This window comes from Equus caballus, chromosome 1 (assembly GCF_041296265.1).
Source record: "Equus caballus isolate H_3958 breed thoroughbred chromosome 1, TB-T2T, whole genome shotgun sequence".
Classification (NCBI taxonomy): Eukaryota; Metazoa; Chordata; class Mammalia; order Perissodactyla; family Equidae; genus Equus; species Equus caballus.
The window spans coordinates 14,088,309-14,374,602 of NC_091684.1; the positions used below are offsets into that span (position 1 = coordinate 14,088,309).

The 286,294-nt window shown below is 45.8% G+C and overlaps 4 protein-coding genes, 2 long non-coding RNA genes and 2 other non-coding genes across 15 annotated transcripts; 5 read left to right on the plus strand and 3 right to left on the minus strand.

Moving 5' to 3' along the window:
- Nucleotides 1-225: 225 nt before the first annotated feature.
- Nucleotides 226-22,673, plus strand: SFXN4 (sideroflexin 4). 4 transcript variants are annotated; one of them, XM_014733285.3, is made up of 15 exons: nucleotides 226-394; nucleotides 1,320-1,393; nucleotides 1,772-1,837; nucleotides 4,558-4,632; nucleotides 5,789-5,815; nucleotides 5,902-5,956; nucleotides 8,357-8,382; nucleotides 9,130-9,183; nucleotides 9,265-9,321; nucleotides 9,441-9,506; nucleotides 10,421-10,499; nucleotides 11,381-11,496; nucleotides 15,887-15,972; nucleotides 17,997-18,114; nucleotides 22,276-22,673. In XM_014733285.3, the coding sequence occupies exons 3-15, from the start codon at nucleotides 1,799-1,801 to the stop codon at nucleotides 22,351-22,353; spliced, it is 876 nt and encodes a 291-aa protein (XP_014588771.1). In that variant the 5' UTR covers nucleotides 226-394; nucleotides 1,320-1,393; nucleotides 1,772-1,798; the 3' UTR covers nucleotides 22,354-22,673. The 4 variants fall into 4 exon arrangements, with proteins under 4 accessions (XP_014588771.1, XP_070116237.1, XP_001493791.1 ...); XM_070260136.1 differs by lacking the exon at nucleotides 4,558-4,632; XM_001493741.6 differs by lacking the exon at nucleotides 1,320-1,393 and having other exon boundaries at nucleotides 231-394.
- Nucleotides 22,674-24,437: 1,764 nt separating this feature from the next.
- Nucleotides 24,438-53,865, minus strand: DENND10 (DENN domain containing 10). Of its 5 annotated transcripts, none has more exons than XM_023638548.2 (9): nucleotides 53,719-53,863; nucleotides 51,124-51,340; nucleotides 49,491-49,570; nucleotides 46,369-46,517; nucleotides 45,245-45,356; nucleotides 43,507-43,607; nucleotides 34,577-34,684; nucleotides 28,541-28,635; nucleotides 24,438-25,989 (listed from the first exon to the last, which is right to left on the minus strand). In XM_023638548.2, exons 4-9 carry the CDS (start codon nucleotides 46,514-46,516, stop codon nucleotides 25,813-25,815), a joined length of 741 nt encoding a protein of 246 aa, XP_023494316.1. In that variant the 5' UTR covers nucleotide 46,517; nucleotides 49,491-49,570; nucleotides 51,124-51,340; nucleotides 53,719-53,863; the 3' UTR covers nucleotides 24,438-25,812. The 5 variants fall into 5 exon arrangements, with proteins under 5 accessions (XP_023494316.1, XP_023494294.1, XP_070116216.1 ...); XM_023638526.2 differs by having other exon boundaries at nucleotides 51,124-51,320; nucleotides 53,719-53,857; XM_070260115.1 differs by lacking the exon at nucleotides 49,491-49,570 and having other exon boundaries at nucleotides 51,124-51,320; nucleotides 53,719-53,865.
- A 16,405-nt stretch (nucleotides 53,866-70,270) lies between these two features.
- On the plus strand, nucleotides 70,271-103,729 carry EIF3A (eukaryotic translation initiation factor 3 subunit A). Its single transcript, XM_023638589.2, has 22 exons — nucleotides 70,271-70,552; nucleotides 76,045-76,235; nucleotides 76,401-76,537; nucleotides 76,926-77,089; nucleotides 78,564-78,763; nucleotides 80,050-80,258; nucleotides 82,016-82,187; nucleotides 84,959-85,063; nucleotides 85,446-85,544; nucleotides 86,711-86,827; nucleotides 87,083-87,268; nucleotides 87,893-88,240; nucleotides 88,689-88,793; nucleotides 88,877-88,990; nucleotides 90,207-90,329; nucleotides 91,127-91,280; nucleotides 91,871-92,055; nucleotides 96,169-96,257; nucleotides 96,897-97,585; nucleotides 100,396-100,621; nucleotides 101,432-101,613; nucleotides 102,489-103,729. Exons 1-22 carry the CDS (start codon nucleotides 70,504-70,506, stop codon nucleotides 102,722-102,724), a joined length of 4,080 nt encoding a protein of 1,359 aa, XP_023494357.1. The 5' UTR covers nucleotides 70,271-70,503; the 3' UTR covers nucleotides 102,725-103,729.
- On the plus strand, nucleotides 85,178-85,307 carry LOC111769748 (small nucleolar RNA SNORA19). Its single transcript, XR_002802557.1, has one exon. It is a non-coding gene; the product is annotated as a small nucleolar RNA SNORA19 (small nucleolar RNA).
- LOC111769745 (small nucleolar RNA SNORA19) lies at nucleotides 86,241-86,370 on the plus strand. The gene has a single exon (XR_002802556.1). It is a non-coding gene; the product is annotated as a small nucleolar RNA SNORA19 (small nucleolar RNA).
- Nucleotides 103,730-107,065: 3,336 nt separating the features above from the next.
- NANOS1 (nanos C2HC-type zinc finger 1) lies at nucleotides 107,066-108,946 on the minus strand. Its single transcript, XM_023638593.2, has one exon. The coding sequence runs from the start codon at nucleotides 108,806-108,808 to the stop codon at nucleotides 107,936-107,938; it is 873 nt and encodes a 290-aa protein (XP_023494361.2). The 5' UTR covers nucleotides 108,809-108,946; the 3' UTR covers nucleotides 107,066-107,935.
- Nucleotides 108,947-109,597: 651 nt separating this feature from the next.
- LOC138923167 (uncharacterized) lies at nucleotides 109,598-198,116 on the plus strand. The gene is made up of 4 exons (XR_011436402.1): nucleotides 109,598-109,724; nucleotides 110,462-110,806; nucleotides 196,519-196,693; nucleotides 197,284-198,116. It is a non-coding gene; the product is annotated as an uncharacterized lncRNA (long non-coding RNA).
- Nucleotides 198,117-276,833: 78,717 nt separating this feature from the next.
- Nucleotides 276,834-282,269, minus strand: LOC102149370 (uncharacterized). The gene is made up of 3 exons (XR_002807215.2): nucleotides 282,202-282,269; nucleotides 281,394-281,680; nucleotides 276,834-280,182 (listed from the first exon to the last, which is right to left on the minus strand). It is a non-coding gene; the product is annotated as an uncharacterized lncRNA (long non-coding RNA).
- Nucleotides 282,270-286,294: the final 4,025 nt, after the last annotated feature.

Consider the following 286,294-nt stretch of genomic DNA (forward strand, 5'->3'; position numbering starts at 1 on the left):
CCCCCCCCCCCCGCCCCGGGGCCTGGAAGCGGCCGGGCTACCCTTAGGGACGGAGCAGGGTTGGAAAGACTCGGTCTGTGGGAGGGGTGGGCTCACGGGAACAGGGGGAGCGCGGGGACCGGGGATGAAGGCGTGGGACCCGGTGGCGCTGGCCGGTGGTGACACCCACGAGCCGGAGTGCCGGAACCCGGGAGCGGGAACAGGGGGCGCGCGCGCGCCCGGGGCGGGGCCCGCCGCCAGGCTCCTCCTCCGTGGCTGGTCCGGCGGCGGCGTCTCCCGCCATCGCGTAGGTCCCAGGAGGAGGAGGAAACGCGGGGGCCGGGCGGCTCCCGGGTGCAGCAGCGCCGCTGCCCGCATGGAGCCCAACGTGCGCTTCTGGATCACGGAACGCCAAGTACGGCCCGGGCCGCGGGCTGGGGGCGGGGAGGGCGTGCCGCGCCGCGGGGAGTCGCCGGCTGGCCCAGGTGACCTTGGGCAGGCCACGTGGTCGCACCACTCGCCTTTCCTTAGACCCCAGTAAGGGACGGAGGGGAAACCCAAGCTTGCCGGATGCCGGCGGCCACAGTTGTTACTGTGTGTCACCCCTGCCCCAGGCCTGGCTAGGGAGGGTCGCCACAAGGTCACCCTCAGATCGCCCTGAGAAGCAGTGCCCCCTCGCAAGTCTGTGCACTCTGCTGCCTAGGCTGTTGCTGAGCATCAGGTTGGAGAGGAAGAGGTCCCAGGAGGCCCCAGCCTCCCCACCTCGGTACGCTCAGCCAGTCAGAGAGCGAGACTTCTGGGCTGTGGGAAGCCTGGGTGGACCGGAAGTAACACAGACCCCGCCTCCAGGCCGTGTCTATAGAAATATGATGGGAGTCACACAGGCAATTTACAATTTTCTAGTAGCCGCATTAAAAAAGGTAAAAAGAAACAGCTGAAATTAATTTATAATAATAAATTGTATTTAGCCTCATACAAAATATTAACATTTATATTAACATTTCAACATGTAATCAATATAAAAAATTATTAGTATTTTACATCCTTTTGTTGTACGAAGTCTCCAGAATCCGGTGTGTAGTTTACACATGGGGCCCGTCGATGTGGCCTGGCCACATTTCCCGGGCTCCATAGCCACATGTGGCTAACGGGACAGCACAATGCTAGGGTGTTCTCTTACGTGAAGTAGGGCCTAGCCTGGTTTTTTGAGGTGGTGAAGTTGAGAAGGGACAGGGAGCTCCAGCAGCCTCAGCAGAGCCGAGCCTCAAAGCTAGAACCGCTGCAAACTTTGGGGGTTTTTTGAAGCAAACCATGCCTTCTTTCTCCACATGGGAACCAAGCTGCCTTTATGGAGGCCTCGCTGGGGTGTCGGGTTGCTTATGACTGGAGTTAAGCCTTGCACCAACCCTAAGAGGTGAGAAACAGATTCTGAGACCTTTCTGGGTTGTTGCTTTAAGGTCATATGTGCGAAATGAACGTAGACCCATTTGAGCCCTAAGTGTAGGCTTTTAAACCTCAAAAGCAATTTGATGTTGGAGTGGTTAAGAGGACAGGCTACTGAGTCATTTCCTGGCTGAGTTTCCTTGAATACCTTCTTGAGCCCTTCTAAGCCTCAGTTTCCTTACCTGTAAAATGGGGATGTTGTAAGGATTCCAGGAGATGCTGTAGGTAGAAGGCAGATCACAGTACAGGGCCCTCTTAGGGTCTAAAAGAAATGTTACCCGTTATTATTACCATAAATCTTGGTTTTTCTGCTGCCGTTAACCTCTCTGGCGCTTTTCCCCCTCTTAAGTCTTTTGTTCAAAGATTTCTTCAGTGGATGGAATTATTGGATCCTACAAATCTGGTCCTTTCAATTGTAAGTATTTTCTTGTTTTCAGAGATAGTGAATTTCACATTTTATTCTGAAACATGATGACTGTGTGTCCCTTTGGAAAGCAGTTGAAATAACAGAATCCATAAATATTATCATGTTTGTATTCCTTCCGACTGAGCTTGTTAGATTGGAAGGGTGATACATAAAAGCAGACATCCATTTAACAGGTGACACCAAGCCCCAGGCCAGGTGCTGATGGTTCAAAGGGGATCAGAACCCCCCTGATAATGGAAGACACACTGGCAAAGCTAGTCACAGACTTTGACCTAGAGCTCTAGGGGTGGGAGTACCAGGAGTCAGCAACAGAGGAAACGCCTCCCTCTGTCCGGGGCGGGAGGAGTGTTGAGGGAAGGCGGAGAGGGAGCGGGGACTAGTACCTCCTTTTATTGCTCTTTGCTTTATTGCACTTCACAGATACTGCATTTTTTACAAGACCCTCCACCAGCAAAAAGATTACGGCTTGCTGAAGGCTTGGATGGTGGTTAGCAGTTTTTAGCAATAAAATGTTTTGTTTTGGTTTTTTTTGAGGAAGATTAGCCCTGAGCTAACATCTGCTGCCAATCCTCCTCTGTTTGCTGAGGAAGACTGGCCCTGAGCTAACATCCATGCTCATCTTCCTCTACTTTATACGAGGGACGCCTACCACAGTATGGTGTGCCAAGCAGTGCCATGTCCGCACCCAGGATCTGAACCGGCGAACCCCGGGCCACCGGAGCGGAATGTGCGCACTTAACCGCTGTGCCACCAGGCTGGCCCTAAAATGTTTTGTAATTAAGGTGCATGCATTCTTTTTTAGACATAATGCTATTGCATACTTAATAGACTACAGTATAGTGTAAACATAAATTTTTATATGCACTGAGAAACCAAAAAATTCGTGTGAGTCACTATATTGCAGTGGTCTGGAACCAAACCTGCAGTATCTCAGAGGTATACCTGTGTACGCAAAGTCCTGGATGGAGAGCAGGTTGCCCAGTCACTGGAGCTTTTCAAGGGGGGAACCAGGCAGTTCCTGGGGTTTGTTTTTGTTTTTTTTTTTCAGGAAGATTAGCCCTGAGCTAACTGCTGCCAATTCTCCTCTTTTTGCTGAGGAAGACTGGCCCTGAGCTAACATCCATGCCCATCTTCCTCTACTTTATATGTGGGACGCCTACCACAGCATGGCTTGCCAAGCGGCGCCATGTCCACACCCAGGATCTGAACCGGCGAACCCTGGGCCGCCAAAGCAGAACGTGGGCACCTAACTGCTGCGCCACTGGGCCGACCCCAGGCAGTTCCTGAAAGGCGTTCGGTGCCATGTGGACGAGAAGGGTTTGCGCTCAGCTGACAGGGCCAGTGGTGAGGTTATTGTTTCAGAGGGTGTCTTTGCTGGCCAAGTGGCGAGTAACCAGAGGGGACCAGACTGTAGGCAAGGTGATCAGTTCAGGGAATGCTTAACTGTCCAAGTGAAAGATGAGGGTTTGAACCAGGTGTGGCTGAGGGAGGAAGAGGAGGAGATGCCCTGTCACCTGCAATGATCCTCAGGGCCAGAGCCAAAGGGACACTCCCATCCTTGTGCTCAAGGCCTTCCACACAGCCTTGTTCACAGTAGAGAGAAACAAGAAACAATCTGAGTGCCCATCAGCAGGGAAATAGATAAATAGTGTGTGGTATGTTCATACAGCAGAATACTGATTAGCTGTTAAAAGTGATGATCCAGGGGCCAGCTGGGTGGTGCAGCGGTTAAGTTCGCACATTCAGCTTCTCGGCGGCCTGGGGTTTGCCAGTTCAGATCCAGGGTGCGGACATGGCACTGCTCGTCAAGCCATGCTGTGGTAGGTGTCCCACATATAAAGTAGAGGAAGATGGGCATGGATGTTAGCTCAGGGCCAGTCTTCCTCAGCAAAAAGAGGAGGATTCGCAGCAGTTAGCTCAGGGCTAATCTTCCTCAAAAAAAAAAAAAGTGATCTAGTTATCAACATATGATATTAAGTGGAAACATGCGATATTTATGATAAGTGGAAAAACATCTGTGACGTTTAGTGGAAAAGGAAGATGCATAAATACAGCATTTATGCAAATTACAACATAAAAAACCAATACTACATATTTGTTTATGGACATATGTATTCGTGTATGTATAAATATTAAAAAAGGGACTGGAAATTTATACCTTGAACTCATAACAGTGTTTCCCTCTGATAGGATGGGGAGGGAAATGAGACTGGGGTTGGTGGCTCTTTTTGGAAAAAAATTGAGAAGCACATATAACTGAATGTTTACTGTTGTTAACTCTGGGTGAGGGGATTATGAGCGTGTAATCATTCTTTGTATTTTCTATATTTCATTTTTTTTCTCAAATTAAATAGAAAAGAAGAGAGGAAATAAGGCTGAACTGACTAGATGTGGGGGTGAGTGGGAGAGCAGGGACTTGCAGGTTTCTGACTGGCACAGCCAGGCGGATGGTGTATGGTTCACTGAGACAGTGGACATCAGAGAGGAATGGGGACAGATGGCAGCACCAGTGGGCAAGCTGCTGGATCTAAGAAGCCGGGGGTCTAAATCTGAATGACACACGGGACTGTCCTAACGGAGACCCAGAGTAGAGAGTCTTGGCTACATGTTGCATTGAAATCAGGTGACAATGAGCATGTGATTCCTGTATCTGGACCAGTCTGAACGATGTTGAGATCATGGCTTGATTTCTTTATATCTGATTATAGGAAAAAATAGAAAAATCGAGGCAACTATTGTTAACAAATCAAGATGCATCCAGACATGACGTGGAGGACCAAAGGGTATGTGTGCCCGCGTGTGCCTGGGTCAAGGCTGGGCGCGGTGCCTTCAGGTGATTCTGCTTGCGTGATCTGAAATCAAGTGGAATTTTGTCATTGTAAACACTGCCCAGGGGATCTGCTTTTCAAAACTGGGTTAGTTTTTTTTAGGAAGATTAGCCCTGAGCTAACATTTGCTACCAATCCTCCTCTTTTTGCTGAGGAAGACTGGCCCTGAGCTAACATCCGTGCCCATCTTCCTCTACTTTCTGTGTGGGATGCCTCCCACAGCATGGCGTGCCAAGCGGTGCCGTGTCTGCACCCAGGATCTGAACCGGCGAACCCCAGGCCGCCGAAACGGAACGTGCACACTTAACTGCTGCACCACCGGCCAGCCCCTGGGTTAGTTTTTGAAATGTGTTAGAATTCCTTCTCATAAACCAGATTAGTATTAGATGCTAGTAGGAGAAACTACTATTAAGGAGAAAAAAGCATGGGGTTCCTCCTATGCAATGGGTATGAGGGAGGATCCTCCATAGCCGATTCCTTGAACCCCCTGGCAAAGTCTAGAATCCAGGCAGGCCTCCGAAGTCAGAATCTATCTCCCATTCGAGGCAGCATTCTGGGGTAGGGTTGCAACCTGCCCAAAGACCCAAACCAAGTACTTGTTATCTGTCTTGCATGTGTGGGGCTTTCTGGAGGCCAAACATCAGTCCCATGCAGCAGCCTGGGGAAAGCTCGTACAGTTAACTTGATTTTTCTGAAAACTTCTCCGGGGCCTTTGGGCTGACAGCCTGGCTTTGTTGCAAGTGACTTGGCTCACGCCGTGGTTTGTGGTCTGCACACAGCCTCTCTGCTCTGAGCCAGCGGCAGGCCAGATCCAGGACTCACCTGAGGGGCAGGGCGGGTGTCGGCCTCGAGTTCTCTCCAAAGTCAGAGACTGAGGACTTTTTCATGTTCTGGTTGTTTACTTTATGTGGATCATCTCTTTGCTGGTTAGTTCATTTGTTCGTTTGATTCATTTGATTCTATTTCGATTTGTTCTGTCCACGTGATAGAGAACAGTTCTGGCCATCACTGAAAGGCAGAGCAAGGCAGCTCCAGAAATGGCAACGGAGAGGAGATTTCGTTCGCTGCCACACCACCTTCAAAAGCTATGGCTTTCTTTTTCTCTTTTTAGATACAAGAAGCTTGGAAGAGAAGTCTGGTAAGTTTCAGCCCCTTCCTGATTCTTAGTCTCCTAAAAGAACAAAACCAAAGGTCAGACTAACCTTTGTGTCTACCCTTCTGAAGTCCACCGTGCATCCTGACAGCAGCAAACTGATCCCCGTTCCTTTTCGACCTGCAGGTGAGTCGATTCTAATTTTCAGAAGTCGGTTGGGAAGACATGGTTTGGAACAGTTGCAAAACTCTGCCTGCCTTATTTTAATTTTTTTTTTTTTCCCTAGAAGGATTTCTGATGATGAGTCTTAAAAAGATTTAAAAAGAATGTTGGCAGGATCTGGGGTGGAAAGTGGAGAAGAGCAGGTTTGAGGCCCAGAGCTGTGTCCAGTCCTGTGGAAAGATCCGGGCTTTGGGAGTGGTGGGACAGGCCTGGGGGTGAATCCCGCCCTGCTCCATCATGTCCCAGCGAACAGAGCCAATTATTTCACTGATGGTTCCTAGGTGCTAGAATTAGGCATTCCATTTGGTATTCTCTCTCTTGTATCTTAACTACAATGAGGGGAATAAAATCCATGATCGTATAGGGTCCTTCCAAATATCAAATTCTCTCTATATTATAAACAGGAAACTGGTAACAACATAAATATCCAACAATTCAGACTCTAGTTAAATAATTCATTAAAAAAAGTGAGGTAGGGGCTGGACCCGTGGCGTAGTGGTTCAGTTCAGTGTGCTCTGCTTTGGCGGCCCGGGTTCTCAGGTTCGGATCTCGGGGGCAGACCTATACCACTTGTCACCAAAAAAAAATCTTCCTGACCAAAAAAAAAAGCAGTGTAGTAAATCCTTCATGCTAATATGAGTGAATGATCTCCAGGAACTAGTATTAAGGAGAAAAAAAATGAAATACTAACAGTGTATAGTGATCCTATATGTATAGAGAAGTGCTGTGTGTTTACGAGAGCGAGAGAGAGAGTGAGAATTTTCATATGTCCTGATAGATGTTGTGAAAGAAAAATACTCTTATTTCTCTTCTTCACACTCTCCTCTTAATACTTCACTTCTGATGCCCGATGAATGGGTGTTTCCCACACCCATCAATTCTGTGACACCAGCTGGGAGTCCTACAATTTTTACTTGGTTCTGACGCGTCTACCTGGAGTTAGCATGAGATTTCACAGGTTAAGGGCTCAGGCCCACAAGACTGCCCCCACCTCACACGCCAGTCCCAAGTGCAGGTTGTCCCCAGTGCTTCTGACCAACCTGCTGTAAACTAGAGTTCCCGTGACCCTGTCCTTGGGTTCAATTAATTCACTAGAACAGCTCACAGAGCTCAGGAGAACAAGTTTACTTACCAGATAATACAGATTATATTATGAAAGGGTACCACTCCGGAACAGCCAGGTGGAAGAGATGAATAGGGCAAGGTATGGGGGACGGGGTGTGGAGCTTCCTGCCCTCTTCAGGTGCGCCGCCCTCCCAGCACCTACAGTGCCCTGCAAGCCAGAAGCTCTCCAGACCATGCCAGTTAGTATTTATAAGTGGAGGCTTTTTTTTTTTGAGGAAGATTAGCCCTGAGCTAACATCTGCCAATCCTCCTCTTTTTGCTGAGGAAGACTGGCCCTGAGCTAACAGCTTGCCCATCTTCCTCTACTTTCTGTGTGGGACGCCTACCACAGCATGGCTTGCCAAGTGGTACCATGTCTGCACCCGGGATCCAAACCGGCGAACCCCAGGCTACGGAAGCAGAATGTGCAAACTTAACCGCTGCGCCACCGGGCCGGCCCAAAGTGGAGGTTTTATTAATACACATGGCTGATTAAATCATTGACTATTGGTGATTAGCCCACCCTCCAGCCCATCTCACCTCGGTTGGTCGTTTGGAGGTGGGGTGGGGGAGCTGAAAGTTCCAACCGCGTAATCACCTGGTTGGTTCCCCTGGCAACCAGCCCTTATCCTCAGGGGCTTTCTAAAAGTCACCTTATTATCTCAGGTGTGGTTGAAAGGGGCTTATTGTGAATAACCAAAGATACTCCTTTCAACATTATCACTCTTCTCAGTAAATTCCAAAGGTTTGGGGATCTCTGTGCTGGGAACAGGGACAAGGAGCAAATATATACAGTCATGCGTCACTTAGTGACAGGGATAGGTTCTGAGAAATGCCTGATTAGGCAATCTTGTGAGAACATCATGGAGTGCGCTTACACGAACCTGGATGGTCCAGCCCACTACACACCTAGGCTATATGGTACTAATCTTATGGGACCACTGTTGCATATACGGTCCGCCATTGACTAAAACGTCATTATGAGGCTCGTGACTGTATTTCTTATTATAAATCACGGTATCCCAGATGTATTCAATTCATGTGGAAGGATGAACAAGTAACTTGGAGCAAATGACCGCTTGCCTTCTGTAAGAAGGACCAGGAAGGCTGGAGGGAGCCTTGTCTGGTCCCTGTACTGTGCTGTTTTAAATTTATGCCATATATAGTTATTATTTTTGTTAGAAAAAAAAATGGTGCCCCCTTCCAGCCTCTCTCTGCCTCAGCAGCTGCAGTCACTGACCCTCTTCTCTTCTTTGCCAGCTTTCCTGCCTTTCACGGCGCCCATGGTGAGTAAGCTGCTACTCACCATTACGAAACCAGGAGTTTAGGAAGATGTCCACCTATCCCGTAACCTTGGCGGCAGTGTCCTCCGGCTCCCACCCCTGTCCCGTGACTGCCTGATAGATGATTATGGACCCCCACCTCTGACCCATGTCTTCTATTCATGTAGTCCCACCTCCCACTTATCCATTTGGGCACCTGGGCCTCTTGAAGGTCCAGAGTGTCACAAGGTCATCCTCTCTTTGAACACCTACTGTGTGCAAAGCACTCCCGAGGAGATGGGTGAATTAAGACCTGCTCCCTGCCACAAGCCCACGTAACTGTCCGTCACCTTCTCTCCCCAAGCCCTCTCCCAGTACAAGCCCTCACCTGGGACCTGGAGTTGTCTCCCAGCCAGGCCTTCCCACCTTGGCTCTTACAAGGTGCTCTGACAAAGTGACATTACTTCTCTGTCACTTCTTCCACATCTGCCCTGTGTGTGCGTCTGCTGGCAGGTGCATGCTTCTCAGCTGCCCCACTCCACTGCAGGTCTTGGAGACAGGGACCGCTGTGCTCCTGGGCTTGCCCGGTGCCCACTGGGTGCTCATTCAGCATCGCTTGCCCACTGACCAGTGGCCCCCCCGGGTCCACACCCTCCTCCCCTTGTCCCAGCTCCTGGGGGGCTCGGCTCTGCTTCTCCCCTGGGAGGTTCTTTGCTCCTACGAGCTCTCCCTCCCCCAAAACACTTATAACTCTACTTTATTTTTTTAAAGGTATTTTTGTCGCTGCTGTCAGTAAAAAATCTGAAGTCCATGATTTTACCTCAGGTAGCAATTATTTCTGTTTCATGGTTACTGAATTTTGTTGACTGGAACCAAAGTGTGACTTATTTGCCTGTCTTGCTGCAGGTTTCTTTCTATACCTACACCACGGCGTTCAACATCATCAACGGAAATGCAAGTTACGTGAGTATTGCGAGGCCTGGAGGGTCCGCAGTTTCATATCTGAAGTTTTTCTTTGTTTAATTGTCCTTACTGGGTAAAACTGTGGCATTTGCTAAATATGTACTTTTGCTTTTCCTTAGAATCGGCAGCCGTATGAGAGTATATTACTAGGAACAGGAGTAATTGCTTCTTCAACCTTTTTTGGAGTAGGTATTTTAAAAATCTGTTGACTCTTTTTCGTTCCTCAGAATCAAAAAAACTTCATTCTGGGGCCGGCCTCATGGCCGACTGGTTAAGTTCACGCTCTCCACTTCGTCAGCCCAGGGTTTCACTGGTTCAGATCCCGGGTGCCGACATGGCACTGCTCATCAGGCCACGCTGAGGCGGCGTCCCACATGCCACAACCAGAGGTGCTCACAGCTGGAATATACGACTATGTACTAGGGGGGCTTTGCGGAGGAGACGGAGGCAAAAAAAAAGATTGGCAACAGATGTTAGCTCAGGGCCAATCTTTAAAAAAAAAAAAAAACTTTATTCTGATTACAAATTTATGTTCCAACTTAAACAATTTAGAAAGTATGAATAAGACATAAAGAAGAAAATACAAGTCACCTGTAATCCTTTCGCCCCTCCCATAATCATGTGAATATTCCAAGTTTCTAGGCATGTGCTCAATACTATCTTCTTATAAAATAAATTTATGCTATAGAAATATACATTGTCTATATATGTATATATATTTGTACATACAAATATACAACTTGTACATTGCTTTGGATGTCAGGACATCCAAAATGTTAAAATGTAGATTTTAATTACATTTGTACATTAATTACATGTTAAAAAGGTAGATTTTAGAGTCAGGGAGGCCTGGCTCATCTGGCTCACAGCCTTGACGGCTCAGTGACTCTGGACGAGTTAGGTGCCCTCTCTGAGCCTCCGTGGCTTCCTCTGATGATCAGAGAAGGCACCACAGTGTTGCAAGAATTAAAGCCCTCACGGCGAGCACCTGCCGTGTCCCGCCATCCTGGGAGTGAGCTCGGTGCCAGCTCTCTGCTGTGGCGTCTGTGCAGCTGATTTTTGGTCCCGTTGATAATGATTTTTCTCTTTTATTTTCTAGTTACTCCCTCGTTTCCTCCAGTTGAGGTTTTCGCTGAATAACATCTTGACGAGAAAGGCCCTGCCCGTCGTCTTTCTCAGTAAGCAGGAAGCATGCGTCTCTGTCATCTTTGAGCCTTCCTCCATCTTCAGGGACACCCAGGTCCCTTGGCCACATCGTGGCTGATGATAGCCTCCATTTGCAGCTTGTCGGGACCCCCAGGCCCAGATTAAGTCTTTGGTTGAGGGGTGACGTTTTCTCTGTAGATAGTGCTTTAGTTGCCAAAGGATGAACACAAACTCGGAAACACAAATTACGTGTTAAAGACTATCGTACAAGCCTTCTGCATGTATTAGTTTACTTAATCCTGCAACAACTTATGGATAGGAAGTGTTATTCCCATTTATAGATGAGGAGACTGAGGCAGGGGGAGGTTAAGTTACTTTCCTGGGGTCACACTGGAAGAAGTGGTGGTGTAAGCGATTCCAGCCGGCGGGCTGACTCCAGAGGGAGCGGCAGAGGCGCTAACTCACCGTTTGCAGTTTGCCAGCCTGCAGATTCACTAGTTCACACTCCAAATTTGGGTTTGGGAATCGTAGCCATTTGAAGGGTTGGCAGAATGCTGTCAGTGGTAAATCTGTAAAATTATGTTACAGAAACCTGGTCAAATCAGCTTAAACAAAGATGGGGGCATATTTCAAGGATCCCAGGGTTTTTCCTGGAATCCTGTCAGGGAGCCGGGCTGGACTTTCAGGGGTGCTGCAACCTCGTGCTGACTTGGACTCAGGATCCAAGACCGAGTCGCCAGCCGTTCTGACCCCAGCTCCACAGCCCCAGGAGAGAGCTTGGTTCTCACATGTTAGCCACCCAGGGGGCAGGCAAGCACAGCCAGCAGGAAAGAGGCTTGACACCAGAAAAGATGTCCCTTCGCTGGACCAAAACTCATCCCTCTATTGTGTGTTCTCTTCTTTACATCCACAGCCCAGGTCAGTGCAGTGAATGTTATTGCATCCCGAAGCTTTGAGCCCTCGCGAGGGATTGAGGTCATGGACAAGGAAGGCAATGTCATAGGCTATTCCAGAAAAGCCGGGACAAAGGTAGGGGGACTCTATGGAGCCGTAGCCACTTGCCTTTTGGGTAAAGAGTTGAATTTTCTGTTTGAGAGCTGGTAACAAATTCATGTCTCCTTTCCACCTTTCCTATCCTGTCTTCCCTCATTATGCTGAGAGAGAGATTTTACATTTTGTATCCTGATGTTTCAAAGATGGCACGTTGGTCTGGGTTCTCCAGAGGAACAGAACCAATCAGAGATGGATAGATAGATAGATAGAGTATTGGCTCATGCAGTCATAGGGCTGGTAATTTGGTAATGTGGAGGGCAGACTGGCAAGCTGGAAACTCAGGAGCAGATGCTAAGTTTGAGGCAGAATTTCTTCTTTGGGAAATCTTAGATTTTGCTCTGCAGGCTTTCCAACTGGTGGAGATGCAACCCATACACACTATGGAGGGTAGTCTCCTTTATTTAAAGTCATATGATTGTAGATTTTAACCACATCTACAAAACAGCCCCATAGCAACACCTGGATTAGTGTTTGACTAAGTAACTGTGGACGATAGCCTAGCCAAGTTGACGCGTGAGACTGACCATTACAGATGGGCCTCCGCCAAATGCTAGGCCCCTCTCTGAGTGTGAGATCTTGTTCTGCAAGCCCAGCCTCTACCCTCCCAGTCTGCTCTGTACTCCTGGAAGTCAGTGGACACCCTCTCTGGGTTTAAGAGAAGCCCTTCCTCTCCACCTCACAGCAGATTTTCATATAGTCCTCATCTTTAAGGACCAATTTGCTGTCAAGGATGGCCTAAGGAAATCCAGGGCTCTGACCAGAGCTCTTCTAAAAGACCTTAGTTTTTAATAAGTTTTATCATTAAATAGTTTATTCTTTTGCTTAATTCAACACAGTGGCTTCCGTGTGCATTCAGTTCTAAGAACCTGGAATAGCCTATGGTAGTTTCATTTTGGGTGTGGACTTTTTAAAAAAAATATATTTTCAGCAGGTGAGATCTTTTTTGGTCTCTGAGAAGTGCTTTAGCTAAAGAATTGTCATGTGAGGCAGTTGTTTGCAAATGGCCTGAGGAGCAGCGTGGAACAGCCCCTGATTCAAAGCACAGGCTGTGCCGGCTTCTTGCAGGATCAGCGTTCAAGGGGACTCCCTGAGCCGGCTAGACATCCTTCTGCCCACATGTCGGTGGAGAAGGAGGTCAGAAAAGATGGGTTCTCACTCAGCCGGTAAATTCATCATTATTTGGCTCATGAAACATGTTACTCTAAACCCTGCCAGTGATTCACAAAGCTGAACTATAAACCATCGGATTCCTGCTACCATATTTCTACTGGACCATTTAGTAGCAAGTCTGAAAATGGTGTCCGCCTTTCTAAATGAATTATAGTAGGGACATGCTAATTACAAGTAACCAGGGGAGAAATTGCTGCCAGAAATAAAATACCTCCTTTTTGAAATGAAGGCTCTCTGCCTAAGGAACCACCCTAAAGGGATATTTTTAACAGCGTTATTGAGGCATAACTGACATACTATAAACGTCGCCCATTGTGAGGATATAGTTTGAATTTTAGTAAGTTGTAACAGTTGCGCAACCATCACCACAGTCCAATGTTAAAACATTTTCAGGGGCCGGCCCCGTGGCCAAGTGGTTAAGTTCGCATGCTCCACTGCAGGCGGCCCAGTGTTTTGTTGGTTCGAATCCTGGGCATGGACATGGCACTGCTCGTCAAACTATGCTGAGGCAGCGTCCCGCATGCCACAACTAGAAGGACCCACAACGAAGAATATACAACTATGTACTGGGGGGCATTGGGGAGAAAAAGGAAAAAATAAAATCTTTAAAAAAAAAAAAGAAACATTTTCAGGGGGCTGGCCCAGTGGCGCAGCGGTTAAGTGCGCATGTTCTGCTTCTCGGTGGCTTGGGGTTCGCCGGTTTGGATCCCGGGTGCGGACATGGCACCGCTTGGCAAAAGCCATGCTGTGGTAGGCGTCCCACATATAAAGTAGAGGAAGATGGGCACGGATGGGAGCTCAGGGCCAGTCTTCCTCAGCAAAAAGAGGAGGATTGGCGGTAGTTAGCTCAGGCCTAATCTTCCTCAAAAAACAAAAAAAATTTTCATCACCCTAAACATTTCCCTCCTGCCCTTTTACAGTCGCTTCCACCCCACAGCCCCAGGGAAATGCCCATCTGCTTTGTGTCTTCATAGTTCTGCCTTCTCTAGAAGTGTCTTATAAATGAATCATCCAGTAGTTTTTTGTGTCTGGCTTCTTCCACTTCCGAGGTCCATCCTCTGTGCCATCTATCAGTAGTTGGTTGCTTTTTATTGCTGAGCTGTATTCCATCGTATGGATGTACCATAGTTTTGCTGATCCACTCCCCAGGCGATGGGTATTTCGATTGAGTCCAGTTTCTGGCCGTCATGAATAATGCTGCTCTGAACATTCATGGGCAGCTCTTTGTGTGGACATGTGTTTGCGTTTCTCTTCAACTCAGCGTTAACTGCAGGGCGTTAGCGTTGCTGTGAATTATTCATGCAGCTGGAGAGAAGAGTGAGAGCACAGGTTGCCTCCACACGGTGTTCCTCAGCACCTCCGGCCTGCCAGGCTCTGTGCCAGGCACTGAGGCCCAAACCCTCAGCAGTCAGAGTCCCTTCTCTCCAGGAACGCTCAGCCTCCCGTCGCGGAGGCAGCCTCAGGCCCTGCTGGCTATCGAGATACCTAGACCCTCTCACCAGGAGAAAGTTCGTTTTTTGCAGGAAGGCCCATTTAGGGTAAAAGAAAGGTTTGATGGTCTCCTTTAAAAAAAAAAAGTTTATCTTTCTCTTAAGAATGAAGTGTCTGCAACTGTGCGTAAGCATGAGCATTCTTTTATCGTTTCCCTGTCACCGAAAGGTTTATTTTCTTTGGCTAAAATTTCAGAAACTGCGTAACCAGCAATATCTGATTGTAATAGGGCACCTTTGATCAGATTTCAGGAGCCTGGTCCATGTTGTTTTCTCTTGACTGGGCTTGTAAGCCACCCAGTCGCAAATGGTAACGCTTCCTCGTGACAATGTCTGGTTTGGAATGTCTTCCCCTGGCACACAAGACAGACAGGGAGAGGCTGGCCTCACCCCACTGACGCTGAAACACAGCACACTCAGCAGCCACTTTTCTCTTCCTGAAGTCAAGCAATTTTATTTAACATTCCTGAAAGTTTATTTTATTATTTTATTTATTTATTTTTTTTGAGGAAGACTGGCCCTGAGCTAACATCCATGCCCATCTTCCTCTACTTTATATGTGGGATCCCTGCCATAGCATGGTTGCCAAGCGGTGCCATGTCCACACGCAGGATCTGAACCAGCGAACCCCGGGCCGCCAAAGCGGAATGTGTGCACTTAACCGCTGCACCACCGGGCTGGCCCCTGAAAGTTGATTTTAAGAGCTGCCCTCCGTGGTTCCCTCTGTCCTCGTAGGGGAGAGGCATTCCCTGCAGGCGATCTGATGGGCTGAGCGTTAGCGTGAGAAGGAGAGAGCAGGGCTGCCAGGCTCAGGAGAGGAGTCTGGAAGGTAGGCTGTAGCCATGTCAGGGGACGCTGGAAGTGGAAGGAATGGAGTTAGGGGGAGGGAATGGTGGAGCGTGTCTGTCCTTCCTGTGAGAGCAGTGCTGTTTGTGAAGCTGTGTCTTACCCAGGGGTTGGATTCTGAAGTTGACTTGCAAGTGTCATCTACAATCAAAATTTTCCTTGCAAGTCTCTTACATTGCCCTTGAGGACACATGATTTTGTGCGTATGTTTAAATGTTCAATATGGAGAGTAATGTATGTTATAGAAAAGATGACAAAATGTTACAAACTCTACATACGCGTTTGTACAAAATAAAATTTTATAGCACGCTTTTAATTATACAAGCAAAAGATGGATGCGTACGGGTGGACTGGGGCATGTTATGTGTGGGTGTGATGCCGCGCCAGTGCACGTGGAGCTGGGTTCTTGGAGGATTCCTCCATTGGAAGGGGTAGGAAGAACTGAGGAGCTGTTCAGGATAGGGAGGCCAGTGGCAGGGTCCTAGATTGAAAGGAAAACGTGGCATTGTCCTTAGTCGTAAATCCAGCATTTCCACCAAGGGGATTTCCATTTGATTCTAAGCAAAGATATGTCTATAAGCTGCCTTTGCTTGTACTTCGTGAGTATTTTGTTTGGGATGGTTGATGGACTGATGGAGACCATTGTGGAGTCAGGGGGAGGTAAATCGTGTTTCCAGTTGGTCCCAGCACCTACCCCAGCCATCTTCCATACTTGTGCATGTCCTCCACCTCTTTCCACATGCATTATTTTTCTCAGTGAGAAAGGAGAGTTGCTGTTTGCTTGTCTCTGTCGTGAGTTGCAGGATCCCTGGAAACCATCTTCCTCCATGTGCTAAGCGGCTTTCTTTTATTTCCACTAGGCTGTGAAGGATACAGCCACATCCAGAGCAGTGCTGTTTGGGACCTCAGCTTTTATCCCCGAAGTCTTCTCCTATTTTTTTAAAAGGTAAGAGGTACACTCATCTCCCTGGGGAGGAATAAATATTTTGATAGTCAACATCCTTATAAAACTTGTCAAATCCTGACCTTGGTGGGAGGGGCAGGAAGAAGTCGCTTCAGTAATCTTCCTGCTAAACTCTCTTCCTCACAGTTAAGACGGCAGGATTGACTCGGGGCTGGCATGGAAATCCGGGTGTGCTTATTCCAGCAAACCTGGAAGGCTCCAGGCCCTGTCCTCGTCAGCTCTGTGTTCTTGGGCACGTCCCAGCACCTGCTGAGGCAGGTTTCTGCCCTTCTAGAATGATGAGTTTGGGTGATCTGCAGGTTCTCCCAGCTCGGAGGTGCTGTGAATATCGCTCAAGCCTCTTTCCCCTTCACGCCAGGCACGTGTTAAATGAGCTTAAGAGGCCCAGGATCAGTAGACCGTCATCCCTTTTGAGAAGAAGAGATGGCCTGTGCGGAGGAGGGCCCGGGGATCAGCCAGTATGAGAAGCGCACTTGCAGTAGCTTAGATGGAAGGGAGATGTGCTGGTTTCATTACCGGGTCCAGGCAGGGAGCGTTGCCTGTGGCGGCTGAGCAGGAGCTCCAGGGCAGAGACAGCCCTCTCTTCTCCTTCATGGGTGTCAGCTTCCTTCTCTCCTGCCACACATTGGCTTCTCCTGACACCTCCCAGCTCGTCTCCTCACAGGGTCCTGATGAGAAATAGCCACGCAGCAAGCCCCTCCCCATCCCAGGGGAGGCAAAGACCGTCTTCCACTCAGTTCAGAAACTCCTAGGGAGGGATTCTACTGGCCCAGGTGGGGTCTCCTGCCTGCTGCTGACCAGTCCACTCTGTCCAGCGTGGGGAGCTGGGAAGCCTCTGCTAGGACCACATAAGGAGCACGTTTTCAGGAAGTAGCTGCATCCTGCGCCAAGCCAACTGTTACTTCCCATGTCGATCCAGCTGGATGGGTGTGGAGACTTCTCGGTCAGGGTCTTCCTGAACCACTCTGGCTGGCCTCAGAGCTGGGGCTGCTGGGAAAGCTGGGGCCCTCTGGTCTGCCTCTTGAGGCCTATGTAATGGCGCCAGCTGCATGGTGGGGAGATATGGTCCTCATTTCCCAGAGGGTCTTGGGGTGCCCAGAAGGACCGTGTGCCATCCCACAGCCATGACAGTATCCAAGCTGGAGTGACTTCAGTCTCTCCCCTGACTCACCTGCTCCCTTTTGCATCTGAAAAAATCCAAGGCTCAGAGGGGAAAGTGACTTGCCCGAGAGCACATGGTCAGTCAGTGGCAGAGCCCCAACCGAACCCCATAACCCTGGGTCTCTGACTCCAGGCTGAGAGTCTTTGCATCTTCCCACACTGTCTCTTGCACTCTTAAAGGTCAGGGTCAGAATGTCACATGTGTGTCAGCACTGCCCAGGTGGAGAGTACGGGCTCTAGTATCTGACCTCTCACTTTTGAGCTGGGGGATTTTGGACAAGGGACTGAGCTGGTCAGTGGCTGTATTCTCTTGTTTGTATAAAGGAGGTGATGGTAACACAAGCCTCATAGGGGTTTTGGAGGATCAAAAGAGCAAATGGGGGGCCGGCCCTGTGGTTGAGTGGTTAAATTCACACTCCCCACTTCAGCTGCCCAGGGTTTTGCCGGTTCAGATCCTGGGTGCAGACATGGCACCACTCGTTAGGCCACGCTGAGGTGGTGTCCCACATGCCACAGCTAGAAGCACCCACAACTAAAAAAAATATATATATACAACTATGTACTGGGGGGATTTGGGGAGAAAAAGCAGAACAACAACAAAGAAAGATTGGCAACAGTTGTTAGCTCAGGTGCCAATCTTTTAAAAAAAAAAAGAGCAAATGGGTGTGAAATGCTTAACCCTGGGCCTGCCACGTAGCAAGTGCTCTGTCATGAGCTGCTAGTGTTTCCACTTCTCTGGGTGAGTGGGAACCAGGCGTGGGCCTATAGCTGCATGCGAGACAATGGCCACCATTGGAGTGGAGGGCCAGCCTCTAAACAAAGCTCTGTCCCCTTGTCTCTTACAGGACCCAGTTTTTCCAGCAGTATCCATGGTCACTGTGGACCTTAAAGCTGTCTTGTACCATCTTGGTGATGGGGCTCATGGTGCCAGTCTCCTTTAGTATATTCCCGCAAACCGGACAGGTAAGCGCTCCCTTCTTTTCTCAAAAATATAACTTTATCCCCTCTCATGATAAGAGTAAAAGAGATTATTCTCCTTCTAAAAAAATCTGCAAAGTTTAGAAAAGTATAAAACAAAACAACATTATTTACATATAATCCCATCGCCCAGCTCGCTTGTGCAGTCTTGGATTCTATTTTTTTTTAACAGTGTCTGGAAAGTGTTTTTCTGGGGCATGAAAAAAAAACGCTTGCGATATTTTAAGTATTCCATAATATTCTATGGTGATGTCCCATCCGATGGACCTTTGTGCAGTAATGGAAATGTTCTGTATCTGTGCTGTCCACTGTGGAAGCCACTAGCCACGTGTGGCTGTTGAGTGCTTGAAATGTGGCCATCGTGACTGAGGAACTGAATTCTAAGTTAAATTCAATTTAGTTTTAACTTAAGTACTCACATGAGGCGAGTGGGTGCGGTACTGGACGGCGCCGTTCTGTAGGCTGGGATATTTTATAATTTATGATGAGGCAGACGCCCTGGGTTCAGATTCCCAGCTCCTCCCTGACCTTGGTCAATTCGCTGAAACCCTCTGAGGCTCAGGTTCTGTCTCTGTTAAAGAGAGATGAAGATAATCGTATCTGCAAAAGGGCGTTGCTGGTGTCAAGGACGTGATTGATGTAGTAGATATTAGCAATTTCTGGCAGTTCTTGGCTGAAAATTTCAAATGCTTGTTTCTGTCACTAAGGTTAAAAATCCTTCATGTCCTCAAAAGCATTGGTATTTGTGGAGTGATCTTGTTGAGAACCTAAATTCTCTGTTTAGGTTTATAAAATGATTAATTCAGGCAACGTTACCAGCACCTAACATAGAAGTTTTAAAGTTATTTAGATAATGGCTATACTCTCAATGGGGGCCATAAAGGGCGGGGAAGGAGGGGTGGACAGCATCTCATTCAAATAAATTTTAGAAGAAAAAAATATTTTTAATCCTCACAGGCCTACTTATTAGAACACAGTTTGTTACGTTAAGATTGCAGTAAATGTGAATCCTTTTGCCAGTAATTCCTTCCCATTGCATTGGTGCTCTGAGAGTGAAGCGAGTGGCTTATCTCTAGGTTGGATCATTGACGTCTTTAAATCTTGTGGGGATTTCCCACCACCGTGATCTGGGCTCTCGTATTCATTCCACAAACACTGACTGTGGGCGTGCCCTGGCGGATGGACACTAGGTGCTGGGGTCAGCGGTGAGTGAGTTAACAGGGTCCCAGCCTTGAGTTGTGGTCGAGGCTGAGCAGTTGTGAAAAAGCAGTGACACGTGGCCACCACAGGCTTTGAGAGGGGAAGTGGGGGGTGGGGGAGCCCCAGAGCCCAGCTGAGCATGGAGCAGGGGTCTTCGGGAGATCCAAGCAAAGGAAAGGCCTCCCTTTCCAGTTTGTCTCGTATGGATTTGTCATTCTGGGGATTGGGTTCGTTTTCTTGTGTCAGGAGTAACTTGGTTCCTTACTCTGTAGTATCATTTTGGTCCTCAGCTAGTGGCCTCTTTGTGTTGGGGTCGTTGCGGGTGTGAGGTTGCGTATCTTCTGGAGAGGCTGGATCCAGGATAGCCTGTCGGTGGTCAGGATGAGAGGCGGCCCTCTCCCCCTTCACCACTACTATTCTCTGTTCCCCACTACAGGCCAATGCCACTCACTGGCCTTCTTGAGTCAGACAGCCACTGGGGCTGAACGGACGTGCTTGGGTCCTCCGGCCAGCAAGGAGAGACTCCCACACTAGAGGCCACTGGAGATGCGGTGGGATTGCAGTGGGATTGCGGTGGAACAAAGACCCGCACAGGGGCGGTGTGGGCACAACAGGGGCAGCGTCAGCATGGCCGGGATGGGGGCAGTGGCGGGGATGTGCCGGGGAAGGGCAGTGTAGGCAAAGGGAACAGCCTGTACACAGGCATGCAGGTTTGCTCTGGCACGGCCCACCTGGGACACTCCGAGTGGTCCAGATGGCTGGAGTGTGAGAGAGGGGAAGCTACAGGGTATTCTCACTTCTAACCAGTACGGTTTCTGTTTATCCAGCACCTTCTGTGTCCTGGGCCCTGTGTCAGGCAGTCAGTTTCTTGTCTTCAAAACAACTCTGCAGGGTAGTCTTTCCCCTTTTACAGATGAAGCACCTGAGACTCGGGGGAAATTCCCCTGTAGGTTGCTCAGCTCTGGAGTGGCACGGCGAGGGGTGCCGGGCTCGAGCCGGTGAAGGACCTCACAAGCCCCTCAAGGTCGCAGAACTTGATTGTGGAGGCAGTGAGGCAAGTGTGTCTAGGGGGAGTGGCTGAGGTTGTAGTTTAGAGATACCACGCTCTGGATCCTTCACTGTGGGTGAGGCGGTCCTGGAGGCTGGGAGCATTGGGAGGTTATGGGAATATGCTGGCTGGAGGTGCTGGGGGCTCAGAGAAGGTCAGCGGTCGTTGGTTAGACAGAAATCCTTGAATTGGACAAGTTGAGAACTTGTGAGCATTCAGATTGGTGGTAAAAGTGATGAAGAAAAAGGGATCCAGGGGCCACCCAGATTTCTGGCTCAGGCCTGATGCCAGTGGCCGGGATGGAGAACCCCAGAAGGAAGGCTCAGTAGGATTCTGTTTGATTGTAACTGAGATCCAAAATAGCAGTGCCTTGAACAAAGTGGAAGTTTATTTCTCATTCACATAAGGTCCAGCTGACGCAGCTGTGTCTCTCGGACTCCTCCAGGACTGGATTCCTTCCAGCTTGGCATGCCAGCATCCGTAGGGTTTAGCCCTCATCCTCAGGGTCCGGGATGGCACCATTCTCATTCCACGTGGCCACGTGGCACTGTGGCCAGAGCTTAGTCATGTGGCCGGGCCTCACTGCGTGGGAGGCTGGGGAGTGAGGTCTTTATTCTGGACCTATTGAAATCCCGCTGCTGTGGAAGAAGAGCACAGATACTGGGGGCAGATGGCAGTCTCTGCCACAGGCTTTTGTGGGAAGGAAAATGTGTCACATATGGAAACAACTGTCACGTGATAGAAAGTAAACATGACTGAAAGGCTATGGGAAGATAGGGAAAGAAGAGAATTGCCAGCTGATCCAGGAAGCCTGCCTGGAAGAGGTAGCCTTTGGAAATGGATGAATCTGAACTGGCAGAGTTGGGGAAGGGAAGAGGGCATTCCCAGTGGAGGGTGCAGGAGGGCTGAGGAGTCCATCGTGCCCAAGTACATGTGGCTGACTGTGACTGGTATGATGCTTGGGGCCAGGAGGCGGGGCCTGCAGTGCCAGGCTGAGGATGCAGGCTCTACTCTGAAGGCAGCAGGTGGGTCATGCAAGGCTTGAAGGGGGCAGGAGTCTCAGAGGCCAGAGTGGAGGCAGGAAATGGAGTCCATCTTCCCTCTGAAGCCTCCTCTCCCCACTGCGCCCCCGCCAGCAAGTCTTGGCATTTGCCGACCTTGAAAATACCCTGTTGGTCCAAGGCGGGTACTGGGGTGGCTGAATGGTGGTCCTGGGCCGGTGGTGGCCCCACCTCCCTGTCCTGCCTGGGTGGCCACCTCCACTTGCAGAGAGGGCCTGAGGCTGTGGGGGATTCGGCTAGGCGCCTGCCCAGGACGTCTCCTCAGACATACCACGGGCTGCAGCGCTTTCCACGTCTGGACCCTCAGCGACCTGGACAGGGCAGCTCCGTTTCCATCAGTTGCCTCCGCCTGCCAGTGTCAGCTAGCACAGCGGCTGCTAGACTAGAGATGTGGCCGGGTATTGGGGGTTATTGTTAATTTTGTTAGGTGTGATAATGGCATAGTAGTTATATGTCAAAGTTTTTATCATTTGGAATTTCATACTGAAGTGTTTGTAGGTGAAGTGCCACGTCTGGGAATTGCCTTAAAATACTCCAGTAAAAACAGCCCACAGCTGGGTATGGGAGGTGCTTGGTGAAGTCAGAGTGGCCGATAGTGAACGGTTAAAGCTGAGTGACGAATATGTGAGGGTTCATCATATCCTTTATGCATTTGTTTCTATTGGAAGTTTTCCGTAAGAAAATTTTTAAGAAGTTAGGTTTTTTGCTATAGATTAGACATCTTTGAAAAAGTTGGACTATGATACAGATGCTTTCTGAAAATGTTTTTTTAAACTTGGCTTCTAAGGCAAGAAAAGTTCGTAATATAAATATTAAGAATTTAACTTTTCTTTTCAGATACAGTGCAGTATGCTGGAGAAGGAAATTCAGTCTGCAACGCAAGAACCAGAGCTCTTCTATAACAGAGGGGTGTAGGGGGCAGTGGAAGGTGGATTTCTTTGGTTCCTGCTTGAAAACCCGCTTCACAAGGTTTCCGTTTCGAGAGCTCTGCCAGAGGCCTTCTGGACCCCGGGGGTGTCTGCACCCGCGGGACGGCGTCTACCTACCAGGACCATCTCGAGGCCGGCGTGCCTGGGATTGGGAAGCTGGATGAAAGAAGGAAATGGGAGGCTGTCCTGTCTAACTCACCCCACGGGGTTGCTCAGGGGATGGGTGGTGTATGATTCCATTTTCTATTTGCTCGTCAGCCTGTGAGAGGATTCTGTGAAATTACTAATAAACTTGTCTAAAGTTGAGTATTTGAAAAAATAAAGGAGAAGGGTCCCCCATGCCCAGGGCACAGGCATTAAACCACTGGCCCATCTCCAGGTAAACATGAAACTCTGGTGAGCTGTTGAGGCCTCCGACCCCCAGAGCAGGCCTATTTCCCTACTAGCTTACTCCCGTTTTGGACAACTACTTAAAATCTTCACCACTCGCCACCCAGCTCCTTCTTTCTCTTCACTGGGAAACAACCCTGCCTCCTCCACCGTGAAATGGCCAAAGGCCATTGGCCAGCAGCGGAAGCCCCTGGCACCATATGTGTTAAGCTCCCGCCACCACAGCCAGCCTTCCCTCCTCCACGCCAGGGCAGCCGTGCCGGGGCCATCCCTTCCTGTCCTCAGGGCCTTGCTCTGAAGCCTCCATGTCCCCTCCGGCTCCAGCCTCCTCTGCTCCTTCCCAGTAGCATTTGAACTGCTTCAGTCACCTGCCTCATTCCTCCCCGCCTCTGCTAAGACTGCACTCACCCATGCTCCGCCCAGGCGCTGTACTGCCACTCTGCCGGTGCTCAGACCTGTCACTGGGCCCACATCCAGCTCCCCTGCACTTTATGCCATTTGACACCCGCTGGAGACCATCTTTCCTCCCACTCTCCAGAAATGGCGCCACCACTTACACAGTTGCATCAGGATCACCAGCGTCCCCCTGACTTACTCCTCCCTCCCCTGACCCCCATTCAAGTCTAGAACTTACTCCTCCGGGGCCACTGCTACTACCCCAGCGCAGTCCAACAGCATCCCCTGCTGGTATTGCTCATCTCGTCCCCGCCTGGCTCCCTCCAATACATGCTCCAGCTTGCTCTTCTAAACCACACCTGCTTAAAAGGCTTAAATGGCTTCCCAGTGTGTCAGGCTCAAGTCCAAATTCCCTGCTATAGCAGGCAAGAGCCTTTACCTTACTCATCTCTTTCCTCTGGAGCAACATCCAGTTCTCAAATGGGCTGTGGTCTCTTCTCTGGGCCTTCACACTAGCTGTTCCCTCTGCTTTGGGTGAACTGCTTATGCTTCAGGTCTGCCTTGAACATCAGTCACTCTCTCCAGGAAGCCTCACAGCAGTGAATTAGATCCTCCTACTGTGTGCTCCCAAAGCACTTACATGGTGTCTGGTACTTGTCACACTGCAGTGCAATGGCCTGCTTGCTGACCCCGTGCCCCCCTAAACTGTGTGCCATGAGAGCAGGAACTGCGTCTTGTGTATCAAGGAAGCCCCAGGATACAACACGGTGCACAGCACACACTAGGCATCCAAACATTTGTGTCCTGGAGAATGTTTCCAACACACTCTGCCCCAAATCATCAAAGACTATACCCGTGGCTTTCCGTTTTCCCTCGGGCAGAAGGATGGTTAGCTCCAGATTTGGTAAAAAGAGTTTCACAATGGCTTAAATGGACAAAAATCAATAAAAATGATCTATGAGATGGCTCCGTATAGCCACAGGCTTACACCAAACAAAATTAAAGAAGAAAATGTGTCAAGGCTCCAGGCGAAAGCTCAGCCACCGACAGATGACAAGGGAGATGTGAGGGCATCTTTTCAAAGGAGAAGACACTGACGCTAGCCGGCTCTCGGAAGTGGGGGTGGAGGGGGGCTGGGGCAGGGAGAGGAGGGGCCTGGACCCTAAACTTGCAAACAGGGACTAATAATCTCCTGCGCATCCGCAGGTGACAGAAGGGTTTTTTCTTTTGTTTGGAGTGTAGAGAATCAGAAAAAGAGAGCACAATTCTTCATCGGCCCAAAACTTTGTTGAGTATCAAAATATTTTCATTTTATTTCTGTATCATAAATTTGTAATTTTAACAACTTTGATCATTAGCTAATGTAGTAATACAAAAAACAAGGGAGAAAAAGATGTTAGTATTCATTTTCATAAAGTGCAGATTTAATCTTCAATTGTTTGCCTTAGTAAACATCTCATTTCAGATCTTCCCCTGCCACCACCCAAGGAGGGAGGGGGAGAGGCTATTTTTAATTTTCACTTAACAAACGTCTAACACCAAGAATCAATGAAAGATCCAATAAAGACGAGATTTTTTTGCAAATGTTTTTCTGGGTAAGATTTCTGAGGACAACAGTACTGAGGGTAAAATAACCTTTCATAATTAATATGAATACATACGATAAAATAGCAAGTACATAATTTAGACTGTCATGTTTGTTTTGCAATTTTTAGGTCTCCAATTATGAGAGAGAGACAAAACTGAACCAGAATGGTTACCTTCATGTGTGGCCACATGACTTTACTGAAGCTGTCTGAAGACATTCTCTGGTTTGGGCCCTTGCAAGAAGTCAATTCTCACACTCTCTTCCCAACTGCATAAAGTTGCTGTTTCGTCAGACGTTTATATTCAAATGGGCTTCTTATTTTACTCTACCATGTAAGGACTCGCATCTTTTTCAAAAGAATATTGCTAGCAACAGGGTTAACTGAAGAGTACTAATGGTTTAAGTTTGCCAAGTGCTTACCCCTGTGACAATATAAATATGCATTATTAAAGTTGTCTACTCAAGTATAAAATCTATGCAAAACCCTCATAATATAGGCAAAATGTTCAAAGGCCAAGAAAAAAATTTTTTTTTTTTTCTTTTACAAGAAAGTGCAACTGCAGGGTCTTTCGAATGATCTTCGAGACAGTTCTGCAGAAAACTTAGTAGTTTGGCTCAGAAAGTAGAGTTCCTCATGAGGAATCAAGGTTCTTCCTAGAAGAATACAAAGCAAAATCTCAGGCAGCATTCTGAAAATAAACCATTAGTTTGTGGCTACACAATGAGACAAACTGGGACTTAGACTAATGAAGGCTTTCGGATTAGCTGGGATGTGGCGAGAACTTGACAAGCTTTTTTCTCTTACTCCAGGATACCGGGCCGTGCTATAACGTTATATACGGTAGTTACAGCACTTGCTCCAACATGGATACAGGCATGAAGCTAATCAGAGGAGAAAATCAGAAGTGTTTTCATATGTTTCAGTGCTTTTTCAGGTCAGATCTTAATACTTTCAAATAAATCATTAAAAATATAACATTTTCTTTGCTACTTTCAGTATTTTACATAGTTAATAGATAACTGTGGTGAACGAGCTTGCTCCCCGCCGGCAGTGTCGCATCCTGCCCCCGGTCAGATGTTCAGCATTTGTTCGGCTGCTGCCAGATGGTAAAGGAAGTTTTCCGTTGCAGGTGGAAATCGTCTTTGCTTTAGCAACTCAAAATTGAGAACCAGCTTTTCTCCATCACCCGAAACTTCTGAAAATGGTGCCAGGTTGCTCAAGATTTCTCTTGTTTTTAGGGAAATATCCTTCAATAGAATGGGAAAATATGCAATATGTTAGCATTAAAAAATCTGAATAGTTGTTGCATTTGAATAGAATTCTTCCTGCTATTTAAAAAATTTTATCAGACTAACTTTATTATAAATTAGGAAAAATGAAATAAACTTAGAAAAATCAATATCATGGGTAATTTTTTTTAAAACCATTTGAGGCATTTTAAAGTGTCCAATTCCATGGCATTAAGTACATTCACAGTGTTGTGCAACAATCACTACTATCCATTTCCAGAACATTTTCATTATCCCAAACTGAAATTGTGTACTCACGAAATAACAAGGCCCTTCTCCCCGCCCCCCAGCCCCTGGTAACCACCATTCTACTTTTTGCCAGTGTTAATTTGCCTAGTCTGGGTACCTCATATAAGTGGAATCATACAATATTTGTCCCTTTGTGTCTGGCTTATTTCACTTAGCATAAGGTTTTCAAGGTCCATCCATGTTGTAGCACAGGTTAGAACTTCATTCCTTTTTAAGGCTGAATAATATTCCACTATCTGTATACACCACCATTTTGTTTATCCATTCATCCATGGATGGACATCTGGGTTGTTTTCACCTTTTGGCTATTGTTAATAGTGCTGCTATGAACAAGGGTGTACACATATCTATTTGAGCCCCTGCTTGCAATTGCTTTTGATGTATACCCAGAAGGAGAATTGCTGAATTTATGGTAATTCTATGTTTAACCTTTTGAGGAACCCTGCTACTGTTTTCAGAACGAACCTCTTCCTAAAGTCGTCTTCTGCCTGGGATAAGTAACCCGGCACCTGCCCCACAGGCTTCATCCTCTTCCCTGGCTGACATTCCTGTGGATGGCTGAGCACTCACCAGAGCTCTCACTAAAGTCACGTCTTGTTCTCGGTTTGCTGACATCCTCAAGTCAGTCAAATATCTCTGAACCCCTACAGCACGCCGGGCACTTTCATCACACTTTGTTGGTGTCCCTTCTTTTGCTGAGGAAGCCTGGCCCTGAGCTAACATCCGTGCCCATCTTCCTCTACTTTATACGTGGGACGCCTACCACAGCATGGCTTGCCAAGCGGTGCCAAGTCCACACCCGGGATCCGAACCAGTGAACCCCAGGCCACCGAGAAGCAGAATGTGCGCACTTAACCACTGTGCCACCGGGCCGGTCCCCTTCATCATACCTTATACAGAGTCACCTGTGTATCATTTTTACTCCATGAAAAACACAATTCAAAACTCAGAATTCACAACATTGTGAAGAGTCAGTGTTTTTACTCTAAGGTTGATGGAGTGATGGATGGCCAATGACGAGCCACGTAGTGGGAAAGGAGTCTCAGTGTTCAGGTCCTCAGGACAAGACCCGCCCACTCTTCCTGGCCACAGCTCGCCGGGCCACCAGCCCTGGACAGAAAGAGCAGTGCTGCTGGCGGGTCCCTGTCAAGCGCTGGGACCCCTCTCACCAGCACCCTTCAGCACACATCACCTCCTCAGAGAGCTCTGACCTGCTCTGTAATATTCTCGACCTCAGCCCCTCGTTCCTGTCACAGCATCCATTTATCACGGTTCACAACGATCCTGTTGTGTATATTACTCTCTGTCCATCTGCTCCACTAAAACACAGACCACGAGGGCGGGGGCTTTGCTCGCCCTGTAACCCCACTGCCCGTGCAATGCCTGACAAAGAGTCAGTGCCCAATAACTACTGCCTGAGTAAATGAATGGGCGAATGAAGAAAAGAGCCAGGTCTGACCAGGTGAGCAGGGCCTGCTTATCAGAGGTGCCCCCCAGGAGGCACAGGTGCAGACAGGGGGAGACAATCCTTCCTGGCCCCCAGCTCCCAGGCTATGAGACAAGCGTCTAGATGAGGCAGGGCCTGGGAGAGGCGAGGCTGGAAGGATCCCCACAGGAGAGGAGCAAGGAGCTGGGAATAGGCACCATGCACACAGGCAGCAGACAGGACAGGAGATGGGTGAGCTGTGGGGCAGAGGCGGGCTCCATCACCACATGGAGAGGCATAAAGAAAACCCATCTGCACCCCAGTCTGGCAAGGGGAGGGCAGAGGGGCCACATGACACTCTGGTCAGCTTGACACGTAGACCCCACAGAGGAACCCGCCCTGCAGCGTGTGGTACTAGAGTGTGAAGTCTGGCAGGGGTCTGACTATACGCTTACTGATGTCCTGGAGACAGCACATCAAAGCTAGATTAAGATGCTTGATCTAGTTCCCCACGCTCAGCAGCAACCTCCTCTCTACAATTTGTTCCTTCATGAAAATTCTGCTAGGAGGAGACAATGCACTGGCCAGCCCAGAAAAGCATTCAGATCACCTGGCAGTTATATTTCTCACTATGAAAGCTTGGCTTCAGCACCAGCCCCCTGTATATGTGTTCCCAGAGCCTGATAACTGACCAGCCATGGCAGCCCCACCCGCTGGCCTCTCCAGTCACTTCACTCCGTCTGTGGGTACCGCAGGTAGCGAGCAGCTGTCTGCCACATGCCACCCAGTGGCGCCGCTTCAGGACTCTGAGTAAGTCAGAACATCAAGAATTACCTGAATAACTTGGCTGTCTGATTTCTCTGGATCTTCTGCAGACTGAACAATTAGCTGACCAATCTCTTTGTGCAGTTTGCCCATTGTCATGGCCTCTGGTGAGATCAAGAAGAATATGTTGTATGAATATTTAGTAGTTTACATAATAAAAAATAATCATGCCATCTATCTGAAAACGTGAAAGAGCATACAGGTGGAATTTTCAAAAGGCAAGTGACAATGCCGCACATTTCTGTCTTATTTCTTTTTTTTTTATTAAGATTATGATAGATTACAGCCTTGTGAGATTTCAGTTGTACATTATTGTTAGTCTTGTTGTGGGTACACCACTTCCCCCTTTGTGCCCTCCCGTCACCCCCCCTTTTCCCTGGTAACCACCGATCAGTTCTCCTTGTCTATATGTTAACTTCCACCTATGAGTGGGGTCATATATACTTCGTCTTTCTCTGTCTAGCTTATTTCACTTAGCATAATACCCTCGAGGTCCATCCATGTTGCTGTGAATGGACCAATTTTGTCCTTTTTTATGGCTGAGTAGTATTCCATTGTGTATATATACCATATCTTCTTTATCCAATCATCAGTTTCTGGGCATTTAGGTTGGTTCCACATCTTGGCTATTGTAAATAATGCTGCGATGAACACAGGGGTGCAAAGGACTCTTGGGATTTCTGATTTCAGGTTCTTAGGACAGATACCCAGTAGTGGGATGGCTGGGTCATAAGGTATTTCTATTTTTAAGTTTTTGAGATATCTCCATACTGTTTTCCATAGTGGCTGTACTAGTTTGCATTCCCACCAACAGTGTATGAGGGTTCCTTTTTCTCCACAACCCAACATTTGTCGCTCTTGGTTTTGGATGTTTTTGCCAATCTAACGGGGGTAAGGTGATATCTTAGTGTAGTTTTGATTTGCATTTCCCTTATGATTAACGATGATGAACATTTTTTCATGTGTCTATTGGCCATACTTATATCTTCTTTGGAGAAATGTCTGTTCATGTCCTCTGCCCATTTTTTGATCGGGTTGTTTGTTTTTTTGTTGTTAAGCTGTGTGAGTTCTTTGTATATTATGGAGATTAAGCCTTTGTCGGATAAGTGGCTTGTAAATATTTTTTCCCAATTAGTGGGCTGTTTTTTTGTTTCAATCCTGTTTTCCCTTGCCTTGAAGAAGCTCTTTAGTCTGATGAAATCCCATTTGTTTATTTTGTCTATTGTTTCCCTCAACTGAGGAGTTACAGTGTCCGAAAAGATTCTTTTGAAACTGATGTCAAAGAGTGTATTGCCTATATTTTCTTCTAGAAGACTTATTGTTTCAGGCCTAATCTTAAGGTCTTTGATCCATTTTGAGTTTATTTTGGTGTGTGGTGAAAAAGAACGGTCAATTTTCAATCTTTTGCATGTGGCTGTCCAGTTTTCCCAGCACCATTTGTTGAAGAGACTTTCTTTTCTCCAATGTAGGCCCTCCGCTCCTTTGTCGAAAATTAGCTGTCCATAGATGTGTGGTTTTATCTCTGGGCTTTCACATCTGTTCCATTGATCTGTGGACCTGTTTTTGTACCAGTACCATGATGTTTTGATCACTGTAGCTTTGTAGTATGTTTTGAAATCGGGGATTGTGATTCCTCTGGCTTTGTTTTTCTTACTCAGGATTGCTTTAGGAATTCGCGGTCTTTTGTTGCCCCATATGAATTTTAGGATTCTTTGTTCAATTTCTGAAAAGAATGCCCTTGGGATTCTGATTGGGATAGCGTTGAATCTGCAGATTGCTTTAGGTAGTATGGACATTTTAACTATGTTTATTCTTCCAATCCATGTGCATGGAATGTCTTTCCATCTCTTTATGTCATTGTCAATGTCTTTCAAGAAAGTCTTGTAGTTTTCATTGTATAAATCCTTCACTTCCTTAGTTAAATTTATCCCAAGGTATTTTATTCTTTTCGTTGCGATTGTGAATGGGATTGAGTTCTTTTTCTGTTAGTTCATTGTTAATGTATAGAAATGCTACTAATTTATGTATGTTGATTTTATACCCTGCCACTTTGCTGTAGTTGTTGATTGTTTCTAATAGTTTTTCTGTGGATTCTTTGGGGTTTTCTATATATAAGATCATGTCGTCTGCAAACAGCAAGAGTTTTACTTCTTCATCATTACCTACTTGGATTCCTTTTATTTCTTTTTCCTGCCGAATTGCTCTGGCCAACACCTCCAGTACTATGTTGAATAGGAGTGGTGAAAGTTGGCACCCTTGTCTTGTTCCTGTCCTCAGAGAGATGGCTTTCAGTTTTTGTCCATTGAGTATGATGTTGGCAGTGGGTTTGTCATATATGGCCTTTATTATGTTGAGGTACTTTCCTTCTATACCCATTTTATTGAGGGTTTTTATCATAAATGGATGTTGGATCTTGTCGAATGCTTTCTCTGCATCTGTTGAGATGATCATGTGGTTTTTGTTTCTCAATTTGTTAATGTAGTGTATCACGTTGATTGACTTGCAGATGTTGAACCATCCCTGTGTCCCTGGTATAAATCCCACTTGATCATGGTGTATAATCTTTTTGATGTACTGCTGTATTTGGTTTGCCAGAATTTTGTTGAGGATTTTTGCATCTATGTTCATCAGTGATATCGGTCTGTAGTTCTCCTTCTTTGTGTTGTCCTTACCAGGTTTGGGGATCAGAGTGATGTTGGCTTCATAGAATGTGTTAGGGAGTACTCCATCTTCCGCAATTTTCTGGAATGGAATAGTTTGAGAAGGATAGGTATTAAATCTTCTTTGAATGTTTGGTAGAATTCTCCAGAGAAGCCATCTGGTCCTAGACTCTTGTTTTTGGGGAGGTTTTTGATTACTGTTTCTATTTCTTTGCTTGTGATTGGCCTATTCAGATTCTCCATTTCTTCCTGATTCAGTTTGGGGAGGTTGTAGGAGTCTAGGAATTTGTCCATTGCTTCTAGGTTGTTCAATTTGTTGGCATATAGTTTTTCATAGTATTCTCTTATGATCCCTTGTATTTCATTGGTATCTGTTGTGATTTCTCCTCTCTCATTCCTAATTTTATTTATTTGAGATTTCTGTCTTCTTTTCTTGGTGAGTCTGGCTAAGGGTTTGTCGATTTTGTTAATTTTTTCAAAGAACCAACTCTTTGTTTCATTGATCCTTTCTACTGTCTTTTTTGTTTCAATATCATTTATTTCTGCTCTTATTTTTATTATTTCCCTCCTTCTGCTGACTCTGGGCTTTGTTTGTTCTTCTTTTTCTAATTCTGTTAGGTGTCGTTTGAGGTTGCTTATGTGAGCTTTTTCTTGTCTAGTGAGGTGAGCCTGTATTGCAATGAATTTCCCTCTTAGGACTGCTTTTGCTGCATCCCAAATGATTTGGTATGTCGTGTTCTCATTTTCATTTGTCTCCAGATAATGCTTGATTTCTTCTTTAATTTCTTCAATAATCCATTGTTTGTTCAGAAGCGTGTTGTTTAGTCTCCACATTTTTGCACCTTTCTCTGCTTTATTCTTGTAGTTGATTTCTAGTTTCATAGCATTATGATCAGAAAAGATGCTTGATATTATTTCAACTCTCTTGTATTTATTGATGCATGCTTTGTTTCCCAAAATATGGTCTATCCTTGAGAATGTTCCATGCGCACTTGAGAAGAATGTGTAACCTGCTGTTTTTGGATGAAGTGTTCTATATATATCTATTAAGTCCATCTCATCTAATTTTTCATTTAATTCTATAATTTCCTTGTTGATTTTCTGTCTGGATGTTCTGTCTTATTTCTTAAACACAGATATGATGACATGCTAGAACATAAGACATAATCATGATTTGTACACTTCATGTCCAAAACAAAAACACACCAATACCAATCCCAATTTCTCCTTCAACCTACCTCATAAGGATTTTTATCTTTTCTTTCTAGACAAAACCTAATGAAAACTTCTGACCACAAATAAGTTGTGACTGGAAGCCAGGAGCCTGTCCAGGTCTTTACAGTTAAGAATTCAAGTTTATCTTTCTGGTGGGGATACAGTAAAAGCAGCACTTCCTGTCAGCTCTACAGAAGCCAGCAGAACATTCAGTCTGTAAAGGCTCTTAGAAATGAGCAAAGGAAACAACCACACATTCATTATATATATTGCTATTTTCTGCAGCAAAGAGAGTAACAGAAATTTCTGTTTGTCACTCCAAGGGACAAACTCCATTTGGATGGTGCTGACCAGGACGAGCCCATTTTATACACTCAGAGCAACAGAGGGCAGCAGGGACATGGCTGGTCCTAGCACTTCAGCAATTTAAGTGGCCCTGGCAGAAGCTAGTTTTCTGTCGCTTTGGCTTTACAAAAGGCAGTATCTCCTCAAGATCTGATTCCGTATTTTGAATTTTTCACCATGAGTATGCATTATATGTTTATAATTTCAACACAAATTAAAAGAAAACTAACTCTGGGGGCCGGCCCCATAGCATAGTGGTTGAGTTCATTGCACTCTGCTTCCATGGCCCGGGCTCACAGGTTTGGATGCCAGTCACAGACCTACATCACTCGCCAGCCATGCTGTGTCAGTGACCCACATATTAAGTGGAGGAAGATCAGCACAGATGTTAGCTCAGGGCTAATCTTCCTCAAGCAAAAAAATGAGGAAGACTGGCAATAGATGTTAGCTCAAAGCTAATCTTCCTCAGCAAAATAAAAAAAAAGAAAAGAAAAGAAAACTAGTTCTGGTTCTATTAATTTGAAATTACTAGATAAAATCTCACATAATCAGAATCTATCTGACAAAAATCCCTAACTAGCATTCAGCTGCTCTCACTTTAAGGAGAAAAAGAAAGGATAATATAAAAGCTGTTATATTCCCCTCTAAACCAATGCCTCAGTAATGCCTTGGACTCAACACACACTTAACCCAATCTTTACCACTTTATATAGCTGTAACTTAGAACAATTTAAAGTTTCACAGAGACGACACTATGACACTAGAACACATTTTCTTTCTTTCTTTCTTTTTTTTTGCTGAATAAGATTTTCCCTGAGCTAACATCTGTTCCAATCTTCCTCTATTTGTATATGGGTTGCCACCACAACATAGCCGCTGATGAATGGTGGAGGTCCATGCCTGGGAACCGAAGCTGGGACGCTGAAATGAAGTGTGCCAAACTTAAATCACTAGGCCATGGGGCCAGCCCCTAGAAAACCTTTTCTTGATTAGCTCCAAGAATACATTTATCCCTTGTGCTTATTGAGACAGCCTTCAAAAAGATTTTCCACACAGGAGTCATACTGGACCCTTGAGTAGTGGTAAATGTTCACATTTAGTCTTTGATACTCCTTCCTTCAGGAGGTGGAGCCTAATTCTTCTCCCTTAATGATTTGCTTCCAGCAAGTAGAATATGGAGGATGTGATGGTGTATGACTTCTGAGATGAGGTCATAGACGGCACTGTGGTCTCCCCTAGCTCTTGGATCACTGGCTCTTGGGGAAGCCAGCTGTCACATCATGAGAACACTCGAGAGGCCCATGTGGGGAGGCCGCCTGCCAAACGCCATGTGAGTTAGCTTGGAAGTGGATCCTCTGATCCCAGTCAAGCCTTCGGATGACTGTAGCCCTGGGAACATCTTGAGCGAACCTCACGAGACCCTGAGCCAGACCCTCCCAGCTCAGTCGCTCCTGGATTCCTGCCCATCAAAACTGTGAGATAATAAATATTTGTTGTCTTCAATCACTAAGTTTAGAAGTGATCTGTTATGCAGCTATAGATAATTAATACACCTTGTTTGAACAGAACAGTGGAGAAACAAGGTGAACAGACTGTCTTACTAACATATCCTGTGCAGCAGAAGCACCCGGGCAGTATCACTAACGTGGCTGGTCTATGAGAATAAGTGCTGTGTTCAGACACAGAAGAATCCCTCCAGCGTTGCCAGAGCAGGTTACGCAGGCCCTCAAATACTGATTGTAGATGATCAGCCTAAAGAATACAACTGCCTGACTTACATCTTGTGTCAACAACAGAACAGAACAGAACAGAACAGAGAACTAACCTTTCGCAAGTGGAGCAATGGTAATCTCACTATCTGCCAGATTCACAAACACGTCATAGAGGTCTGGTCTACTGCTCACCTCCAGGTCTACAAAGCCAGCGATGTAACCTGCGTCACAAAGAGGACCAACATTACTGCAGGAGGAAGACATCATATTGTGAACACATCAAAAGAAAACTAGCAGCCAGCCCAGTGGCATAGTGGTTAAGTCTGCGTGCTTTGCTTTGGCGGCAGGGTTTGCGGATGCAGATCCCAGGTGTGGACCTAGTGCTACTCGTCAAAACCACGCTGTGGCGGCATCCCACAGAAAATAGAGGAAGACTGGCACAGATGTTAGCTCAGCGACAATCTTCCTCAAGCAAAAAGAGGAAAACTGGCAACAGATGTTAGCTCAGGGCCAATTTTCCTTACACACATACACAAAAAGAGAGAATTGGGTCTGAAAGCTCATCAGCTGCTTTCTGTCACTGCTTTATTTATTCAGGGTGCATTAGCTGTGCCCTGTGGTATTTATTAAGACTACATTATGGTCAACTGCCTGAAGGAACTCACAACTCAAAATGTTCTAAAACTAGACTCCAGTGTCAGGAAGAAGGCTGAAGTAAAGCGTTTACTTTTGAGTTGCTGCTATTCAGGTCAAGAATGACAGACAAGGCGGACGGTGGCAAGGACTCCCTTGACCAGTGTTCTCCCTTTAGGTCCTCCTCTCCAAGAAATCAAAATCAAACACCCGGGTTTCTCAGGGTAACATGGTGGAAACAGTATCATCATCTTCCAATTTCAGATATGATACAATAAATGCCAAAGGAATCAGGGCAACTCAAGAATTAGCAGACCTTTGAAACTGGTGTTAAGATAATAGTTCTCAGACTTTTTGGATTTTACAGAAGAGTAGAATAAAAATAATTTTTTTAGCCTGAAAAGAAATGCTAAAGGTACTTACTTAAGTGGTAAAGAAAAGAACACAAATAAGAAAATTATCAAAAAAACCCCACAAAACAATAAAATCACTGGTAAAGGCAAACATACAGTAAGGGTAGCAGATCAACCACCTATGAAGCTAATATGAAGGTCAAAAGACGAAAATACTAAAATTATCTATAAGAAGGTAACACATACACACCAAAAAAAGAGGTTAAATATGACACCAAAAACATAAAATGTGGGAGGAGGGGAGTAAAAGAGTAGAGCTTTCAGCAAGAGGCCAAACTTAAGAGACCATCAACTTAATATAGATCGCTATTTACGTAGGTTATTCTTTATGAACCTCATGGCAATCAGAAACCAGAAACCTCTAATAAATACACAAAAAATTAAGAGAAAGGAACCCAAACATAATACTAAAGAAAGCCATCAAACCACAAGGGAAGAGAGCAAGAGAAGAAGAACACAGAAGAACTACTACAACAGCCAGAGAAAAAGTAACAAAATGATAATAAGTACATTCTTAACAATAGCTACTTTAAATGGCAATGGACTAAGTGCTCCTGCCAAAAGGCAGAGAGTGGCTGATTGGATTAAAAAACAAGATCCATACATATGCTGCATACCAGAGAGACACTTTGGACCTAAAGACACTCACAAACTCAAAGTGAAGGGGTGGAAAAAGATACTCCATGCAAATGGCAGTGAAAAGAAAGCTGGGGTAGCAATACTTATATCAGACAAAATAGACTTTAAAACAAAAACGGTAACAAGAGACAAAGAAGGACACTACATAATGATAAAGGGTACAATCCAACAAGAGGATATAACACTTGTAAATATCTATGCAACCAACATAGGAGCACCTAAATATATAAAGCAATTATTAACAGACATAAAAGGAGAAATAACAACACAGTAATAGCAGGGGACTGTAACACTGCACTGACACCAATGGATAGATCATCTGAACAGAAGATCAATAAGGAAACACTGGCCTTAAATGACGCAGTAGACCAGGTGGACTTAGTAAATATATAGAGAACACTCCATCCAAAACCCACAGAATACACATTCGTTTCAAAGGCACATGGCACATTCTCCAGGATAGATCACATATTAAGCCACAAAACAAGTCTCAATAAATTTAAGAAGACTGAAATAATACCAAGCATCTCTTCTGACTACAATGGTATGAAACTAGAAATCAACTACAGGAAGAAAACTGGAAAAGCCACAAACGTGGAGATTAAACAAAGTGCTACTGAACAACGATTGGGTAATGAAGAAATCAAATGAGAAATAAAAAAATACCTACAGACAAATGAAAATGAAAATATGACATGCCAAAATGTATGTGATACAGCAAAAGTGCTTCTAAGAGGGAAGTTTATAGCAATACAGGCCTACCTCAACAAACAAGAAAAATCCCAAACAACCTAACAGTGCACCTAAAGGAACTGGAAAAAAAGGAACAAACAAAGCCCACAAATCAGCAGAAGGAAGGAAATAATAAAACTCAGAGCAGAAAAAAATGAAATAGAGACTTAAAAAGTAGGAAAAAAATCAATGAAACTAAGAGCTGGTTCTTTGAAAAGATTAAAAAAATTGACAAAACTTTAGCCAGACTTAACAAGAAAAAAAGAGAGAAGGCTAAAATAAAATCAGAAATGAAAGAGGAGTAATTAAAACACAGACCTCAGAAATATCAAAGATTGTAAGAGAATACTATGAAAAACTATATGCCAACAAATTTGATAATCTAGAAGAAATGGATAAATTCTTAGAATCATATAACCTTCCAAAATGGAAGCAAGAGGAAACAGAGAATTTGAATAGGCCAATCACCAGTAAGGAGATCAAAACAGTAATGAAAACCTCCCAAAAAATAAAAGCCCAGTACCAGACAGCTTCCCTGGTGAATTCTACCAAAAATTCAAAGAAGACTTAATACCTAGCCTTCTCAAACTCTTCCAAAAAACTCAAGATGGGGGAACCTTCTTAACTCATTCTACGAGGTCAACATTACCCTGATACCAAAACCAGACCGGTACAACACAATAAAAGAAAATCACAGGCCAATATCACACATGAACATCGATGCAAAAATCCTCAACAAAATACTAGCAAATTGCATAGAATACATTAAAAAGATCATACACCATGATCAAGTGGGATTTATTCCAGGGATGGTTCAACATCTGGAAATCAGTCAACATGATACACCACATTAACAAAACAAAAAATAAAAAACACATGATCGAGGCCGGCCTGGTGACACATTGGTTAAGTTCCCATGTTCTACTTTAGCAGCCCAGGGTTTGCCAGTTCAGATCCTGGGTGCGGACATGGCGCCGCTTGGCAAGCTATGCTGTGATAGGCGTCCCACGTATAAAGTAGAGGAAGACGGGCATGGATGTTAGCTCAGGGCCAGTCTTCCTCAGCAAAAAGAGGATGATTGGCAGTAGATGTTAGCTTAGGGCTAATTTTCCTCAAAAAAAAAAAAACATTGTCATCTTAATAGAGGCAGAGAAAAGCATTTGACAAGATATAGCACCCATTTATGATAAAAACTCTGCATAAAATGGGTATAGAAGGAAAATATCTCAACATAATAAAGGCCATATATGACAAATCCACAGCTAATAAAATACTCAAAGGAGAAAAATTGAAAGCTATCCCTCTAAGAACAGGAACCAGACAAGGATGCCCACTTTCACTCTTATTTAACACAGTACTGGAAGTCCTAGCCAGAGGAATCAGGCAAGAAAAAGAAATAAAAGGGATCCAAATTGGAAACGAAGAAGGGAAAGTGTCACCATTGGCAGATGACATGATTTCATATATAGAAAACGCTAAAGAATCCACCAAAAAACTTTTAGAAATAATAAATGAATAGGTAAAGTGGGAGGATACAAAATCAACATACAAAAATCAGTTGCGTTTCTACACGCTAACAACAAAGTAGCAGAAAGAGAAATTAAGAATACAATTGCAACAAAAAGAATAAAATACCTAGGAATAAATTTAACCAAAGAGGTGAAACACCTGTACACTGAAAACTATAGAACATTGCTGAAAGAAACTGAAGAACACACAAAGAAATGGAAAGATATTCTGTGCTCTTGAATTGGAAGAATCAACATAGTTAAAATGTCCATATTTCCTAAAGCAATCTACAGGTTCAATGCAATCCCTATTAAAGTTCCAACAACATTTTTCACAGAAATAGAGCAAAGAATTCTAAAATTTATATGCAGCAACAAAAGACCCCAAATAGCCAAAGCAATCCTGAGAAAAAAGAACTAAGCTGGAGGGGCTGGCCCCGTGGCCAAGTGTTTGGGTTCACACTCTCTGCTTCGTCAGCCCAGGGTTTCGCCGGTTCAGATCTTGGGTGCGGACATGGTGCCGCACATCAGGCCATGCTGAGGCAGCATCCCACATGCCACAACTAGAAGGACCCGCAACTAAAACATACATCTATGTACTGGAGGGATTTGGTGAGAAAAAGCACGGGGGAATAAAAAAACAAAGCTGGAGGTATCACACTCCTTGATTTCAAAATATATTACAAAACTGTAGTAATCAAAACAGCATGATACTGGCACAAAACCAGAAACACAGATCAATGGAACAGAATCGAGAGCCCAGAAATAAACCCACACCTCTATGGACAGTTAATTTTTGACAAGGGAACCAAGAACATACAATGGAGAAATGAAAATCTCTTCAATAAATGGTGCTGGGAAAACTGGACAGCCACATGAAAAAGAATGAAAGCAGACCATTATCTTACACCATACACAAAAATTAACTCAAAATGGATTAAAGCCTTGAATGTAAGATCTGAAACCATGAAACTTCTAGAAGAAAACAGGCAGTACACTCTTCAACATCGGTCTTAGCAGCATACTTTCAAGTACCATGTCTGACAAGGCAAGGGAAAAAATAAACAGAGACCACATCAAACTACAAAGCTTCTGCACAGCAGAGAAAACCATCAACAAAATGAGAAGACAACCAAACAATAGGGAGAAGATATTTGCAAACCATGTATCTGATAAGGGGTTAATATCCAAAATACATAAAGAACTCATACAGCTCAACAACAAAAAAACTAACAACCCAACTAAAAAATGGGGAAAAGATTCAAACATTTTTCAAAAGAAGATATACAGATAGCCAATAGGCACATGAAAAGATGTCCAACATCATTAATTATCAAGGAAATGCAAATCAAAACTAAAATGACATATCACCTCATGCCCACCAGAATGGCTATAATTAACAGACAAGAAATAACAATGTTGGAGAGGATGTGGAGAAAAGGGAACCCTCATACACTGTTGGTGGGAGTGCAAACTGGTGCAGCCACTATGGAAAACAGTATGGAGATTCCTCAAAAAATTAAGAATAGAACTACCACATGATCCAACTATTCCACTGCTGGGTAATTATCCAAAGAACATGGAAACATGAATGTGTAAAGATACATGCATCCCTACCTTCATTGCAGCATTATTCACAATAGCCAAGACTCGGAAACAACCTAAGTGCCCATCAAGGGACGAATGGATAAAGAAGATGTGGTGTGTATATATATATACAGTAGAATTCTACTCAGCTATAAAAAAAAGTTGAAATCTTGCCATTTGTGACAACGTGGATGGACCTTGAGGGTATTATGCCAAGTGAAATCAGACGGAGAAAGTCAGATACCGTAGGATCTCAGTCATAAATAGAAGATAAAAACAAAAACAACAAACACATAGATACAGAGATTAGACTGGTGGTTATCAGAGGGGAAGGGGGAAAGAGACAGGCCAAAGGGGGTGACTGGACACATGTGTACGGTGATGGACGGTAATTAGTCTTTGGGTGGTGAACATGATGTAACCTACACAGCAATCAAAATATAATAATGTATACCTGAAATTTATGTTATAAACCAATGTTACCTCAATTAAAAAGAAAAAAATTTTTTGAGGACCAATTCATCATTGCTAAAGTTTTACTTTACCAAGTGAAGGCATGTAAAACACAACAGCAACAGAGACAAAAGCTTACCACAGAGCACCCAGACACAGACTCACTCATGTATGAGAAAACATAACACATGATAGAAATGATTTTGCTGATTACTGGAGAAAGGAGGACACTATTTAATAAGTGTTCCTGGGCCAAGTGGCTATCCAAATGGAAAAAAGTAACATCAGATCCCAAACTCACACTCTACCAAAAAAGTAATTCCAGGTGGATTAAGCACTTAAATGGGGAAGAAAAAAATTTTTACAAGAAAATATAGGAGAATATTTTTCTACTCTTGGAATAGAAATTTTCTTTTTTTTTCCTTTTCTTTTTTTTTGAGGAAGATTAGCCCTGAGCTAACTACTGCCAATCTTCCTCTTTTTGCTGAGGAAGACTGGCCCTGAGCTAACATCCATGCCCATCTTCCTCTACTTTATATGTGGGACGCCTGTCACAGCATGGCTTTTGCCAAGCGGTGCCATGTCTGCACCCAGGATCTGAACCGGCGAACCCCAGGCTGCCGAAGCGGAACGTGCGAACTTAACTGCTGCACCACCGGGCTGGCCTGGAATAGAAATTTTCTTAAAATATAAAAACTAAAATCATAAAAGAAAAATCTAACAAATTCTAACATATTAAAATTAAGATTTCTATTCATCAAAAGATGAGAAAGAAAAAAAGTCTTCAAACACAGATAATTTTGAAGCATATATAACCAACAATGGATTCATATCCTGAATATATAAAGAACTTCTATGAATCAATTAAAAAAAACAACAACCCAGGGACTGGCCCCATGGCCAAGTGGTTAAATTCATGTGTTCTGCTTCAGCGGCCCAGGTGTCACTGGTTTGGATCCTGGGCGTGGACACGGCACCACTGGTCAGGCCACACTGAGGCAGCATCCCACATGCCACAACTAGAAGGACCCACAACTAAAAATATACAACTATATACTGGGGGGCTTTGGGGAGAAAAAGGGAAAATAAAATCTTAAAAATAAAAAACCAACCCAATGGAAAAATGAGTAAAAGATAACAGTCATTTTGCAGAAGAAGAAGCACAAATGACAAAAACACAGAAATATGCTTTACCTCATTAGGAATCAGGAAAATGCAAATTAAAATGACAAGGAAATATCACTATATAGCCACCAAGTTGGCAAAGACTTTAAAGTCTGATAGTACCAAGTGTTACTGGGGTCAGGAAACAATGGGGTCCCTGCTACACTACTAGTGGGAGTGTAAACTGGTGCAATCCCTGAGGAAAACACCCGGCATTATCCAGCGGCTTGAGGATGTGCATCTCATAACCGAGAAACTCTACCCCCCAGCGTATAACCTAGAGAGAATCCTGCATATGTGCACCAAGAGACCCATAAAAAGAATGCTCACGGCAGCATTGTTTTAAAAGTGACTAACAAGAAAAGTCCAAAGGAACAGACTATGGTAACAGCATTTAACGGAATCCCATACAGCAACGAAAATGAATGAGACTACAGATATCCACATGAACACAGATGAATTCCAGAAAAATATTAAATACTAAGCAAAACAAAACAAAAAACCCCACAATAGGCCACAGAAGAATTCATCCATCGTGAGTCCATATATACAAAGTTAGTTTAGTAAAACTAAACAATCTGTTGTTTAAAGATTTTATTTTTTCCTTTTTCTCCCAAAGCCCCCCATACATAGTTGTATATTCTAGCTGTGGGTCCTTCTAGTTGTGGAATGCAGGACGCCGCCTCATCATGGCCTGATGAGCGGTGCCATGACTGCGCCCAGGATCCGAACCAGCAAAACCCTGGGCTGCCACAGTGGAATGCGTGAACTTAACCACTTGGCCACAGGGCCGGCCCCCCATCTGTTGTTTAGAGATATGTATTTACGTGCATGTGGCCAGAGGAGGGGAGTAAGGAAAAACGGTGGAATGAGATCAGAAGGCACAGTGGGTGCTCCCAAGTACTGACAATATTCTACTTTTTCATCTCTCTGGTGAGTCCACAAGTGTTTATTTTTTATAACTTGCAGAAATATTACATATTATTTTATATGTAAGAAGTACCTCACAGTGGAACAATAACAAAATCCCCTAGCATCTATTCGTCATCATCTTATCAAAGGAACTTTTAAGACCACAGAAGTATATAGGGCCTTATATTTAAAAAAACAAGGACAAAAAATGGTATCACTATCAAGTTACGATTCCTGTAGGCATAAGTAATACTGTATTATTAAATTATTCCCAGAATCTTATTATTGAAAATTATTATACAAGTATAACAACATCACTTAAAAATAACTTATTTTTTTCTTTGAGAAAAAATAAGGAAAGGCTCAAAATAAAATCTAAATCAAATCACTAATAGGGAAACTTTTAACTCCGTTTTTTCTTTTTTTTTTTTTTTTGCTGAGGAAGATTCACCCTGAGCTAATATCTTTGCCAATCTTCCTCTTCTTTTGCTTGAGGAAGATTAGCCCTGAGCTAACATCTGTGCCAATCTTCTTCTATTTTATATGTGGGCTGCCACCACAGCATGGCTGATGAGTGGCGTAGGTCTGCCCCTGGGATCCAAACCCAGGAACCTGGGCTGCCAAAACAGAGGGTGTTAAACTTAACCACTATGTCACAGGGCCGGCCTCATAACAGGGAACCTTTTAAGATAAGAACTTTACAAAATTAAAAGTAAACTGCATTTTGGTGATGGTTGCACAACAATGTGAACATACCTAATGCCACTGAACTATACACTTAAAAATGATTAATACGGCAAATTTTATGTTATGTGTACTTTACCACAATTTTTTTTAATTAAAAAACCTTTTTTTAAGAAGAAAAAATTGGTTGCATTCGCCAAAGAAATAATAAACGATCAGTATTCCCCTGAGAAATGTGAGTGTGTGCATGCACACACACGAAACCACGACAACCCTGGTTAAGCCGAGTCTGTCCTCCCCTGGGAGCCTGGGGTCTACCTGGGCACAACTGCAGGGCTTCCAGCTCGTCAGCATTGAGGTGTACGTAGGAGTGAAGTATGGTCCAGTCCTGGCGATGCCACACCAGGGCAGGCAGGGTCCTGGGGAACGAAGGTGAGAACTCAAATGGCTGCTGGCCCGCACCTCAGGGACTCAGCCTGCCCCCTTCCGTCGCCCTCCCGAGGACGATGTGACCGGGGTGGAGTCGTAAAGCTATCAGAGGCAGAAGGGAGACCAACCCCTAACTGTGCCAACGCCTCCAAGCTTCAAATTAAAGTCCTGCAACACTTTCAACTCTGCTTTTGGGTCAGATTAGCTACAAGAAGCTCGAGGTGAAGTTTCAAAAGCTCTCCATGGAGTCACAGAGCGACGCTTCTGGTCTCCTCCAGACACTCACTCTGCGGCCTGCATGGAGACCGGGTCTGAGGGAAAACGCCAAAGCGAGCCCTGCAAGCAAGACACTTTTTTTGCTGTCTCTCATTTTATATTTAAAATTCCAGTCAAACTTGCAAACCACTTTGTGTTTGTTTTTATACAAAATAGGTTTTCTTCAAAAAAAATTGCCAGCAAAACAGCTGTTGTGGTAAGATGCACCAAATTTATCTGTGGTTTCGTGAAGCGCTTGGTGTCCTGCTATGTATCTCAGAAGCTGTGGACACCCCAGTTTCAGAGGGAAGAATGCAGAGGAAAAGGGTAATGGGGTGGGAAAATACTGAGTTCTGGAGTCAGAGCAGGGTATGAATCCTGGCCCTCTCACCTGAGATCTGAGGCAATCACAATCGTCTAACAATAATCATTTCTCAAGTGCACACTATGAGGAAGGAACATACTAAGCACTTGGCACAGTTTATTTCCAATCCTAAAACAAGCTTAGGAGACGGGCATGATTATCTTCATTTTACAGATGAAAAAACTGGGGCTCAGAAACATTAAGTATCCTTTATGTGGTCACAGAGCTAATAAGTTGCCCTCCTAGGACATTAACCCAGATCTTTCTGACTACCAAGCCTTTCTTCTTTCCATTACCTAACCACATGGCCTCTCTAAGCCTCAATTTTCTCATCCATAAAACAGGCTAATAATGCTTCCTTGCAGGGTTCTTGTCAGGAGTAAATTTAATAATTTAAGGTGACTTATACAATGCCTGGAATTCAGTAAACACAGCATAAATGCTAGTTCCTCTTGCTTTTAAAATAGAACCTAAGAGCAAGTTAGATTTGGCAAAGAAAAAAACTAAAAAAAAATCTACGTTTATTATAAAAATAAGAGAGTATGTGGTAAAATTGAACACAAGAAACAACTGACCTAAAACAGGGATCAGGAAACTTGGCCCATGGGTCGGCTGCCTGTCTTTGCACATAGTTTTACTGGAACACAGCCAGGCCCATGCAGTTACATACGCATTGTCTGTGGCTGCTTTCAAGCTACCCATGGCAGCTGGGTACTTGGGACAGAGACCATATGGCAAGCCTAAAATATTTATTCTCTGGCAAGGAAGTTTGCAAACTCTCTGCTCTAAAATATTCATATTTCTAAATTTAAAGAAAAATCTGTCCAAATTCAGTGACCTTGAAATACTAAATCTAAACTGAAACATTAGACCAAAATGGTAATTCACCCCCCGACTAACACGTTCTCTTTATACCAAATGTGGGACAGAACAGAGCACATAGTGACACTGAATGCTCCAAACTGGCTGCCAACAAAGCTTACACTTTCAAATGATTAGAGATGATACCTGGTAAACTCCTGGACAGCTTCTATTTTGGGGTGATAGACGACAATTCTTTTCTTTAGCATCAGTGCTGTGTGTAAGATAACAGTTTCCATTCCAAACTGAGATACAATGTCTAAAAACAAAAGACAACGTACTGTTACTGCATTAAATATTATATAAGGACGTACAGTTTTTATTGGAAAGAATTTTTATCACATGAATGCAAAATTATGTTCAATACAGAGAATTCAGACAAATGTTGTAAGTTCCGAAGCACCTTATTTGGTGGAGGGGTTTAGCCACATGTCTGCTCACCAGGATGGGTGTGAGAGCTGCCTACACCTGCCTCCCAAGGGACCCTCTGCTGGATGAATACATGAGGCCAGACTCAAAGAAAGTGCAACCAATGATATGAAGGGGAACCAGCATCTTTCTGTGTCGTGAAAACTTCTTAAGTTTTAAAAAACGTTCACTGACACCACCCTCCCCCCGTCGTTACTTACCTCCTTTTCAGAAAACTTGACAAATACCTAACACCTCAACCAGGATGCTTAGAAAGCATACGGAACAGTGGGGTCAAGAGCAAAGACAGGCACGGTGGGGGGATGAGAACGAAGGCCAGCACTGCCCTCAGAGTTCCCCTCTCCTCCCTTTTAAGGTCCCCCAGGTCTGCGGCTTAGCCCTGGGCTGTCTGCCATTTTGGATTTTCCAGCTAGGAGAGAAAGGCGAGGAGTTAATTGGGAACTCTGGGTCAGGGGCTTGAGTTCTCCAGGTGCAAGAGGGACCTGCTAAGAACTAAGGAAAGAAAAACCATGGAAGTCAGTGGAGACCTCGAGCCATGAAATTAAGCTTACTGGTGAAAGAGCATTTCTATATTAACAGTCAGAATCATATGGAAAGGAGCACCACAAAAATCTGATTTCCTATGACAGAATTCTAACCAAATAAGGAAATGTACAAGTTGAACTACCCACCTGTATAGGAAACAAATATTATATAGATGAAAATATATGGAAATATGGAATAGCAGAGTCTAATGAGAGACTGTCCTTAGCTCGGGGATTTGTTGTTGTGGGGATGGAATCACCTAGGATGGGTTTTTGTTTCTTCTTTTGCTTTGCTTTTTTTTTTTGTTTTTTTTTTACCTTTGATGGAGCCTGCAAGGTATGCCTTTCGGGCATCAAAGTCCTTGCTAAGGAAAGAGCCATTTTCTTCACTCTGGCATATCCCCTTTGTGAGAACTGCGATATAACTCTCCATCATTTTAACTGGGCTCCCATGTTTCAGGTACATTCTGTAAGAAAGGACAAAAAGCAACTGTGCTTTTATTTAGCATGAACCACATGGAGAAACACACTAACGCCAGGCATGGGTACTTTCTAAGGAATCTAAGCCAATTTGCTAATATACTTCTGAACACCTGAATCTTTCCATGACATGATTACTTCCTTAATTTAATCATAAAATGTATTAAAAAAAAAAAACACTTGAGAGATCTTTAACAATTCTTTGAAGTCAGCTCTCTCTTTACATCTGGGGAAGCCTGCTATAGTCCACTCAGGCAAGAGAATGAACTATGGACTGTCTGAGGCCTCATTATTCTCAAGAATATTGTATACTTATCTCTTTTTATGTTTTACACTCACAACAGGTGTTCTTAGTCATAACAACTCTGTTTTATTGCTGGGATTTCCTTTGACAAGAAAGGAGTTTATGCATTGTTCACAGAAAAAGCAGTAATTAGTTGTAGAACCTATACTTATCAGAGTTCCCAGAGGTGGCTATATTTAGATAATTAAAAAATCAAGCTCCTTTAAGTTTCTGGTGATAAAAGCACACTAGATACATTCATCATTAAGCTAGAACTCCCAGAAAATGCTGACAGGAAGCTGGCTGCGTTCAGAGCTCACGTGTGAAACCAGCCCTTCCCCTGACCTCTTCCTGTGAGTAAGCAAATCTAAATTTTGCTTCAGAAGCAGGACTGGGTCTACTTGGGCCTTTTAGTAGCTGAAGGGATGGAAAACTGGGAAGAAAATAAAATCATTTTTTAAGACAGATCACTTGAAATTTATATTTATTGTAAATTAAGTGAAAAAAAGCAAGTGTTTTAACCACTTACTAAATTCTGTCAATCATCAGTTTTTTAATGCACAGATTAAGAAAAAATGGTAGAGAACAATGAGTATGGTAAGCTATCATATATATAAAATACAGGCAAACCCATGAACTCACACACATGCTTACATATGGAGAAAACGTCTTCCGTAGGGCGTAAAGAAAACAGGCCAGGTTGCTGCCTTGGGGTGGGGGCTCAGAAGGTAGAACTGGAGGCCGGGAACAGGGGAAGGGAAACACTTAGTCTTCCCTGTGCACCCTTCTGTGCTGTTTGTATTTTTTTGTTTTACTATGTGCTTACATTACCACCAACAACAAAAAAAATAAAAACACCATTAAAGTTACAAAATAAAGCAATATATGGTAATGGAGCAGAGAAACATGAGTAGTAGGTTAAGATGACAACCCTGGGCCATGAGAGATGGAGCAGAGGGAGGAATCCCTCAAAAATCACTCCTGAGGAAAACTACAAAGGGCAACCCAGGGGACCTTATTCAAATGGACATCCATAGACTGCCACCTGGCCTGGACGATTTGGACCCCACAGAGGGAATGAAGTCCCCCCATCCATGCGGGCTTCCACTGCCATGGTGAGCAGCATGCTGTGAAGGCACACCTGCCTGCCACTCTCACCAGAAATGGAAGGGAGCAGGGAGCACCTCCATGGTAACCTCACCATCATCAAAATGTGCTTGTCTACGGGTGTGTATGTGCACATACAAGTATTTGTCGGGAGAGGGAGCATGTGTGTGCCTGAGCACACGGGTGTGTACACAGGCAAGGGCAAGTACTTGAGTGCCGTAAGAGGTAGTGGGCAGAGGAGGTGGCCGGCAATAACTCTGAGTCCTCCCTTCTCTTGCACTGTGACAAGAGAAGAGAATCTAGAATGCTACAATGCCATGGCTCTGCAGAAGCTGAAAAACGCTCTGGGCTTCCTCCTGGGCAGGAAGTGGGATCTAAAGCAACCTTGCCTTCTGGGCCCAGAGTATTTCTCGGGGAATTCAGTTAAGTAACCTAACTCTGACTCAATCAAATGAAACGGGAGTCCAGTGTTTGATCAAAAACACCTTTGCAGTGTTTTTAGGTCACAGCTTCTGGATAGCATCTCTCCGAGCAATAATAATAATCTCTCCGTGTCAGTGCCATATTAGCAGACAACTGTTCTTGTTCCGCAGTGAGTCATATACTTGGAATTTATCCTGTGACAGCAAGAAGTCTTTCTTATTGTAGCTGGCTGCAAAAACAGTAAAACTGCATCTTGTCAGAATACAACTGAACTGAAACTCTCAGGTAATGAGAAGGTATTCTTACACTATGTTGTGTGTGCACATAAAAATGGCGAAAAGACAGCTATTTATCAGGCTTACGGTGAGAAAAACAAAACCCGCCTTATCCCTCCCCACAAAAAAACTACTATTGGGCATGAGCCCGAAGATAATACATAACACCTAGAATTATAATGCTATGTAGTAACAATATTAAAAAAAAAAACTAAACTAAAACCCTGCGAAAGCCTTCATTACAGAAAAAGCCAACGTCTCTAACATATGAGAAAGATTTCATTTAGTCCGTATATTCACCAAGGTAAGAAAGTAGACTGGTATATTTTAGATAAACTTTCAACAAATGGGATGGAATAAAGGAGTCTACTTGCATCACAATTAACCAATTAGTCAGAGTTTCTCAGCTCCTCAGATTCCAGCTAGGAAATGTTTCCCTGTGCTTTGGTATAATTCAAAATGCCCATTAACTTTCCCAAAAATGACTCCACACACAGACCTTGACACATATGAACCAGCTTACCACTTCATAAAGCACTTAACTTATCCATCCTGCTAAGGAAAGCTCTAGATTGGGAGTGAATTAAAGTAAAAGACGAAAGTGGCAAGTGACTCAAAATACCCAGGAACTACAATAGTTGTGCCAGCTGCTTTTTCTCCTCCCCTCCATCATTTTCCCAAATAAGAAAAGAAGTATCTTTGAAGCAGAAGAGAAAGTGCCTCTTTATAACATAGTCTCTGAAGGGCCACTAAAAATTAAGCTGGGGAGACAGGGCTGAAACTTGCTTCCTGAGTGTAGAAATCTGCTATATAACGATTGAGCAAGAACTTCATTTCTGTACATTAGCATGTAATACAGTTTTCATACAGACCTACACAATATCCTAGCGAAGGTGGAATATTTCTCTGGGTTAAAATCTTTGGCAGTCAGGACAATAGAAAAATGAGTCACCTGTCCAAAAGAAACAAAAAAAGTATTCATTTTAAAGATACTTTTAATAGAGTTAATTTTTATTACCATATTCTAACAAACCTCTTGTGTAAGATATACCAACATTAAAAGGAAAAGACCCAGATTCAACAAAGTCCTCACTTGCTTCTTTATACTTTTATGTACATATAAAAATGTGTATTTGTATATACATATATTTAATTTCCTACATAAGAATGTAATACTTTTAGTTAAAAATTTTTTTCAAAACCACAAAAATATTTCGAATATCAAAAATGTGAGTTTTTATTTAAAGTCCTGAAACCTCATCAAAGCAGAACTAGGAATGCTCTACAGACATAATTTACCAACTATTTTTCATTAACGAAATAGAAGGATAAAAAACAACAAAAATATGTCTCAGTAAGATTCACACAGTTCCCCAAATAGTCAATTCTCTGTAGAATGCCATATAATTTAAAGGGCACAATAAGCTTCATTTCTTAATAGGCCTCTATTATTATAAACATAAATTTCTAATAATCATATAACTATTATTCTCATGAGACAAAATTCAGAACTTTATATAAAAAGCAAAGCACCTGAGAAATACACTTTTAAAAATCATACTTCGAAGTATAAGAACTGTCTCTAAATCTTGCTGTTTTTCAAATCTGAAATCGAGGTTGCTATAATTTGGCAGTCTGTAGTGCAAAACATGGATCAATCTACTTGAGGATACATCAAGACTTTTCAGTAAGAACTAAATGAACATAAACCAAAGATTTTATAACACATTGAAAACTATCTTTTTGCAAATTTACATTTTCTAATTATGAAACTCTGTTTTGTCTTAAACTTCTAACAGTTCCTGTTATTTTAAATATAACTCCTTAAATTTAAACTGGTATCTTGGACATGCTTCATACAGTCCAATTATTGGCTATAAAATTAGCCCTGAAAAGGAAAGAGAAGTCTCCACCCAGATACACACCAGGAGCCCACTTCTTTCCAACATTCTTTTCTTCGAGAAAACCTGCTGGTTGTTTGGGACTGGGAAAGTCCACAACGACCACATACTGGTTTCCAACATGTCACACTGATTGATACTGTTCACGTCAAATGACACACAGAAAGCCTACTGAAACATGAGTTTCCTTAATTATTCTTTTTATTCTTAATATATTCTTACCATCCAGAAACACATGAAAAAAGTTGTCTTAACTATGCCAAAGATGATTATATCCTTTGAAATAGTTCTTAATTATGGAAAAATGCTTCTGCCCACCTTTAATCAGAGTCAAGACTTTGAAACTGCTTCTACATTTCTACTCCCTCAGAGCAAAACCCAAGAAAGGCTCCCCTACATCAACCACAGGGTCAGTCAGACAATGCCCACCAATATTTACAGAATGAACGAGAGCGACACGTGAGAAAGAACACTCCCAATGAAAATCAGAGTTAATATTTTTCAAAGGTGTATTGTGAATGATAAAGGCTAAAGCTGAGAGTGACTGGAATAATTTTATATCACTTTAAATGTTTTTGGGTTTTTGACCTTTATGCAGTCATACCTTTTTCAAAACTGAAGAATCTGGAACTTCAACTGTTGTGATATAAAACCATGTTCTTCTGTACTGACCAAAGACGAAGGGATGGAGAAGTTTGTTTTCATCTGTAAGGCAGCATTTTCTCAGCAGCAGATCCCTTAAAGGAGCTGTCGTGGAAGGATAACACCACACCCACAGAACTTCTCCATTTGTGTCCTTTTCTATGGTGGAAAGATGGTCACTGTGAGAATGTCAAACAGCAGCAAGGAAGTGAATTGATTGGTGACTCAGAAGCACCTAGCGGAATTAGTTCTAACATGCATTTTACAAGGCAACCCAGAGCACACGAGACCCCAAATTCCTACCTACCTCTATTGGTCACATTATCTAGCTTTCCTGACTGTAAGTTTTAGGCTACCAAAGTAAAAAGCTTTTATAACAAATCATAAATGAAAATTTAGCCTTACAGGTTTGGTAGAGGTCTTTCCTATCTCCTCCCACACAAATTCTCGTAAACTTATCATTACTTTACATTTTTACCTAATTAGAAGGATCTTTAACAAATACATTTTAAAAGTTTGTTAAGAACAAAACTGGAGATGGGGGCCGGCCCGGTCGCGCAGCAGTTAAGTTTGCACGTTCTGCTTCTCAGTGGCCCGGGGTTTGCCGGTTTGGATCCCGGGTGCAGACATGGCACCGCTTGTCAAGCCATGCTGTGGGAGGCGTCCCACATATAAAGTAGAGGAAGATGGGCATGGATGTTAGCTCAGGGCCAGTCTTCCTCCGCAAAAAAAGGAGGATTGGCAGTAGTTAGCTCAGGGCTAATCTTCCTCAAAACAAATAAATAAATAAATAACTGGAGATGAAGAAAATGGTGAAATCTCTTTTAAATCATGTTACATACTGATTGTACAAATTCTATATTTAAATTTTAATAATAATAGTAATAATAAAGATTATCCAGTCATATATGTAGTTCCATCATCAAACACCTCACTAACAAATAGGAGCGATATACTAATAATAAAAACTCCAGGAAAAAACCGCCTAAACTTTCAAGAAAGAGTTACTGCATATATAGCAGTAAGAATCCAGATTTTGATCTATAGCCTTAAAAAAAATTTTATTATGGAAAATATCGAGTATATAAAAAAGTAGAGAGAATAATAAAATGAATTACCCCTCTCCATCACTCAGCTTCACCAATTATCAACATCTGGTCCTCCTTGTCTCATAGGAGGGAGGAGCACCCCCTCCCCATTATTTGGAAGCAAATCCCTTTTAAATGCACGTCAACATGAAAAATCAAAAACCTGCTGAGTTGAAAACATGATAAGTCATCCTTTTCTTTGCTGTTACCAGATAAAAGTCAGTTTAACTCAGCCTCAATTCAGAAGCACCTTCAAGCAGGACTAAGACGCCTGAGGTACTTAGGTTTTGCTGTGAAGCACTTTCTAACATCACATTACAAACGAATACAGGAAGCCGTTCCCAGATAAATGCACTCCTTTGAGACACTGAAAATAATTAGCACTTTTCACTAGTTTTGCTAAATCCAAGCCATCTTCTTGTACACTAGGGGAACAGAGGGAGTGTTGAGGGGTTTGTAAAAATCTCAACAGAATAACGTTTTTTCAAAGGACAATGCCACGCAGGGAGCAGACAGACCCAAATTCGAACCGCCCCGTGCTCGCTACTGCCTATGGGACAAATGGTTCCTTGAAACACCGCACACGGCTCAGGCACACGTTCGGGCTGTCCTAAAGTCGTAACGTACTTCCTCATCCAGTAATTCCTGAAAACCAACAGGGATCCCCCGAATGTGATTATGTAGACACTCCTGCTACATGCATGAGGTCCTATGATGCAGGAGTCCTTCACTGGTATGAGTTGGGGCTCTGGGGCTAGACTGCAAGGATCCTGATCCTGGCTCCGCCAATGCCTGGCGTGCGTCCGTGCACAAATAACACCCTGGGCCTCCATCTGTTCCCCGGCAAGGTGGGCACCAAACGTTACCGACACCCCCTTGAGCCGTGGCAGGAGTTAAACGGGAGATAATCCCTGCATAATGCGCAGCACCCGGGACCAGCACAGTTGGCCACCGTGCCTCGAACAGCTCGATCACACCATCGGGGCCAGCCGGGCGCCGGGCAGGCAGTCACGCGTGGCTCCTCCACGCTCCGAGGGACCCCAGCCCTGCCGTCCCCTCGCTGCGCGGCCCGCGAGAGGCTCTCAGCCCAGCCGGGGCCCCGCCCGCGCAGGGGCCCCTGCAGCCTCCGGAGCTCGGTCACCCTCCACGTCCGGGCTCGTCTGCAGCCCGGGGCGTCCTGGAGGAGCTCCCTCCGCGGACCTGGGAGGCCCGGGGGTCCCTCCGCCCCGCCGCCCGCCCCAGGCGGGCCCACGCGAGGCCGCGGGCGGACGAGCCCAGGGCGGCTGGCCGGGCGCCCGCGCCAAGGAGGCCGGGCCCCGCCACCCCCCGCCCAGGCCCAACACGCAGGGGACGCGCCCTCCCCACCCGGGCGGCGCCGGGGGCCGCGGGAGCAGGGGCCGCCCCGGCCGGGCGGAGGGAGAGGCGGAACTGGGGTACGGGCCTGCGGGGCAGGGCGCCTGCGTCCTCACCGATCAGCCCGACTCCGAGCATCAGCTGAGTGTCCGCCGCCTCAGCCGCAGCCATCTTCCGCCACCGCCGCAGCAGCCGACTCAGCGCGCCGCTCCCATCCCCCCGCTCGCAGGCCCCGCCCCTCCCCCGGGCCCGCCCCAACCCGCAGGCTCCGGCCCCGCCCCCTCCTCCAGGCCCCGCCCCAGCCCTGGAGGCCCCGCCCCCTCCCGGTCGCAGAGGCTTCCTCCGCTCCTCCGCTCACCTTCCGCCCTTGGCTCGTCACCCTCAGAAGAAGTCCTCATTTCCTCTATTCCAGATCTTCATCCGCCTTCTCCTCAACCCTCTCCAATCCTCACTCTGCTCCTCAGGCTTTCCACTTTCTACCTGTGCCTTCCAGTCAGGCTAAAAAGAGGCCTCCTGGGGATGAAGGAAGGGTCTCCATTCATTCATTCGTCATCCATCCCGAGAACAAAAAAAATAATTGAGGACTTACGATGACTTTGGGAATATAGTGTTGACACAGACGGAACATTCCAGTGGGGGAAGACGGACAGTTACCGAGTAAGATAATACTAAAACTGCCCAGAGTGATAAGCCCATTGTAATAAAATAGTACAGTGTGTTAGAGGATGGGGGTGTGCTGCTTTCAAACGGCTGTCAAGGAAGGCTTCTCTGAGGAAGGCATGTTTGGACCGAGATCTGAAGGACGGGAAGGAGCCAGACAGTTTGGGCGGCTCCAGGATCCCTCCTGGATCCTCTGCGCCTCCAACCTCAAATCACACAAAGCTGATTAGGGAAGGTCTTTGGTGTCTACAGGAGTACAATCCCAACCCCATCTCGTTTGATATTTTTTTTAAAGCACTAATATGAAATATTTCATACATACATACCAATCTAAGGAAAACACGTTACCACTCAGCTTAATAAGTAAAGTACCACAGATATAGTTGAAGCTCTTTCCTTCTCCTCCCTAATCTCCTTCCCCTCCCTATCCCACAGAGGTAACCACTGTTCTAACTTTCGTGATTGTCATTTCCCTATGTTTTTTGTCTTTTTTTTGAGGAAGATTGGCCCTGAGCTAACATATGTTGCCAATCTTCCTCCCCTTTTTTTTTTCTCTCCAAAGCCCCAGTACCTAGTTGTATATCCTAGTTGTAAGTCCTTCTGGTTCCTCTATGTGGGATGCTGCCACAGCATGGCTTGATGAGCAGTGCAAAGGTCTGTGCCTAGGATCCGAACTGGCAAAATGGGCTGAGGAAGTGAACTTGACCACTCGCCCACCAGCCGGCCACTCCCTATATGTTTTTAAACTTTGGTATATGTATGTGTTTCACTCAACAAAATACTGTTCTCCTTTGAAAACTTTATACCACTGCAACACTAGCTAACATTTATTGAGCCACAGGCACTGTTCTAAGTGTTTGACTCATATTACTTCCTTAAATCCTCACAATGCCCCTATGTGTAAGTCCTATTATGATCCTCGATTTACAGTGAGAAGACTGAAAGGTGGCACCATTTGCCCAGGATCACGCAGCTTGCAAGTGGTGGTGTCAGGATGTGGACCCCCGCTCTGGCACTCCAGCCCACACCAGGTCGCTGTGCTACAAAGCCTGCCACTCTGTAGCATGCTGTTCGTTAGTTTGTAAACTGCTTTTTTTGCTAAAAAAAACAATCTTTTTATGTTTTTTTAAAAAGATTTAACCAAATTAATACTTACAGTTCTGGTTCAGTAATTTTAACTGTTGAGTGACATTTTCTACATGAAAATATGGTTAGTTCCATTGCCTGTTAATGGACGTTCACTTTGTTTCCTGTTTTTTACCTTATCATTACGGTGCTGCTGTATTTTGAACAAGTCTCCTTGTTCTCCCTGCTGTTTGCCTTGGGAAATTCTACATCATCAAGGCTCCAATACCGTCTCTTCCTTAAACCCAGGCAAAATGAATTTCTACCTCTTCCAATCTAGAAGCCTTTGGCCCTAGAGCTAGGACTGGAGTCTATTTAGGTGTGTGTAGCCCTTCTGTTTCTCCCATTAGACTGAACTCCGGGAGGGCAGTGCCTTTGCATTCCCTGTGCTTACTGTGGTGGTAAAGAGTTGTTAATGTTTCTAGTTGTCACAGAAAATACAAAGGTAGTCGGGGCTGAGGAGGGGAGGCAGATTCAGAATCAGTTTGGAAGCCAAGTAGACACTTGCTCTCATGTCTCATTGGCCTTTGCCATCTCCAGCGAGGTTCTACAGACAAAGCGTTGACAAGGGAAATCGATCCTCCCGTGCATTCCCTTTAACAATCTCGACGATACGTCAGCCTGCATCAATCTGCACCTCAAATACCTGCTTTTGGTGAAAGGCACTGCCATCCAATCTACTAGGATCATTACTGATACAGCTACTCTTAAGGCACTTTGTAATCCATGTATATGGAGCGCCCTGCTGGAGATTATATTTCTGTGGGGTTTTCCCTCTCTTCTCTTGCAAAAGAGAAGCTTGAAAAAAATGACCTTTGAATCATTAGAGATAACCCTCTCTTCTCTCTGCAGTAAAGGCCTGGGCCCCCTGAGTTCCCTTACAGTCTTCCATGGACGGGCAATTGTTCCCTTGTCTGGGATTAAGACATACAGTCACATCCTTCTGTGTCTGGGGAGTTTAAGAGAAAATGTGCCCAACACCCGAGGGGATCCCAATACCTCCAAGGAGAGAAAGGGATGAGGGGGTCTGTGTGTGTGGAGTGATGGATCCTGGAACCAACCCTAAAATACTATTCCTGCTGCAGATGGTTCCCCAGGGGGGCTGGGTATTAGAATCAGAGTAAGAGTTCGTCAGCCAGTCAGGGAGAGTGTTCCCCCTCCCCCAAGTACAAGCACAAGAAGCCGCACCCTGAGGAGCATCACAGGGAGCCAGAGGCTGCAGCTCAGCCCTCAGCAGTGATCTATGATGCCTCGAGAGTCACAGTTAGAAGGGCCCAGAACTAGTTCACAATCTCCTTGGGTTTGTATGCTGGCCCGAGAGCAAGCCCCTGGGGTCCGGGACAATTGGAAAGAAACCCTTAGGAAATACTGGATCCACTGGTAATAAGGCAGGTAGTTGCTCTAGATTTTAATATAAAAGATAAAAGCAACATGACTGTAAGTGCTTATTAAGTTTGTGGCAGTTCATATCAATTTTACTGGGAAATACCCTGCTTGGTTCAATATGGGTTTTTTATGTGTTTAAAGAAGATAGGTTAATGAATGAAGCCTTTCTGGAAGGCAGTTTGGCAGTATCTATCAAAACGGAAAAGTGCATACTCAGCAATTTACTTTTAGGAAATACACATGTACACAAATATTCACGCACAAGGATGTTCATGCAGTGCTGCTGGTAATAGCGAAAATGTGAAAATACCTAAATATCTAATAATGAAGAAACTAAAAAAATGATGGTATAGTCCATATTATGGAATGCTATGAAGCTATTAAGGAGAGTGAGGTTGACATTAACTCACTGTGATCCCATCTATGTGTAAAACCCCAAGCTGATATATAAATATATATAGGATTGGAGGGATGTGTACCCACTGCTGAAAGTGGCTCCCTCAGAGGCAGGGTGTGTGGGACGGTGTGGAGGAAGCTTTGGAGTGTGCACCCTGGCTGCTTTTCACTCTTTTACAATGAGAATATGTTCACATAGAAACTGTATAATAAAAATGCAAATATAAATATTTAGAAAGGTATAATATATAAGTATATACATTTACAAATATTTATAAATGTTTATTAAATACGTAAATGTATTAAATGTCCTAGACATGGTCCTTAACTATAAAAATATCATTGAAAAATATCCAGATGCTAGTAACAGTGGTTTTCTTTCAGTGGGTAAGGCTTCAGCAATTTTTCCTCCTCCTTTTACTTTTATCTCATAATTTTTAAAATATTGTATATCATTGCTTCCAATAGTTCAGATTAAAAAAATCTTTGAAACCGGGGGATTTCAAAGATTATAATTAGAAATTTTTTTTTCTTTTTTAATGATACATAAAATGACGTGTTTCACCACTGATGGCATTTCTAGATTTGATGAAACATGGAAAACAGAAAAAATTGAGAAAGTACGTTAAATCCGTAGACCCCAGATCTCCTGTTCTTCCCACTTCACCAAGGTCATTCGTTGAATCTTACAGAGATACATTTAGCCCAAGATACATAATATAATTTTCTGTGGTATTTGGGCTTAGGGAGTCATTTTCCATTAAGTTAGCAAGAATGTAGGATCAGTAAAACTCCATTTCCTTTGCTCAGTGTGCAAACATTTGCAAAACAGGCTGTGGCCTGGGCTAAAGGTTGGGGAGATGGATAGAGAGATAACCACAGCAGAGTTCAACCTGTGACCACCTTACAATCAGGTGGGAAGACAGAAATGAGGAGAGGGAAGGCCAGACCACATCTATTGCTTCTGGGATTTCAGACCTAGAGAGCCAAACTTCAGGAAAGAGAAAAAAAAAGGCAAAAAGTCTTAGAGCCTTGGGTTTATTGTCTCGGGTTTGTTGCCTCTCCTTGCTCCTGCTGGGGTTGCTCATGCTGAGTCTCCTACAGTCCCCGACCCAGGGTAGGCCTCTAAGTATTTCCTCAATCAATAAGTTAGAGAGCAGGGGCCAGCTGGTGGCGCAGCGGTTGAGTTCGCACATTCCGCTTCTCGGCGGCCCAGGGTTCACTGGTTCAGATCCTGGGTGTGGACATGGTGCCGCTTGGCAAGCCATGCTGTGGTAGGCGTCCCACATATAAAGTAGAGGAAGATGGGCATGGATGTTAGCTCAGGGCCAGTCTTCCTCAGCAAAAAAAAGGAGGATTGGCAGCAGATGTTAGCTTAGGGCTAATCTTCCTCAAAACAAAAAAGCAAAACAAATAAGTTAGAGAGCAGCCCCAAGTGGCCAAGGCCCGTAGATGCCTTTGTCCCTGGCACAGAGGTGGCATTCAGAAAATAAATGAGGATGAAGACGATGACGAATAAATACTAGAACAAAGGATCTGAGTTAGATGGTGGTGGGTGCAGGGAGGGAAGGATAATGAAGGCTGTGGCCAGGCTTGGATGGACTGGGACATAGGGTGACGGGTTATCTACGGGGAGGTGGGAGGATGACTGGAATTGACATCTCCTTCCCTCCTTCCTTCCATTTCATCACCTCTTGGTGCTGTCAGACCTGCCAGACAGGTTCCCAGAGTTAAGAGGAAAGAAGTAGAAGGTGGGGAGAGGGGAGGCGTTCCTAAGCTTAAGCAATAAGGCTGAGGGCTGCACGGTCACAGGCGGAAGGAGCTGGGGTGTGGAAACAGACCAACCGGAGTTCTAATCCCAGCTCTGCCTGTCTTAGCTGCGAAACCTTAAGCACGTTGCTTATCTGCTCTGTGCTTGTTTTCTCAGTGATCAAATGGAGCTAATCATGCCTTCCCTGTGCCTCTCCCAATGAAGGTGTGAATCAAGAAAAATCTTTATGCTAATGTTATACAGATAGCTTTGTGTAGGGGGTCCCCAGGACCACCCCCAGATTTGATGATTTGTTAGGGGGACTCACAGGATCTGTGACTATGATTTATTCATGACTATTATTTACAAAGTCAAATCAGCAAAGGGAAAAGGCACATGGGATGACATCCAGAGGAAAGAGGCCCAAGCTTCCAACAGTCTTCTCTGAGTGGCGTGACACAGGACGCACTTAATTCCTTCAGCGACAAGTTGTGACAGCATATGAAATGTTGTTGACCAGGGACGCTCATTAGAGACCCAGTACTTGTTAGAGACTCAGGTTTTTATTGAGAGCCAGTCACCTGGCATCTTCTGCCTAGCATGTACCAAAATTCCAGACTCTCAGAAGGAAACAGGTGTTCAGCATGAACCCCATTGTTTGTACAAATAGTTTAGGCACAGTCAGCCACTCTGTCAATTCTGGGAATGGTGGGAGCACTCTTAAAATCCAAGTTCCCCATCAGCAGCCTGGGGCCTACCTCACCAGCAGGCCTTTCCAAGGATAGCAGGCTCAGGCCTGCTGTGTCTTGTTTGCACAGCCGGCTTGCTCCTTGCTTCCCAGGAGAAGAGTAAGAAGTTGTTGGCACTGATGCAGATTTGGAAAACGCCCATACTGTCTGGGTGGGTGGATGAGGGACCCCAACATCTTCCACAGATGTTCCAGTTCCCAGGTCCCTGTGAGCCAAATGTGGCTCTTCTTTTTATCTGTTTCAATAGTTGGATTTAATCAGAGATTAGGTATGTGTCAGCCAAGAGAGCCATTGGGGTGGCAGCTCTTTTAAGGGGATGCCAGGCCTGCTTGGGGACTGGGGAAGTCACCACTGCAAGGAGCTTCAGTCAACTGCCTGGACACTCTGTCCTGATGGTTAACTGGCTTCCAGCCTATGTGAGGCTTCCAGAACATTCCCAAGAGGAAGTCATCCTTCTTGCGTTCTCCAAAGTTTCAGGGTGCTGATACTGGAACCTGAGTAGATCCTAGGCTCCAAGAAGCCCAGCTTTGAAGCTGTGTTGCATTAAAAGAAACAGTTCAGCAAGAAAAATGCAATTAAAATGAATTCTGATCTTTATTTGCATTTTTCAAAGAACATTAAAGATGGAATTCATTGCCTACAGTGATATGTCTTAAAATCCCTTTCTCCTCATATTTTTTATTTATTTTTTTTTTGGTGAGGAAGACTGGCCCTGAAGTAACATCTGTAGCTAATCTTCTTTCTGCTTGAGGAAGAGTGGGCCTGAGCTCACATCTGTGCTAATCCTCCTCTATTTTGTACGTGGGATGCCGCCATAGCATGGCTTGATGAGCAGTGTGTAGGTCTGTGCCAGGGATCTGGACCAGTGAACCCCGGGCTGCCGAAGTGGAATGTGTGAAATCAACCACTGTACCACCTAGCTGGCCCTCCCCTCATTGTTTTTAAATGTTTTCTTTTATTATGTTTTATTTAAAAAGTTTTTTTAGTACTGAAACCTTGGATAAACGTTTTATTTTAGAATAGTTTTAGATTTACAGAAAAGTTGCAAAGATAGTGCTGAGAGTTGCCATATCCTCTTCACCCAGGTTCTTCTATTATCATTTTACATCAGCATGGTATATTTGTCACAACTAATGAACCAATATTGTTACATTAGTAACTAAAGTCCATATTTTATCCAGATTTCCTCAGTTTTCACCTAATGTCTTTTTCCTGTTCCAGGATCCTATTTAGGATAACATACTATATTTAGTCAGTATGTTTCCTTTGGATCCTCTTGACTGTGACAGTTTCTCAGACTTCCCTTGTTTTTGATGACCTTGACAGTTTTGAGGAGGACTGGCCAGAAGTTTTGTAGACTGCCCTTCAGTTAGGATTTGTCTGATGTTTTCCTTGTGGTTGGTTTGGGTTATGTGCTTTGGGAGGAAGAACCAGGATGTAAAGAGCTGTTCTCATCACATCGTATCCAGGGCACCTCAAGGTGTTCACCTCGATCACCGAGCTGAGGTAGTGTTTGTCGAGTTTCTCTCCTGTAAAGTGGCTCTTTTTTCCCCCCTTTCTATACTGTCCTCTTTGGATAGAAGTCACTGTGCACGGCCCACGTTAAGGAGTGGAGGGCTATGTTCCACCTCCTTAAGCGCAAAGCATCCACATGAATTATTTGCAATTCTTCTCCACGGGAAATTTGTCCGCACTCTCCCATTAATTCAATCATTTGTTTCTACTGATGTGGACTCCCTCCATATTTTTGTAAACTTTCTCTCATTCATCCATCACAGGTTCTGAAATCGCCCTCCGCTCTCCTTACAAATAACTCTTCCTGTTGCCATCTTCGTCTCTCCTCTCTCCTTTTCTTCCCCAGTAGCCTTTTTTCCACCCCTCTATATGTCCTCTTTCTCACATCTCAGCCCTTTCTTAATTGAATATCCTACCCAACTTCTCCAGCTGTCCTCCCAACTGTGACCCCATGTTCCTAATAAAACATAAATAGAAAAAAGGCAGAGGGAAAGGGGAATGCCCATTAGTCAATATTAGAATATTTTAGCTGAGTTAATATTTTAATTAACTATTTAGTTGAGGAGGCAGAAAGAGGCTCTGAATATTTCATGCATTGATTATTTTGTCCCTCTTATATGCATATATGTGAAAATGACTTCTAGAGAGCTGTGTCAGGAACTGCCAAGAAGGCTACATGTAATATCTCATTTAAACCTCACAGTGACCTCATCATGCCTGTTTCCCAGATAATAAAACTGAGGCTCAGAGAGATTACTTGCCCAAGGTTATAGTGCTGGTAAATGGCAAAGCTAGGGTTTGAAGCCATGTCTGACTCCAAATCTGGCATGCTTATGGCATGAACTGAGATGTATTTATAATCCTAGTTCCCTAGGAAATGAAACAGACCCCCTAGTTCTAAAAACACGAGTGTGGAGTGCTACAACATGTTCATAGTCTTAGAGTCCTTCTACAGGGCTTTTGCTAGAACAGTCTGAATTTGCATAGTTAAATCTTACAGTCTTGCCCTTTTCTTCCATTGAGCTGTACCTTCGTTTTCATTTCATGCAAGGCAAAGTCACTTTAGAATTCTAGACTCCATTAGTGTTTCATTCTTCTTTCTCTATGAGTTAATATGGAGAAAACTGTTAAGGTCTCTGTATTAGTTTTCTATTACTGAATGACAAGTTACTGCAAACTCAGTGGTATAAAACACCCATTCATTATCTCACACTTCTGTAGATCAGAAGTCCAGGCATGGTAGAATGGAACGAGGTTCCCTACTCGGGGTCTTGCCAGGCTGAAGTCCAGGTGTTGGTTAGGCTGCATTCCTTTCTGGAGGCTCTGGGGAAGAATTTGCCTCTACAATCATCCAAGTTGTTGATGGCATTCAGTTCCTTGCATTTGTAGGATCAAGACCTCCATTCACTGGCTGACTGTTGGCTAGGGGCTGCTCTCAGATCCTAGAGGAGTTCCTTGCCATGTGGCTCCCTCCATATGCCCACTCAAGCTTTGAATCTCTTACTCTGCCTATGACCTCTAGACCCAGATTTAAAGGGCTCATGCGATTGGTTAGGCTCAGTGAGATGATCTCCCTTTCCTAAAGTCAGCTGTGACATACAACATAACCTAGTCACAGCAGTGGTACCCGCTCATATTTACAGCCCCAGGTATTATACAGGGCATGTACACCAGGGAGTGGGAGTCTGGGGGGATATCTTAGGTTTTTGCCTATCACAGTCTCCATTCCTTTATTTATTCACACATCACATATTTACGGAGTGCCTGCCCTGTGGCAGGCATAGCTCCAGGAGTTGGAGATACAGTGATGAACAAGACAAACTTGGCCCCTTAAAGCTTATCATCTAGTGTGGTGAGACAGACAGTAACCAAGGAAACAAAGAAAACTCATGATGAGTGCTCTGCCGAGAATTAAAATAGAGTGGTCGTTAGATTCAGATTGGGTGGTCAGGAAAGGGCTCTCTGAGGAGGTGCCGTTTAAGCTGCTCCATGAGAAGATGACACAATGAAAAGGTCCATGTGAAGATTGTCTAATATCTACAAACTTGAGATGAAAGCCCACACCCTGTGCTTCCAGGGTTCCTTCTAATCATATTTAACACATTTAACAGAGAAGCCTCTTTTCAAACCACACCCCAACCCACTCTGCACAGTGTCTTACATTCTGCTCCTGGGCCCTAGTTGGTCTGTGTAGCTTTGGGCATAACCCGCTAAACCCCCAAGTGGAAGCGGGGCTTTGTGGCATGCCAGCAACGGCATGTGTGTGTATGTGTGCCAATGCCCACAAACGTACTCCCTTTCTTCCCCTCAGCCTTTTCCTGGAGGCCGGCAGAATATTAATGGGCAGACTCCTGACTGTAAGATGCGCTTCTCCCAATAAATAACAAATACTCCAGAACATGTTTTTGCTAAAAATATACTCAATTGCATTTGCATTCCAATTTCCTGCTTTAAATCTGCAGAACCCAAAGGGTCATTGAGAACGGCCTGGCCGAGGCACAGTGCGCCCCACATCTGCCCTTGGTATGCCACTGTTGAAAAGATTTCCAGCCCCAGCTGGACACTCTCACAGTTAAGAATGCAAGCCTCTGAGGTTTCAGACCTTGTTTGTTACCACGTAGTTGGAATCATCAAGGTGCTCTGAAACATACACTGAACACACGCTTGCTGGGTGTTGACCACATGCCAGGCACTGTCTATACACAAGGATGACCTGTCCCAGTCACTACCTTTAAGGGACTTCCAGCGTCACAGAGGAGACCAACATGCAGTGAGCAATTATAATATAGGAGGCTTGCTGTAATCAATTAAGTCATTTTTCAACAAATATTTATTGAGTGTGTAGTCTGTCCCAGGCACTGTTACTGGGGCTGGGGATACAGCAATTGAACAAAAAGGACACAGATTCTTGCTCTCATGAAGCTTATATTCTATATGGGTAGACAATAAAGAAAGAAACTCACAAAATATATCAGGGACCAGATGGTGATACATAAATAAATGCTATGAAGGAAAATAAGAGAAAGGTGCTAGAAAGTATAGGAGGAAGGGGGATTATTATTACTTCAAAGAGGTGAGAGAAGACATCACCAAAAAGGTAACACTGGTATGGCATGGGAGGGTCGAGGGGCGGGGAAGGGGTTGTGTGGGGCCTTGAAGGCCATTATGAGGACTTAGACTTTTACAGAGTGACCTGGGGAGCCACAAGAGGGTCTTGATCAGGGGACTGACAGGATCGCCTCACTTTTGTTTATAAAGGATTCCCCTGGGGCCGGCTCAGTGGCCGAGTGATTAAGTTCGCGTGCTCCGCTGCGGCAGCCCAGTGTTCGGATCCTGGGCGCAGACATGGCACCGCTTGTCAGGCCACGTTGAGGCGGCGTCCCACATCCCACAACTAGAAGGACATGCAACTAAGATATACAACTGTGTTCAGCGGGGGTTTGGGGAGATAAAGCAGAAAATAAAAAAGATTGGCAACGGTTGTTAGCCCAGGTGCCAATCTTTGAAAAAAAAAAAAAAAAAGGATTCCCCTGCTTGCTACGTGGAGAGCAAAGAGAAGGGAGCCAGGGGGAGGTAGAAAGGCAAGTTTGCAGGTTATTATATACTCCAGATGAGAAATGACAGTGACTTGGACCAGAGTGATAGCTGTGTTGGTGGTAGATATGGGATTTGTTAATGGATTAATTGGATGTGGGGATGTGACAGAAAAAGTAGAGTCAAGGATGTCTCCAACACTGTTGGCTTGAGCAACTAGAAGAATGAGGTTGCCATTTTTTACATGGGGAGGATGACAGGATGAGCAGGTTGGAGGCAGAAGAGACCAGGAGTCTGATTTGAGGAAGGCTGGGTGTATGTTGTGTTTTAAACATTTAATGGATATGTCAGGTAGGCATCTGGGTGTGAGACTGGCTTTCAGGAGAGAGGCCAAGTGCTGGTGATACAATTTTGTAACATAAGCATAGAGATGATGTCTAAAGCCATGAGCTACCGAGAGATGAATGTAGTTGGAGGAGGGAAGAGGTCCAGGGGCTGAGCTGTAAGACTTTTCAACCTTAGAGGTCAGAGAGATGACGAGACATCAGCAAAGGAGCTGGAGGAGTAGTGAGAGAGGTAGGAAGAAAATCAGGAAAGGGTGATCCCGGAAGTGAGGCGAAGGAAGTGTCTCAGGGAGGTGGAATGGTCCACACCGAGTGTGAGACGAGATGGAATCCAATGCACTAGGATATAGTGGTTGACTTTAGATGGGAGCACGGACTGAAGAGCAACAGGAGGAAGGCAGAAGTACAAGCACAGATGCAGGTGGGTGGGTAGAGGGCAGAGTGCCCAAGTTCTCTTCTAATTGCTCCGCTGTTTGCAGTGCTATAGAAAATGAAGACATCGGCTGAGAGGAGAGGATTGGACAGAGAAAAAGTATGAAAGAGTCATCTGGGAGAATGAGGACATGGCGTAGGGAAGGCAGTAGAATAGCTGAACAGCATTGCGGTGCTTGTTGAGGCGTATGGTCATGAATTTAAAGTGAGGCTTGTCGACATGGTTGTGCATTTTTCTCCAGTCATATTAGGCTGCAGGCAAGGAGCAGGTGGAGGGTTGGATTGGCCAGGGTTGGGGTTTTGCCAGGGTTTTGGGTAGAATAAAGGAAAGCCAAGCAAGAAAATAACTAAATGATGGCATCTAAGTTGGGTACGGAGGAAACAGAGGACATGGGGGATGAGGAGCAGTGAAAAGGAAGTAGGATTGGTAAGTGGACTGCAGGTCCTGGCCAGGCAGCAGTGCTACTGGTTTGGGGCACAATAGAATTAACCATAGGAGGTGGGGGGCCAGAAAGTGAGATGCTTGCAATCAAGATGCGAAAACTGAGAAAGTTGGTATGACAAGGTCTAGGGTAGGAATCAGCAAACCATGGCCTGCGGGCCAAATTCAGCCTGCTGCCTGTGTTTATACGGCCTTGAGCTAAGAATGGTCCTGACATTTTTAAACGGAATGTGCAAAATAGGGAAAGACTACTACCCTTTAAGCAAGAACAGCTGCTCCAAGAATTGAAGCCATTGCCTCCTGGCCCACAAAGCCCAAAATATTACTATATGGCCCTTTTCAGAAAAAGTTTGCTGACTCTTGGTCTAGACTTCCAGGGTGTCACCATGTGTGAGTGACCGAGGTTAAGGTAGAGGACACAAGCGTGAAGGCCAGGTGGCCAGGATATTGGCAGGGTCATCTACACGGGTATGGAAACCACTGATATTTATGATGGTAGTGTTGGAGAGCGACAGGGAACCAGAACTAAGAGTCAAGGAATGAGGGGGGTGTGACCTGGGACCTGTAGATGCCTATAGGGGACTGTAACATGGAGGATTTGCCGGTGGTCTAGTCTGGTGGTGTGAGCTGCAAAGGTTGGAGTTTAGGGGTAGAGAGAGAGAAAGAGAATGCTCTGGAAGCAGCTACTAGTGGGAAGAGCTAGTTGGTCACTGATCCACCTCCAGGTGCTAGTGGTTTGAGGAAGGACTACAGCCACCCCTTGCAGGGCAGCAGAGTGCTCAGGGGTGGCCTGAGCAAAGAGCACAAGCAAACGAGCAGTTAAGTCAGCCTTAGCTGGCAGGAAAGGCTGTGCAGAGGAAGCCTTTGCGCTGAGGCTTGGAGTCTTAGCAGGAGTAAGTCAGGAAACAGTGGGTGGGATGGAGAGGAGAGGGGGGATCTATAGGTGTAGGAATGCATGATATCTTTGAACACTGACCTCAGAAAATCACAAATGAACTTTGGTACACCAGGAGGTTCAGAGCCAATGCAATTAGGAGCTTTGGGTGAAGAACGTTATTGTTTCTTCTTTAACATTTGCGTGCTGGGGCTTAAGTATATTGAGAACCACGTGTAGATGGGGAGATGCTCTATGAATCAAAGACGACATACACTGGACTTTCAAGCTTGTTACTTCCCCACAGGTACAGTAGGAAACTGTTGCATATAAATGTTATATGGGGATTCATTCATTTCTCTCTCCAGCACTTTTTGAGAGCATCCTTTCTCCCCAATGTTCTGCCAGGCATTGGGGAAACAACGGTGAATAACACAAATATGGTCCTTCCTTCCTCTGAACTTACAGTCTGCAAGTAATTACACTGAAGGATGATCAGTACTAAGACAGGACATTATTGGTGCTCACTGCCTCAGCATCTAAACTAATCTCGGGGCCAGGGAAGAATCCTGGAGGAAGTGACATTTAGCCTGAAGGAGAAATAGGTTGCTGTTGTCAGAGCAAAGAATGGATGGTAGCGAAGAATGTTCCAAGTGAAGCGATGGCACGTATGGGGTTGGAAGTGGGAGAGAGGGCTGTTTAAGGTATTGAAAGAAGCTGAGTATGGTGAGAGAAGGGGCTGTAGAGATGATAGGGGCCTGGACTGAAGTGGTGTCTCCGTCTTCACAGAGCTTCTGCTAAATGTTCAAAGTCTTTCCTCTTTCAAGACTGAGAAGTTGGAGAAGGCAGGAACCAAGTCTGTCCTGTTCACTGGCATTCACCCACCTATCTGGTGCTTACTTCCTGTGCCTGAAAATGGTTTGTTGAACGAATGTATGACTGTGAACCTTAGTTTACCTCTCTGAAATTTATGTTCCTCATCAGTACAAACACCTTCATTACAGGATTTTTGTAAACAAAATGATGAATGTGAAAGCATTTTGTAAACTGTATAATGTGATACTTGTTTTAAAGCTGTAAGATACTGTGTTGCGAATATGTATCATGTAGTACCTTGTTGTGCCCCTAATAACTGCTTTTTTGAGAATCTTATTTACTCCACTCAAGTTGGAAAAAAAACTCCAAAACATTGTATCAGAGAAATTATCCAGTCCTATGTAGTATAAAACTGGCTTGATTAGGGAAAAAGCCTTCATCAGCTTGATCACATCCTTTTACCACTTTCTATAGTGGCTTCCAGCATATTCAGGTTGCTTGCTTTCTACTAAGTGAGCATTAATCAACAGCAAGTAATTATGCTTTTCTCCGGGCCCACAATAGATCCTATCTTCTCCCTCATTTCATACTCACCTATCTTCATCAGTGAATCATCAGGTCCTTGGAAGCAGGCATCTTGCATCTTTTCATACCCAACATCTAACACTACGGCTCTTGGTTGAATTTATTTATTTGCTGGGAAAGATTTGCTCTGGGCTAACATCTGTTGCCAATCTTCCTCTTTTTTTTTTTTTTTTGTTCCCAAAGCCCCAGTACATAGTTGTGTATACTAGTTGTAAGTCCTTCTAGTTCTTCTATGTGAGCCACTGCCACAGCATGGCTACTGACAGACAAGTGGTGTGGTTCCATGCCTGGGAACCAAACCTGGACCACTGAAGTGGAGCACACTGAACTTTAATTGCCAGACCATCAGGGATGGTTCTGTTGGTTGAATTTAATAGGTGAATTTATCCTGGAAATTGACATTATACAATTTCTTCATTCCCAAATACTAGACTGTAAATATACTTAATGCACTTAAATGATCATTGGCTATTATATTAGCAAATGCTTCATATACTTTGAATAACTTGAAAGAGAAAAGGATGAAAATGTAGAGCTATTGGACTTCATTTTACCTCCCAATTTTCTAGCGTTTGTCTTGTTTTAGTTCTACCAAATAATGAGTAATAATCAATGAGGTCATTTTACTTTGTTTTTTGAGATATGATAATGGAAAGGTAAGAATGTTGGAAAGTTTTTCCTGATTTTTAGGCCAAGTTTCCTTTTATTTTGTTACATCTCTCTATGGCCTACTAAATAGTTTTCTATCTAAGCATTTAAAAGCCATAATTGCTCTCATGTTTAGCTGTTTAATTTTGACTTAATAATTATATACACAAATGAGTCTCTTGATCCTGCCCCATAAAACAGTTCTTACAGCTTCTTAGTACTCATTGCTCAACCCTGTCTGGCTCTCATTTTGCGGGGAGTAGGCTCAGACATTTAGATTGGGCTAAGCATTTTGGAGAATGAATTCTCTGGAATTAACTTTAAAATAACCTTTTTTTAGAACTTGTGATTTACTTTTTGCCTATGTCTGTATTTCCCCAATTTTTTTGCTTTACAGTGATAAATCTAGTTAAACAGAAAAACCTCTCTGCCGAGGCAGAAGGAACGAGGGAGAAATGTTTTTTGCATGTATGTCCTGTGGTTTCTTTGCTCATAAATGCAGTACTAGCATTAATTCACATATTGCATCCATTTTTACAAAATGTGTAATAAATTTGCAACAATTTATTCCACTGCTGCTTTCTGGTTTTTCCTTCTGAACTCATCTTAATTTCATACCAAGGGCTTGAGTAATTAGATTCGGTTTAAATGGCTTTTAAGTTCTAGGTACAGTAGTTAATGTTTGAACATTAACATTGTTAATAACAAAAGACGGTAGCAAAGGGCCTGTCATAAACCGATTTTGCTGTCACTAACACTCATTTTTGTTTGTTGGTGAAGCTGAAGGTAAAGACGACCACACTCCTAAGTATTCTCAAACCTTATGCAGGTCTGCTCTGCCGCAGGGCTTTTGCCCTCTGCCAAAATGCTCTGTCCCGTCTGCCCCCATCCTTCAGGTCTCAGCTCAAAACTCGTCTTTTCTGAGGGGCCCCATTCCTCAGGCAATCTCTGTGTCACCAACTTTTTTATTTTACCTAGATATGGAATAAGCTTATTTAGTTACTTAAGTCCCTCGTCTCCATGCTAGTCCGTCATGTGACAAGTCACCACTACTTCCCAGAGGGGAGCAGCGCCGGCTTAGTGACATCTGCTCACTGCATTTCCGTGAAACTGATAAATTCGGCATTTTCACTTAGCCAAGACAGCCCATTCCCCAGGCGGATGGGATCTGATGGTCACTTTGCATGACTCCGCGTAAATCCCGTGAAAACCCAATCTATACAGACTCCCGCCTTCTCCTCGGACAGACACTCTGACCCAAATCTCACCCCGATCCTCGCTCCAGGAGCAAGGGGTCCGAGAAGCACCTCCCAAAGGGTCCCTTCTGAATCCCGAAAGGGAAGCGGACCGCGCAGAGGACGCCGGCCGTCGCCACGTCAGCCGGCTCGCGTGCAGCCAGCGCGCCTGCGCGCGGGGGAGGGGCGGTGCGCGCGCCGAGGCCCGCCCCCTACATCCGGGGCCCGGGCGGCGGCGGCGCCGCGGCGCGGGGGTCACGTGGTCTCTTCCTTTCCGTCTCTGGCCGGCTGGGCGCGGGCGACTGCAGGCGAGGCGCGTGGGAGCTCGCGCTGGTTCCCCTTGGTCTCCTCTCCCGGCCCGGGCCACTGAGGAGTTCGCTGACGCCGGGTGAGCGGAGCCTGCCGCCAAGATGCCGGCGTATTTCCAGAGGCCGGAAAATGCCCTCAAACGCGCCAACGGTGAGTAGGAGATCGGGGCGGGCCGGCTGGGGCCGCCGAGGCCTCGGAGGTCGTGGGGCCCGGGCCTCCTTCCCGCTGCTCCGCCGCCCGGCTGTGGCCGGAGGGGAGGCGAGTGCGGCTCGCCCGCCCCCGGCCCTGCCGGTGGCGGCGCATGGTTCCCCTTCTCGCTCCAGCCGACCGGGGCGAGAGGCGCGGAGCCGGGAACCGTCGCCCTGGGGGCCCTTCCTTCCCCCCGCCGCTCCTGGTGCGTCTCGGGGGCCGCGCCGCGGAGACAGAGCTGCCGGGGCCTCGGCTCCTCCCCCTCTGTCCGCCTCCGCCGGGCCCTCCAGGCCACGGGGCTTTCGTGTGCTTAGGCCCCGCGCCCCCGGCCGCCATCTGGGAGTGCCGGGGAGGAGGAAACATGGCTCCCTCCCGGGGACAATGCACGCGAGAAGCTCGGCTCCACCTCCCGCCGGGGCCGGAGCGAGCAGTCCCACCTTCCGGCCCTCTTGCAGACTCCTCCGCCCCCCAAAATCCTGCGCCGGGCTTGCCTGGGTCAGGGTCCAGCTACCCTTCCCCCAGCCCCTGTGTCGCCGCTTCGGGGACTCTGACCCATTTAACCTCTTTCCTGTTTTTTCTGGCATTGATTATTGGCAGCCCAAAAGTCTATTCCGAATCAGAGGAAGTTGGAACGGAGTTAATAGTGTAAGAGAGAGACTTCAGGTTCTCTCTTAAAGATAGCGAAACTGAGGCCTAAAGAGAGAATGGTTTGCCCAAGGTCACTCCTGGAATTAGTTGTTGAGCCAGGACACTAAAACCAAGGTCTCTTGGCTTCTAGATCAGTCGTTTTTTCGCCACAGCGCTGCTGCCTGCGGTTTTTATTTCCATATGTGTACTTAAGTCACGGGCGCTTTCGGGAAAACTTCTGCGTGTCCCACTCTGTTCAAGAGGCGTTTTTTACGTTGGCATTATGAGGGTGCAAATGTATTGTGCTGTGTCTGGTCTTGCAAAACTTTCTTGTTTGGTTTTTTTTTTTCTTTTTTGTAGTCTAACAGTTTCTAAGTGTTAGGGCGTCCACAGCTCTTATTCTCACTCTTCCTCCACCCAAACAAGTTTTGGGTCTTATCCATGTTGTAGATGGATATTCCGTGTCTGTTAACAGTTTTCTGTTTGTGCAGCCTATTTTGTTAGCTTGTCTGAAAACTGCTGTTGTGAAAAGGTCAAGTTTAGTCATTACATAAAATTGATCCTGCTGGTAATCTGTCAGGGCCAAAGATGTGTTTGTCACATGGTTGTTACTTCAACTGAAAGTAACAGTTTTGGGCGGGGTAACAGTTTGAAGTAGGATAACTCCACATTCTGTGGAACAAATAAAAAACAGTTAAAACTACAATTCAGATCTGATCACTACTCATTCTAACCAGTGATCTAATGGTTAGAACAGGCCAGAAGTTTAAGGATGTTAATTAATTTATAGGAAAGAAAATAGAGTGAAATGGAAGTTTATTTCTGCAAAATAAACTGTAGCAAAGTTAGGGAAAATTTCTTTTTTTGATGTTTCAAATTTAGGGTTGTAGTGTATTTAATGGCTTGGGTGAAATTACTGCTCTAATCGCTATTGTAGATCTATTTTGCAGTCATTTGGATGCTTTACCAACAGGCATTTCCCCCCATGCTAACAGGCTGAAGCGCTGTAGTCTCCACACCCTGAGCAGTACACAGGGGACCCTTCAGGCCTTGTTTCATCACTCCTCCCTTCTGAATCTGCATGTGGACTTCGTATTCAATAACTTTAAACTTTAAACTTTTGTGTAGTTTTTAAAAAGGCTGTACTGATTCCTCATTGCATCCCTTTTGAGCTGTAGGATGGGTGTTTCTGTGGTAGAGATGAATGCCGTACCTTTCAAGTAGTAATTTCTGTACCTTTGATCTTGTGAATGAGAGATCCCTTCTCAAAGTGTCAGAGTGGAATGTGGATGGCACATGGCACTGCTTACAAAACTTTAAATAGGATGATAAAAACATTTCGTTCAATGGAAATAATATCATTTTATCTAAATGTTTTATCTATAACTTGTAACCTCAAATGCAGGCATTAAAGTTCTGAAATACATTTAGACCTAATCCATTACATTATCTTAGTAAAATGTGAATAAATTTAAGTGGAATAATCCTTCAAGTCGCCCTGAGTTTGTATCTGAGAACGGTATTTTTGGAAGCAGTAATTATTCAGGAAGGTGAGAATTTGGTCTAGCAGTTACAGGCGAGAAATTCATACCCCAGAAGCATTTGGAAGAAGCTCTTTTTCTAGATTATATTGTTAGCAGTGGCAAATTAGTTGTTCCTGACCCTATAACAGCCTAATATTTGCACTCTATTACCAATGATTTAAAAATAGTTATTAAATCCACAAATTGTGTAACATTATAGCTTATCTACTTGGTCTGTTGCACAAATAAACTAGTAAAAGTGAAGAGCTGACCTAAACTTTTTCTTTATAGATACATAGTTTCAGTCGTCGTGTCTGAAAGGTAAGCTCAGAATGCTCGCCGCCGTCTTAGTAATATAGTTTATAATTCCAGGTTTTAGTTTTTATTTCAAGAATGTCATTCTGGAACTGAACATTTCTTTAAACATTGCAATAGAACCTTTTGTGAAAGTTGTTTCTGTTTTTTCCTGGTTAGATAGTTCAGAGGAACTAAATCCTCCTTGTATGTAAGTGAGGGTAAAATCAGAAACTCACCATCATAGGTTATCGTGATAAATTTGTTCCCATTCCAGTTTTTTCTTTTACAAACGTTCTTGCCTGGTAGCCACGTTTTCTTTTCCTCTTGGTGATGGCAGGGGTGTCTGCTATGAAAAATTATTTTTTAATGTATTTATTATTTTTAATACCTTTTAATGCTTTGGCTTGTTTGAACCTGTTTCAGAGGTTGAGACTATGGGATTTGGAATCATAAATTTTGATTGATTGGTCTGTTTTGAAAGTGAAAAATAGTTTTAGTTCTATCCCTAAACAAGATCTTTTGTTTTTGTAAGAAATCACAATCTCACATTTAAAAATAAGAGATTGGGAGGGTGAATTATTTTTAGACATTTTAGGATTTTGTCATCACACTGTGCTGAGGCCAGCTCTCAACTTTAACTTTCTTTCTGCATATTTCACGTTGCAAAGCATATTAGCAATGCTTGTGTACAGTAGTGTAACATTTAAATCCGTGTAAGATTGGGAATTGGATATAATAGGTCATCTTAGTACTGCTGCCTCGAAATTCTTAATGTAAAGGATAAATTTAACTAAAAACATTGACTCCCAAATTTTTGGATGATAGAGATTTTGTTAAATAGTTGTGAAAAACACCTAAAGTACTGTTGGATTTTAGAAAATAAGCTTTGTGTGCATGCTCCAGGAAGAAGCTAAGGAGATCCTTCCCTTAAAACAGGAAAGGCTTACTATTCCAACAAAGTATCTAGTTGTGTTATATCTTTGTTTCATTTAGTAGGATTTTTTTTTTGGTAATAAAATTGACTCAACTGAAAATGGACTTTATCCCATAATGGCAGGATTAATATTGAGATTATTAACTTGAAGTAGTAAAGGGAAAGGGTTTGTATTCATTTGCATGTGAGGAAATATGATTTGATATAAATGGCATGATGTAGGATGTTGGGTACTTATTTCAGTATGTTTTGTGATTTGTCCAGTTGCAGACTTTTTAATGTACTAGAGAATTGGAATATCATTTATAGTTTTCCTGGAGGAAGGAATGTTCTTAAGCAACATTCCTTAACAGTGTGATAGTTGGAAGAAGAAATAATGGAGCATTACTGAATCTGTAGATCTAGTAAAACCCCCAGATAAGGGACGTTTGTGCCTATTTTTTGCCTCGCACAGAGTTACATGGTAGATAATGCTACACATTGTTACCTTAACTCTTAAGGAAAAAGAATTCCTTGTCAGAGATTTTTTCTTAGGAGGAAAATAAACAATGATTTTTAAAAACAGATGTAGTATTTTAAGACATTTTTAATAGTGTAAACTGATGTTTTAGTCTGCCCAAATTGTTTTTCATATGTTCATTGGGAAGATTTTTTGTGTGAAATTTGGCAATTACTGAATTTTAAGTTGAAAATAACCAGATGACTTAGGTTAAGTAAGTCCTTTTCCCCCCGTCTATTAAGTGTTTATGCCAAAGAAGAAGTAAAGGGTGAGAAAAAATAAGTTAAATTTTCATCTTTGTCAGAAGTAATGTGGTAGGGGTAGGTTTCTTTGCCCCACATTCTAAGATTTTTTTCCCAGCTTTTAAAAATAAAGTTTTAATTTCAGAAGTTTGAGATTTACAGAATGATTGCAAAGATAGTACAGAGCGCTCACATATATACTACACAGTTTCCCCTATTAATGGACATCTTATATCAGTATGGTACATTTGTCACAACTAATGAAGCAATATTGATATACATTATTGCGAACGAAAGTCCGTATGTTCAGATTTCTTCAGCTTTCTCTAATGTTCTAGGATCCCTTCTAGGATCTACACATTACCTTCTAGGAAACCACATTACCTTTCGTTGTTGTCTCCCCTTACGTTCCTCTTGGTTGTGACAGTTTCTTAAATTTTCTTGTTGATGACCTTGGCAGTTTTGAGGCATATTGGTGAGGTATTTTGCAGAATGTCCCTCAATTTGAGATTTGTCTTAATGTTTTTCTCATGTTTAGACTAGGATAAATAAATGGAGAGATATTCTGTGGTCATGCATTGGAAGACTAAATATTGTTGTCAGTTCTTCCAAGCCTGATACATAGATTGAGTAAAATCCCAATGAAAATCCCAGTGAGCTGTTTTGTAGATACCTACAAACTAATTCTAAAGTTTATATGGAAAAGTAAAAGACTCAGTGTAGCTAACACGATATTGAGGAACAAAGTTGGAGCACTCACAGTACCTGATTTCAAGACTACTCTAAGGGTACAGTAATCAAGACAGCAAGGTACTGGCAAAAGACTAGGCACATCGATCGATAGAGAATGATCAAAATAAAGAACCCAGAAATAGACCCATGTAAGTAGTCGATTGATCTTAAGGGAACAAAGGCAGTCAGTGTATTTATCTGCATCAAGTCTTAGCATGAACTAGCAAAAATTTCATCAGCCACATCACTGACTGAAATCATACTTGATCTTTCTGCGTTTGCAGAGGGAGATTTTTTTCCCTCATGACTTCAATTTCTGGAACTTTAAAATTGCTTTTAAAAGACACGATTGGTACAGTAGAATTGAGTGAAATCCAGTTTTACCTGTAGACTGTATTTTGAGATAGTACCGGTTTTCATTGTTTTATCTTGGATGATTTTGGCTTAGCTTTAGAAGTCAAAAATAAATGTGACCTAAATGTGACATAAAAAGAGATGGTAATGAGTTCTGAAATTAAAACAGCCAATTTAAAAAACAAGATTTAAAGTTTTGTATAATATATATAACTGGTTTTAATTCTCCTGAGTTACTTTTCCAGAATTTCTTGAGGTTGGCAAAAAGCAGCCCGCTTTGGACGTTCTTTATGATGTTATGAAAAGTAAGAAACATAGAACATGGCAAAAGATACACGAGCCAATTATGTTGAAATACTTGGAACTTTGCGTGGATCTTCGCAAGAGCCACTTGGCTAAAGAAGGATTATACCAGTATAAGAACATTTGTCAACAGGTATGAACAGAGCTGGGTTTTATATTTTTGATAAGTGCTTTTAGAAAGTTTCAGAGGAGTTTACTCTTACCTTTCAAAGTTAATGTATTTTATATGGTGTAAAAATTGCTTCTAGAATTTTCATGGTTGGGAAAAGTGTTTTTAACTTTTTTTTTTTTGGTTTAGGTGAACATCAAATCTCTAGAGGATGTTGTTAGGGCCTATCTGAAATTGGCGGAGGAAAAGACTGAAGCTGCTAAAGAAGAGTCCCAGCAGATGGTCTTAGACATAGAAGACCTGGATAATATTCAGACTCCTGAGAGGTATGTGGGTTAGAGTGTGAGCAAGTTTTTCTCAGTGTTTTTCTCTACATGTATCCCCGTCATCTCCATTTGAAGTAGGTATTAGAAAGAATGCTTATCTTTGAAATTTTCAATGTATAGTAACCAAAGAAGTCATGTACTTTTCAAAATTCATAAAAATGGAAAATTGCAACCTTCAGATAGGAGGGTGTGTGCTAATTTAAGTGGTTGTGGTACAGATTGGGAATTCAAATACTTGGACACTAAGTGACAGCTTTACAGTGTGTCCAAAGTTGTAGGAAGAATTTGCACTATTTTATAATGATCGTTAGTGGTTTTGTTTTTTTGATCATATGGCCAAGTAGGAAGCCGTGTCTAAAACTATTTTCAACTTTTAATGTTTTTGTAGTGTTCTCCTAAGTGCTGTAAGTGGTGAAGACACTCAGGATCGTACCGACAGATTACTTTTAACTCCTTGGGTTAAATTCCTGTGGGAATCATATAGACAGTGTTTGGACCTTCTTCGAAACAATTCTAGAGTAGAGCGTCTCTACCATGATATTGCCCAACAAGGTAAAACGAGAAGTGATTTGAAAAGTTGACTTAAGAATAGATTTTGCAGAAGATTAACTATTAAAGTTAACCTTCTTTTCTCCATAGTACTTATTTTACATAGTTTTTATCCTTGATGTAAGGTTGGTGTTCATTTGAATATTAAGTAAGTGATTATAAGAAATTTATTTTACTAGTTAATTCTATATCAAATGTATTTCATTGATGTCTGAAAGACCTTTTAAAGTCATTTTGGAATTTTCCAGATGACTGAAAAAATAAACTTTGTGATTGCTTTCTGGTAAATTTGAGTCCTACTTTTGACTCCACTACTGCATGTTCTTGGGTAAGCTACTTAATGGTGCACTGAGTTTCTAAGGTTTTTTTAATGTCTGGACTTAAATGATTCCATGAAAAATACGTATTTTTCCTTTCTTAAACAGTACTACTGAATATAGATCTAAGCCTTTTTGGTGATTCAGGATCATCATAAAAAGTATCCAATTGTTATACTGCATACACTTTTAATCCAAAGAACTGTATTCATTCTTTTCCTGATCTTGTCTCTTTCCCTTACTGTCACTTACCTTGCTGTCAGTGCAGTCTTTTAACTGTATATGCCTGGGATGTGTGTGACTACATGTGACTTGAGACTGGCTCTTGGCTTTATCTTACTTTGGCCTTAGCACGAGATTGTGTCACCATTCCTTTTGCTGTGGGGATGGTTGTCGTCGTTCACTCAAGTTTTAAGTGATTTGTGACTAAGGATATTTTACTAGGAGTGTTAGAACCTATGTTCCATTTTGTTTATATGGCTAGCATATGTGAATTTTCACTTAACGCAAGTAAACTTGGGCTTTTTAATAACTGTTGATACAAATATTAACTTGAGGTTAAACTGCATCCCTTTGTTTAAGCCTATTGAAATAGAAATACTCTTTTTTGTCTTAAAGAAGGGCGCAAAGGAATTCCAAAAAATTTATCGTAGTATTGCATATATGACAGTAGAAGATTACTATGTGTTTTAATGATGGTGTAAATGGCTCGTGTGCACATCTATACACACAGTTGAAATTAGGTTACTGTGAGCCCCCAATTTGTATTATGCAGTTTTAAGTAGTACAGAAGTTTGTTGATTTCTATGTAAGTTAGATAACAAAATTCATTGTATTTCAGACTAGAATCTTTTTGCTCTTTTAGAATTTGAAGTGATAGGTGTTTGAAAGGAGAGTCCCTCCTAGACCTAAATTTGAATAGTTTCCCATTTGTAAACTCTCCCAAAATCATGTTTTAGTCCTGGGCCAGGAGTGATGACTATGCCCAAAAGGTGATCAGGGCATACAGAATGTGTTATGACTGATCACTTGTGAAGACTGATGATGAGTTTGGTAAATCTTTTTAAAATAACTGATGTTAATATGTGAAATAAAACCTGTTCAAATACTTAAGTTGATGATAGAAAGTACCTAATAATATTTTATAATTATGCTTATAGCTTTCAAATTCTGCCTCCAATATACCCGTAAGGCTGAATTTCGTAAGCTGTGTGACAATTTGAGAATGCACTTGTCGCAGATTCAACGCCACCATAATCAAAGTACAGCAATCAATCTTAATAATCCTGAGAGCCAGTCCATGCATTTGGAAACCAGGCTTGTTCAGTTGGACAGTGCTATCAGCATGGAATTGTGGCAGGTATGTTGTGAACTGTTAGCTTCCCTTTGTAGTAATAATAGCCAGTATTACTTTTTTCCCCCCTTTAATGAGTACCTTCATCTTGATATCTACTGGTTAATTTTAATAGACAGGTGAGGAATTTAAGGTTGTCTGATGGAGTAGGAAGAGTTCTGGACGGGAAATCTCGGAATGTTTTGGTTCTCATCGCCTGCTATGAAATCTGGGCCAAATCTATAATCTCTTTTGGACCCAGTTTCTTTCCATGTAAGACAGTTCATCCTCAGTGCTGCTCAGTGTGGTTAAAATGCCTGGTGCAGTCTGTGAACTGTTTCCTGGTCTATGATGAAATAAGTATAGAGGAGAATATGTATTGACAAAGTTTTTTTAATAGAATTTTATGGTAACTTTCTATTTACTCTGATTTGAAAAAACTGAGCTTGTCTTTCCATTTTACTTTTATAGTAATTTTACTGTATTTTATAAAAGTATTGGTGGTGACAGATTAGAAATTAAAACAAAACTTGACCTTTACTGCAGCTAGTTGAGAAGTGCCACAGTAGATTGTCTCCTAGGTTTCTTAGTGTTGCTTTGGCTTAGTACTCATGCTTGGTGAATATCTTACACTGGAGATCTCAGTGGTGTTGAGAATCTTGTCCTCTGCTTGGCCTTTTTACTCTAAGAATTCCTTGAAGGCATTTTCACATGACTTTGTAGTCATAACTTGAAGCTTTTATATGTTTGATGAGAAAAAATCTAATTGAAATTACAGAGGAAGAAACTGAAAATTGATAGTTTTTCAGCCAAGTGAAAATAGGATTTGATTTCCCGCTTCTCCCCATATATTTTCCTTTTCTGTAGGGACACCCTTTAAGTACTACCTGATGAACTAAAGAGGAAAAAAAAAGTTCTATTGAAAAAAGTAAACATGCTCATTATAGAAAAAAATGGATAAGTCTAAAGAAGAAAGTGTTCATCGATTATCTTATCACTCAGAAAGAACCTCTATCTTGTATTGTATGTCCTTCCAGATTTTTTCTATATATTCCTTCAAGTGGTATGATAATATGCACATTTTTTTTTTTGGTCTGCTCTGTTTAAGAAGTTTAAGGATTTAGTGTTTTTATAATTATAGCAGTTTTCTGAAATATTTCAGATATTAGATGAATATAAAGAAATGTACATGAAAGCATTTTATTTGCCACTTTTATTCTTAAGTGTTTTCTGTTTTAGGTTTTGTAAACAGATTTCAATTGGGTTTTTTTTTGGTTTAGAATGCAGTGACTAATTTATACTATTAATTTTAGGAAGCATTCAAAGCTGTGGAAGATATCCATGGGCTATTCTCCTTGTCTAAAAAACCACCTAAACCTCAGTTGATGGCAAATTACTATAACAAAGTCTCAACTGTGTTTTGGAAATCTGGAAATGCTCTTTTTCATGCATCTACACTCCATCGTCTTTATCATCTGTCTAGAGAAATGAGAAAGAATCTTACACAAGAAGAGATGCAAAGGTAAGAATGTCATAGTCAGATAATACTGAAATTCTGAAACAGATATCTTCCACCTAAATGGTATGGGCATATGTTCTAGGTTAGAGTTTCAACCTCTGCACTGTTGACGTTTGGGGTAGATAATTCTTTGTTGTGGGGGACTGTGCATTTAGGATATTTAGCAGCATCCCTAGTGTCTACTCACTGGATGCCAGTAGCAGTCCCTCCAGTTGTGACAACCAAAAATAACCTCCAGATGTTGTTCTTCTCAGGCAGTATTCTTGGCCTTAAGTAACTATCTTTTGTCCCATAAGCAACTCTATCGAAAGCCCAATTGAAAAAATTAAATATTAGGAAAAGACAGTGTTGTGGTGTGAGCTTTCTGTCCACATGTAGATATTTAGAATCTATTCTTAGAACAAAGTAGAAAAAAAAATAAATACTTGCATCAAGTCACTTTTTTTTCCTGATTATAAAATATTAACTCTTTAGAATATTTGGGGTGTGTGTATAGATGAATATTTAAAAAAAGGGTCTATAACATAACAATCTAAGACTTTTTTCTTTTTTTAGCATTACACAAAGCCTATTTCTTTCAGTCGTGTTTGGTTTTTATACATTTCTTGGACTTAGGTGACTCGCATACCATTCTTTTTCTCTTACTAGTAGACCACATTATTTTGGCCCCTAGTAAAATTATATACATCTATTTTTTTGTGTGTTTTTAGCTTTGCAGCAATACATGGAACCAGCCAACCAACCAACTGAATTTTTCTGGTATATTTTCTTTGAAACTCTTGAGGACAGTGTTCATTATGTCATTCACTCTTTAGCTAATCCATGTCTTTGAGATAAGAAAAAAACTTGGTTTCTTTTTTTTTTAACTTGGTTTCTTTTAAAGTACTCCTGTACCCTCCCTTTAGATAGTTCACTAATAATAAGCATTAGACTATATTTAGCTCTATGTACATTATTTTGCTTAATTTTCACAACAGCCTTGTGACTCAGAAAATTATCTTGTTTAAGGTTCCAGTCTTGGGAATGGTGAAGCTGAGATTCCAGTCCTTGACTCTTGGGCAGCAGAGCCCATAATCCTTAGTGTCCAACAGTTCCCTGAATCAACCTGACTTTCCTCTTGTGTTTTAAGGAAGCTAAAATTTAGTTTTTACCGCCGCCTCCCATAATTGTGTTATGGTCCTTGTAATTTTTTTCCTCTTCTTGTCCTTTTTTCCCCTTAGTTTTTAAAGCTGCCTTAGTTGTTTTTGTAAGGAAGTATGGGGTGTGCAAACGTGTTTTTTTCTGCTTTTTAACCCATAATCTTTTTCTGTAGTGAGAAAACATTGACAGTAGTAAGTGGGTGGATGAAGTTCTGACTCTCCAAGGAGTCATTTTATTTATTTAATTTTTACTGAGGAAGATTTGCCCTGAGCTAACGTCTGTTGTCAGTCTTCCTCTTTTTTGTATGTGAGCTGTTGCCACCGCATGACCACTGAAGAGTGGTCTAGGTCCGTGCCCCAGAACTGAACCTGGGCTGCCGAAGTGGAACCCACAGAACTTAACCACTGGGTCACCGGGGCTGGCCCCCAAGTATTCATTTTAAATAGGTCCATTTCTATCTTAATTTCTCTCATACTTTGATGAATAATATTTATGAATACAGTTCACTGTGGTGGTGTACATGTTCTGTCACTGCCATATCTTACCAATCAAAGATAAATGTCTTTCTGCTTATCAAATAACATTTACAAATTTAACAAATTTGTAACTTTGTTCTCCAGAATGTCTACTAGAGTCCTTTTGGCCACTCTTTCCATCCCTATCACTCCTGAGCGTACTGATATTGCTCGACTTCTGGATATGGACGGCATTATAGTTGAAAAACAGCGTCGCCTTGCAACACTGCTAGGTCTTCAAGCCCCGCCAACACGCATTGGCCTTATTAATGATATGGTTGGTATAAGTTTGAGCATTCTTACAGCTTTGAACAGAAAACTTGTCAGATTTTATAATTCATGATTAAATGCTGGGAATTCTGATACATTGCCAGGGGATTCTGATGCTTTGGCAAGTTTGAGAACCCCTGGTGTCAGTCAGCACTTGTGTTCAGTTGAGGTGATTAATCTCTAGTGGGTGAGCTGGAGTTAAATTTGTTGTAGTAGATGAGACTTGGACTAGCTCTGAGGGGTAGTATGGGTCACTCAGTAAGAGGAAAAGTAATGATGGGCATTTCAGGGGACTACAGGAAAACTAATCAAGCTGACAGATGTTGGAAATGTGATGATGAGGCTAGGAAAGAATGAAGTGATTCTGGACAACTAAAGTGTTTCCAACTCTTTTGTCTTTTAAACTTTTATGTTACTAAAGCAGTGGTTCTTAGTCTGGGCTATGTAATGAAATTGTGGGTGAAGTACTTTTTAAAATGTACATTTCTAGGTTTCAACTACTACATGTACTAAGTCAGTTTCAGAACAAGAAGTCTAAGCTTTGTGTGTGTGGGTATGTTTACAATGTTTTACCTTGATGGAATCTTTTGATTAGTGGAACTTTATCATGTGAGTGTCTGTTACATGTCAGAAGAGTGATACTGAAATGGAATTTGTACTCCAGAGAGGTTTAGATTTTAGGGATTCTGAGTCACAGTGGTCTGACTTAGTGGTTATTGTGGTAGACCTCCAATAAATTACCTTGGGACAAGAGAGAAAGGGACAGGGACTAGAGAAAAGGCCTCAGTTTTCTGGCAGAATTGGGCAAGTTAGGTAAGAACTAGTAGTTGTCTTTATAGCAGCGGTTTTCTCTTATGACATATTTCTCTGTTGTGGTAGTAAGGCAGATTCCCTTTGTAGTCAACTTTTTAAAAAGAAACAGTATATTTCTGTCTTTGTACACCTCTGTGTTTTATTCTACTGCCACTGCCCACAAAAATCAGCTTTGTGTTTTGGCAAGTTTTTATGGGACTGCTTAGGATTAAGTGTAATAAAAACAGCATTGTCTTTAGGAAGAGGTCTTACTAGCAAATATGTTTAAAAAATTCTTTCTTTTTAAATACTGAAGGAGTGTGCCAAACTGGAAGTATAATCCTTACCTCTTGAGCCTGGGTCTGTATATACCACACCGTGGTGTTAGAGTTGGTCTGTATGATTATGATCCAGGGATCAGTGTTGTAGAGCCTTGGGCCTGCAGCCAGGACATCCAGATTTAGGTCCTCATTGTTCCCACAGATAAGTGTGTATAAGTTTATAAGAAGGGTACTGGTTGGTGTCAGGTGAATAGATTAGCTGACTGCCAAGAAGCATTTATAAATTTTGGTGAGTTCACCATATATCCAAGGTTGAGACTTGAGCTTTGGGTGACATAACTGAATTTGCAAGTACCAAGGGAATGATTTCATTATTTTAGGACAGATTCAAGTTAATTAAGTTCATAAGAGACAGACTGTTAGTTCACAAGGCTGATGATCAATTTTAGTGAGAAATATACTTTAGTGGATTATGATAGCCTGTCTTAGCACCTTACCTATTGGGAGGGGATGCTAAATGGAGAATCTAGAATAATTTCTTGATCGGAATGGAAATAGGTCTGGGGGAATTTTATTTGAATGCTTATACTGCATCTTATTCCAGTAAAGCACTTAAGGGAAGTATTCAGGTGTGGTAGGACATCAGTCATTTGCTCATTTTGCATCGGAGTTAGCTTTAGACTAGAGCGCTCAAGTCTGTGGACACCCTTCTTTCCTGGGGATGGGATCTGCCACCATTTGCCTCAGTCTTGTGATGCCGTCTGTATGGGTACATACTCCTGTACTTTCGAGTCTTGGCTGTGTCGGGGGAGTTACTCTGTCTTAGGGTTACCAGTTCCCAGCATGTGTGAAGGATAAACGTTACATAGAGTACTTATTCTAGGTTAAAGCATAGATAAGATAAGATTTGGTTATGGGCAGGTTTTGGGTTTATAAAATTATGCTACTCCTTGTAAGAAAAGTTATGCAAGCAGTGTCTTTATTGTGGAAGTAAGTTGAGTTCTATTCAAGTGTAAACTTAAAATGTTATTGAACTATAACATTTTAAAAAAAGAGTACAAATCATAAAAGTTGTTTCCATCACCACTCTCCCATGTCTGTCCCCAAGAATAGCCACTGTCCTGATTTATAACACCACAGATAAATTTTGCTTGATTATGTATTTTATAGGAAATTTAAATTTTATATAAATGGAATAATACGTGAAATGCTTTTTCTCACCATTATATTTGTGAGGTTTATTCATGTGTTGAATGTAGCTGTTCTTTCTTTGACCATTCCTATACATTATGTGAACCTATCCCCTATTGTCCTGAGTTTTTTCTAGTTTGGGGTTATTATGAATAGTGCTGCCATGATAATTTTTGTGTGATAGGTATTTGTAAACCCTGGTATTTTACTCGATAATAAATTAATGTTGGCCACATGAATTGTCTTCATAAATATTTTATTTTATTGATGTACAGTTATTTTCTAAGTTCTCATGGGGCTTTTCACTGTAGGTGGCTGCATAATTTGGGGCAAGAGACTCAACATAGTTGTCCTGGATTACTCTTTGGTAAATTTGAGAGAGATTGAGGCTAGACAGTTTTTCAATCATTTTCCAGATTACTAATCCTAATTTTTTCTTTAATTTATACTCATTTCAAAATCCCAGTTGGAAAATTTCCTTCAGCGATTAAACCTTTTATTTTGCTTACTGTAGGTCAGATTCAATGTGCTACAATATGTTGTCCCAGAAGTGAAAGACCTTTACAACTGGCTGGAAGTAGAATTTAACCCACTGAAACTCTGTGAGAGAGTCACAAAGGTAAGCATTTGTATGTAAGTTTCGGTTATATTACCATGTAGCTGGCCCTGTTGCAGTTTAAGGTTGTGTTTATATTTGTTAAGAGAGAAGTATTATCCTATGCATTTGAATTCAGTGCACATTTCATTGTCTTTTTTTCTTTATGTCAAGAGAAAAGATATTTCTGATGTGCTAAACAAACCTTTGGAGGTAAATTAGCAGCATGACTAATTTAGCCATTGCTGTCAGTCACCTTCAGACAAGTATCAATAACTTCATTTTACATTTTGTGTTTCTTTGCATTGTGTGATAATTTTGTATGTTATGGAAATTGAGAAAGATTCACAGATGTTTTAGTATCTGTTATGTAGAAAGTATAATTTCAGTTTAATGGATTTTATAGGTTCTAAATTGGGTTAGAGAACAACCTGAAAAGGAACCAGAGTTGCAGCAGTATGTCCCACAGCTGCAAAACAACACCATACTCCGTCTTCTGCAGCAGGTAAAAATTTAAAAATAAATGTTTTATGTAAGAACTGGAATTTCTCCCCTTGATTGTTTGGATTGCAAAACTGTGAAATATGTAGGAATGTCCTAGGAAGTGAAACCTTCCCCAAATTCTACCCCCTGCTGAAATGAGTCTTATTGTTTATCTATTTGATTTGAAGAACAGAATTATTTCACATAATTTGTAACTGCTTATTTCCCTCCTTTTTTGTTGAACACTATCTTCGTACATTTTCTGTTGTTAGCAGTGTAGATCTCCCTTACTGCTTTTAATACCTATATGGTTTTTCATTGTCTAAAGCTACCATGATTTATTTATTTAGATTCTATTGATGGAAATCTGTATTTCTAGGTTTTTTGCCATTAGAGAATGTAGCAGTGAGCGTCTTCCAACATGTGACTTTGCCTACCTCTGTGACTTTCTGTGCATAAGAAATGGAGTTAGTCATAGAGCTTACACATTTAAAGCTTGAATAGCTCCTCAGAAGATTTGATTAGTGGACCCTCGCACTGGTAGTGAATGAGAAAGCCTTTTTTCCTGCTAACACTGGATATTATCAGGATTTTAACATATTTTAGTCTGACTTCTTACTGGAGTTTGAATATAGGTTTATAATATGGCTTAAATGTTCCTGTTTTGTCTTCCATTTGTTTCATGGGGGGAGGTTACTGTATGTTCACTTTGGTATTTGTGCACATTTCATTGACCTGCTTTCTCTCGTATATGTGAGCAGTGTTATTTCTTATGTGCTATATAAACAGTTGAAGGTTAATTAGCAGTATAACTAAATAGTCATGCTGCCAGTCTCCTTCAGACAGTTTTATAAAAAAGTGTTCAGTTGAACTAGGTAAGTAGCAGGCGTTTATCTACAAATAGATGACCGTTTAGGGTTTTTTTGTTTTATGAAACTAGGATTTGAAAAGATGATGCTTTTGAGGAATGTTATAATGTGACGGTTCAAAGTGTAGGGTTTAGGGTTGATAGCCTTGGATTGGAGTTCCAGCTCCCCCAGGGTGCTGTTAACATACACTCAGAGCTTCCAGTTTCTTTTCTCTGAAAAATGGGTGTAATTTCTACTTTCCGTGATTGTTAAGAGACTCCACAAAAAAACTGTTGGATAAGTGATAGCTATTATTACTAACCTTGTGTTTTTTATGCAGGTGGCACAAATTTATCAGAGCATTGAGTTTTCTCGTTTGACTTCTCTGGTTCCTTTTGTTGATGCTTTCCAACTGGAACGGGCCATAGTAGATGCAGCCAGGCACTGTGACCTGCAGGTATGTGCTGTAAGGGGATGCCGAGGTGGAGTCCTTTGAGGACTAAAAACACACATATCCTGTGTTTCTCAGCTTTGGTACAGTGACACCATTTTAAAGCTTTACTGAGTGAATCTTCTAGCTTTTGTATATAGCACTCTTTAGTTAATTTTTTTCCTTCAAATTCAGTGGAAATTTTTTATCAAAGTTATTTGTAGAATGACTTCATATTTGTGTATAGATTTTACTATTGATAATATCATTTAATTTTCAAAGGTTCGTATTGACCACACTTCTCGGACCCTTAGTTTTGGATCCGATTTGAATTATGCTACTCGAGAAGATGCTCCAATTGGTCCTCATTTGCAAAGCATGCCTTCAGAACAGATAAGAAATCAGCTGACAGCCATGTCCTCAGTACTTGCAAAAGCACTTGAAGTCATTAAGCCAGCTCATATACTGGTATGCATCTTCGGGAGAAATGAAATATGGAGTTTTTCAGGGGTCCTGTGCTATGTCTTTCACAAAAAGGTTTGCGATGATGTCTAAGAGAAGGGATTTACTGCATATTTCCTGTTCAATTGTATTTGATAGTTTTGGTATTTTATCAAGTGTCTTTATCAGGTAGATAGGTCATTGAGCTGCCTCCCATAGGGTAAAATAATAACAGTACACAGGTAATATGATAATATGAGGACTGTTATATGAAACAATGACCACAGATGTGATGATTCCCCAAATAGAGAGTACTATGATGGGACTTTTCTTCTTGCACAAGTTATTTTTTGTTTGTGAGCTCTGGTAGTATTCCTCCTTGGCTTGAACACTTTAAAGTAGATTTGGTGCAGAGAAAAGTTGACCTAGCAAATAAAGGTTCTTCAGCTATGTCATTGCTATTAAAAGACTCTGAAAAGGAGTAGCGCCATAGTATTTGGTTTGGGGAACCAGTAGATTAAAGTCATTTTCTGTTACTAAATGCAAACACATATAAGGGTAATGTATCAGGATTCTTTAGAATTTTTTTTTGACGCCTACTACCGTGGTATATCATTTAAAAAGATTTTTTTAATCCATTTGGTTTTGAAGCAAGAGAAAGAAGAACAGCATCAGTTGGCTGTTACCGCGTACCTTAAAAATTCACGAAAAGAGCATCAGCGCATCCTGGCTCGCCGTCAGACCATTGAGGAAAGGAAAGAGCGGCTTGAGAGTCTGAATATCCAGCGGGAGAAAGAAGAATTGGAGCAGAGGGAAGCTGAACTCCAGAAAGTACGGAAGGCTGAAGAAGAGAGGCTGCGACAGGAGGCAAAGGAGAGAGAGAAGGAGCGTATCTTACAGGAACATGAACAAATCAAAAAGAAAACTGTTCGTGAGCGTTTGGAGCAGATCAAGAAAACGGAACTGGGTGCCAAAGCATTCAAAGATATCGATATTGAAGTAGGTGGCATGTTAGTCATTAAAAACTCAGTTTTATCCACATCTCTTAGAAGCATAGTCCTTAATTGTTTATTGGTTTATTTTGGGTTATTTGGTTATTTTCACTCATTTTGGTACAGCTGGTCCACTAACTATAATCTGTGAAGGAAGCATTTGTTTTTAACGGTTCTGTGCAGTTTTAACCTCTGTTAAAATGGAGTTTGGGTACATGTAGATTGGAGGAAGGAGAAACAGATGTTAAGCTTCCATAGTTTTTCCCCCACCATCAAATGGAATTAAGGCTATTGTGAAACATTTTTACATCGCTTAAATTTACCTGTTCAAACATTTACCCATTGTAAAAAACAAGTAATTTAGGATTTGATTCTAGAAAGCAGTGCTCCGTATTGACTGTTATGTATTTCTTTCTTAGTCTTATTAATGATGGTGCATTTTTATTACTTTTCAGGACCTTGAAGAATTGGATCCAGATTTCATCATGGCTAAACAGGTTGAACAACTGGAGAAAGAAAAGAAGGAACTTCAGGAACGCCTAAAGAATCAAGAAAAGAAGGTAAATGAAAAGACTGGTAAACTTTTAACACGCCAAGTTAAAAGAACTTTCTTTTAAATTACATTTGTTCTCATGTCATTCAGATTGACTATTTTGAAAGAGCTAAGCGTTTGGAAGAAATCCCTTTAATAAAGAGTGCTTATGAAGAGCAGAGAATTAAAGACATGGATCTGTGGGAACAACAAGAAGAAGAGAGAGTAAGTGTTTAGTTCAGTTGTAATATTTTTAGACTGTAAGCTGTAATTAAATCCTCTACCAGTAATGGGACCAGGTTTTCAAAATTGATTGATTTTGTATTCTTTTGCCAGAAATGGTGCTTTAATGGCAGCATATCAGCCATTGGTGGACAGATAGAAATTTTCACAATAGAGATTTAAAAATGAAACTTGTAAAATACAAAGAACAGCTGTGAAAAGTTCGTTTTTTTAAAACAGCCTTGTGGAAATAATAATTCACATGCCATATAATTTACCCATTTAAAGTGTATATTTGATGGTTGCAGTATATTTACAGAATTGTGCAGCCATCTAATTTTAGAACATACCCCAAAAGAATCTCTGTACTGCTTAGCAGTCACTCCCCATTTCCCCTCCACCAACTCAGCCGTAGGCAACCGCTCATCTTCCTATCTCTAGATTTGCCTGTTTTTGGTGTTTCATATAGATGGAGTCATACAGTATGTGGTCTTTTGTGACTTAACTGCTTATAGTGACCAAGTTTGTAGTAAAAATGAGTGACCGTATTCTGGTTTTAAAGAAAGTCACAGGCAAGGAGACAGCCTGCATTTGTGGGGACACAGTGTGGAGAATGCAGCCTCTTGGTTCCATCGGATTGTTGTCATTCTGGGCCTGGTGTTGCCAGTTCTTCCAGTGGTTTTAGAAGTTGGAATTTTTGTGTTGATTCTCTTAATGTATAAAATTAGGAAAAGAAACGTGCTGCAGACCAAATAAAATACTTAAGATGATTTGTTGCAGTCTCTGCCCTGAAGCCTTCAATTTTTTCACTTGTAGCACCAAAGGAAAAGCCGCCTTATATTAGTAGTTTATCTTGCTTTTACCTCCAGTTGTTTTTAAGGAAAATACCTTTAAAAAGTAAACCATAGTGCTTATTAAGATGAGGTATTTATTATTTTGTTTTACCATTATATTATAGTTTTGTCTTTATAAAAATTTGTGGTATCATGAGGCTAAACAAAAACTTTCTTATAGAAGCCCCAAGACTCTTTTGTCCATCTTCTGTCCTTGATTGCCAAGGACGTGTTGGCATGGATGAGTTAGCCTTCGATTTTTATAGGAAAATGGAAAGGGCAAAGGAGCTTCTTACAATTATTCAAGATGATCTCAGGAATTTGAGGTAAATTAGTAATCAGATAATGAGTGCTTTGAAATGTGACTTTGTATTACGTATTTGCAGATTACTACTATGCAGCTGGAACGCGAAAAGGCTCTTGAACATAAGAATCGAATGTCCCGAATGCTCGAAGACAGAGATTTATTTGTAATGCGACTCAAGGCGGCACGGCAGTCTGTTTATGAGGTGAGCTTGCTGGTTTCAAAACGGGAAACGTTTATTCATGAGCTTTTTTGTTTTGCCTTAAGAATTCTCCTTTAACATGGGTACATTTTGTCTTGAGCTAACATTTGTGATGGTCATTTAAATAACATTTTAATAGGAAATTTCTTGAAAATATTTTGTAGGCTAAGTAGTCAAGCATCACTATAAACAAATTTTTCTGAAGGTGAAAGTGGACTGCATAAAATTTGCTTTTGAGGGGTCAGCCTGGTGGTGCAGCGGTTAAGTGCGCACGTACCGCTTCAGTGGCCCGGGGTTCACCAGTTCAGATCCCGGGTGCGGACATGGCACTGTTTGTCAAGCCATGTTGTGGCAGGCGTCCCACATATAAAGTAGAGAAAAATGGGCACGGATGTTAGCTCAGGGCCAGTCTTCCTCAGAAAAAAGAGGAGGCTTGGCAGCAGTTAGCTCAGGGCTAATCATCATCATCTTCAGAAAAATTGCTTTTGGTATGAGCCTTTATTTACTGTTTGATTCGGAAAGGAAAATCCTTGATCAGCATCCTACTCTTAGGTTCTAATTTAATGATTCAGTTTATTTTGTATAAAAATAGACCCACTAGGAATAGATAATGTTGTCTGCAATTCATAATTTAAAAACTGTGGAAAAAACTTCAGTCATTTGAAAACTCTGGTTCTTATACTTGTGAGTTGTTTTCTGTGCTTCCAAGAAACTTGTGATGCTTTTGTAAACTTACTGCTAGTTTGTAGCTCTTCAAAAAAATTGATTTTTCCTCCCCTTTGGTAACCATTCAATTACAGGAAAAACTCAAACAGTTTGAAGAGCGATTAGCAGAAGAAAGGCATAATCGCTTGGAAGAACGTAAAAGGCAACGTAAAGAAGAACGCAGAATAACCTACTATAGAGAAAAGGAAGAGGAGGAGCAGAGAAGGGCAGAAGAACAAATGCTGAAAGGTAACCGACCCTACAGACCAAGATTGAGGTCTGATGACGCAAGGGTGCTATCAGGTCCAATTCAGAGCAACCGTATTTAGAGTATATAGGAAGGGGGAATCAGGATCATTGGCTTCTTAACTGCAACTAACCAGTTCTCAGGTTCTGAGAATGTAACTTTTAGTTGTCCGCAGTTTGTTATATGAGGATGTCACATCCTCTGCCAGCTGATTTCCACATTTTTGATGTTCTTTCAAAAATCAGTACTGCCTTTTAATTTTTATCACTGTAGTCTATGTAGTAGTAGCATTTATTGAGGAACACATTCTAGATGAAGCCTGTCAGTTTCCTTTGTCTGGAATCCCAGATGCTCAGGAGTTGGGAAGGGATTCTAGTATATTCTTAAGTCGTTACAAAACTGTTAATATGAGTGGCACAATGCTGTTTCCTTGAATGTCTTCTTCCCTTTAGCTGATTGTAAACTGGTTTAAAATTCTTAAAAAGAATTTCCTCCTACATTGTGTCACGTGTTTAATACCAGAAAAGTAGATGTAGCCCTAGGGGAAAGGTGCGTGTAGGAGGCATACTTTATAACCTAATGCATTGTGTAGAGCGCGAAGAGAGAGAGCGTGCTGAGCGGGCGAAGCGCGAGGAAGAGCTTCGAGAATATCAGGAGCGGGTCAAGAAATTAGAAGAGGTAGAAAGGAAAAAACGCCAGAGGGAGATGGAGATTGAAGAGAGGGAACGGCGTCGGGAGGAAGAGAGAAGACTTGGTGACGATCCGCTGTCTAGAAAGGTGAGTGTGGACGTTGTGTTTTATGTGGTGTGTTTACCCGTCACCTCTCTTGCATGGTACACCTGTGAGTGCATCTGTCAGTGTCTGGGGTTGGTGTTTCTAGAAAGGTGAGTGTGGACGTTGTTTTATGTGCTGTGTTTGTCCGTCACCTCTCTTGCATGGTACACCTGTGAGTGCATCTGTCAGTGTCTGGGGTTGGTGTTTTAAATCGGTTACGTTCACGTTTCTTTTAAAGTCTAGTACTGCTTTGTCTTCCCAAAGACAGAAGGGTCCCGAGGGGGCAAAATTAGGCATGTCTTAGCAAAGCTGGGATTTTTTCTAGGCTTCAGTTTAGAATCCTTATAAGAACAACCTTATGAGACTAAGTATTTCTCATAACACTCATTAGTGCTATAGAAGAGACTGTTCTGTTTCTTGAAAGGAGTTGCTGTGAATTAAGAGGTTGATGTGAGTTCTCCAACTCCTTGGTACTCAAAGATGAGTCTGGTGGATGAGCAGCATTCATCGTTCCCTGGGAGCTTGTTAGAAATGCAGAATCTCAGGTCCAATGCCAAACTTTTTGAATCAGAATCTGCGTTTTAACAGTATTCCTGGGTGGTTCAAATGCTGCTCTATAATACTATTTATTTATTTATTTTGTGTAAGATTAGCACTGAGCTAACATCCACCACCAGTCCTCTTTTTGCTGAGGAATTTAGTCTTGAGCTAACACCCGTGCCCATTTTCCTCTATTTTAAGTGTGGGACACCTGCCACAGCATAGCTTGACAAGTGGTGTGCATAGGTCCGTGCCCCGGATCTGAACCAGAGAATTCTGGGCTGCTGAAGTGGAGTGCACAAACTTAACTTCTTTGCCAACAGGCTCTCCCCTCTAAATATTTATTTATAATATGCACTCATGTAAAACTGACTGGTGTTTCCTCCTGTCTTATGTCTCTTTAATTCCTTCTCCTGATTGGTGGCAATGTTACCCACTTAATCAATCTACCGCTCCCCTCTCCTTTCTATCCCTACGTTCCTGCCTGAATTCAGATTTTTCCTTTGGCTGTATCACTTACTGCCCTCCTTACTATTCCCCCTGATCATAATCTCCCCTCTGCATCAGACTGTCCTCTATGTTGTGGCCTGCTTGGTTTTTCATAATGCATGTTTAATCATTACGCTGGTTCTTGGGTTTCCAACCTTCCTTTGATTGACATTCACTCATTACTTAGAGCCACAGGTAGAATGTGCCGTAGCAGTGAAGGCCTTTCATGGTTACTGCTTTTTTTATTAGCTTCATTTGTTACCGTTTTCTTCTTAGTCACATGTACTCTAGCTATTCTGAGCTAGTTTTATGCCTTATCTTGTGTCCGTGACATCTACCTGCATGCTCTTTGTCTTCCCTGGAATGTGCCCATGCTGCCCCTTAAACACAATATTGCTTAGTTTTTAAGGTAAGAGGTAAGTAACTGGAGGATTTCTTGCCTGCCTTTTCTATGCTCGTTTATCTGTGCCATACCTGCATCAGATGCTTATCTTTATTGGAGGACCTGCTGTTTATCTATGTAGTCTCCAGTTTGTTTTATGATGTATGTAGGTTTTTAGTTTGGTTACTCTTGTTAATTTCTGTTACTCCTTTTAGTTTTGTTACTCTGGTTAATTTCTCTTTACTTTCTTGTTAACTGTGAATATGGCCTGTATGATTTCTGATTTTTTGGAATTTAATACATTTTTCCCTTGTGTCCCAAAACATCGTCAGATTTCTTAATGAATATTCCTTTCTGTTGGGTACAAAGTTCTGTGTGTATGTATGAAATAAGAGCTGTTGTGATAATTTGCTACATCTTGTTAATTTACCTTATCTTCTGAAGGAAGTGAGGTAACTTACCTATGATTATGGGTTTCTGATTTTTTTCTTTTAGTTTCTGCAAATCTGCCTGTGTTTATTCTTTTGTTGTTTTTCAACCTTCTGTTTTTGTTCTGTGCTCCCTCCTTCCCCACCTTCCCTTTCGATTGGAGAGTCTTTAATTTTATATATTTACATTTAACATGGTAACTATTATATTTGGTTTTATTCCTCATGTTTGGTTTGGAGCTTTTTATTTGCTTACATGTCCCTGCCAGCGCTTCCTTTTTTAAGCCAAATTTATGAACTTTTCTTGGTTCTTTTTTGTTTTCTCTACTCTTTTAGTGATTACCATCAGTTTTTTTCCAAAAATCTATCTAAACTTCCACAGTCTCTAAATTTTGAGAACTCTTCTGTCTCTTTAGAACAAACCGAAACTCTGAGCATGCCTTTTCTACTTAGCTTTTGTTTCAAAAAGGTGAATGTTTTTGCTTCAGGGGATTAAAAGATGTTCTCTCTTTAGGGCTCATTTACCAGTTTTACAGCCATATCGGCAAACATGTTTTAGTTTCAGATATGTTTACACTGTATCCCTTTTTCCCCCTTGCAGATAAATTTTTTTGTTTTGTGTGTCTTCTAAGTTTTTTCCAGAATGTCTTTGTATATGTCTCAAGAGGGGTTTTGTTTTTGTGTTACAGTTGAACAATGGTTCAGTGTTTTGGCCAGTTCAGCATCCTCCTCCCTCAGAAGTATAGAGACCTGTGCTCACTTAGTACACGGTGAACAGTGTCAGGGGGACCATGAGAATCTTGGTCTTGTTACTTCTGTAGATACTCTTATTCCTTGGAAGCTTTTAGAATTTTCTATCTATGGGGTAAAGGGAGTTTACCACCAAGACTGTTTTTTGCACATGCGTCCTTTCAGTCAGAGGATTCAATTTACTTAGCTTAGAGAAGTTTGAGTTTTTTTTAGCTTAGGGAATTTTTTTTCTCCTTTTCTCTATTCTGACCTTTCAGAGTCTTGTTCTTTGTATCTTTTAGTGTTTCACTTGTTCTTTTCATCTGTTCCTCCTTTTGTAACTGGTTCTGAGATTCCTGTGCAATTTATATGTTCATCAGCAGGGCCTAGTCTGCTGTTGATATATCATCTGACTTAAAAATTGGGGGCGAACACGTTAATTTTTTAGAATTCTCTTTGTTTAAAGGCTATCATAGCTGTTCCTATAATTTCTTTTGAGGTTCTAATATTTGTAGTAAAATCTAATAGCTTGAGTTATTTGTTGAGTTTAATTTGCAGGGTGGGAGAAACTTGATCTTCTGGGCACTGACCTTCCCTGCATTGTAGTGACCATAGGTTACACTGACAGTTGAGTTCCTATTTTCTCCCACAGTGTTCACTTGGGAAAGTCTCTTAAACAACCCCCATTATAAGAGACAACACAGAGTTGTCAGGAGCTGTGATGGCAGATGATTTATCATCTCACCATTCTTGTCCTTCACTGCTTGTTAGTGTTAGTTGTTGTTAGAGGGTTTTGTTGCCAAGATACTCTTTAAAATTTAAATAATGATCCTCTTGTATACCTACTTGGGATTGTAGTTATTCTCAGCTTCATTAGGTTTTTATTTTAGTCCTCCCAACCCCACCCCTAGATCTAGTTTTAGATCTTTCTGAGCGATCTTCCTTATCTGATTTGTGCCCTTAGGTTGTTACCCTTTGTAGGAGCAGTCAAGCTGTGTCTGAGGTGTCAGTGATTAATGTTGTAGGCATTGCCTGTTACAAAGGTTGTACCAGATATACATTTTCACTTTCAGGGTATTGACTATCTTCACATTCTTTCCATAGTTTTTAATAACAGCATAATATTTTAAAGAGGGTAATACTGTTAATGTGACCATCCCCTATTAGACATTGCATTTGCTCTATGTCTGTTTGTTTAGTAGGTACTATGATGTACATTTTGGGGCACTGGGCTTTTTTCACATACTCTCAAAAGGGAATTTCTAGGTCAAAGGAAATATGTAGACACTTCCAGGGGCATGCTGCCAGATTGCTTTCAAGTGGTGTTTTATCAGTTTATAAAGCCACCCACAATACATGAGAATACCTGTTTCACTGTACTGTCAGTCTGATTTCAGGTTAAAAAAGAAACAGAATTTTAAAACTTATATTTAAGGACTTAAGATTATTTTAATATTAATATAAGTACAAAAACGTTTGAATGGTAATACCGGTAGTTGTAATAAGTGTTGCCAATGTAGCGCCTCTTATTAACTTTGGTCAATGTAGGACTCTCGTTGGGGAGATAGAGATTCAGAAGGCACATGGAGAAAAGGACCTGAAGTAGATTCTGAGTGGAGAAGAGGCCCACCAGAGAAGTAAGTAGAGTTAAGGAAAATAGTACTACCTAGTTATAGGGTCCTGTTAATCTCTTGTTAGTGTTTTCTAATTTGGTTCATTCTATAGGAGTGGGGAAAGGAAAGCCATGAAGAATTATGTGCATGTCTCTTACCCAAATGTTTTTCATTGTTTACTTCAACACTGTTGTAATTACTGACTTCTAAGCATTTTGAGAAATACATGCTTTAGATTTTTTTATTCGATAATTGAATAGTATTTAGGTTAGAGTATGAACAGTTCCATAACGTATTTTTCTTTTCCTTTAAATTTCTTAAGTAGATCAAACCATCCTTTAAAATGACTACTAATGATAGGTGAGAATGCTGGTCATATCCTACATAGAAAGTAAGTTTTGAAAGCTCATAGTAACAGATTTATAAACTGCCAAGGTAATTCTGGTAAAGTGCAGATACCTTTTTAAGGCAGTTGTCTGCTTATTGGTTTATTTGTTCATGTAACATTTGGATTTCATGTTATTTTTTATTAGGAGAACATATGCTTTTAGGATTAATTAATTTAGGCTAAAGTGATTTTTAAAAGCAAGTTAAGTAATTCCCAAAAGGATTTTTGTTTTTAGAAATTTTACTCTTAAAGATGTTTGGCTTGTTGCTCTATAGGGAGTGGAGACGTGGAGAAGGGCGGGATGAGGAGAGGCCTCATAGAAGAGATGAGGATCGACCAAGGCGTTTGGGGGACGATGAAGAGAGAGAGTCTTCCCTTAGACCAGATGACGATCGGGTTCCTCGCCGTGGCATGGATGATGACAGAGGCCCTAGACGTGCTCCTGATGAAGATCGGTTCTCTCGCCGGGGGGCAGACGATGACCGGCCTTCCTGGCGTAATGCAGATGACGACAGGCCTCCCAGACGAATTGGTGAGGAAGACAGGGGAAGCTGGCGTCATGTGGAGGATGACAGACCACCTAGACGAGGACTGGATGAGGACAGAGGAAGCTGGCGAACAGCCGATGAGGACAGAGGACCAAGACGTGGGATGGATGAGGACCGGGGGCCGAGGCGAGGAGGTGCTGATGATGAGCGGTCATCCTGGCGTAATGCTGACGAGGATAGGGGTCCTAGGCGTGGGTTGGATGATGACCGGGGTCCCAGGCGTGGGTTGGATGACGATCGAGGACCTTGGAGGAGTACTGATGATGATAGAATTTCCAGGCGTGGTGCAGATGATGACAGGGGCCCTTGGAGAAACATGGATGATGATCGGATCTCAAGACGGGTTGATGATGATCGGATGCCCAGAAGGGGTGACGACTCAAGACCTGGTCCCTGGAGACCATTTGTCAAACCAGGTAAAATTCTGGTATTCAGAAAACTGGATTGGATGCTTTGTAGACTCTGTTTGGTGTGTTTACAAATAGTGAAATTTTACACCAGCTAATCTCCACTATTCTATAGATGATAGGTAGTAGGTTATTTCAAACAAGGAACAGCTCAAACGACTACTTATATTTTGGTTGTTAAATTAAAAATTTTTTTTTGCTGGGAAGGATTCGCTCTGAGCTGACATCTGTTGCCAATCTTCCTCTCTTTCTTTTCCTCCCCGTAGCGCCAGTACATAGTTGTATATTTTAGTTGTAAGTTCTTCTTTGTGAGCTGCTGCCACAGCATGGCTACTGACAGACGAGTGGTGTGGTTCTGTGCCAAGGAACTGTATCGGGCCACCGAAGTGAGGCCTGCTGAACTTAAACGGCTAGACCATCAGGGCTGGCTCACAAAATACTATTTTTCAACTGAAAAAAAGTGAAATTTTAATGGCTATATGACAGAGACTGGGCTGTATTATTTGTTTCTACATAAACTGGTCTTTTTCTCTTGAATATCTGTAGTGACCAAAAGCTTACCTGAAATAATCCCACACACCAAAACAAATAACTGCACCCCTTTTTCTACTTCAGTGATGCCACGTGCTTTGTTTTCTTTCTGCTTTGTTGGCTGCTTCTCTTCTTCCTGTGCCCACTCTTAATTATAGGTGTTCTTTAGGTTCTGTTCTGGACCAGCCTCCTCCTCTAGATAAATAACGACAAACAAAATATACTTAGTAAACATTTGTGCTCTTGCCAGCCATGGGATTATGTTCATGGGAGGAGCTCATTTCCTTACTTTCTCAGTCTTGGGCCTGCTTATCTTTTCATGTTTTATTATTCTTGAGCAATTGCGTACAAGTTTGTGACTTCTGTTACTATCTTCTCCAGATGGCTTTTTTCCTTACCTTCAGACCTACATTTCCACCTGCATACTGCACAGAGCACGTCTCTACCTGGAAGTGTCACTGACACGTGAAACTCAACCTGTCTGAATTCACACACATACACACATCCCTGCTTCTCCAGAGGCACCACTGTCCATCCAGTTGTATAAGCTGGAAATTTGAGAGTTCTCCATTGCTCTCTTTTTCATTCTTTATGTTAAATCATTTAGTTCAATTCTACCTTTTCAATGTTCGTTAAATTCACCCACTTCTCTGTTCCCCTACATGTGTACTTGGGTCTGGACCACCATCATTCTTAATTTGAACTCTTGTTGCTACTGGTCTCTGCTGGCTCTCCCACCTCTAATTCTTGTCTTTGTACAATAACCAGAGCAATCTGTTCTAAATGCAAATTTCAGTGAGCAGCTTCCTTGCCTTTACCCTTAGTCATTCTGTGGTATGCTCTGTCTCTTCTAGTCTCACTTCATTCTACTGTCAAGCTGTTTGACTTTGGGCAAGCCACTTAACTTTTCTGTGCCACGTGTAAAATGGAGATGATAGTATAGTAGATTCTCATTAATTCATGATAGTTATGTTTTATAAAGTTGCTGTAAATACTGAACCATTGCTCCTAGGGGAAATGCAAGGTTAGGTTCCTCTGAGCTCTCTAGTCACAACATTTTTGTCAACCAATCAATATATAACCTTGTTTTACGTGTTTTTGTTTAAAGGTACCTTATTTATTATATAATATTGATTCATTAACATTGGACTCACGGCCAACAGCACTGTAACTTACTCCTGCATGAAGTTTATTTAACACGTGTTTTCTCCCTAAGGCACGTCCATTGCCGCCTTGTGCTTGGGAACACTAGACAACACTTCAGCACTATGCTTGCGGGCCATTTTAAGCAGTGAAATCACCAAAAAGAGGCACAAAAATGTGAAAATGTGGCACTAAAATAGACCACCCAAAGGACACTTGTTTAAAACGTGAGAGCTGCAGCAAGAAGTCACAGTGTTGCCTTATTGGACCTCAGCTGAGAACCTGCTTGTCAGGCGACTCAAGTAGTTTGCTACTCTGCATGTGTCTGCAAGTGACTGTAAAAGTCCTCAAATGTTAATTCTGGGTTACAAATTTTAGCAAGTGTGGAATAATCTACTTAGAGCTGTGGCTAGGACTGAATTTACAGGCAGAGGGTTTAGACTAGTGCTGTGACACATGGTAACATAAATATTGGTGACAGTACTAATTATAGCCTTGCAGATATAATATGTTTTAATTTGAAATCTCTGCTCCTTTAGCCCTTGTGTGTGTGTGTGTGTGTGTGTGTGTGTGTGTGTGTGTGTGTGTATGTATGTATGTGTGTGTGTTCGTTCATTTGTTTGTTTCTAGATTGGGACATCCTGTGGCTAAGTGAGATACTGGGAAAGGTCAGAGGATTTATCATTGACTGAATGGGTGGTAAATGGGGGAGGGCAGGAATATGAAAAGATGGTGTTTTTGGTTATAAAGGTTATGAAAATGTTGCAAGATACAAATGAACTCATAATGGGGCTCTATAATCTAGATTCTACCCCTCATCCTTTATTTTTTGCTTAAATGAGTTGTCTGTTTACCATCAGATCAGATTTTTATACTTGAAATCTCTGCATACAGAACACTTAATGCAGGTTGTGTAAGTTCCTTATATGTTATATGTTCCTGTAAGTTAGAAAAACAATGATAGGTGGTCATAAATAGGAGCTGGTGATTCTGTGAAATGCGATAAATGGTTTTAGTTTTTTGTTTTAAATGAGGTTGGTGTGTCTTAAATCCACATTTAGAATGGTGATGCATTGATGGTCAACATTAAGATCTTTCAGTCTGTTTCTTGAGCGGAAAAATTCTTTTGCTTCTTTAAAAAATAGGTGGATGGAGAGAGAAAGAAAAAGCCAGGGAAGAGAGTTGGGGTCCACCTCGAGAATCGAGACCATCAGAAGAACGTGAATGGGATAGAGAAAAAGAGAGAGAGAGAGAGAATCCAGATCGTGATGAGAATGACAAGGACCTGGAAAGAGATAGAGACAGAGACAGAGAGAGAGAAAGGGACAGAGAGAGAGATGGGGATCGAGAGGATCGCTTCAGACGACCCAGGTTTGATGCTCATTAAAACTATTTGTGGAGTTAGTTAAGATTCTCTTAAATACTGTTCTGTGTATTCCCAACTATTTTTGGGAAATGGTGCTTCTTAGCCACCCCTCTGAAATTTATCTATTAGAATCATAGTGTAGATTTTAAAAAAATTTTAGCGGTCATCTAATTGAGCCAGTTCCCTCTTAAAGTGAGAAAGTAGAGGCTTGAGCTGTGTGGCTGTCTACAGGTTGTATAACTCTTGGGTAATGGAACCAGTCAAGGTAGCTTTACCAGTCCATTGTTTTTTCCCTGTGGCTTAGGTCAGTTTTATTGCCCTTAAATTATTAAAAGCCCCTTTACTTTTAATAGTAGTAACAGTTCTAGCCTGCTTTCTCTGGTCAAAGTGGCTCTGTGCTAATAAGTCTAGACTAGCACCGTTCAATACGGTTTTCTGCAAGGATGAAAATGCCCCATATCTGTAGTGGCCAGTATGGTAGCCAGCAGTCAGGTTTGGCTGTTGAGCATTTGGAGTATAGTTATGGCTACTGAAGGCATGTCTTGGTTTTATTTTAGTTAATTTAAATTCACGTAGCCACATGTGGGTAATGGCTACTGTGTTGGACAGCACAGATCCAGATGTCCTCATTTGACCTCCACACCTGCAGCATCAGATTGAGATCAAGTTAAGAGTTTAAACTTCATCCTTGTTACATTTGTAAACTTTTTTGAGCACCAACTTGGATATGATATATTCATGTTATATATGTTCATATTATAATTACCCGTGTAGTCTAACAACAGAACTTAACATAGCATTTTGAATGCCTGCAGGGATGAAGGTGGCTGGAGAAGAGGACCAGCTGAAGAATCTTCTAGCTGGAGAGATTCGAGTCGCCGTGACGATAGGGATCGGGATGACCGTCGTCGTGAGCGAGATGATCGCCGTGATCTGAGAGAAAGACGAGATGACAGAGACCGAAGAGGACCTCCTTTGAGATCAGAACGTGAAGAAGGTAAGGATATTCTACACAACTGTGAACTGTTGGACAAGCATAATTTCTGGGGGAATTTTGGGTTTTGTTTAATAACCTCATAAATTTGTATGAACACCAAAAATAATAGATATTTATTCAATTTAGAATTCACAGTTCTCATAAACTTACTCCATGGTTGCTCTGTGAAGTTAGCTTATCTCTAAATTCAAAGTATAGTGGTAGACTTGATTAAATTGGATAGTAAGCAATATATATTGATTAAAATGTTTATGTAAACGAGGAAGCATTCTATCATTTAAAAGTAAGGTTCTGGTAGATGGGCACAAAGTGTAAAACATTCTTTCTCTTAAATTGTACCAATCGAAACTTTAGTAAAAAATACTTCTAATGTTTAAAATGACCATTGCACTTAAGTAAGGAGTTGTCTTACAAGCTTTTAATGTTTTCTTTGTACAACTGGATTAAAAGGGTATTTCTTCTGTTATATAGCCGTTATGAAAAATATTCTAATGGCTAATTTGATGTGAAAATTTTTTCAATAAGAGCCAAAAATCCTTTTAATTTTAAAATTTTCAGCCAGCCAGATTTCTGTCACCTTATCGTAAATTTTTTTTAACCAATCAAGACACTTCCCAGGCCAGTGATTTCTTCTCATTTGTAAATTTGAATTACCTCTCTTAAAGTCCATATGTTGTTTTGAAGTTGTATCAAAATGATTGAAATATATTTAGCTTTTATTGGTTTTTAATGGAGATTGTATATCATTATCTGCAGTACAGGATTTCTCAGTAATTGGAGGCATTCCATTTTGTTTAAGTTTTGTTAAGTCTTAGCCAGTAGAATACAGTACAGGCTTATTCTCTCTCTCTCTTTCTTTTCATTAAACTTTTTAGCAAGTTCTTGGAGACGTGCTGATGACAGGAAAGATGAGCGGGCGGAAGAGCGGGACGCCCCTCGTCGTGTTCCTCCCCCAGCTCTTTCAAGAGACCGAGAAAGAGACCGAGACCGAGACCGAGAAAGAGATGGCGAGAAAGAGAAGGCCTCATGGAGAGCTGAGAAAGATAGGGAATCTCTTCGTCGTACTAAAAATGAGACTGATGAAGATGGATGGACCACGGTACGACGTTAAGTCTCAAGATAATGGGTTCGAACTCATGTGTCACATAGGTTTGATCACATTCGCGGATTATTAGACTTGTGCTTCAACCAGTCTAAATTGGATTCTTTAATGTTGTCTCACCATAACACAAAAAGCATGAACTTGTATTAATCCTATATAATAGATTGATCATGCACCGTATCCACAGAAAGCTGGAAAACCATGCCATTTTCTGGAATTTAAGGTGTTGCATTATTTCATCAATCATTTGTTTACAAAAAAGAAAAATTAAAAAATAAATTTGAAATGTGAATCCTTCAGGTATCGAGTAACACCTGTATCTTGGGTATAGAACTGATATTTTTTCTTTTGATTTTGAAATATCTGATATTAATTTGGAATGAGGTAAGATTCTGTTACAGAAAATATGTTTCAAGACTTTTAAAGCAGGGAGCTGGAACAGTTGTCACACCATTAGCAGTTGAGACATTACCTCTAGGTACTTTGAGGTATTTACTATTAACTACATTTAGGAAGTTTTTATGTTCACTATACATGCAGTAAACATTACAAATGTTGGATACAGTGGGGTTTTCTTTAGATTTTACTTGAGAGAAGGTGAGTATAAAGCAATTTGCAGTCATTATTAATGACAAGAACTGTTCAAGTGTGAATCCAAAAACAGTTAGAGCTTTTAAATTTCAAAGCTTTTGGTAAACTATTGCTGAGTTTTTTTCTGTTGCCAATAGCAAACTGCTTTTCCATTAATGGAGAATTCATGCCTTTCAAGCATTTTAAATATGACAATATTTATAAATGTGTGGTTTGGAGGAATTGTTTAAATTCTTTTTCCTAATTTCCTTTCTCTTCAGGATAGATTCTTTCAACAAGTAATTTGTAGTAATGACTGTGTTGACTTCAATTTTGGAGTGTAGTAGCTATGTTAAAGATTAACTATATGGTCTTATTGAAGCCAACACAGAACTTGCTGCTGTGTTTTTTCTTCAATGATAAATAAAATACTTACCGAATTTCTCTCAGTGTTGATTTGTGGTTATAATCAGTGTTTTGTTTCTAATGGTGAGTTTGCATATTCAGTTGAGTTTACTTCTATTTTGCCAGTGTTATTAATTGTCTCAGTGTTTTGTATCAAAGATAATCTAAATATAACAGAAAGCAAATGTGGCTAGGATATTTCCCCTCAGATGTCCTCCTTTATTAATTGAGGAACTCCGTAGTCTTCTCTGTGAGCTCTTATGCGTGATGTGTGTGTGGGTGTACCATTTTAGATTTTCCCCTGAAATTAGAAAAATCATAACATCAGGGAATGTGAGTTGCAGATTTATAGTGGCTGTAGGCACTTAACATTATTCCTCATAGTGGTGAGAATTCCTGTTGGTACAGCTGTAAGGCCAGAAGAGGGAGTGCTGATGCTTTTTTATTTTCACTAATCAGATGCAGCTTTTTGTGTTTGACGTTACCAGTGATGGAAACCACTTTTTTAAAACATTTAACCTTCTTAATATCTGGTATTTCAACAAGTGGTCTTAACGGTCTTTTGTGAGGAGAGGGCCTTTTCTTTTGTAATGAGTAAAAGAACTTGGGGCAGTACTTGCTCTTAGTCTTTTTTTTTTTTTAATGAAGATTAGCCCTGAGCTAACATCTGCTGCCAATCCTCCTCTTTTTTTGCTGAGGAAGTTGGCCCTGAGCTAACATCCGTGCCCATCTTCCTCTACTTTCTATGTGGGACGCTTGCTGCAGCATGGCTTGACAAGCGGTGCGTAGGTCCGCACCCAGGATCTGAACCGGCGAATCCTGGGCTGCCCCAAGCAGAACATGCAAACTTAACCTGCTGCGCCACAGGCTGGCCCTGCTATGAGTCTTAAGTTAGTAGGGGACTGTACCTGTGACATCACAGGCCCCAACAGGACAGCTCATTTAAGCTGATTGCTTAGATGAGTTATGGATGCACGTCTGATGGTTAGGTTTCCAGGCTGTTGTGCACACCCACCCTTCCTGCCCAGATACTTTCCCAGACATACTGTCCTCCCAAATAAAGTCTTTGTCCTGCGAGTCAGAATCCAGAGCACAGGCTGAGAGCACAGGCAGCTCTGCTTCTGTGTGATCCTGCTCTTGGGTTTCTACTCTTCAGGCCTCACAACCCTGCCCTCATCCTCTAGTATTTATGCACAGGTGTCAGAGGAAAGCTAACAACCAGCCTACTCACTGCTGTGCTAAATGTCTTCCATGTTCCCCGTGGCTTCTGCATTTTTAAATGAGAATATCACTGCTGTTAATATGGAGAGATCTGAGGGTAGAGACAGCAGCCCAACAAAGACTCTGTCCCATTAGTTTTTCCGTAGTGGCTATCAGGAGGCGGGTGGCATGCATCTCCGTGGGATTTTTTGTTAGCGACTACTTGCGTTTTGCTTTTTTACCAAAGAATTTGTATATTGATTTGTAATTTTACAGGTCTAGTTGAAATATATGGGACATTATGGAAGGAATGTTCTTCAAGTTGTGGCTAAGAACAGACTAGAAAGTTAGGACTAACTCTGAAACTTTGCTTTCCTTTGAAGTACACATATATTTGTGATATAATTTTGGCTTACTTATAAATCTGTGCCAAAAGTTGTAATCAAAGTAAATAATTCTGCAGCTTCCAAAAAGGACTTCATAGGATGATTAAAATTCAAATTAAAAGCCACTGGAAATGTCTCTACAGGACAGGCAGGTTGATCTGTCGCTCTAGATTTGGTAAAGCTCTTTTGAGGATTCCATACATCGTTTTGTTTTTAGCCAAATATGCAGCATGTTCTTAGGAAAGCAAGGTAATTTTGTCGCTTTTAAACTTCGAAAAATTGGGTTTCTTTACCTTGAATTTAATTTTGCAAGTTTGTTTCAGATTGAGAATGCTAAGGTTCCTTTTAAATGTGTTAATGTGGTTGATAGACTTTTAATAAGAGGTCTGTAGAAAATTAACTGTAGTAGTATTCTGTTCATCTTTTAACTCCCAGAATTTTATGTTAGCTGGAAAACTGAGGCAAATTTGAGGGGGGCTGATCCCGAGCGCTTTTTAATATAATAGTTGTCTGACTAGTTGAGGGTCTTCTGGATACCTGCCCAGTAATCCCCTGGCTTCAAGATCTCAACTCCACGTTCACCATGTTCCCAGTTCAGCTGAAACAGTAATGGTGTCAGAATGTCCAGTTCATATTAAGCACATCCCCTCACCGAGGGATTCTCATGTTGAAGATGTTAAAACCTCATCCCTGAGACCTGGGAACTGTCTGTAATTTGGCTCTTTTTAAAAATGCCAAGTAGCTGCCTGCGTCTTCCTGTCCTGGAGAACGCACCGATGTGTTTATAGTGACTTGAAAAGTCAGAACACAGCAGTGCTCCCACTGGTCACAGGAATTCGTATTGTCCTGAAAACCACCCAAGAAGCAAAATAATTTAATCTGGCATATTTCCTAGCAAAATGAGAAGTAATTACATGGTTTTTTTGAGCTACTTAAGTTTAGGTCTAGTCATATCTGAAGTTCTTTGGTCTGGGGCTAGACTAGCGAGAGTTAGATTATTTTTTCCTGGCAGAGAAACAGTTTGCCTGCCCCACCCCCTTGTTCTGATGTTCCTTCCTTTGACCAGAAGACTCACAGCTGTCCAGTGCTATATGCCCCAGCCTCTCTTACACCTTCAAAGAAGTGTTCAAACCCAGCTAGCTTGCTGTGGAGGGAGTTTGCTGTTTAACATGGACGTTCAACCTCTAATAGCTCTAAACTCTCCTACTGAGATCTTTATATACTCAGAGCCAATCTCTTGCAGGAATTTTCAGTGATGCATTTTGTGTATTTCAGATGCTTTCATCTTAATTCACTTCTGTTTTGTGGCATTCGGCATGGTGGATTTAAAAGTAGGGTGGGAGGTAAAGTAGGAGTTAAGAACCTTTGCCCAAGGATCAGGTTTAATCTCACTTATGGATAACTCGTGGGATTCCAGAAACAGGTCTTCCAGTGAGAATGGGAATATGAGAGGGGCTGCGTTCCTTGTCTCCAAGCCCCACTCCACAATTAGTTCCTTTAATTAGTAGCTTATTCTGGTTTGAGGACTGCGTGTGCCTAAAGCCGATACAGCCCAGTGTGGAACCCTCTTGAATAGAGGTTATTACATTAACCTTCCAGAGCTCAAAGGATTCCATCTTCCAATCTTCCATTTAGTCTGAGAGGCAACAGCTGGAATGAGCTAAGAACCCTGAAACTGAGCAATTCAGGGTGAATTAATGCTGTTCCTATTTGATCTTAATATTACAAGTCTCTTTATAGGACTGCACATGGGGGGTGGGTGCATAGACAAAAGGCCAAGTAACAAAAGTTATAGGCAAGATTAATGAATTCATATACTGTTACTGTATAAATACACAAGTTTTTTTTTTTAAACAGCACCATTTCCAAGTGTATACACAATATGATTATAACTTGGCACAGTTTTTAAAGGTGGAAAATGCTAGTTCAGTAATAAAGATCTGGTACATAAAAGGATGAGGAGCTGTATTCTACCTGCTACAGATTGTGCATTTTTACACTTCCAGCCAGGACAGAAACAAGCCACAAGGAAGGATACCCATCCAAGTTAATACTGGAAAATACTGAACCTTCAAACTTCTCAAAACGGTGATGCCACTAGGGGCCTGCTTCACCTGAAATTAGAATAGATGATTAAGGACAACTAAGAAATATTACTTGTTTCAAACAATAAAAGTCATTTTGCCGACATTCCTTAAAATCCCGTTTTAAGTTCAGTCAAGAGGCTTTTAAAAAAATATTCTAGACCTAGTAAAGTGCCTCCATTCGTAAAATTAAACATCCAAGATTAGAATGAGACAATTTCATACTGATGCGCATCTAAAATAGGTCGACGTATAGTAAATAAACAGCGCCTCTAAATTGCCGTATTTCAGTACGTGGAATACCCAGCCTTCACCGTCTGGACGTGCACAAACCAGAAACGAGAGAGAAATCAAGATTTCAGCGTCTAGTCTCAACCGCTCTTGGACAGAAAAGTACTCCTTACGGCCGGCCGGCTTGCTTTGAAAAAAAACAGACGACTTTCCAAATTGAGCCAACTCCCAAGCTCCAAGCCTCCCCAACAGCGAGGGAGAGACGGTGCGCAGACCAAAACAGAGAGGGTGGGCAGGCGGCGACCCTGGCGGCGTCAGCGGGCAGCAGAGGGGAGCCCAGGCCCTCAGCGCAGCTTCTTGCCCGGCAGGCCGTCCCTGGCGCTGCGCGGCGGCGGGCGGGCGGCGGGCGGCGGCGGCGCTTTGGAGAGCGGACAGTACTTGATGGTGTGCGCGTTGTCTCCGCTGGCGCCGCACAGGGGACACGTGTAGCGGCGCAGGACCGGGCACAGCACTCGCCCGTCGGGTCCCTTCAGGATGTGGGTGGTGTAGAGCGCCACCGCCTCCTTGTTGTTCCGGCAGAACACGCACACCTGCAGCTCAGGCTTGAGCAGCCGGGCGGCGGCCGCCCCCGAGGCGGCGTGCAGCCGGGGCTCGGGCGCCCACGCCGGGGCCCGCTCGTCGCGCGGCGCCGTCTCGGCGGCGGCGGCGGCGGGTGCGCAGCCCAGCAGCACGGCGGCGGCGCGACCGGCGAACGGGCTCAGCTCCGCGAAGCGCTCCTCCAGCAGCCCGGCCTCGGCGGGGCCCGCGCACAGCTCCAGCGCGCGCAGTTCCAGCGCGCCCCCCAGATAGCGGCCCCGGGAACCCGGCTCGTCGCTGTCGTCGTCCTCGTCTTCGTCGTAGTCGGCCGGCCCCAGCGCCGGCCCCAGCGCCCCGGGCCCGGCCCCCGCGTGGGGAGAACAGCAGGACGAGGAGGAAGAGGAGGGCGGGGAGCCGCCGCCGCCGCCGTCGCCGCCGCCGCGGGCGCAGCCGAAGCGCGGCTCGCCGTCCACCGCCTTGGTGATGAGCGTGGCGAGCCCCAGGTAGTCGTTCCACGAGCTGAAGGGCTGCGGGTGCGCCGGGCCCGGGGCGCTCACGTAGCGGGCGCTGGGCACGAGCGCCATGGGCGGGGGGGCGCGGCCGCGGCGGGGCGAGCGGGGCGCCCAGGGGAAAGCCTCCATGGGCGGGCTGCGGGCCGCGCGCGCCGCCTCCCCGCCGCCGGCGCGGGCCGGACGGAAGGGACGCGCGGAGCCTGCCCGCCGGCCTGCCGCGGGGTGGGGCCGCTTCGCCGCCTTTTATCGGGCCCCGTTCCTCCCCGCCCCCCGGCCTCGCCGCCGCGGCCCTGCCCCCTGCGCTCCCCTGCCCCGGCCACCTCGCCTGCGCCCAGGACGGAGGCGGAGCGGAAGCGGGCGCGCCGGGGGCGGGCGGGCGGCCAGTGCGCGCGCTCCGCTCCGGCCCGCGCGGCTCCCGCGCCCCGCGCTGCGCCAGGCTCGGCAGCTGCGGGCGGCTTTCATTCTGGGAGGGGGCGGGCGAGGCGCCGCCTCGGGCCCCGGCGCTAATTGGCTGCCGACCAGGGCCCCCCTGTGCCACGGGCGCCGCTCCGGACGCTGATTGGTGAATCCGGGGAGGGGGCGTGCCCTGCCCGCGCAGCTGGGACGCGAGGGGAGGGGAAAGTAGAAGCTGAAGGACCCAGGGGGACGGCTGCTGGGCCCGGTCTTCGCCTGAGCGCTGTGCTCTGGGTTTGGAACAGGTGACCGGGCCTCGGTCTCCCTCAGCCTGGTGGTGAGACTCGCCAGGGCCGGAGTAGGCAGGGCTGTGGGGGAATGCCCCAAGGTTCACGCACCCACCTCCCAGCCTCAGTGCCCCAGGACCAGCTTTCAAGTGAGAAGCCCATTCTCCCCTCCCTCTTTCTCACCAGCATCAGCAAGAAAAGCTGTGGGGAGGCAGGACTTGGCGCGGTCGAAGGATGCAGTGTTCAAGTCACAGCGGCCCAACAACCCAGTAACTTCCGTTTGCACAGTGCTTTGGGGAGCTTTCAACTGGGTGAAATCCTTGCACAGACCTCTGAGGTGCGGAGAGGTTATGGTTCTTGCCCTCGTAAGTAGTGAGGGACGCAGCGCTTTCCCACGGCGGGCGCGCAGCCGCTTCCCAACAGGTGTTCGGAAACTGGGTGGCCACTAGCTGGTGACTTAGGTAGGGGTGGGGACTGGGCCAGAAAATCTTCCAGCCCTAGGACAGTGATTGGGGTGTGTGTGTGTGTGTGTGAAGCTCCTCATCCCCGGGGGGCTGTATTAACATGTGGGGTGTATGTGCAATTTGAAAAACAAAACATACTCAGTATCCCAATTTAACACTTTGAAATGAATAAGATGTTTTTGTAAAGATAGAAAAAAAATCAAAAGAGTTTTGATTAGGAGGATGCGAGGTGGTCATGCCCTTCCTAGCAGAAGGAACAACACTTTTTCTTAAAAAATGAAAATTAGGAAAGGTTTTAGGTACTGGGAAGTTCCTTGCAGGGTTCTGTGGGCCCGGGAAAGTGCCCCCTGTGGTGGCCAGGCTGGCAGGCAGAGGGATTCCATGGGGCAGGGCTTTCCTGCCCCTCTCTGGACGTGCTATGGCTATTGAAACAAGGAGACGGGTGGCTGGTGCCGGCAGCCCTCATTAGGCGTGAAGCCATGCTCCCGCATCTGCCTGTGCCCAGTGGATTTAGAATGGCCTGGCAGGGATGCCCAGAACCTAGTGCTGGCACCAGTTAACATTAGAATGAATGCGTGAATCAGAATTCAGCAGTGGGAGGGACCTTTGGGATCACTCAATCCAATCTTACTTTACAGATGAAGAAAACGAGACCCAGACAAGAGAAGGACTTCTTTAAGGTCACACGGTGAATATGTGACAGCCAGAATTAGGACTCAGGCCCCATCACGCCTGGCTTGGTGGCCTTCCTGCTACACCATGGTCCCCGAAGATATTTCAGACTATGAGTGTGCCTGCATCAGCAGAAATCAAGTGCAGAACCAGGGCAAACTGAAAGAAGAGAAGTGAGATGGGGCAATGTGCCTTTGGCTTGGGCCCCTGCCCTCCGGGAGCAATCTAGGGGCCAGGTGGCAGCACCAGGAAGGACTTGAGGCGGTAACGCGATGCCTGTGCTGGCCACCTGTCCGTGTGAGGGCTTGAAGGTATGTTTTTCTGTCTCTTCCTCACCTCCTACTCCCTAATGGTTGATTTAGGTCCTGAAACCAGACAGTAATATTCTGCATTTGCCAACCCAGTTCCTTTTTCAAGTTTGTGTTGGCACTCAAGTTAAAAAGCCATTCCTTTATTTCCTCCCCCTCTCCCACCAAAAATAAATAAAAGAGCCCGAATGGCGTGGGGCCCCTGCAGACGCGTGCAGGTTTGCTGACACTGAACTCTGAGCTCTTACCATGAAAACGCCGGCCCCTAGAGTGGTATGAAGATTATTATTCTATAAATGGAAAATTCCACTCTGTTCGCGCAGCCTTGCAGCCCGCATACTTTCAAGGTATGCAGGCTTTTCAAGCTCTGAGGAGTAAGTGCCACCGTTCTGAGAAAAACTTCTGCAAGGAAAGTTTAAAACCGCTGGCTCCCGTGTCTGATCCCCCTTGGTCAGGCCAAAGAGAGGAAGGAAATAAGTGAGGTCTTCTTCCCTCTCCCCACGTGATTTTTAGCCTTTGTGGGTTTACGAGGGGAATAAAACTTCTAAGTGAACCGGAATAAGAACAGATGCCTTGATGTGGAGCTGCAGCGTGGGTGGGTGGCGATCATGGCATGGAGATGCCCTGGAAAGAGGTGGAAGGGAGCTCCTGTGTCCTGGGGGTCTAGCTACATGCTGCCTCCCCAGGCCGCCCACCTGATCTGCCATCGGCCTTGCCTGCGGTCGGTGTTGGCCTGGTAAACAATGCTGGAAGTGGAGGCAGAGTGTGTGAAGGCTGGTGCGTCCCAGCCCATGCTGGCCAGTACGCTGAGAGTCTTTGCTGTTAGTGACCATTGAAAGTTCCGAGTGGGTGCCTGCTCCAGCTTTGGGTTAAATAAACAGTTCCTTTTGTCACTAAGCACGGGCCTCAGCCTGGCCATGAGCTCTCCAGCTCTCTTTGAGGTGGTGGAACTGACTTCAGAGATGTTCTTAGCACCTCGATGAAGGCTGCCTGCCTTTTTTCCCTTTCCAGAAGTCTGAAAGGAAACAGAAATAGCCAGAGCGTGAAAGTTTCTTCAAGGGACACCCTCAGATTGGTGGGGGCAGGAAGACAGGTCAGGACGGGCCTCAGCGCAGAGGTTAGAGGGTCTTGCTCAGTCTCTTCTGGAAGAGGGCCTGTGTGGCACAGGCAGAAGGCTCTGGCAGGGTGGGGGTGGCTGTTGGGAGGACTGCCTGGGCTCTGCATTTCCACCTCTCCGTTGCCCCCGGCCTCCAGGCGGGCCATTTCCTCTGCTGGCAGCAGAACTGAACCACGAGAGGCAGCACACAGGCCTCGGGCGTCTTGAGGCTCTTCAGAAACATGAGGTCAGCCCTGGGGAATGAGGCAGGTTGGCGGGTGTCCAGGCAGCTACAGAGATGCTGTTTGTCAGGCTCCGGGCTCCTGCTGCCTTGCTTGCTGGGCTCCGTGGAGGGACAGGAAGTGCTTTCGCTCCCCAGCCCTGGGGCTGGGAGGTGGTGAGGGGCATCTGGGCACCGTGGGGGCTCTCTTCTGTGATGGCATTGACTTTCTCCATATCATGCCTCTGGCCAAGCTCAGAGAGTCCTGGAGATGGGACTCCTGCCCCTTGGGGACTTAGAGTTGACCACAGTAAGTTGAGAAGCCACGTGCTCAAGGGATGGGCTGCTGGTTTTCATCCTGGCTCTTCTGCAAAGTCGCATGTGGCCTTGGACGAGGGACTTAAGCACTCTGCTCTCCAGCTCCTTCCTCTGATCTTAAGGGGGCTCATCCAGTAAAGTGGCAGCCACTTTCCCCTTCTTGCTGACTTACTCTAGTTGTGGGCGAGTCCCTCCCTGCCTTAGAGGATGAGCTGTGACGGGGGAAGCCCACAGAAACATCCCGTTTCCCTTGGGCATGATTGAGTTAGGGGAGGGCTGGTAGCCCTGTTCTGGTGCCTGAGATATAAGGGGAGGTCTGTCAGGACTCTGCGGGGAGTTTGTTCCATTGTTTAAAAAGAAAAAAAAGGACCAACAGGGGCCGGCCCAGTGGCGCAGCGGTTTAGTTCGCATGTTCTGCTTCGGTGGCCCGGGGTTCACCGGTTTGGATCCCCACTGCAGACATAACACTGCTTGGCAAGCCACGCTGTGGCAGGTGTCCCACATATAAAATAGAAGATGGGCACGGAAGTTAGCTCAGGGCCAGTCTTCCTCAGCAAAAAGAGGAGGATTGACAGCAGATGTTAGCTCAGGGCTAACCTTCCTCAAAAAAAAAAAAAAAAAAAGAAGGACCAGGAGCCTCACCATCTTCTGGTCACCAGCAGGTTGTGGAACTGAGGCAGCCCTGAGGTGACAAGTCTTAAGGACAAAAAGCTGGCAAACTGGTGGTGGCCGACCACAAAAGTTACATATTAAAAAAAAAACCTCGGGACATTTTTGTTGATGACTTGGTGATTTGTTACACAAGATAATTAAATGTCTTTATTGTTCCAGCCACTACAAGCCAAGTGTTTTTACTTGCAGCTGAATTCATTCTGATTGGAATGTGTAGTACTATGAAAAAAAATGCATTTGGCACTTCTGTCAAAAAAGTAGGATACAGTATTCTGGCCTGAGGGAGGTGACCCCCATGTCTGAATGGTGTGTGCGTGTGGACAAAGGCTGGAAGGACACACAGAACTGAGAACAGGGACTTTACGGTGTCTCGTCCCTCATCCACGCTGCCTCGTGCTGAGTACTGACTCCCAGCTGAGAGTCATCGTAATGATGCCACCATCAGACCAGGTGCTTGAGACAGCACTCCCATATCCTCCAGCCCCTCACAGCTGCCCCGGGAGGCGGCGGCTGCCTCAGCCTCATGTTAGAGGTAAAGGGAAGACTGAAGAGCTCGTGAGCCGCAGGCCTCAGGCTTAACCCTGTGTCCCCCTCGCTCCAAAGCTGGGCCTGCACCCTCTCAGATGCAGTGGTTATCCTCTGGCCACGGGGCTTCTGGGGCCCAGAGGGGGGAGCCTGGCCAGGAGCAGGGGTCAGAGGGGGCAGGAAGAGGCCATGCAAGGATCTGGTGGGGGCACAACTAGGCACATTCCCCACTGTGTCAGAGGTGGCCCCCCAACTCCGTTTAGAAGTCTGTTTATCCAGTGGTGGGTCCTTTGGTGCAGGAGTAATGCTTTCTCTTTGTGACACACCCTCTCTCCTCCCAGCCCTGTGATTTCTGTTAGAAATCTGGATTGTCCCAATTTTGTTTAAAGTAGGATGGGCCTGGAGGCTGACAGCCTGAAAGGCAGATGTCCTGGGGCTGGTGATGCTGATGATAATAGTAATGAATCATTGTAACTCGCAGGTGGGAGCCCTTGCAAGGCGCTGAACAGGAACTCCTGTCATTTCTTCAGTCCTCCCAGCAGCCCTATGATACCCATTTTACAAGAAGGAAAGTGAGGTTTGGGGAGGCTAAAAGTGTGCCCAGCTCGTTAGTGGGTGGCATTTCTCCAAGGCCTGTACTGGGAGCCACCGCGCTTCCTTGACCACAGACAGTCATTCTGTTAGAATTCACTACGTCCTGCCCCCTCACTTCCTCATGTGCTTCCCTAAATGGCCATCAGCCTTCTCTTGTCTTCAACCCCTGCTGTCTGCAAGGGAGTGAAAGGTGGGGCCCCTAGTGGAGGAGTTCTACATAAAATGGTGAACTCTAAGGTCAAGGTTTTTCTCCAGTGGGTCTGAGGGCTGAGGTGGGGGTGGGGGAAAGATGAGGTCAGTGAAGGGGATGAGACCAGACTGCCAATAGGGCCGCTGTGTATGGTTCTGCAGGTTGTGCCCTGCACAAGAGCTTCCCATCTAAGGGGGAGCCTTTCACTTCATAAACATGGTAAAATGTATATGAGTGAATCTACAATAGTTTTCTGGCAGATCTGGAGTGAAGTATCTTTTTATTTATTTATTTTTGGTGAAGAAGATTGGCCCTGGGCTAACATCTGTGGCCAACCTTCCTCTTTTTGGTTGAGGAAGATTGTCGCGAGCTAACATCTGAGGTAGTCTTCCTCTGTTTTGTATGTGGGATGCTGCCAGAGCATGCCTTGATGAGCGGTGCAGAGGTCTGCGCCTGGGTTCTGAATTGGCGAACCCTGGGCCCCGGAAACAGAGCATGCAAACTTAACAACTATGCTACTGGGCCAGCCCTAAAGTATCTTTTTCTAGTGGAATCAGTATATTATGACAATTTTCTGATGGATGGAAAAAGATGTCTGTGGAAGAAGTGCTTTTTCCTGATTCGCCCAAAAGTCCAAAGCTTTGGCTCTGGGTGGAGGTGTGAAACGCTAAGCTTCCTGAAAGCAGGCCTCACATTGGCTCTTAGCCAGGTGCCTGCGGGCCTTTCTGAGGCCTCAGGTGCAAGCGCCTCCTCATTGAGCTGACCAGGCGGGTGCCGGGCGCAGTTCCGCCCTGGTGGTTACAGGTGGATTGGTGGCTCCGTTGGGATTAACGTTTCTAAGACTGCTCATTTTAGACATCTCCCAGTCTTCCCTGACTTGCCCTTACATTATCCCAGCTGTCTCGAGTTCCCTAGGGGTTTCTGGTGCCCTGAGGTGCCTGTCCATGAGCTGGCAGATGCGTCTGTCCTGGAGCTTCTATGGCTTAGTGACCAGAAAGCAGGGTGGTGGCCTAGGTTGGTGTAAATTGAGTTGCCCCGAGCAAGTCATTTCTCTTTTCTGGACGTCAGTTTTCTCTCATTTCAGAGAATTGAGTGGCCTAAGAGATGTCTTCGTCCTTTCCAGTTCTAAAGGTCATTTATTCACCATTGACACCTGGGACTGAGTGGTGACTGAGACTGACATCCCTCTGAGCATGGGGCTTTCTCCATAATTGGGCCACAGGCAAGCAAGCAGGTGATGGGGCTTTGGTGGGAGCTGTGTTAGTTTCCCGCTGCTGCTGTAACAAATTACCACCAACATAGTGGCTTAAAACAACACACACTTATTTCCGTAGTGTCTCGCTAATTGAGCTGAAGCTCCCTAATTGACGGTTCTGGGGTCAGAAGTCTGAAACGGGTCTCACTGGGCTAAAATCAGGGCTGTGTTCCTTTCTGGGGGAGAAGCTGTTTCTTTACCTTTTCCAGTTGCTGGAGGCCACCTGCCTGCATTCCTTTGGCGCCCGGCCCCCTTGCTTCTTCAAAGCTGGCAACAGCACGTTAAGTCCTTCTCACGCTGCCGTCTCTGTTTTTCCTTCTGCCTCCCTCTTCCACTTTTAAGTATCCTCGTAATTACAGTGGACCCACCTGGATAATCCAGGCTAATCTCCCTATTTTAACGCCATCTAATTAGCAGCCTTAATTCCACCTGGAACCTTAATTCCCCTTTGGCATGTAAGGTGATGTGTTCTCAGGTACTGGGAATTAGGATCTGGACATCTTTTGGGGCCATTATTCGGCCTCCCACAGGAAGGGTACAGAGGATTGTGGGATCCCTTGGCAAGGGGCCTCCAACCAACATGCTCAGGTGTGTCTTGGGTCCCAAGACCTTAGCAAATCCCGAGGTCAGCTGGGCTGGTGAATTTAGATTTCCTCTGACACAGTGCAGGGAGGCTGCGGGGTGAGGGAGCCCTCCGAGAAGGGTGTGAGTGTGTGTGTGTGTGTGTGTGTGTGTGTGTCTCCGTCTCTCAGGCAGGTGGAAAGCGATTGCAGGGGAAGGGTCAGAGTTGCAAGAGGAAATGGTAAGCAAAGGAAGCAGTGTGTGGGGTACTTTAAACAAACTTAGAAGAATAATGATGATGTTATTTAGTTTGTGGTTAAAACAAACAGCCAAGTCCAGCAAAAATACCTGGCAACAGTGGCGTGCCTGTCAGGAGGGAGTGACTGGAGCGAGGTGCTCTCAAATCCTTGTATTATTCAAGAGGAGGGTGAAGATTCGAACTTTAATATCTTTTAACTTGTGCCAATTTCAAGCACGACAAAAGTAAAGGTCATAGTATAATGAAGCCTAACCCAATTTCCCCTGAATACATGACTCATCTTATTTTATCTGTCCCCACACCTGTTCTTCACTCCATCTCCCATGCTGTGGATCATTTTGAAGAAAATCCTGAACATCAATATTAGTTAAAATTAGATTTTGATAGGTTAAGTATGTATGTTAAACTATGTAGGGAACCACTTTTTTAAAAAAGGAAAACTTCCAAAACAGTAGATATAAAGAAATGGAACGAGGGAAAAATAATCATTACAAAAGAAAGTACCACAGAAGGAAAAATCATCATGGCAGTGCAGAATAAATTGGAAGTACACGATGAGATGGTTGAAATAAATCCAAACAGAAAATTACTTATAATAAAAGTAAATGGACTAAATGGTTCTATTAAAATACACAGTTTCAGACTGGACTTAAAAAACAGCTATATATCCGCTATAAGAAACACATATAAAACATAAGGATGCAGAAAGGTTAAAGATAAAAGGATGAAAGATGACGGGCCAGTGGACACTAACCAAGGAGAGCTGACACAGCTGTGCCAGCAACAGACAAGATAGGCGTTATGGCAGAAAGCTTTACTAGAGATAAAAGGGTGGCTACGTAATGTAAAAAGCTCAGTTTACCAGGAAGATAGACAATTCTAAACTAGTATATACCTAATAATTTAGCTTCAAAGTATATGAATGAAAACTCTGATAGAGCTACAAGGAGAAATAGGCAAATCTGCCATCTTAGTGGGACAGGTAATGACTCTCTCTTAGGTAATGCAGACAAAATATCAATAAGAATAGAGAAGACCTGAATAACAATGAACAAGCTTGACTTTAGCTAGATATACACATATAGACATACATATATGTATAATTATATAAAATTATGTATAAACACTGCTTTAAATAATTGCACAATTTACATTCCTTTCAAGCACTCATACAGCATTTATAAAAGTTACCTGGATTCTGGGCCATCAACCAAGTAATAACAAATTTGATAAGATTGGTGTCACACAGGACTCTTCAGCCACAATTCTATTTCGTTAGAAATCAACAACAGAAGATAACTAAAAAAGGATATTATAGAGATAAGTGAAAGAATTAATGAAATGGAGAGCAAAGATGTGATAGATCATTGACAAAGCCAAAAGATGATTTTTATAAAAGACTAATAAAATTAACTTATTTGGCAGGACTTATCAAGAATAAAAGACATGACACAAATGAACAATTTTGTGAGTCTAGATGCTTCATGCATTTGAAAATATGTATGAAACAGACAAATTGCTGGAAAATGAAAACTCAAGAATTTTAAAACCTCAATAGTCCTGTAATATTACATAAATTGAATCAGAGTTAAAAATTCCTCATGAAGAAAACACCAGATCCAGACAACTTTAAAGATAAGTTCTGTTATTCAAGGAACAAATAATTTCAATCCTACACAAACTATTCTAGAGTTTAGAAAAAGAACCATTTTCTAATTAATTTTACAAGGCTAGTAAAACCTGATACAAAACATAAGAAAGGAAAATTACAAGCTAAGTTGAGTTGTGAACATACGTGCAAAAATCTGAAAGAAGATTTCAGCAAATCAAACCCAGTAATGAAGAAAAGAAAAAAAGATATCAGGTCCAAGATGGACTTACCTGGGGAATGGAATGTTAGTTAACATTTGAAGTCAATTAATGTAATTTGCCACATTAACATAGTAAAAGAAAGAAAAAGATATGACCACTTCAATAGATGCAGAAAAAGCATGATAAATTCAACATACAGTTATAATCAAAACTCTTGTAAAACTAGAAAAAGTTTTGTCTGATGAAGTAAGTCTACAAAACCCTATAGCAAATATTATAATTAATGCTTCTTATTCAATATTGTGCTGGAGGTCTCGGAGGTCCTAGCCAGTGCAGTGTGGCAAGAAAGATAGAATTAACATTATAAGGATCAGGAAGGAAGGAACAAAACTGCCATTATTTACAGATCACGTGATTTTCCTATGTAGATAATATAAGAGAAACTACAATAAAACTGTTAGAACAAATAAGAGAATTTAGTAAGGTTGCTGGATACAAAATCGATATACAAAAATTAATTGCATTTTGGGGTCAGCCCAGTGGCGCAGCAGTCAGGTTTGCACGTTCCTCTTTGGTGGCCCAGGGTTCGCTGGTTCAGATCTCCGGTGCGGACATGGCACTGCTTGGCAAGCCATGCTGTGGTAGGCGTCCCATGTATAAAGTAGAGGGAGATGGGCATGGATGTTAGCTCAGGGCCAGTCTTCCTCAGCAAAAAGAGGAGGATTGGCAGCAGATGTTAGCTCAGGGCTAATCTTCCTTAAAAAAAAAATGTAATTGCATTACAATATACCAACAGAAACAAAAAATGTTTGTTGTTGGTATATTGCCAATAACATAAATGATACTATATCATTTATACTAGCACTAAGAAATCTCCCCACAAAGAAAAAACCGGATCCAGATGACTTTACAGATAAATTCTTTATTTGAGGAAAAAATAGTTCTAATAATCTAATAAAGTATGTACAGGACCTTTATGGAGAAAACTATAAATTTTATTGAAGAAAACCTAAATAGGAGAGAGATACTATGTTGTATATTAGAAAGCTCATTATTAGAAAGTTGTCAGTTCTTCCAAATTCATCTATAGATTTAATGCAGTTCCAATCAAAATCCTAACTTTGTGTGTGTGCATGTGTGTGTCAAACTTGCAAGTCAATTCTAAAACTTACGTGGAAAAACAAAGGCCAAGAAAGCCAACACCCTCTTGAAGAAAAAGCACTAAATGGGTAGGGGTAGGAGCTCGCCTTGCTGAAGATAAAACTTCCTATAAGGCTGCAGTAATTCAGACCACATGCTACTGAGAGCCGTAGATTGAGTGGCCTAGAACCAGAACCACACGTACAAAGAAACTTTATCTGTGTTGGAAACTTCATCTATGATCGACTTACAATAAACAGTGTTTGGATAATTGAGAATCCATATGGAAAAAGAAAAAAGAAATAGACTCCTACGTCACATTTTAGATAAAAATCAATTTCAGGTAGATTAACAACATGAATGTGAAAAGCAAAACTCGAGCTTTTAGAAGACAATATAGGGAAATATTCTATGACTTCAGTGCAAGAAAGGATTTCTTAAATAAGATACACACATATAAAAAACTGCACTAACTATAACATTAATAAATGTTGCTTAATAAAAATTGAGAACCTTTATTTCTCAAAAGACACCATATAGTAAGTAAAAAGACAAGTCACAAACTGAGAGGAGCTATTTGCAATACTACATGTGATTGACGAGAGTCTTGGCACCCAGAATATACATAAAAGAACTCCTAAAAATTTGATATGAGATATACAACCCAGCAGAAAAGTTGGTGGAAAGTGTGAAAAGTCACTGAGAGCAGAGGGAAATTTGAAGGGTCAATATACAAGATTACAGTCAGGGAAGTGCAAATAAAAACCAAATGAGATACCATTTTATACCACCAGACTGGCAAAGTCAAATATTCTGTCACTATCAAATGTTAACAAGAATGTGGTGGAACTGGAACTCTTATCCACTGCTAGAGGGAGTGAAATTGGTACAATCTATTTGGAAAATAGCTTGGCACTGTTTAGTAATTGAAGCCGCACGTAGCCTATGACTGAGCAGTCAACCAGATATACACGCTTGAGAAACTCTTGCACAGGTGCACCAGGAAACATGATTAAGAATGTTCACATGCTACCTATCAAACTAAAGTGGGTGTAACAGAGGAGATTGGCAAAACCAAGTGACTTTGCCACTTGGATGTGGAGAAACTGGAAATCTCATACACTCTGGTGGGAAGACACAATGGCATAGCCATTTTGGAAAACAGTTTCGTTGTTTTTTAAAAAGTTAAATGTAAATTTACCGTATGACCCAGTCATTCCACTCTTAGATATGTACCCGAGAAAAATGAAAAACAAAGGTCCACACAAAGACTTGATCACAAGTGCTCTTAGCAGCATTATTCATATTAGCCAAAACCTGGAAATAACCCAAATATCATCAACAGGTGAATCAGTAAACAAAGTATGGTTTATCCATAGAATGAAATACTACTCAGCAATGAAAAGGAGCTGATGCAAGCAAGATGGATGAAGCTCAGAAACATTATGCTGAATGAAAGAAGAGAGACACAAAAGACTACATGTTGTATGATTCCATTTGTATGAAACGTCTAGAAAAGGCAACACTATAGAGACTGAAAGCAGACCGGTGGTTGCCTAGGGTTGTGGATGGGTGGGTGGGATTGATTACAAAATAGGCCCCAGGGAACTTCTGGGTCATGGTAATGGTCTAAAACTGGATTGTGGTGATGGTTGCACTACTATGTACATTTATATTCTACTTACAAGGGGTAAATTTTATATAAATTATACCTCAATAAAGTTGTTAAAAAAATGTTCCCTGAAGCATTATTCCTAATTGCCCCAAACTGGAAATACACCCAATGTTCGTCAGCAGTAGAAAGAATTAATAAATGTGGCATGTTCATTTAATAGAAGCCAGTGAGCGGCATTGATGAGTTCATTATAGCTACATAAGAAAACATGGTATCAGGAACATAATGTTGAAAGAAAAAAAGGCAAGAGAATACATATTCTGTTTCAATTTAGATAAAGCTAAAAAGCACACAAAACTAAACAATATTGTATAGGGGTACAAACATATGTGGTCCAACCGTAGAGAAGAGCTAAGGAACTGACCTCAAGTTTGGGACCGTCTTTCTATGAGGGGTCTGGGGATGGCATAGGACTGGGGAGGGAAATTTAAAGGTGATGGCAAAGTATGCAGTTTACACATAGTTGCCGCTTATGGTTATTCTTTATACCTTACCCTTATTTTTGAGATAGTCTTTTGAATCTACTCAATGCTTAATGAAAACAAAAAAAGTTTTGACAAAAGGTAAATCATTGTCAGTCTTTAGTCTTTAACTATTATTGGTAGATATTGCTGATGACGCACTTCAGAGCTGAGCGGACTGCCGTTGGGACGTTCTGCTCCAGGCTCTAATCCATGGCCTCTTTGATGATCAAGCTTCTCCACCGAGACAGGCACCAAAGACCGCTGAAGGTGGGCCTGAGGAGTTTCCATCCTTCCTTCTGGTGGTCACAGGGCATGGATAGGGAAGCGGAGCACAGGGAACCCCGGGCTAGGACTCTTGCTTCTTCGTGAGGTTGGACGTGGTGTGGTGGGATGAGGAAGTCCAGGAAAACCATCAGCATCTACTCTGATGATAAACACTGGGGAGTCTCAGAGTGGGAGGGGAAAATTGAACATGGGTCTGCTTGTGGAGAGGGGATGCCGCACAGGGCCCTGCTGGATTACAGCAAGGTTGCGTATAATTTAGTGTCATATTTGGGCTCGCTCTTGTCTAAACTTGAATATCTCCTGAGGTCATTTGGCTTTTTTCATCTATTTACAACTTTAAAAAGTCACAGGGAACTTTGCCCTCTTGGTGAGCATCTCATGGTCATAACGAAGTTATCAATTAAAGAGTTAAGTTTAAGAAGGTAAACTACATGCACACACAATGTAGAAGCAAAGAAAATGCATGTAAACATTTATCCCATCTCTGAACTGGGAGGATCTTTTGAAGCATTTGGATGATGGATGAAATCCCAAAGGAAAAAGCGATAGATCTGACATGAAAAAAATATATGAACCATTAACAACAACAAATACTAAAAGGCAACAACAAACAACTATTTCTGGCAAATACTTCCCCAAAACAAATATGGATGTCAAATATTTTCCAATATAGATGTGTGATAAATATGAGAACACTGGGTCACTATTTTTAATGTTCCTATTGATATATATAAAACACAAACTGATTAGAAAATTAACACAAATGGAAATATGAGAAGAACATGAACAAATGATTCATAAATGACATTTCTAAATATATATGAGAAAAAGGTTCAACTCCGATAATAACCAAAGAAAGGCAAATTAAAACAGGAGACTATTTTCACTTATCAAGTGATTTAAAAATATCTTTCAGATTTTCAAGAATTTGAAATGGATTCTTTCCTGTACTTGTCTTTTTGGAGAGCCATTTGGCAACATCAGTTAAGAACCTCAGGGGCCGGCCCCATGGCCGAGTGGTTAAGTTCGCACACTCTGCTGTGGCACCCCAGGGTTTCGCTGGTTTGGTTCCTGGGCATGGACACGGCACCGCTTGTCAGGCCACGTTGAGGTGGTGTCCCACAGGCCAGAACTAGAAGGACCTGCAACTAAGATAGACAACTATGTGCCAGGGGGGATTTGGGGAGATAAAGCAGAAAAAAAACCCATCAAAATGTTCACACCTGTTGGATCAATGATTCGACTGCTAAGAATCTATTCTAAGGAAATGACCCAAGATGCAGTCAGAAATTCAAGCAAAATTGTTTATTGTAGGGCTGTTTGTAATAGTACAGAATGAAAAACAACTAAATGGCCAAATAAAAAGAAGCAGTTAAATAATGATGCATACATATGAGGAACTATTATATAGTCAATGAAAGTTATATTTCTATTAATTTTTAATGACATAGAATACTCATGATATAAATCTGTAACTATGGTTACAATAATTCCAAGGCATTAACAATGGTTCTCCCTGGGCTGTGGGATTATGAGAGATTCCCCCCCTTCTAGCACAGTGTCAAGAGCTAGGCTTTGCAGTTAAACAGACCTTCCATATTCGGAGCCAGCAATGACAGATTGGCTCTTTCTTACATCACGTCTCTCTGATGCTGACCCTCCTGCCTCCCCCTTCCACTTAGAAGGACCCTTGTGATTACAGTGGATAATCCAGGATAAGCTCCCTATTTTAAGATCAGCTGATCAGCCACCTTAATTCCATCTCCAGCTTTAATTCCCCTTTGCCATGTGAGGTAAGATATTCACAGGCTTGGGTGGCCACTATTCTGCCTGCCACGCTAGCTGTGTGACTTGGGCAAGTTATTCTCTTGAACTTCAGTTTCTTCATCTACAACACGGTTTCTTAACCTCAGCACTATTCACATTTTTTGGCATAAAGAAAGATAATTATTTGTTCTGGGGGTGGTCCTGTACATTGTAGGATGTTTAGCAGCATCCCTGGCCTCTATCCATTAGATGACAGTAGTGACCACCCACTTCCCCACAATGTGACAAGCTAAAGTGTCTCCAGATTTTGCCACATGTCCCTTGGGGGCAAAATTGCCCCTGGTTGAAAACTGATCTATAAAATGGGCATAGTTCTTACCTCATAGTGTAGTTGTGAGGGTCAGACGAGATGGTGTGTGTCAAAGGTTTAGCATAGTGGCTGGTGCATGGGAAAGTCCCCCAGTGGTATCTATCTGTATATATTTTTCCTGAATGCACATTACTGTTATAGTAATTAAAACAAAAGTTATTAGAAGTAAACTTTAGGAGTTGAGCAGTAGGCTTGAAGATTAAATATCCCCAAAGACAAAGGTAGTATTTCAATGAAAATATTACAAATAAATTTTAGTTACTCAACTAGTGGGTTAATTCCTATTATGAAAAATTCAATCAATATAGACAAGGCTAATATTTTCCCTCATCTCCCCAATCCCCACCCTCCATCGTTTCCTTCCTAGAAGCGACCCCTGTGTACGTGTGCCATGAGAATAGCATCTTCATCTGTATTTGCCATGATTTTATCTCCAGAGGTGGAAGTAGTGCCAGGCACACAACACACATTCAAGTCATGTTTGTTGAATGAATGAATGAATGCGTTGAGTATGTACTATACCAGTTCTTTTTAAAAATTTGCTTCTAAATCTTAGTCATGGTTGTTATAGCCCGGTTCCACAGTTTACTAGCCATGTGGTCAAGTTATGTAACCTCACAGAACCTTAATAACTTCATCTGCAGAATAGGGTTAATAATACTACTGTGTGGGATTGTAGTGAGGTATTCCTGTCCTTTGGCCATGCGTTTACAAGGACATGCACACACACATGTCCACATTCTTTTAAATTTAGTGTATCTGCAGTCATATGAGTTGTTCTGTGATTCGCTTTTTTCATTTAATATGTCTGAGGAGCTTTCCAGACCGGTGTACGTACAGCTGCCTCCTCTTTGCAGGACCTATACACATGACCCGTGGTGGATTTAAGGGCTGGTGTCAGGCTCTCTGCTCTCCTGCTGCTGGTGCTCAGTGGGCAAACCTTTCTCGCTGAATCCCTGACGGGGCAGAGCACTCTGAAAACTGGAGGAGCCTGTGGATGTTTTCGTTGTCATCACCTGTGCAAATCTCTGAATCTTTTCGGTCTGAATGCGTCAGAGTCTGGTCTGGAAATCTACCCGAGCTTATTTTTAGCATGTTCAGCCAGGGGATCCACTGCCCTCTGGAAGGGTGCACTCAGGGCAGGGGCCTGTCTGCACGTGCTGCCTCTAGCAGGCTGTCAGAGGCTCCTGAAGATGTGCCTGGGCCAAGAGCGGACCTGGTTGCGAAGCCCAGGCTGAACCTTGAGTTCCTGAATCTCCAAGCAGGCCCGGGGGTGCTTCTGGGGTCAGCTCCAGCCAATAGGTAGGGACCTGAGGGGATTCTCGGGTCCTTTTCTGGTCCTGCTCCGGCGGTCTCTGTGATGGTTGGATGCTAATGGTCTTGATTTATACTCTGGCCTCAGCCTCTGCCCCAGCCCTCCCACAGCTTCGCACTAGCTGTGAATGGTCACACGTCTGTGCCTTTGCACAAGCTGCTTCCTCTGCCGGGAACACCCTGCCTTCCTCTTTGGCTTTCAAGGCTCTGCTCAGCTCTCCCCTTTGGTAGGGCTTCTCCCTCTCCCACCGGGGAAGAGTTGGTCAGTTTCTTCTCCGAGTGCCTGGGGACTTTGTACCTGCTACATCCTGGTCACAAGGTAGGATTGACCTCTGCTCTCTGTTTGCTCCCCTCACCAGATGGGGGCTTCTGGAGTCAAGGACCCTTGGTGCCCATCCTAGTGCCTGGCACGTCACGGGACCTTGCACACGTCTGCTGGGTGAGGGAAGCTCAGCGCCTGCAGATCAAAGGTGCTTAGGAACAAGCAGGCAAACTGAATGGGGGCTGCACGGAGGAGGAGGATCTGAGAAATCACGTGATCAGGAAACGTGGGCTGTCTTAAAGGCCACTCATTGGCTCTCTGGAGGACTTCCTCATCGTCTTCAGAGGGGTCGCTACACGGTGGAATGAGAAATCCAGAATGTCAGACTTTAATTCAACTCAGATGAAATCTCTGATTTCTAGAAAAATTCTAAAGGAAGACGGCAATTGTTTCAGTGATGATAATTTTACAGGTATCTAAGAAATGAAGCGTCTTGAAGCGCTGTCCATGTTGGAAGTCATGTCAGGGGAGCACAGTCATGGTCTCTGTTCTGCGGGGGTCTAGGGATTATGAGGAACCCCATTTTATAGATGTGCAGAGTGAGGCTCAGAGAGGGAATGCAACACATCAAGGTCACACAGCCGGCAAGAGCTGAAAGGGACTTTGAGCCCAGGTTAATAGACTCCAAAGCCAGTGCTCTTCACCCGCCAGCCCTGACTCTGCTGAGGTTTTCCTCTCCACCTCAGCTGACTGCAGCCCTGCTGGGTGTGTCTCCTACTGTGCTTTAATCTCTCCACCTCCCCCGCTCCCTGGGGAGGTTCAGGGTGATGGAATTCCCTCCCCGGAGGCTGGATGCATCCTCAGGGCCCCCAATGTCCACTGCTGTGACATTTACGGATGCATAGCTCCCTTCCTGGAGCCAAAGAGCACTCATTGTCTGGTCACAGGAAAAACACACCACGTGTCCCCCGACACTCAAAGATGAGTCCTTGACTGCCTGGACGTGCTCCAGGTGTACCCATGGACTTTGGTTGAACTGACCACACCTTGTCTCTTGGCCAGAGGTAAATTCTAGGGCCATCTCTCTGCATAGTGACCGGGTCCAGCTGCAGGGCGGGAGTGGCAGCTCCTGGGAAGTGGGGTCCAGGGTCCTGACCGGGAATCCGTGGTCGCTGCCCTGGAGGCTGCCGTAGGTTGAGGGCGTGTGAGCCCTGGGATGGCTGGGGGAGTCTGAGGCGTGGTCGCACCACCTCCGCTAGCTGCTGCCTGCAGCCGGAGCCGCAGGCCCCCATGTGGAACATGAGTGTCTCCTTCAGAAGGAAGCTCACAACGCAGCAGTGTCACCAGCTGGAAAGGGCCCCAGGTGAGCCCGAGCTGGGGAGGCTTTCTGACCCACCAGCAACTTGCTGTGTGATGACAGCGGGCAACTTATTAGCCTCCTCTGGACCTCAGATTCCTCACTGTTAGATAACCATGCCCGCAATGGGTAGGAAAAATGTTAATGTACGTCACTGTTAAACAAGGTCACGAAACAGTTTGACCTTCCCCCTTTTATTTTATTAAATGAAACATTTGCTAAGTATGTTTGCCTCTATATATTTTGTGTAAAAAATAGAGAAATGTTTAAGAGAATATATGTAAAAGTATAGAAGGATATGTATAAAATTGCTAACAGTGGTCATCTTCGGGGGTAGAATTATGGGTGGCTTTTTGGCATAGTTATATACTTACTTATTTTTTAAGAATACAAAAAATTCAAACCCAAGATATTGGACTCCAAATCCTATGCTCCGGGCTCATCGGTGCTGCCGCCTCTGCAATTGAAACCCAGCCATGACTGTTCTCTCTTGTCCCTGGAGACTGCAGCCAGCTCGCTGCAGGGACCAGGTCCACCTGCCAGAAGGGTCTCAGTGGCCACACCTGCCCTCTCTGCCTCTTTCGTCCTGCTGGGTTCCTCGTCTAGCACACCTGACTCTCAGCTGGGATTTTGTGGTGCCCAACTCCACTTTCTTTTCTTTCTTTTTTTTTTTTTAAGAACCAAACTCCATTTTCAAAACAGCCCAAGTAGAAGTCTGTTTTTCCACCTCACACCACTGCCCCCCCATTGCCCCCACCCCGGATTCAAACATCATGATGGCCCTGGAGAGGTGAGAGTTGGAATGGAGTGAGGCGGGTGAGTGGGGCTCTGGGCGGGGGGGGGGGGGGGGGGTCTCCTCTGTTTCCCTCTCTGTCTCAGCTTGGCTGCTGTAACAGGACACCAGAGATGGGGTGGCTTACAAACAACTGACCTTTATTTCACAGTTCTGGAGGCTGGAAGTCCAAGAGCACGACGCCAGCAGACTTGGTGTCTGGGGGGGCCTGTTTCCTGTTTCAAAGGCAGTCGTCTTCTCCCTGTGTCCCTACATGGCCTCTTTTATGAGGGCACTAACTCTATTCCTGAGGGCTCCACCCTCATGACCTAGTCACCTCCCAAAGGCCCACCTCCTATTACCATCACATTAGGTTTTGGGGATTAGGTTTCAACATATTAATTTGGGGGCGACAAGCATTCAGTCTACAGCTCTCTCCTTCTCAGCCACTCTGGGGTCACTCTTGTCCCACACCTGTTCCCTTTGTCTTCCTCACTCCTCCCTAGTGAATCCTGTCCAGCCCTCAAGGCCAGCTCATGTGCTGCCTCCTCAGTGAAGCTTTCGGCCGTTGATGGGGAAGTGAGTTCATCTGGCCAGTGTGCTTTCCCACACTCCTTTGGGCTCCTCTGGAGAAATCTCTCGTCGCTTGTGGTCCTAGTAGTGCTGTCAGTCACAGCTCTGCCCCTGCCACATGGTGGGCGTATGACTCAGGCTGACCAATCACAGGGTCCAACGCCCCCAGCCACAGAGATTGCTTCAGGGATGGGCATGTGACTCAAATAGGACAAATCAGACTCTTCCCTGGGATTGGTGTGAGAATATTGCAAGAGAGAAGCACTCTTTTCACTGTCACTGCTCACCTATTGTGAGTCTGCAGCTGCCAGTGGCCATCTTGCCTGCATACGAAGAGCACCTCTATGCCAAAGAAAACCATATACAGACAGAGCCCGAATGACATCATTTCTTCAGTGGCTGGATCCAGCTATACCTGAAGCAGATACTGCTGGACTTCCCAGCTAGGTGATCCAGTAAATCTCCTTTTTGTTTGAGCTGGTTTGATGTGGGATTCTGTTCCTTGCATCTGAAGGAGACCTCATCAGTACAATTTCGCTGACCCAGCCAGTGCACCTCCTTGGAGTTACTAACTCATATTTATACTTCTGTGCTACATTGTTGCCACTTGCCACGGTCCTCCTCCTCCTCAGGACTGCCCTGCGTCTTTTGGCTCACAGCTCTGAGACCACAGGTCCCAATTAGTGAAGGGTAACTGAGTGAACCAGGGGAGGGATGAGTGGGGAGGGCCATCTCGAGACCCTTTCTGCAGCTGCTAACACTTCTACTCAAGGACGAGCTGGGTCTGAATTTACCTTGCAGGGAGACTTTTTAAGAAAACAAACAGATCTAACCCCACCGGCCAACATTCCTACTTCAGGAATGAGGCTGGGCTTCGGCATTGCCTCGATGATCTGGTTCTGACCTGCCACCGCCCGAGAGATCAGACCGAGCTGTTCCCAGAGGAATGAGAGGGCCCACAGCCATTGCACTGGCACCTGCTGGAGACAGAGCTGACATCAGAGTGCGTCTTGGCCCCTTGGAGGGCAGCCAGGAACTGGCCAGGAGGCCAGAGGCGGGTCCCCTTGTGGTAATGGGGCGACCGCCCAGACAGGGGTCCATTTGGAAGGGGTGGAAAGCTGACTTCCTGCCAGGACTCTTGACTGTGCACAGCTTCAGCTCGGAGGAAAAGTCCAGATTTATTTAGTGTGATGCAACCCTGGGCCATAGGCACTGTTTTCAGTGTGGCTGCAAGAATAAAAGTTATGATGGGTTTTTAAAAAATGAAATCAAATGGTCAACATGTTTCCAGGTCTGCAACTTGTAGAAAGCTTGGCAGACAGTTGAAGAAATGTTTTCCTATAATAAATAAGAGAGTGTTTTATTTTTCCTTCAGCTAATCTTTCATAATAAATTGGATTGTGGTGTGATGGGGCAGGATTCTTTTGAATAATTCTTCCCTGAAACATAACATCTGCTGGTTTCAAATTGCCAAAAAGGACCCTTGATCAGTCTAAGATCATTGAAGATAAAATATTAATTCTACGACCTGCCCGTATTTTAATTTGGTTTGTGTGACTACCCTTGATCTTCCTTACGCTGGCTCCCATGTAGAGACCGTGACGGTGACTGATGTATTTGGTAAGTCCATGGTATTTGGTAACCCATGGGAGTTTTAGCAGAAGCATGGACAGAGGGAAGGCAAATCCATATTTAGAGATTCTATTCCAATGGGGAAAAAGTGCTGCCCCTCCCATGATGGAAGTGATCCAGTGTGATCAACTTGCCACCGGATCACTGGCTGGTCCCCTTGGGGAACGGTGACATGTCTGTAGCCAGATGAGCCTCGAGGACGGGAAGTAGGTGTGGCTGAGCCTGTGCATATCTTCCGTTCATCAAAGGGCCATGGCCACTTGGTTTGTGTAGGTTCAGAGCCAGTGTCCAGTAATCTGGTAGAAGTCTGGTTATTTCTCCTTCTCTGGTGCACAGGCCGCTGGTAACCTGGTGGAAGGCTATGTTAGGGTAGCAGAGTTCTTTCTCCAGGGGACATGGCAGATTGTATTTTCCAATCACAGCTGTATTGAATGTAGTCCATCTCACACGTTCTTACGATGTGTCCCTGAGACTCCTCCACCCAGTGGCAGAGTCTATGATCTCTTCTGTTGAGTATGGGCTGGAGTTAGTTCTAAAATACAGAACTTGGCTGTGATGGTTAATTTTATGTATCACTTTGGCTGGGCTAAGTGATGCCCATATAGCTAGTAAAGCATTATTTCTAGGTGTCTCCAGAGGAGATTAGTATTTGAATTGGTGAACTGAGTACAGCAGACGGCCCTCCCCAGTACAACGGGGCATCATCCAATCCTTTGAGGCCCTGAATAGAACAAAAAGGCAGAGGAAGGGTGAATTCACTATCCTTGAGCTGAGACGTCCATCCTCTCCTGCCCTGGGACATTGGAACTCCTGGTTCTTGGGCTTGTAGACTCCTGTCAGGACTTACACCATCAGCTCCCGGATTCTCAGGTCTTTAGACTTGGATTGAATTACACCACTAGCTTTCCTGAGTCTCCAGCTTGCAGATGGTAAATAGCGGGACTTCTTGTCTTCCGTAAGTGTATGAGACAATTCCTTTAATGAATCTCCTCTTCTATTTATCTAGCTATCTGGCTATCATCTCTCTATCTCCCGTTGGTTCTGTTTCCCTGGAGAACACTGACTAATACAGTGGGAGTAGGGGTGATGCCTGTGTCTGAGGCTAGGCTGTAAAAAGTGATCCAGTTTCCATCTGGTGTCCCTCCTCCCCACCTCCCCATGTGCCTTGGGAATCCTGAGCCAACGTATACTGTCTGGCTACCATGAAGCTTCTGTCCTGCAGAGATCACACGTAGAGGCTATATAAAAATAGGGAGAGGTGGTTGAGGGGCCCTAGCTGCTCCAGTCCCTGGCTGCTTGAGTCCTCCAAGCCCCTGTGCCCTGTGATGTATCCTTTTTAATGTTCTCAATAAGTCAGAGGGAAGTTAGGAATCTGGGAGTTTTATCCAGGAGTCTTGGTTGCAAGTGAGAGAACCCCATCTCAGACTGGCTCAAACCAAAAGGGAATTGATCAGCCGATGAAACTGGGAAGCTCAGGAGTGACACAGGCTTCAGACATCCTGGATCTAAAACTTCAAACAAGATCTAGGACTTTGCCTTTTCTCCATCGCTTAGCACTGCTGTCCTCTCATCTGGCTTCAGTCTCAGGCACATGCCCCCACCCACAGCAGAGATGGCCGTCTGCAGATCCAGCTTCTGTCCACTCAGCTTCAGAGTCCCCGTGGGAAGAAAATGCCTCTTTTTTGACAGTTTCAGCACAAATCCCAGGAGTGAATCTCATTGGTGTGACTTAGGTCACATGCCCACCCGTGAACCCATCACTGTGTCCAGATGACTGGGTGCTCTGATTGACCAGCGCTTGGTCATGGGCTCCCCCTGGAGCCGAGGGGAGCGATTTCCCAAGACGTCCAGGCTCTCGGGGAAGCCGTGGCAGCCTGGAGGCGGCTCTGATAGTCTTCTCCCCTCCACGCTGTGCTTCCTGGGCCTCTGGCCTGGGATGCAGAGGTGAATTTGAATCTTAAATTGCTCACACTCTGGGGAAGGCAAATCAGTCCACAACGAGCCAGGTACCGGCCAGACCCTCTCAGAGGCCGTGATAGCAGCCGACACAAAGTGCTGCCTGAGCCCAGAGGAGGCAGGAATTAGCTGTGCCTGGGGGCCTGCGGGAGGAGGTGACATCCACTCTGTCCCGCATCTCTCTCCTTCTTTACTTTCTGCTTGCACTCACAGGCAGCCGAGACCTGTGGTGACTCAGGGCTGAGCCGGGAGCAGGACCCGAACCTCCACTCACCTGAGGAAAAATGTTGAGAATCAGCTGCAGCAGCAAAAATCTGATTCCTGGGAACTGAATGGCTTCTAAGGGCTGTTCGCGGGTCCTGGCTTTGCATGTCTGAATATGGAAGTTTAATAACCGTCTTGATATAACCCTCCATCTCTCTGTGTACCGCTCCAGAGAGACAGTTAGTCTTGGCATTTGCAATTTTGCAGACATTAGGGGACTGGTGCAAAAAATACTGGTTCCTGAGTTCACGGGTCTGAGGTGACAGAAGGGGCTTTGTTGCTTGGTTGGGTTGTTGATAGAATCGTAGAGCATGAGAGATGGAAGGCCTTAGAGGTGATTTGGTCCAGGGATTCCTCATGTGGGGTCTGGGAAGGCTCCTAAATTGGAGACAAAATTGTGCCTCTGTGTGTGTGTGTAGGTATGTCTGTGTGTGTGTAGGTGTGTGTGTGTGGGTGTGTTCCCTAGGGGGAGGGTTTGTTGCTCTTGTCAGATTCACAGAGGGATCTGTGACCACCACAAGACTAAGAATCCCACACTGGAGCCAAACTCCTCATTTGGTGATGGAGGGAAATGGAGCCCTGAGGAGACAATATTTCTAAGAGATCCCCTCAGGTCAGTGTCTGGTGGGTCCTGAACCTCAGATGTCCACAACCTGGGCTAGGGGGTGTCCTCCTCTGAACCCCTGCTTCCCAAGCTGACTGGGCATCTGAACCCTCTGGGGGCCTTGTCAACTGCCCCGTTTCCTGGGCTGGCTCCAGACCCACTGAGTAGAGTAGGGGTGAGCCCCAGGGCCCTGGATGGTTAGCAGGCTCCCCAGGCCACCTAGCCCTGGAGCTGGGACAAAGGTCTGGGTCCACAGCATGAGAAGAACATGCCTTAAATGAATGGAGGATGGAGGGGCCATCTTTGATGGGGGATGTGTAGGTGGGGGTGTGGGGGGTTTCCAGGACCACCCTCAGGTTCAGTGATTCACTGGGAGGACTCACAGGACTCAGCTCTATAGTCGTACTCATGGTGAAGATTTATTACAGCAAAAGGATACAAAGGAAATGGAAAGGGTGCATGTGGTGAGGTCCAGAGGAAACCAGGCGTGAGTTCCCAAGAGCCTCTCTCAGTGGAGTCACGCCGGACACGTGAATGCCTCCAGATTAGAGAGCAGGTGTGAGTGTACATACGAGGGAACTTACACTCCTATGCTGAGCCTAGGAGTCCAGGGTTTTTACTGGGGGTCAGTTATGTGGGCACACTCTGCCTAGCACGTACCAAAATCCCAGACCCCCAGGAGGAAAGCAAGAGGAAACTGTGTGGTTAATGCTGAACCACACAGTTTGTACAAACATTTGAGGCATTTCCTAACTGATAAGCTGATAAGCCCCTCTCCTTAGGGAGCGGTGGGAACACTACTGAAATCCGGGTTCCCCAGTGCCAGCCAGGGCCTTTCTAAGGGTACCAGTCTTCTGCACAGTAGGTGTGCAGCTGACTTGACCTTGGCAAGACACTGTGTCCTCAGTGCTCTGTGGGAAGCACCGCAGGGTGGCCTGGTGCGCCAGCACACCTGTGCCCACTGCAGACAGGTGGTCACAGCAGCTGGATGTTGTGCAGCCCCGGGGAACAGGTATTCCTGTGACCTCACCAAACTGGATCCTCTGCTTCTCTGTGTCACTAACCCCCATCTGAAGTCCCAGGAGATGCATCCGTTTGACCAATCCTGGGCCAGTGTCTGGCATTTTTTGCTTCTGCAGTGGGGGTTGGTCTCTGGCTTGTCAGGGCCCACAGGCAAGCGTATTTGTTTGCTTGGGCTGTCATAACCAAGTACAGCCTGCGTGACTTAGACAACAGAAGTGAGTTTCCTCACAGTCCTGGAGGCTAAAGGGCTGAGATCAAGGTGTCAGCAAGGCGTTGGTTTCCTCTGAGGCCTCTCTCCTTGGCTTGCAGACAGCCATCTTCTCCCAGTGTCTTCATAGCGTCTTCCGTCTGTGTGGGTTTGTGTCCTAATTTCCTCTTTTAAGGACACTAGTCATACTGGATCAGGGCCCACTCACATGACCTCTTTAACATTAATCACCTCTTTAAAGACCCCACCTCCAAACACAATCACATTCCGAGGTTCTGAGGGTTAGGACTGCAACATATGAATTTTGACGGGGACACAGTTCAGCCAACAACAGTTCCCCAGATATAGGCAGAGGGCTTGGGAGCTGGGTATCGCCTCCCGAAGGACAGTGCTGGCATTTTAATGTCTGGGGGCTTCTGGGGTCGTGGTCATTGTGTCCTAAGCTTTCCCCTCGGGAATGTGAATATCCTTCCCCCTGGAACTTTTCTATAACCAGCCGTGATTTACAGGAGGAGGAAATGCAAACCAGTTTCTGTGCAATACAAATAAACCCATCATCCAACCACAGCCAGTTGGGAGATTCCAGCCTGCGAGGCTGTCCTCTGGAGCTGGGTCAGGGTCTCAGCCACGCTGCAGACTGCCGGAGAAGTCAGTGCAGCTCTGACCACTGTGCTCGCTGGCTGGCTGGCTCCACCTGCTCCAGGTGTTCTTAGCTCTGACATGCGGGTAACAGAAACAGGGGACCGGTAACTTCCCCAGCCCACATCATTTCTTTCTTGGTTTCTTGGAGAAAGCACTCTGGTCCTGTAAATAAAAGTCCTTGGGATGGGTTGACAGCTGCAGAGGCATTTTGGGAGCAGTGGCTGGGCTGCCACATTGCCCGAGCCCAGGCCAGGGACCTCTGAGATCCTGTGGCTAAAGAGAGAGGACACCATCACGGTGGACACAGGAGAGGCTTTGAGTCTGCTGTGCAAGCGGGCCCCCAAGGCCTGCTGTGACAGAGAGACCATCCCCTCCTGGGTGAAGGCAGCGTGGGGCAGGCAGGGAGCTCTGGCCAGGGCACCTTGGGGGGCATCTAGGGAGAGTCATGTGATCTTCCTGGGCCTTCATCTCCTTGTCTGCAAAATGGGAGCATGGTTCCTGCTCTGCCTCCCTCACAGGACTGTGTGAGGATGGGATAAAGAGGGTATAGTGGCATCGCCAGGGCCTCACAGATGTAAGGAGGCCACATTGCCTCTTGCGATCTATGGCAAGGAGGTCCAGATTTTGGTCTGTGACTGCCCCAGGCTGGCTAATCATGTCCAGTTTCCATCTGTCACCATACACAAGTGCCCCTTTACCCCTTTCACCCTCTCCCCTCCTCCTTCCCCTCTGGTAACCACCAATATGTTCTCTGTATCTATGTGTTTGTTTATCTTCCACATATGAGTGAAGTGATACGGTAATTGTCTTTCTCCATCTGACTTAGTTCACTTAGCATAATACCCTCAAGGTCCATCCATGTTGTTGCAAATGGCAACAATTTTTGTATATGGCTGAATATTATTTCATTATATAAATATATATATATACCACATCTTCTTTATCCATCATCCATCAATGGGCACTTGGGTTGCTTCCAAGTCTTGGCTATTGTGAATAATGCTGCAGTGAACATAGGGGTGCAAATATCTTTTCAAATTAGTGTTTTTGTGTTCTTTGGATAAATACTCAGAGGCAGAATAGCTGGATCATATGGTATTTCCACTTTTAATAAAAATAAACAAATGATCAATCAATCAATCAATCACATACATCCTATAAGTGTGATTAATTAATCATCCTATAAGGATGATTAATTTTTGAGCAATCTCCATACTGTTTTCCATAGTGGCTGCACCAATTTGCATTCCCACCAGCAGAGTATGGGAGTTCTTTTCTCCACATCTTCTCCAACACTTATTTCTTGTCTTTTTAATAATAGTCATTCTGACGGGTGTGAGGTGATTCTCATTGTGGTTTTGATTTGCATTTCTCTAATAATTAGTGATGTCGAACAACTTTTCATGTGCCTATTGGCCATCCATATATCTTCTTTGGAAAAATGTCTGTGCATATCCTCTGCCCATTTCTTGATTGGGTTGTTTGTTTTTTTTGTTGTTGACTTGCATGAGTTCTTTATATATTTTGTAAATTAACCCCTTGCAGATACATGGTTTGCAAATATTTTCTCCTAATTGTTAGGTTGTCTTTTCATTTTGTTGATGGTTTCCTTTGCTGTGCAGGATTTAGTCTGGTGTAGTCCCATTTGCTTACTTCGGTTTTGTTTCCCTTGCCTGAGGAGACTTGATATTCAAAAAGATCCTGCTAAGACTGATGTCATAGAGTGTACTGCCTACACTTCTAGGAGTTTTATGGCTTCAGGTCTTACATTCAAGTCTCTAACCCAATTCGAGTTAATTTTTGTGTATGGTGTAAGATAATGGTCTACTTTCATTCTTTTGCAAGTGGCTGTCCAGTTTTCCCACCACCATTTATTGAAGAGACTTTCCTTTCTTCATTGTATGTTCTTGGCTCCTTTGTTGAAAATCAGCTGTCCTTAGATGTGTGGGTTGATTTCTGGGCTCTCGATTCTGTTCCATTGATCTGTTTGTGTGTTTTTGTACCAGTACCATGCTACTTTTATTACTATAGCTTTGTGGTATATTTTTAAATCAGGGATTGTGATACCTCCAGGTTTGTTCTTTTTTCTCAGGTTGCTTTGGCTATCCAGGATCTTTTACTGTTCACAGTAATTTTTAGAATTCTTTATGCTATTTCTGTGAAAAATGTCATTGGGATTCTGATTGGTATTGCAATGAATATGTAGATTTCTTCAGGTAATATGGACATTTTAACTATGTTAATTCGTCCAATCCATGAGCACGGAACCTCTTTCCTTTCCTCTATGTCTTCTTCAATTTCTTTCAACAATGTCTTAAAAGTTTTCAGTGCACAAGTCTTTCACCTCCATGGTTAAATTTATTCCTCAGTATTTTATTCTTTTTTGTTGTGAAGGTAAATGGGATTGTATCCTAAATTTCTTTCTGCTAGTTTGTTGTTAGTGTATAGAAATATAACTAATTTTTGTATGTTGATTTTGTACACTGCAATTTGACTGAATCCATTATGTCTGATAGTTTTTTTGGTGGATTCTTTAGGGTTTTCTATATATAGAATCACATCATCCGCAAATAGTTTTACTCTTCCTTTGCAATTTGGATCCCTTTTATTTCTTTTTCCTGCCTAATTGCTCTGGCTAGGACTTTCAATACTACATTGAATAAGAGTGGTGAGAGTGGGCACCCTTTTCTTGTTCCTGATCTTAGAGGAAAAGCTTTCAGTTTTTCACTGTTGAGTATGGTGTTGGCTGTGGGTTTGTTGTCTATGGCCTTTATTATGTTGAGGTACTTTCCTTCTATACCCATTTTGTTAAGAGTTTTTTATCAAGGCCTTGGTTATCTTAAAGGCTCCCATCTCAGACATAGGGTGCCTGGCCATCGCTGGGCTTGGGTGGGAGAGCAGACCTGCCCTGTGGTGTGGGAGATTAGGAGCCACACCTACAGCACTTAAGAGACAATCCTTTTGGAGGAGGAAGAGGAAGAGGAAGGAGGAGACAAAACCCATATTTTAATTCAAATGGATTTTATTGTCACTTGCTGCTTTGTTCCTTGTTTGGCTTCTGATACTTATAGGATGTATGTGATTGATTGATTGATTGATCATTTGTTTATTTTTATTAAGACTTTTGTTTTTAAAGAGCAGTTTTAGGCTCACAACAAAATTGAGAGGAAGCTACAGAGCATTCCCGTGTACCCCCTGCCCCCACATGTGCCCGGCCTCTCCCATTAACATCCCCCATCAGAGTGGTACATTTGTTACATCTGATAAACCCACAGTGACACCTCATTATCACCCCAAGTCCATAGTTTACAGTACAGTTCCTCTTGGTGTTATACATCCTGTGGATTTGGACAAATGTATGATGACTTGTGGCCAACAACAGTATCATACAGAGTATCTTTCCTGGTAAGTGGTGGTGCCAGGATTTGAACCCAGCTCTGCCTGAGTGCAGGAGCTGTGCCCCCTTGCAGGTGTTTCTGGCCACGGATAGATCTGTGACAGGCCCCAGCCTCTGAGCCTGTGCTTGCCCAGGCTGATCCCTGGGCCTGTGGTCGGGTCTACAATAGCAGCTCACTGATCCCAGCTTGCAAACTCATTGGGGTGGGGACTCCAGAATCACTCCTGTCTCCTCAGTGGATCCTTTGCCAAGGCCTTGTCTCTGAGCCTGGCCCTTATTTGCTCCAAGGAGACCTTAGCGAGCTGCAGCATCACCACCAGGCGTTTGTGTATTCCCCTGTCCTAGATGCGGGCATGCCCAGGGTTGAGGCTGTAGATGGGCCACAGCTCCAGGTCCACTCTCTGGCCTGGGCTTTTTCCCCCCAAGGCCCTGGAGCTTCCCCCCTGCCCCTCCCAGGAACCAACTGGGCACCTTGGTGTGGCCCTGCAAAGACGCAGCAGCTTCAGGTCCCTGGGAAGGCCTGCCTGGCCACGTGTCCTCAAAGTTGTATCGTGGCTGAGCTTCTACCTTCCCCACCCTGGCTAGCTAGGTGTTTCCCCTTCACCCGTTAGCCAGGGCCCCCAGTCAGCTGAACTGTGCCCTGTTGATGTCTCCCTTCTAGACTGCATCACTTCTGTAGGGGATGAAAACACTTTTCCTCTACTCTTTTATGTTCCTTCTCTGAGACCTGCAAATTAAACTGACAAATGACAGATTAACGGGAGAAAAGGCATACAAATGCTATTTGAGGTTAATATTTTAATTTTTCTGGGCATGGAGGCCTTCATAGAAAAGAAATGAAGACCCAAAGAAATGGGTAGACCTGGGGACTCATATGCCATTTTAACAAAGGGTGATCAATTGTGGAACGGAGACAAGACAAAGGAGAAGGGGTTTGGGTTTCTGGGGCAGTAAATTGTGGAAACATAAATATATGGGGGAAACAAATGGAAGATAAGGGTTATTTTGGTAGAGTTTGTTTGTGCAGACCCATCTCAGTGCTGACTTTCTGTCTCCAGGGACAAGGGTTGCTCCCCTGGTATGGGAGCCAGCAGGGGGACCCCTGCACGGAGGGAAGTGTTACGTACTGCTCTTAGGCTGGTAGAGGGAGGGCAGAGTGCTCTTTCTATGTTTGCTGCTTAATTGCCTTCAGCTCAAAGTAATCCTTATGCCAAAGTGGCAGATTTTGGGGTGGCAGATTTTGGTCCCCTTCACTGCCCACCCCCCACCCTCACCCCAGGTCCACATATTTGCCCACACTTAAGTCTGTAGATGATATACTGATGCTCCCAAAGAGCCTCTTGGCAGCTGGGATCCAAAGAGTTGCCCGCGAGCAGGTGACAGTGCAGTAGTAGCTGGGCAGGCAGGAGGTGGATGGAGGCGGCAGGAGGGGCCTCCGGGCACCAGGCCTGGGCTGGGTTTCTCTCTTCACTTGCTGAGAGGCCTCAGGCAGGTCGTTTTATTTTCCCCGAACCTCAGTTGTACTGTCAGTCACATGGGGCAGGGGCTCCCCACAGGCCGGCGTGAGCACAAAGGGAGAGGCCCTCAGCCTCTCCTCCTCAGAGCTGCTGACCTCTCCAGGAAATTCTGATCTTTGTCACCCCGCAGCCAGAGACAAGCTGGAATGGGGACAGCGGGAAACAAGCTGCCTGATTTAGTCCAGCCAGAGAGAGCTGCTGGCCAGGGCTGGGCGCGTTGACTGAAGGGCGCCCCCTGGTGTCCATCACCCCAGATGATCAGGCCTGGTTTGGGAATGGCACTGGGAGGGGAGAGTTCCCCCTTCCTTGAGTTTACAACTTTCTCTTTTCCAAAAGCAGTTTCAAACTGAAACATAAAGTGGGGCTTCATACGCCGAGCGGCTTCTGTGCACTGCCCTCCTCCCTTCTCGTGCACCAGGACAGAAGACGCACAGAGTAGGTGGGTAACAACACCCACTGCTGGTTCTCAAGCCTGCACACTTCCACTTTCTGTGTTTGTGAAATCTGTGCCTACCCCAAGCTCATGAAGGTGTTCTCATAATTACTTTCTAGAAGCTTTTGTTTTACTGGCCATGGTCTATACTTAAAAAAAAAAACCCTAAAATTTGCTTAAAGATTAGAGATTGGTTGCTGTGGAGTGAAATTCAGTTTGGGGCAAAAATAGGTTAATGATACCCATGCTTTGGTTTCCTTAGCTGAGAAACGGGGATAACAATTGTCACAGGGTTGTTGTGACGTTAAATTAGGTCGTATGTGTAAAGTGCTCAGTGTGGGGGTGGGCGCACAGTAAGTCAAGTTCAATATAAGCGCTTATTATTGTTTTGGACCCACTTAATTGCTTGGTGGCCCACTGGGTTCTATTTGACGGGGATGGTCGTGGAGGTAATTTCCGTTTCCCCACTTTACGGTCTACGCTGCTTAATATGCTAGTAAACATGGAGCTTCTGAGAGTTTCTGCAGGACACATTGTGTCTGTTCCTAATGACTCTCTGTGCCCCCTGTAACCTGCCCTCAGGCGTGGAAGGAGGGAAGGACTCTGAAGATTGCCCCAGGTCCCCAGCCGTCCCGGGGACAGGATGGTGAGGAACTGTCAGCTGAGCGGCCACTGGAGAGAAGCCAGGAGGAGGCAGACAAATCTGTAAGATTTGCCCTCAGAAGCGGGGTGGAGGGGGTGGTCAGGATGCAGGTGTGGAAGGAGAGCGTTTGCTACAAATGGAGAGAGAAATGGCTTGCGGGAGCCTTTGTTCCTCCAGAGGAGTAATTGCCTTTGATGGGCTGTTAATAGGAGTCATTATGCGGTTATTAAGAAGGGAATGTGATGAGCCCAGCCCTGAATAGCTAAGTTCGGGGGTCTCCTGGTTTAATGTTGCTTCTGCAAATAGGGAGCCTGGCACCTTCTCTGGAATCCCCCTAGAATCAGAGGTTATGACCTTTTAGCCCAGCAGGTTGGGACAATGCCTGAGGGTGCCAGTTAACTCCTGGTGTAGCTAATGGAAGGGCAGGAGTGGGAAAGGAAAGGAAGAGATGAGAATGGCGTAGGAGGGGACACCAGCGAGAGAAGGGAAGAGAGAGGGCAGGGGAGAGACAGAGGGAGAGAGACGGGGACAGAGAGCGAGTGAGTAAAGGGTCAGGGTGGACAGGCGGAGACGGGGAGAGGAAAGGAGAATGGAAAGAACATTAATTAGCCCTTAGGCTAAATTCTGCATCAGCATCACCTGGGAAAGCATTCCAAATCCCCATCCAGCCCTGCCGGTTTCATTTCTGTATTTAACAAGACCCCCCTGGCGATCACTCTGCATGTTTAAGTTTGAGAAGCACTGGTTTGGAGCCCACCAGGGTAAGGGACACAAAATGGCCCAACAGGTCTGGGGCTTGGAGTGGCTGCATCAGAGTTGTGAGGACTCTCCGAGCTTGCGGAGAAGCAAGCTGGGGTTGATCTTGCTGCGAAGATAAGCTGAAAATGTGTCCGACGGAGACGAGCACTCCGGAGAGAGAGAAAGCAAAAGCGGTTGGAGAGTACTGGGGGGCGACTTTGGGACAGGTGGGCAGAGGTGGGCATTTGCAGAAAGACCCAAAGGAGGGAGCCTGTGGATAGCTGGAGGATTCTGTAGTGAGCTGTTTTTCACCATATCATCCACTTAGTCTTCACGCCCCCTGCCGCCGTGGGTGTTCGGCCCCAGACCACGCTGAATCCAAAGCCGGGAGGGACTCAGGCAGTTCTGGCCCCCTTGTCTGCCTGGCCCGAGCACCGCGTCCCTGGGCAGCTGCGAGGAAGCCTGGCTGTCTCCTGCCAGTTCCCTCTTCGCATGTATCTCATGCAACTGCCTGACCCCAGCTCTGGAAAGTCTGGTTTTCTTCCCAAGACCAGAGACCCTATACTTCCCCTAAGAGGGTGGCTACAAATGCAGTTGATTGCGGTGGGCGGAGGGGCTGGTGCGGGGTCGGGGGCAGCGAAAACTCCCTGCATAACCCCTCCTTTCCCGAGCTGGGGCCAGGAGGGTGACGGGCTTATCCCTTGGAGCCAGGTCGGGGTGGGGTGAGGAGTGCTGACCCCTGGTTCTGCAGCCAGAGCTTGAACTGCCCACGGATGCTTGCTGACTGAAGCCTAGAGAGAGCACTGGCATTCTCTGGGGCTTTGTGACGCCAGGTCTCGGGACTGGCTGAATCAGAGCAAAGGTAGACGCAGCTGTGGACTTAGGCTCAGGAAACCAGGGTCCTGGTTCCAGTCAATGCCACTGATGAGCTGTGTGACCCTGGGCAAGTCACTTTACCTCTCTGGGGCTCAGTTTCTTTATCTGTAAAATGGAGGTAATAAAAATATTACGTACCTGTGGGGTTGTTTTGATCCAAGTGGTATGGGCTGTCGATAATAAAACGCATTTTATCTGTATCATTTTGCTCTCATTACCTGAATTCCTCCATCTTGGGCTCAGCGATTCAGTTTGGGGAGTGTTTCCTGCCTGCTGAGAAGAGGCAAGGTTGCCTGAGGAGAACCGACAGTGAGAGGACACATGGATTGTCACCCACAGCCAGGCGAGCGGGGGCCGGGCCGCGCAGGGTTCCACCTCAGCCTGTGAATGGAGCTCCTTGGGGCTCAGGATGAGCCACCTCTGAGCACTGTGCAGCCACCAGCATGGCCTCACCTGAGTCTGAGGAGTTTGCAGTCACCTGTGGGGCCAGGAGGAGGCCACTGGGCTCCTTGGCAAGTTATAAATCTTACCAGCACCCCGCCTGGCCAGGCTTTTCTGTCGGCCGCCCCGGAGTTTCCAAACAGATGGCAGGTGTCGGGGGTGTTTCGAGAAGCACCTGGTCAAGTCCAAAAAGGAAACTTTAGTTCCTTCACACCTTCTGGTCCGGGGCCACCTCAGCGTGTGCACACGATGGTCAGCAGGGGCTGACCAGGGACTCAGTCTCAGACAGTTTTAAACACATTCAAGATGTCCCCTTGGACCTGAGCTGGGCCTGGGGTGCCTCAGCGCCTGGGCCCCAGCAGGGCTTTCTCAGGCCTCCAGGTCCAACTGGCGCAGGCGAGGCCTGGACTCCTCCGTGTGCTGCCCTTGGCCTTCCAGGACCCAGGCTGGGCCTCGACCTCCCTGCTCCAAGCTATGGCAGCAACCCCGGAGGCCATTCTCCTCCTGGCCGACTCCTGTGAGTCCACCGTGGGGCAGTGGCTCTCTGGCAAATCTCCCTGCCCGGTTCCTGCCTTCCGATCTCCTCCCAGAGCCTGTGGGCTCCGGGCTGGCTCAGCATTTCTTGTTTCCAGAACATCCGCTGACTCGGTGAGTGAAGGAATGCTGCTTCTCCCCAAGGTGAAAGGGTCCCCCGCATTTGCTTTCTAGAATTGTCTTTCTCGTTATAGCCTCTGCTCCTGCCTTCCACCAAAATGTCAGGAGTTCCCATTTCCTGAGGCGAACGGGGAGGAGAGAGGAAAGAAAACTTATCTGGTGTTTGTTCTGCATGACTAACACCGAGCTAAACTTTATCAGGCCAAGCTTATCACAATGAGAAGATCTGGCTGGAATGCTGTTTTTCTCTTCCCGCCCTTTCCCTTCTCTTCTCCCCATCCTCCGAAGGCTCCTCCCCAGACCAGGGGATCGGAAGCTCTGGGGGATGGGACCAGGCCTGAGTTCTTTTCGTTTTTTTAAAAGGTGTCTCAGGTGCTTCTAATGGGCAGCCAGGGCTGAGAACCACTGCTTCAGGGTAATTGTTGTCATTAGGACTAGAAATCCCAGAGGCTATAGACGGGGAAGGGGAACAGCAGTAGCTACAGTGCTATCGCTGGGACGTGGTGTGCCTCTTTCCTTTGCCCTGTTGTTCTTCACGTTGGCTCCTATTTCAAGCCCTAAACTCAGAGTCACAAGATGGCTGCAGCAGCTCCAGGCTTCACATCCCCTCAGCTTCAAGTCCTCTGGAAAGAATGTCCAGCCCATGACCTGCTGCCTCTCATTGGTCCTTGTGCTCTCTATCTCTGGTTGGCTTTTCTCTGCTTGTTTGCATTCTACAAATAAGCTTTCTCCAGCAGATGGGCTGATGCAATTTCAGTTTGGTGGTGGGGGTGGAGGGGCACTGTGGGTAGTTATCTTGGGGGATGTGTGAGGTGCTGTGGGAGCACAGAGTGGGGTTACTGTCTGGGAGAGGGGTCAGTAACAGCTACCGGGAGGCCTAGAGGAGAGTGTTTCCAGCACAGGCACTAGAACGTACAAAGACTGGAGGTGAAACTGGGGAGGACTTGGGAGCAACATAGGTCCGGGGTCGTCAAGGGGGCTGGGAAGTGTGATATTGTGATGTATAATAAAAAACATACATTTGGTCTTTGTTGTGTTCCGGCACCTCCTAAAACCCTTGGAATTTCCTAAGTGGTAAGAGGATAAAGGTGTCTTTTGTTATTTTTAACAAGCCCCTTTCAACCACAGCTGAGTTTATGTTAATGAGGGCCTTTTGGAAAGCCCCTAAGTATGGGGGCTGGTTCCAGGGGAACCGACCAGCCGACTAGAGTGTTGGACCTCTCAGCCCCCACCCCCGACCTCCCCTCCACGCCAGGTCAGGAGACGGGAGAGGGGCTGGGGGTCGAATCAGTCACCAATGGCTGATGATTTAATCAATCACGCCTACGTAATGAAGCCTCCGTGAAACTCCCAAAGGACAGGGTTCTGAGCCTCGGGGGCGGTGAACAAGGACACAGCCGTGGGCTGGAAGGCTGGCACCCCCGGACTCCACGGGACAGCAGCTCCTGTGCTCAGGCCCCTTCCAGACCTTGCCGTGTGTATCTCTTTCTCTGGCTGTTCATTTGTCTCCTTCCGCCTCCTTCATAAGAGAGCAGTAATCTAGTAGGGAGACTATTTTCCTGAGTTCTGTGAGCTGCTCTAGCGTGTGAGCCTCCTATTGGTAGCCGGTCCGTTAGAAGCACAGGTGACAAACTGGACTTGGGGTTGGCGCTTGAAGTGGGGGCAGTCTGACAGGACTGAACCCTTTACCAGTGGGATCGGACGCTACGATAGTGTCAGAACTGAGTTAAATTGTAAGACACCCAGCTGGTGTCACAGAAGTGATGGGTGTGGGAAAACCCTGCCCACGTTTGATGACTGAAAGTGTCAGAGGTGAAGTTGTTCTTTGAGGATTGAAAGTAGAACACAGGAGTGTTTTCTGTGCAGGAGGTAACCCATGCACGTAGTTTAAATAGTTTTAAAAGTTAAAAATCAAATAGTGCCCTATGAAGCTTATAATGTAAAAACTGCAAAACTCTGTCCCCTACTCCTCATCCTGCTGCTCAGTGGTAATGATTTTTCTGCTTTTCCAGAAATGTCTTCTGGTTTCTACTTCCATATTCCAATGTTTATGCTGCTCTTTCTTGATTTTTCGTCCGAGACACTGATGACTTCCTACTCTGGAAGGTGGAATTTAACGTTCTTATGCCTCCCTGCCCTGGCGGGCTGAACTATGGCCCCCTCCCCCATGTCGAGACCCGGATCCCCCAAACCTGTGACTGTGTTACCTTATGTGGCAAAGAGAGACTTTGCGTATGTGATTCAAGTTAAGAGCCTCGCCACGGGGAGATCCTCCTGGACTGACTGCCTGGGCTCAGTCTAACCGCATGAGCCCTTGAAGGTGGAAGGCAGTAGAGTGGGTCAGAGGTGTGACAAAGGAAGAAGAGGCAGGAGAGAGTGTGAGTCCCTGTTGCTGGCTTTGAGGATGGAGGAAGGGGCCATGAGTCAGGGAATGTGGGTGGCCTCCGGAAGCGGGAACGGCCCTCAGCTGACAGCCAGCAAGGAAATGGGGACTTCTCCCATCCCCTCCCCTGATGTATTTACAACTGTAAGTCAGATTTCAATGTTTATATTAATGAGGTGAAGCAAATAATGTTCCCAGCTGATTCATGTAGTATCCTGAAATTACATTTCTTTCTTTTACAATTTGTTTTTCTTAGACTTAATAATTGCCTTTTTTGTTTGCTAATTTTCTGCATATTATTAATTCAGTCCTAAATATTTGGTCACCTTCTATCCATCAAGTGCTTAGCTGCAAAAAGCAGACGGCACTCTAGCTCGGAGAGGATTTGTTATGGGATGCTGACTAGCCCCAGAAGCTCCAGGCAGGGGGAGGGCCAGGCCTGGAGACGTCACAGCCGGGGACAGAGCTCAGACCACGGGGCTGGATGTCAGGGAGGCCGTCTTCCACCTCTGCTGACCCTGAAGGTTAGATGCCTCCCCCTCTACCTTCTCCTGAAGAGCAAGGGTCTCTCATTGACACCTGTTTCTTTACATCATTTTCTCCAGAAGTGAAATCTCACATGGATCCATTGACTAGTGGACCTGGGGTCACAGGTCTGTGCCCTAGCTGCAAGGGAGGCTGGGAAAGCTCCAGTTTTATCTGGATTAGTTTCTCTCCAGATCTGCTGCACGGTGGTCATCCTGGAATCTCCCCTCAACATTATTCTGGATATTTCCTTGACTTTCTCCTGGGTTGGACCCTCTGCTTCCTGGATTCCATGTCTTCCTCATTTTGGTGGAACGTGTCCAGTAAGGGTTATCTCTTGTGTACCCTTTCCAAATGGGGTAAAGGGTAGATGAGAGATGAGATCTTTGATTCTTGCAAGTCTGAAATTGTCTATTCTATTCTGACAGTTAATTGACAGTTTAGGTGCAGGGTTCTAGATTGGAAATACTTTTCCTTCAGAATTTTGAGTTGTTCTATTGCTTTCTAGCTTCTAAGGGGGAGAAACCCAATGCCATTATAATTTTTGATCCTTGGTATGTAGACTTTTTCTCCTTTTTCCCCTGTGGAAGCTTGTAGAGTCTTTCCTGTCTGAAATTGAATCATCATGTGCTTTCCTGTAGGTTTATTTTCATCCATTATGCTGGTGTTTGGTGAGTCTTTCAATCTGGAACTGGAGGAGATCGGAATTAGCCACCCCAATATGTGTCTCTTTGGCTTGATTATTTTTAAGGACAAAAGACTCTGACTCTCTGAAAGAAACTTTGACCTTTCCCCTAACTGTGTAAGTTAAGATAGAAGGGGCTGTCTCAGGAAGGAACTATCACCACAGATAATTCCAGGTGTGGTAGACAGAAAGACATCTAACAAGGGCCACTTTATCAAAAGAGCTCTTTCGAGTCCCATTGTCTATAGATGGCCCAGCAAACACTTATTTAACAAACATTTTCATTTCCATCTCCATGTGAATTGCCTTCCTCCCCTTTGAGGTCCCAAACCACTACCCTCAACATCCTCCTTTGTCTTTAGCTGAAGATGGTATTTAAGGTGGTGTCTTTGGCTGTTGTGATTTTACTCAGTTTTCCTGGGTTTCTCCCTTGTATACAAGTTATTAAACTTTGATTTTTTCTTGTTATTCTGTCTCATGTCAATTTAATTCTTAGACCAGCCAGAAGGACCTAGAGGGTAGAGGAATTGTTCTTCCTCTCCTACAAAACTCAGGGCCTTCAGCTTGAGTTATTTCTTTGATGCTTTCTCTGTTGTTTTTTTCTGGGATGCCTATTATTTTGATATTGGACCTCTTGAAGTTATCCACTAATTTTCTATTTTTCTTTCTTTGCAATTGCTCTGTTTTTGGAGAGATTTCCTTAACTTCCAAGCCTTTACGAGGTTTTCATTTCTGCTATCATAGGATTATGTTTGGTTCTGAGTGTTTTCTTTAAATAGCATCTTGTTCTGATTTCATGCGTTTACTATTTTTGCTGATTTCTTTGAGAATCTAAGATCTGAGAAATTGATGATACTCCCTTTCCCCCAAAGATTTTTCTCTTCCTGAGTCATTTCTGTTTCCTCCAAGTAGCTTTCATGTACTTGATTATTTTGTTCTGTCTTTCACAGTATAAGTTCTTCTCAGATATCTAGTGACCCCTGCCTGTCCAGTCACATTTAAAAGTAGATACTAAAATGCTCTTTGGGTGCTCTGATTGCATGAGTGGCCTTGTCAACTGCAGGCTTCACTTTTTTAGTGTTTTCCGTTTCAGTGGTTTTTAATTTTTGCTGCAGATTAGAATCACCTGGGGAGTTTTACAACTAGGATGCCTGACCCCTCCCTGCCTGACTGCATCAGAGTCTCTGGAGGGTGGGGCTCTGCCGTCCATATGGTTTGAAAGCTCCCCAGTTGATACTAATTGCAGGTAAAGTGGAGACCCTGCTGCAGGGTGATTTTGTTCAGCTGCCTTGAGAAACAGTATCAGCAGAAACATAAGTAGACTGTAAACTTGTAATCAGACATGTCAAACGCAGTGTACTGTTTCCCCCTCTGAAATAGCAACAGTGGGAAATAATATAGAGTAGGTGCAGGCAATTGTTTTCTCTGACAGAAGTTAATTCTAAATTAAGTGTTCCCGGAAAGAAAAGCAGGGAAAACATTGTTACCTGTCTATCATTTGTCCTCAGAGGACACAAAACAAATGTTAGCTCCCGCAGCTCTTTTGACTTGATCAGATTCCTCAGTGAAATTTTCCAATCTCCTTTTTTGTTGGCACTCTGAGATCTGAGTCGGGGAAGAAGACTGTGGCTCTCGATGTCCAGTGTGTCAGCTGTGATTTGATTTCCTATTTTTGGCTCAGGTCCTTCCTTCCCATAGGTCCTTGATGTCCCTAGTGTGGACATCCTGTTTCACTTTCTCCAAAGACTCAGCTTCCAGCCTTCTGGAGGCAGAAGGGGCTTTTGGCCAACTATGGGGGATGGGAGAGGTCTCACTTCTCCTTAGGTCGACTCTCAGCTAATCCTTCTGTTTCCAACCCCTCTTTCACCCTCCGGCCAGGAGGCCCTGTAGCTGCTCCCTCCTGCTGGGGGGTCTTTTGTGTGAATCAGGTGGAGTCTTAGCTTTCTCCCCTCGGCTTTCTGGCTTCTAGTCTATTGGTTACCATTTATCCATCTGCTTTCCAGCTTCCAAATTTAGTGCCTGCTGTTTCTCACTCTTTATATTCTTGTGCATTTATTCCTTTAAAGAATCTCTTTACTAGGGTTTTAATAGGATTCGGGGAGGAATCACAGGTGAGCGTGTTCCATCCATCACCTTTCACGAGACGTTTCCCCATCACCATAGTAAGAATTTATTGTATCCCTTTGTGTGCACATGCGAGTTATTTTAATGTTAGGGAATGGCTAGTGTAACAATTTCAAAGTTAACTGTTCGAGTGAAATTTACTCGAGATTTCACTGTGAACAAAATGGTCTTCTGGAACCTTCCAGGGTGAGGGCTGTGTAAGAGGAGAGGCTCTGTGTTGAACATTGATGGGACAGATATTTTTTAAGAGACAGCTGAGTTCCCGTTTGGCACAGAAATGTGGCGGAATGTGTCACAGATGCTGCTGAGTGGTGAGCTCAGGGCTTTGTGCCATACTTCTTGCTTCCCGTGGGTTTCCATTCACAGTTTCTGCTGGAATGTGTCCTATGGACTTTCCTTCCAGGGGAGCTAGAGGTGACTATTTGATTTTCTTTGGACATAAACATCTCTTCCTTTGTTTCCAAATGCCAGGGTTTGTAAAGTTGAACTCTGAGCCTTGGACTGAGAAATGTATTTGACTGAAATAAAAGAAGTCAGTGTTTCTGGGTATTGGATTTCCAGGGAGGTGCCTTGAAATAGGGATCCACCCGGTTCTATTTTTGACCAAGTAGTTCAGACGGGAGTCGGAGGTGAGCGGAGGGGTTGGGGGTCCGTGGGAGAAGCTTGGGGGTCCGTGGGAGAAGCTGTTGCCTGTGTGGCTCCTGGGCCTGCCGGTTGGGGAGAGGGGCAGGCACAGCTGTGGCCAGATTGAGGACCAGGTTACTTAAGACCCCAGACAGCAGGTGGGGAAGGAGGCGTCCGGAAATCCGGACTCTTGGCTGCGGGCAGGTTGCCAACTCCGGTGAACTTTTGACGAACCATTTCAATGTTTTATTCTCCCTGAGGTGGAGGCAGCTCTGGGGGAGTAGAAAGAGGCCGCGTTACGAGGTAGGAGCGCAGACCTTACTAGTTCAGAGCTGCCCCTGCTCTCGCCAGGAGTTGGCAGACTTTTTCCATACAGAGAGCAAACCTCCAGGCTTTGTGGGCTGTACGGTCTCTGTGGCATATTCTTTTTCTTTTTTACAAGCTTTAGACACGTAAAACCGTTCTTAGCTTGCTGGCGGACAAAGAGCCCTGGAGCGGGATCTGGCCCGCGGGCCGTAGTTTGCCAACCCCTGCTTCGCATCACTCAGTTTATTTCCCTCATAAAACCTCCCACAATCGGAATTCTTTTATTTTCCGTTTCCTCTCCTTGTGTGTGAACCGCACAAGGCTGAGGCCTTGGCTGCTTCGTTCTCTGCTCTGTCCTTAAGGCCCAGGGCAGTGTCTGGCACAGAGGAGCATCCAGCGTTGGCTGAGGGATGCAACGCGTTCTTAGTTCTGGTCCCTTCTCCGGTGACTCATCTGTGAAACAAGGGATGTGAACTTCGTGGTCTCTGAGGGAACTTTCGGAGCTCAAGTTCTGAGAGTGTAATTCAACAGCAGTGGGAGACTTGGGTTCATGTTACTGCTGTGTGTGGATTCCCCAGACACCCCGGCCTGCCGGTGCGCCGTGTAGGTAAAGCCAACAGGCCCTAGGAGCTGGGGGCTGGCTCTGCTTCTCACCTGCGTCCTCCACGGCCTCGGGCCGGTCCTGCTTATCCTCAAAGAAGCATTTGTTCTGTGAAAAGGAATTTGATCCTATCGGTCCTCCCTTGATAGTTTGCTGCCCCAGCCCCTGTCCAGACAGGCATGATAGTTAATCATTTAACAACTGTTACAAACACAGGGGCTGACCAATCAGAATAGACTCCGCCCGCAAACCTCTGGAGCTACCATGGTGACGCCCACAGCTATTGTCTCCGCCCACTGCCCCAGCCTTGCTGGGGCTATTCTCCACGTGGGCATGAGCATTCATGCTGTTTCTTCCACCTGGAGTGTCCTTCCCCAAGCTTCTTGCCTTTTGCCTGGCAAACTCCTACGCACCTGTTAAGACCCAACTCAGCTATCAGCTCCTCTGTCCCTCAGGCACACTTAACTGCTCCCTTATTTGCATTCCCATCGCACTCTAACTCTTCTCGTCATCACACTTCTATCCGATTATTGTCATTGACTGGGGTTTGTCTTCCCTCTGGAGTGATCCTCAGTGCCTGGTTCCTAACAGCTTCAATAAATATTTACAGAATGAAAAGGATTTAAATCAGAAGAATGAGACCCATGTGGCAGATTTCAGGGACCATGAGCCTGGAGCAATATGATGTTCCTCTCCTGGGTTTTGACACTTGGCTTCATCACAGTTGCAAGTGGCCATTTTTGTGAGGCTCTTGCGTGTTGAGAGAATTGGATGGCAGCACCCGGCAGCTGGTCCTTTAAGAACTGGCACCTGTCCTAATGGCGCCCAGGCTGCTGTGGCCATCTGCCGGACGTGGGCCATCTGCAGGAGAAGGAGCTGCGAGGCTGAGGGCGTGAGCACCGCCTGGCACCAGGAGTCACCTCACCTCTCCTGGCCCTGGTTCCCTCGATTTTCCTCTGAAGGGATCACTAGGTTCCCTCTGGGGTCTCTCCCAGAGGTAAAGCATCACTGATCCCGCAAAAGAAGTGTTGGGTTATCAAATCAGATCCTTTATTTGCTCATCAAATACTACCCATTCTTTAAATGACTCCTCCTCTGGGAAGTCTTCCAGGCTCCAAGTCAGAATGTCTCTGTTGGACCTCTGTGCTCCGAGGCACATTGTACACATGGCTCCACTGTAATTCTAGAACGAGGCTGCCTGTACAGAGCCCCTGCTGAGTGCCAGACACCGTGCCAAAAGCACACGTGACCCTTCCTGCTGCTCAGCCTTCCCAGCACTTGGGTCGTGCCCATTTCAGGGTGAGGCTCAGAGAGGCAAAGTGAGTGACTGAGGATGTGCTCCTTGGCTCACCCCTGAGGTCATCCATGGACAGTTCTTGCACGGTGGTGGCTTCCTTCCTCTCTTCCTGGGCATGTTCTCTGGCCAGGGGAGTGTGCTGGCCCCGGTGCGTGGCTAGTGTGAAGTGCCAGGGGGTTGACACCCCGGAGCATTCCCCAAATTCCCAACCAATGGGGGGAAGCGGGATTGGTAGATAAACGCCGAGCTTCCACGCCCTCAGTGGGACGACTCCAGGCTGCTCTGCCCAGTCCCCCCCGGGGGCTCCCTGTGGATTGGGCCCCAGCTGTCCACGGTGGTCATTGCTCATTAATGCACCTTTTGTTGACTTTCCTCCATTCCCCGCCACACCTCCCCACTTCCAGGGATCTGCGCTTCCTGGAATCATGTCCCAGATAAATTACCTGCACCCAGATCCTTGCATCATGTTCTGCTTTTCGGGAACCCACAACTGCTAAGCAGTAAAGCCAAGATCTGACCAGTCAGGCTGACTCTGAATGCCCTCCCCGTGTTTGTGGTGTTGCATCTGTGGAAGCTTGTAGGGTCGAGGCCAGAAGCCCAACCAGGGTCTAGGTCCTGTATGTTTATGGCCCTGTCACCTGATGTCAGTGTGGATAACTTTTCAATAGATGTTTGCTGACCACATGTGATTTCTTCCAGGAGAAAAGCAACCAGAGCTTGAGGAGAGCCCTGCCTCCTGCCTCAGGGCAGGCTGTTGGCCCAAGGGGGTGAGCAAGGGCTGGTAGTTGGCAGGAGGATTTGAGGGTGCCACCCCTCCTGGTTGTCTCTGGTCAGTCATGCTTGTGTTTCTCTTTCCCAGGGTTGTGCCAGCCCCACCTGGCATCCTGGCCACTGCCCTCAGGTATCATGAACTTGGCAGGGAACAAGGGTTCTTCCACTGAAGCTGTGACCAGATCAACTAGACAGCCACTTGGCAGCACCATATGGATGTGCATGGTTATGTGTATGCTTTAGTCCCTGCCTGGGAGGTCAGAAACTGGCGTGGCAAACCCGACTAGCATTCCAAGAAAGAACAATTGTGTTCATGGTAGCTCAGGATGGAGGCTGGAGTGATCCAGGGAGAATTTCTGGAGAAGCTAGGAAGATCATTTAGGTCCTGGAAGGGAACAGACGGGGCACCAAGTGGGTTCCTGAGGAGAGAGAGCTCAGGGAAGTTTCACAAAGGGGAGGGTGGGGATGGAAGAAATCCCCCTGGGTTGGGGTGCTTACCACCCTAGCTGGAAGGGGCAGGGCCAGGGAGTGTGTCAGAGCCTGGAGCTGGAGCAGAGGACCTGGTCTAGAGCTGTTGGCCAGGGTCCGAGGAGCAGGCCCTGCTAATCCGTAGCTGAGGACCTCCACCCCAACCTCATGCTGGGCCCTTCCATCGGATGAACCCAAGCGGAAGCTGAGATGCAGGGCAGGGTGGGGAGGCCGAGGAAGACATCCAACCAGCAGGGGTTCCATGGATCCTAGCCTGCATTTCATCTCAGCAATGTCTGGTGCAAAGCACAGCAGCCTCTTTTCACGATCATACTGCTCCTGTTTAATCAGAAAATGTGCCCGGCCCGGAACTCGGTGTGTGGCTTTATTTCCAGCTGGATGCCTCCCTTTCTCTAAGTGTTAGCATCTGAACAGCCCCACATTTGGAGTAATTGCTCCTTCTGCTCCTTTCCTTGTACCTCCTTGACCTTGAAAGAGCCATTTTCCAGAACCGTGCTAATGGACCTTCACATGATGACAATAAAATATCCTGGAGCTCAGAGAAAAGAAAGGAGAGGCTGCCTGGAGTGATGCTTCGCATCTTCCAATGTTTCCTTACGAAACGGCCGCAGTGGTGTGTCCCCCGAGCCGTGCTGCCACAGTGCCTTGGCCCCCATTGGTTTGGCCCCTCTGATGCTGGAAATGACGCTGCATATGAAAATCCTTTACCATTTGTGCCAAATCCATCTTGCCCCATTGAGTAATGTCATGGCCAATGGCTGACCCTCGTTTCTATGTCCTTCCCACTGGGAAGGCCAACTGAACATGAAAGCTGAGAACCGAGGGTGGGGCGGCCTCGTCAGCCTCAGCGGGGAGGATCCCGCCAGTGGACACATTTGGATGTTCCCGGAGGCCTCAAAGATGCCTTTAACTAGGAAGCTGCATCTTTGGACTCTCAATATTTGTTCTTTCCCTCCACCCCAGCACAGAGCCCACCTCGGAGCTTGTGGTCTGTCCAGAAGGCCTGCTATTCCCTTCTGGCTGGAGGCCGGAAACAAACCCTTGTGCAGGACAAGCCTCTTGAACCCTATGTGGGAATAAGTGACAGCTTGGCTGGCGGCCTTGGCAGCTGTCTAACCACTGTCTGGCAGCTGCATGTGGCTTCCTTGGGATGGAAGTGGCCCATTGGGGGGTGCATGGTGGGGTCGTGAGCTGCCTCTCAGCCAGGTCTCCAGAGGATGTGAGTGTAGGATGCAGAGTTCTTGTGGGGTCTGAGGTCTACGCCTAAGCAGAAAGCTCGTTCAGAAAGCTGAGCCGTGAGTTGAGCCTCCAGCGAGGGCTGCAGCATTCCCAGGCAGATCCCTAACTTCTGGGCTAGATGTACGGAGACCTTGGGTCTCATCCAGCCCTGGCTTTTAACTTCCTCGGGGACCCTGGACAATGTCCTTTCTCCTTCAGTTTTCTCATCAGCAAAGCCAGCAGTTTGGTAGTGATGGGAGGTCCCTTCAACTCTGACAGCCCAGCTTTGCTGTCATCCGAGGTCCCTTGGCTCATGTCCCAGCCCCACACCAGTAACCACAGCTCAGAGCACATGAGGCCTCAGCCATCATGAGCTCAGTACTCCTGCAGTTCTGCAATGTGGCTGTGATGGGCTCCTCAATCGCTGGAGGGGACATGATGAGGACCTTTGACCTTGTTTAAGGTCCCCTGATGGGACGGTGGGACCAAGGTCAGAGCCCCTGATAGGAAACCTCACGCTGATTTCACTTCCTCTGACCCCTGCCCGTCCCCTTGTGGGAACCGAAGGATACAACCCCACCTGAACTAGTTTTCTGAGGCTGCCATACAAATCAACACAAAACACACAGATTTATTTCCTTACTGTTCCGCGGGTGAGAAGTTTGACCCTGGTCTCGCAGGGTAGCCATCGAGGTGTGAGCAGTCCTCTTTCCTTCCGGAGGCTCTAGGTCAGAATCCGTTTCCTTGCCTCCTCCAGCTTCTAGAGACCGCCTGCACGCCTTGGCTCACGGCCCTTCCGCATCTTTGAAGCCAGTGGGTTGAGTCTCTCTCACATACCTCTCTGGCCTCTTCTTCCTTCATCCCATCTCTGACTCACTCTGCCTCCTTTTCCACTTTTAAGGACTCGTGTGATTACATTGGGCCCATCCGGGTCATCCAGGGTAATCTCTCCATTTCAAGATCCTTAACCTTATTCTATCTGTAAATCTCATGGCCACGTAAGGTCTCATATCCACAGGTTCCCGGAATTAGGGTGTGACATCTATGGGGGCCATTATCCTGACCTCCCCCCCCACTCTGAGGCTTGGAGCTGGAGTCATGACAGTTTTCTTTTGGGGTCTCTGTTCAGGTGCCGGAGAGGTGACTCCTCTTTGGAGCCCTCCCTGAAGGCACCAGGCGGAGGTGGCTGATCTGCCTCTGTGCTCCCATGGCCCCTGGCACACTTTTTCACACTTGTGTGGCAGTGCTCATGGGTAGGTCTCCCTCCCTAACTGGGAACGTGTGGGCAGGGACCTTACTTCTTCTCTGGGTCCCCAGTGTCTGGGCGTGGCAAGTGAGCACATAGGGCTGGCCTTGGGAGCAACTTCATAAGCGGTCGGGCAGAATGAGAGCTCCCCGGGGGCCCAGCAGGAGCAGACGGCGCCTGCCCTTGGCATGCTTACGCTGATCCGTTTCCTCAGTCCAATCTTGGCATCAGGGCAAAGCACGGTCCATCGTCCCAGTTTTACAGGAGAGGAAATAGAGGCTCTGAGAGGTGAAGGGACTGCCGGGCTCCCAGGGGAAGTGATGGAACAGAATCCTAACGCAGGCCTTCTCATCGGCTCTCATCTTCTCTCCCCCAGCCCCTTAGTTATTCTTTGTTCACCAAACTGCGTGTTGTGAGTTGAATTGTGGCCTCCACAAATTTGGACGTTCAAGTGCTAATCACTGGTACCTCAGAATATGACCTTATTTGGAAACAGTGTTTTGCAGATGGAACGGGTTAAGATGATGTCGTTCTGGACTATGTTGGGCCTCTAATCCAGTATGCGTGGTACCCTTGTAAAAGTGGGAAATTTGAACACACACCGGGGAGAAGGCTGTGAAGATGAAGGCAGAGATGGGGCGATGCTTCTATAAGCCAGGGATAGCCAACTCACCAGAAGCCAGGAGAAGGCCTCCGACGGAACCAGCCCTGCTCACACCTTGACCTCAAACGTCTAATCTCCAGGACTGGGAAACAATACATTTCTGTTGTTTGAGCACCCAGTCTGTGGTACTTGGTTAGGGCAGCCCCAGGAATCTGGGACCCTGCCCGCAGACAAAGGCCCAGTCCCCAGAGGTCTCTGAAGTCTGGCTGAGCTGGCCCTCCAGCCTCACCTCCCATTCTTCTCCCTCCCCTCCGTGCTCTCCAGCCACACTGGCCTTCTACGTCTTCATTTCTTAGCAGCTCTAGTCAGGTATAGGGGACAGAAAATAAGTTGCATGCCAAGTGTGCAATTTGATGAGTTTTGACACGTGTATACCTGCGCAGCCATCAGCACTATCAGGATAATGAACAGATCAGTCACTCTTGGTTGTCTCTCCCCCCGCCTCCCCTCCCAGCCCAGGCAACCACTGCCACTGTAGATTAGTTTGCATTTTCTAGAATTTTGTATAAATGGAATCTTCCAGTAAATACTCTTTTTGTTTTGTACCCTGGGCTTTTTCCAGTTTCTTGGAACACCCACTGCCTTCCTGCCACGGGGTCTGATCTTCCCCTATCTATACTCGTCACCCCTCAACTCTCATCATTCCTCCGAGAAGCCTTTCCTGACCCCCAGACCAAAAGGGACCATCTGACGCTCTGCCAGCCCCGCTGCCCGCCTCGGACACTTACCGCAGGTGCGCTTTATATCGTCTCTGTGACTGGCTGATGCCCATCTCGCCCACCAGCCTCCCCACACGGCAGGCCTGTGACAGATTCTGCTCGCCGATATCCCTGGCACCTAGCAAGTGGGTGGCACAGAGGAGGCCCCGAGGGACAGGTGCACACCTGTGATGGGAGCGCAAAAACGCGGAGCTCGAGAGCTGGGTCTCTGCAGTCAGCCTGCCCGGTGATCGCCAGCGCATCAGCAGGCTTTCCTTCACCTCCGATTCCCATCTTCACAATGGGTGCAATGACGAGGCCACCTCACTGCGTTGTTGTGAGGTCTGAGGGAGGTGACGCATGGAAGGAATTTCAAAACGCACCTGACGCATGGTTAGCACTCATTCAATGCTGGTCAGACATCTTGGGAGCTACAAGGAATATGACAGTTCTGTGGCTCAAAGCTGAACTTCTCACTTCTTCCAAACTACGGGTCTGCAGGGCTAGCTTTTTCTGCTTCTTGCTAACAAGCCCCGTAGTTACAAGGCTCTTGTTGGATCAGTGATGCTGGAGGATTAACTGAGCAGGGATAAATCACCCGTGCGAGTCTGGTTCCAGTCCAGTGTCGGGGTTTCATTAGCTGCCGACAGCACTGTGCTCTCCTTCAGTCCTCTTCCTGGGGATTCGGGCTGGGTTTATTTGGTGCAGATGTTTATGCAGCGGATACTGTGAATAATGGCCCTGCGGGGCCCGTTGGAAGGGAGAGCCGACGGGCAGGCAGGCGAGATGCAGCTGTGGCTGTGGAGGGTGGATTTCCCGCCAACCTGACATTGATAAAGCCCCACAGGCCCTGTAGCCCCTCGCTTTTCTCAAGCCACTTCCCCTGGCATGTGCCCTGGCTTTTGGCAGGACTTGGTTTACAGTAAGAACAGATTGGGACAGGCTCTTGTGTGAGATGGTCTGTCCAGGCTGAGTGGCATGTCCAACTGATGGAGCCCTGAAGACAAGGACAGGGGACATTGGTCTCTGTGGAAACTTCACAGGAGAGATACTGGGCCAGGCCTATGTGGGGTCTGGGTTCAAGGCACAACTCCACACGTTGTAGTCCATGTGAATGGTGCCCCCTGGGGTTGTGCAGTGTGCGACTTGCATGGCTGGACATGGCTGCCCTTTCCAGTGTACTGGTTTGTGGATTAGTGTATCAGGGCCAGCGCTCAGACCCTTGGGAACATTGAGGAAAGCAGTAAGGAGTGGAGGAAAAAACGAACGATCTGAGGGGCAGAGCAGATGCGCAGAGCCAGCTCTTCCACTAAAACTTAGGACCTCGGGCACAGCCCACTCAGAGCTTCTGTGCTTTCATGGGTAACACAGACCATCTGACAGTCCTCACTGCCTGCACCAGGTTCTGGAGGACTAGGTGCGCCGGGGCGAGTAGAGTCTTTGTAAGCTGCCCAGTGGGACGGGCAGGGTATCGTTAGCTTTTTGTGCCCCGGAGTGTGGTCCGGGTGTGAGTTACCCGTCCTCCTAATCACAGCTGCCCTGGGAGAGGCACCAGGGCCATCGCTGCCTATACAGGCGATCCTGGTTTTCTGGGGCTTCTCGGGCTCTGGAGCCAGCTTGAGAGAGCCGCAGCCCTACATGGGTGGATGTGGGGGCTGAGCCCACCGGCCTCCTGTTCCTGGGACTGAGCGGGCTCTGAGCAGCCTGGGCTTGGGGTCCCATCTGGCAGGCGTTGCTCGGGACCCAGGCAGCACTCTGCTCAGGGTCCCCACGCGGCGTCAGTGCACCCTGTCAGCAGGCCACAGCCCTGAGGTGCCTGGAGCAGGTTTGTTCCCATCTCCTGTGGGACCGGGTGGAGGTAAAGAGTGCGGGTTCTGGAAGCAGACGGAGTGTGGTTTGAATCCCTACTCCATCTCTTATTGCTCCGTGGCCTTGGGCAGACGGCTTTCCCTCCCTGGGCCTCAGTGTCTCCACCGGTGAAGTGGAGCCCGCCTGAGAATTCAGTGAGCTCAGGGCTGAGCTGCTCCATACAGACTGAGCACTCAGGAGGCAGGAAGAAAAGCGCCAATGGAGGTGACCTGCTTGGGGACAGGCACCAGTGGTTTTGTTGAGTCCGGACCTAAGCTGAGGCCCCATTACATGGGGGGTCACTTGCTCCTGAAAGTGGAGAACTGGGTATGGCTCCCTGTATGTCTGGGTCTCTGGGCCAGTGGCTGCCTCTGCGTGTGGCATGTCCTTGTCCTTCATGACTGGGCTGGGGAGTGGGGGTGACCTTGTCTGTTCATGGCCCCAGGAAATGCCAGGAGATTTTTTTGAAGGGGAAAATAACAGCAGTAAAAGTAGCTAGAACAAAACCCAATAAGTCTCAAAGACTCACATAAATGAGGTGGTCCCAAAATACTGACCTGCCTTCACAGACCCCGGGACAGACACGTGCAGAGAAAGTCCCAGATACGTGGGTCATCCCCACAGTGTCTCCGGCTGCATCCCTCGGTGGTTCCACTTCTTTCTTCTGAATTCTCGCAGCAGCCCCGTGGGGGAAAAAGGCAGCGTTTCTCTGAACTGTCCCCAGCCGCTCCTGGGTCTCTGGGTTATTTGGAGAAATGGCAGGATGGTGAGCATTCTAAGTCTCTTGGGATGAATCATGTGGCTTGAGGCTGCGCCTGGACTCCTGGCAGTTGAGAGTTGGGGTCCATCCATCAGCATTCTGGAACCTTCCCTCACTGCTCAGGGCTACATGCTCCAGGGGTCTAATGGGCCGGTTCATCCGTGGGTGCTGTGGCCTGGCCAGGAGGCACTTTTCTCAATGGGTGGCTGAACCCTGGGTATGTGGTAACTCATAGAAACGTGTCAGATGCAGTGAGTTGGGTTTCTCTGTGGGGAAGAAGACCAGGGCTTTGAGGCTTATCCTGGAGCATCTTCTCCACAGATCAGTCAGTCTGAGTAGATTATTATTATTTTTCTTCTTCTCCACAAAGCCCCCCAGTACATAGTTGTGTATTTTAGTTGTACGTCCTTCTAGCTGTGGCATGGGGGACGCCGCCTCAGCATGGCCTGACGAGCCGTGCCATGTCAGTGCCCGGGATCCAAACTGGTGAAACCCTGGGCTGCCGAATCGGAGTGCGTGAACTTAACCACTTGGCCATGGGGCTGGCCCCTGAGTAGATTATTAATATTAATAATAATGGCCAAAAGAAAGATCACTTATTTGGCATTTACCCTGTCAGACTCCAGGCTCGAGGTGCCTCATCCATGGAACCTGGCTGTTCCTGGGTCCCGTGCGCCCCAGTCTCTGGGGGGAGCCCCTTTCAAAGAATGCAGCCCGGGGCCTCAGAAGCACTGAAGGGCGTTCCAAGGCTGACTCCGTCTCTCGAGGAATCTCAGAGCAGGGAGAACACTCTCAGTGCTTGTGCGGATCTGCTCAGAGACACGTTTCTCCATGTTTCTCTGTTCGGGTACCTTTCGCGAGGCTGCTCCTCCCAAACCCACACACCATCCCCAGCCCCCTCGGGGCTCTCACTAAGTGTATCGTCCCGCCATCAGGCAGGAGGCCAGGCCGTGGGAAGAGGAGGAATCCAGAGATGCTCAGTCAGCTCCCGGGAGGCACCGGAGAGAAGAGCGGGTTCAGGGGCCACAGGGAACCCTGTGCCTTGGGGCTTTGGCCCTTTCTGGGTGTATAACCTTGGACTTGTGATTTAGCCCCTTTGAGCCTCTGTTTCCTCCTCTGGAAAATGAGAATAAGAATAGTATCTGCTTCATTAGATGGCTTTGGGGATAAAATTAGGTAATTTGTCTAAAGGGCTTGGTATCTGGTAAATGGTCAAAATGCTGGGAGATGGGCGTGCCAGTGAGGGGGTTGGGCACCTACAGCAGATGCCCTTGGATGCCAGCGCAAGGCATGATTGGGGTGGTGAGTGCCCCTTACTCCAGAGGAATTCGACTCAAAGATGGGTTAGGGAAGAGGTGGCTGCCCTGGGCCAGGTGAGGGGTGCCGGGGGCCTGAATCGGGGGCCTGGGGCAGACAGGAGGGGACAGATGTGAGACTCATCTTAGGGTCCCTCAAGGTCAAGGAGAGGCAGGGTCTGGCAGGCAAAGGAGGTGAGCGTGCAGAAGCTGTCTCGGTTACAGAATGGGACAAACGCCGCGAGACAGGGACAAGCCCACGTGGGACATCAGAGGCCAGAGCGAGGGGGCCGGGGGCCCAGGCCGCACGTCCTGCCCTGGACATCCTGGCTTTTCACCTCAGGGCCCCCCTTCTCTTCTGACAGGTGAGGCACGTCTCCAAAATGTGGGGCTGCTAAATGTGGTGGGTGGCATTCTTGAGTCAGGGAGTTGTTTTCTTTTTCTAAATAAATGAGATTAACAACTTTTTTGGCAAAGCGCAAAGTTTCTTCTGTATGATTTACTGTAATCAGGGTCATTTTAAAGCACGGGTGCTCGGAAGCCGGAGCACCAGAGTGTTCTGTAAATCAGAATAATACACGCTTTCTCCCCGTGGTGGCCGGCGTGTCCCTGAAAACTGTGAGTGGCTGAGTCTGAAAGGCCTGTGGGACACGGAGGTCAAGGGTCAAGGAGCTGTCGCTCCCGCATCAGACCGAGGGTGGCAGATGGTCAGCTCTGGGATCCTGTTTTAAAGGATCCAGGCACTAGCCTGGGATGGTCACAAGTCCGGCTGAACATCCCCTGGGAAGGTTTCCTGAATCTTCATGGGAGGTGATCCAGGTGCCGTAGCCCCAGCTCGCGGATCTGTCCAGATACATGTTTTTTGGGCTGAATGAACTGCTTCCCTTCCATGTCCCCCAGGCTTGGGAGAGGACGCCCCTGGTCACAGCTCCGTCTGCCCTCTGCCTCCTCCAGTGCAGATGATGTCCCCCAGCCCAGGAGTTCCACACGCACCTCCCACCCTCTTGCCCACGGCCACCCCAGGCCCGATGACGAGGCAGGTGTTGTGGTGTCTCCCCATGCCAGCCCGGTTTCCCCACGGGCAGGAAGTAAACAGGCTCCAGGTTTCCCTTGTGCCGTGTGTGTTTCTGTTTGGGACCGGGAGAAACTCAAAGTGAACTTTCCTGGCATTTCAGTGGAATTTCTTGGCAGGGCCTTATCTGGGGAAGGAGGAGGCAACCTGGAGGTTGGATCAGTGGTGGGAGGGTGGCTTTCCCTGGGGTCTCACTAGCTTGAAGACTCATTCTTCTCCTTTGTGGGAGCCCCAGGCCTGCCTCTGGGCTTCATTGGACCCTGTCTGCGGGGCCGAGTGTAGCTTGATGCTTTCCTCAGCTGCTGGGGTGACTCCTGCCAGATGACGCTGATGGTCCCTCTTAGCAAGTGCTCCCTCTGTACAGGTCAAGTGCTGGGTAAGTAGTAGCCCATTTCACTCTCACAACAGCCCTCTGCGGAAGGTACTGTTCCTTTCTGCGTGTTCCAAATGGGGAAGCTGAGGCCCAGAGAGGTTGTTGAACTTGCCAAGGTCACACAGCTATAAGTAAGTGGAGTCAAGATTTGAATCCAGACTTTCTAACTTGAAGTGTGGCTGTGGGTCAGAGAGCTTCCTTGGATGTAGCCGGCTTTAGTTTCTTGCTGCCCCTCCTCCTCCCCAAGTTCCCCCAAAGGCCCTCGCTGTCTCCTGGCCTCGTCTGCCACACATGTGCTTCCTTGGGCTAAAAAATGGGCTACGTGGCTAACTCTACTCATTCTCAGGACCTGGCTCAGTGACTGCCTCCTCTAGGAAGCTCTCCCTGACCACCTCCACCCCTAAAGTCTGGGCTGGGTGCCTCTTCTGGTGCTCCCATGGCATCCTGGGCTTCCTCCCAGCAGACTGTTGACTCCCCACTCTCATAATGGGGCTCGACTTGTCCGTCTCCTCCACCAGTGCAGAGTAGGGCCTGCTCACTGAATGTTTGATGAATGAATGAATGAGTGGTTCACTCCCTGGGGTCCCTTGCTGCAGTGTCTGGGATTATCAACCTGTTGTTTCCGGTCAGCAGCGTGGCCTGGTTGCTGGGTTTCCATCCGTCCTCTCCTCCCCATGCCTCAGTTTCTCGTCTGGAAGATGGAGAGTATCATAGCTCATCCTTGTAGGGTGCTGTGGGGCTTAAATGAGCAAACCCGCACAAAGCACTCAGACAGCCCTGGGCACCTGCGGGCTGTCCTCATTCTGCTGGGTGTTCTCGTCCCGCTGAGGGGCAGGGCGGGCAGGCTCTGCCCCTGGCTGACCTACTTCTCCCGCAGGCCCTGCTCCCTGGGGTGGATGACTCAGCGTTTGGAAATCTGACTTCTTGTTTAAGGAGCCAGATCATTCTCCTATCAAACCAAAGATATCAGGCGAGGTTAGATGCCGTGGAGGACAGCAAATAAAATGTGTGCGTATGTCTAGGGGGCTGAGGATGGCAACGAGCAGCACAGGTGCCTGGAATTTGGATACAGAATGAGATGGAAGCAATACTCATGCCACAGGTCTGCAGATGAGACAGCCTGCAGGCCCCGAGCCTCCAAGCGACCCTGAGATGATCCCACAGCTAGCAAACGTGTCTTCCACGGGGTCCGTATGCTCCGGAAGGCAGGGGCCTCGTCTCCTTCACCCCTGCATTCTCTCTTGCAGAGTTTTCCAAACTCTACTCTGCAGAAATGAGTCCCACCAGAGACCCTGAGAAGAGGGTTCTATAGCACATGTATGTGGGACAGCCCACTTCTGTATCCCCTCCGGGGCATTCATGACGTTCATTACCATGTTAAAGGCCCTGAGAATAAAGACGTCCTTGGAACTTTGTTTAGGACAGTGTTGGCCCAATTACTTGACCAGGGCACCTCTTTTTACATAATTTTTTTACACGTTACACCCATCAACATCCTGTAGTTCCAGAACATACTTTGGGAACCCCCCCCCTCCCCGAGTGATTGGGACATGGTTCACATCATTGTGATTGAACTGATTTTTTGAAACTTAAAAATGAAAACTCGGTTAAACTCTGTCTTAGTTTTCTGGGGCTGCTGCCACCAAGTACTATAAATTACTATAAACTACTATAAACAACAGAAATTTACTGTCTCACAGCCTGGAGGCCAGAAGCCTGAAATCAAGAGGTCCCCAGGGCCGTGCTCCCTCTGACACCTGTGAGGTGTCCCTCCCGGCCTCTTGTAGCTTCTGGGGCTTGCTGGCCATCCGTGGTGTTTCTTGGCTTGTGGCTGCATCACTTCAACCTCTGCCTCTGTCTTCACCTGACCGTCTTCCCTCTGTGTGCCTGTCTCTGTGTCTCTTCTCTTCTTATAAGGACACCAGGTGCACTGGGTTAGGATCCCACCTTCCTCTGGTAGGACCTCATCTTAGCCAATTATATCAGCAATGACCCTATTCCCACATAAGGTCACATTTTGAGGGAGTGGGGGTTAAGACTTCAGCATATCTTTATGGGGGACACAATTCAAGCGTAACAAAAGGCCTCCTGTGACAGGTGGCCCTGAGCTGGGAGTTAACTATGACCTTCAAGAAAGTTGCTTCCTCCACCTTCCAAGGCCTGGCAATGACGTTGTCACGCACAGCAGTGGGTGTGTGAGGAAGGTCACGGCCCGCCAGCCAGTGTGCTGAGTGTGTGACACAGCGTCTCACTGAGCCTTGCCACAGTCCCGAGGGCTGGTTCTGTTATCACCCTGTTTGATAGACTAGTAGTTTATTGAGTCAGCCAGCCAGTCAGCGGTGAGCTGGAGGTCAAACGCCGGTCTGCGTGTCTGCCCCGCCGGCTTTCGTGCTGTGTGCTGTGCAGCTTCAGGTGGACGTGAGTAGTTGGCTTGAGATCAAGTCCCTGTGCTTTGTCAGATGCATTTTCCACTCAGTCACTTTCTTTGGGTCTTATTTTGAAATAATTTTAGGTTTACCCGAGAGTCGCAAAGATAATACAACTTCCCTGTGTGCCCTTGTCCAGTTGCATGTTAGCACCTGCATACCTGTGGTGCGTTTATTAAAACTAAAATTGACGTTGGTGCCTTACTGTTAACTAAACTACAGACTTTACTCAGATTTCCCCAGTTCTTCCCGGTGACACCCATTTTCTGTTCCAGGATCGAATCCAGGATTCTACATGGCTTTTAGTCGTCAGGTGTCCGTATCCTGTTCTTGGCTGTCGTGCATCTCTTCCCATCTGGGACGGTTTTCTCCATCTTTCCCCACTTTTTATTACTTTCGAAGAGAAGTGGACAGATATTCATAGGATGTCCCTCAGTTTGGGTTGACTTGAGGTTTTCTCACGTGTAGAATGAGGTTATGGATTTGGAGAGAAGGTCACAGAGGCGAGGTCTTCTCAGTGCATCGTGTCACAGGGGAAAGGATGCCAATGTGACCTCTCACTGCTGCTCCTAACCTGGTGGTCACCAGGTGAAGGTGCTGCCCTCCTGGCTTCTCTCTTGTGAGGTGAGTATTTTCCCCTTGCTGGACTCTGGGATGCGGGGGTTTGTACAGGTTTACCCTAGGAAGGGAGAGCAGACGCCCTTCTGCCCTCCCAGGCTCTTGCTCCCCTCAGGCCAGGCCTCCAGTCACGTCTGCTGCCAAACGCTGGGACAGACCCTTGCCCTGTGCTCTCTGGGAGGCCAGGGGTGGCTTCTTTCGAGGGCTCTGAATCTCAGGGCTGGCCCGTCTGCCATTTCACGGGACCATTGTGTTTCAGAGGCAGCCGGTTGGGGCTCTAGTCGCACACATCTGGATTCTAATCGGGAAACCTGGGCCTAAGCCAGATGTGGTTCCGCCCATCTTCCTGGAGAAACCTGGGTTTTCTCAGGGATGGAGAGGGTTTACTCCAGGGAAGGAGGACAATTTCCTCGCAGAAGCCGGGAATGGCTGAGTTGCTCAGGAGGGCAGTGGCGGCCTCTCCTCCTGGGAGGAGATGGGTGTCTCTCTCGAAATGAGGGAGGTGGAGGTGGGGGATCACAGAGCAGGGAGGGGCAGCCCTGGACCAACCAAAGAAGCCGTCTGTGACCAGGGTCTCTGCCGACCTGTGGCTGCTCTGGAGGTGAAAGATTTTGCAGAGATGCTCATTCGGCCCCGTTTGCAGTTACGTTCTGAAAGATAATCAGTTGTTGGAGCAAGTAAGACCTGGGCTTGGAAAGGAAACTGAGCCCATACAAATCACTGCAGTTGGTGACCCAGAAAAATCAGAGTTTGGCCCGTTCCTGGACTCTTATGGGATTCGGGCACTTCGGCTCTTACCGGCATCGAGGGAAGACATTGAGTTTGGGTTTGGCGTCAGCCCTGTGAGGTTCAGGCCTTGGCTGTGCCCCTTGTTAGCTTGGGGTGACCCGGGGCAAGCCGCCTGGCCTCCTGAGCCTGGTGTCTCCTCTGAGAAATGGGGATAATAATAATGCGGCCATCTAGTCTTGCACTAGGGGCTGTTTGGATTCGAGGTCATTAGGCAGGCAGGAAATTAAACAAATATATATGCATGAAGGATGTTTTCTGTTTGGCCCAAGGAGGAGGAACAAGCTTTGGGCACAGTGTGCCTGGGGCTGGGAGGGGCGCTGGGGAGGGAGGATGCTGTCTGTCTCTCCCATCCTCGGCTCCAAGGACTGGCTTTGAGCCCTGCTGGAAGCAGGAAACAGAAGTAGCTGCTTTGGGGAAACCTTGCAAGATTTGGGGCTCAAACAGTGTTCCTTGGGGCCCCGGGGACAACGTGGGACCCTGACCAGGAGGGCCCCTGTGCCATTTGAGCCTGGAACACAGCGAGGGCTGTCTGGCACCTGGAGGGTTTTGTGCTCAGGGAGATGGTGTCTGAACAGCAGCATGAGGGGCAGGCTGAGCCGTGTCCCCCGAGTAGCCTGTGGGCAGCAGCGGGGAGGCCGAGGTGGGGCAGGGTGATTGTGCCCGAGCCCATGGGAGCCCCGGGAGCAAGGTTCAAGGTTCAAAGAGGCTGAGGGTGGTGGGTGTGAGCTGGCAGTGTACACTCAATGGTCACAGGGCCCACCAATGTGCCCACCTGCAAGGGGGGCTGAAGACACTTGGGTCACTATTATACCTGCCTCCTAAGGCTGGGGGTCAAGTGAGAGCACCTGGGAGGAGGCATTCGGACAACTCCAAGTGTTATGACAGACTCCGCTGCGCCCACACGGCCACCATTCCATCGCTCTGTGCCTCAGTGTTCACATTTGTGAAATGAGATGATGAGAATGATCTCCTTCACCCAGGGTTGTTATGAGGATCAAATGACATAAAGATTATTTCTTCTTAGAGATTGAAAGACATGTGCAAAGCCACACAGCTGAGAGCGCTGGTGCCAGCTTCTGTGTGACCTTGTCGTATTCAGTGTTGGTCCCTACCTAGACAAGGTTGGATAAATGTGGTTGGAGGAACAAGTGAATTCCATTTACTTTATTCCCTAGTATCTCGTTAGAGCTCAAAGTACTATTTGGAGAAGTGCTGTTGTGAACGCACTCCCATGGAAATAGAAGCCGGAACCTGAACCCTAAGCAGTGAAGGCAGCTAGCAGTCACTGAGAGCTGGCCCTGCTGGCTATTGCCTATTGCTTTCTTTCTTTCTTTTTTTTTTTTGCTTAGGAAGACTCACTCTGAGCTAACATCTGTGCCAATCTTCCTCTAATTTGTAAGTGGGACACTGCCAGAACATGGCTGCCCACGAGTGGCATTGGTCCGCACCTGGGAACCGAACCCTGGCTGCCAAAGCTGAGCGTGCTGAACTTAACCACTAGGCAATGGGGCTGGCCCCCTATTGCTTTCTTTAGCCCTCACAATGATCCTGTAATGTGAGTCCAATGACTAGAACCCAATTCCCATTGTATGTAGTTCGCATTGTGTAGGAAAGGAAACCAGGCTTTGGAGAGGGGGGTAATTTGCCCAAGGTCATGAGGAGGAAAGAGGCAAAGCCAGGATTTGAACCAAGTGGTTTACTCCGGAGCCCAAAGTCTCCAGCCCTTCACTTTGCAGTGGATAGGAGCATGGAACTTGGTCCCAGTTACCCAGTGGGTGGGCCACTCCTAGACCCCATCTCTGGTTAACCACCCAGGACCCTGACTGCAGCACACGGCTAACGAGCACTTTCCAGGTGGCTGCTACCGGCACAGGCAGGACCCCAGGCTTCCTCCAGGAATTACGTTAGGGGAGTAAAACGCAGTGATTGTTTCAGAATAGCTATTGGAGCCAACAATTATTATTTTTTTTGGTACAATGGGTAAAATTTTCCTCTCCGTTCTTACTCCCCTGCTAAAAGACTCAATTGAATAAGTAAGAGAAACAGCGACATGCGTTATTTGAAAACTGTTTAGTGCAATTACTGCTGCAGACTTTACTGAATTTGAAAATGATAGATGGCAAATCTTAATTTCCCAAGCTCTCCATCCTGGCGAGCAGTTTGTTAAAGACTAGTGGTGCGGCTAATCGCCGGTGCATAATGCCCACGAATACACGTTTTTCCCTTTTATATAACACATTATGCTAATCACCCTGTACTCCATTTTTCAATAAAAGGTCAGCAGAGCACTGTTTGTTCAGAATGTGCAATTTAAACTTCATGTCTGTCATTAGAGATAATCTAGGTTTGCTGTATCAAGTGGGGTTGTCATAGAAACCAGACCGGCAAGCTCTGTTTACGGCCTTTGGAGAATAAACACTTTGCATTTATTTCTCGGGAAAGGAAAAAAAACCCCTCAGAAATCATCGAACAATTAAGGAAGGTTTGAAAACAAAGCTGGAATAGCCCAGAGAGAGAGCAATGTCATTCATCAAAAATCAATAACTGTCACACAGTTGGTACACCAGGGCGTTCGAGCAGGTGACTGACGGAAGTCGTCAAATATTTCCCCTGGGAAGAACAAGTAAGGGAGAGTGGATGTATTATTATGCCGAGTAGAGAATTAATTTAAGTGTGCTAATGGGTTTTATCCAAGCTATTATACCCTTGAAAAAGATTTTGTGTAAATTGCATTGTGTGTCTGATCAGGCTTTTTATGCCATATATTTGGACATTCTTTTTGCAAACCCCAAATAGCCGAGATGATTCCATGTATGGTTTCTCTGATCTTCCTTCTGTCATTTATAAGGACCTTCCCTGGAAGTAGTTTAGGGATCCTGGGCTTCAGCATTTTAACATCCTGCCTGAGCAGCATCACTATGTTTATCAAACAAAAATATAGGATGCCTAGTTAAATTTGAATGATTTTTTTGGCATAAGTATGTCTCCAAAATTTCCTGGGATATACTTATGCTGAAATTATTCTTTGCTTATCTGAAATTCAAATTTCACTGGCATCCTGTGTTAAATCTGTTGCCCTCTGCCTGAGGGGCCCCGAGAGGAGGGAGGGTGGTGCTCTGACCTCTGCCGCCAGCCTAAGGCCCGCTTCCTTTAACTGCGGAATGAGAAGTGTGTGCACAGGATATGTGTGCATGACTAATCCTGTTAAGTCACAGTGTAATTGTGGCTCTAATTTGCCAGAGGTACCAGCAAAGTCAAATTAAAAAATGTCATCCACTTGGAAATGACCAAACACCCGCTCAGCGCGGCCACTCCATAGGGGGAAAGCTTTTGGTGGGTTTTCCATTGAAAGAGAGTTTCAAACCTCCTTTCCTGGGGGAGAACATAACCATCCCCAGGTGTTTTGGGGGCTGGTCCCTAGTCATTTTTTTGGAGTTGGGCCAGAGCAAGGACCTGAGCTTATCTGTGGGATGCGAGGTTCAGTTCAAAGCTGAAACGGTGGGATCTATGAGTGGTGGCCCTGGCCAAGGACAAGCTCATTGTTGAAACCTCCACCCACGTGACACAATTCACAGGAATCTGGTAACTGGCAGAGATGCATTCACTAGGCTGCTGTATTGGATTCAGGTGATGGAGTCAAGGCTTCCCCCCCCTTCAATTCAACAAGTGGGAATTCAGCATCCGCTGCCCTGGGTCAGGCACCCCAGGGGACCCAAAGCCAGATGACGGTCAGTCCTCCAGGGATGCCTTGGCCAGTGGGAGAGAGTGGAGCACAGATGTCACTCTAGAACCGGCAGACGGGGCCAAGTGCCTGAGCAGAAGCGGAAAGAATGTGCCCTGAGAACGTGGAGGAGGAAGAGATGATTTTCACAGGGGTCCAGGGGCCTTCTTGGAGGAGGGGGCGCCTCAGCTCATCTTTGAGGTGGCCATGTATTAAATCAGATTAGTTAGCACGAGAAAAGTATGTTTCTTACAAGGACACTGTCATTGGACTTGGTGGGCACCCAATTCAGTATGATCTCACCTTGGTCCTTACCTTAATTACATCTGCAAAGACCCTATTTCCAGATGCGGTCACATTCTGAGTTTCCAGGTGGACATGAAATTTTGGAGGAAACTATTCAACCCACTACAGTTGCCAATGATTAAAACTTGGTAGATTTCACAAAATGTAGAGATTTCTGCCTTCTCTTGAACAACCAGCTCTTGCCCTGGCGGGCCTGCAATAGTCTGGGGGGAGGGGCAGCTGGCCTTTCTCTAGGTGCATCCTCTCCAGGCCCTGGGTGCTCTGCTCAGTTCTGCACCTGCCCAGGCCCTGCTTTAGTTCAGTGCAGCAGTCCCGGGGCCTCTGTGGGGCTGGAGTTTGCTTCCTGCTCTCCTGTCTCCTTCCTAGTGCCTCCGTCACGACAGGCACTCATTTATTCTATGCACGAGCCACTGGTTAATGCTATTTATTTCCAGAGTCAGAAATATTTGATTCCAATTAGGGACACCAAATTGAAACCCAGGCAGTGTCAAAAATGCAGGTCAGGTGATAATTGAGAGCCTTGTGACAAAGGACAAGGAGGGAGAGTGCGGGCTCCCCGATCAGGCAAGCCGTGCAGCTCCTGCTCTGATCTGGGAGGTCCTGGGTAAATAACTTGGTCTTAGCCAGCCTCCGTTTCACATCTGTGAAATGGGTATAATAACAGTGCTTTTCAGCATTGTGAGAACTTGAAATACTGTGTGTAAAGTGCCCAGCACATCCTGGTCTGTAGCAGAGGCTTAATAAGTGTTTGGTGAATAAAGGATGAGTGAACTAGTTGTTTGAAGTTTGTATCCCTTCCAGCTGAAATAGGAGAAACAGTTCAGATGCAAATGATAGTCTCCAGACCACACTGATGAAATCAGAAAAGAAGGTGATAGAATGTTCCAAGAAAGATTCTCCTTGGCTCTGTAATGCAATAAACTGTGCATTTTTCAGTTAAAAGGGAATTCACTCCAAGATCAAGAAGTAGTGGGGCTGGCTCCGTGGCCAAGTGGTTAAGTTCCCGTGCTCCGCTGTGGCGGCCCAGGGTTCGGATCCTGGGCGGGGACATGGCACCGCTCGTCAGGCTACGTTGAGGCGGTGTCCCACATCCCACGACTAGAAGGACCTGCAACTAAGATATACAACTGTGTACAGGGGGGTTTGGGGAGATAAAGCAGAAAAAAAAAAAGGTTGGCATCAGTTGTTAGCCCAGGTGCCAATCTTTAAAAAAAAAAAAAAAAGAAGTAGTAATTCCAGAAGTAGTAATAATGACAAACATCCATGTTATCCCAATAGATGGGAAGCTTACTTAATTAGGGAGCAAAATCAGATATTTTTCAGGAATCTAGGATAGCATTTCCAGTTGTGTGTTTTAAAAGAAGTTAATAGGTGCTGTATGAAAAAAGGGTTCCTGGTTAAATAATTTGGAAAAATACTCAAGTATAAACGTTTTCCTTACTGCAGGAGTTTTCAGAGCCTTTTATATGTTAATATGCAATATGAATTTCCTATACAAGGATAGAGTGTGGAGTATTTCCCAAATATATTTAGCCGTAGGAAAACTGCGCCTCTCACCCCTTTTTTGGAACATAGCATTGCATGGAATACAGCACTGGGGAAACACACCATGATTTTTGATGAATACCGGCCCCCACCGAATGCTAGATCTTCTTATAAGTTTCAGGAGGGCTGTAATCCTGGAGAGAACTGTCTGGCTGTTCAGTCCTGTGATTTTGGTTATCAAATGACAGGCTGAGCAAAGGGCTTTGGGTATGGAAGGAAAGACACCAGGCACTCAGCCTGTCTGAGAGATGTTACCTTTAAGGCCACTGACGGGAGAGTCTGCAGGCTGCCTATAGGTTGCCTACAGACTGCCTGAGTAGGAGGGGTTGGGGAGAGCCAGGACGGGGTCCAGCTGCCCAGAGCAAGCTCTAGTCTCTCTGCTTCCAGGTCCTCCAGGGCCAAATCAATCTTCAGAGGAGCTTCCAGCACTGCCCCTTGAAGTGCGTGAGCACAGATGGGGCTTCTCCGGGGCCTGGGGCCAGGGGTTGCCTGTTCCTAGAGCTGTCATTTTTAGTCTCCTTATCTCTCTGCCACCAAACCCCACCAGCTGACTCTGTCCAGTAACCCCCCTCCTACTCAGGCTGGAGGACCCAGGCAACACTCATCAGCCTGAGGGTTTAAGCCTTCGACTTTACCTATAAGGCATCCTTTACAATTCCTCCACTCGCGTCTCTTGGGCGTTCAGTCATGTGACTCTCCTAGCTGCCAGGGAGGCAGGGCAATGAGTCTTTTACCTGGCTGTCCTTGTGCCCATCTGAAAAATCTGGGCTGTCTTAAGCAGGAAGAAGCGGATACAGGGAGGGAACTAGCCCTCTGCTACAACATCCCTCACTTTACTTTGGACAAGAAGCTTTAAAAATTTTGTTTTATTTTTCTTTTAAAGTAAAAATGCCATACATGCTCATTGATAAAAATCTGAAAAATATTGACAATTTTCAAAAAGAGAAGAGCTCTCAATGACCACTACGCCAGCTTCCTAGGGATAACCATAATAGCACTGTATATAAATGTTTTTCCCCATCAATTTCGAGGTCATATCTTTTTTCTTTAAAGATTGGCCCTGAGATAACATCTGTTGCCAATCTTTCTTTTTTTTTCCTTCTTCTTCTCCCCAAAGCCCCCCAGTACATAGTTGTATATTCTGGTTGTAGGTCCTTCTGTTTCTGCTGTGTGGGACCCCACCTCAGCATGGCTTGATAAGTGGGGCTAGGTCCACGTCCAGGATCTGAACCAGTGAACCCCGGGCCAATGAAGCGGAGAACATGAACTCAACCACTCAGCCATGGGCCGGCCCTGAGGTCATATCTTAAATTTGATTTTATATCCTGCTTTTTCACCATATTTTCCATTGAAAGCTCTTTACAAATATTTTTAATAATGACATGAGATTCTATCATACGGCTGTAATTATATGTCTCATAATTTACTTAGTCATTCCTCTAATGGATATTGAAATTATTAGCAATTTTTCATTATTAGAAATAAAGAACGTTTCCTGGGCTTTGACCTCATTTTGGATTTTTTCCTCAGGCTGAATTCCTAGAAGTGAAATTACTGGTTCTCATGGGCTGACATCTGGAACTTTCTTGATAGGCAATGCCAAATTGCTTTCCTGAGAGCTGATTGACCTCACTTTCTGCAGGATTGAGAGGAAAGACAGGTTTTAAAAAATCGTCTTGGCCTTTACTTTTGAGATGGGGTGGTCAATTGATTGTTGAGTCATTCTCCTCTGCACCTCTAGCTACCAGGTCTCCTACCACACGGCTGATGTCACTGTGCTATTGAGAGGATGGGGACCGGGGGCAGTGTAGCCCACAGGTTGGACAGCCCCCAGGACCTCACTGATGTTCCAGAGAGATCTTCGGCTGCGGTTCTGTGCCTCATGTGTTGGATGATGCTGACCGTCTCATCAACAGTGACGTTTCCACCTTTCTCAGTGTTTTCTGTTTCTCTCTATTCCTGGCTGGTTCTGGGGCTCTGATGGTCAGAGAAGGGGTAAAAATGACCACTACAGTCTAGCCTATCTGTTCTGAAGGGTCAGTGTCACTGCTGTCCTTAGCTCCTTCCATCACCAGTTGCCTTGGTGATGTTGTCACTAACTCTTTAGGAGATGGACTAGGGACCAATCTTTGGGGCCAGGGCAGACGTAGGATCAGTTCCCTGTCCACGGCAGCAGCAGCTGATGGCAAGTAAACTTAGATATAGGACAACGAAAGAAAGTTGAAGCTTTGCCTTCTGCAAGCCCAAAGAGGAGAGCTCTCTGCCATTGCTTTTCAGAAAACATTTAAAAAGAACTTTTTATTTTAGAACAGTTTAAGATTTATAGCGAAATTGCAAAGATAGTACAGAGAGCTCCCATATATACCACACAGAGTTTCCCCTGTTATTAACATCTTACGTTAGTATGGTATGTTTATCACAGTGAATGAACCAATATTGATACCTTATTATTATTGTTATTTTGAGGACGATTATCCTGAGCTAACATCTGCTGCCAATCCTCCTCTTTTTGCTGAGGAAGACTGGCCCTGAGCTAACACCTGTGCCCATCTTCCTCTACTTTATATGTGGGACGCCTGCCACAGCGTGGCTTGACAAGCAGTGTGAAGGTCCTCACCTGGGATCTGAACTGGCAAACCCTGGGGCGCTGAAGCAGAGCTTGCAAACTTAACCGCTGTGCCACCAGGCCGGCCCCAGACTTCCCTTAGTTTTGATGACTTTGACAGTTTTGAGGAGTACTGATCAGATATTTTGTAGACTGTCCCTCACTTGGGATTTGTCTGTTTTTTTTTTTTACCCCTTTGTTTTTGGGAGGAAGACCACAGAAGTAAATTGCCATTCTCATCATATCAAGGACATGGGCTAGCACCATGATTTATCACTGTTGGTGTTGACCTTGATCACCTGGGCTAGGTTTCTCCTGTAAAGTGGCTGTGGCTTTTTCCTCCTTTCCATGCTGTGCTCTTTGCATGGAAGTCACTGTATGCAGCCTCTGCTTAAGGAGTGGGGGGTTACGCTCCACCTCTCTGAGGGCAAAGTGTTTACATAAATTATTATTGAAATTCTTTTGCACTAAAGATTTCTTTATTCTTCCCTATTTATATATTTGTTTATTTGTTCAATACTTTATTTATATCAGTATGGACTCACGGATTCCTTTTGCACAAATTATACCTATATATTTTTATAACAGCTTTATTGACACATACCATGTAATTCACCCATTTAAAGTATACAATTCAATGGCTTTTAGTAAATCCAGAGTTGTGCAGTCATAGCCACAATCAATTTTAGAACCTTATTGTTTCCTCAAAAGGAGACCCTGTACCCATTAGCAATCACTCTCTATTTCTCATAATCCCCCTAGCCTTGGGCAACCACTGATCTTTCTGTCTCCGTAGCTTTGCTTATTCTGGACATTTCATGTTAATGGAATCATGCAGTATGTGGTCTTTTGTGACAAGCTTCTTTCACTTAGCATAATGTTTTCAAGTTTATCCATATTGTAGCATGTATCAATACCTCGTTTCTATATTGCCAGTTGTATTCCACTGTGTGGAGATACCACATTTTATTTATCCATTTTTCAGTTGATGGATGTTTGTGTTGTTGTTACTTTTTGGCTAATATGAATAATGTGGCTATAAACACTCATGTACAAGCTCTCGTGTGGACATGTTTCTAATTTCTCTTGAGTATATAACTAGGAGTAGAATAGCTGAATAGTGGGTGTGAAATGGTATCTCATTGTGGTTTTGGTTTGCGTTTTCCAGATGGCTAATGATGTCGAGCATTTTTTAATGTGCTTATTGGCCATTTGTGGATCTTTGGAGAAATGTCTATTCTGATCCTTTGCCCAATTTATAATTGGGTCAATTGTCGTTTTGTTACTGAGTTGTAAAGTTCTTTCTATAGTCTAGATACAAGTCATTTATCAGATATATGATTTGCAAATGTTTCCTCTCATTCTGTGGATTGTTTTTTCATTTTATTGATGTTATGCTTTGAAGCACAACATTTTTTTTTCCTTCCCCAAAACTCCAGTGCATGGTTGTACATCCTAGTTGTAAGTACTTATAGTTTTTCTGTGTGAGCCGCCACCACAGCATGGCTACTGACAGGCGGGTGGTGTGGTTCGGTGATGGGGAAATGAACCAGGGCCACTGAAGTGGAGTGCGCCAAACTTTAACCACTAGGCCATCAGGGCTGGCTCCCACCATCATTTTTTGAGGACACTCACTATTCTTTCTCCAGTGAATGGTCTTGCACCCTTGTCAAAAATCAATTGACCATAAACAAAAGGGTTTGTTTCTCAACTCTCAATCCTATTCCATTGATCCAAATGTCTATCCTTATGCCAATATCACCCTGTCTTGAATACTATAGATTTTTAGTCAATCCTCCAATGTTGTTCTTATCTTTCAAGATTATTCTGGCTCTTCTGTGTCCCTTGAATTTCTGTATGAGTTTTAGGATAAATTGAGTTTTGTCAGTTTCTGCAAAGAAGCCAGTTGGGAATTTGATAGAGACTGTGTTGAATCTGTAGATAATTTTGGGGAGTTGCCATCTTAACAGTTACAAGTCTGGTCCATGAACATGGGCTGTCTTTCCATAAAAATTAAATTTTTATTAAAATATTTCATACTAAAGTAGTAAAACATAGCATGTAAATCAATGTATATTTGGTATTTTATAATCATCATAATTTACGCATTATAATATCCAAAATAGTTTTCTTTGGTATGAATTAAGAATGTGGGGTGTCACTATGATTATGAACCTCTGTATATTTATACCTTGATACCAGCTTATGCTGAGAAATAGCACAGAAAGAGTGTGTAACGTTTATATAGCCTTATATTTTACTTGAATCATTCAACATGATGTAACACAAAAGTCAAAATGCATCTCCTGTGGCAAGATTCTTACCTATGGAAGTATGGAGCAAACCAAGCTGTTGTGGTCCCTTAGGTCCTGAAAATACATTACACGGTCTGTCTCTTTCATCTGAGTAAAAGACTCAATTGGAAAAAGTTGGAACTTCACCAAAATTGGATTTTCCCTAACACAAGAGTATCGTCTTGAGTCATCCTGCTTGCTGCATTGTTGGATAAAAGACATTGGTGAAGTGATATGCCCTGGGAATTGTTAAGCTGCTTTGTGCCTTGGGGGAAAATTTAAAAACTAAAACAATGCCTCTGTCAAATGTTCTCATCCATTCCAGAATCATTAAAATCTACTCCAATATTTTGAAGCAGATACTGCAGAAATTGCCATTTGCCTTCAATGAAAGTATTGACGTGTCTTAGCAGAGACAACTACTGGTTTCCATCTGTTATTTGCACAAGAACAGCATCAAATGAAGATTCTTATTTTCTGAGCCTGTTCCAAAAGTTCAAAGACCTCTCGTGATTTTGTTTTTTCAACTAAATTTTAAAATTTGAGATAAATATAGATTCACATGCAATTTTAAGAACTAATACAGAGCAATCTCCTGTAACCTTTAAGCAATTTCCCCCAACTGTAACATCTTGAGAAACTATGGTACAATGTCACAACCGAGATATTAACATTGATACCGGCAAGATACAATATACATCTGTCCGCACAAAGATCTCTCAGGTTGCCCTTTTATAGTCAGATCCACCTCCCTCCTACCCCCACTCACTCCTGGGCGCCTAGCAACCACGAATCTGTTCTACATTTCTATGTTTTGGTTATCTTAAGATTGTCGTATAAATGGAAATATTACAGTGTGTAACCTTTGGGGATTGGCTTTCTTTTTTTTCACTCAGAATAATTCTCTGAAGGTTCATCCATGTTGTTTATAATAATAGTTTATTCCTTTTTATTACTAAGTAGTTTACCATAGTATGTACCAGAGTTTGTTTAACCATATGCCCTTCAAAGGACGTCTGGGTTGTTTCTACTTTTTAGCTATTATGAATAAAGCTGCTATAAACATTCATGTACAGGTTTAGGTGTGGACATAAGTCTTCATTTCTCTGGGATAAATGTGCAGGAGTGCAATTGTTGGGTCATATGGTGGTTGCATGTTTGGTTTTTAAAGAAACTGAAAAAGTGTTTTCCAGAGTGACTCTACCATTTTACATTCCCCCCAGCGATGTATGAGTGATCCAGTTTCTCTGATCTTTGTCAGCATTGGTGTTGTCACTATTTTTGATTTTAGCCATTTGATAGGTTTGTATTGATATCTCGTTGTGGGTTTTTTTTTTTCATTTTTGAAATCCAACATTCACTTATTTTTTTTCCTTTATTTTATTGAGGGCATATTGGCTTACAACATCGTGCAAATTTTAGGTGTACATTATTATATTTCAGTTTCTGTGTAGATTGCATTCTCATTGTGGTTTTAATTTGCATTTCCGTAATGACTAATGATGTTGAACATATTTTCATGTGTTTCTTTGCCATTGTTTATTCTCTTTGGGGAAATGTCTGTTCATGCCTTGCTCATTTTAAAATTAGATTGTCTTTTTAACCCTTGGTTCTGTATATATTCTAGATGCTAATTCTTTGCTGGATATGTGTTTTGCAAATATTTTCTCCTACTGAATAGCTTATGCTTTTATCTTCTTAAGAGGGTATTTTACAGAGCACAAGTTTTTAATTTTGATGAACTTCAATCTGTCAATTTTTTTTTATGAACCGTGCTTTTGGTATCAAATCTAAGAACTGTTTGCCTAGATCCTGAAGATTTTCCCCTATGTTTTTTCCTAAAAGTTATACAGGTCTATGTTTTACACTTAAGTCCGTGGTCCATTTTGAGTTAGTTTTTACATAATGTATGAGACTTAATTAGAAATCCTTTCTTTTCTTTGGCCTACAGATGTACAATTGCCCTAGCATGATTTGTTTAAAAACCTCTCTTCCCTTCATCAAATTGCTTTTGCACCTTTGTTAAAAGTCAGCTGGACATGTTTGTGAGGGTGCATTTCTGGGTTTTCTATTTTATTTACTGATTTACATGTCTATGTGTTTGTGTGTCACCAATACAACAGTCTTTTTTTTTTTTTTTTTTTTTTTGAGGAAGATTAGCCCTGAGCTAACTATTGCCAGCCCTCCTCTTTTTGCTGAGGAAGCCTGGCCCTGAGCTAACATCCGTGCCCATCTTCCTCTGCTTTATATGTGGGATGCCTACCACAGCATGGCTTTTGCCAAGTGGTGCCATGTCCACACCCAGAGTCCGAACCGGCAAACCCTGGACCGCCGAGAAGAGGAATGTGCGAACTTCACTGCTGCTTCACCGGGCTGGCCCTGAAGTCACAACAGTCTTGATTACAGTAGATTTATTCTTCTTTTTCAGAATTGTCTTAGTTCTAGGAGTTCCTTTGCTTTTCCATATAAATTTCATTTATTTATTTTCTTAGAGGGTAGATTCCCCCCCCCCCCCAAATTTTTTTGCAGGAGAGGATTTTCCCTAAGCTAACATCTATTGCCAATCTTCCTCCCCCCTCCCCCTAAGCCCCAGTATATAGTTGTGTATAGTTGTAAATTCTTCTAGTTCTTGTGTGTTAGCCACCTGTGGCTGCTGACAGAGGAGTGATGTGGTTCTGTGCCTGGGAACGGAACCCTGGCCACCGAAGCAGAGCACACTGAACTTAACTGCTAGGCCATCAGGGCCGGCTCTCATATAAATTTTAGAATAACCTTGTCTATATCTACAAAAATTCTTACTGGGATTTTGGAAGTAATTACATTAAACCTATATATCAATTTGGAGAAAATTGACATCTTTATTGTGTTGAATCCTCTAGTTTATGAACATGGTACATCTCTCTTTTTATTTAGAAATTCTTTAATTCCTTTCATCAGCATCTTGTAATTTTCATCATGCAAGTCCTGTTCATATTTTGTTGGATTTATACCTAATTCTATCAAATTTTTGGAGCAATTTTAAAATGATACATTTTTAAATTTCCATGTCTACCTGATCATTGATAGTGTATAGAAATACAATTAATTTTTGCATGTTTATCTTATCTCCTATAACCTTGCTGAAATCATTTATTAGTTCTAGGAGTTTTTGTAGATTCCTTTACATTTTCTATGTAAATAATCATGTCATCTACAAATAGAGGGTGTTTTGTTTCTTCCTTTCCTATCTGTATGACTTTTGTTTCCTTTTCTTGCTTTATTGCTCTGGCTAGAACATGTAGCGTTATGCTGAAGAAGAGTCGTAAGAGTGAGCATGCTCGCCTTATGCTGTTTTAGAGAGAAAGCGTCAGTCTTTCTCTGTGAAGTGTGATGTTGGCTGTAGGTTCTGTAGGTGCTCTCTATCAAATTGAGGAAGTTTCCTTGATTCCTATTTTGCTGAGAGTTTTTAACATGAATGTGTTGTGAATTTTGTAAAATGATTTTTTTTGCATCAATTGAGATGATCATGTGATTGTTCTTTTTTAGCTTGTTCATATGGTGGATTATATGGATCAATTTTTCAATATTGAATCAGCCTTGCGTTCATGGAATAAACTTTACTTGGTCTTAGAGTATAATACTCATTATTCATTGCTGAATTCTATTTGCTAGCATTTTGTTAAGGATCTTTGTGTCTATATTCATGAGGGATATTGGTGTGTAATTTTCTCTTTTTGCATTGTCTTTATCTGGCTTTGGTATCAGGGTAATATTAGCTTCATAAAATGATTTGGGAGATGTTCTCTCCTCTTTTTTCTTGGAGAGATTGTGTAAAATCAGTGTTAATTCCTCTTTAAACATTTTGTAGAATTAACCAGTGAAACCATTAGATCTAGAGATTTCTGTGTTTTTCTTTTTTTGGAGGGGGTTTAAATTATAAATTAAGTTTCCTTAATAGTTAGAGGGCTATTCAAATAATCTCTTTCAAGTTGGATGAGTTGTGGTAGTTTGTCTTTTTCAAGGAAGTAGGCAACTTTGTTTAAGTGGTTAAATTTGTGTAGAGTTGTTCACAGTATTCCCTTTTTATCATTTTGATGTGTGCAGGGTCTGTAGTAACATCCTCTCTTTCATTCCTGATGTTGAGAATTTGCATCTTTTCTCTTTTTTCTTTGTTACTATTGCTAGTGGTTTGTCAATTCTATTGATCTTTTCAAAGAAGTAGCTCTTGGTTTTGTTGATTTTCTCTATTGCTTTTCTTTTTTCAATTTTATTTCTACTCCTAGCTTTGTCATTACTTCCATTCTGCTTCTTTTGGGTTTATTTTGCTCTTCTTTTTTTTTTTGTAGAGACTTTTAAACATGTAGTTTGTCACTCTTCTTTTTTCTTTTTGAGGAAGATTAGTCCTGAGCTAACATCTGCCGCCAATCCTCCTCTTTTTGCTGAGGAAGACTGGCCCTGAGCTGACATCTGTGCCCATCTTCCTCTATTTTATATGTGGGACGCCTGCCACAGCATGGCTTGATAAGTGGTGCATAGGTCTGTGCCCAGGATCTGAACTGGCGAACCCCAGGCCACCGAAGTGAAGTGTGTGAACTTAACTGCTATGCCACTGGGCCAGCCCCTTATTTTGCTCTTTTTTGTCTAGATCTTTGAGGTGGGAGTTTAGATTATTGATTTGAGACTTTTCCTCTTTTCTAATATATGCATTTAGTACTATAAACTTCCCTGTTAAAACTGCCTTAGCTGTGTCCCAAAATATTTGACATGTTGTATTTTCATGGTCATTCAGTTCAATCTACTTTTTGATTTCTCTTGAGACTTCCTCTTTTACCTAGGAGTTATTTAGAATTGTGTTGTTTAGTTATCAAGCATTTGGAGGTTTTCTCCTTATCTTTCTTGTTATTAATTTCCAGTTTGACTCCATTGTGGCTGAAGAACACACCCTGTATGATTTCAATTCTTTTAAATTCGTTGAAGTTTGCTTTATGGCCCAAAGTATGGTCTATCTTGGTGTATGTTCTATGGACTCTTGAAAAAAAAAGTGTATTCTGCTGTTGTTAGGTGGAGAGTTCCATAAATGTCAGTTAGATCCTGTTGGTTGATATTGCCGAGTTCTTCTATATCCTTGCTGACTTTCCGTCCAGTTGTTCTATCAATTGTTCAGAGAGGGGTCCTGAAATCTGTAACTGTAATCGTGGTTTTGTCTACTTCTCCTTCCAGTTTATCAACTTTTGCTTCATTTATTTCATACCTCTATTGTGCGGTACATACACTTTTAGGATTGCTATGTCCTCTTGGTCATTATATAATGTTCCTCTTTGTCTCTGGTAATTTTCTTTGCTCTGATGTCTACTTTAGCTGATAGTAATATAGTGCATTTCCTCCTATTTCCTTTTGATTAATGTTTGCGTGATACACTTTTTCTATCCTTTTACTTTCAACCTTCCTATATTATTAAATTTGAAGTGAATTTCATGTAGATAGCATATACTTGGATAATATTTTTAATCTACTCTACCAATCTCTGTCTTTTAATTGGCATATTAGATCATTTATATTTAATGTAATTATTGATATGCTAGGGCTAAGTTTGTCATCTTTTGTTTTCTGTTCTCTTTTTTTGTTTCTCTATTTTCTTTTTTTCTGCATTCCTGTGAGTTACTTGAACATTCTTTAGAATTCCGTTTTTATTTATCTATAGTGTTGAGTATATCTCTCTGTTTAGTTTTTTAAGTGGTTTTGCTATCTATAGGTATTATATTTTATAAATATAACTTATCACAGTATATTGATATTGTCATTTTACTAGTTCAAGTAAGATATAGAAACTTTGCTTACCTTTATGTCCCTTTATCCTCTTTCATTTATAGTATGACTGTCTTAAATATTTCTTCTACATACATTTAAAAACTACATCAGACAGCATTAAAACTTTTGCTTCAACTTTCAAAAGGAATTTAGATAACTTGAGAGAAGGAAAGCTTATTGTATTTACCCATATTTTTGCTTATCATGTTCTTTCTTCCTTCCTTTCTTTTTTTTTTTTAAAGATTGGCACCTGAGCTAGCAACTGTTGCCAATCTTTTCTTTTTTCTGCTTTTTCTCCCCAAATCCCCCCCAGTACATAGTTGTATATTTTTAGTTGTGGGTCCTTCTAGTGGTGGCATGTGGGATGCTGCCTCAGCATGGCCTAATGAGTGGTGCCATGTCCATGCCCAGGATCCGAACCAGTGAAACCCTGGGCTGCTGAAGTGGAGCACACGAACTTGGTCACAGGGCCGGCCCCTCTTCCTTCCTTTCTGATGTTCCAAAGTTTTTTCTTTTGTTGATTCCTTTCTGTTTAGAAAACTTCCTTTACCCCTTCATTGAGTGTAGGTCTGGGGAGAAATTCTCCTAGTTTTCCTTTGCCTAAGAATGCCTTTATTTCCACTTCATTCCTGAAGGGTACTTTTGCTGAGTTTGGGATTCTAGGTTAACAGTTCTTTCTTTTATCACCTGAAAAATATTGTGCCATTTCCTGCCGGCCTCCATGGTTTCTGATGAGAGATCCACTGTGATTCTAATTATTTTCCCTTAAAGGTAAGGTGTCATTTTTTTCTGACTGCTTTTAAGATTTTTTTAATTTATCTTTAGTTTTTAGAATTTTAACTATGATGTGTCTTCATGTGGATTTCTTTGGGTTTATCCTGTTTGGGATTCACTAATCTTCTCAAATTGGTAGGTTCATACCTCTAGCTAAATTTGGGAAACTTTCAGCCATTATTTCTTTGAGTACCTTTTCAGCCCCACCCTCTTTCTCCTCTCCTCTGGGACTGTGACAACATCAAGTTAGGTCTTTTTTTGTATTACTGTCTGTCTCTGAGGCTCTGTTCCTCTGTTTTTTTTTTTTTTTTTTTTTAAAGTCTATTTTCTTTCTGTTGTTTGGATTAGGTAATTTCTATTGTTCTGTCATCCAATTCACTGATTCTTTCCTCCTGTCTCCCACTTGGTCATTGAGCCCATCCATTGAGCTTTTATTTCAGTTATTGTATTTTTCAGTTCCAAAATTTCTAATTCTTCTTTATATATTCTACTTCCTTGCTGAGGTCTTCTATCTTTTCATTTGCTTCAGGTGAATTTGTAATTGCTCATTGAAACATTTTTATCATGGCTGCTTTTAAATCTTTGTCACATAATTCTAACATTCCTGTCCGCTTGGTATTGGCATCTATCGATTTTCTTTTTTCATTTACTTTGAGCTCTTCCTGGTTGTTGGTTTGATGAGTGATTTTTGGCAGAAACCTGGACATTTTTGTATTATGTTACAAGACTCTATCTTATTTAAACCTTTTGCTTTAGCTGGATTTCTCTGACATCACTTCAGTAGGGGAAGCTGTAGCGCTGCCTTGTTACTGCCAGGTGGAGGTAGAAGTCCGGGTTTCCTACTTGGCATTTGCTCATATCTGAGGTGAGGGCTCCTTGTTGCTGCTGGTTGAAAGTTCTGACTCCCTCTGTGGTCTTCACTGACACTGCAGGGGTGGGGGCGGGGGCTCATTACCACTGTGCAGTGATGGGATAAAAGCCCGGGCTCCTTATTTGGTCTTCTTTGGTATCATCTGGGTTGGGGAGTTGGGGCACCTTGTTACAGCAGTGAGAGGATGGAAATCGAAATTCCCCTCTTGGCCTTTGCTGGCATGGGTAGAGGTGGTACCAAAAATTTTACTGTGGTGTTTGCCTGGAGTAGAGTGGTTATTGGCTAAAAGTATTCTGTCTTGTTGGGCTGGTTCTTTCCTGGCACTTTGGCTACAGAGAGCAGACTTTTGTTGGGGCTTTTTTTCTGTTTTTGTTTGTGTGTGTTGACATTTCTGGGCTATTGGCTTCTTCTACTCCATATGCGGGATATATGAAGCCAAAAGAAAACCCAAGGAACTCACAATGTCATTTCTTGGATACCAAGGTCCTTAGCTGGTCTACCTTCTTCCCTTTACCTTTCAGTCTACTTGTGTGTGTGATATGTCTGTATCTATATCTATCTCTATCTATATAAAAGGTTTTTAGTCGTACATAGTGGAAGAAATAGGGAAAAGTATGTCTATTCCATCTTCCTAGAAGTGGGAGTAACTTCTGGACTCATGGATATTTCTTTTATGCTTTAAGGTCTAATCCAATACTACTTTCCTTATTTGGTCAGAATTTTCTAGCAATAGTCATTGGGATTTTTACATCAGAATCTATCTGAGCTGCTTCAAAGGCCAGGGGAGGAAGGAACCTCACAGAAGGGTCAGGCTCTGTTTCAGTGTAGGAGAGGCTTGGCTTCCTTCAAGACCTTCTTCCATCTGACAGCTTGAGCAGAGGCCTGACTTGAAGTCATTTCTGTGGCTAACCCAATAGCCGTCCAACATAAATTGGAGGTGGGCTAACTAACTGATTGCAGGGCAAAGGCCCCAGGCCCCTGCCAGGGGAATCTTGATCCTGCCCATTTGATTGTGACAATTCTTCCTCCTGCCTTAGCTTGTGAGGAAGTGGGATGCACCCATGGTGATCACTTATCTGGGGTGACAGCAAGTAAACATGAAAAATGTGCTGAGGACCACAAAAGGACAGTGATCAGAAAGGCTTTTTCTTTCAACCTAAATCATGACGTTTTGGGCGTCAGCTAGAGTTTCCCAAGTTATTTATAACTGTCCATCCCTGTTAGGGGATATATGTTTTATCTAAAAATAGGTAATCTTTTCTAATCAAATGATAAATGTGTGTGTCCCAGATGGAAGCCCCATAGTTAGCCACCTCGTTACAAAAGTTCAGGTGAATAATGGAATTATTACCAGCGTGACACTAGATCAGATACTTCAAGATACTCAGTGTTTGGATGTTAGGGCTCTTTGAGTTTTTTTGGTGGACGACCCTTCATGTCAGCAGAGGCAGCCCTCACAAGCCAGGTCCCTTTAAAATGATATTCAAGGTACTTCTTCTCCCTAACAGCTAATTGATTGTGTGTGTAGGAGATTGTGTTGTGTCTCTTTGGAGTTTACTTTGCGTACACCCAGCATCTGGCTGTTTATCTCCAGTCCTTCTTGAAGGATCCCAACGGGGCACCTCAGTCCCAGACTTAGTGGGTGTCTAGTATTCATTTGCTCTTCACATAAAGGGGAATTAACAGAATGTTAGAGCTGGCAAAAGCCTAATTATTGCTTCTCAACCCTGGTTGCTATTTAGAAACATCTGGAAAATAAAAATCACTAATGCCTGGGACCCACCTCTAGAGATTCTGACTTTTTTTACACCAACTTGATAAACTAGGTAGTGTTATTATCTCCATTTAATGGATGGAGACCCTGAGGCCCAGGTTAAATTTCTCCCAGACCCCGTAGTTACTCCTGGTAAAGGAGGATTTGAACCAAGTACTCCCAGTCTGGAGTCCTGGATCTTAATCAACATAGGACCTGGAGGTGGGTCTTCTCCTACACCAGTGGTTCTCCAGCCTGGCTGATTGTTAGAATCACCTGGGAGATTTTTACAAACATGGACACCTGGACCCCACCCCCTGAGATTCTGGTTTATTTGGTCTGGGGTGGGGCCAGTGCATCGATGTGCTTTTAAATGTCTCCAGGCAATTTGAATGGGCATCCAGGGCCAAGAACCATTGAACAAGCTCAATCATATGGACCACCTTCCACTTTCCAGAAACAGATTCCAATGCCCAGAGGTAGAAGAGAGCCAGAGGCAGTGCCAGGACACCTCAGGGGTTGCCCAATTTTCTAACACAGAAGGGGCACCTGGATGAATAAGACCCTCGATCTTTTTATTTATTTACTTTTTGAGTTTACATTGTATTTAATATATTTCTGAACTGGTTGAAAGCATTAACAAATTGAGAAATTTCACATAGATTTCAGATTTCAGAATTCGACTAGAAATGTCAGCGTATCTGGTAACACTTGGTTGGAGCTGATCAGTAGCTGCTGCCTTGTGGTGGGATTGTGCTCCCTGATTAGACATGTCCCCACTGCTCTCCTGGCCTTCCTATCCTGGCCCCCAAGGGCACTGCAGTTTACAATCACCATATTCCTCCCGTTACCATCCTGTGATGTCCTTCATCATGAAGATTTGTGTACTTGTCTTAGTTGCTCTTCTAGATTGCAAACACCTTGAGGTTTCCAACCTGGGGGAAACTCTATCCCCTCGAGACATTTGGTAATGTCTGAAGATCTGTTTGGTTGTCACAATAGGGGCGGGGGGTGCAGTGCTACTGACTTCTAGCGGGTAAGGGTCAGAGATGCTCCTAAACATCTTACAATGCACAGGACAGCCCGCACAACTAAGAATTATCCAGCCTGAAAGGGCAATAGGGCTGAGGTTGGAAAACTCTGCCTTGAGGATAGTGTCCATGCCTCTTCCTTATCTCTGAATCCCCAGCCCCTGGGCCTGGCTGGTGGCACATAGTAGATAGTCAATTACATGTCAGCTGGCGGCCTGACCGATGTCAGACTGTGTTGGCTTTTCCCATGCTCCTGCTGGGTTTCAGCCTAACGCATCGTTGCTTTGCTCTGTGTGCACCATATGGCACCGCAATAAATGAGTGAGTCAATAAAAAGCCTGCCATATGCAAAGTAAATGATCTTGTGAATGAAATCCAGAGCAGGGACACGATTATTTTATCTGAAGAAAGAGACTAATTAAACACAAGATTGCAGCAAGTGCATTTGTTGGGACAACTGAAGGCATTTTGCTGTGGGGAGACTCATTGCTCATTCCCTGAGAAGGGTAATAGGGAGGAAGTCTTAATCATGCTTTTAATGATCAAAGGTGTCCTTAAAATCAATCCTTTCATTAACTGGGTGAAGAACGATACTGACCTAGTGGGATGTTTCAGGCAGCATAAATTAATTATAAATGGCTGCAAACGATCTGCCTGGTATCTAGCTCCCATGCCTTTGCAGGAAAGGGTCAGAGGAAGTTCAGTTAAGGCTCTGAGGGAGCTGAGACTAAGTAACCTGAGCTGGGGTGTGCTGAACTAAGGCTCCATGTCAGCCTTTTGGTGACCACTTGGGAACGGGGACCATGCTGCACTTAGCCTGGCCACCACAGTGTCTGGCCTTGCAGCTATGTCCAGGATGAGGTGGCTAATTTAGAGTGAACAGCTAACCTTTTGTGTTTTCATGGGACTGTCCCAGTTTTAGTACTGAAAGTCCTGTGTCTTGGGAAATCCCTGCCCAAGATGTGAAAAGTCCTGATTTTCAGTGATGAGTATAGAAGCTGGTAGGAAAAGTACAAAACTCATTGTACAGCCCAACAAATAGGGCTGAAAGCAACACTGTTTTAGTGTTACATGGGTATGGAATAGGTCATTTGCCTTCTGCAGTTGCTGTGGTTGTTTTGGCTGCTGCCTGATGATGTCAGCAACCATGGGTAGCCTGTTGAAGGTGCCCTTTGCTCATCCTTGCTCTGGATGTGGCTTGAAATGAATGACCACAGTGTGGCCTCTGGTTAGGTGTTTGGGTGTGTTTTCCCACATGTGCTCATATTGGCTATGTGGCCTTGGGGCAGCTGTCTAACCTCTCCAAGATTCATTTTCCCCACCTACTCAATAGCGATAATGAGAACACCCCCCAGAGATTTGTAATGAGTATCCAATGAGACAATGCTGTAAGATGCCTACCGAAGGGCTTCGTTCATGTGAGTGTGGTGTAGTGATCAGTAAATGTTAACTGCCATTAATAAAATAATAATTGTCGCTACTCTTATTATTACTATTATTGTTGGTGCAAACAGTTGAGTGGGTGTGATCAAGCAGGATGGAGCAGCCCAGGGCTGTGCTCTGAGCATCTTTCCCACAAGCACTAGCACTTCCGTGAATGCACAGGGGCCACGGGGACTTTTCTATGTGGCAGGGAGATGTAGGGTGATTGCCTTGGAGTCTGCTCTCTGGCGGGCCTGAACTCTGGTCACCTGGGCAGGGACTTGGGGGTGGAGGTGGGAAGTGGGGAGAAGACAGCTGGGGCCCTCAAACACCTGAGTTTAGAAACACAATTGACTCATTCGTCCTCTCCCTAGAGGGTTGCCTTCCACGCAGGATGGCATCAGATGGACAGGTGGGCAATATGGATGCCCAAATGTTTAGGTTACTATCTTCTTGACCATGTCACACCAATGAGACTGTCAACAGGTCTGCAGGACCCAAGGGGCTCAAGCCTGTCCCCGTCTGTCATCCACAGCCCCCTCACAAATCTCCCCCGACCCTCCTTCTGGGTGGAGCTAGCTAACACCCCTATACCCCTGTGAACATTTCTTTAAACCTGCATGAGTTTTTTTCTCAGTAAGATGTTATTAACATAAGGAGAGATACTTAGGGAAGTTTAGTCTCAGTCAAATCTTTTTAAAATAAATAGTCTCCTTGAGATATAACTGACATGTAATTAACTGCACATATTTGAAGTGTACAATTTGAGAAGTTTTGTTATATGTATACACCCACGAAACCACCTCTACAATCAAGAAAATGAACATATCCATTGCTTCCCAAAGTTTGTACTCTCTCATCCCATCCCTTCCTGTTCCCTCCCAGCCCAGCAGTCTCAGGCAACCGATGGTCTGCTGTCTGTTACTGTAGAATTGTTTGCATTTTAAAAGAATTTTACACAAATGGAACCATATAGTCTTTACTCTTTTGCCTGGCTTCTTTCACGCAGTTTAATTATTTGAGATGTATCCATGTCTGTGTGTATCAATAGTTTGTTCCTTTTTATTGCTGAGTAGTATTTCGTTGTATGAATATGAATATATCCCAATTTATTATCCAGTCACATGTTGATGGACATTTGGGTTAATTCTAGTTTGGGGGATGTTACCTACAAAGCTGCTATGAACATTTATGTGTAAGTATTTATATGGATAAATGTGATCAGTCCTCTTGGGTAAATACGTGGGAGTGGAATGGCTGCATCATATGGTCGGTGTGTGTTTAACATTTTAAGAAACTGTCAAACTGTTTTCCAAAATCCCATTGCTATTTACATTCCCACCAGTAGTGTATAAGAGTTCTAGTTTCTCCACATCCTTGCCAACACTTGGTAAGTTCAGTCTTTTTAATTTTAACCATTCTAATATGTGTGTAGTGGTATTTCATTGTGGTTTTAATTTGCATTTCCTTAATAACAGTGATGTTGAGCATCTTTTTATATTCTTATTTGCCACCTTTATGTCTTTCTTAGTGAAGTGTCTGCTCAAATCTTTTGCTCAGTTTTGAAAAATAGGTTATGTGTTTTTCTTATTATTGAGTTTGAAAGTTCTTTACGTGTACTGGATCCTTTACTGGATATATACTTTGCAAATATTTTCTTCCAGTCTGCGGTTTGTCTTTTCATTCTCTTGAGAGACTGTTTTGAAAAGTAAGTTTTTAGTGTTGATGAAGTCCAATTTATTAACTTTTTTTTCATGAGTAGTGATTTTGGTGTCATATACATCATGAAACCATCACCATTAATGTATCCATCATGCCCAAAAGTTTGTAATCTCTCACTCTCTAACCTAAGGCCACAAACATTTTCTTCTCTGTTTTCACCTAGAAGTTTATTTCTTTTCCTTTTACATTTAGGTCTATGATCCATTTTGAAGTGAATTGCAAGGTGTGGATCAAGGTTCATGTTTTTGCAATGGATATCCAATTGTTCCAGCACCATTTGTTGAAAGCACTGTCCTTTCTCTACTGCATTGTCTTTGCACCTGTCCCAAAACTTAGTTGTCCCTATACATGTGGTCTTTTCCCTAACTCTTTATTCTTGTCCATTGATCTTTTTGTTTATGTTGATGCTGGTGCAACACTGTCTTGATTACTGTAGCTTTATAATAAGTCTCTACTTTGTTTCTCTTTTTCAAAGTAATTTCCAATACAATTTTAAATAGAAATGGTGAGGGCAGACATCCTTGACTTGTTCTTGATTTTAGGGCAAAAGTCAACATTTTTTTTTCTTGAATCAAGTATGACGTTAGCTGTATGTTTTTTGTAGATGCCCTTTGTAAGATTGAGGAAATTCCTTCTACTGCTAGTTCACTGAGAATTTTTTTTTATCAGGAATGGATGTTGGATTTTGTGACATGCATTTTCTGAGTCTTTTGAGATAATCATATGGTTTTTCTATTTTTAGTTTGTTAATATGGTGAATTATATTGATTGATTTTTGACTGTTAAACCAATCTTATGTTTCTAGGATAATTCCACTTGGTCATGAAGTATCTCATTTTTATATCTTGTTGGATTTGATTTGATAAAATTCTGTTTAGATTTTTTACATCTATGTTCATAGGGATATTGGTCTGTAGTTTATTTTCTTGTGATATCTGTCAGACTTTGGGATGCTGGCCTCAGAGAGTTGGGAAGTGCTCTCTCCTCTTCAAGTTTCTCAGAGAGTTTGTGTGGAATCGGTATTATATTATTTCTCCCTTAAATGTTTGGTAGAATTCACCAGTGAAACCATCTGGGCCAGTTTTCTTTGAGGGAAGGTTTTAAACTACAAATTCAATTTTCTTTAATAAATGTAGGGCTATTCCAGGTAGTTACTACTTCTTGATTAAGCTTTGGTAGTTTGTGTCTTTCAAGGAATTTTCAATTTTACTTAAGATGCCAAATCTGTTGGCATAAAGTTAATCATAATATCCCCTTTATAATCATTTTATTATCTGTAGAATCTATAATGATATTCTCATTCCTGATATCGGTAATTTGCGTCTTCTCTCTTTTGTTTTCTTGATTAGTCTGGCTCAGATTTAACAATTTCATTAATGTTCTTTAAGAATCAGTTTTGGGTTTGATTTTCTCTTTCATTGATTTCTGATCTTATTTCCTTTCTTCTACTTACTTTAGGTTCAATTTGCTCTTTGTTATCTAGTTTCTTAGGGTGGAAGCTGAGGCCATTGATTTGAGGCCTTTCTTCTTTTCTAACATAGCTGTCCTGTGCCATAAATTCTCCCTCATGTATTGCTCTAGTGGCATCTAACAAATTTTTACATGTTGTATTTCATTTTAATTCACTTTCAAACACTTTCTAGTTCCCTTGTGATATTTTCTTTGACCTATGGGTTCTTTAGAAATGCGTCGTTTAGTCCTTAAACATTTGAAGACTTTCCAGAGATCTTTCTGTTATTGATTTATAATTAAGTTCTGTTGGGGAAGGAGAATATACTTTGTATTACTTGAATTTTCAATTTATAGAGATTTGTTTTATGGACCAGAATCTTGGTAAATATTCTGTGCACACACACAAAGAGTGTTCAGCTGTTATGAAGTCCTCTGTAAATATCAACAAGTCACGTTGATGGACTGTGTTCAGTTTTCTATATCCTTACTGATTTTCTGCCCACTCGTTCTATCAATTATTGAGAGAGGGGTATTGAAATATCTGACTATATTTGTGGATTTCTCTACTTCTCCTTTCAGTTCTATCATTATTATTTATTTTGCTTTATGCATTTTGAAACTCCATTATTAGGGGCATAAACATTTAGGATTGTCATATTTTCCTGATGAATTCCTCCCTTTATCATTATGAAATGACGTTCTTCATTCTTTGGTCTTAAACGTGTTTTGTCTGATGTGAATATAGCCAACATGATCCATGGACACTGTGAGGTAATAAATTTGTTTTGTTATAAGCCTCCAAGTTTGTGATAGAGAAGAGAAATAGAAAACCAGTGCACAGAGTGTAGAGTTCTACACGGGAGATTTTTTTCTGTGCTTGGATGGTGTAGTCCCACTTTCTTCTTGCTTGCATTGTTTCTGAGAAGAAATCTGCTGTCATCCTTCTCTTTGTTCCTGTGTGTGTAATGTGTCTTTTTCTTCTTCTGTTTTAACTTTGGCTGCTTTGAAGATTATTTTCTTTATAGTGATTTTGAATAATTTGACTACAGTCTACCTTGGGCTCATCTTCTTCACATGTCTTTTGTTTGGGTGCATTGAGCTTCTTGGATCTGTGGGTTTACAGTTTCCAATAAATTTGGAAAATTTTCAGCCATGATTTGTTCACATGTTTTTTTCTGTGGTCTTTGCCCTCTTTTCTCATCTCCTTTGGGGACTCAGTCACACATATGCTAAGTTGTTTGAAGGTGTCCCACAGCTCACTCTTAGTTTGTTCATTTTAAAAATTCTTTTTTTCCATTTCTCATTTTGGAGAATTTTTATTGCTGGTCTTCAAGTTTAAAAATCTTTTCTTCTGTGATGTTTAGTTTGCCGTTAATCCCACTGAGTGTATTTTTAATCTCAGACATTATAGTTTTAGTCTCTGGGTTTGGGTCTTTTTCATATCTTTCATGTCTCTACTTAACTTTTCACACATATGACATACAGTTTAATACTGTTTTAGTGTTCTGTCTGGTAGTTCTAATATCTGTGTCAGTCTGGGTAAGTTTCAAATTATTGACTCTTTTCCTCATCACGGCTGTTAATTTTCTGCTTCTTTGCACGCCTGGTAATTTTTCATTGGATTCCAGACATTTGACTTTTGCCTTTTGTATGCTGGATGTTTTTGTTTTATTGAGCATTGTTTTCAATTATTATAAATATTGAGGAGCATTCTTCTGGGATGTACTTACATTTCTTGGAAACATTTGATCCTTTTGAGTCTTTCTTTTAAGATTTTTTAGGCAGGGCCAACGCTGTGTTTAGTTTGGGGTTAATTATTCTCCGCTATGGAAGCAAGGGTGAATTATGAGTTTTTCCAGTCTGAGGGGACAGGCACCACTCCCCATCCTGTTGAGTGCTGGATACTGTTCCCTCTTCTCCTTTTGGGTTATTCATTCTCCAGCCTTGAGTAGTTTCCTCCCACACTGTGCTGATCAGACTCTGCTGAATGATCCTGGGGGACCCTCGGCTGGTCTCTGGAGTTTTCTCTCTGTGAAGCTGTCTCCTCTCTGGTACTTTGTCTTGTGAAGCCAAGCTGCTCTGTCTTCCTGGACTCTCAGGTCTGTGTCCTCAACTCAAAGCTTCTCCTGAATTGCCCACATTCTCCCTCTTGGTTCTGCACTCTGGAAACCCCTGCAAGGCAGCAAGCTGGGCCACTGTGGGTTCATCTGGTCTATTTCTTGACTCTCCAAGACCACTATCTTCCTCTGCATAATCTTTAGTCTCTTGAAAACTGCTGTTTCAAACATTTTTTGTCCAGTTTTTTAGTTTTTTTCAGGCAAGAGGGTAAATTTTGTCCCTCTTTTTCCACCGTGGCTGGGAGCAGAAATATAAACCTTCTGTTTTACACGGTCAGATTTAGCCTACATTCCTGTTCAAACTCACTTTTGTGATTGCAAGAATTAGAACATTTGCTATCTTCCTCTTCTCATCTAATCTGCTTTCCCACAATGTTTTGATGACCTCTGTGCTTTCCCCTGAATTCTGTGACTTAATACATTCTATTTTTACTCACTAATCTTGATTGACTTTCATCCTTTAATGCAAGAAATTTCTCTTCTGACCAATACTATCTGACATGCACACAGTGCATTTCTTCTTCATCCTCCCATCCATCAACCAAGGAACGGCAGTCCTGCCCTGCTGCCATGGACCGAATTGTGTTCCCCTCAAATCATATGTTTAAGCCCTAACCCATCATGTGATGGCATTTGGCGGTGGGACCTTTGAGAGGTAATTAGGTATAGATGAGGTCATGAGAGTGGGACCCCGTGGTGGGATTAGTGTCCTTCTAAGAAGAACTCTTTCTCGCTTTCTCCTCATGCACATACTGAGGAAAGGCTGTATGAGGACATATTGAAAAGGTGGCTGTCTGCAAGCCAGGAAGAGCTCTCACCAGAAACCAAAACCTGCTGGACCTTGGTCTTGGACTTTCCAGCCTCCAGAACTGTGAGAAAATAAATTTTTATTGTTTAAACCACCAGTCTGTGGTATTTTGTTACGGCAGCCTGAGTAGACTAACAGACCTGCCATCTTTACGCAGACATTTGCCCTCTCTCTCTGTCTTCTTACTCAGGCTGCCATCTTGGGGTTTTTCTTACCTTAAAGCTATTCTATAACCTGCACTCTAGTGTCTTTCTTCGTCTCCTTCTCTTTTTAGCCCTTGCACTCTCCTAGGCCAAGCCCTCCTCATCCTGGTCTATAATAGCCTTTTTCTTTCTAGGTCATCTATTCTACACATGATGCCATGGTATTTCTGTAAAGCACAGTTCTGGTCATGGCACACCTCTTCTCATATGCCTTCAGTGACTCCCATTGTCCTCAGAAATGATGCTCGAAGGTTTTGAGTTTCTCCCTTCTTAATGTCTTTTTCAATCTGCCACTTGGATATATTTTCTCCTCTGTGCCCCCATGGAGGGTTTATTTTCTCCTCTAGTCATTGTACATATCACTTTCTTCCTGGTAATTAGCTATGAAATAATTTACTAGCCTGCAAACTCCTTGAAAGTGCACCAAGATTGGAGCACTTCACAGAGCCTTGTACATATTAGCTTCTTGCCAAATGCCTGCATCAGAATTTCCCAATTTCTTTTAATGGTCTGGATTTTAAAACAACACTAAGAAATTTTTAGAAAAGAATAGAAAATTGCCATAATAACCCTACCCTAATACAACTTATTTTTGCACTTCATCCTTCAGTCTTTATGCCTCTATTTTCAGAGCTGTATTCATAATCAACATACAAATCAAAGTTTTTTTTTAAAAAAAACTTACTGCTTTGTACATTTCCCCCTGTACCTAGTTTTATCATTTTAAGTAACTGTTACATCCCATGAAGTCAAAGTACCGTAACTGACTAGGTTGTATTAAGATTTATTGGATTCAAACCTGTAGAAATGTTAGCACCATGTCAGGTTTCCCCTTGTCCAGGGGAGCTGACTCTGTTTTGGCCCCAGCCTGGGTCCCCCAATTAATGTAGCTTAGCCCCTTCACTGGTTTCCACGAGAAATACCAGCAGATCAATAAATCTGTGGCCTTTTTTACTGAAGATCTGTGGGCCTAGGCCGGGATCACATTGCACTGCGTAGAGCCTTTTACTTGCGAAACCCTCAATAACCATAATCTCTTCTCTATGGAGAACCCCCAAATCTGACTCCCATTCTGCCCCTCCCACACCCAGTGTCCAGCCTTCGTTCTCGGTTTCCCTGGAAGTTCAAATTTCTCATCCTTGTGTCATTCAGAGCAATTCGTTTTCCCCAGCAACCTCTTGCAGTGTGTGCAACCAAGCTCAGTAGGACAGAGTCCTCCAGGTATGGGCCATGCCCTCCTGGGTGGAGACAAAGCATAGGGCGTGATAAATATCCCTCAAACCACCCCCCACCCTGGGCTGTGTAAGGCATGGAAAGAGGAGGAAAGTGGTGAGTACAGCACGGGGCTTGCTACGGGTTCCCCACCTTTCCTGGAGTGGGGCTCAGTTGGAATCTCCCTGGGATGCCCTGTTGGTGAGCACCAAATGGCCACCCAACCCAAGGTCTTCCAAGGTGGGGTGCTAACTCATCTTCCAAGGTGTTGACAGGGCCTGGCTTTTGGCCCATGGGAAGCAGGACTGTGGATGAGTGGGTGCTTTCATGGCAATGCATTAACTTAGAACAGGGTCCGTGGTGCTGGGACACTGCAGAGGTAAGTGTGGGTCTTGGGGAAGCTGAGACGCCTGTTCGTCTCGGAGGGGCAGCTGCTGCAGGGTGAAGGTACCCATCTTCCTTCTCTCCACTTTCTGGGGAAGCCAGTGTCTTGATGGTGCTGGATTCCTACTTTCATGGCCAGTTATTGGGATTCTCTGGGTTGAAGAAACCCAGCTTGAACTGGCCTAAGCAGGAAAGCGTTTATGGCTCCTGTTGCCAGGAAGGGCCCTGTAACAGCTCATGGGGTTGGTAAGAGCTACCAACCGGGTCCCGAGCTGAAATTATACTCAAAACCACTGTGACTTGCTCTCTCTCCTGTATGTCTCCATCTCATCTCATGCTTAATGTATTCTCTCCAACTGAAAATGGGCCCTTTTCTCCATGTTTCAGGGTAGGTGGCCACTGGCAGTCTCACCTCCGTGCTCTTCTGGCACCAGAACCTTCAGCTCCAAATTGTTAAGTCTGAGGGGAGACATATTGGTCCAGCTTGGGAATCATGATGTCCTTCGACCAATCCCACCCAGGAGAATTGGATACTGTGATGGCTCAAGTCCCGGATGTGGAGGTGAATAGCAGAAGAGGGGAGACTGGAAAGCTTGTGCATCAGAGAAACAGTCCTGTTCTGTAACCCTGGGCCCACTCCTTCCTGCATCCAGGGCCTGGCTGCTCATACTGTTGACTCAGTTCTGAACTGATGTCTCCATGGACTCTGCACCTGATTCCAGATCATTAAAGCCCACGTACTTGCTTGAGCTCAGGTGCGATTCTAACTGTTTTGAAACTCTCTTCTGGAAATCATATTGAAATAATTGTGATCACGTGATCCATCACACATTAACCCAAGTTAGCACCTTTCTACCTCCTTGTATAAAAGTGTCAAATCTCTGGGTGAATGTTTCACAAAATGCCCATGTATAAGATCAAGCATGTCTAATTCGAACTACCTGTGGGAAGGACAATCTGGATTAGAAAAACATCGGAATCCTGATTTATATTTTAAGTAATTCAAGTTTCTGTGTTACTGATTAGGGTTCTAGCGACAGACAGACAAAAGCCACTCTGGGTGGTCTCGGTAGAAATGACTTATTAGGAAGTCTAGCTAGCCCACAGGATGGTGAGGATAGCTGAAGAGACTGTCTTGTGGCTCTACTCCAGGAATGACTCCCAAGACCACATTGTAGGACTCGGCTGCCAACGGAGCTGCTGCGTCCCCATGGTCAGAAAGCAGCTGGATGAGGACGCCACCTGCCCCGGCTCCTGGCTCCACAACTGAACCAGCTCTGCCAGGATCTGTCAGCAAAACGGACGCATGGCGCCTCTCTCTCTCCGTGTAATGCCTTCCCAAGTTAAAGTCTCACGCAAGCACCTTTTCCTCTGTGCAATTTCACTCTCAGTCAAGGTCGTGTGCAAGTACACGTGACTGTTGGACTAAGTCACACCTGGAACTCGAGCTGCAAGGGAGTTTAGGCGAGTCCGCGTGGAGCTTTCCAGCCTCTGTGCAGTAGACGGGGTTGGGCTTGGAACAGATGTTGAATGAGCATCTTCTCCGGCTTCCCCTAATCCTCACAGAGAGAAGATGCTTGATAAATGTGTGTGAATGTTTGCGTGTGTGTGCGCGCGCTATAGACTGAATGTTTGTTCCCCCCCTCAATTCATATATTAAATCCCAGTGCCCAAGGTGATAGTATTTAGAGGTGGGGCCTTTGGGAGGTGATTAGGTCATGGGTGTGGACCTTCATGAAGGGCATTAGTGCCTTCATAAAAGAGACCCCAGGGGCTGGCTCTGTGGCCGAGTGGTTAAGTTCACACACTGTGTTTCAGCGGCCCAGGATTTCGCGGGTTCAGATCCTGGGTGCAGACATAGCACTGCTCATCTAAGCCATGCTGAGGCGGCGTCCCACATAGCACAACCAGAGGTGCTCACAACTAGAATATACAACTATGTACTGGGGGGCTTTTGTGGAGAAGAAGAAGAAGAAGAAGAAAAAGAAGATTGGCAACAGATGTTAGCTCAGGTGCCAATCTTAAAAAAAAAAGAGAGACTCCAGGTCCTTCCACCATGTAAGGACGCAGTGAGAAGATGGTCATTAGTGAACCAGAAAGCTGGCTCTCACTACGTACTGAATCTGCCAGCCTTGGACTTCCCAGCCTCCAGAACTGTGAGAAATAAATTTCTGTTGTTTAGAAGCCACCCTGTCTGTGGTGTTTTTGTTGTGGCAGCCCGAATGGACTAAGACAGTGTGTGAGAACAGAAAGCACTGGACCGGGAGTCAGCTGACCCTAATTCTGAGTAAGCCCCCTCCCTTATCTGGGCATCACTTTCTTTATCTGTCAGGTTATGGGGTTTGACTAAAGGGTCTTGAAGGTCCCTTCCAGTTTGAATAGTCCATGTTCCTCTGAATTTTTTGACAATAACTGAGATGCAGAGAAGGAAATCAATCAAGTTGATAGAAGAAGCTTTTGTTTTGACTTATTGATGCCTGCCTATTTCCCTGAAAGGATCTGAGTAATCTTAGTAATAATTTTCACATTATCTATACACACCCATATACATCTTTACCTACGGGAAAGTGACTGTGCTTTTAAAAGTATAAACTCCTTAGGACGGTAGAAAAGCCTGTGAAAGTCCCTCTCACTGCTATTACCTACTGCGGAACACTCCTGGTTTGGGGGATCAGAATATCTTGTGCCTTTAAGCTGGATAAAATATGTAAAGAAAATAAGACTTAGGGGCATGGTGCAACACGTGTCCTGAATGATTTCTCGGTAGAAATGCAATTTTGTTTCTAGTTATTTGGGGTTATAGACAGGATTATATCTCTCAGGCAGAGAAAGTCATTAATCAAGAAAGGAGCCTCTTAATCCTTCTCCCAGCTTTAATGAGACCCTGTGAAATGCCTTTCGCTGGCAAACGGCAAGCATCAGCTGGGTGTGATTGACGGGCTGCTGTGGCAGGTCCGTGGGGGTGCTGTGTACCCAGTCACTCACCAGCCTAATCCCGCCTGACCGCCACGGGGGCAGAAATGGGCCAAGACAAAGTTATTGGCTCCCTGAAATGGCAGGCTGACAAGTGAGGACCTGGACAATTGCATGTGGGATAGGTCCTTAGACACCAGCCCCAAAATATTAGAGTAGTCCCTGAGCAGAATTTCCAAAGTTTATCTTATGTACCAGAAATGGAGCTCCATTGTTAGCATATGGGTGTGTCTCTCCTTTCCTGAGGTCAGAGCTTCAAACCTGGTGTTTGAGAACTGAGTCTCCCCCTACCCTCCTCCCTCCCTCCTTCCAGTAGCTGTGCTGGTCCCTGGCGAGAGCACAAGGTGTAAGACGCAGTTCCCATCCACAGGAAGCCCGAAGAATAGGAGTGACAGATGCATTGCATTGGTCAATTATGTGGCACAACAACCACCTCAAGACCTCAGTTTGAGAATAAGTGCTTATGTAGCTCATGCATCTGGGAGTTGGTTGGAGGTTGGTTGATCTAGGCTGGGCACAGCTGGGGCAGTGTCTTTTGTTTTCCTTCCAGAACCAGCAGCCCAGCCAGGGCATGTCCTCCTCATGGTGTGGGGAGCAGTTCACCAGGACGAGCGAAGCCTGCCAGGCTTCTTAAGGCCGAGGCTTGGACTGGGCATGCTGTCACTTCCACCTCACTCTATTGGTCAAAGGAAGTTACACGACTCAGCTTTGAAAAATCGAAGGCTGGGGAAATACGTTCTGTCTTGGTGGGGAGAATTCCAAAATCATATGACAAAGGGTGTCCACAGAGGGAGGGGTGAGAATTGGGGACAATAATGCAATCAATCACAATCACAGTTGTTAAACAATTAGAGTGACAAAGCATTGGTATGAGCACACTTTCTGTTGTCAGAATCAGAAACACTCCTCAAACAAGCCCCAGTTCACGTAGCTGGCAAGCCCAGGAACTGTCTGCCTGCCTGGCTGGGTCTGGAGGCTCAGACGGTGGCTTCCGGTGCGTTGGCTTCATCCTGCAGATGGCTTTTTTAACGCAGTTAGATAAGATGGGTCTAGCAATTCCAGGCTTTCTCAGTCTTTATTGCTGCCATTGGAGGAAAAGGGACCCTTCTTACACCAGTGAGCATATAGCAAAGTCTCAGAGAAGGCTTTGAGTGGCCCACGGTAGGCCATGTGCTCATCTCTGAGCCAATCATGCTACAGAGAGAGATGGAACATTCTGATTGGCTAGTCTGTGTCACATGTCCAGCCCTGTGTTAAAGGGGCTGAAAGACCACTATAGGCAAGCCAGGCACAAAAAAAGTGGGGAAAGGTACTTCTCCCAAAAGAGCAGCAGGATATTTTCACCAGATGGGGGTGCTGGGCACACACAAGCCAGATGTCACTTCAGTACCAGGTCCAGTGGGTGCAAAAAGGAAGGAATGGAATGACCCTACTATTTACCTGTCTGTGGCAGACACATCCCATTGCCTTTAGTGGTGTTTAGTAACAACACAAGGGTCAGAGAGGTGTTTGGGGCAATAGGTCATCTCCAGGAAAGAGCAAAAAACAGGGGTTTATGACCCAGCTCCACCACCCAATTAGGGTGAATGATAGACTGTGCCAGCCAGGTCAAGACAGATGCCAAGTGGGGTCACTAGATGATCTGTAAGGTCCCTTCCTGCTCCTGTGCTTTGTGACTCTGTCATTGCCCTTGATCGTAGGATGAGCTGGAACGTCTCAAGGGTGACTTTCCTACCTCCATCACATGGATAGAGGTCAGGCAGGAGGCTGCCAAGGTTGATGACGGTACTAGGATTGGTGCCCGTGCTGACGCAGCTTTTTTGCTTTTAGAGGAGGCAGTGGGTGGGGAACCATGGGCTGCGAATGCTTTAACTCCAAGTCTTATTGGGCACCACCATCAGTGTGCCTGGCACTGGTCAGGGGAGTGACATCACAAGCCAAACATGGTCCCCTGCTTTCAGAAAGAAGTCCGGAGTTTCAGTTTTGGGCAAGTCACTTAGCCTTTTGGAGTCTCAGTTTCCTCATCTGTAATATGGGGATGGTATCTACTCTGCTTACATCAGAGGGTTGTTATTAGGGTCAGTTTATAGAAAAGCAAATATGTGGCAGTATTTTGGAAAGGCGTCGTATGCCTGCTAGAGATTATATTATGACAGGATCATTACCTAACCGAGCGCAATGATTCCATCTGCTCTTTACTGACACTCAGGATTCCCAGAAAGGACCCGCCAAGTGACTGACCTGGGGAAACTGGGGTTCAGAGATGCAGTGTGATAAAGGGAGGCCACGCGGCATGTCCGAGGGAGGATCAGGATCTCAGATCGCTGACCCTTACCTGGAAACCCTTTAGTGGGAAAACTTTGGTCAGAGGGTAACACGAGGCCCCTGATGTTATTATCCGGCATCCTTGGAGTCTCTTGGGCAACGGCCACCACAGTTTCTCTGTGGGGAATGTGTGATGTAGGGAGGAGAGGCCATGATCTCCTGGGGTCTGCCTGCCCTCCTCCTCCTCGACACCGCTTGTCTCTTGTGTGACCTTTCCTTCCCCTCTCAACCTGCCTTTTGTTAAAGCACGAAGGTCTGGCCCTTTAAATAGCACCTCTGCCACACGGGACGGGGAGACACACCATGGCTGCCCGGGAGCATCTTGGCCAGACTGTTTATCAGAGCAGCTCATGACCTTGAACTCTATCCTGGCTCAGGGTGGGGCAGGGGGAGGCTTTAGCCTGCAGTGTGAGGCCCTGTGGTGGAAGGACCGGGGGCAGGACAGGGTGCGGACCCTTCTGGGGTGGGGAGAGAAGGCACCACGTGGTGCAGAGCCTGCGTTCCACCTGCTTCCATGAGGGACTTGGAGGCGTTACGGTAAAAACCTATGTGGACACACAGGGACACAGAAAGATGAAAGAAAAACTACGGATAAAGAGAGGTTATAGTAGAACAAGAAATTATGTAATTACTTGTGATTGAGGTCTAAATTTGGCCCTGAACTTCCTGGCAGACAAGACGAAAGAGAAATTTGATCGGTTTCTTAGTATCTTCATTGAAAGAGTCGAAGTGTTCAGAAAAGGCGATTTTTTTCCCCTGTGGCACAAATTCCTAGGAGGAATTTATCACGTGGGTCCTCATATAGAGGATGCTGGGTAACAAAATTCAACACACCGGGAAAGTGCCCGCGATCTGGAGCTCACGCAGGCACCTCAGGAGCGGACCCTCGAGGACTTTGCTGTTCCAGTGTCTGTGCTCCCTGCTGGGCTGCAGGCTCCGTGTAGACAGGAATCTGGTTTGTCTTGTGGGTTGCGGGGTCTCTGCACCTCACAGAGGTCTCCAAATGTGTAGGGAATTTAATACGTAGTATTTTACAGGAAAAACAAGTATTTTGTGGGCAATTAGAAGGACGTCTAAGCTGGACCTGTGTTGCCAGTTGAGAGGGGAGATGGTTTCCCGGGGAAAGTGATGTCTTAGCAGAGGTGTGAAGGGCTGAAAGGAACTAGATACAAGGGCGAGGGGGCAAGCTCGTTCAGGAAGAGAGGAAAGCACCTGCGGAGAGAAGCGAACCCTGGCATCTGCGCAGAGGGCGCGGTGGAAGGTGGCGGAGGAGGCCGAGGGATAGCAGGGCAGGGGCCTTTAGTCAGCTGACGGAGGGGCGCTTTACCCCAAAGGCAGTGGGACCCCCGAAAGGTCGGACATGATCAACTGGCAACGTGTCCCTCCCGGGTTCTGGCTCTGGCGTCTCTAGGCTCAGATTGAGAGCATCAGGACGCAGGCACCCGGGATTGAGGCCTCTGGGGAGAGCCACATTCCCAGACTGTTGGCTCCAGGGGCAGGCTGACCTGGACCACCTGAACTCCCGCACCTGGTGGTGCAGTGTGAGAGTGAGCCCGGGGACACCCCTTCCCCTGCCCAAGGTCTGATCCTGCTGAGAAAGAACTCAGAAGAGTCAGCAGACAGAAGCCAAAACACTCTTTATTCCTGTATAAGGTGGTCTTTGCACATGTGGCTTGGGCTAACTTACCAGTGACAGGTGGTGCAGGCCTCCAGGAATGGGGATGGGTCCCTTACAAACTTTCACATGGAGGGAGCAGAGCAGACAACTAAGGACAGGGCTGGCCTTGTGTGACCTGTTTCTCCAATCTCACCAGTCAGATCGTTCTCACCTCCTCTCTGGGGAGGAGTGGGGGGGCACGGGAGAGTTTGCTCATGGAGCACCTTCCACAGGGAAGGGGATATCAGAAGCCAGGAGAAAGTGTCCCCCTAGGACCTCACATGCTCCCTAGCATGTCATAGATGCTCAGTAATTCTTAACGGGTGGCTGGCCCCATGGCCGAGTGGTTAAGTTCTCGTGCTCTGCTTCACCCACCCAGGATTTCTCCAGTTCGGATCCTGGGTGTGGACCTAGCACCATTCATCAAGCCATGCTGAGGCGGTGTCCCACACAGCACAACCAGCAGGACCACAACTACAGTATACAACTATGTACTGGGGAGCTTTAGGGAGAGGAAGAAGAAGAAAAAAAGAAGATTGGAAACAGATATTAGCTCAGGTGCCAATCTTAAAAAAAAAAAAACAACACAAAAAACCCCCACAAAGTTACAATATGTTCTCTCTAAAAAATTCTTACCAAATGACTGGCTGGGTATATTGCATGTGTTGCAGATTGAAAAAGCCTTGTTCTCTGCCTACCTGATGATCATCAGAAGGTGGTGGTCTTGCCCGCCACCGCCGGACCACTGCTTGCTCTCCATTGTTCCCTGAGCAGGGCCATCACCCTCCACCCTGGCTCTGAGCTCTGCGGCCTCTGCTCGTTAGGCCCTCTGCTCGTTGGGCCCTCTGGTGCCTCTGTCCAGCCTGACTCCTAGGAGTCAGTGGTGCCGGTGCCTGTGCTGCTGTCCCTTTGTACAGCAGTTGACCTGGTGTGATGCAGGAGTCACCTGCCATGTCATCCCATAGGTGAGTGTGTGCTGAGGGCTGACAGCTGTCAAAACCGGCCACTGGGACCCATGTGGGCCTGACAGGAGAGGAACAAAGGGCCGCTCAGGTTTGAGTGGCTGGAAAACATGCCATGGCCAGTGGAGCTGCAGAAGGTGGGAGTGGACTCATCGATATTCATGTCCTTGAACAAATCCAAAGTCTTGCTTTCTAATCTGCCCACAGAGGAAGTTGAGAAAAGAGGAGGGAGAAAACCATAAGTCAGTAAATGAGGACTAAACCCCGGGAGGAGGGGGTAAGCTCTTGTGTCTCAGGGACATCCGTTTTGGGGGCTGGAGGCTCAGGAGGACCAGTGAGGGGGAAGTTTCCTTGCTGAGTCAACGACCTGCCTCCAGGAGCCAAGCAGCCCTAGGCTGTCCCCAGGGCCCTGCTTGTAGCAGGACTGGCCACTCTTGGGGAGGGATGGGGCAGCTCTGATGACATGGGTTCTGAGGCCGCATTTCCTACTGACTGGCCAGAGGCCTCCAGTTCATTTCTCTCCCCACAGGACTATAGAACATGAGGATGTTAGTTTGCTGTCGCTGCTGTAACAACTTACCACAAATATAAGAGACTTAAAACGACACAGATTTCTTCCCTTACTATCCTGGAGGTCAGAAGTCCTAAAGCCAAGGGGTCAGTAGGGCTGCATTCCTTCTGGAGGCTGTAGGGGAGAATTCGTTTCCTTGCTGTTTCCAGCTTCTGGAGGCTGCCCACATTCCTTGCCTCACGGCCCCTTCCTCCATCTTCAAAGTCAGCAGTACAGCATTTTCAGCTCTCTCGCAGCTTCCAGCATCCCATCACCTCTTCTCCCACCTCCTGCCTCCTTCTTGTGAGGATCCTTGTGATCACTTCGGGCCCATCTGGATAGATCTCCCCATCTCAAGATCCTTAACTTAATCATATCTGCAAGGCCCCTTTTGCCGTGTAAGGTAATATATTCACAGATGTGGGACACGGACATCTTTGCAGGGCCATTGTTCGGGCTCCCTAAGTGGGTATCTGGCTCGGTGTTTTCCAAATGATCTACAGCATCCCGGCGCTCTGTGGCGGTTTCTGGGGTGGGAGAGGAGAGCCCAGCTCTGAAGCCCCCCCACCTTCAATCGTGAGAAGCTGTATTTTTGTCTCTGGTATTTACTGGGATTCCACGGAAGGTTTTGTTTGAGTAAAAAGTTTGAAAACCACTGATTTACTCCAATCCCTTCAGAATGAGGCCCAGAGAAGGAGGAAGATTTACCCAATAACGAACAGCTATAAATGGCAGAGGCAGCGCTAATGTCTGGTCTCCTGTTCCCTAGTCAAGTGCTCTTTCTTCCAGCAACCCTCAGGGATGAAACAACCACCAAATGAAGAAGATGTGTGTGTGTGCACGCGGCGTGAGCATGTCCTCACTTATCGGCACAATGGTCCTGAGTGAAAAGCAGAGGGGTGTTGTCTTGTGGCCCCATTTATGATGAGAGAGGCCCTGTCTGGTGGCGTTCTGGGTGTGTCACCGGGAAGGGACCGGAACCCACACTCGGTCTTCTCTCTCCAGTTGCCTCCTGTCTGCTTCTCCGGCTCTAATTGAAATTGGTAGCGAGTCAGACACTCAGCCACATTCCTGCTCCGGGGCTTCTGGGCTGCAGATAGTCATGAAATTGTGAAGAAATGTCATGAAAACTGTGAAGATTTTCTGTGCGGGCTGGGAGGCAGTGACACAGGGGACGTGGTGACACTCGGGAGCTGTCATTTGCTCCTCTGGCCCTGGGTCAGAATCGTTGCCCTGAGCACCTGGAGATGGGATAATTCAATCCGGGGAGCACAGCCTCCCCCCGGCCTGGGCTGGGCCCAGACACACGGTCCACCCGCCCGGCAGCCAGATGGATTTGCGAAATGGAACAATTAGATCTAAAGCGAGCTGTCTGAACTGATTTTTCCCCTTCATCCTCAGCCAGTTCTGCAAATCCTTTTCCCGGCATTGTCTTCATTAGCGGCCGAGACAGCCTGGACAGGACTCAAACGGCTGCCTCCAGACTGTGTGCTCTGCGCCCTGAAACACCAGCTTCTGTTACACCCACCAGCTGCCTACAGCGTTGGGATGTCCCTCTTCTGTCTTCCCCAAAGTCTGGGTCATGTCCTGTGATTTCAGGGGCCGAGCAGTCATGTCCAGCCACACAGCTGTGCAGGGCCCGACTCCAGGGGCCGCGTTCGCTTTGAGCCCAATGAGAATAGCGCCTTGGGGGCTGTGTGGGCAGCGCCCCTGTTCAGGGCCCCCTCTGGCCAGAAAGAAGGGATCCTTCATGTGGTTGGTGCTTACATTTCTGACTCTGGGCCTGGTGCTCAGCCGTGGTGGGGTGGAAGGAGAAAGGGCTTTTCTCTCCAGCAGATGGAAAAACTCCGTTTCATCAGTCACTTCTGCCTGACCTGATCACAGATGCCAGGTTGGCACCCCTCACATCAAGGCCCAGGGCACTTGTCTGTGTTGAAAGCCTAGGGGTAGAAAGAACAGGCAAAAGAGAAGAGTCTGGAGGAGGCTCTGGGCAACATTCTGATGTAGCTTCTAAGAAAGATCAAATGTGAGTACTCAAGATGGGGAAACTGAGGCCTGGAGGGGGAAGGGAAGGGCTCATAAGCACACAGTGGAGGGAAGTGGATCAGGCCCAGCTTCTTTGTTGTTCCATGAGGCCCTGGGCACGTAGCTTTTGAGCCCAGGCATAGTACCTGGGACACAGTAGGTGCTTAATAACTGTTGGTTGGTTGACTGAATTAATGAGAGCAACAGTGATGTATCTAAGAAGAAATGCTAACCAGATCCTCAACTCTTTGAAGTCAGGGCCATGTTGTCTTCACCTCTATATTCCCAGAGCCCAGAACAGGCCTGGTATGCAGTAGATGCTCAATAAAGGTGTATTAAATAAGTCAATATAATTGGGGGCAAGATGGCTGGGTCTTGACACAAAGAGTCCACTCCTCCCCCGTTTAGTAGTCATTTTGGGAAATTAAAGGGAGCCATCCTCACCAGCACTTTTGGCATAGCTGAGAGAAGTTCCGGGAGTGAGGAATATGCTTCAGCTCTGGGTTGGGGGTCAGGAGACACAGGTTCCAGTTCCCCTTGTGTATTGATGATCAAGCCCCTTCTCTTCCCTTCAGTCTCCCCTTCAGTGAAAGGGAAGTGTTGGGCCAGGTGGTTCCTCATGGCCCCATCTAGCTTCAACATCTCGAGAACTTAGGGGGCTCTAAAGAAGCCCAGGGTCCAGGGAGCATGGGCTGTGGTGTTGGCTTCTCATCCTGATGTTCTGGGGAAGGTGGAGAGTGTCCATGTTCTTCCCAAAGAATTTCTGGCAATAGGGTCTGGAGCAGCCTGGGTCTCAGGTCCAGGAGGCTGGAAGGAAAGTCAGGCCCTGGTCTTTGGAGTAGCTCGGGACCAACTCCCCAGCTGCCCAATGAAGGAGGGCCTCTGTGTGCGTGCAGGACCAAGTCATCAGCTGATGACGTCCTAGCTCCACCTGGGGCATGTTGCTGACCTTGGGACACCACATGGCAAAGTTGCCATTTCAAATGCCACTACTGCTGGTCCTATGGCAGGGGGCACTTCTGGGGGCAGAGTCTAGGCCCTAGAAGACATTAGTAGGGCTGATTAGTGTCCACCATGGCCCTTAGAAGGGCTTTGGTTACTTGGAATTTCTGGGTAACCACTCTGCAAGAGTGGAGGGAGGGCAGGTAGTCCCCATGGTGACCTAAAGCTTTGTCCCTGGAATTGCTGAGTGACTCAAATGATCTGCCATTTATACACTGAACCAGGTCACACACAATGACCCTTATATCTTCCCCAGTAAGCTTAGGGTCTGTTTTCTCCTTTAACTCATGCTTGGCCACATTTCAACCTCTGTTATGGTACATCTCACCTAGGCTCTGTCAACAGTATTATCTCAAGAGCTGCCAACGCCAGAGTTGAATTATAGTAGAATATCTACACATACAAATATATGTACATGTACGTATATACAGAAAAGGAAAGTACACAAGCTCTCAATGCACATAGGAATATCTGTAGTCAGACAAGCCAGTTCTTCAAAGAAGATCAGGTTATCTTCAACGAGGCTGCCCCTCTCTTCCTCCTATATTCACTCACTCTGTGAATAGCACAACAATTTTTGGAGAAACCCAGAGTCCTACGTCGCTTACTTGCACACGTAATTTTCCACCGAGCCCCGTTGATTCTACTGCCTGAGTGGCTCTGAGATCCCGCCTCCCACCATCTCTTGCTCAGACACAGCTGCGTCCTTGCAGATTTGTGGACCATTGGCCTCCGCTCTCTGCTTCAGCTGCATCTCTGACTGCTCCCCTCTGGTCTTCACGGCTCAGCCATTCCAAGGCCTCCTGGGTCCCTGAAGACACCAGGCTCCTTCCTCTGCCTGGGTTCCTCTGCTTGGAGCTGAGTATTTCTCCAACCAAACTGGCTTGTTTTTACTAATTCCTCTGGATTCAGCGCAGGCATTCCTTCCTCCCTTCTGCCTTCCACATTCCCCCAGTTGCTACGTAGTCTTCATTATAATCAGTTCCACACCTGCGTAGCATCTGGCATTCCCCACAGTTCACCATCACAAATTATTGGGCATCAAACACGTTTCCTCTGGTGCGCCATTATAGGTAACGTGCATAGTTCTCTTGATCTTTGGGAGGCAGTGTGGAGTGGGAATTAAGAAGACTGGCTCCAGATTTGGATCCTGGCTCTATTGCCATGAAAAATTGTCAAACTCTTAATGCCTCAATTTTATCATCTGTAAAGTGGGTGTAAAAATAGTCTCCATCTCATAGAGTTGTGAGAAATAAGTGAGAAAACACGTAAATATGCTGCTTCGAATAGCGTCTGACATAGAGTAGGTGCTCACTTACTACAATCTATTATTTTCCTTCTTATTGTGTTTTTGAATTTGCTCCTTACACATATATTCCCAGAAGTAAGATTACTGGATCAAAAGTTAGAAGGTTTTTATGGCTCTTGAAATGTTTTGACAAATTGCTTTTGAAAAGATGGTGCCTCTTTCACTCCCATCAGCAATGCCCGAGCAACAGCTGGTTGCTTTCTCCTGTCTTCTGCGTAGTATTTGCCATAATTCAAGGCACAGATCTCAGAGGATGAAACCTTGGGGCTTTCGGCTCCTCCACCTGCCTGTTCCCACTCCGCTCAGTCCTCAGCTCCCAGCCCAGAGGGCTCTCTCTTGCCTCGAGTGTGCCCCATGCTGCGTGCCTTTTTCAGTAACTGTTTTATGCTACAATAACTTATTGAGATATTGACTTAGGTTTTGTTCTCACTGTAATCAAGATCCTTCCCTCCCCTTCAATATGGCGGCCAAGCTTGTTCCCTTCCATCACTGGGTTTTGTGTTGCAAGGCATTGTGGGACCTGTGGGTAGCATCAGGGGGCAGGGCAAGGGCAAGCAGAAGATGTGGGGTGCTAACTTGACTGTTGGGGCTGCCTGTCAGGATTCAAGCTCTAGCTGTTGAGGCACTCGGAGATGGGGCCCGGGTGGCAGGTGGTAATGTGGAGTCAGGAAGAGCTGTCTCGAGGACCTGGGAGGGCAGGGGCTTTGTCTCATTCACTGTTGAACCCTGAGCACCCAGCACAGTGGTAAGTATTTACAAATACTCATTGAATGAATGAATGAATGAAGGAGTTAATGGATCTGTGTTGAGGGCAGGATCTCTGTCTGTGGCTCTGAGCATGAAGCCAGGGTCCTGGTCAAAGGCCCTGGGTTTGGGGTGGAGCCTGATTTGGAGGGAACAGGGTAACTGGTGATCTCAGTAGACACCCAGGCCTAGGAGTTACCTACCGTCATGGGAAGAGGGGAGGAAGGGACAGTGGGACTTGGGACCCAGGAATGGTCCTGCCCCAGCTCATGGCTCTGGCAAGCTTGCAGGTTGTCATTCCAGGCCATGCTGGCTGGTGGCCTGGAGTCACATGCAGTCATGGTCATCGTAGTTCCAGCCTTGACCCTTGGTTTGGGTGGTAGCAGCGTGACTGGAGAAGGCAAAGGCCGCTAGGCCGTCGCTCAGGATCAATAACCGTGGTGGGCGTGACTGTTGCCCTCACAAACTAGGATGTGTAAGAAATCCCCAATATCTCTTTAAATCATATTATCTTTGACTCTAAGCCCCTAATCCTGCCACTGGAGAGGACTTCTGTCCTGATTGGGGTGCTGTCCCCATGTCCTAGGGGTCTCGTGCTGAGCAAAGCCTCCTGCAGTCTTTACCGCTGCCCATGCTTGGCCCTGGGAGTCCCAGTGCCTCAGCCAGCCCCTGAGCCACTCCCTGGGGGAGCTTCACAATCACTTCCTCCAGAGGTCCACTGGGCTGCTTCGAATCTACATCCACAAAGTACCAACTTCTATCTTCCTGCCCAACTTGGACAAGCAACCTCTGCTGTCCTCCTCCTGCTGTTGACCGTTGGGGCTGCCTGTTGTTTCCTGCTGTTCCTCCTCCTCCCTCTTCAAAGAGACTCAGCTCTCTCTTCTCACCTCCTGGATCATCTAGGATCAGCTCCTCAATGAGCTGAGGCTCTCACAGAAGCCGGGAGAGAGACTTCTGCCAGCAACCCATATTCTGGCCCTGTGGACAAAAGCTCTCTTCGAGCCAAGGGGTCCTCAGGCCCTGGCTGCCTTCTTGGAGGGTGGAGTGCGTGTATGTGAAAAGTGCAGCAAGAACAAAATGCAGGTTAAGATTTCAGTCAATTACCTTGTCACCCCAGCATCAGCCATCCTGGACACATGGTAGGAGTTTCACAAATTCATGGCAGTCGATTGATAATTCAAGTTCCCTCTCCCCCACTTCCCACCCGCCCCCCCACAGAAAGAAAATCCCCTGACATTACAGAAAAAGGGAGACTTTTCTGTTTTTATTTGCTTATTTTGGTTTTCTTAGGTGAGCAGTAGACCTAGGAGAGTCTGAAGCCCTATTTACAGAGATCGAATTCAACGTGTGCTGCCCAGAACTGTCTTGGAGACGGTGGGTTGGTTAAAAGGTTTATAATCAAGTTAATGTTGCATTGTCATTTCAGGTTCCCAAACTGGGAGATCTTTAACCCCTCTCCTCTCAAAAAAGCCCCCTTAAATCCACCAGTAAATTACAGTCACCACAGCATTGATTTAAAAGAACAGCGTGAAACCATTCATCAGGCATTGGGCCCAACAAATCTGAGTCGTTTATTCCTAAGTCGTTTAATAGCTAATTACATGCCGCATAATGTAAAAATGCTCCATTAAGAATAAATCCAATTGTTTGCAAGGCGCATTAGAGAAATTCAGATTTGGCATTCTCCCACTTTTGGGGACTGCGTGCGGAGGCTTTTGGCAAGCGAAAGACCCGGAAATAGAACCACTACTTTTATAACAACCCTGTTACCTTTAATGACCATTTTCTCCCCTTAAGTGCAGCTGAGTATGGAAGTATCGCTGTGCTCTTTGGTGCAATTTTCCTACTGTGATTCTTTTTTTTTTCCATTAAAAGCCCCAATAGAGTGCATTTCTCTACCTACTTATTTGCTACTGTCAAAAGATAGCAAAATTCATGAAAAAACTCACTGTCAATTCCCAACAAATATGCAATTATTTCAGGCTGGTGTTTTAAGCAAAAATGGTTTTCATGGCAGAAACTTGCTTCTATTTTCTGAGCAGGGATGGGGGAATGTTTTTGCTTCCAGCTGTTCCATTTTCTCTGGGTATCTCCCAGGAACAGCTGTTCTAACATGCAGAGGGGAATTTCCACTAGCAGGACCCTGACATTCGGCTGAATTAAATGCCAGTTTTGGTGCCCTTTTGTGCATCCCTTGGTGAGGGGGGAGCACAAAGTGATTTCTCTTCCAGTCTCATAAAACCCATGATTCTGGGACATTACACCGGGATGCTGGGCAGTAAATGATGGAAGGGCTTGGAAGGGAGGAGAAAATAGATGATCCTCTCCCCACAATAATATACGGAGGCTATATAAAGGGAAGTAAGTGGTAATGTTCTTGAAAGATAAACAATTGGCTGCCTGTCACAAATAATTGATGACTGAGATCCTGAAGAATGTGGCCATGATAAAAATACATATAGGAGTGGATACACACCATATTCTCCTGACATATCGTTGCTTTCCTCTTTGCAGGAATCTTTGCAGAATCAAATTAGAAGTACTGTTTGCTGACAGGCAATATTCTCCACTCTAGGCTTGTGAAAGCGGAGCTCCTTGTCTCCCGGGGAGCCTTCGTTTGACTTTCATCTTGATATTGAATTTAAGCCTCGTGTTTTATGATAAATGCACGCAGCCCTTAGCCCACCTGGTACTAACCACCACTCCTACGGTAGAAGTGTCACTCACCAGCAGGGCTGGGAGCAGACTGGCCTGATTACTTGAACTTCGGTATTAATTAACTAAAATCTTCCTCTGGCGTGAACAGTCCTTTGTGGGGTTCTTCCTGAAGCGCGTTTGCTTGCTTTGCGTCCTGCGGAGTTGGGAATACCATGCTGAGCAGAATTGAATTCCTGGAGGAAGAAGGCCGCCTGTGGTTCTGCTAGGCTAAGGCCAGCAGGTGGGAGGCGCAGGGATCCCAACGTCACTTCCCTGGGGGGCGAACTTCCTACCCCAGGGAGCTCTCTGAGAACGGAAATGCTGGGCTGCCTTGGCGGGTAGTAACGAGTCCCCGAGTACTGGGGGAAACCGTTGGTGGAGCTGGATGAACTCTTGGAAGGGTTACTTACCAGAAGGCATCAGTGACTCACACAGCCTTTAAATTTGGTGGCACCATGACCCTCCCGTGTCCCCTCATCCCTACCACATCGGTGCAAGAAGACCCGATTGCCAAGCATCAGCACCTGAGGGCGTTTTATGGCCTTGAGATCATTTTGCTCGCCCATGCTGCTCTCGCTGGAAATGTTGGGGAATGAATACCCGCTAGCCTGTGCCCTCAGCCAGCAACTGGTGGATATAAATGCCCCGGCTCCTTCACCCTTCAGGTAGGCTAACTCGGGTTTGTGTCTACACTGGCTCCCAGAGTTCCCCAGAAGGATGAAGCTTCAGTTGCTTACGGTGGTAGTCAGCTTGAGAAAGCATCACTTACTGGGTTAGAGGTAGGATTGGAGATGCCTTCCCTCCTCTGCCCACATCCCCACTCTTCTGCTCAGTTGTCCTTTATGTCCCCAATGCACCACATATCCATATCTGGGAGTCTGTTTCTGGGGGAGCCTCAGCTAAGATAATGACTGTCTTTTCCAGACAACACGGGGGCCCATGGCCTGACAATGGGGTATATTTGAAATCAGATCTGGTGAACATGGTCCAGAACTCCCAGGCACCACATTGTGAAGGGCCTTCTCAGCCCTGATAAGAACAGGAATGATTCTCTGAAACCTGTGACTGCTGTCCCCACCCTCTTTGCCCCTTTTGGGCTCACCACCTGCCCTGCTTCGGGCCACCCCCTGCTGTCACACCTCTGTTCCAGGAGAAGCTGCCCCGGCTTTGTTCCTTTTGACTGGCCTCTGTCTCGTACCTCCATTGCTTCAGAACTGAGGATCCCAAACTTGGCACCACAGTGCTTCCAGGTGCTGGGGACCAACTTCCTGTTCCTGGACATTCCTGAGAACCGCTCTTTGCCCACCCAGGCTCTCTCCTGCCTGTTCCCGAGACAGCTGTCAGTTCTGGCCACCTTCCTGTTAGCTGCTGGAGTGTGTCACTGAGGAGGCTGCAAGGCCAAAGGAGCCCCGGCCTGAATACTGACTTTTATTTTTAGTTGCAGATTTAAGGGCAGAAGTGTCAGGAGACCGGGCTAACTGTGTCCTGCCCTCAACTGGATATAAACGTGTTTAGATTTCTTTTTCTTCTTTTTTTCCCCTTTAGATATCATTGTGTTTGCTTCCTTGCCTTAAGAGGCCAGGGTATGGGTCTTGGAATTCCGGTTAATTGAAGCTCCCTGGCGCTGAATATCCATGAGTTCCCAAGTTCTGAGGTGGAGAATGTTTCTATATTTATGAATATCATGGGCAATGCTTGTCTCTGGGTATTTTCATGGTGCGGCAGTCCTGCGTCAGTTTCTTGTTCAAGGCCTGGGGAGAAATAGTTGAACGAACACAGTAAGTCAGCTGTAGAGGCTGTGCTGTGAGGTCACAGATGGCTCTCAGGGCCTTGTCACGAAAATGCATGGGTGGTGCATTTCTGGCTGTTTCTGCCTTCTCTCCATGGCACCCAAGGCAGCTCTCCTCCACTTCTGGTGCATCACGATGGAAGGACCCAGACTGTCTCATCATGACTTATGGCCCTTTAAATGATGTTGAACGTTCCACCTCATTCGAGGCTGGAAGAGGTCTGATTTTCCCCCCTCACTGGTTAGTCTCTTTGATATTATTTGCCTTGTCTATCCCAGAGAATCTTATCTGACGCGCGGACTTCAGCACATCCACTCTGCTCAAGTGAGGAAGGGACCCTTCGTTTCCATGAGTTGAGACCTCCAGTCTCAACTCCAGTCAGCTGCCAGAACGTGCCCAGTAGGCTTGTCATTTTAAACCTATAAAAACAGCACAGCATCAAAAAGAAGATTAAAAAAGTTCACTTACCTTCCCCCTGCCCGAGGCAACTCTTTCCATTTTTGCCTGTTGCGATGGCAGGTGACCCCATGCCAAACATGGCTTTTTCTCTTCACTTTCTGCCAGAAATATGATCCACGTTTCTGCAGAGACTTCACAGTGGTTCCTCTAGGGCTGCGAAATCTCAGAGTGCTGATTTTCTGAACTGATCCCTCGTCGCTGGTGATTTGAGGGGTTTCCAATCTTGGGCTACCGTAATGAACATCTGCACAAAGGAAACTTCTGTTTCCATTTAATTAACTCCCTTAGCGTATAGTCCACAAGTGGAACGTTTGGCCCAAAGGATGGAGATGGTCCTCTGGCTTTTGGTAAACATTTGTACGTTGCTTTCCAAAAGGGCGAGTCTAGTACTCTGCCATTCCAGTGGGCTCCATGCAGCCCCTTGGGTCCACGAGTGCAGAAGACAGTTTACAAGGAGCCCTAGCTGTCTCTTCTGTTCATAGCCTCAAGAATCATCCCCGTCCTCCTGAGGATGAGTTAGAAATGACATCTCCAACCAAAAAACCACCCTGGCCTTATGCACTAACCTGATGAAGACCCTAAGTGCCCCCAAGAGGTGGATGATGACGGCCATAACATGCACCTGGGTGCTGGGTGACAGCTTGCTCTCTCACTTGCGTTATTCTGCTTAGTTCTAACAACTCTCCAAGGTTGGTATTTATTATCCCTGTTTAAAGATGAGAAAACTGAGGCTTAGAGAGTGAAATGACTTGCTTCAGGTGACGTGACTAGTGTCAGAGCCGGGATGGAATTTGGTGTACTTTGTTTTATAGAAAGAAAAATTGTCATGTCAGGGTATTTAACTGTGTAGTTGAAGCAAGTATCATGAAGATGGTTGTCAGCTTCAGTGCATCTTTGAGAACAAGGCCTGTGGCTGGGCGGGGGGAGGGGGATTAGCCAGTCTGAGGGTCAGCCTGGACCAGATTCAGCCTAGACCTACAAGCCAAGGTGAAAAAGAGATTCACAGGCACATTGTCACAGGGTATGGTGACCAGCGGAGCCCAATATCAGCTCATAGTCCATAAGTGCCATGGTGCTAAGTGAACTAATTGTGCTAATTATTGTATTGTATTGTATTGTAATTATTGCTAATTGTGCTAATTGTGGAAGTTGAACTAGTCTGGGGAGTCAGGGAAGGCTTCCTGGAGGAGGTGCTGTTTGAGCTGCAATTCAAAGGATAACATTAACTAGAAGAAGAGGGTGGTGGGAGAGGTGGGGAGACCATTCTAGCAGGGAAATAGTGTGTGCAAAGGCCCTGTGGCTGGGGAGAACTAGGCACTTTCAAGAAACTGAGAGAATCCTTGTGTGGCTGCAGGGCAGAGCAGACAGCCTTATGTCCTCCTATTGTCATTGGTACCAGTTTCCACGGGTAGGCAAAGCAGAGGCCCCAGGTGTGCTCCCCCTCAGAGAGGGGCTCCGGATGGCGATGGAAGCACAGCTGAGGGTAGGCCATTAGAGAGCGTGGTAGATACGCTACACTGGCTTCCTGAAACTTGTTCCTGCCCTCCTTCCAGTTCGGGAGGCTGGAAAGCTGAATACATGCCCCAGCCTCCCTGAGAGCCCACGTTCTGGGCATAAAGCATGTCCTGTCGATCAGACGAAGGCACACAAGATCTGGACGGGGGACGGTGGCAGGAGCCTTCTTCCTGCCCCTTTAGGCTATTTTCTGCTGATAAACAAGGTCACGGAAGAGGGAGGGTTTCTGCAGCCATGTTGCAAAGCCCATGCTCTCGCCTCCTGGCTGTGGAGAGTCACGGTGGCAACAGTAGCAGCGGTGGTGACCTCACAGGGCAAAGATCCCCTGTCCGAGAGTCATTCCTGGAGGCCAGCCTGGAAAAGCTCCTGAGTGCTTCCTTCCAGGGAGCATCTGATTCCCCGTATGAAGTCCCTTCCTGTTACAAAGGCTCTACCCCGCCCACCTGGCTCACCTGCAGCTCTGGTGGACAGTTCCCCGCTTCCCTCCAGAGGGCCAAGCCGACCTTGTGCTCTGACTGAAAGCTGTCTCTAGCACCTGGAATTCACACTACTCAATGCGGGGGAGGGCGAGGGTGTTAGTGTCCTGGGGCAACTTCAGCCAATGGGGCATGGGACTTGGCAGGTCAGCGCCCAGCTTTCTGTCCTACTGGGAAGATTCCAGGATAGAGTCCATGTGATTTCTCAGAGGGTCCCCAGTGAGACCCCACTGTGGTACCCCACTCATTATTACACCCTTGATCGATGTTTCTCCCTGTCTTGTCTCACTTTCCCTCCTTCCTCCTTACACTTCATGGGATCCCCTCCCGAATAAACCCCCGGCACCTCACCCCTTGTTGTGGGGTCTGCTTTGGGGGGAGCTCAAGCTAAGGCAAACAAATACCTATAGAAATTTCTGTTTTTGTGTTCCAGATCTAACTAGGATAGAGAGGCACAAAAGACTAATTTACAGACACAGGTGTTGATACTTTTTAACCAATTCACCCATACTCCAGGCAATCACATCACTGTGTTTTGAATTTATAACCCCAGGCTTCCAGCCTCTTAGTAGCAAGATTGGTATCCCAAAACATTAAAATAAACTGCCAAAGTTGTGTCTCCATCCATCCATCCAGCCAGCCAGCCAGCCAGCCAGCAATCATTTATCAAACCTCTGCTTGTGCCCAGCGTTGTGCGTTGTGCTAGGGCCTGAGGATAGAGAAACTAATTAGACCATCAGCCTGCAAGTTGCTCACAGTGTAACTAGATCCTATGGCGATCCTATGGTTCTGCATTTTGTGTGCTGCTTTGCTTTCTGCACATGACACAGCACGGCCGTATAAACTCAACACTAATGCCAACTAGTGGTCTTGTCACATAAACATACTAATCATAACATTTCCGTCTACTCTAAAAAGTGTCTCCAACATTCAAACGGTGTCTCTATTTTATTAAAATGCCCTGTATGAAGACACTGCTTCTAAGGAACTAAATTTAGTTTGAGAAACTGCTCTGAACTTTGGAGTCATTAAATGTAGCCTTTTTTTGTGTGTGCATACGACAGAGAAAAATTACAGCCAGCAGTGTCTATATAGAAAATCCTGCATTAGATTGCCATCAGTTGCTAATAATACATCATAATTATTCTTATAGGGTTAAGCTTTTCTTTTTCCTTTTCCACCTGGCTTGCTGAGATAACCTCTAAGGATGTCCTGGAAGATGGGAGGGCTGGAATTCAAAAGCTTTCATGACAGCTGAGCTCTCCATGCAATTCATTATGTTGAAAAGATGGGGAGGAGAGGGTTGTCTGCAAAGATAATGACTGTGCAATTTCCAGTCCATTCTCCTTGCAGGCAGATCTTGGAGGCAGCCCATCAACCAATTTCATCAAGCAGACCCTGCTCATCTCTCATCTGTCTATATTGGGAAAGAGGTTGTGTCTGGCTCAGGCAGGAGCAGGCTGAAATCCTGGTGGTATGGGCCAGTGTGGGGGCTATGGAATAGGGAGGTGGCTGGGGAAACAGGGGTGGTCCCCAGTGAGCTTGGTACTGGGGATCTTAGGTGCGGTTCTGGCTGACATCAGTGGCAAAGGTGCTCAATCCAGAAGGTGGGCTGAGAACAGGAGACTGACACTCAGCTCAGGCTACAGTTCTGTGCTTTCTCTGTGTTCCCTGCTTTGAGCCCAGAGCCAGGCAAAGCAGGAGCTCAAGAAATGTTTGTTGTCTAACTGAGAAAGCATGGGTATAGGATTACACACAGCAAGGAAGTCAGCCAAGCGTGGTTCCCATGGTCACGTTCTTCTCCCGTTCCTGCCTGAGGAATGAGACGCTCAGTAGGACACTCCTAGTCCGTTAGCAGTCAACGCTGGCCTATCTATTGAGAGGAAGCTCTCCTGTGCTTGTGGCAGACATCCCAGCACTGCCGAGGAAGGGACGGAAGACTTCAAGGGACAAGAGTGCTGCTGTCGCTGCCTCTCGCAGTATGGGCTAAAACCAATGAAATTCTGTGTCGCTGCCACAGGAAGGCAAGTCAAGCTTTAAACACAGAGGAGGTGGTTTCTTCTAAACGGAAGGTGGCCAATGTCACACATGCCGTGTCTGCTGTGCGGGTTTTCATTCACACTTTCAAGGCTGTTTCATTTTCCTTTCCAACCCTGGTACCCAACATCCTTTGTCCCCCTTTCCATTTGTCACCAGTGTGCCCTTGGCAGATTCTCAAGGTTATGGTCACTGCAGAAACAGTGGCCTTGTCTGATTACAGTAAGGAAAAGGAAACACTGAAAAATTCCAGAAAGTAGCATGACAGCAAAAATGAGAGTTATTAAGCTAAACTATAAGTATTTGAAATCTTCTTGAGCCCCCTCCCTCAAAAAAAGAATTATGTATTTGCTTGCTTGCCCAATGGCAGAGACCATTAGTTGTCCCTGTAAATCAACTCTCGGCTTTCTTCTATAGTAAAATAACCTCCCCCCACCAGCCCCATTTCAACTGGGCACAAAGCTACTTGGAATAAAGACTGGGTTTCCTAGCCTCCCTTACAGCTAAGCATGGCCATGTGACTAAATTCTAGTCATTGAGATCCAGGCAGAAGTGGTGTGTTCAACTTCCTTTTTTCTTTTTCTTTCATTATTAAAAAAAAGTGGAAGTATAATTTACATACAGATCTTAATGGTACTGTTCAATGAAATTTGACAAATGTGTACACTCCAATCAAGATAAAGACCATTTCTGATACCCATGCAGGCTCCCCACATCCTCTCTCCGTGCCCCAGTCTAGACAAGCCTCCAGCCTGGGCAACCACTGTCCTGATTGCTAACATGTAGGTTGGTTTGATCTGTTCTTGAACTTCATATGAGTGGAGCTGTACAGTAGGCACCCTTTGCATCTGGCTTCTTCCACTCAGCGCAGTGTCTGTGGCATTCATGGCATTCATCCACGTTGTTACTTGTATCAATTGTTCCATAGAAAATTGCTGAGTAGTGTTCTACTATATAGATGTAACACATTTTACTACCCATTCTCCTGTTGATGGACGTTTGGGAGTTTTCTGGTTTTGGACTATTAGATTAAGGCTGCTATGAACATTCCGGTACAAGTCTTTTTGTGGACATATATTTTCACTTGTTTTAGGAATAGGCTTCCTAGATCAGTGGGTAGGGGTACGTTTAACCTTATTAGAAATTGCCAGAATTTTCCAAAGTGGTTGTCCTATTTTATACTTCCACCAGCAATGTATGAGAGTTCCAGTTACTTCACATTCTTACCAACGTTTGGTATTATCAGTCTTTTAAATTTTAGCCCTTCTAGTGGGTGTCAATTGGTGTTTCATAGTGTTTTTCATTTGCATTTCTCTGTCGACTACTATTATTGAGCACCTTTTTATGTGCTTACGGCCTATTCATATGTATTCTTTTGTGAGCTGTCTATTTAAGTGTTTTACCCATTTTAGAATTGAGCTGCTTATATTTTTAAGAAGTCTAATTTATTGAATCATAATTTACATGCAGTAAAATGCACCCATGTCTTTTTTTTGGTAAATCTCTCTGCTCCTGGCCCCTCTGGCCTGATTTATTTATTTATTTGTAAAGATTGGCCCTGAGCTAACATCTGTTGCCAATCTTTTTTTTCCCCCCAAAGCCCCCCAGTACATAGTTGTATATTCTAGTCATAAGTCCCTCTAGTTCTGCTATGTGGGACGCCGCCTCAGCGTGGCTTGATGAGTGGTGCTGGGTCTGCACCCAAGATCGGAACCAGTGACACCCTAGGCCACCAAAGCAGAGTATGTGAACTTAACCACTCGGCCAAGGGGCCGGCCCCAGATGCATCCATTTCTAACGTAGAGTTCAAAGAGTTTTCACAAATGCGTGTACTTGCATAACCAACCGTGCAAGCAAGACATAGAATATTTCCATCATCTCACAAAGGTCTCTAAATGCCTCTTTGCAGCTAATCTTCATCCTCCCTTCCCACTCCCAGCCCTGGGAAGCCACTGACGTGCTTTTGCCATTATAGATTAGTTTTGCCTTTTGTAAAATTTCAAATGAATGGAATCATTCAGATTTACTCTTTGGTGTCTGACATTTTTGCTCTGCATATTGTGTTTGACTTTCATCTATGTAATTACATGCATCAGTAATTTTTTTCTTTTTATAGTTGGGTAACATTTCATTATATGGACATGCCACAATTTGTTTATACATTTACTGGTTGATGAATGATACATCAGTTGGTGGATTAGTTCCCAGTTTGGGGCTAGTATGATAAAGCTTCTGTGAACATTTGTGTCCAGGTCTCATGTGAATATATGTTTTCATTTCTCTTATATAAAAACTAGGACTTGAATTACTAAGTTGTATGCTTAACTTTATAAGAAACTACCATACTATTTTCCAAAGCGATTGTACCATTTTACATTCCCACTATCAATGTATGAGAGTTCTAGTTACTCTATACTCTTGGCAACACTTGGTATTGTCAATTATTTTAATTTTAGCCACTTTAGTGGATGTGTAATGGCATCTAAGGTAGTTTTAACTTGTATTTTCCTGTGACCAATAATGTTGAGTATATTTTCATGTGTTTATTTGCCATCGATATACCTTACTTTGTGAAATATCTATTCAAATCTTTGCTCGCCCCCTTTTTATTGGGTTGTCTTCTTATTGAGTTGCAAGAGTTATTTGCAATTCTGAACACAAATCCTTTATCAGATATATATTTTGCACATATTTTCTTCAGTCAGTGGCTTGCTTAACAATGTTTTTCAAAAAAGCAAAAGTTTTTAATTTTGATGAAATGGAAGTAAAAAGTTTCTTTTTTATGGTTTATACTTTCTGTGTGCTCTTTAAGATTTCTTTGTCTGCCTCAAATTTGTGAAGTTATTCTCAAATGATTTCTCCTAGAAGCTTTATAATGTTAGTTTTACACTAGGGTCTGTGACTCATCTCAAACTGAATTTTGTGTGTGGGATGGGGTGGGGGTTGGGGTTCATCTTCTTCCCACACGAATGTCTAGTTATTTCAGCATAATTTCTTGAGAAGACCCCCAATCCCCATCGAACTGTCTTAGTGTCTTGTCACAAATAAATTGTCTGTATATATTTGGATCCAGCTCTGGACTCTCCATTCTGTTCCATTTATATTTTTGTCTTTATGCAAATAGCACACTATCTTGATTACTATGGCTTTATAGTAAGTTTTGAAATCAAGTAGTGTGAGTTTTCCAAAATTGTTTTCCAAAATTGCTTTGGTTAATGTAGGTCCTTCTATTTCTATATGAATTTTAGAGTCAGTTTTTCGATTTCTACAAAAATGGAATTTTTATTAAGATTGTTTTGAATCTGGCAAGAATTGACATCCTAATCATCTGGAATCTTTATAATCCATGAACATAGCTTATCATTTTATTTTTTAGGTCTCCCTTAATTTCTATCAGCAATGTGTGCAATTTTCATGGTAGAAGTTTTGCATGTCTTTTGTTAAATTTACCCCTAAATATTTAAAAAATGCTATTGTGGATCTTATTCTTCTTAAAATATCATTTGCATTATTTGCTGCTGGTATATAGAAATTTAGCTGATTTTTATATATTGTCCATGTATCCTATGATGTTGCTAAATCTACTTATCAGTCTTAGTAACTTTTTAGAGATTTCTTAGGTGTTTTTATATAAACAATCGTATCCTTTGCAAATAAAGATAATTTTACTTCTTTCTTTCCAAACCTTATTCTGTTAACTTCTTGTATTATTTTGCTGTCTAGGACCTCTAGTACAATATTGAGTAGAAATGATGGGAGCAGATATTCTTACCTTGTTCCTAATCTCCAAAAGAAAGTGTTTGATACGTCACCATTAAGTGTGATGTTGCTGAGAGATTTTCGTAGTTATCTTTTATAAGATTGACGAAGTTTCCTTCTGTTTCTGTCTTGCCGGGAGGTATTTTATGTTTGTTTTTGTTGTTGTTTTAAATAATGAATGAAGTTGAATTTTGTCACGTGCTTTATCTGCCACTCCTGTGATGATTATCTGATTTTCTCCTTTATTCGGTTAATGTGGTGAATTGCGTTGATTGATTATTTTTGTATGTTAAATTAACCCTGAATTCCTTAAAGAAATCCCTCTGAGTCATAATGTGTTTTCCCTTTTATACATTGCTGACATTTAGTTGAGAATTTTGGTGTCTGTTCGTGAGGGCTGTTATCCTGTGATTGTGTTTCCTTGCGCTGTCTTTGTTTCAGCAGTAAGTTTGCACAGGCCTCTTCAAAACAGGTTAGCAAATGTTCTTTCCTCTTCTATTTTATGCAAGGCTTTTTATAAGATTAGTATTATTTCTCCCTTAAATAGAATTCACCAGGGAAGCCATCTGGGCCTGGAGTTTTCTTTGTGGGAGGTTTTTAATTATAACTCTTTTATTTTTGGACAGATACAGGGCACTTCAGATTTTCTATTTTTTCTTATGTCAGTTTTGGGAAGTTGTGTCTTACGAGGAATTTGTGATTTAATCTAAGAAGTCAGCTTTATTGGTATAAGGTTATTCACATTATTCCCTTATTATCCTTTTAGTGTACATAGGATCTGTCATGATGTAACTCTTTTAGTTCCTTTTTTTGTTTTTGTTTTTTGAGGAAAATCAGTCCTGAGCTAACATCTGCTGCCAATCCTCCTTTTTTTTTTTTTTTTTTTGCTGAGGAAGACTGGCCCTGAGCTAACATCCATGCCCATCTTCCTCTACTTTATATCTGGGATGCCTGCCACAGCATGGCTTGATAAGCGGTGCCATGTCTGCACCCGGCAGGATCCAAACTGGCAAACCCCGGTCAGCCAAAGCAGAACGTGTGAACTTAACCGCTGTGCCACCAGGCTGGCCCTACCTCTTTTAGTTCTAATATTAATAATATGTTTTCTCTCTCTTTTTTCTTGATTAGCTTGGCTAGGGTTTACCAGTTTTATTAATCTATTCAAAGAATCAACTTTTGGCCTTGCTGATATTTCTATTGTTCATATGTTTTCTATTTCGTTGATTTCTACTCTTTATTATTTTCTTCCTTCTACTTATTTTGCGTTTTTTACTCTTATTTTTCTAGCTTCTTAAAGTGGAGGCTTAGATTATTGATTTTAAATCTCTCTTCTCTAATATAAGCATTTAAGGATATGAATTTCCCTCTAAGTACTCCTTCAGCTGCATCCTATAAATTTTTATAAGTTGTGTTTTTATTATCATTTATTTGGAAATATTTTCTAATTTCTCTTGTGATTTCTTTGTTGATCCATGGATTGTTTAGAAGAGTGTTGCTTAATTTCCAGATATTCAGGGACTTTTTAGATTTTTAAAATTACTGATGTCTAATTTAACACCGTTTGGTCAGAGAAGATACTTGAATTATTTTGATTATTTAAAAAGTTTTAAGGAGGTCAGCCTAGTGGTGTAGTGGGTAAGTTCGTGCACTCTGCTTTGGTGGCCCAGAGTTCACAGGTTTGGATCCTGGGTGTGGAACTCCACACTGCTCATCAAGCCATGCTGTGGCGGCATCCCCCATACAAAAAATAGAGGATGATTGGCACAGATGTTAGCTCAGGGCCAATCTTCCTCACACACACACACAAAAAGTTAAGACGTATCATGGATTAGTAATTTTGTAAATGTGAATTAGGTCAAGTTGGTTGATAGTGTTATTCAGATTTTTTATATTCCCACTGATATTTTGTTGACTTCTATGAATTTCTGAGGAGATAATGTTAAAAATAGTTATGGATTTGTCTATTTCTCCTTTTTCTGTCAATTTTTGCCACATGCATTTTGAAGTTATGTCATTAGGTACATATGCATTGAAGATTGTTATGTCTTTTTAATGAACTGACCCTTTGTCATTATGGATTCTCCCTTTATCTCTAAGATCTTTTATCACAAAATCTACTGTGTCTAATATTAGTATAGCCACTCCAGCTTCCTTATGATTAGTTTTTGTGTGGTATATTTTTTCCATCTTTTTACTTTTAATCTTTGCAGTTAAAGTGTGTCTCCTGTAGGCAGCGTATAGTTTGGTCTTGCTTTTGTATATAGTCTGACAATCTCTGCTTTTTAGTAGCAGTGTTTAATCCATTTACATTAGATGTAACTATTGATATGGTTGTGTTTAAATTTAGTTTCCTGTTATTTGTTTGTTTTTTTGCTTCCATCTGTTCTTTATTCCTTCTTTCCTGTCATCGTTTGGATTAAGCGAGTATTTATTTCATATTTTGTCTTACATCTTCTGTTGGATTTTTAACTGTATCTCTTTATGCCTTTGCAATCATTTCTCTAGGGATTAAATATATATCCTTAATTTATCATAGTCTACCTTCAATTCATGAATAATGTAAAAACTTTTACTCCCCTCCATCTTTTGTGCTATTGTATTATATTTTATTTTACATACATTATAAATTCTACAGTGTGTTGTTACTATTTTTCAGTTCTACATTTCTATTTGTTTTTTCAATTTTTGTTCTTTTTATCTTGAAATAATTCATATATTCAGCCATTATTTTCATCTTTTCCTATAAATTATGTAACATACTTATAACACTTGATTTAAATTTCTCGTCTGTTAATTCCAGCACGTTTGCCCATGGATCTCTTTCTGTGGGAGTTTCCTGACTTTGGTTACATGTTCCTGCTTCTTTGCATGTTCTGTAACCTTTTGTTGTGGAGATGGAAGCATAATGTTTTTGGTGTGTTTATTTTCTGGAGTGTCCAGATCCTCTGTCCTGCAGGTGGAGTGTGGGGCTGATGGGTCAGCTCCTCCTCGTGTCTGGTTGGGCTGCAGCCTTCATGAGGTGCTCATTAGGAGCTCACTGTCACTAGTCCACCTGCCTCCCGCCTTCGTTACCCGGTGGGTGTTTGAGCTGGAGGAGAGTGGACTGCAGTTTCACGGGTTTTTGATTCACTTTGCATTCAGCTCCTCAGGGCCCCAAGTCCCGTCTCCATGATCACTGTGAAGCTGCGTGTGGCTAAGTGATTTGTCTCTGCTTACCTGCCCTTTCTTCTTGACTCCTTTCTTGGCACAATTTTTGACAGGGGCAGCATTGTTGGGCTGAGTAATCTATTTTTGCATTTGGGGCTCCTCTACCCGCCACCCCATCCTGCCAGCCCACACAGTCTGTGGGAGTTCTATATTTCATCAGTTTGGCTGAACTGGAGCTATGTTTCCAAAAATTTCCTTCCCTGTGCTTCTGGGTTACTTGAGGCCACCAGAGACGTTTTGCACAAGGCTTGGAAGATAGAAGTGACCCTGCGGCTCTATTGTTTTACATTCTGGGGTCAGCGGGGACACCAGAAAGGCTCGCCTAGTTGGTGTGGGACGCCTGAGCCCCGCCTCCTCTGGCTCTGAGATCTGCTCCCTTCCTTTTCTCTGAGTTGTAGGTCAACTGCCTGTGCCTCACTGAGACGACGGGTAATGGCTTTTCCTATAGCTCATCCACAGCTTTAAGTTTGGAAAATGTGAGTGGCAGACGTGGGTTCCAGTTTGCCCTCATGGGTCCCAGTTCATCCTTGTGATTCAAATTTGTCCTTGCCTTCATCCACATTCAGTTTCCCTTTCTGATTGCTAGTCTGGTTGACTGCTAGTGATTTCAGGCTCAGTACTAGTTACAGGGGCAACAGCTCGTGGGGACTGTCCTGCCAGCTCCCCATATTGTGTAAGGTCAAAGCCATGAGGTAAATCCCCGATTCTGCACCTCACGTAGTAGTTCTGTTTCTCTGATCGGCACTGACTGCTACACGGTCAGCTGAGGCTGGCTGCTTCCTCCTCCTTCCTGGAAAATCTCTCTTGTAGTGGCATGCACGTGTGCCCACCAGCTCCCCATCCCTTCTCAGGTAGGGAAGATGCTATGGCCCTCTGCTTATCTATGAAGGGCCCATTTCTTTCTGGAATTCAGTTCATCAAGGCTTCTTGCATCCTTCATTCTTTGCTAAACCCATAGAAATGTACGATTTTAATTTTTGTCTGTGTTTTTCTTGTTGTTACCACAGGATCAAAAGTCTTTTACATCCTTCTACATCCTAAACAGCAACAAAATTCTGGGACGTGAACTTAAAGGGTAGGTGTGGGTCCTTCACACCCCCTTTTCTCCTTTCTGGGGCTGGGAACACTCATCCATAGACTGGGGCTGCAGCAGCCATCTTAGACCCAGCAACAGAGACCACTCCCAGCCATGGCACAGGGCAGAGTAGCAGGTGCAACGGAGTTACTCTACAAGCCCTGGACTGCTGACTTCTAGAATTTAGATATAGGAAACTAAGACCTTGAGTGTTAAAGCCACAAATACTTTTTGTTTTCAGATTCATGCAGCCAAACTTGCTTTTAGAGGATAGAACCAGCTACTGGGATTCTGTGGGGCTACTCAGGGTGGGTAGTGGAGAGGAGAGTGATAGAAACTGGGAGCAAGCCAGAAGGCTCTACAGAAGACAGGCTGGTTGGGGAGGGGCCAGGAAGCGAGGATTACTGGTGCTGAGGCCGGTGGCTGTGGCAGAGGGAGGCCAGGAGGCGTGCCGCGGGGAGGGGCCTGGCCGGAGGGAACGTGAGTGTTTTTCGGGCGGCCTCGGTGTGTCTCGAGTGACGTGCCTCCCCTGTGCAACTGTCTTGAGTCCTGTACGGAGCCAAGTTTCTGTCCAAAGCTGTGAGGAGTTGGGTTTGGGTTTCTTTGGATGCAGCCCTGCGCTGAGACAGGCCTGGAACAGGCCCAGTTTTATTTAGGTTTTAGCAAATAATTTGAAGAGAACTCTAGGACTGGGGATGATTTGGTTTCTGAGTCTCTCCTGGGGATGGGGGGTTTCAACAGCCTTAGAGTCACAGAATGTCCAATCTGGAACGGTCTTGGGCAGCCATCCATCCACATGCCCCTGTTACGATGAAGGCAATATCTGCCTTGACTGAGACTTGCTCTCACTGCCCAGTTTCTCCTTTGGACCAGGTATTTTAATGGCGGGACTTCCCACCTAGGCTTCTTGGTCCTTCTGGGGACTCATCTCCTCCCTGCCTTGTTAGCAGTTGACAATCAAAAAACTCAATCTTGTCTGTATCTACGTTTCCCAAATGAGAATTCAGCCTTGTGAAGTTGATGACTTTTTCATTTCTAGGATTTTCACTGAATGACTTCTGGGTCAACCCAGAAGAGGAAACTGAGGCCCATGGAAGGGAAGTCACTCATCCAAAGGCATATAGCCAATAGAGACTGAGCTGGCATTAGAACCTCCATCACATAGCTCATGGTCCAGAGCACTTCCCGCTCCCCCTGACTTCGGGTGGCATGGTGCAATGAAAATAACATGGGCTTAGACACCAGATAGCTTTTTATCCTGGCTTCCCTCTCAATTATTGTTGACCTTCCTTCCATCCCTTGGGAGGCTTGCCTTTCCTTGGTGGCAGCAGACAGATTGAAGGCAACTATAGCAGCAAATTCACCCCTGACCACAAAAACAAATTCTACCATTGCCTAGTCTTGTGATTTCCTTTCATGTACTTCTGGTTCCAGGTAGAACAGATGAGGCAATATGAGTTTGTGAAAATGCTTTATCTAACTCAATGGTTCTCAATGGAGGGGGTCAATTTTGCATACACACCTCCCCTCCCCTCCCTCTGGAATATTTGGCAATGCCTGCAGACAATTTTGGTTGTCACAACAAGGGGGTTTGGAGAATGCTACTGGCATCTAGTGGGTAGAGGCCAGGGATGCTGCTAAACATCGTACAGGGCACAGGGCAGCCCCCCAGTGACAAAGAATTACCCAGGGCAAGTTGGCAATACCCTGATAACCTAACTATGACCAAAGCAGTGGGAACTGCATCAGGTCTGTGGTACCCAAGAAGTACCAAGCACGCAGGCTCAGTGCAAGTCCTTTAATTTGTGGCTTAAGTCCACCTCTGTCTAAGCTCATCCTTTATGCACACCCTCATCATTTCCCCAGCTTCCCCCAACCCCATTCCCAAGTGTGCAACTTCAAAGACCAGGGCTTTCCAAACTGTAAGATGCATGTGAATCATCCAGGGAGCTTGTTAACTGAAGATTCTGATTCCTTGAATCTGGGGTGGGGTCCGAGATTCTGCGTTTCTAACAAGCTCCTGGATGAGGCTGACACTGCCGGTCCCCAGACCAGACTTTGAGTAGCCGGAGTAAGAGCACATGTTGTTCTTCCCCTGATTACTACTTACTTCTTGCATGTGGCTTTCCTCATTGTCTCGCTGACATTCTGGGGGCGGCACATTTTGTAACTGAGATGCCCTGGAAAGGGGGCTGCCCAGTTCAGTCCCATCTGGACCCCCTGCTCCACTGGCTGCATTCCCACCTGGCTCACCTTCTCTGGAGGTTGTAAGAATGCAAACAAAAAGCTCAGGAGATTTGGTGCAGTGACACCGGCCGATTCCTTCTAGTTATTTCATCAGTTCTCCCCAACACCTCCTCTGAATAGACTCGTTTGACATATTTCATGTATTCATATTCCACTAACTAAACCTAACAAATTTCCCTCCTAAAATAAAACATTTTAATTTTGATGAATAGTACTCAACTCTCCCACCACATACTAACGTCTTTAAAGTTTCTTGTAGCTCTAGAAAATGAAGTCTACTGCAGCACGCTTAGCTCACGCTCGATACTCCCTGTCAATCAACGTCAGCCAGTTGCTCAGCCGTCTGAGTTTCACTTTCCTCATATGTAAAATGGAGCTAACAATTCCTACTGCGCAGTGTGGTAGGCATTCCTAAGATAATGCTATCTTCCTTTTGCTATCTAATCGGTTTCAATCAGGTGTGGTAAGATGACGGACATGGAGAGAGTTGCCTTGAGAGAAGAGTTTATTACTCACAGTTCCCATAGGAAGGGGCATACCATGCCATGCAGGGCCTCGTGGGGAAGCACTGGCGGGGTGGGGGGGGGGGGGCATCAGATGGCAGAAGGAGTGAGGGGAGAGCAAGGCCAGAGCCTTTATTGCTGTTTCTGTGGGAAGGAATGGGCGAGGCAGGGTAGGCACGTTTGAGTAGGTTTAGTATTGATAGTTTGAATAGTGTCAGTGGGCTCTGGGCTATGAGGGTGGTCTCTAGCTGTCTGGTACTGGCCCTGGGATGATTTGGGGCAGGGGAAGTGTTGGGTTGGTGTGTAAGAGTTAGACAAACTAGGTGGTCGGAGGTGTGGCTGTTGGACTGGTTGGTTTGCAGAGAAACAGTGTACTCGAAGGCAAGTTGTTTGCTTGTCTTTAGGATTAGCTAGCCCTGGGAGGGGCAGTCTCTCCAGGATCAGCAAAGCCCCAAATGTCAAAGCATCATAAAATACAGAAAATAAAGCACACAATTGGTGCCAGCCCAGTAGTGTGGTAGTTAAGTTCATGTGTTCCACTTCAGCGGCCCAGGGTTCGTGAGCATGGATCCCAGGCGTGGACCTACACACCACTGGTCAAGCCATGCTGTGGTGGCATCCCACACATGAAATAGAGGAAGATTGTCACAGATGTTAGGTCAGGGCCAATCTTCCTCACCAAAAAAAAAAAAAAAAAAAACCCCACAAAAAACCAAACCAAAAAACAAATCCACAAACTCTGAACCCCCACCCCTGGCTGACATGATTAATACATGAGTCTAGCATGGCTTAGGGTCATTAGTGCCCCCTCCCTCACACACTGCTCCTTGCCACCTCAAGTGCAGAAACAACTTATGTGAATGCAGTGACTTCCAACCAAATGGCTGCCCCTATGTCCCTACTCTGGAAGACTTCTCCCGCTGCCTCTTCTTTATAGGAAGTTGATGACAGTTCTGCTTCCAACTCACAGAATTTCCAAATGACTGTGTAATCATAGATCCATGGACCCCGAGCCCTGGTGTTCACAGAAAGAGAAGAAAAATCCCAGACTCTTGCCTGCGTGAAGCCAGAGGACTGCTTCTGTATTTCTTTTTCGTGCTGGTAGCATGTGGCTAATTTTGACTTCCCAGCGGCTCTGATTCCAAGTGAATAACTAGAAGCACCAAGCAACAGGCTTGGAACCTGCTGGTACAGTTAGAAAGAAATTGCATGTGCGTGGATTCCAGAAGAAAGCTGCCCTTTGCGGGGGAGGAGGACGGGGGTGATGCTGGGAACAGGCTAAGCTTCATCCTGCCTCAGCGCTAGGGCTGCTTCTCGGGAGGGTGACTCATAGCGCTGGAGAGCAGCCTTCCCTGTGAGGTTCAGAAAGCTCCAGAGATGCGCTGCAGTAAGTCAGCAAACAGCCATTCGAGGAAGGTGGGGGCTGGCGAGGCAGGTATCATTATTATCGTGGAGCTCAGGGGGACACTCAGGCTGCCAGGCTGCCTCAGGGGACAGGGGGCCTGCACCCGGTACGTTGCTTTTGACTGCAATGAACAGATGAGCCGACTTCAGGGTGTGCAACACTGCACTTCATGAGGTCCTCACGGATGCCTGGTCCTTTCCACTTCTCTCTTCTGCCATCTGTAGTGTCAGCTTCATTTCAGGGCTGGTTCCTATCTTTGTCGATTGGTTGCCAGCAGCAAACAGGGCTACCTTCTTTCTCATTTATTTCAGGAAAAGAGAGAAACTTCCTAGTCTTGATCTTAAAAATAAGGAAACATTTCCTAGCAGCCCCCAGCAGACTTCTTATGGTGTGTCATTGGCTGAAACCGGCCCCCAGGCCCAGGGGAGTGGCACAGGCTGATCAGCATAGACCTGGCCTGTTGCTCCAACCACTGAAGAAAGGCGATGGGATTCCATGATTTGCACTGACTAACGGGGGCCCACTTGGAGGCAGCGTGAGTCCCTGAAACTGAAGTCTGGCCACACAATGGGAGAGAGGGATGGATGTCGAGGAGTCAGCCACTGTGTCCAAGGCAGCATCTTATCACTGGAACCAGGAGACCTGGGTTCAACTACTTTCACCTGTGTGACTTCAGGCAAATGGCTATATCTCTCTGAGCCTTTGTTTTTGCATTTTTTTAATTGTGAGGAAAATATATTTTACTTAATTTTCAGATTGTGAGGGTCAGAGGAGGAGTTGGGTATAAAAGCCAATTTTTTTACAGTACGCACGTGAGGGGTCAGAACAGCTCCTTCCCGATGAATTAAGCAGATCAATCTCTGCCTCCTAAGCGATGATGGTCCAAGATGGTGCAGAGGCAGATAGCAGATGGATACAGATGAGAAGGAGTTAACGGCAAAATAGGAAGCCTGGAGAAGCAGAAAGTGTCCAAGAAGTGATGCTGTCTTCTTCTTTCTTGCTTTTTTGTGTTACTGCTGATGTTAACTTTGATTGTTTGGTTAAGCTGGTGTCCTGGGCTTCTCCACTTTCACAGTTCGTATTTTCCCCTTTGTAAGTAATTAGCTTTTTGTGGGGAAGTCTTGGAGACTATGTGGCTATCTAGTTTATCCTCAAATTTTTACCCGCATCTTTCAGCATCCATTCATGATTCTTGCCTGATCAATTATTACCATGATGCTTGTCAAATTGTGATTGTCTAGCTCTATAATTTCTTATTTTTTTCAGCCACTGTCCCAGCTTAAATCAAAGAGCCTGGGTCCCATCCCTGGTGTTAAATGGGACATTTTTGGTTCTCAGTATCCCAGGGAACTAAACTCCTGACCACCTCCGCTTCCTTCCAGAGCTGCACCAAAATGGCCCCAAGCTTCAGGCCATTGAATGGCTTATTTTCTTAGGTTTTGGTCCATGGAGGTATTTGTCTTGCTTTTTATGAGCATGTGGCTTTTTAATTTTCTCCTTTTATGTTTTGTTTGTTATTGCTTTGAGTTTTGAGTTGCGGTGTGATGCTCCGCGTAGGCACTTGAATGACATCTTGTCTGGATTCCATAAATAAAAAGGGAGCTGGTGGTTGCCCAGAGGGATGCTTGGCCAACAAAGAGTGATGTCCTACTTTAGCCAGATATGCCAGGGTGGCTGGCAGTAGAGGAATGACAAATAGGCCACTGGGCAGGGATTCAAGGATCCCAGGTCTTGTTTTCTGCAATATCCTCTAGCTGCTAACTTGCTGTGTGACTTTGGACAAATGACTTTATCTCTGGGCCTCAGCGCCCTCCCTTGAAAAATAGTGATGTTGGACTACTTAACCTCCAAGGTCCTCATTGCTTCTCGAGTTCCAGGAGTCTAAGGGGGACTGTTTAAAACAGTGTTCTCTGTTACCATTGGAAGGACTATTGAGAGTATTTGTTCAGTTCAGGCAAATGTAAATGTGTCGGCCACTCTAATGAAATGAGTACATTTTTGTTCTAAATGTCATGGATGTTCATTATCAGATTAAACTACAGCAGGCCTAATTTTAGCTCTTCCAATTCAAGTGGAGCACTGAAGATTAAATGTTAGGCATAATTAAAGATGCAGATGTAGTTATATTGAATTATAAACCTCATTAAGTGCAACGTCCCAGGAAGGCCCCTGAGACCAGCTGCAAAGGACTTCCAGTTGCAATGTTGCAGTTATTAAAATATTCTAAAGTAAATCTCACTCCAAAAATATCATGACTTGGATGGAAGGATTTTTTAAAACCTGGTTGGAGCTGGTTTCATGGTGAAGTCGCTTGCTCCCTTTGCAGATGGTTGGGAGGGAAAATTCTTCCTTGGCTTCTCCACAGAAGGTCCTTCTGGGGATTGGTGCTCCCTGCCCCACCCCCAACATGGGTTCTATTCTCCTGGGCCAGTGGGAAGGGAACCTAAAGGTCAGTCAGACTCCATTCCAGGAGTTGGTAGCTGGGGGATCTGGGGAGAGGTTTCTAAAGACCGGGAGGCCATGTTTTTATATAGAGAGAGAAAGGTTCTCTTGGTGACATTTCTATTTTTTCTGTCTGTAAAGATAATACATTGTCATTTTACAAATTCGTACAATACAGAATAGGATAAAGAAGGAAAAAAATCCAGCTACTTTAAGATAATCACTATTAATATTTTAGCGTATGTATCTTGCTCTTTCTCTCAAATTTGACCAAAATAATAGATCACACTTTAAAAGCTTTTTTCCATCTATTGTTTTCATTGAACATGAAGGGGACATTTTCACATGGCAATGAATATTGATATGTGTTGCCTTTTCTGATGGCTAATGACATTCCGTTGTACGTACTTAACTTTTTAAAACCAGTTCACCATTGTCAAGCATTTAGATCACTTCAAAAACAAGGTTTTTTGATTTTTTAGTTTGTTTGTTTTAACCATTGTAAACAGCACTGTGAGGGATAGCCTTATTCACACATCTTTGCATGTTTTCCTGATTAGCATAGGATAAATTCCTAGCAAGGGATTAGGCAGTATCAGTTATCTATTTGTAAAATAGTGCTGTGTAACAAACAACCCCAAGCTTACTAGCTTAAATCAATAAGTATTTATTTAGCTCACAGGTGTGTGGGTTGGCAATTTAATCAGGATTCAACTGGGCTGTTCTTTAGGGCTTATTCTCGTGTCTGTAGGTGAGATGCAGGTAGGTGACCTCGGATGGCCTTGGCTGGGACAGCTAGGTGGCTCAACTTTGCTCCATGGCCCAGATGTGTTCTCAGGGCAAAAGCAGAAGAACAAGAGTAAAATCAGAAACATGCCAGGGCTTTTTCAAGTCCCCCCAAGCCAAGTCTCCTAACATCCCATTGGCCAAAGCGTGTCATGTGGCTGAACTCAACATCAAGAGATAAAGATGGAAAGAGCTACAAAGTCATGTTTCAAAAGGCTTGGACACAGGGCGGGGCGTAGACGTGGGGTCATTAATGTAATCTCTCTCCCATAGGCAGTCAAAGCACACGCACATTTAACATTTTGGTACATATTTACACACTGGTCCAGGGGACCAGTTTACACTGCTACTAATGATGCGGGGGTGTATCTTTTGTGGAGTTTTCAGTTAATGGACCCTTCTGCTTCCCAACAGGCACTCTCTGCTCAGGGGGACCCATCTCTCTCTTCTCTGTCCCGCGAACATCACATGCTGGTCTTCTTCCAGGCTCCTGCTGGCCTTTCCTATCTTGTATACTCTTCCTCCCTCTACCCTGCCCGTGTCCTATCCACCATATATCCAAATCCTGCACATTTTTCAAGGCCCACCTCTGTCACCTCTGCAGCTCCCATGGGTCCTGCCTTCCTCTGAGCTTCTCTAGAGCAGTTAAGGTGAGCAACTTGTCTCAGGATTTTACCGGTTTTAAAACATAAAGTCCTGCATCTCAGGAACTTTCTCCGTGCTGGGGCAACCGAGCCGGTCAGTCACCATAAGCGAGCTGGTTGGCAAACTTTAAAGGGTCAGATGGTGAATATTTTAGTCTTCATTGTCTCTGTTGGAGAGACCAATGGTCTCTGTTGCAACTACTTGGCTCTGTCATTGCAGCGTGAAAGAAGCCATAGACAATATGTAACAAATGGGCATGGCTGTGTTCCAACAAAACTTTATTTACAAAAACAGGCAGTGGGCTGTTTGGTCCACATGTCATAGTTTTCTGACTCTTGCTCCAGAGCTTAACATTTGTACTGCACAATTTAATCCTAGATCATGCTGTCCTCTTATGTTGTTTCATGTGGATTAGTCTTGTCTCCTCGATTGGAATGTAAGGGAAGTTTAATATCTTAACATCACGCTTTGTCAATTTACAGCTGTGTGAACTTGGGTAAAGTACTTAACTTCTCTGGCCTCGGTTTCCTCATCTGTCACATGGGGATAATGATGGTACTGACTCTATAGGTATGTGTGAAGATTAAGTGAGTTAATCTCTGCACAGTGTCTGACACATAGAGAGTGCTCAATAAATGTTAGCTGCTATCATCATCACCATCACCCTCATCATCATCCATGGTTCTTCTTTGGTAGCTAGCACAGTTCTGGTTACAGGAAAGTCTCAATAAATAGAATCATAAACACAGATGATGTTGAAGTGGTAAGGGACCTTAAAGAATGTTTAATTCAACACTGTCATTTCAGCGACGAACATTTTGGAGTTACCCCTTTGTTAAGGAGGGCCGGATGCTATCAATCACACCTGACAGGGCCCTCCCTCAGATGTTGCCCACCCTCATTCCCATGGTTACCTGTCAGCCCCTGCGTGCCCTGAGGCCAAATCCCAGCTTCCAAGTTATGGGCAGTCTGTCCATGGAGAAGCCCAGCTTTTGTCTCATTTTCCATCTCTTGGTCTATCCTTGGGACAGTGTGCACCCACCAGGGCCGTGCAAGTGAGGCTCAGGAAAGGACCAGCCTGAGGCTGTGGCTGGAAGGTCCAAAACAGGTGGAATCAGGTGCAAGGAGGACACTGGGGACAGTGGTCAGAAATAAGGTCGTGAGTGCACAGGTGTTCTGGGCTTGCCTCCAGTTGGGGCCTGGCGTGTGCTGTGTGGTAGACACTTGGCTCAGGCAGGACATGCAGTGCCCTGAACTATACCCTGCGCTTAGGGTGGGAGGGAAGAAGGGGAAACCCCATGGGAGGTGCTGGTCCAGTAACCCCCTGGTCAGGGATGTTCCTCCTGGTTCTTCCTCAGGCACATCTCATCAGGGTACTTCTTCCATCTTGGTGCTGGCTTAGCTTTGATCTGGGAAAATGAAAGGCCAGGCTGCTCGGTCCCCTGTTGCCATCTTTTGCAGCAGGACTGAGACTTCACGATCCCGCTGGCTCCAGCGCACTCCATTTCCCAGTAATTAAACAAGGAGAGATCAAAGCCGACAAGTCTCCGCCATCTCTCAGCACAGTAGATGAAAGGTAAATATTTCCAGCGACTGTTTTTTCCTCATTAAAAGTGAGATGTGAAATGTCTTCTCCTTACTTTGAAGACTAGTGAGAAGTTCAAGGTCACTCCAGATAAGGTATCTGGTCTTACTACCTTTATTCTTCCACACCAATTTTTATCTGACATAAACGGGGCTAACTTGAGGGAGTTGCAGAGGCTAAATCATATTAAATAAGTCAGAAGACAAAGGAAAGTAAAGAAAGACACCAAAATGGTCACTGGTCAGTGCTGTGGAAACCTACACCTCATGTATGTCAAGCTGAACAGAATCTTCTCTTTGCTGGGCAGGTCTAAGGGCTTCTGGGGCCAGTATCTAAAATGAGTTCTGGAGACCCACATGCAGCATATCAGGCAGATGGCCCGATGTTCTCTTGGCTGGGCTCCTGAAAAGGCTGTTTGAGATCTGCTATTTTCTTTGTAAGGGGTGGCTCACCAAAGAACCCATCCCTAAGGCTGTGAACATGGGGGAGCTGGTCTACCCAGCCTGGTCTACAAATCCCTGCTGGGTGTTGTCGTCAGGCTCTTTTCAGTGCAAAGAGCAGACCTCACTCAAACGAGCTCAGGTGAAGGGCAGGTGGTTACTGTCAAGATACCACAGGACTCGTGGGAATGTGCGAACAGGTGGGAATCCGAGAACAGGAAATCCAGTACAGCTCACAGAGTGCACAGAGCCATTGGGGAGCGAGGAAGACAGCCTCTCTGCTGCCCCTTCTTTCCTCTCTCCTCTGACCGCCCTCCTTGGCTTTTATATCGTTGCTGCTTCCTCCTATTTCCACCCATTCACCAGCGCCAATGGCTACTCTGAATGCAGGTCTCCCTCATGTCGTCTCTGCCCATCGCTCAGGGCTTACCTCTTCAGTCCCGTCTCCCAGTTCCACATTCCAGAGAGAGATATCTGATTGACCCAGGCCATCTTCTTGAGCCCCGCTACTGAAATCATAGGTTTCCGGCCAGCCTGTGGGTCTTCCAGGGCACCCACCTTGATCCAGCTAGCCTTAAGGGTGGTGCCCCTCCATCTCCACGTGATGAAGAAAATGGCAGCTCCCTCCTCAGCAGCAAATGTGGGTAGCAAAATTCCCCTCCTGAGGGGCTCTGGTTGTGTTAGGCTGCCATGCGCATTGTGAGCGCTGTAGGAGCAGGGCATGGGAGGCAGAGTGCTTGGGTTGTACTCTTGGCTGGCTTTTTATCAGCTGATTTCTTCTTTTTTTTTTTAGATGTAATTCACGTACCAAAATATTCACCCTTCTAAAGTGCACAAATTAGGGTTTTTAATATATGCACAAGGTTTGCAATCACTACCACTACCTAATTCCAGAACATTTTCATCACCCCTAAAATAACTCTGTACCCATTAGCAGTAGCTTCCCATTCCCCCTCCTCCTAGCCCTGGGCAACCACTGGTCTATCTTCTGTCGCTGTGGATTTGTCCTCTCTGGACATTTCATACACATGGAGTCAGATAATGTGTGGTCTTTTGTGTTTGTCCTCTTTCACTTAGCATAACGTTTTCAAGGTTCATGTATATTGTAGCATGATTCAGGGCTTCATTTCTTTTATGCCTGAATAATATCTCATTTTATGGATATACCACATTTTACTCTTCCATTCATCAGTTGATAGACATCTGTGTTCTTTCTACTTTCTTAGCTATTATGAATAACGCTGCTCTCAATATTTGTGTACAAGTTGTTACATGAACACATGCTTTCGATTTTCTTGAGTATATACCTAGGAGTGGAATTGCTGAGTTATATGGTAATCCTATATCTAACTTTTTGAGGAACTGCCAGACTGTTTGCCAAAGTGGCCGTACATTTTACATTCCCATCAGCAATGTGTGGGGGTTCTGATTTTTCCACATCCTCACCAACACTTATCATCTGTCTTTCTGATTATAGCCATCCCAGTGGGTGTAAAGTGGTGTTTCATTGTGGTTTTGATTTGCATTTCCCCAGTGACTAATGATCTCAGTGTCTGTTCATCTGCTTATTGGCTACTTGGAGAAATTTCTGTTCAAATTCTTGCCCATTTTTAAAAATTGGGTCATCCTTTATTGTGGACTTACTAGCTGTTTGACACTGGGCTAGTTGCTCAACCTCTCTGGGACTGAACTTTCTCATCTTAACAGTAGGAGTACCTACCTCACAAGGGTGTTGGGGGGCATTACATAAAGTAGTGCATGTCAGTGCCTAACACAGTGCCTGATTGCTAGAAAAAAACCAACTTATTATTATTGTGTCATCATGAAAACTAGCCTAATTTCTCAATAGCATAATCCCTCTTCCACCAAGGAAACTTTTTTGGGGGAGAGGGAGGGGACTTATGGCGAACATTTTGATAAGCAGCCCAGCAGCCTAGCATCTGGATGGAGGGCGAGGACCCTTATCCCCACCCAGGAACAAACTTCACTTACAATGGATCCTCGATGCCTTCTTTGCTTAATAGGGTTTCAGGCAAAAGGCCAGAGCTGAGGACAGTAGAAGAATTTGGGAAGTAACAAAAGGAAATAAGCTGGCCAGTGCCTGGGAAGGACATTTGCAGAGAAGAGAGAATTTTAAAAGGTGATGTTTATGAAGCTTTACCTTGTGCTGTATGATATAAAATGCCTTCCTTGTCCTCCCACCAAAGGGCTAGTAAAAATTGTATCTCACTAAGCATTGTAGAATTGGATCTTCTTTGAGAATGCCATGAAATGCTCCTGGTCGGAGCGGGTGAGGAATGAATGGAATCAGTCACACCTGGAATTGCGCTATGATTAGTCTAAGATGCGAGTCCACAAAGTGCCGAAGGTCAGGTCCATTTCCTAGCTGCTCATGGGGCTGTTTGATGTGGGACAGGCTGGCCTGGTTTCCTCCATGATTCAGAGTGGGTATGTTCAGGGCAAAGACCTCCTAGCCCTGCTGTCTGTGGTGCTCAGGAGTCTGGCTTCCACTTTGACTGAGATGAGCATGGAGATTATACGTCTGTTGCACCTGTGTCACTTCTTGTTGGCTGGAGCATAAATCCACTTGAGGCTGGGGCTGAAGCTGGTGCAGCTCCCTTGAGAGTGCTCTGAAAACATCATCACCTGGGGCCACAGAAGGGGATTCCAGTCTTTTCAGGCTTCAGCAGGGAGAAGACTCATTTTGGCTGGGTACCACCTGGAAGATGTCTGCCATCTATGGTTCCTGAAGGAAGAAAGGAGATGGAATGAAGAGAGCTAGAAAAGATGAGAGGCTGGGAAGATTGAGAAGATTAATAAATCATTATTAATTACTTTTAGGGATGATAATTCTCTTATGTATATGGTTTTTACAAGTGGAGCCCATATCTGATTCTTCCTTATCTTAGATGCATACAGAAAATTTATAGTGATACTGCTGTCAAGCCCTGTAGAGTGTTGGCCACTGGAAGACCTCAGGGCCTGGGCTTCAGTGGGGGTGATGGTGGAATGGAGATTATTGGGATGGTCCAGAGAAGATGGGAAGGCCTGGTCCATAGCAGGGCCAAGTGAGGATGGAGTGGAGTGTGGATGGAGGAGAGGATGTGGGGTGGAGCTGGTTAAACTGTGAGTCCCTTTGGGACAGGGGCCAGGTCTTCTCTAGCATTGATGTTTCCTGAACAAGGTCTGGGGCATATGGAAGGGGCCGGCTCGATCCTCAGTGATCATCCCCAAGTCACCTTTCTTCCAAGAGGTCCCTCCCTCTTCTTGGATGCACAGGAAGATAGAGCAGCTGGGTAGTTTGGAAATCCTGGAATCAACTGGTCAAGACAGCAGAAAAGGTCATGACCCTCAGCTAACCTTGGTCAAGGACCTGACATCTGGGCCCACTCTATGAGGCTCCAGCACCATCAAGACACAGAGTGAGCATCTGCCTAACAGGACAGAGGCGTGGTAGCCTTGAATGTCCTGAGTTAGAATCAATGGGAAAGGGAGGGAGAGGTCTCTTTTTTTCCTTCTTTGGAGTAGGGAAATAGTATTTCCTGGATGTCTAAACGTTTGTTAAGGCCTCTGGTTCTCTTAGACCCACCCACAAAAGCCTGGGGTGGTGGATGATCCAGAACCCGGTTTTTGTTTTTGGGTTTTTTTATTTTTATTTTTTTTTATTTTGGTGAAGAATATTGGCCCTGAGCTAACATCTGTTTTCAATATTCCTCTTTTTACTCAAGGAAGATTGTCCCTGAGATATCATCTGTGCCAATCCTCCTCTATTTTTTTTCTTCTTTCTTACTTGAGCCCCTCTCATCTCCCCCACCCACCGTAAAGTCTCCTCCTCTATTTTGTATGTGGGATGCCGCCACAGCATGGCTTGATGAGTGGTATAGGTCCATGCCTGGGATCCGAACCTACAAACCCTGTGCTGCCAAAGTGAAGGAGCGTGAAGTTAACCACTGTGCTACCAGGCTGGCCCCCAGAATATGTATTTTTAACAGGCAAATCTGCCCTTGTTACATTTCCTCCAAAGTTTGAGTGCTACTGGTTTGGGGAAAATTCGCTAAGAAAAAGGAAGGGGCTGTATATTTAAGCCCAAATACACTAGGATTTAAATGACCTTGAATAGAAGAAGCCATTGGGTTCTCTCTTCCCGTGGGAAATTGCCAGGAAATTTAAATATCTAGAAAATGTCCTTCCAGGTTTTGCAAGAAATTGTTACCTTTTTGTAAGTATTAAGCCACCTGATTTCTGTAGAGCTTACCAGCCTGTGCATGTAGAAGAGTCATGTCACAAGTAGTCATCCCAATTAACTGGATTCTACCCCAGCTATACACACAGAATCTTAGTCCCCTTACACCACCACCCAAGCAATTTAGGAAGTTCCCATGAAGTAACTTAAACTTGCTGAGGATCAAGTACTCTCCCACCAGGTGGCGCCATGGGCTACCCAAGGTTCTGCTAGGCATCTGCCATATTGGACCAGGCATCTCCTGGGTACCCCAGGGTCCGCCAGGCACCCTCACCCCCACTGAAGCCCAGGCCCTGAGGTCTTCCAGTGGCCAATGCTATTTAGGGTTCAATTGCAGAGTCTATTTCAGTATGTATGTGCGATAAGGATGCATCAATTAAGGACTCTTATTTGTAAAAAAACAAGTCCATAATAGTATTATCATCCCTAAAAGTAATTAATAATCATTTCTTAATATCATCAAATATTAAGTTAGCATTCAAATTTCCAGTTGTCTCATAGATGTCATAATTTTAAAACAGTTTATCTTACATCATACACAAAAATTAACTCAAAATGGATTAAAAACTTGAGTGTAAGACCTGCAACCACAAAACTTCTAGAAGAAAACATGAGCTGTACACTCTTCGACGTTGGTCTTAGCAGCATCTTTTCAAATACCACGTCTCACTGGACAAGGGAGACAAAAGAGAAAAATAAACAAATGGGACTACATCAAACTAAAAATCTTCTGCGCAGCAAAGGAAACCATCAACAAAATGAAAAGACAACCTAACAATTGGAAGAAGATATTTGGGAACCATATATCTGATAAGGGGTTAATACCCAAAATATATAAAGAACCTATGCATCTTAACAATAAGTAGCAAACAACTCAATTTAAAAAAATGGGCAAAAGATCTGAACAGACATTTTTCCAAAGAAGATATACACATGGCCAACAGGCACATGAAAAGATGTTCAACATCCTAATTATTAGGGAAATGCAAATCAAACTACAGTGAGATATCACCTCATGCCCATGAGAATGGTGACAATTAACAAGACAAGAAATAACAAGTGTTGGAGAGGATGTGGGGAAAAGGGAACTCTCATTACACTGCTGGTGGGAATCTAAACTGGTGCAGCCACTATGGAAAACAGTATGAAGATTCCTTAAAAAATTAAGAATAGAACTGCCACATGATCCAGCTATTCCACTGCTGGGTATTTACCCAAAGAATACAAAAACACAAATTTGAAAAGATATTGCACCCTTGTGTTCATTGCAGCATTATTCACAATAGTCAAGACTAAGAAACAACATAAGTGTCCGTCAATGGATGAACGGATAAAGAAGATGTGGTATATATATATATATATATGCAATGCAATACTACTCAGCTATAAAAAAAAGATGAAATCTTGCCACTTTGAAAACATAGGTGGACCCCATGGATATTATGCTAAGCAAAGGTAAGTCAGATGGAGAAAGTCAAATACTGTACAATTTCACTCATAAGTAGAAGATTAAAAACAACAACAATAAAAACAACAACAACAGACAAACACATAGATATGGGGATTAGATTGGTAATTACCAGAGGGGAGATGGGGAGGGAGGAAGGTGAAAGGGGTGACTGGGCACATTTGTATGGTGATGGATGGTAATTAGTCTTTGGGTGGTGAACACGATGTAGTCTACATAGAAGTCGAAATATAATGGTGTGCATCTGAAATTTATATAATATTATAAACCAATGTTACCTCAATAAAAAAAGTCAAAAAATAAAAATAAATAGAAGTTTGTTTATTTGAATCAAGATCCGCAAAAAGTCCAACATTGTGATTAGTTGATTTTTCTTTTGTTTCTTATATTCTATTGTTTCCCCCTCCACCTCCTTTTTCCCTCTTGCAATTCAGTGGTGCAAGAAACAAGGCTGTTTGCCCTGTGGAGCTTCCTCAGTCTGGTTTTGCTGATTGCATCCCCTTGGTGTCCTTTAACAGCTTCTCTGCTGTATTTTCTATAAATTGGTAGTTGAATCTAGAAGCTTGATCAGATTCAAGTTTCCTTTTCTTTTTGTGAGGAAGATTGTCTCTGAGCTAACATTGGTGCCAATCTTCCTCTACTTTATGTGGCATCCTGCCATGGCGTGGCCTCATGAGTGGTGCTATGCCTGCGCCCGGGTTCTGAACCTGCAAACCCTGGGCTGCCAAAGCGAACATGCAAACTTAACTACTGCAGTACTGGGCTGGCCCCTCAAGTTCATTTTTTTTTGGTCAGTGCTACTTCATAGGTGGTGGTGTGTTCTCCCAGAAGGCACATAATTTCTGGTTCTCTGTCTCTGTGTGTCTCTGTGTCTCTGTCTCTCTCTCTCTCTGATATAGCAGCCACTGAGGATCAATGATTAAGTCTGTTAATTTATTAGGGATTGCAAAATGTGACATTCTAATCCTATCATTGTTCTTTATTTATTAGCTGGGATACTTCTGTAATGAGCAGCTTCCCTCTATTAACTCGTTGGTTCCCCAGTGACATAGTCCTTTTTGGAAAGACATGTTAAATGCTTGGTTCCTTTGCTTTAAATTTTCTTTTGAGGTCATAATAGTTTATAACATTGTGAAATTTCAGTTGTTTGTTATGATTTGTCAATCACTATATAAATGTGCCCCTTCACCCCTTGTGCCCACCCCCCAACCCCCTACCCCTGGTAACCACTAATCTGTTCTCTTTGTCCGTGTATTTGTTTATCTTTCACAAATGACTGAAATTATATGGTATTTGTCTTTCTCTGTCTGGCTTATTTCACTTAATACAATACCCTCAAGGTCCATATGTATATACCATATCTTCCTTATCCAATCATCAGTCGATGGGCACTTGGGTTGCTTCCACATCTTGGCTATTGTGAATAATGCTGCAATGAACATAGGGGTGCATAAGTCTCTTTGTATTGTTTATTTCAAGTTCTTTGGATAAATACCCAGTAGTGGGATAGCTGGGTCATATGGTATTTCTATTTTTAATTTTTTGAGAAAATTTCCATAGCGGCTGCACCAGTTTGCATTCCCACCAGCAGTGTATGAGGGTTCTCTTTTCACCACACGCTCTCCAAAATTTGTTATTTTTTGTCTTGGTGATTATAGCCATTTGAATGGGCATAAGGTGATATCTAAGTGTAGTTTTGATTTGCATTTCCCCGATGATTAGTGATGTTGAACATCTTTTCATGTGCCTATTTGCCATCTGTATATCTTCTTTGGAAAAATATATGTTCATATTGTCTGCCCACTTTTTGATTGGATTGTTTGTTTTTTTGTAGTTCATTTGCATAAGTTCCTTATATATTATGGAGATTAACCCATTGTCAGACATATGATTTGCGAATATTTTCTCCCAGTTGGTGGGTTGTCTTTTCGTTTTGATCCCAGTTTCCTTTGCCTTCCAAAAGCTCTTTAGTCTGATGAAGTCCCACTTGTTTATTTTTTCTACTGTTTCCCTTGTCCGAGTAGACATGGTGTCCGAAAAGATCCTTTTAAGACTGATGTCAAAGAGTGTACTGCCTATATTTTCTTGTAGAAGTTTTATGGTTTCAGGTGCAAGTCCTTGATACATTTTGAGTCTATTTTTGTGTATGTGAAAGAAAATGGTCTACTTTCATTCTTTTGCATGTGGCTGTCTAGTTTTCCCAACACTATTTATTGAAGAGGCTTTCCTCTTTCCATTGCATGTTCTTGGCTCCTTTGTCAAAGATTAGCTATCTGTTCTTTGCTTTAATTTCATTAGTTTTCAAAATAATGAGTGGGTTCTCCATCATCCTCCAATAATAACCAGTTAGTTTGTTTTAGTACCAGTGTGGACCACAGGGATTTAAGTATATTTGGTGCATGGGGGTTTTTGTCATTATTGATGCTCAGATTTTCCCAACTTTAGCCAGTGGGAGCTTCCTCCACACTGGCCCCTGAGACCTTTGTCATGACCCTGAGTCTTGGACAGCGTCCTGGCTAGTCTCATCTTACGTATTTCCTGTGCCTGTCCTGGAACCAATCATGTCTCCAGGTAGGCCTGGTTCCTTTCAGCAGGAAATGGTATTTCAGGAGCACCATCTGGGTGGGAGGATGCTTATTTCTCCTGGGTTGGTGATTGTTTCTAGACCTTTTCAGTGAATTAATCTCGGAACTAGTTCTTTTCTTTTGTTAGAGATAAAATGCATTATGAGTACTTACTGATACTTCCTATTCAAATTTGCCTACAGGATTTTTACCAGATTTCTTCTTACATATGTGTCTTCTTTCTCCCGGGCCAAAGATCTGAGAATGAGAGAATTAGAAAGTGCAAAATCATTCATTTTCTTTATCCCACAATACACTCAGTAAGTCACATAACTTACACAGGTCTCGTGGACTAGGTGCCGGCTGCGTGGCTTTGGAACCTGACTCTTAATGAGCACCCGCTAAGCTATCTTTCTCTTACCAACTCTGCTCTCTGAAATTCCGTCATGAATCCACGGGGCCAGCTCAGGGACCAGCCAGAGCAAACCACAAATTCCACACCGAAATCAGAGTCTCTCTCCCTGCCCACAGATCTGTCGACTGGGCCAACACTTCTGTGTAGGCTCCCTTTCCCGTGGAATGGGTTCTCTCCAGACATGACTGGACCATCATGCAGATACAGCGCTAGGGGAACCCCCTTCTAGGTTTCCCAGACGTGCCCATGCAGGTCTGCTCTCGCCCATTTCTGAGTGGGACTCTAGTTGCTTTTGTACGCCCACTCCCCATTTTCCCTTTTTTCTTGTTCAAGGCCGGGGCCATCCAGTTCCCCATCTCGACTCACAGGTTGCTTGGGTTTGATGTGAGGGCTGAGGCATGGGAGTATGTCAGGATACCGAGGATCCTATCACGGTGGTGTAATGAAAAGAGCACAGGATTCAGAGTTGGCTGACTTGATATCCAGCCCTTGCTGTGCCTTGATAACCTCCCTGAGCCTCAACTTTCTCAACTGTAAAATCGGATTCTCATAGGTACAAGGTGGGGTGATGATAAAACCTCCCCACCCGGTGATTGTGAGGATTAAATGGGATTGTACATAGCGATAGGGCTGTGACTTGAATTTGTTGACCAATCATTTTCCTAAAGGGCCTCTGCACCCTGGGGTGCAGAAGGGATTGCTAGGGAGGGGTTTGGGTCCCAAACATCATTTGTTGCTTGTGGCAAATCAGGACCAGAGCATCTGGCTTGCCAAGGCTGTCAGGGAATTTATTTTGCCTCTAACTGCCTCGGTACCCCAGCAGCATGCGTGGTCCCCCTGCGCAGTGGGTGTGCTGAGATAATTGCTCAAGTACTTTGTTAAAAGAGAAAAGCTCCCCACGTTTCCATTAACTCCCTGTGTGGGGCAGTTCCAGCCCACTGCTCCAGGTACCACTTACAGTTTAATTTCTCCATCATGATTGACTGAAATATCTGAGACTCGCTTCTACTCCTCTCCGTGAACCACTGTGTTCACGAACGGCAAAGATTCATCAGCTGGCTCTTCACCGGTCCTTTCTTATAATCATCTCCTCCTCTTCAACTGATAGAGCCATCAATGTGCTTCACTTTGAATTTCAAATATCCCGAGAAGTGCTTTCATCCACAGTGGGGACTGATGAGTTAATTTCTCAGAGATAAACTGAGCACACAGGAGCTGTTATAATTCCCTGCCCCCTATGCCAACATCACAAAGAATAGCACAGTAGCACATAAATCTACTACTTGCATATGTTTACTTAATCACATTGGAATTCTCTTTGAACTTGACCCCAGGGGATAGAGATTACAGAACTGGCTGGTAGCTAAAATAATCCGCCGAAAAGGAATTCAGCGTCACATGAAAACTTCAGAATAAAATGCAGAAGGGGCTGTTTGTGAAAAGCACAGAACCAATGTGACTTCTACAACGTTCCATTCTGACCACAGGCTTACCTCCTCAGGCTCCCCACTTAGGCTGTGGGTTGCAAACTGGCTGGGAGGATATGATTTTCTTTGAAAAGGAATGTGTGCCTCTACATTGACTTTCCAAGAGGTATGCCAATCAAGTGTCTGCTCTCTGGGAAGTGCATGGTCAGTGGGGCGCTGGGCCAGGCAAGTGAGTGCAGGTGATGGAGTGGATAGTACTGACTGTGTTCAGGTCCAAGGGGTGAGTGCAAATCTGGGAATCAAAGAGGTTAAGCTGGCCAAGCCCAAGGACAAGCAAGGAGGAGCAAGAGGGTAGTGAATGATGGATCTGAGACTAACACTGCCCACAGGGCCTAGACATCTAGCTCATTGCTGTGGAGAGTTGTTGCCTGATATGTGAATGGATTAATGCACAAGTTGGCAAACTATGGCCTGTGAGCCAAATCTAACCCGATCCGATACCTGTTTTTGTTTGACTTTCGAGCTAAAAATGCTTTTTTATATTTTTAAATGGTTAGAAAAAAATCAAAAGAAGAAAAATATTTTGTGACATAAAACATGAAATTCGTATTTCAGTGTCTATAAATAAAGTTTTATCAGAACACAGCCACTCTCACTCATTCACATAATGTCTAAGGTGCTTTTGTGCTGTCGTGGCAGAGTTAAGCTGCTGCGACAGGCTGTGTGGACCGCATTGCCTAAAATATTTACTATTTTGCCCTTTACCGAAAGAGTTTGCTGATCTGTGCCCCAGCGTCATTTAGAAGCACAGGTTTGAGACACTTTGGGTTCTGGATGAAATTATGGCCAAGTGATATGAGCCATGAACTAGCTGGTTGCAGTGTGGGCCAGTTTCCTAATCTGTGAAATGGGTATATTAACATTACCCATCTCGTAGGTGACTGCCCCCTAAGAACCTGCTGACGGAAGCCCGTGTCTATTTCAAGGTATTTGCATGGCTGGGAGGAGCCACAGAAGTTGGCTGGAGAATGCTTTCAGACCTAGGTCAGCATCTGAACCTCTCTTGTCCTCCCACTGAGCTCAGGTTGTCCTGAGGCTTCGTGGTTTGTGGACACCATTCTCTGCCCCTCCAGGCAGGGAGCTCTCTAAGTCCAGGCTCAGGGGCACACTTTGGTCTCCCCACCAATGCCCTAGGCTAAGGCCACACCTGGTTCCACGTGGCTGGAGGCAGGAGGTGTGCTCCTTCCTAGTTGGGGGCACTCAGGCAAACCATTCTCAGTGCCTCCCCCCAGCCCCATCCAAGATCTCAGTTTCTTCATCTATAGTACGTGGCTGGTCCTCCTCATCCCATAAGGATGTTGTGGGGTCCAGAGAGACCCTAGTCACAAAAGCACTCTGTAAACAGAGAACACTGTGCAGGTGGAGATGGGGCTCTTAGATGCTCTGTAAACGTGTTCCAATTGGTCCAGAACCTGGGGATGTGCATTCAGCCGACACTCTGGCTACTGGGTCTTATACTTTCCAAGCCATTTCCCAAGGCTCTTGACCTCCCCACCCAATAAAGTGACACAGATGCTGGGCCAAGGTTGACCAGCACTGAAAATCCCACATCCTGGGAAATCCCTCAGTCCTGGATGAACCAGACGGTTGGTCACCCTGGTTGGGCCTGAGCCAGGAACTGAGCCTTCGCTAGCTGGCACAAGGCGGGTCAGCTGATTGCGAGTGAAGGGCCTGGAAGGGTGGTGAATTAAGGGAGTGGGCTTTTGGCAGCCTGTCAAGGCCACTTTCTTCCCGGCCAGGACCCCCAGCCTCACTCTCAGCACCCTCTTCTTCTGGGCCCTCTCTGAGTTGACATGAAGCCTAACCTATGCCTACATTTAGAATTTGTCCACTTTTCTCCATTTTCCCCTCCCTCCAAGTCTGAGCCACCATTGCTTCTCACCCAGAGGCAGCTTCCGATCTAGTCCACCTGGTTCCACTCTGGCTCTCATCAAATGCACCCTCCACACAGTCTCCACAACAACACATCTATTGCCTCAAAGTGCCAGTATCATCACGTAGTCGATGCTTAAGTTTTTTAACAGCTACCCTAGTCGTCTTAGGACATAGACCCAACTCCTTGCCTGGCCTGCCGGGCCGGCCCTTAGTCCCTCCTCCTCTGCAGTCTTAGCTGTTGCCCCGCCCCCTTGCTCACTCTGCCCACCTTCTTCCTGCCTTGGACCCTCACATGCCAGCTCTGTCTGATTCTTGGAAGGCTCTTCTCCCTGCTTAGCCTTGCCAACTCCACTCCTTTTGAGGCTCCAGCTCCAACATCATTTCCTCAAGGAAGCTTTCCTTAGCCTCCCTAATGGGACTGGTTTTACCTGTACTTCTTCATAGCACCTAACACAATTGTAATTCTGATTTGTGTGCGTGCCTCTGTGTGTAATTACTTGTTGTCTGTCTCCTCTACAAGTCTGTAAGCTTCATGAGAACAAGGACCACATTTTTTTTGTTCCCAGCTGCATTCCCAGCAACTGGCACAGTGTCCAAGACATAATAGCTGCTCAATAAATATTCTTTGGCTGACTAGATGAAAGAATGGTGGAATAGGTCACCAGATGCATAGATGGATGAAGGTTGAAAGGGGTGGATGGTGGATAGATTATAGGTGGATGGTGGATGGAAAGATAGATGGAATGGATGGATGGATAGAAGAATAAGTGGTTAGATAATGGCATGGATAGATGAAGTGGATGGTTCAATGGATGCATAGGTAGATAGGGGCCCCTGAGACCCTGTACTCCTTGTCCTTGGGTGGCCCCAGTAAAGAAGATTATTTCCTGTCCCAGCCTCATTTCATCTGTGCTCCTGTTTTTTTCTTTCTCATCAACAGTAATAGCTACTAGCATTCCTGGCAAAGAGGACATAAGTTTCCTCATCAGTGGGGAGAGGCTGCCTTGAGTGGTCCCCAGCCCCTCCCAGAGAATGAGTGCTCTCTGGGAAGATGGTTGCCTGCAAGGAGGCAGCAGAGTAGTTCCAGCAGTCTCCAGTGAAAATGGGGCCCAATGCCCTGACCTCCTTTCCACCAAATTCTACTACCTGTTAAAATCACTTGGATATCACCCAGGAATATGACGCTCAGTAGCTGTTGAGGCTCTGCGTTCTCCTTTCTTGGGCTAGGCCCTCTTTGGTCAGATTCTGCACTATGAGTGGCCACATGCTGGTGCTAGTGCTTTGACTCCAAAGACCCTGAGCTCTACTTATCCCCTAAAGCAGGAGTCAACAAACCTTTTCTGTACAGGACCAGATAGTAAATATTTTAGGCTTTACAGGCCTTGCTGTCTCTGTTGCAGCACACAAGCAGCCGTAGAGAATATTTAAATAAGTAAGTGTGATTGTGTTCCAATAAAACTTTACAAAAGCAGGTGGACTTGACCCACAGGCTATAGTTTGCCAACTCCTGCCTTAGAGCGGTAGCTCTTAAAGTGTGATCTTTGGACCAAAAGCATCAGCATCACCTGGGAACTTGTTAGCATTGCAAGTTCTTGGGCCCTACCCTAGACCTACTGAATCAGAAACAAATATTTTCTATTTGCATCCCTACTTCCTTCTGGGGCTCCAATTACACATATATTAGGCTCCTGGAAGTTGTCCCAGAGCTCACTGGCGCTCTTTTAATTTTTTTAAAATCTGTTTTCTTCCCTCTCTGTTTTATTTTGGGTAATTTCTATTGCTATGTCTTCAAGTTCACTCATCTTTTCTTTCGCAATATCTGATCTTCCGCTAATCCCATCCAGTATTGCGTTTTATCTGAGACGTAGTGTTTATCTCTAGAAGTTTAATTTCAGTCTTTTAAAAAAAATATCTTCCATGTTTCTATGTAACTTTTGAACATATGGAATAAAATTATAATAATTGTTTTAATGACCTTGTATGCTAATTCTAACTCTGTGGAGTTCTGGAATGATTTTCAATTGATTGATTTTTTTTCCTCACTACAATCATGTTTTTCTGCTTTATTTCAAGTCTTCTTTGATTGGATGTCAGCTATTGTGATTTGACTTTGTTGGGTGCTGGATAGTTTTGAATTCTTGAGATTTATTTTCTGGGTTGCATTTAAACTACAGTTTGACACTTTGGAGTCTTGTTTTAAAATTTGGTAGGCAAGACCAAAGCAGTGCTGACTGGGGTTAATTATTCTCCGCTACTGAGGCAAGACCTTTCTGGATGCTCAAGGTCCGTGAAGTTTTCCAGTCTGGTTGGCAGGAACAGGTGCTATTCACGGCCCTCCTGGTTTTTGCATGACTGTGGGTCATGTCCTCCTATGCGTGTGCTGATCAGTCTCTGCTAAATGCCCCAGGGCAACCCTCTGCTGGTCTCTGCAGTTCTCTCTGTGCAGCTCTCTCCTCTCCAGCGCTCTATCCTCCAACCTCTAGGCACATGGGTCTCCCCCAGCTCTCAGCTCCATCTCTTCAACTCAGAGTCCCCTGGGCTCCTTGGGTTTCCCTTTCCTGCACCACCTCTGGAAACTTTCTGAAGGCGGAAAGCTAGGGCAATTGTAGGTCTTATCTTAGTTATTTCCTGTGTCTCAGGATCACTGTGTGTCATTATTTGGTGTCCAATGATATTGAAAACCATTACTCCATCTTGGATGAATGCACTTCTGTAAGCAAATGTTTCAATCTTTGATATTCTGATTGGTCAAAAGCAGTAACTCAGACTTTATAAATTTTAGGACATTTGATTCCTCAGAAACTCCAATGAAACAGTTATTTTCATTTTACAGCTGAGGAAACCGAGGCTCAGAAGGTGAAGTGACTTTCTGCCTGACCCCCAAGCTCTCATATTTGCATCGCTTGATGCTGCTTACACATCTGCAGCCCCGCTGCGATGTCTCCTCTTCAAACCGAAGCACACTCTGGAAGTGCGGTAGACGGAGTTAGAGCCTCCTCGCTAACCCAAGTGTGGTCCAGGGGCCAGGAGCATCGGCATCATGAGGAACTTGTTAGCGATGCAGAGGCTCAGCCCCGTCCCAGACCTGCTGGACCAGAACCTGCACGTTAGCGAGACCTCAGGTGACATTTTGTGTGCATTACAGTTTGAGACACATTCAGTTAGAAAACAGTTCCCAGGCCTTGATCTCCTGAGCCCAGTCCTGGCTTCCACAGAACTGAGCCGAAGTGAGAGGAGCTGGAAACTGGGTCCCGCACCAGGGTGGGCCTGTAGGTTCCCACCTCTCTTCCGATGGCAGTTCACGTGCCTGGCACAACCCACCCTGGACAAGCCTTCTGAGGAAGCCAGCTGGACCCAAACTTCGCCCTCTGGGAGTTCATCTGGAGCACGATTTTTCTGGAAGCTGTGACTCACTGAGCCTTCACCTACCTGCCAGGTGCTGGCCTGGCTGGAGGCCAGTGGACTGAGTTCCGGGAGACGGAGCCAGGAAGGCCTCTGGGGGTGGGGCGGGGGGAAGGGGCAGATGCCAATGGGGAGCGGCTGCCGGCTGAGGTACCTTCCCTGCAGGATGGGCCCAGGCTGGCCGGGGGGCCCCTGCAGATTGCCTGCTCCACTCCCCAGCCCTCCAGCTCAGCCACAGCCCAGAGGCAGGTCATAGAACATCTGGACAGGTCATCTCTGCACTTACCTTCTGAGGCTTTGTCTGCATTTCAAAGAGAACATTTTGGAGAAAGCCTCCCAATTCGTGCTCAGTAGGATGGGGGCCTCTAAGCTGATGGTCCCACTGGACCAAAACCACAGGGGACGAGCAGGAGGGCTGTTATAGGGGCCATTTATTTATCATTTATTTCCTCCGAGATCCACACCTTACAGTTCACATAAATTGCCCCAGGAGGAGGATGACACCCGAAGGCCCGAAGGGCTGGGAGAGGCTAAACAGAGTTCTAGACTAGCCTCCTCTTCCCAGGCAAGCATGCTCTCTGCATAAAGAGAGCGCTCCAGGCACAAGCAGAATTTTTCTCCTAACCAGGAGACTCTGCAACCCCTCTCTAGGCGTGGGGTTCCCAGACCCCTCTAACCAGGATCCGCACCTGCACAATATTGATGAACCGTACTGCAGCCAGGTGCCAAGGAAAAATGAGCTAGCACAGAAGTGAAGTCAGAGACCCAGCTTCCAATCCGGTGTTGGCTCCCATGTGTGTTAGCAGAGCGGCTTTCTGCAAGCTTAGAAGCTTTGCGCCTCAAATTCTTCATCTAGACAATGGAGTGTCAGTAAAGGGAGCGGATGTGTGGACCAAGTGTGGTGGTTAATTTTATGCGTCAACTTGACTGAGTCATGGGGTGCCCAGGTATTTGGCTAGCCTTTATTTCTGGGTGTGTCTGTGAGGGTGTTTCTGGATGAGATCAGTATTTAAACCGGTAGGCTCAGAAAGCAGATGGTCCTCCCCAGTGTGGGTGGGCCTCATCCAATCCATCGAGGGCCTGAATAGAACAAAAGGCAGAAGACAGAGTTCGCTCTTTCTTCTAGCTGACTGTTGAGCTGGGCCACGGGTCTTCCCTGGCCCTGGGACTACGATTTACACCATCAGCTCTCATGGTTCCCACGCCTTCAGGCTCAGACTGAGTTACACCACCGGCTTGCCCGGGTCTACAGCTTGCAGACAGCAGGTCGTGGGACTTAGTTTCCATAATCATGGGAGCCAATTCCTGATAATTCCTCCATATGTGTAAACGATACATATGTATCTCCTATTAGTTCTGTTTCTCTGGAGAACCCTGATTAATAAACTAGGTATACAACAGGTACCCAATAAATAGCAATGTTTATTATTGCAGGATTAGAGAAAGATGTAAGGGCACAGCCATGACGGACAAAGTTGGGCGTCTTTCCCACTGTCCTATTACCATTAGCTCAGTGGCTCTCACACTTGACTCTATCGGTGTCACCTGGAGGACTTGTGAAAACACAGGTTCCTGAGCCCTACCTGAAGAGTTTCTGATTCAGTAGGTCTGGGGTGGGCCTGGAGATTTTGCATTTCTAACAAGTTCCCAAGAGATGGTGGTCTGGCGACCTCACATCGAGAACCACCGGCTTAGTCCAACTTTGTTTCTCCCCAGGAATGAAAAGAAGGCAACCTGGTGGCACGGTGGAAACCCTGGGGAGCTCTTCCAGCTACATGGTAGCCCAGGCCTCACCCCAGACCAATCAGGTCCAGCTCTTTGCAGAGTGCAGCTCAGGGAGTGATTCCAAAGCTGCGCAGGGGTTGTCATGTGCATCCAGCATGGAGAACCAACCCGAATGCTTGAGTCAAAATTCCTCCTTAGGGGGATGCACAACCCTGGCTCTGATGTTTGGACCTTTAGGACCCTACGCCTTTGTACATGGCTTCCTCTGACTTTTTATTAAAAACAAACGCAAACCTTCAGGTGAAGGCCCAATTCAGTGCGTGCATCCTCCATAAGCCTGGCCGCCTTGCCTCTCCCCCCAGCAGAATGACACTCCTTCCTCTGTGTCCGCATCCTACACCGAGTCTCCCTCTCTCAGCTCTTAGTTCGCTCTTACTTTTTCTTAAGAGTTAGTTGCTTGTGTATCTGTGTCCCGCTCTCACCAGGCTGTGAGCTCCCTGAGGGCGGGGGCTGGGTCTTAATTCACCTTTATGATTTCCCTGCAGAGCCAGCTCAGCACCCAGCTCAGACAGCCTCATCATCAGTTTTTGTCGAAAAGAAATAAAATTCAACAGAATGGTAGTCCTTTCCCATCTCTGGTCATAGATGTACACTGACATAAAGCAGAGTACTGTGGACGAATAACTAAATAACCCAGGCGACAATACCACCTAAGTGAAATACGAATGCATGTCTCATTTATCTGGAGTTTTGCTTCAAATCCCTGCTTTTGTTGTCTGTATGAACCTCACTGTTAACCCAACCCTGCATCTTGTTAAAGTAACCGAAGCCACTTAGAAATAACTCCACTGTGATATTTAGCAAATTATTTTTAATCCTATGAGTGAACTCACATTAGTCCAGCTGTTCATGTCAAAGAGAAGGGAACAGAGTGAGGGTTGTTTCAGGTGCCTGCTGCGCTTGCGTCATCAAAGCAGCCTTGTTATCTTGCATTTTTTTTTACCGGTCGCACTGTTTCTGTTGGGGTAAGCTGTCACTGACTTGTCGCTGGTGGCAATAATAAAACTTGAAGAATGGGGAAGTATCCTAATTCACTTAGAAGGCCCTGACTAAACAAGTGAGGTGGTTTTCCAGATGAACAATGATCCTGGCCCCAGGCTCATTTTCCCAAGCCTCGTGCTAGACAGGCTGCCTGCACACCCACCCCTTTACTGCATTTTCTTTTTATTCTGCACCACCCACTCCCAAGGCAGAGAGCATCAGCTGCCTTGTTCACTGGCCTGTTTTATTCACCTGCCCGTGGGAATGAGATCTTCCAGCAGAGGTCCTTCTGGAATCATAGCCTTCATAATTGCTGTCCCCTCAGCAGGAGACAGGCTTCCCCCAGGCATTTGCATGGCCATCTCCTCACCATTCAGGCCTCAGCTAAAATGTCACCTCCTCAAAGGAGCCCTCCCTGATCACCTGTCTGAAGGAACCTGCCCCCCGCCAGCAGGCCCCTCCACAGCCAGCCATGTGAGGGAGCCATTTCGGACACCAGCCAGGCCTTCAGATGGCCGCCGTCCTAGCCCACATCTGACTGCAGGGACATGGGACCCCAAGTGAGAACTGCCCAGCTGAGCCTAGTCAACTCACAGAGCAGTGAGAGACGTCGTAAGCTGTTGTTGCAAGCCACGGAGTGTGAGCTAATTTGATCCTCACGACAACCCGACGAGGACAGACATCGTTACGACAACCCGACGAGGACAGACATCGTTATCCTCTTTAGAAGGAAGGAAACAGAGCCACAGAGAGGCTATTTAGTCCCCATGGCTGTGCTATGAGGCATTAATAGCCTCATTTTATGTCGGGGAAACTGAGGTTCCGGGGGATTAGAAAATCTGCCTGGGAGTCCCTGCTGGTGGCGGTGGGGTTGGCGGAGGCCTGGGCTCCCAGCCTGCACCCTGGCTGCTGCTCTGCCCTCCCCGTAGAGCGTGGCTGCTTCCCAGCTGTGCTTCCGAGTTTCTTCCCAACGGGCCCTTTCCCGGGGGGCTCCTCCTCTCAGGCAGGCACAGGGCGGGAACGCTTTTTAAGCTGTGCTAAGAACAGCGCTGGGAAGAAAGGAATTCCAGATGGAGCAAAGAGCTCAACAAGCAAAAAACTAGAATAGAGTATTTGCAGAAAATATAGGAGAATATTTTCGTAATCTTGGACAGTGTCAGCCTTCCTGCCCAAGTCACAAAACCCAGAGGCTCCCAAGTAGAAGACTGGCATAACAAGAAGTCAGACTGACAAAAAGCACAGTACGTAGAGTGAAGCTGTCAAGTTTAGTTTCCACTAAACCAGAGGAAACTTTTTCTTCCTATCTGGCAAAGAATTAACACTCAAAATATTCAATGAGGAGAGTCAAAGTACCCATTTAAAAAAAAATGGGCAAAGGATCTGGCTAAGACAATTCACAGAAAAGAAACTGTAATTGGCAATCAATCTACAAAAAGGCGCTTGGCTGTCTTCCTCGTGGTCCGGGAAGGGCAGACTAAAACAAGGGCACTGTTAAAAACTCAGATGGACAATTTTAAAAAAATTGATGATATCAAGTGGTGTTGACAATGCAGGAGGACAGGCACTGTGAGACCTGGCTGGTATTTGTAATTGCTGGTTTATGTCCACAAAGTGCTTAGCATTTTTGTGGATGTGAAGCTTTCCCACTACCCTTCTAGACTGTGCTGTTCCGTATGGTAGCCACTCATCACGTGTGGTTATTGAGCCCTTGATGTGTGGCTAGTCTGAACTGAGGTAAGGCTAAGTGCACAGCAGATTTTAGAGATAGTTTGAAAAAGAATGTAAAATATCTCATTAATAATTTTTAATATCGATAGGTGTAAATGATAATATTTTGGATATATACTACTATGTATACTATTAATAAATTTCACCTATTTCCTTTTACTTTTTTTGATGAACCTACTAGAAAATTTAAAATTACATGTGTGACGCGCATTTATTTCTGGTGGACAGTGCTGCTGTAGAATATGGCTGGGTTAACACTTTTTGTAGGTTGTACAGAGGTGTTTGGCTCAGCCTGGGCTCAGTTCTCTCCTATCCTTATTTAACAGGCCACACGACTGAAGGTTCCCATCTCCCCAGCCTGGGATAAGCGTGGATAGGAGGGGATGGAGGAGCTGGGGGGGACTTCCGTCTGTCAGCCTGGATATTGGGCGCCTCCCTGCCCCTCCGGGCCTCAGTTTTCCTCTTATACACGACATGGAGGAGTGAGGTCACCTCCAAGGCCTCTGCTGCCCCAAGGTAGGGAGGCTAAATGCTTTCTTGGCCCCCCATTACCACGGTGGGCATAGGTTGCTCCTGACAGCCACTGTCCCTGGCCTGACTCTCGAAGAGGCAGACAGACAGACTTCTGAGACTTAGAAGGAGGTGGCCTCACTCCTCAGTGGTCTCAGAGAGAGAGCTGCCAGGCAGAGCTGGACAAGGACGAGGTACAGGAAGCGAGGGCTCTGGCAGTCCGGCTCCCCGCCAAGCTCCCAAGACTCCGTGGGTCCCGTTTACCCGAGCACGTGGATAAAATGGGCTTGACCCTCAGAGGGGTGAGAATGTTCTGAGCCAGTGAGAAGAGGGAAAACGGGGTCAGAGTGCTGGCACGGAGTCACCATGGGCAGATTTCTGCTCCCCCCTATCGCAGGGGATTCCCCTACATAAATCGTTGTTTCTTCTTCCAGCCTGACGAACTTTGAGAGACTCAAACCTTTGGGGCAACCCACTGCCAATACCAAGACAGCCACATTCCCCATTGCATTCCCCATTAGCACTAGTATTCCAATCTCAGCAAATCTTCCCCCACCCCCTAATAAAAACTGGGGCGCAAACACATCATCTCAGGAGTTTTGCTTTTCCTTTCATGCGGAAGCCCAGGGGAAGGTGGTGCATGGCTGGTACTAGGCTCCACAGTGATCAGGGACCCAGGCTCCTTCTGCCTTTCTGTTCCACCATTATTAGTGAGTGGCTTTCATCCTCAAGGTTGCCTCTGCTCCATAATGAGTGTTGAAGCTCCAGCCATCTCATCTGCATTCCAGGCAGGGAAAAGAGGAAGAGGGAAGAGCAAAAATGTGCTCTCCAGCTTTCTGTTCTCCTCAGAAATCATACCCAGCAATCTCTGCTTACATTTCATTGGCCAGAATTGAGTCACTGAGGTGCAGGGGTGCCTGGGAAATGTAGTTTTCCAGTTGGGCGCATTGCCACCTTCAAATAAAGTTCTGTTTCTAACAACAAACAGGAGAATGAACGTTGGTAGATGACTAGAAATTTCTGCCTCACTTAGCATGGCAGTCAAGGCCTTGAAAGAACTTTCACACCAGTGAGCTCCTTCCGTTCCTTCTTCCGGCACTGCAGGCCTGGCTCCAGGATGGGAGGACATGGAAAGTGGGCTGTTCAGCTGTTAGGCTTGTCCGCCCTGACTATGATAACCAAGCCCTGACCAAGCCAGAGCAGTCTGCCTCCCAGCTCGGCTTTTCCGCTGCTTCCAAGGCAGCGTCTGGAAACCCACGTGAAGGGCAGAGCTGCTAACGGGTCCTGTTCTGTTCCCCAGAGAGTAGGGAGTCAACTGGAGACACCCACCGAAAAGGCACTGCTGGCTTAGGGTGGCGGGCTGGAGCCTACTGTCTGCACTTGCTCCCACACCCCTATATCCCCCCACTCTCTCTCTCACACCTACATATATCCCCTGGCTCGCTCTCTAATGCACACACCTACATCCCCCAACAACCGACCCCCAGCCCCCCTCACCCCTGCCCAATGAGGAAAGAATCCTCCTCTAGGGTCAATGTCTTTTCCCCTGGAGCAGGCTACCTGGGTGAGCAGGCTGACAATATGGGCAGGTCTTTGTAAGACCAGCTCAGAGAAGGGGTGCGGGTGACTGGCAGCCTGTGAGCCCAAGTCCCGCAGGCCCCCAGGGGATGCTGCAGGCGCCTTTGTTATTCATCCTTTCAGCTGGGCAACCTCACATCAAACATGGGGCTAAAGCTGTCTTCGTGACAGTGGTTTTTCATTTAATCCCCCAGAGCCGACAACATGTAATCAGTTTTCCTTAACAAGTGACCTCCTTTAACTTTGTTAGTTCATAATTGATTTGCTAGCATGTAACCAAGATAATTAACACTCCTGATTAGAGGCAGCCAAGAGAAGGAAGCTCTTTTTTTCATGGCCAAGGCAAATATTGACTAAAATTCGAGCTGTTTCCTAAGTTTCCTTACAATTTAATTCATGGAAGGTGGTGGTCGGTGATTTGTGGTTTTTAGTTAAAAAATTAAAATGGAGGTGAGATGAATGGGTCTGGCTACAGAACACTTTATGACTGACTCATATTTTGGATACATGTGCTTTTTTCCTTTTCCTCAAATACAAAGATATGAAGCAAGAGAATCAAGTGGCAAGCGAATAGATTTAATGGAGACTTTGAACACCTGGAGAGACTTCCACTTGTCAGGAGCGGGTGGGGAGAGGGGAGAAAGACGCACCGGACCTAATAAGGATCCTAAGCATGAGCATCATCTTTTGAGTGGTCCTGTCTACTGTAGTTTACAAAGGTCTTTCACTTCCTTGTCTCACTGGGTCCCCACACAGCTCTGTGATGAGGACGGCAGGGAAGGACCGACTGACGGGGCGTTTCAGATGAGAGGTGGGACCGAGTTGAGGAAGTGGAGCCAAAGCCAGGAACTGCGCCCCCTGCAGACTGCACCCTGCACCTGTCTGTCTTTCCTGAAGGCTGATGCAAATATTGGGTGATTTAGGGCTTTTTGTATCTCTGCTTCCCATGCAAGTATTATCAGCGAGGTAAGAAAGGGGCCCAGGCCACAGACTGTAAGGAGCCCTCACTCTCGGGCCCCTGCATTTTGTGCCCTTCCCGCCCTGCTTGTTTCACGCCCTGCACCAGCGCTTGCTGACCTCTGTTTCAAGCTTACTCCCTGCCAGGCGCTGTGCCACTCATTTTTATGCATCCTCATTTAATCCTCACAACCCCCACCGGTGACATGAGTATTAGTGGGTCTCCATTTTTACCGACGAGGACGACAGGCCTTGGAGAGGGAGTAACTTGTCCAAAGTCGCGAGGTTGGAAAAGAAGAGGCTGGTTGGGGTCCTGGCCATCTGGCTCCAGGGCTCTGCTTGTCCAGGTTTCCCAGGTAAAGAAACGCGTGGACCTGGACATCCCCTACTCACGCGCAGTTTGCTCAGCCAGCCCTCATGGGAGAGTCGTTGGAGAGGGGCTGGGGAAGGGAGAGAAGCCCAGTTCCGCGTGTGGCCTGGGAACATGGGCGAGATGTGTGTGAGTGAAGGTGGAGAGGGCAGCGGCCACAGGAAGGAAGCAAGGGATCTCATTGGGTCCCCTCAGGCGGGCAGGCCCTGCCGATAAAAACACGGCTGCTTTCACCACAGCCTCTTGCTGGCTCCCAACCTCAAACACAAATTCCCCCAGGGCATTCTGCTCCTCTCCCATCCTGGGATGAAGCCTCTCCTGGGGGATGGAGGATGCAGTGGGCGTGCTCAGCGGGGCTGGGGTTTGGGGTTCCGGTGGTGGCCAGCTCCAAACTTTGGAAGCCGATGGGAGGGCTGCTTTCTGGGAGTCCTTCTGGGAGTCCCCTCACCCCTAGGCCAGGAGCATTTGTCTTTGGGGGAAGGAAAGCTGGGGGCAAGAGGTAGGCACTGCAGGGGTAGCAGAGATCCCTGGGGCCCTGGGAGGCGCTTTGAGGGAGCCAGCCCAGATTCCTGCCCGCAGGGAGGTCAGAACCAGAACAGCAGCTGATCTGATAGGCTGTGATCTATAATTTATACCCAGCTCCTTCTAGAAAGGACTGGCGGCTGCCTGCCAGGGATTTGTAGCCGTAAGTTTTGCTTTGATGAAGCTAAGGGAGTTCAGGTTGTCCCTCTGGTTGGGTGTTCCTGAATTAACACCATCTGTGAAGCTCTTGCCCACAGGTTAACCTCTTTATCCTCACGGCACTGCTGCAGAGCCCGAATGATTATGTGACAGATGGGGAAACTGAGGCTCAGAGGGTGAAGTGACTTGCCTAAGATCCCACTCCTGGGGAAGAGACGATTTAAGTCCAGGACTGTTCGTTTCGGGCAGCATTCAAGATTGTTGCCTGGGAAGCAGATGGTGATACCATTTAAAACCTCTGATTGAAATCCCCTTGGTGCCTATAGGCATTGTAGGCAGGACCCAGCTCTACAAGTTAGCCAGCTGGTTCTAGACACCCACTGGACTCTGGCTTCTATTTCCCTGTGATGATTTCCACGCAAAACATGGGTCTTGGCTGGTCCTGAACGGACTGTCTTTTGTTGAGTAAGGAGGGAGGGGCTGGGATCTGGCAATCTGTATACTTTGTACATGCAGACCCAGCCATGAGGCTATCTATTACCCTCCTCTCCAATTAGAGGGTTCCATTGTAGATGATGAGGTCCTTAAGAAGGTGGCTCTGAAGTCGAACTGCCTGGTTCCAATGTTGGCTCTGCCGTGGGGTGATGGGTTAGTCCTCTGGCTGCCGTAACAAAATCCCACAGGCTGAGTGGCTTAAACGCCAGAAGTTTATTCTCTCACAGTTCTGAGGCTAGAAGTGCAAGGTCAAGGTGTGGGCAGGTCTGCTTTCTTCTGAGGCCTCTCTCCATGGCTTGCAGACGGCCACCTTCTCACCGTTTCCTCACATGGCCTCTCCTCGGTGTGCATCCCTGCTGTCTCTTCCTCTTCGTCTAAGCACATGGGTCACACTGAATTAGGGCCCCATCCTTATGACCTCATTTAACTCTAGCTACCTCTTTAAAGGGCCTATCTCCTAACACGCTCACAGTATGGGTTACGGATTCAACAGATGAATTCTGGAGGAATGTAATTTAGTCCATGAGAGGTGAACATAGGCAGGAGCCTCCCTAAGCCTCAGTTTCCTCATCTGTTACAGGGGCATAATAAAAGTAATCATTCCATAGGATTGTTGTGGGAATTAAGTGAGATAACACATGTAGAACAATGCATGGCACTTAGCAAGTGCTCAGTGTGCTGGGTACCATCACCATCATCACTGCAGTATCTCCATCAGTCTAGAGGGAACTACCAGGACCCAGGACACTGCTGGTTTCAAGCCTCGGGTCCTGCTTGTCATTTATGGTTCAAGGTTGAGTCACGGAGGATCAGAGAGGCAAGGATCTTGACCCTTGACACCAAATGCTGATTTTACAAATGAGGAAACTGAGGCCAAGCTCATCTAGGGTCAGAATGCCAGTAACCTGGCCCCTGCCTGGTGTTCTCAAGGCTTTTTGAACCATTTCAGTGACCAGTAGGGGCCAGGAGAAGCTCCCACTTTCTGTTGGGGCAGCCCACGAAGTATCTGGACAATTCAGTTCATTTTTTCCCTTAATGTTTTAGGGACTGTTTCTCTCATGCATAGTGCAGTGCCTGTCACATAATGAATGAATAAAGGCCATTAATTTCCAAATTCCTGGGGACATGCCTCCCCAGCCCAGCCCCTCTCCATAAAGCCAGTGTTTCAGCTCCTGGTGTGATAACATCAAACCCTTCCAAGGACAGCACAGCGTTACCTTTCCTCGTCCCATCCATGCACCTGTGTCTCCCTGGGAATTTGGATGGAAGTACTAATAATCCACCAGGCTCCTGTCAGAAGGGCATGATGACTCACTTGTTTTGACAGTATAATATCTCTAGTTAAAAATAATGCAGAAGCTGAAACCCCAAAATCCCAACAAGGCCTGGCAGCTCAGCTGGTTTGCAACTGAACGTCCACTCCCGCCATCTTCCTTCCAGCAGAACCCCACATGTGCTCAGGTATGGGTGCCGTGTCCTCGGTGGGGGTCCGCCTCCAGCTCACCTCTCTCTCCTTTGCCAATGATCGTTTTAGGGCTGGGCCTGTGACCCAGTTCTGGCCGCTGGAACTTGAGGAAAGTCTCCTGGGGACTTGATTTAGATGAGAAGCACCCTCCCCCAGCTTGGGGTCATGGGATGTTGGTGCTTGGGGAAGCAATACCTGCAGCAGCCATCTTACAAGCGGGAAGGCGAGGCCAACACAATGGACTCTTGGAGGATGTGACCTGCGCCCTGTGAACCCAGCCTGGAACCTCCAACCTCCAGACTCCTCATTAGCCTCTATTGTTTGAGCCGGGTTTGCTCTGGTGTTACTTGCAGCCAAAGCCATCCCAGCTGAAGCTAGGCTGGTGGTGAAGCCCTTGGACAGATGCAGCTGAGGGAAAGCGTCTGTTCCTACTCAAGGATGGAGGAGGTTTAAGGGCACTGGATACAGTTCTCAGTCTTGATGTCTCACCATGTGACTAGTGGTCAGATGGTCCTCCTCCCGCACCTTGTGTGATGGGCCAGTGGGCACTGCCCTGAGGAACGGGGTGAGGTGTTCGGACCCCAGCCTCACTTGCGTTCATACCTCCTCAGCTTCAGATCAGGGTGCTCTGCGTTCCCGTGGCTGTTCCTTCACCACCATCTCCACAGCTCGTCCTATTTCTGGAATTAAATTTCACTTGCAGATCGAGTAAGCAGCTACTGAGGACCACACATGCGCCGGGCCGTATATGCCCCACGCTGGACCCCTCCACGTAGAGCGTCTGATTTCCGAGTCTCCAAAGCGGGCATGGCGATCACTGCATTGCACAGATGGGAAGGTGGGGCTGAGCGTGGCCGAGCGACTGGCTCCAAGGTCCTGCAGCCAGTTGTCTAACCTGCAGCCAGGCATCGAACCCAGGCCTCCTTCAGCTAGTCTTTCCCTATAAGATGGGGTGGGGTTGGTACCATAACGTAGTAGGTGAGGGTCCCAGCATGAGTGCAAGAGGATTCAGATGTGGCCGGGCTTGTGCACTGCAGCCCACCAGAAGCGGATTTGCCTGATGGACTGAGGAGAGAGGTCACCTAAGGCAGAGGGAGTCGGGAAGACAAGCTCTGCCTGGCACTGACCATGGCACGGCGGAGGGGGTTATGGGGGGCCACGGTGAAATTGAGCACAGCTTGGGGCCCCAGAAACCCATGGGGGGAGCTGCGTTATGAGTGAGGACCATGAGATGTCAGGACGGCCACACTGCAGCTTGGGGGCCTGTGGGACCAAGGGGGGCCCTGAGTAGGGAGAGAGGTCTCAGCATGGCACGGGGCGGCAGGCCAGAGCTGGGGGGAGACTGACACACACTCAGGTGGGTCCTGTCCTCCAGGCGAGGTGTTGTGACAGAGGCAGGTATGCACAGGGGCTGTGTGGGCCCCCTAACCCCCAGACCTTTGTGGTGCCCACATTTGAGGGTTCCATCTTGGAGGAGAGCGGTAGGTGGCCTCTCTTGCTGGCTTTCTTGCCCAGGAGATTGTGGTCCAGGGGTTGGCAAATCTGGCCCACCACCTGTTTTTGTATGGCTGGCCTGTGACCTAAGAATGGTTTTTACATTTTAAATGGTTAAATGTTAAATATTTATGCAAATACTTACACAATAGCCTCAATTTTGCCTCTTGGCCTGTAAAGCCTAAACTACTTACTATCTAGGCTTTTACAAAGCTTGTGGCCCCTGGTGTGGTCTGTTTTCAGAGTCCAGCCTTGGGGGCAGCTGGCTGCCAGTGGAGAGGCTTGGCGTTGCCCCTAGCTTGGCCCTGGGGAGGCCGGGATGCCTGGCTTCCTTGGCCTCAGTTCAGTGTGCCAGTGCCCTCCAGTTGTCCCTGAGGCCCCCCAACCACAGACAGGACCTCTGAGGTCTGGGAGAGGGTGCCAGGCTCCAAGAGCAAGCCCATGGCTCCAGCCTTCCCTCCAAAGTCTTCCCAGGGCGTTTCTGGCAGCCGCTCCTGCTGGGGGCAGGTGTGTTCCTGCCAACCGAGCAGCATCTTGCTGATAAAACCTAATGAGCTGCGTTTAACAACAACACGGCCCTGCCATGTGGCTTCCTCGCAGGGCTGCCCATCTGTCAGCCCTGGGAGGCCACTCAGTACTGCTGGAACCTTCCCCCATCATCGAATCAGGAGAGAGCCAAGGTCCCTGGGGCCAGGCCCAGCACACAGGCCAGCAAATCTCTGTGCTTAGCTTGTGCCAGCTCCTGGCCACCCTCCAGGCTCTCAACGACACTGCCAGATGGTGGCTAACGGAGGGTGGAAAGCTCCCGGGAAGGTCTGGGCACAGAGCAGTAGGGGGAGGCCAGTCAAACAGAAGGCAGCCTGACCGTGGCCGTGGGGAGGGCTCCAGGTGTGGCCTGCCTTTGCTTGGGCCAACCAGCTTTCATTCCTGGTCCCTTGTCAGCCACCCTTCCTTTCTTCTCCTTGTCACTGTCCCCAGGGACCTGCCAGCTGGATGCTTATCCATTGCAAAGGATGAGCAAAGGCAAGGTGTTGGTAGATGGGCGCAGCCCACACGCCTGGGCCAGGGCGTCCCGGGAGGGCAGTTGCTCTCTGTCCCTCTTGCAGATGTCCCAGCAGACCCACCCTTTCCTGTTTCCTGGAGTGAAGGACTGGGGACATAACACATCTGGAAACCCTGCGGTTCACTCTGTACCCCCTGAGCCACAGGCTGGGCTGTTCAGGTGAAATGGTTTCACCTAACTTGTCAGGGCTGTGATTGATGTTGACTTTGCCCCCTGATGGTTTCAAGCATCGTGCTAGAGGCCAGTTCACAAACAAGTCCAGTCCCCACCTGGGCCAGTGTCTTCTCCCTCCAGACCCATAACCGGAGAGGCCAGATGAGAGAGCAGGGCTGGTCAGGGCAGATCCAGCTCCACATGACAGAAGAAATATCGTTGTAAAAAAATCCCAGCCGACTGTAGGATGCCTGCTGTCTTAGGGGGAACACGTGGTATCCTTCCCACGAGGGCGAGGAAGTAAACGTGTGCCTGTATCCCTGTGGGGCAGCAGAGGGAGGAGAGCACAGGAGACGTGTGCTGCTATGAGAACGGGCCGCGGCGGACGAGTGAAGGGCTTCTGGGCTGGTGGGTGTTTGGAGCTGGAGAAGGCTGAAGTCCTCTGCATAATAAAGCGGGGGGATCTTTTTGAAGTCGCAGGGGTGCCAGTAACGAAAGAGAAGGCTGCACAGCCTGTAGGCGCTGGCACCCAGGCCGGTGAAATGGCTGAGGTTCTGAGAGCAGACACATCCCAGATTTAATTTTAATCTTGTTTTGTGGATCCATCTGCCCTTCGTGTTTCCAAATCACCAGTGCAAACAGCTGCCCTCCCAGGACCTGATGTGGGGGCGCGGTCTGTGCCCCGTGGTTGGGTGGGGGCCACGTGAGCACAAAGAACCAGCTGCAAAAATGAGCTGAAAACAGGAATGCAGGGGGGCGGGGATCAGATCCGAGTGACCACGGGAATGTAGTGCTTGGAGAGGCCTGGAGCTGGGATGTGGGAGGGGGCCTAGTTTAGATCTTAAGGGGCAGAGAGACCCCAGGTGACAGCTGGGTTATGGTCACTCCACCAAAGTGACTTGAGCCCCTTGAACCTACGGTGGGGCAGACGACAGTTTTGCTCTGCTGGATGCTGACCTATTTTCCTGGCAAGTTTCTAGCCAATCCCACGTCTATACCTCCCTGGGTTTTTTTTTTTCTTTTTTGGTGAGGAAGATTGTCCCTGAGCTAACATTTGTGCCAGTCTTCCTCTGTTTTGCATGTGAGATGCCACCACAGCATGGCTTGATGAGCAGTGTGTAGGTCCATGCCCGGGGTCTGAACTTGCGAACCCTGGGCTGCTGAAGTGGAGCAGGCGACCTTAACCACTATGCCACCAGGCTGGCCCCAACACCTCCCTGGCTTTTAGTGAAGAGTCTGCAGCCCAGGTCTCTGTCTGGTGAGGCAGAGCTTTAAACGCTCACCAGCCATCCCTTCTGGGCCTGGGGAAGGAATGGGGGCATTTGAAGGTTTCTTTTATTCTTCTTATTCTATCTCAACTGATGGGGAGTAAATGGCAAGCATTAAAACCCAAGAATCTTATAGCTTTAAGACAATTGGGACACAAATCTGGCTCCCGTGGGCTCCAGTTCCTCCTTGACCCAGGACCCCTGCAGCGATGAAAATGGCTCTGGAGAAGGCCTCCCCCTGGGGACTGGAGGCACAGCCAGCCTAGCCCTGCTCAGCTGGGCTCCGGTGGAGGTGGGGTGGGGGAAGGGGAGGCTCACCTGGGGGTTCTTAGCTGCTAAGGCTTAGTGCTTTCTGGCTGGTGAAGGTTCTGCTTGACCAGGGCCTCAAGAGCTAAAGGAGGTGGGGCATTAAACCCGGATGTGCCCTTTCTGTTTTAGCTGGGGAAGCCCGGGCTGCAGCAGTGTGTGTCGCCTGGCTCCTGCCTGGGCCTCCAGGGAGGCAGGGTTAGCATGAACCATGCTGAATGGGGCTTGGGGCAGACTGTGTTTTCCAAAGATGGCCACACCAACACACACCCCACCCCCAGTCTCCTCGCAGTGATGCTGACACTCCTCCATCACGCAGTACGGCCTGTGTTCCCTTCCCCTGAAACTGGACAGACACTGGTAACTGCCTCCACCAATCAAGTGTGGCAAAGTGACTTCTGAGGCCAGGTCCTGAAGGGTGATCCAGCTTCTTCATGGTTTGCTCTCTTGGGACATGCACCTGTGGTGCCCTGCGCATCCAAGTAAGAGATTTTAGTATCCTGAAGTCACTGTGCTGGAGAGACCACACAGAGGCAGAGAGAGAAGCCCCAGGAGACTGAGCTGCTGCAGCAATCCTAGCCCAGTGTCCGGGGGGAGGAGCGAATCTTGAGACACCTCCAGCCCCCACATTCATGTCACCGCTGCTGACGCCGCATGGAGCATAATGAGTTGTCCCCTGAGCCCTGCCAACATGGCAGCTTCACGTGCAAAAGTGTTGCTGTTTTAAGCCGTGACATTTTGGGGTGTTTGTTATGCAGCCATAACTGACTGATATAGGGTGGGAGGAAGATATTACCACCTATGAAACAGCCATTTTGCCAGATATTTTGCGAGCATGAACTCATCCAACTCTTGCAACAGGAACGTAGGCACCACTGCTGGCCCTGCTTCCGAGGCACAGACGCTGGGAGACATGAGAACTAAGTGACGTGGCCAAGGACACACACCTGCAGGTGACAGGGTCGGGACTGGAACCCGGGCTGCCCCAGGGCCTAAGCTTTTTCCCATGTTGGTGCCTCCCTGTTCTGGAATTCTCACACCTGCTCTGTTGTGAGCTGACGGACCAGCCTGGGATGAGTGTTGCCCCCTCACCTGGAACAAGAGACTCCCGGCCCTGACCTCACCTGTGGCCTTGCCCAACCCCTTTCTTTGGCCATGTGAGCTGGCCTCTATGGATCTACAAACAGGCCTTTTGAGGCCATTGGAGCTGGATAGTGAGCGTGCCTGGGGGGCGGCTCCCCCATTGACAATGGCAATGGGGGGAAGTCTGTGCTCTGGAGCACAGAGCTTTTTTTGGGGGGAGCTAAGAGATAATACCTTTTTCTATTTTTACCATTTACCTTGTGCCAAGCACTGCTCCAAGGGCCTTATAAGTATTAGCTCATTAATTGTCATATCGCCCCATTGTACAGATGGGGAAACTGAGGCACTGAGTGGTTATTGCCCAAAGTTACACAGCTAGTGAGTTTGGAACTGGTATTTGAACCCATCAGTTTGGCATAAGAATCCCACGTGGAGGGACAGTAAAACAGCCCTATGAGGCTCATGTTGCCGCGAGTCCCGTGGGGGTGATTGCTCCGCACCTGCAGGAGGTGGGAAGGGGAGGAAGCAGGAGCGGCAGAGGGAGACGCTGAGCCGTGGTCCAGTCTCCGGAGAAGCCTTGGCGGGTCCTGTGGGCGGCGGTGAGATAGGATGACCCCTGAGGGCTGTTCCAGTTTGGGGTGAGAGGACCAGGCCTTCATGCCCCCCTCCGGCCCCGTTACTGGTCGTTGGATGTGAGCTGTCCGGGATGGAGCACGACTTTGGGTGAGGCGCTCCGTCAGCAGAGCCGTCATCCCCGAGCCGAGGGCGTCGCTTGTTCTGACAGGAGGAGCAGCACAGCCTGCAAGCACAGGGGGTGGGGAAGACCCCTCTGAGAGGGGACATCTGAGAAGAGACAGGAAGGTCAGCGCGACTAGAGCAGATGGGTGAGGGGCCAGCGGTGGCGGGAAACTGCGTGGGAGCGGGGCCTTGAAAGTCGAGGATGTGGCTGTCCCTCTGAGGCAGAGGACACAATTCGACTTCAAATCAAGGCCGTGCTCTGGCTGCTCCACGGAGAACTGGCAGTGATGGGGAACAGGGAGACCAGCCGAGAGGCCACGGGAGCAGCAGAGATGGTAAGAGGGAGGATGCGAATATATTTTGAAGGTTGGAGTCCAGAGGACTTAGGGACAGGTCGGAAGTGAGGTGTCAGAGAAAGAGAGGCGTCTAGGCCCCACGTTTGGCCTGAAGCATCGGAAGGATGGATTTGGCGCTTACGGGTGGGGAGAACCGTAGAGAAGTGAGTTTGGGATGCTGGTGGAATCTGCAGTAGTTTCCATCTCCTTAACGTCCCAGGACTCCATCTCTCCCTGTGGGTGCTCCTTGGGGCCATACTCAGCTGAGCTCCCTCTGCCCTGGCCTGCTGGGGCTCCAGGAGCACCTGGGGGCAGGACTGTGTCTATTCGTGTCTTTGTAGGAACTGCTGGTGGGAGCGGGATGGGGAAGGACCCTCTGTGGCTGGCGGATTCTCAGAGGCTATGCTGCGTTTTCCTTCCTCTTTGCCTCCATCATCCCTGGATCCGAATCTCCTGGAGAAAGCGCACAGGGAGATGTGGGCTCCCACTCAGAAGGGGAACTGGGGAGCTCAGGGCTTCTCTCCGGCCCCTGGATGCATCCTGTGAGTCACCTGCTCCAGCACCCTGAGGGGAAGGGGTCTGAAATGTCCCCGGAAAGCAGATTCTCAGATGATGAGGCTGTCTCTGCAGTGCCCGTTGCCATGGCAAACAGCCATTTGCGGAGAGCCAAGCAGATCATTCCAGAACCCCACCCCACTGGTTCCCCCGTAACCCAGCACCATGAGTGGGCTGCATTTTGAAGGTGGAGATGCCAAGTCTCTCACCCGAATCTGAGCTCAGTGTTTGGCCTGACTCTGACAGGCACAGGTCTGTGCCCCTGCTTCGTACCTGGAAACAGCTTTCCCTTCACCTCTCTGTTCTGGAGGAGGAAAGCGCGAGGTTCAGATGCTCACCACCCTTCGGCTTTAGAAAAGAGCAATTACTCTTTATGCTAATGAGCCTGAATCCTTGCGTTGGAGCTGTCGCTGAGTGCCAACCCTGAGCTAGTTTTCCTCCTGAGCCTTGCCCGTCCCTACATCAAACACTCAGGAACAACTCACGGGCCGGTGACTGAGGTTGGGTTATTGTTTCATTGGGTCAACCAGAACCTCTCCCTTTTTTGGGCTGCTGGGTTGGCAGAATGAGGTAGAATATATCAAGGGCTTAGCACAGGGCCTGGGCCCAGGGAGGGGCAAAATGCATGCTTGTTCCTGTTCCTTATCTTTATTTCCCCCCTAGTACATGCTCCTCTGTCTTCTCTTTCCCCCAAAAGTACCCCAGAAACTTGAAAGAAAGCCTAGAGGGGCTTCCTGGAGGTGGTGTTCCTATACCCAAAGCAGGATGTATATATTTTCCAGTAAAATAAGGGGCCCTATTTCTAGAGTATCTACTGTGTGCCATGCGTGATCTCACTTGATTGTTATTGCCGCCCTTCAAGGTTTCATAATCCCTCATTTTCAGATGAGGATATTCAGATGAGACTCAGAGAAGTTAAGTAACTTTCGCAAGATCACACAGGTTATTTGAACCTGGGAAGTCTGACTCCAGAGCGTGGGTGTTTAACCCACATGCAATACTCTTTTGTGTCATATTTGTGTTTGTGTTTGCATTGGGCCTCTTCCCAGCTCTGCTTCAGGCCCCGCTTCCTGCTCTGGCTCCTCTGAGCAGCACCGCCTGCGTCCCTCAGGGATGCTGGGTCCTTCTGCCTCGGCTCCTTTTTGGTTCCTCTCTGCCCTCAGTGGGGCAGTGACCACAGTTGAGCCACTGGACCATAACTTCTAGTCCGCTGAATGCACATGGAAAGAGAAGGAAAGGTGGGGGACAAGCTCAGGGTGAGCCCGGCGGGGGTGGGGGGGCATAGCCATACTAGTTGACAAGCTCGCAGGGAGGAATAAGACCCCAGGAACATGGGGAGTGGGGCAGGTGTGGTCCTGGCAAGGCCAACTGAACGATTGCTGTCCAGGGTCCAGCGGCAGGCTCTGGGGATCTGGGAAGCAAGCCCCAGCCTCTAGGGAAGCAGCTAGAAATACTCAGAAGGGTAGGTGCCCGACTAGGCAGAAAGGGGTCTCATGGCGGGGATTGAGGTCCATGTGGCAATGGAGTGCTGGGCAGGGAAACTGAGGCAGGAACCTTGTCCTCTATGCTGGGCCGAACCTGGGGGCCACAGGCAGGCTTCTGACTCCCAGGGAGACCTGGCCACACAGCCCCAGGCCTGTGGGCAATAGGATTCATCCCAGCCCAGGGGCTGGCATTACTCTGGCTGTTGGGACACTTGCTGCCTGATAGGATGGTCTCAGACCTGGGTGGTGCCTCCTCTGCAGGTGGGCACGGGTCTTCCCGCGCGGGGAGCAGGGAGGGAGAATCAGGTGGGAAGAGGTGATGATGGCGCCTCCCAGCACCCCATCTCTCCCACCACAGGATCCTGGCTGCACAGAGCTCCCCCTCCCCAGCCCACCACCCAGAGTCCCCAGACCCCCAAGGCCTGCTCCCCAAGGACACTTAGGGTTGGTGTCACCCAGGTGTGAGGAGGGAAGGACCTGATAACCTGACTGCTGGACTTTATACTAAAGTGTCACTGACTACTTGTTTTTAAAAAAAGGATCCGAGGACCTCAAAGAAGCCCCTCCTTGGTGTGATGTGGGGATGGTGGTGTTGACTAAGCTGGGGGATGCCGTACATACCAACCCTAATGAGGGCCAAGCTGCCTTCCCCCACAGCCCCCTTCTCTGCCCCTCACAGATCTCCTGGGTCCTTGACTCTCCCCTTCGCACTCCTGTTGGGACCCCTCACATTCTCATTCCTTCCTCTCCCTCACTGGACCACAGTGAGAAGCAGTCCCCCAACTTGTCCCTGGCACCCTGCCTGGGATGCGATGTCTGCTATTCACTCCCCACCCCAATCCCCTATTGGGAGCACCAGTAAGAGAGGCCCCATCTCGGGCCCAAGGTGCCAATCAGCTCACCCGATATGTCCAGCCCCCCCTGCTGGGCCATTGCAGGGCAGGAGGGGTGGAGGAGGAGGTGACGAAGGCTGTGTGGTCCTTTGGGAGCCAGGAAGGCTCCCCTTCTTCCCTCCTGACCCCTCCTTCTGAGGAGAGGCCAAGGCCCCACCTGGTAGTAGAAAGCGAGCCACAGAGGCAGCGCCCTGCTCCCTGGAGCCGGAAGCCCTGATCACCTCCTGCGTGTTCGTCCTGCAGTTCTGGCCCATCGTGAATTCACACACTGTCAACTGGCTCTCCCAGGTGGAGAGGCTGGCCACAGAAAAAGCCACGGGGAGAGACGAGGGAGGCCACTCCTCAGTGGCTCTTTGCTGTGTGGCTCCTGTGTGTGATTCATTATTCCCAAACCCACAGCACTGGGAGTCCATGCGCTGGCCACACTGGCCTCTGCCCGCAGCTGTGGCTGCCTAGCCCTGTTCCGCCAGCTTCATTCCATGACCAGTGACCGCCTGTACAGGGAGACAGATGACTGCTGTCATCCAGGCAGGTGTACATCATGGCACAGACTGGGGGCGACAAGGGCACAGATGGCAGCTGCAGACAGGCTGGGAGCTGGTTTGGGGTCTCTGGTTTGGGAGGATGGATGCCCTGGCCCAGGCCCTCTGGTGGAACGCAGCTGCCACTCCAGCCTCCTTGCCTCTTCCTCTTCACCTCGTTCCTGGCCGCCAGCCAGCTCTCCCCGCTCAAGACCGCTGGGCGGGTGGTGCATGGGCACCGTGGGCTATCCTGCAGCTCTCTGATCCCCCAGCCCCTGCCCCCATGGATGTGAGGGGACGTTCCCCAGTCTGGCTTTCTGTCTTTAACCTGATGCTATTATTACTGTTTCCGCCCTGGCTGTTACTAGGGGAAGAGGAAGCAGAGGAGGAGGGGGAGGAAGAGGAGGAGGAGGAAGAGAAGTGGGAGGAGAGAGAGGAAGGGGGAGGAGGAGGAAGGGGAGGAGGAGGAAGGGGAGGAGGAGGAGAAGGGGTCCTTGACCCCCATGGGACACTGAGGTGGGAGAACTCCTGTCCCACCAAGCTGTGAAACTAGAGTGACTGTTTCAGTTTGCCTGGGACCAAGGGGCTTCCAGCAGGCAAGACTTTGAGTTCTAAAACTGAGAAAGCCCCTGGCAGGCTGGGATGAGTTGTCACCCTCTGTGGAAAGCCGGGTTGGAAGGGGCGGCAGGCAGAGCCTTGCTGTCCTGGAGCAACAATGCCTGTCTGTCTGCTCCCCTGAGCTTCTTCAGAATGCAGCTTTGCAGTTACTGGGCTGTGTGAGCCCGGGTGTGGCTCCTGGGGGATGAGGTCTCCTGTTCATTTGCCTCCACCCTCAGAGTGCCTCTGGTGGATTTCAAGTTCCAAGAACTGGTGCACTTGGAACCTTGGCAATGCCCAGAGAACGAGATGGCCCCACCGCACTGGCACCAACCCATCCCCAGGCCGGGGGCCCAGAGCCTGCCCCTGAGAGCTGACGGTCCAAACCAGAGAAGCAGACGCACTGTCAAATCCAAGGGTGGGGGTGGGGAGCGAGGGGGTCAGGGACTTCCGAGAGCACGAGACAAAGCCAGGTCAGGAGTTGAGACAATCCAGAAGCAAAACTGGTGAGTCGACTGCGTGGGTCACGAGAGAGTGAGCCGTGTTAAGGAACAAGAGTGGACAGGCAGACAGCTGTGGCCAGACATCCCAAGTCGCACCTTCACATATGGCTGGACTTCACAGACGCACACAGCAGACGACGGTGAATGTCGGCTACCTGCCAGCACTGTGCTAGACGACGCGGGGGGTGCGGAAGAAGATTCCACGAACGCAAGCTTCGAGACAGAGAATCTGCCCGCCTTTTTCCTCCCTGTTTTCCTAGCACCAAATAATACTAGCCAATGCTTCTTGAGCGCTTAATATGTGCCAAGCATTATTCTGAGGCATTTTAAAAACAGCTTTGTTGAGATATAATTCACCTACTGTACAATTCACCTATTTAAAACATACAATTCAATGGCTTTTAGTACATTCACAGAGTTGTGCAACCATCGTCTTAATCAGTTTTAGAACATTTTTGTTACTTCAAAGGGAAACCTTGTACCTATTAGCAGTCACTCCTGTTCTCCCCTCCCCCAGCTCCAGGCAACCACTAACCTTTCTATCTCTGTCCATTTCCTGTTCTGGACATTTCATATCAATGGAATCATACAATAGGCCGTCCTTCAAGGCTGGCATCTTTCACTTAGTATAATGTTCTCCGAGCTTATCCTTATGGTAGCTTGTGTCAGCACTTTATTCCTTTCCATGGCTGAATAATCTATCGTACCACATTTCATTTATCCATTCCTCAGTCGTTGCGCATTTGGGTTGTTTCTTCTTTTTGGCTGTTATGATGAAAATCTGCGTACAAGTTTTGTGTGGGTACGTGTCCTTATTCCTTGTTCTCATAAATTTATATGCCTCGTTGAATCCTCAGACTCTGACGAGGTAGGTAACGTTATTTTCCCTAAGGCTCAGAGAAGCTTATTAACTTGCCCAAGGTCACACAATGTGTAAGTGGTGGAGCTGAGAGAGGAACTCGGGCCGTCTTGCTCCAGAGCCCACGCCCATAACCACACTGCTCTGTTACCTAGAATGCCTGGCACAGTCGAAAGTATGTAAGGAATGAGCGGCTGAGTGAGACAGGGGCCCTGCTCTGGGAGACTTGTAAGGGGGTTGCCTTCTTGCAGACAGCTTCTCTCTGATTAATCTCCGCAATACTCTCGGGGCTGGAAACAGGTAGAGAAGGCTGGCTGGAATCAGCTGTTGAAAAGTTGGATGTAGTGGATGCCTATTGCTTAATGGGACACTTCCCGCCGGGGCTGAGGCTGCGGGTTCCTCAGGGAGAGAAGAGTCAGCACTGGGGCCTGAGAGATTTGAGAAGTTACAGAAAGCTTCCTCTTCAGAGAGGCAAACAGGAAATCTGCTTTTTTGGTTGTTTTTTTAAGTGAGTCATGTTGAAGGTGTTTTGTGTGACATCTCTGCCTGCGGTCCTGGACTGCCTTGTCCATGTTACCTGTCTCGGGACCACCAGAGGCTGATTCTGGGGTGGGTTCTGGAGGCAGCCTAGCTGAGTCATCTAGAACAGCTACCAGCGGGCAAGTGCAGTGGCTCCTGGCCAGTGACATCCTTGTCCTGGCTCTAGGGAGCAGGGAGCTGATTCCCAGAGACAAAAGGCACGTCAGACCCCAGCAGACCTCGTCCCCACAGCCCTGCCGCTCTGTTGTGCCCTCTGCAAGGCCAGCGTCGATGAGCTTGCTCACCAGCTCTTCCCGGCCCTTGTACCAGCACCTGCTCCATAGGCACTGCGATGTTTTGGGAGGTGGCACTGACTTTTACAAACCAGACTGTCACCTTTTTGTCCCTGACTCAGAAAGTTTCAGGTTCACAGAATTAAGTGCAGACTTCTCCGCCTGGTACTCAGCTCTCTCAGGCCCAGCTCCTGGCTCCACTGTCAGCTCTAACCACTTGGCTTTCCTGCCCACCTCTCCCTCCACTCACCCCTTTGCCAGGCATTCTGGGTGTCAGCCTCTCCACCCTCCCTGCACAAACCCATTTTTCTTCTGCCTCTGGGTCTTTGCTCAAGCTGTTTTCCCAGCCTGGAACAGCCCCTGTGGACTGTCGCAGATCATTCCTGCCTCCTCCAGGAAACCTTCCCAGTCCCATTGGCTACAGAGAATCTCTCCCTTCCTTCCTAACCATGTTACTCCCACCTCTCGTAGCACTTCCCCCTTGCCTGCAGCTGTGAGAGTTATCTATGTGTGTCTGCTTCCTGGGGGGCAGGGACAAAATTGCATTAGTATCTGCTCTCTCCCCAGGCCTCATATAGCGTCAGATGTAGGTGTTCATAGGAGGTGTTCCGTAGATGGGTTGTTGGACTGAACTGACCATCTCTAGTATCATTTACTGTTTGAAGTCTTAATCTCAGGCCATAAAGATCTAGCTCCTTCTTTATAATCACGGCACAGTAGTCTATCATATGGGTGGACCAAAATCCACTCAGCCAGATTTGGCCAACTGAAAGTCATTTAGGTTGTTTCCAGCTTTTGGGGGTTACAAACACCTGTGCTGTCTTGCTGTACCTCAGTGAGTATACCCATCGGGGGGCATCTAACAGAGCTGCTGAGTCAAAGGGCATGTGCATATGAGACATCCACAGAAACTGCCAGAAAGGTTGCACCTGTGCCTCTCCTCCCAGCAGGCAGGAAGGCGTGGCTGGTCTCCCAGCACAGGCAGGACCTGAGACAGCTTAGCTGCTCGTCCTGGGCTGTTGGGGAGCTGTCCTCCTCGGCTCCCGCTCGCTCCTCCCGCCTCGGCTCTGTCTGTGGTCAGGTCTCGGGGCTCCCAAGCCACTGAAGCAAAGCCGGCACCTTCAGCGAGCTCATTGTTTGGCATCAAGGATACTCAAAATCGAATCAATTCAGAAGTTGCGTGAATTCATGCGTTCCTTTTAAGCTGATCTAACCAAGTCAATCTGGTGGGATGTATTCAGATTTCAATACCCTCTTAATTTCTTGGTAGAAAAGAGGAAGAGAGATTCATTTGGAACCATTTCTACAATTTTGGTGGAAGATGTGACTCAGGGCCACTTATCCAAACACAGCAAGATTGGAATACATAAGGTAAGGTGGATGGGGCCAGGGTCAGAGGGCCACGCAATCACAGAGGCTCTTGCAGGCCCTGTAGGACACAAGGTTGTCCCTGTGTGAGTGGCCCCTGTCCACCTCGCCCACCACTCCCCCTCCTGCCACTTCCCCCTCCCCCACATGCTCCAGACAGGTGCACATGCTCCCAGTCTTTGGTTAGGCCTTGTGACCTTCACCCGCGCTGTGTCTCTCTCTGGACCTCTCTTGCCTGCTCTCCACATGGCTGACTCCCTCTTACCCTTTAGGGCTTGGCCTGGGGGTCATCTGCTCAGAGAGGCCGGCCCTGACTCTGTGAGCGTGCCCTCCCCCGACTCTTCTGAAGGACACTCTGGTTAGTCTCTTCACACCACCAGTTGGTCCTTATTCATGCATATTTGTTTGTCGTCTACCTCCCCCACCTCTAGGGCCTCAGCGCCACGTCTGTCAGTGCATCGCCCAGTGCCTAGCGCGGGGCCTCATGCAAGGAGTTACCTGGCAAATGTTCATGGAATAAGCGGATACTGCTATGGATGAATGGCCAGATTAGGAAAAGGGGGAGGGAAAAGGGAACAATTAGTGGAGACCTGCAGGGATGGCAAATGAGTTCCTCCACCAGACAGCAACGGAGGGGGGTCTGCTCCTGGAGGGGACAGGCTAGTCGGCAAGTGCCACTCATAACCTCGGAGGTCCTGGTCCCTCTGGGAGATGGAGCCAGCAAGAGGGCAGATCCCACAGGGTCGGAGCTGGGAAGGATTCCTGGCTGCTTCTGAACTGTGCCAAACGGGCCGAGAGAGCAGTGAGCACAGGAGATGGACGCAGGGGTTTACAGGCACCCAGGCGTCCCGAGCAGCAGGAGAAGAGGGTACAGCATGGGGGGCTGTGCCTTGGGGGAGGGTGCCAGGAATTCTCAGCATCAAGCAGGAGCCTATAGCTAACGTTTGGTGCAAGTGTTAGAGGGGGTCCCCCACCGGACGATTGGAGAAGCATTGTATGCGTCGACACCCCTAATCTGCCTCTTCTGGAACAAATTTAGGCTGTCATGCGCCAGCTACTGAAAAAATCATTTGAGCCACCCAAGATGGTGCTGCCTGCCAGGTGACAGGGCACCGTGAGCAGTTGCCGCTTTTGTTCAACAGGACACATGTGACTGTTGCAAAGTTTCATTGCGTTTTGCCCGTGTTGTTTTAAAAAAAGAGTGAAAAGGGGCTGGCCCCGTGGCCGAGTGGTTGAGTTCGCGCGCTCCGCTGCAGGCGGCCCAGTGTTTCGTTGGTTCGAATCCTGGGCGCGGACATGGCACTGCTCATCAGACCACGCTGAGGCAGCGTCCCACATGCCACAACTGGAAGAACCCACAACGAAGAGTACACAACTATGTACCGGGGGTGCTTTGGGGAGAAAAAGGAAAAAATAAAATCTTTAAAAAAAAAAAAAAAAAAGAGTGAAAAGTAGAAAAAAAAAAGTGCTCACATGAGAGAGATGCACCTATCACTTGCTTAAAGCAAGATTTCCATCTTTAAAAGATGGAAATCGTTAACCAAAGTGGCCAATCTTTGGCTTATTTACATGCTCATTGGATTTAAGTGGATCTACCATAGACTCAACAGCAAAGAAAAAAACAGCATGAAAGAAAATGCTATCAATATTTGACTGGAGTTTAAAAATATTTTTTAACCTCTCAGGATCAGGGCCACTACTAGCCGATATGGTGTCCTGTGCAAATCAGAAAAAGGGACTCCTTGTTTTCTCAATAAATACAACTCTGCACCAGAGTACACAGCCGGATGTCAGTCCCCACTTACCCTCTTGGCTGGGTGCCCTCGTACAGTGAATAACCTGCCCAACTGTACAGTGCTGTTTGGGATGGAACAACCACGTGTAATGTGTCAGTCTTTTGCTCCACTTCTATGCAGTTACTTTTATACATGTTTTCACATTTATAAAAGCAGAGGACTGCCTATACACAGTATTTCCTGTTCATTTATTCTTTAAGGTAGACAACTTGTTTCATATTCAAGATATCCCTAGGGGAGTGGAGAATCCAGGACCACAAAACTAACTATGAAAATTGCCCAGAGGGTGGTGCTCTACCAGGGCTCATGCTCCCCTCCCTCAGCAATTCTGCTGCCCTTTGGACTGCAGGAGCTGCTCTTCACCTTGTTTCCTAGTCTTTGTATCATTTCTTCCTCCTCCTATGGATTCTCAACTCTCTGAGGATGAGAGCGATTTGTCTTGTCCTTTACTTCCAGCAAACAGCACAGAGACCTGTGAGAGTTTACTGGTTGTGCTTTGATAGAAAATAAAAAGAATTGCTGGAATAATTATTGTCATGATGCAGAAGAATTGAAATATTTTCTCCAGGCACTTGCCCCTCTGGACTCTTGTCGCCATTTGGGGCTAAGCGACACTCGGCAGTTTGATTTGCTTCCTTTTCTTATTCCTTCCAGCGGCTGATGGGAAAACCTTTGCTGACACCAAGAGGGCTTGTGGGTGACGGAAGATTGTTAAGCATCAGATCTTATTTAGGCTTGAGTCACGCCTTCTCTAAAGGATTGCATTCAGGAGCCGGGAGTTTCTAGCGCTTTCCTTGAAGAGAGGCACTGTATGTTTTCTTTAGTTAGTTCCTTTCTGGCTGTACCAGGAGCAAGGACTGGGCTTTGGGATGAGTCAAATGAGAGCAAAGGTCAGGTGTGGGGAAAAATTAGAACCCACAGTGATGGTAAATGTGATGGCATTTGGGCAGTGCCCCAGACGGTGGGATGTGTTGGACATGTCCTCTTAAGTAAGGAATAACTCTGGGATAGACTTGGAAAAGCCAAAGGACCCATCTCAGTTTGCCACATAGTGGAGCCGCGTCAGCCTGGATGCCGCCCCAAAGAGGAGTGAGTTGTGTGTATTTCCCTCACGTTGGCAAAGCAATGACTATTTCTGCATACTCTCCTGATTTCTTAAACCCTGGCTGCTCCTTCTACGCTATGTTTTATGCCACGGGCCCTGAGGTAATGTGTTTCCACTTCTCCCCCAGTAGAACACCACTCATTTTAGTTTAATGCCCTTGTTCTTGACATTGTCCATCTCTTCCTCCCGTCTGAGAGTCAGGAATAAAACTTACCTCATTCAGGAAATGGGGCGCTGGCTCTCGGGGTGAGGGAAAGGAACTCGCAATGCATAGATACACTTCACATGGTTGTTTCTGATGAGGATGGAAAAGTTAATCTCTCATTGAACTCCACCGGGACGGCTGGGTTCTGTGCTGCCTCTCTCAGCAGCTTTCTGGATCTCTGTGGGCTTGGAGCAGCCCCTCGTGGGACTCACCCTCCTCTTCTGTAAGACAGGCAGGAGCTCCAAGTCTCCTACAGACTTGCTATTCCAAGGGCGGTCCTGGGACCAGCTGCATCTGTAACACCATGGAAATTGTAAGAAACACACAAAAATCTCAGGCACCGCCCCAGAACCACTGCATTTTGACATGATCCCCAGGTCATCTGTTTGCACAGTGAAGGTTGAGAAGAGCTACTCTGAAGCCCCGTGTGGCTATAAAGCTTTATGATTCCGCAGGAAGGTCCCCAGTAACAATAGCCAAAATATTTGAGCCCTGACTCTATGCCAGGGCCTCTCACACGATCTCATCTCAGTGGGCACAAGCCTGAGGCAGGGGCAATCGTGATGCAGATTTTACAGGCGAGGAAGCTGAGACTTGGCTCAGAAAAGCTGGGCTCTGCCACTGAGGTCACCTAGCTGAGTGGGGACAGAGCTGGATCCGAAATCTAGTGGGCCTGACTTCAACTACCGCACGTGCAGCATTGCTGTGGGGTCCAGGCAAGGCTTCAGAGAAGAGCTGACACTGGAATTTTGCATTGCCAGATGATGAGGAGGTTGCCAGCCAGTAAATGGGAGAGAGACATTCCAGGGGAAAAAAAGAGCGAGGGCCGTGGCCCAGGGATGGGAGAAAGTTTGGCAAGTCCAGAGAGTGGCCTGAAGTTTTGCTTTAACAAAATGAATGATAATTTAGCATGAGCCGGTTTCTGCTGAGCACAGCGTGGGAAGAGGAGGAGAGAGTCACGTGACCTAAATTATCAGCAAGTTTAGATAAAACCTAATGACAATTTAATGTGTTTCTGAAGGTACTGTCTACTGAAGTGAAATGGATCATACTAAGCGAATGTACCATATGCTCGTTGTGCTGGAGAAAGATCATTCTTGTGGATTGCATTTGCTTTATATGATTTAGCTGCCACTACTTAAAAAGGGTCAATTTCACCCTGGCCACATAAGTGTAGTAGACCCCGGGAGTTCCTCCTTGGAAGGAGGGACCACCACCAAGGGAACTTATGCTTGGCGAGATTCTTCCCACATTTACCTATCAGCCTACGCTTCTGAAATTGGGTCCTCACATCGCTGCGCAAAGCATCACAGAGTCACATGGTGGGGCCAGAAGTCATGTCATCACATATTTGTAGCCATGGTGAAAACCCTCAAAATCAAATTTCGGAAGTGTGCATGGGAGCAAACATTTTTTAAGCCCATCTTTAAAGATTTTGTTAGAGGCCTTGCCCCAGTGATGAATCACTAGATAAAAACATAAGAAAGAGAAGAAAATCAACACACCCTTCTCTTTAACTTGGATTTTCCTCTTCTGAGGAAGCATCCGGATCAGGCAGGAAGAGTTGAGCTGTAAGGAACAGAAACTGTGAGGAAACACGGCCTGAACAACGAGGATGTGTAACAAGCAGCCCCGAGATAGGGCAGCTCCAAGGCTCACGAGGGGACGGCTCCTCAGCGACATCTGGGACTCAGGATCTTCCTCATCTGTCCTCCTCAGAATGTTAGCCTGTCCCGTTGTCAGCTCCCCTCATGGTTCCAAAATGGCAGCAGCAGCTCCAAAAGTCTAGAGGCTTAAAAAAAGGAAGCACCATCTCGTGAGTTTCTTTTAAAGAGAAGCCTTTCCAGAAAGCCCCTAGCTGACTTCTCACATGTCATACAACACAGCATGATTACATACAACACCAGCAACCTACAATTGGCTTCGATTAGTCAAGACTCGCTCCCTGCGGTTGAAGAGGACACCTTCCCTGAGCTCTTGTCTGGGCTGGGCAGAGGGTGAACTCCTGAAAAGAAGTCAGGGCTCTCCCAGCAGGAAAGAATGGCAGGAGGCATGGATCTGGGGAGGCAACCAATAGGATTTGCTATGAATAGTCACATATTCATGGTAATGAAAATGTTCTTGAAATTCTGGAATCAGGGGGTGCGATGCTCAACTACTGGCACAGAGGCACTGCTTAGCAAACAACTACAAAATTTCAGAGGCACCAAAAAAAGGACCATTTATTTAACCCATGGGCCTGTGGGTCAGCTGGTGGTTGTCTAATCTAGACTGTGTGTGGCTGGGGGTGGCTCAGCTCCACCTGACTCTCACCCCACTCCTGTATCCAGCAGGCTCTCTTGAGCATGTTCTTCTCATGGAGATGGCAGAGGAGCAGGAGCCCAAACCCCAGTGAGTGAGCCTGTTTCAAGCCTCTGCTTGCATCATATCTGCTGATCTCCCATTGGCCAAAGCAGGTCCCATGGCCAAACTCAACATCAAGGGGCTCCACCCATTTAGTGGGAGGTGCTGCCGAGTCCAACGGCTGAGGGTGTGGGTACAAGGAAGGGTGACAAATTGGAGTCAGTGATGCAATCTACCACAAGGGGAAACAAAATAATGATTCAAAAAGAAAATTAAGGGTAACAATACTCCTGTTTTTAAACTTCACTTTAAAGATTCGAAGCCTTTCTTTAGAATATAAAAGAATTTGGGGATCTGCAGGTGAATATAAACATTGAAAAATTGCATGTGTGTGTATGGATTGCAAAGGGCCTCACAAAGCAGATTTTTCCAGCTCCAAATGCTACCAGCATCTGTGGTTGTCATGACACCAGGTATCAGCGTATGAGTTTCCACAGAGCGAGCTACTCCCATTGCCCCTCTCCCTGTCTTAAAAAGCAATATCATAGACTACACTCAGGACATAAATGAAGGCCACTTTCAGTGAGAACAAACCAGCTGTTTATTTAGAGCAGAAATTCAAAGGCAGGCGGGGGAGTGGGGAAGCATTACAGCGAAGAAAAAGGAAGTCTTCAAGTGTGCCCTGCCTGGGGAAGCTGGAGGAGGGCATCTGGAAATGGGGCTTCTTGTGTGCTTGGTCCTGAGTTGGAAGCAGGGACAAAACAATAGGGAAACTGGCAGGCATTGACCGAGTCCTGAACTTTCTGGGCAGATGGCTGCAGACGCTGTCGTTTGGCTTCCTGGACAGGTTGCTTCACAGGTTGTGGTTAGAGTTCTACCATCATCTCTGGTCTGGCCAAGGTCCATTTGTATAGTCAGTCTCTCAAGACCCATCAGAGAAAGCCCCAACTCCTCAGCATCTCGACTCCAAACAACCTTTCTGGTTTCCTCCTGACATCAGCGCCACTAGCACCCCCACAGACACACACACACAGCTCCTGCCTCACCAACCCGGCCACAGTGACACCTCCATTGCCTCCCATTGCTTCATACCTATCCGTCAAGGTCAAGGCCAAGAGCCACCATCCCTAAGCCTTTTCCCAAGCTCTTTTCCTCTTTTCCACCTCATCTGGCTCCACCCCGTACAGAATTAATTATTCCTTCCTCTGTGGCCCCCAAATGGTTCGTCTGAACGTATATTAGGATGGGGATGAATCCCACTGGGTGAAAGGCAGTGGTTACCAGTTTGTCTCCTGCTCTATGCAGTGAACACCTTGAAGGAAAGCATTATACTTGATTTGTTCCTAGTAAAGGACTCTGCAGACAGTGGGCTCAAAACAAAGGCTTTTTAGAAGGAAGCAAGGAAGGAAATGAGGGAGGGAGAAAGGAAGGAAGGATGGAAGGAAGGAGAGGAAGAGAGATAGGGAAGGTCATAGGTAGGGTTGACAGACAAAATGTGGGACACTCAGTTAAATTTGAATTTCAGATAAACAATCATTTTTTAAAATAGAACTATGTTCCAAATAGTGCATTTTAAGTAGATTTTAAAATATTGCATGGGACATACTTATACTAAAAAACTCATTGTCTATCCAAAACCCAAATTCCACTGGGCGTCCTGCCTTCTTATTTGCTAAACAGAGCAACGCTGATCACGGGGCAAACACCTGGTTAAACTTGAAAGTGGTTTGACTCTGAGGCCAAGAGGAAATCTCCCAGTCCACTCTTCCCTTCCTTGTCAGGCCAGAACTCTGCCCCTGGGGCTGGCCAGGCTTTGCTGCCTTTGTGCCCGCTGATAAAACCCCAGCTGTCTGGCTCCATCCCTAGAGATCAGAAACCAAGCTGCTTGTGTCCTAGAGAATGCTTTGAAGAGTCCTAGGGGAGAAGAAATGCATGGAAATGGTAGTGGAAAGACAGGAGGAAGGAGCCTTAACAGTCCTTAAAGGGCAAGAAATTGCTTCTCTAAGTTGCAATGATTTCCTTCACATCGGAAAACATGAGTGAATTGTGAACAACCAGGACATGCTTCTTTGCAGGGGGAAGCCTCCTTTGATGGAGCTTGGTGTTCAGAAAAGCCCTGTACAGCCACAAGAGAGGAAAAGGCAGAAGCCGGTCCACACTGTGCCCTCACCCTCCTTCTGGGCCCCCCTTCACCTGTTAAAATTGTGGGGAGGATGTGTGCAGTGGGCTGCATGATGACCCTCAAAACCTGCAAATATGACCTTATCAGGAAATGGAGTCTTTGCAGATGTAATTAAGTTAAGGGTTTTGAGATGAGATGATCATCCTGCATTATCTGGGTAGGCTCTAAATCAATGACAAATGTCCTGGTAAAGGACACACAGAGGAGAAGACAGGCACAAGGAGGCAATGGCAATATGAAGACAGAGCAGAGTGACACAAGCCAAGGAATGCTGACAACACCAGAAGCTGGAAGAGCCGAGGCAGGATTCTCCCCAGGGCCTCCAGAGGGAGCACGGCTCTGCTGGCGCTTGATTTTAGACTCCTAGCCTCTAGAATTGTGAGAGAATAAATTCCTGTTGTTTTAAGCTGCCAAGCTTGTGCAATTTGTTATGACAGCTGCAGGAAACTAGCAGAACATAGGACTGGAGTCCTAAAGCCCAGTGCGTGGTCTGGGGAGGGAGCTGAGAATGTCCCGGAGGCCACGCACTCATGCAAATATCAAATAGCCTTTGCAGTTTTTTTGTGAGCCTATGGCCCACAATCCTACAGACTTCCAGTTTTATGTAAGACCAAGCCCTACTCACCAGATACTTTATGTTAGCTCTTCCGTTTTTACCAACGTTGGGCATAAGGCATTGTTTTAAATTTGAAGATCACATACAAAACCTCATATTTGTCTTTGACAAAGCGAATCAATGGTCTCCAAGTCGGGGTGTTCAACACAATCCACCGGGTTGGGGAAAAACAGTGGAACTTTGGGGCAAGAACAGTAAGGAAGCAATTATACTTTCCTAATCTTTTAAGATTGGCACTAGTAGCTTCCTTTGGTGGGTGTGTCAGAGGGCTCTATGTTACCCGCAGCACAGGTGGGCCCTTGAGGGCTCCACAATGTGGGGGCCAATGGTGGTGACCTCACGTATGCATGAATCTCAGGGGAATTTGAGGTAATATGGTCTACATGTGCTGGGTAAGTGGACTTGTAAAGCACACAATCTAGTTTTAGCTCAACTAATCCCCACAAAATGAAAAAATAGTTTGAATAGATTGCTGTAGAGAGACTGAGGATTAAAGACAATGCTAATAGTACAAGTCTGGGTAAAAACCAAGAAATTAGCAGAAGTGCTGTAGCTGGTGTGAGCTCTGCGTTAGCACATTGTGAGGGAAAAGTGAGATGGGACAAGAAGTCCGTCCCCTTGCCCCCAAAAGTAAAATTATCAAGAAGCTTCCTTGAAAGATGGATTTACATTCACTGTCATTAATGATGAAACTCACTATCCCATTGTGCCTTGGAATATTAGTTATTAATAGTAAAGAGTCATCAAAATTAATGCTTAAAATATTACTTTGTACCTTTAACTTATCTACTTAAATTTTCTATTTAATGGAAAGTGTATGTAACGTATACATAAATATGCATATATTGGAGAGGCAAAATAAAAAAATTAGGGATTGCTATGGACTGAATTATGTCCCCCACTTCCCATGTGTTGAAGCTCTAGTGCCCAATGTGACTGTCTCTGGAGTTAGGGCTTTTAGGAAGTAATTAAGGTTAAATGAGGTCATGAGGATGGGGTCCTAATCCAATAGGATTGGTGGCCTCATGAGAAGAGGAAGAGAGAGAGAGCTCTCTCCATGCACACACACCCAGGCAAGGCCCTGTGAGCCCAAATCAAGAAGGCAGCCATCTGCAAGCCACGAAGAGGGCTCTCGCCAGAACCCGATGATGCTGGCACCCTGATCTTGGACTCCAGCCTCCAGAACTACGAGAAATAAATTTCTGTTGTTTAAGCCCTCTAGTCTATGGTATTCTGTTATGGCCGCCTGAGTTGACTAACACAGG

Excerpts from the sequence above, each read along its gene's own strand:
- SFXN4 (XM_001493741.6), top strand. The coding sequence starts at position 356 with ATGGAGCCCAACGTGCGCTTCTGGATCACGGAACGCCAA. Across the intron at positions 395-1,771 it reads TCTGGATCACGGAACGCCAA|TCTTTTGTTCAAAGATTTCT; the intron begins GTACGGCCCGGG and ends CCCCCTCTTAAG. Across the intron at positions 9,507-10,420 it reads CTTCTTCAACCTTTTTTGGA|TTACTCCCTCGTTTCCTCCA; the intron begins GTAGGTATTTTA and ends TTTATTTTCTAG.
- DENND10 (XM_023638526.2), bottom strand. The coding sequence starts at position 53,773 with ATGGCTGCGGCTGAGGCGGCGGACACTCAGCTGATGCTCGGAGTCGGG. Across the intron at positions 51,321-53,718 it reads GCTCGGAGTCGGGCTGATCG|AAAAGGACACAAATGGAGAA; the intron begins GTGAGGACGCAG and ends TTTCCACCATAG. Across the intron at positions 28,636-34,576 it reads CATTGCTCCACTTGCGAAAG|AGGCCATGACAATGGGCAAA; the intron begins GTTAGTTCTCTG and ends TGATCTCACCAG.
- EIF3A (XM_023638589.2), top strand. The coding sequence starts at position 70,504 with ATGCCGGCGTATTTCCAGAGGCCGGAAAATGCCCTCAAACGCGCCAAC. Across the intron at positions 87,269-87,892 it reads TTAAGCCAGCTCATATACTG|CAAGAGAAAGAAGAACAGCA; the intron begins GTATGCATCTTC and ends TTGGTTTTGAAG. Across the intron at positions 88,991-90,206 it reads AACAACAAGAAGAAGAGAGA|ATTACTACTATGCAGCTGGA; the intron begins GTAAGTGTTTAG and ends ACGTATTTGCAG.
- NANOS1 (XM_023638593.2), bottom strand. The coding sequence starts at position 108,808 with ATGGAGGCTTTCCCCTGGGCGCCCCGCTCGCCCCGCCGCGGCCGCGCC.